The sequence below is a fragment of the Chrysemys picta genome, chromosome 3 (genome assembly GCF_011386835.1).
Source record: "Chrysemys picta bellii isolate R12L10 chromosome 3, ASM1138683v2, whole genome shotgun sequence".
In the NCBI taxonomy this organism is placed as follows: domain Eukaryota; kingdom Metazoa; phylum Chordata; order Testudines; family Emydidae; genus Chrysemys; species Chrysemys picta.
The window spans coordinates 110,489,838-110,733,630 of record NC_088793.1 but is presented as its reverse complement, the minus strand read 5'-3'; the positions used below and the strand labels follow the sequence as shown (position 1 = coordinate 110,733,630).

General features: G+C 42.6%; 4 protein-coding genes, 2 long non-coding RNA genes and 1 other non-coding gene across 24 annotated transcripts in view; 4 read left to right on the top strand and 3 right to left on the bottom strand.

The window, feature by feature from the left end:
• The first annotated feature begins 2,994 nt into the window (after positions 1–2,994).
• On the top strand, positions 2,995–145,567 carry SHPRH (SNF2 histone linker PHD RING helicase). 7 transcript variants are annotated; one of them, XM_065588788.1, is made up of 31 exons: positions 2,995–3,749; positions 12,542–13,219; positions 13,655–13,784; positions 31,255–31,473; positions 36,217–36,295; positions 37,020–37,170; positions 45,823–45,928; positions 46,536–46,792; positions 47,300–47,980; positions 54,027–54,278; positions 56,036–56,114; positions 56,696–56,859; positions 56,953–57,209; positions 61,743–61,864; positions 66,892–66,980; positions 69,003–69,095; positions 81,411–81,518; positions 82,635–82,777; positions 85,540–85,713; positions 86,853–86,915; positions 88,066–88,291; positions 96,237–96,332; positions 97,156–97,299; positions 98,346–98,447; positions 104,392–104,463; positions 115,055–115,243; positions 127,288–127,380; positions 128,151–128,237; positions 130,060–130,238; positions 140,921–141,001; positions 144,635–145,567. In XM_065588788.1, exons 2-31 carry the CDS (start codon positions 12,584–12,586, stop codon positions 144,729–144,731), a joined length of 5,169 nt encoding a protein of 1,722 aa, XP_065444860.1. In that variant the 5' UTR covers positions 2,995–3,749; positions 12,542–12,583; the 3' UTR covers positions 144,732–145,567. The 7 variants fall into 7 exon arrangements, with proteins under 7 accessions (XP_065444860.1, XP_008175447.4, XP_065444863.1 ...); XM_065588789.1 differs by having other exon boundaries at positions 3,508–3,749; positions 12,554–13,219; XM_065588790.1 differs by lacking the exon at positions 2,995–3,749 and adding an exon at positions 5,802–7,693.
• Positions 118,498–118,602, bottom strand: LOC112061654 (U6 spliceosomal RNA). The gene has a single exon (XR_002890336.1). It is a non-coding gene; the product is annotated as a U6 spliceosomal RNA (small nuclear RNA).
• Positions 145,568–145,700: 133 nt separating the features above from the next.
• LOC112060820 (alpha-tectorin-like) lies at positions 145,701–185,796 on the top strand. Of its 2 annotated transcripts, XM_042848217.2 has the most exons (10): positions 145,701–152,962; positions 154,808–154,858; positions 168,692–168,780; positions 170,853–170,957; positions 172,019–172,179; positions 174,576–174,711; positions 176,318–176,412; positions 178,674–178,842; positions 183,398–183,518; positions 185,433–185,796. In XM_042848217.2, exons 1-10 carry the CDS (start codon positions 152,887–152,889, stop codon positions 185,603–185,605), a joined length of 1,176 nt encoding a protein of 391 aa, XP_042704151.1. In that variant the 5' UTR covers positions 145,701–152,886; the 3' UTR covers positions 185,606–185,796. The 2 variants fall into 2 exon arrangements, with proteins under 2 accessions (XP_042704151.1, XP_023968558.1); XM_024112790.3 differs by lacking the exon at positions 154,808–154,858.
• A 319-nt stretch (positions 185,797–186,115) lies between these two features.
• On the bottom strand, positions 186,116–189,591 carry LOC122173507 (uncharacterized). Its single transcript, XR_006173983.2, has 2 exons — positions 189,454–189,591; positions 186,116–188,066 (listed from the first exon to the last, which is right to left on the bottom strand). It is a non-coding gene; the product is annotated as an uncharacterized LOC122173507 (long non-coding RNA).
• Positions 189,592–189,643: 52 nt separating this feature from the next.
• Positions 189,644–214,921, top strand: FBXO30 (F-box protein 30). Of its 6 annotated transcripts, none has more exons than XM_065588796.1 (5): positions 189,645–189,788; positions 191,631–191,698; positions 195,199–195,304; positions 208,811–210,908; positions 211,912–214,921. In XM_065588796.1, exons 4-5 carry the CDS (start codon positions 208,827–208,829, stop codon positions 212,113–212,115), a joined length of 2,286 nt encoding a protein of 761 aa, XP_065444868.1. In that variant the 5' UTR covers positions 189,645–189,788; positions 191,631–191,698; positions 195,199–195,304; positions 208,811–208,826; the 3' UTR covers positions 212,116–214,921. The 6 variants fall into 6 exon arrangements, with proteins under 6 accessions (XP_005280471.1, XP_065444868.1, XP_065444866.1 ...); XM_065588794.1 differs by having other exon boundaries at positions 191,631–191,702; XM_005280414.4 differs by lacking the exon at positions 191,631–191,698 and having other exon boundaries at positions 189,644–189,788.
• A 16,922-nt stretch (positions 214,922–231,843) lies between these two features.
• On the bottom strand, positions 231,844–240,625 carry LOC135982378 (uncharacterized). Its single transcript, XR_010599715.1, has 3 exons — positions 240,522–240,625; positions 233,819–234,014; positions 231,844–233,468 (listed from the first exon to the last, which is right to left on the bottom strand). It is a non-coding gene; the product is annotated as an uncharacterized LOC135982378 (long non-coding RNA).
• The window catches only part of EPM2A (EPM2A glucan phosphatase, laforin), a 47,440-nt gene continuing 44,123 nt past the window's right edge, over positions 240,477–243,793 (top strand). Inside the window, exon 1 of one of the 6 annotated variants that reach the window (XM_005280413.5) lies at positions 240,477–240,808. In XM_005280413.5, the coding sequence (XP_005280470.1) occupies positions 240,556–240,808 (253 nt within the window). In that variant the 5' untranslated portion in view covers positions 240,477–240,555. Of the gene's footprint in view, positions 240,809–240,884 lie in introns of those variants that run through there. The other 5 variants (XM_042848219.2, XM_024112822.3, XM_042848218.2 and 2 more) reach the window with 5 other exon arrangements.

Below are 243,793 nucleotides of genomic sequence, written 5' to 3'. Positions count from 1 at the left end.
TGGACCCTGAGAAGTACATTAGTTCTTTTAGGAAGGAAAATAAGTGCACAGTAGACAGGTAAGTGTGACATTGCACTCTATATATGATTTTATGAAAATATGCTGATGTGTGAATATAATGTAACTAAAGTGAGCTTCATGCAAAAGGTCTCTTGTAAGGTATCATTACAAAGCTTATAATCTACCGAGTGTGGTCATCCTATTTGTATAAATGTATCACTCTTGTATCTGAAACTAGAAATATGAAATATAACTCTGAGGGTCTACTGTAATTATGCAAAGTGTGGGCCATTAATGGTGGTTTGGAATCTTGATGGCTACCATTAACCAGGACAATTGACTGTAAATGGCTTTGTTTTACTTGTAAGTCTTCCTGTATACGTGTGTGCTGGCAAGTGGGTAATGAAGTCTTACTGTGACATGTGATCATGTCACTTGAACTGGAATCCATCTTTAACCTCGTGCTTTTCCATTTAGAAGGGGTGGGTGGGAACCCAGAGACACAAAGGATTCCTGCCTTATGCAAAAGATATATAAGTGGCTGAAACAGAACAAAGGAGGCTGCAGTCATGAGAAATTCCCTAGCTACCACCTGAGCTGGAACAAGGGCTGTACCAGGGGAAAGGAATGTGCCTAGACTAGGAAAGCGTCCAGTCTGTGAAAGAAACTTATTCAAACATCTCTGAGGGTGAGATTTTATCTGTATTCAGTTTTATTACTGTACTAGGCTTAGACTTGCGGGTTATTATTTTATATGGTTGCTGTGAAGAGGAGGAAAAGCCCTTTCTTTCTCAATAGCTTCTCTCTATTGTTCCTTGATTCATGTCTGCTTACCTACATTGCAAAACAAATATCCCCACTACTAATAAGCACCTCAGAAGTTGCCTATAATACCATCAGACCACACACCACTGCTGGCAGTTCCAGCAGATCCAGGCAGCTACCAGGATGACAAGTCCTTTGCCCTATTCAGTTCTCTGAGTGACTATCAGTCTATTTTACAGCAAGATCTGGCTCTTGCTTTTCAGAATTTTGCATCTTTTAAAGTATTATTTGCAGTGAGCAATTTATTAGAGCAATTTAGTCTTTTTACCTCTGAAATTATTCATGAACATATTTTATATTAATTTAAGTTATTCAATGTGTTTTTGCAAACATACTTTAGCTCATGGATTGCCTGACATTGTCCACCATTACCACTGATTTGAGAATTTGCTATTAATAATTTAATATTTCTTAGTCTCAGCTCTCTGACTGGATGATTTCTAGTCCCAGAAGTGCTTTTAAGAAGTTGATGCAAACACTTTTGGTGTGAATGTTAATGCAAATACATATTTTCATGAGTATGCCTGAAAATTTCTTTCTATAATCTTGTTAACAAAAAGCTTGCACATACAAACGTTTAGGGAAAGCAAATAAGAGAGGTCACAAATAGTAACAAATGTGTGAATTTATTCTAATGAATGTTCACAGATACTTTTTTGCAGCATTTACTCAACTGTTGTCATCTCTGACTTACTTATGATTTGGGGAGTGGGGGAATGTGCAGCCATGACATTTCTGGTACCTTTGTATGACTTTCTTATCCTGTATGAATCTGCCAATTCTATAACCCTATTCATGAAACATAATGAGGCGGCTATTCAGGTATGCACCATCCAAATTCTGCAGGTTCAGAACCAACCCATTACTGATTTGGGTGAATCAGTCTAATCATAAAAAGAGACAAGTGATTTACTTTGAACTGTTCTTCCTCCTCCCCCTCCCCCCCAAAAAATCCTACTGTGGAAAAACCTATTATAAGCAGAAGGATCCTAAAAATGTCACTATCCAGTCTCTCTAATAAAAGTGTAAATACACTTTAGTTAAGGTGACCAGATAGTAAGTGTGAAAAATCAGGATTTTTTTCCAGGGGAGGAGGGAGGGAAGTCGCATATATAAAACAAAGTCCCTAATACCCTGACAGTCACAATAATATCTGAACATCAGGTCATTCTAACTTTAGTGCACCCATAACCATAGTTGATGGGCACTATATAACACTTAAGGGATCCATCAGTTCCCTCTGCAGGTGCCCCAGTTTTCCTTCTCTGCCGCAGCTGGAGTGGGACATGGAGGGGGAGTTTGTGATGTGTGTTGCCCTCTCTTATTTCTGAGAAGGGGGAGGACTGCACTGCGCACATCAGTCAAGGGGGCACTGTGCGGCAGTGTAGAGGTGCGCACTGTAAGAAACTGCTTCTGGCTGGCAAGGGAGCACTGTGTGTGTGGGGTGCAGCCAGATTTCTCCCTGCTTTTTCCCAGTGAACAAACATGGTGGGGGGAGTACTGTTCAGGCCCCCCCCATGGTCCTCTGTGCCCCCCTAGGGGGGCTGTGAGGGGGGAATGAGGAGCAACACCAAGCATAGGCGCTGACTTCCCTGCATTTCCATGGGTGCTCGACCTCACCATGCCCTGGCCCTGCCCCCACTCCACCCCTTCCATGAGGCCCCACCCCTGCCCCCTTCTTCCCTGCCCCCATTCCAACCCCTTCCCCAAAGTCCCGTCCCTGGCCCTGCCTCCTCCCCCAAGAACGCCAGGTTCCCGCTCCTCCCCCTCCCAGAGTGTGCAAACAGCTGTTTGGCGGCAGCCGGGCAGGAAACGCTTGGAGGTAGGCGAAGGAGCAGGAATGCGGCGCTGGAGGGGAGGGGATGGGAGGGGGGGAGCTTGGCTGCCTGTGGGTGCAGAGTACCCACTAATTTTTCCCCGTGGGTGCTCCTGCCCCAGAGCACCCACAGAGTCGGCACCTATGACACCAAGTGCTCCATGTATCCAGGTCACTTTCCCCACCTGGGCTGTGCTGTGCTGTGCTGTGTAAAGCGAGCATCAGGAGTTGCTGCTCTCCTGCCCTCCACTTACGCAGCCCAGGTGGGGAAAGCGACAAGGATACTAGGAGCCCTGGTGCTGCTCCTCGCTCCCCCCTCACAGCCCCCTTGGGGTGCACGGAGGAAAAGCAGCGGGGGACGAGGAAGAAGAGCAGCAATGCCAGTTGCTCCACGCATCTAGGTCAGCTGCCCCACTTGAGCGCAGGTGCGGGGCATAGGAGTTGGGGCAAAGGGGCACAGTGTAGGAGTTGGGAGGAAAGGGAAGGTGGAGAACCCAGGGCACCCACAGGGGGTAGGGGCAATAGGGTGCCGTGCACCCAAGAGGTCCGGGGCACCATTTCCCCCAAGGGCAGCCCTGCGTGTCACACGTTTCCCCCCTACCCCTGTGAGGACGGGGGGCGGGGGGGTTGCTGCGGGCGTTTCACGGCTGCTGCTGCTTCTCATCCCACGAGCACCCCTGGGTCCGGCTGTCCCGGATCAGCCCGGCCAGCCCCTTGTGCGTCTCTTCCCTGGCCCCGGCCACTGTCCGCCCTCCACTGTGCGGCTGCGAGGAACCCACATGAGGCGCAGCGGCCCCGCCCACCTCTCTCCCCGGCTTTGGGAATGGCCATTGCGCATGCGCTAGCTCCGGGCCCGCACGCTCCTTTCCGCCGGCGCAGCCTCCGCTAGCCAGGTGGCTCCTTCCAACACCAGACGGGCGCGCTCTGGTGCTGTCGGGAGCGCGCGCGGCTGGAAGGCCGTTGTTGACTGCGGCCGCCCATCAGCACCCCGCAGCGCTGCGGGTTCTCGTAGGAGCGCAACTGCCCGGAAGCTGCCCGCCCCTCCCCCCCGCCGGAGGCGCCCCGAGGGGCTGGAAGGAGCCGGCGCGGGAGCTGACTTATCCCCTAGGTAGGTTCAGTGTGGGCGGGGGCCTGCCAGGCTGTGGGTCCCGTCCCCGTAGGGCGCCCCCTGTGTCACGGTGCAGCAGCCCCTGCGCCTGGCGCCCCTTTCGCTCCCGCTGCCCGTCCCCGCTTTGCAGTCAAAGTGCCCGGCTCTGTGCTGTGAAATGGCAAAGTCTCTTCGCCACCCCCTGCTGCGCTCCCCCCCCCTTTATAAGGGGACGTTCAGGTGGTTCGGCGAGGCCAGGCCTGAAGTGGGGCTGAGCCGGGCGCCCAAATAAATCAGTGTCTCTGGGAAGAAGCGAGTACTTCTGATCCAGCAAAGCCGTGATAATTTCCCCCTTTGGATAAATTGCAGCCTCGCTTAGTTGTGCTGTGTTTGTCCGAGTTAGCCTGACAGCTCTTCGGGACGAGGGCCCCTTGTTTCTGCAGCAATGCAAGAATACACGGCGCTTTAGAAAAGGGCGAGCAAACCATTGCACATAAGTGTCCCTGCCAAAGGGCCCATTGAATGGGAACATTGCAATACAGTAGAACCCCATTTACCCGTTACCTGGCTCTCCGGATTAACCAACCCACCCCTGGCGCACACCCAGGAATAGAGTAAGGGAGATTGGCGCTGTCAGTCGTGGGTGGCGGGGCTCGGGCTGGCAGCCCCGAAATCCCCCACCCATTCTTCTGTTTATCTGAATTTTTGTTTATCCGATGTGGCCCCAGTCCCAATTAGATCGGATAAATAGGGTTCCGCTATGTAACGTTATACAGGAGAGTGGGGGCTGTGAGCTTCACAGCTGGAATGCTTCAAAGAACAACTGGGTTTTCAGAAGTTCTTTCAGGGCAATGAGTGTGCTTTGTTTAGGTTTGCAAATGGGTGTGCACATGTACATTACTTTATAAATATTAATTCTGTTTGCTCTGTATTCATGCAGTAAGTGTGTAATAAGGAAAAATAAAGATGGAATCTGGTGGTTGCAGTTATGATGTCAGTAACCTTGGTGCTGCCCAAATTTCATCAGCTTCTAAAATGCAGTATTTGGGAGGTATCAAAATATCATACATTTCCTTTCACATTAATAGCTTTATTTGGAGTAGTCCACTGAGGAGAAATGTTTATTATTCAAAAGATACTGTTAACTTCTGCTTTCATATTCTTTTGATGTTTCAAGTAGCTCCCCAGCAGCTACAGGAAAAATTGAAAAAATGAGATGTTAAAATGTGTGACATTGGAGCATGCAATAATAATGTAGGACAGTGGCTTTCCCTACACATTTTCAAATGACGATGCAGCAGACCCCTTTAGAGTTCTTAGACATAGTCTGTGGACCCCCAGGTGTCCATGACCATAGGTTCAGAACCACTGGTCTAGGAAATTTGAGCTCCTGTAAGGAATGATATAAGGTGTCCCCCCTCCAAAAGAAAAATCCAAAAAACCACATGCCCAATACAATAAGAAATGTGATATAGCACAGTTTTAAAGATCATTGCAAATCCAGAAGGTATATTAGAAATCCTTTAACTTTGTATAGGTTACATAAATTCCCAATCTGTCGAAGACTTAGCCACATACTTTTCTTTGCAGGATTGGGGCCTCATATTGTGGACATGATTGTTTCATACGTGATTTTAAGTGTCTCTTTAATTATGATGCAAACAGATTTCTTTAACTATGTTTGTCATTATGACCTGAATGCAGCTGGTTTATACAGGGAGAACTCCATAGATTTGATTGAAGGATACTGGCCTTTGTTGTTCACATTAAGTGCAAGAATTCTAAAAATCCAATTAGCTTGTCTTCGTTTTTTCTATTCTTAAAGCTTGCACTTTTCTCAGTATTGATACTAATAATCAGACAGTTTCACTTTTATATTCTTAGGGTGCAATGTTTGGAATGTGGTTTGAGCATTGGCCTGCTAAACCCAGGGTTGTGAGTTCAATCCTTGAAGGGGCCACTTAGGGATCTGGGGCAAAATCAGTATTTGGTCCTGCTAGTGAAGGCAGGGGGCTGGAAGACCTTTCAGGGTCACTTCCAGTTTTATGAGATAGGTATATCTCCATATTTTTTTATTTTTTTTTTAACATTTCATTAGACTCCTCTTAATGATGAAAAATCATTTCTGTTGGTTGATGTGTATAGGCTTCATACAATCTTGTTTGTATGAAATGTAAATTGTGGGTTAAATTTAAGTTGACAGTGTCCATTTACATTGAAGAAGCATATTTAATGTCAAGTTAACAGAACACTAGATTTCAAATATATACATAATATTACATATACTATATTAGCCTAAAAATGTTTGACACACTCTTGTTGATTTTACTTTCTTTATTTTAATGTATGGGGAAGAGTCCATAGGCAGACAGAAGATGAGGTTTCTGAACAGGAGCCTTGGCAATAACCTTGATTATTGGAGTTGGGGGAAGGGTGCCAGATTTTCTAACCCTGCATGTAGAATAGTGTGTATATATATTTGCATGTTGTCTTATTTAACTAGCCATGTGCACATGCAGATACCTCTTTTTTTATATACACATTGGTCATTTGCTTGCCTAAACTACGTGTGCAAAAGTGTGCATGCAGTTGTGTGTCTAATTTGAAATCCAGTCAGTTTCCTCAACTGTTGGAATTCAGGTGTTCTTGGATTTATGTTAAAGAGGATGACAGCTTCTATTTTTCTGAGTACATAATGCTGGCCATTTTGTGGAGTGTCAAAGCATTACTCAGAAGATGCTGCTATCACACACCCTTCAGCTGGATGAATGCAACAAGAGCAGTTGCCTATTAGGAAGTATGGGGAAATTATTGGCTTTATAATGAAAGGTATGTGGGATCTTAGAATGATGATTAAATTTGATTCTGAGACCATGTACAATGGGAGAGTCCAATTCACATGCCAGTGATTTTAAAAGGATACTACTGATATCTCTTTATATTAGGGCTCTCAGTTAATCACATAATCACATCATATTATTATTTTTATTACAAATATTTGCACTGTAAAATGATAAACAGTATTTTTCAATTCACCTAATACAAGTACTGTAGTGCAATATCTTTATTGCGAAAGTGCAACATACAAATGTAGATTTTTGTTGTTATATAACTGAACTCAAAAATAAAACAATGTAAAACTTTAGAGCCCACAAGTCCTACTTCTTGTTCGGACAGTCGCTAAGAGAAACAAGTTTGTTTACATTTATGGAAGATATTGCTGCTGGCTTTTTACTTACAATGAAACCTGAAAGTGAGAACAGGCATTTGCATGGCACTTTTGGAGCCGGCATAGCAAGGTATTTACATGCCAGATATGCTGAACATTCATATGCACCTTCATGCTTCGGCCACCATTCCAGAAGAGATGCTTCCATGCTGATGATGCTAGTTAAAAAAATGTGTTGATTAAATTTTGACTGAACGCCTTGGAGGAGAATAGTATGTCTCCTGCTCTGTTTTACCTGCATTCTGCCATATATTTCATGTTATAGCAGTCTCGGATGATGACCCAACACATGTTGTTCGTTTTAAGAACACTTTCACTGCAGATTTGACAACGCAAAGAAGGTACCAATGTGAGATTTCTAAAGATAGCTACAGCTCTCAACCCAAGGTTTAAGAATCTGAAGTGCCTTCCAAAATCAGAGGGAGACAAGGTGTGAAGTATGCTTTCAGAAGTCTTAGAAGAGCAACACTCCAGTGCGGAAACTACAGCACCTGAACCATCAAAAAAAGAAAATCAACCTTCTGCTGGTGGCATCTGACTCAAATGATGAAAGTGAACGTGCATCGGCCTGCACTGCTTTGGATCGTTATCAAGCAGAACCCATCATCAGCATGGACACGTCCTCTGGAATGGTGGTTGAAGATGAAAGGACATGAATCTTTAGTGCATCTGGCACGTAAATATCTTGCAACGCCGGCTACAACAGTTCCATGCAAACGTCGGTTCTCACTTTCAGGTAACATTGTAAACAAGAACTGGCAGCATTATCTCCTGCAAATGTTAACAAACTTGTTTGTCTGAGCAATTGGCCGAACAAGAGGTAGGACTGAGTGGACTTGTAGGCTCTAAAGTTTTACATGGTTTTATTTTTGAATGCGGTTATTTTTTGTACATAATTCTACATTTGTAAGTTCAACTTTCATGATAAAGAGGTTACATTACAGTACTTGTATTGGGTGAATTGAAAAATACTATTTCTTTTGTATTTTTTACAGCACAAATATTTGTAATCCAAAATAAATTTAAAATAAGTACTGTACACTTTGTATTCTGTGTTGTAACTGAAATCAGTATATTTGAAAATGTAGAAAACATCAAAATATTTAAATGGTATTCTATTATTGTTTAACAGTGTAGTTAATCATGATTAATTTTTTTATTCGCTTGACAGCCCTAGTTTATATTTTTAGAAACTATTTGTGGATCACAGGTCCCAAAGAATTGTTTTGAAGATGTGGGACAGCGTTGAAATAAATGTGGAGCATTAGTCAGAACTGCTGGTTTTATAGGAAAAACAAATACAAATCACAGAACAGTAAAATATTTAAGTGTATGAAACTTGTTTTCAATGTTTGTTTATAATTTTGAAAAGTGAGGATAAGACTAAATCTACTTTGTGTGTGTCCTGTGTAACATTACATTAAGTAAAGTGTAATATATATGATGAGATTTTCACTCAAATATCTGCATATCAGTCAGTTTAATGAAAAGGCAGTCACATCTTGCTATTGTTCCATGCCTTGAACTCCTACCGAAGTCAGAGTTTTTTAGGATCATGCACTATTGCCAAGTCCCCCACAAAGAGCCTATCCCAGCTCCCAATGAAGTGAAGACTCCCATTGATTTTAATGGAAGTTGGATTAGAGAATTTACAGTAAATCAAATTCTTACTGAAAATTTTCAGTTGGTCTTTTCCAGCATTACCTATTCATTTAGACAGGCATACTACTCTTCATAGAAATGTCAGACTGGAAGGGACCTAGTTAAGTTGTCAAGTCTCCTGCACTGATGCAGGATTACATATTATCTAGACCATCCCTGACAGGTGTTTGTCTAACCTATTCTTAAAAACCTCCAGTGATGGAGATTCCACAGCCTCCCATGGTAATTTGTTACATTGCTTAACTACCCTTACAGTTATCAGAGTAGCAGCTGTGTTATCTGTATCCGCAAAAAGAAGAACAGGAGTACTTGTGGCACCTTAGAGACTAACAAATTTATTAGAGCATAAGCTGAAGTGGGCTGTAGTCCACGAAAGCTTATGCTCTAATAAATTTGTTAGTCTCTAAGGTGCCACAAGTACTCCTGTTCTTCTTTTTACCCTTACAGTTAGGAAGTTTTTCCTTCTGTCTAACCTAAATCTCCCTTGCCACAACCTAAATCCATTTCTTCTTGGCCTGTTCTTGGTGGTTAAGGAGAACAGTTTATCACCCGCCTTTTTATAACAACCTTTTACATACCTGAAGACTGTTATCATGTCCCCACTTGGTCTTTTCTTCTCCAAGACTAAACAAACCCAATTTTTTCAATCTTTCCTCATAGGCCATATTTTAATTATTTCATCCAGTGTCCAAAATTCATCATGATTTTATGCAAGTATACCTGCAAAGATTGTTCCCTGGGGACTACACTTTGATGTGGTGCCTATGACTTAAATTCCCTGTAAGCTGCGCAGCAGCGTATTTAGCGCCACGCAGGCACTCAGGGAACCCACCCGGGGACCTGCTGCAGCCAGGGGAGAGGCGCCCCTCCCCCAGCCCCAACCTAGCTCGGCCTCCAACCTGCCATGGCTGGGACAGCCCCCTGGCCCCAACTATGCCGCGGCCCGGACCCGCTGCGGCTGGGGCGCCTCTACCCCAGCCTGAACCCGGGCAACCCCGGCCTGGACCTGCTGGGGCTGGGGGAGGAGTGCCTATACTGCGGCCCGAGCCGAGGGGCGCTTCTCTCCACCAGTCGAGGTGTTGCTGCAGGGAGAGAGAGCTGGGGGGAGTCCTTTCTCCCTGCCCGTAGCCCCGGAGCACCCTCCTGCACCCCAAGCCCCTCATCCCGGGCCCCACCCAAGAGCCCTCACCCCCAGCCAGAGTCCTCACACCGCTGCATCCCAACCCTCTGTCCCAGCCTTGAGCCCCCTCGCACACGCCGAACCTCTTGGCCCCACCACATGAATTTTGTTATATGCACTGATATGAAGGTGATGTGACACACTTCACCTCCATTTTCGTGCACATAACAAAATTCATTCCGCATATGAGTGGGGGAAAAACTAGCTCTCAGGGTCACAGGTAGTGTTCCTTCTATGCTAGCAGGATTTACTCTTCTGGCAGGGCTACCCAAGTTGGACCGGTCAGAGGATTGGGACCATACAAAAAACAGTCCACTGGTCCTCCAATTTGGGGGTTGAGTGATACACCAATAACCTATTCTTGTGTGTTTAAAAAAAAAAAAATTGTAGGAACAGAACAAGGTAGCCATTGTGTTCAGGGACGGCAGAGCCATGCTTAAGCAACGTTTGATGCTATGGGAAGGGTTCAGAAGTAGTTGCACATAGTATTCTCTGTGGTTCCTTCATCATGAGACATCCAGTTGAAGAGCAGTACCATGTGCTTATAACTTGAAAAAAGATACTGTTTTGCGAAAGATACCGTAAGTTTTCTCCTTTTATTACCATTGAGTGCTCATTTTTTCACTTGCTCCTTTCATACAATTCAATTATGAAGCAGTTGAAACTCCAGACTCTAAATGGCAGTATGTTTTTGCAGTTCCTTGTGCTGCTGTTGTGGATGTTGAATGATCAGGAGCTGCAATGAGAATCTGTTTAGCAGAGAAACATAAAATGTGGGCCATATGATCAGAGGGAGCAGGTCTACAAACAGCTTACAGCTAGCTTCCTTTAGAAAAAGTAGCTTCTGTAGAGTTGATTAAGACAAAATTTCGGGGTATTGTATGTCAGGCCTGTGAGTCTCTTACTGTGTCAAATTCAAGAAGAGAAGGTCTTCCAAGAATTTCTGGAAATTTTCTGGCTCATTCCAGAGTTAACCCCTCCTTAGCCTTGGGACCTGTGACTATGTAATGAGTAGTTTAGCATATTTGCTTCTTTGCTATTGTATTTCAGTAACAATTTTGATACAGGTGGTATAGATCTGTTAATTTGGCTGATCATTCCTGGCAAATGAAATTGAAATTATACAAGGTCATTATTTTGAACCTTTTGCTGAGCTCAAGTGTTTTGCTGAGCTAATCTAAGTCTCTCTAACTATCTTTTTTTGAAAATCCAATATTTTGACAACTACCTTTTTGAATATATAGTTACTAACTTCTCAGAACTGATTGCATTTATTGTGAACATTGATCCTTAATGTTCCCCATGTTCCATGTACTGTATTTACCATATGTAAGTTATTGACTAGTAGGATTATGTGTAAAATAACCTCTGTGCTTCAAAGTTCAGATTCAGCAAAGCACCTAAGCATGGGCAGTTCCATGGAAGTCATTGGGACTACAGGTGTTCTTAAAGTTTTATGCATATACCTAAATTCTTTGCTGAATCTGGGCTTAGTTGCACCAACAAACTGCTAAGGACTGTTGTGCAAGCTACTTCAAGAGAAGAGTATTCCCAGGCCTTGAAAAAAATGTATCAATCACTTATTAACTGGGGGCGGGAGATGGGGGTGCGGTGCTAAAGCTGCTAGCCAGTGGTAGATATTAAGGCTAGGATGGACATCACCAGGGATATACATGGACAACAGCCTACTGAGAAGCTCAGGCTCCAAACCATCTTTTATATTCTGTCATCCTCTGTCTAGTATGTGCTGGATACATTTGAAACTCCATCCCACTTTGGGTGCTTGAAGTTATAAGAAACTTTTTGTCTCTTCTCCTTCTTTGGAACCCACAGGCAGTTGCAAGTGAATTGGCCTCTGCTTTCCAGGGATAAAGCTTTCCTGTGCTGCTGCTCATAGTTTTCTTCAGCAGCACAGGAAAGCGTTATCCCTGGAAAGCAGATAGTTTTCTTCAGCAGCAGCAGTGTGAAATTAATATGATCCCTGACATTTTCACAACTGTCCATGGGATTCTGAATAACTGCAGTGAAACTGCTCAGTCTTCTTAATTTCAATCTGTTGCTGCATGGCAAAACTAGAAGCAGCAGCAGACTCATTGAACTGTTAGTCTACAGATTCCAGGTGACAGTGCTTCATAGGTTTACAATCAGTTTGCATTTGGAAAATTGTCTATGCAATCACAAGGACTATAAAAAAAAAAATCCCAAATTCTTAAATTGCATTAAAATTGCTGATATGTAGGCTCCCCATTTGCTAGGGAAAGCTTCCTGCTTACCACAAGAGAGTGGATTTTTCAAGCCTTTTGTGTACCCCTCTTTCACTTTGCAGTTTTCATGGTCTGTCTCACTGATTAATTATAACTTCCAAGAAACATTTTGTTCAAGAGGAAAAAGTACTCCTGGTGTTAACTTCATTTGAAAAATAAGTGGTGCTGACTAGAAAGTTTTGGATGATGATTGAACTAGGCAGAAGAAATGAGTGAGTTCCTTTCTCTGATTAAAATAAGCAATTGATCTCTTAAAACCACCATAAGACACATCTTTTTACATGGCTTTGTATGTGTGATTTTTTGGGGCAGGAACAAGAGTGTTTTATAAAACTGAATAGACACTTTGAGCCATCTGTAGAACCCCTAATGAGCAGAGTTGTAAACTAATGTGACTTCTGCAAACTCTTCAGCTGTAGCACAATAAAAGATTTATGTGGGTATCTAATTAGTGTTATCTACCATTGACTAATATTAGTCAGTTTTACAGAGATTGGGACACTGCCAGCAAAATAGCAAGATGAGTAATCGTCGAAAGCGTGCGCCTCCACTGAGGATGGATGAAGAGAAAAAGAAGCAACTCTGTTGGAATATGCATGAAGACCGAAGGAATGAGGTAATACTATTGGATGATAACATGGATGAAGACCACCCTGTTCCAGGTCCAAGCACCTCTTCTGTATCCTTTGTTATAGATGATGATAGCATTGATGAAGGACTGGCTTACAGAGAAAACAGAGGGTCAAAGTCAGTGGGTTTCTCAACAGATGACGGAGAAGACTCTTGCTCCATCTTGACCTCTATATCTGTACAGCTAAACATTGTAGTCTTGCCTTACCATTCAGACAATTCCTGGAAAGCTTTACTTGGAGAATTTGTTCTTCAGCTTTTTCCTCAGAAAATTCTTATTGAGAAGATCCATAAAAGGAGTTTTACTTTGATGAGAACAGATTCTGGTGATCAGCTGCAAATCTGTCTTCATGCAAGAAGTGGAGAAGAAGGGGGTGAGGAGGAAAAAGAAAGCCTAGGTGATTATGAAGAGGGCATATTGGTGGAATCATCTCTCAATAGTGAAATGTTAGAAGACTTGAGATGGTTGCAAAAGAAGAAGGTAATTGGACTTTATCAAAGACCTAGAGAAGATCAAGCATTAAAGGTATTTGTTCATGCAGTTTATTTTAAGAGGGATTTTCAAATAAAAATAGCTCATTTTGTGTTTGGTACTATAAAATAGAAAGTTAGGTAAACATTTGGCAAGTCCAGGTCCCACCACACACTTCTAGAATACAGTGCAAAGTGTACTCTTCAGTAGTTATCTGCATACATATTTTCAATGTTTTTTGAATAATTGCCTTTAATCATTGCACATTAAGGTCACTTAAAATGAATTTAGAAACCATCTGAGTTCCTAAGTGTGGCATACTAAAATTTTGCATGGGGTTAAGAGATTAACTCTATCCATAGCCACCAGTCTTCAAAATTTGCCAAATGTAGTTTCCTAACCTATAAGCATTGTTCTGGTTTGGTTTTTGTTCTCTAAATCTATTTTAATTCCTTAATCATTTTAATTTCTTGCAAATATGTTTCACAGGTTGGAATTTACCTTCTGGAAGCTGGCTTAAGCAAATCAGAATTTCTCAGTGATGGAGGTGGGAGAATAAAAAAGGCCAACCAGCTGATTCAGAAACTAATGGAAAAGTACTATAACTTTATAATTCCAGGTAACATCATCTATCCATCATGCAGTTGAACGTTACTGCAGAACTGTTTTACTATTAAAGTTTTTCTTAAGTTCAATGATATTTTTAAGGAAAAGGCAAGAAGTATACAGCATTTTTGTCTGTCATGACAACTGTCTTTGTCAGTAAATATATAGTCTTCACCACCATAAATATCTGACTCCCCCCTCCCCTCCCAATGGACAGTAATTTATCTTCATAACACCCTTCTGAGATAGGGAAGGTGGTAGTATTTTCGTTTTACTGATGGAAACTGAGGCAAAGGTTATGGTCCCAGTCCAATGCCCATTGCAATCAATGAAAAGATTCAATACAATTATGTGGCTACTAGGTTTGTCCATGATCACACACAAAGTCTCTAGCAGAATTAGGAACTGATCCAGATAACCTTTGTTCCCAGTCTAGTGCCTTGACCATACCATGCTTCTCTCCAGACCACTAATGGATTTTGGTTATCAGAGACAAAATAATCTAGAGAAATGTGTGGATAGGGGACTCGTATAGGGGAAAGGCAAAGATGTTCTGCATGTGGGATAAAACACTAGTTCTAAATCCAGTATGAAAGGTTACTGGTAGATTTCTAGCAGAAAGATTGCTGCTCTAGACAAAGTAATCACCCTCTCACTTTTATGACTAATGTTCACAACATTTAACTAAAATCATACAGCTAAATAAAAAAGGGAACATGAGGACTTGGAAATCAGGTAATTATCACAATGTCTTTTTGGGTGTGCATTTGTGTTGGTTGGGGCTTATTGTGTATCACACTACAGCTCTTGAAGTTGAAGTATTAAAGATTAAAATTCCCATTTTTTTTCCCTTAAAGACCCTGCACAGGTTTATCTTTATCTACAATTCAGTTTGTTTTTTTTAATCACATTTCCATTACCCCCTTGGTATCTAAGTGCTGAATTAAAGCATAAGTTCAGATAACCAAAAGTTTTCTGTGTCCATTTGCCTGGAATACCAGAATATATTAATTTGTATTTTAAGGAACTTCATTTTGTTATAGGTGGTGTTCCAGGGGAGTTTTATTTAAAAGGGTTTTTTTGCTTTTCCCCGAATGCTATCTTGTTGCCTTTCCCTTTCATTTCTGCCGCATTCCCTGCTGTATCTATGATTGGAACACCTTTCCAGTCCAAGTGTCCAGCCAGGCCTGTGCTCTCTCCAATAGGATTGCTTCTGTGGGGAGGCCCACAAAAACTAAAGTAAGACATATGCCCTCTCCCACTCTGCATTTTATAAGAGAGAGACTTAACTTTGATTTTTTTTTTTAACAACTTCCCCTGGGGGTTTTCAGTGCATTTTGTCTCATTCAGGTCTTTTAATTGATTTTGAGATCTTGAGAGGTAGGAATTGTCTGTGTCTTGCATAATGGCAAGCACAGAATCAGTGCTTAATAAAATAAACAAAATCCCCAGCTCCAGTTATTTAGAAAAACTCACTGAAATCTATCAAGTTAAATACGAAGGCAAAATATGTCATTTGTAAACCTTTGTGGTGGTCCTAAACAGAGATTGTAGAATTAACTGGGTCCTTCCTGGTAACTTACTTGTAGAGATCTTTATTTTGTCTGCTTTAACAGAGCTATCATTTATAGGTGATTCCTGTGTCTGCTATAATGCAAATACTTCAAACTACCACTTGTTGCTTCAGTAGACTTACAGGCCTAGGCTATCCAGAATTGAGCTCGCCTTCTCCAAGGGATGAAAAATAGTTTTGTGCTGTAAAATCCAATGAGAATAAAGCATGTAACTGCAATGTGCTGTTCATATATTTATTCTGTTTAAGGGTCAGCACTCTGGGGTTTGTTCAGGCATCAATACATGGGCACATATGTGACGTAACTCTTCAGAAATTAAATGGCATCTGGATACATTATGCCCCCAGAAAGAATAAGCCTTTTAGTGGTTGCAGGGTGTGGTCTGCTTTTGTAACCACATACGAACGTAAATACGTTTCCCATAAATCTAGACAAAAGGAGGAGAAAAAGCCTTTATTTTTGAGAAGTGATACCAAATTGTAAATGTAAAAATTTAAATATTCAACCTTAAAAAAGCCTCTGAAAACTGTACAGGAACAGTGAGAGTGTTTTAGAACCTGAAAGAAACACCACTGTGGTGGGTAAAATGGCTAAAATGCTGAAAGACACAACCTCCCGTGTCTGACTGAAGATTAATTTGAAACATAGGGTCTACAGAGAAATAGAACATCACAGAACATTTAGCACCCCAGTCTTTCTGTGAATTAAAGGTATTGAGATGTAATTGTTTATACATGTTTATTGAATCACATTTTAAAATGGTATGATGGGTAATATTGAATATTCATTATGCTTTTAATGAATAGTGTGGAGGAAGGCTTTAACAAAGCTTTTTAAATGATCCATTTATACAGTAAATACAGCTATTTTTCCCTCACTAAATTGTTTGAAAATATGAGTAGCTGTGTGATTACATTATTGAAGAGCACAAATAAGAAATGTGTGGACCGTATATATACAATTGTACTAAATATTGTTTTACATTAAAAACTTAATCTGTTTTTCATCACATACTAGTCTCATGTTAATAAATGTAAATTGTTGAAACCATCTGGGATTTTAAGTCAAAAGTACCCTCAGCTGAGTATCTGACAATAAGGGTATGTCCACATGCAGTAAAAGACCTGCGGCTGGCCTGGGTCAGCTGACTCAGGCTTGTGAGGCTTGGGCCGTGGTGCTATAAAATAATAGTATAGACACTGGGACTCAAACCAGTGTCTACGCTGCAATTTTATGGCCCCACAGCCTGAGCCCCACTAGCCCAAGTCTGCTAACCTGGGCCAGCTTCAACTGTGCTGTGAGTCCCTCTATTGCAGTATGGATGTACCCTAAGAGACAGGGATTTCATAGATTCTAGGACTGGAAGGGACCTCGAGAGATCATCGAGTCCAGTCCCCTGCCCGCATTTATTGAACGTTAGCAACCAATGGGCTAATTTATCATTAGCACTGACATGTTGTAGTCTTGCTAATCCACATGCTAACTTTGCCACTTCTTTTACTGGATGTCAAAGTTTCACTTTCAGAAAGAACTCTAGTCTTTCTTCTCTCCAGATCCTCTTATTTCTTTCCATTCACATGATGCTGAAGCCATCTCTGCTGCCTTAGATATATATTTTTTAAAATATCACTTTCTTACTCACTGAATCAATGTAGAATTTGTGCTTACCAGTTGAGAGCATCAGTCCATCACAGCTGGTAACCTCTCTCCAGTGGTGGTTACTCATGCTATAGAAGAGGGCAAAACTACACTGCCCCTAATATTAATTATGTAGCCCCATTATTTGCACCTATGTTTTATAAAATATGTAGTTGGGCAGCCTCAAGAAGTTTATAATATAAGGCCCTGATCCTGTAATAAGTTCTGTATGGGCAGACCCTTACACCCATGACGAGGCCAGTTGACTTTGTCATTGTAGTATTGGGGCCTAAATTGTTTGTCTAGAATACAAAGTATCCAAAAAAAAAAAAAAAGAGTATGAAGGCAGGAACAAAAATAATACCCCAAACAATTTGTGTACTGTGGTATTGTAAAAGAGTATGCATAAGAAATCTTTTGACTCCAGTATTGATCACTGTGGGACAGATCCACAAAGGGACTTCAGTCCAGTGTTGCAGCACCTAACTTTTAGGTGCCTACAAAATCACTAGAATGACACAGATCCACAAGATTGAGTTAGGCATCTAGGCTCCTATACAGTGAATGAGGGAGATAGGTGCCTTAGAATGTGATCCACAAAAGCCAGAATGCTAGACTGGGGTCTGCTTAAGCTAGCCAGTGGGAGATCTTGGCAAGAGAGATGGGACCTAAGCTTCTCCTCGTTTTGAGATAGGCACCTAAGTCTAGGACTGCTATCTCTGCTAGCATTCCACTAATGAGGTCCTGAGTCTTGGAGTCAGGCAGCGTAAGCACCTATGTAGTTTCTTGGAAGAATGAATTAGGCACCTGCCTCATGTCACGCAAAATAGCTAGAAGAGGAGGTGCCTACCTTACAACTTTTAGCCCAGTGATTAAAGCACTTGCCAAGAATATGGGAGACCCAGGTTCATTTCCCCCGTTTCTCTGCCAGAGGATTTGAACAGTGGTTTCCCACCTCTCATGGGGAGTGCTCTAATCACACAGCTAAGGGATATTCTGATGTGGGGGAGGGCCTCTCCATCACTGTCTCGTGTTAAAGTTGAAACCCTGTGGATAAATAATAGAAGAGTGATTGGAGCAGGAGGACTGGACCCTGAGTCTCCCACCTCACATGTCCTGAACCACGGGACTACAGAGTCATTTTCTCTGTCTGGCCCAAAGACTTTTCCTCTGTGGATAAATACTTAAATGGTCATTGGGCCAGAGAAAGAGAAAATGGCACTCTAATCCAGTGGTTCTCAGCCCGCGGGCTGCATGCGGCCCAATTAGCACACAGCCGCGGCCCAACTCAGCTGTGTGCTAAAGGCCGTGGGCTCCCAGCGACCGCCCCCCCCACCGCGGGCTCCGGGCTCTTGTCTACCCTGCCACGCGGCGGGATCTGGGCAGCCGGCTGCCGCCTGCCTCCCCCCCCCAGCCAGGTCCGGGCAACCTGGCCCTGCACAGTGGGGGTCGTGGTCCCTGCGCAGTAGAGCCGGGGTTGGGCACCCTGCCTCCCACCCCACCCATGCTCAGCTGTCCGCCCCTGGTCCCACTCTGTGGAGGGGGTCTCTGGACGGAGGGCGCTGAGCCATAGGGGTTTGTGCGGGTTTTAGGTGGGGGCACTGTGATTCTCAACCTGCGGCCCAGTTAACGCTTTGTGGGCCACATATGAGGCCCAGAATGATAAATAGGCTGAGAACCACTGCTCTAATCCAATGGTTAGGGCACCCACCTGGGAGGCAGAAGACTCTGGGTCTGGTCCTCCTGCTCAAATCACTTTTTTCTTTATTTATCCACAGTAGAACAGCTTCAACATGAGAGATTGTGGGAGGTGCCCTGCCCCAGTAAAAATATCCCATATCTCATAGGTAAGGGCACTCTCCTGAGAGGTGGGAGACCCTTTACGAGAAGGCATACCCTGCTTGGAGCATCCTCCTGTGATATGCTGCAACACAGCAGGTGCACCTATCTCAGTTTCCCCTCTCAGGTAACCCAGAGGACTCTCTGTTTAAACAATACCCCTCCTGAAGAGCAGTTCATTACCAAATATAGTGCAAATAGTCTTTAACAAAAGTTCCAAAGCATAGTTCATAACATTCCCAGTGTATATAGTCCTTAAAACTGTACTCTTTGTGGGGGGAACCGCCCCAGCCTCTCTGCTGGGAGATCACTGTCTCCCTGGTGTGGTGTCTTCTGCCATGCTTAGGCTCCCTATCCAGCCTCTTCCAACCCTCTGCCAGGACAGCCACCCCAACCCTTCTGGCTAGAGTGCAATCCCACTTTTCCCAGTGAGGACCTCCACAGGCTTTCTGTTGGGAGTGTCCTTGTCAGGGGAGCATCCCTCAGTCCCCCTGGTCCTCTCATTGTTCCTCTGGGGTCCAGCTCTCCAGGCTTGGAGATGTCAGCAGGTAAGTTCCTCTGCTGCTGTCCCTGCCTTCAGCTGCCTCTGGCCCTTGCTCAAGCTCTCAGTCAGCAGGCATCTGCCTCTAATGCTCTTTCTGCCTTCAGACTCTACCTTGTTGAAATTCATTTTATTGTCTATAGCCCAGTTCTCCAGTTTATCAAGATCCCTTTGAATTTTAGCTCTGTCCTCCAAAGTGTTTGCAGCCCTGCCTAGCTTTGTGTCCTTTCCAAATTTGATTAGTGTGCTCTCTATTCCTACATACAGGTCATTAATAAAGATGTTATATAACACCAGACCCAGAACAGATATGTGTGGGACCCTGCTTGAGTCCTCTTTCCAATCTGACATCATTCCATTAATAGTTACTCTTTGTTTGCGGTTGGTTAACCAATTATGTATCCATTTAATGGTAGTTCCACCAAGCCTGCATTTCTCCAGCTTACTTATGATAATGTCATGTGGGACTGTGTCAAAAGCCTTGTTAAAGTCCAATATATTATGTCCACCGCATTCCCCCTATCCACCAAACCAAACTTTGTTGCCTTTTATTGTAAAGCTATTCAGTGTGCTAATCCCTTGCTCCCTTTTTTCTCTTCCTTCCAATAATTTCTTCATTATCATTTCTAACAGAGCCTTAGCACCTCATGCTTTTAGGATGCCAGCCTGAATCAGTGTCAGATTATATCTTGGAAAAAATGTGTTGCAAGGTGTGTATGTCTCCGGTATTAGCTGCAACTGATAACTTCCTTTGAGATGTACTGTTACTCAAATTAGCAAAGGTTCTAACAACTCTTAATCTTAATCAGTATCTTTTTTTGTTTATATCTTTCAATATGGCTGATCATGAGACCATTGAGCTTTTCTGGATTCATTCTGAATCTCCAGTTGTTACATTGTTGAGTATCTGGTCTATGTTTAGTTAATTTGTTCTATAATAGGAATTAGAGATGGGGAAAATTTACTAGGTTGGACTGCATATAAATTCAATATGGTTTTCTAGTTTTTTAATAAAAAGGAAATTATAGCCATGAACTAGAAAAATTAATTATATGACTTGGAAGGGAAACATTATTCTGATATTTCAGAAGTTTCCCAAAGGGAATTCTTAAGGGGGAATGTGTTCTTTCTCTTGGTGTCAAACTTGGCATTTGGTCTAATCATTCTTTAATTGGAACACATGGCGATGTAACAACTTAGTAGAAAGAAATGAAAAGAAAAATCCATTACAACAGTGCCTGTGACTTTTCTAGATTTTTAATAAAGGGCAGAATGATAGGTCACTTGACAATGATGTTAGCTAACAATAAGTGAGGGGAATCACTGAATTTTCCCCTTCCTCGGTGTTACATCTGCCTCTGTGTGTGTTCTGTGTGGGTAGAGAGACTTTGTGAATTAGGGGACAATGTAGAACTACATTGTGTGTGGTTAGTAATCCACTAATTTAACTGTATCTGTGAGAGCTGTGCTTTTTAATTCTGACTTGATTAACTTAATCCTATTAACGATTAAATTAGTTTGAGACATAAACGGTAAGAAGAAAATATTCTACAAATACATTAGAAGCAAGAGGAAGATCAAAGACAGGGTAGTCCCGTTACTCAATATGGGGTGGGCGTGGGAGGGGGAAACAATCACAGAAAATGTGGAAATGGTGGAAGTACTAAATGACAACGAAAAGATTAGTGAACCTACCCTGTGCAAAACATAGTGAATGCCAGTGAAAATGAGCTAGGGTCAGATATCTGAGCCATTAGTAATTATCTTTGAAAAATCATGGAAGATGGGAGAGATTCCAGAGGACTAGAAAATGGCATTATATTTGCCCATCTATAAAATGTGAAATAAGGACAACTTGGGAATTTCAGACCAGTCACCTTAACTTCAGTACCTTGAAAGATAATGGAGCAAATAATTAAGCAATCAATTTGCAAACACCTAGAAGATAATAAGATAAGTCATAGCATGGAATTGTCAGGAACAAATTATGTCAAACCAACCTAATAGCTTTCTTTGTCAGGGTAACAAGCCTTGTGGATAAGGGGAAGTGGTAGATGTGGTATATCTTGACTTTAGTAAGGCTTTTGATACTGTCTCACATGACTGTCTCATAAACAAACTAGGGAAATACAACCTAGATGGAGTTACTATAAGGTGGGCGCATAACTGGTTGGAAAACCGTTCCCAGAGAGTGGTTATCAGAGGTTCACAGTCAAGCTGGAAGGGCATATCAAGTGGGGTCCCACAGGGATCAGTTCTGGGTCCAGTTCTGTTCAATAACTTCATCAATCATTTAGATAATGGCATAGAGAGTACAATTTTAAAGTTTGCAGATGATACCACACTAGGAGGGGTTGCATGTGCTTTGGAGGATAGGATTAAAATTCAAAATGATCTGGACAAGCTGGAGAAATGGTCTGAAATAAATAGGATGAAATTCAATAAGGTCAAATGCAAAGTACTCCACTTAGGAAGGAATAATCAGCTGCACACATACAAAATGGGAAATAACTGCTTAGGTAGGAGTACTACAGAAAGGGATCTGCATGTCATAGTGGATCACAAGCTAAATAGGAGTGATCCATGTAACACTGTTGCAAAAAAAGCAATCCTCATTCTTGGGATGTATTCGCAGGAGTGTTGTAAGCAAGACAAAAGTAATTCTTCTGCTCTAGTCTGTGCTGATTAGGCCTCAACTGGAGTATTATGTCCATTTCTGGGCACCACATTTCAAGAAAGATGTGGACAAACTGGAGAAAGTCCAGAGAAGAGCAACAAAAATGATTAAAGGTCTAGAAGACATGACCCATGAGGGAAGATTGAAAAAAATGGGTTTGTTTAGTCTAGAGAAGAGAAGATTGAGAGGGGACATAAGTTTAAGTATATAAAAGGTTGGAAAGAGGGAGAAAAATTGTTCTTGTTTACCTCTGAGGATAGGACAAGAAGCAATGGGCTTAAGTTGCAGCAAGGGTGGTTTAGGTTGGAAATTAGGAAAAACCTTCCTGTCAAGATAGTTGAGCACTGGAATAAATTGTCTAGGGAGGTTGTGGAATCGCCATCATTAGAGCTTTTTAAGAGCAGATTAGACAAACACCTGACGGGGATGGTCTAGATAATACTTAGTCCTGCCATGAGTGCAGATGACCTCTTGAGGTCCCTTCCAGTCCTATGATTCTGTTTTTCAATGAATGTCCTCTCTAAAGAACAACTAAGGCTTTTAAAAATATATTGTTCTCAGGCTGGGGACAGAAGGGGATGTGAGAGTGGTACTTTATTTTTGTTTTAAATGTTTCAGTATTTCTCTTTTCAGAAAGTTGAAGCTTGTGTGTGGTAAACTGTTTGTTTGTGAAGGGGAGGCAGGATAGGTTAGTAAAGCAAAGGACTGGGAATGGGGGAGACCTATTCATGGCTTCGGCACAGAGTTCTTGTATGTTTTGGGGTAAGTCACTTAGACCCATGCACTTTTCTAATACTTAGGTACTTCATGTGGTGGTTGTGAAGTTAAACTAATATTTGTAAAATGCATTGAGAGTCTGGAATGGAGGGAGCTTTGTAAATGCAAAGTATTTTATTTACAAGTATTATCTTCGCATTAATGTGATGCTTCTCTTCATGACATCATATTCTTCTTGGGTACTGAATTAAGTATGATGGAGAGTGTTGACTGTGTAAAGTTTATAATGCAGTGAGGGAAGGTGAAGACAGAAGGCTATTTATTTCTTTGGGAGATTGTTTACTCTAAGGGGAAAATGCTGAGAGATATTGAACACCTCTAACTTATCTCCCAGTTGATTTTAATGGCAGTTGTATGCACTTGGAAGATACTTGGCACCTTTTAGTATTTGGCCCCGAGATTAAATGAAATTGACCTTATTCTTATTATTTTCATTGCTTCTCATAGCAATTTCTGTAGCAACATTGCAACTGTTTTAATTTAATTTGAGTGTTAATTTGACTCCATAGATGCTAGGCAAAGCTATGATCATCAGCAGAGGCCTTGGAAGTCTCTGTCTGCAGACTTGGGAGAAAAGCTTTCATCAGTTAATTTTTTTTTTAATATAAATGTAAATCTGTCAAAACTGATTAGATTAGATCTCTCTACTCAACCCAGAAAGCTTCCTACTAGCTCAAGATAAATGGGCAGTGTGGACTTTTTAAACCATGGCGATAGAATGGCAACTGTCAAAAGATTTTTGATATATGGAGAAAACCATTATTCTAGGGGAGGTATGGGCTATATCTTCACTGGACAAAAGCATACATATGTAAGATAAAAATTACTTGTCTGCTATTTTTTTTTTCTTTTTGGTTTAGTGATGGGAAGAAGAGTAACTCTGATTCTACCAACCCCCTTCTCTCCCCCTCCCCCCCCCCCCCCCCAAAAAAAAATCAAGCATATATTATATGGGTAATTGCATGGATGGGAAAGGTGGAAAATTGCAAAATTTAAAATGTAATAATTAGGATAAGATGACTTATAATATAGCCTCCCAAAACATGTGACCTAGCTGGCATTAGAGGCACAATAAAGACAAAACAGAGCAGAATATAGCTGTAGATTTGCGGGCCAGAAGGGATCATTGTGATCCTCTAGTCTAACCTCCTGTGTAACACAGACCATAGAACTTCCATAAAATAATTCCTAGACCATTTCTTTTAGAAAAACATCCAATCCTGATTTAAAAATGGTCAGTGGCGGAGAATCTACTATGATCCTTGGTAAGTAGTTCCCATGGTTACCAATTTATGCCTTGTTTCCAATCTGAATTTGTCTAGTTTCAACTTGCAGCCATTGGATCATGTTATATTTTTCTCTGCTAGACTGAAGAGCCCATTATTAAATATTTGTTCCCCATGTAGGAACGTACTGACTATAATCAAGTCACCCACTAACCTTCTCTTTAGATAAATAGTTTGAGATCCTTGAGTCTAAAGGATTAGAAACATGCATTATAGTGATAATCATTCTTGTGGCTCTTCTCTGAACTGTCTCCAACTTATCAACATCTTCCTTGAATTGTGTGCACCAAAGCTGGACACACTATTCCAGCAGCAGTTGCACCAGTGCCGAATAGAGGGGTAAAATAACTCCTCTGCTTCTGCTCAAGATTCCTGCTTATGCATCCCAGGATCACATTAGCTCTTTGGCCACAGTGTCACATTGGGAGCTCATGTTCAGCTGATTATCCACCATAATCCCCAAATCTTCCTCAGAGTCACTGCTTCCCAGGAGAGAGTCCCCCATCATGTTAGTATGGCCTACCTTCTTTGTTTCTAGATGTATACATTTAGCCATATTAAAATGCATATTTTTTGTCTATGCACAGCTTTGACCAAGCAATCCAAATTTCTCTGTATTAGTGACCTGTCCTCTTCGATATTATCACTTTCCCAATTTTGTTTGTGATCTGCTAACTTTGTCAGTGATTGTTTTCTTCCACGTCATTAATTAGAATGTTAAATAACATAGGGCCAAGAACTGATCCCTGCATGATGCCACTAGAAACGCAGCCATTTGATGATGATTCCTCATTTACAATTACATTCTGAGACCGATCGGTTAGCCAGCTTTCAATCCATTGAATGTGTGCCATGTTAATTTTATATCGTTCCTAGTTTCTTAATTGAAATGTCTGGCAGCACCAACTCAAATGCCTTACAGAAGTCTAAGTATATTACATCAACTCTGTTGCCTTTATCAACCAAACCTGCAATCTCATTTTAAAAAAGGTAGTTTGATAAAATCCATTTTCCATAAACCCATATTGATTGGAATTAAATTATGTTACTCTCCTTTCATTCTTTATTAATTAAATCCTTTATCAGCCGCTCCATTATCTTGCCTTGGATCAATGTCAAACTGACAGGCCTATTATTACCTGGCTCATCCCATTTATACTTTTAAAATACCAGCACAAAATTAACTTTCTTCCAGTCTTCTGGAACTTCCCTAGTGTTCCAAGATTTATCAACATTAATGGTCTTCAGCCAACTCTTTTAAAACTCTTGGGATCAAGTTACTAGACCTGCTGATTTAAAAATGTCTAACTTCAGTAGCTGTTTTTTAACATCTTCCTGAGATACCTGGAATGGAAAGAAAGTTATCATATGATATGATTATAGTGTCTGTTTTTCCCCAAACACAGAACGGAAATAGTTATTGAACATTTCTGCCATTTTACAGTATTGTTGATAATTCTATCATTTCTGACTATCAATGGACCAATACCATTGTTCGGATTTTAATATACTTATTGTCTTTAACTTTGCTGACCATAGATTTCTCCTTGTGTCGCTTTGCTTCCCTTAAAAATTTTCTACACTTCCTAGCTTCTGATTTATATTCATTACTATAAACTTCACCTTTCTTCCATTGATTACACTGCTCTACAGCCAAAATGCTTCTGAAATAAATGTAGTCAAACTTTACTAATTCTGGGTCACTGAGAATGAAAACGATGCTTAAAATTGTTGATTGGCTCTAGTTTTCAAGATATGCTATTGGGTCAGTATATACGACCCTTGACTTGGGAATGGCGGAGGATAAGTGAGTTATAAAGGGAAGGGATCTCAATTTAAACCAGAAATGACTAAAATGCATCTTTGACTGGATCTATGAATAAATCTATGACTGGGTTTGGACAGTACTTGCTTTTTAGGCAAAACAATGAATGATGCAATCTGAAGCTGGTATTGCGTCATACATGATATGAATTGCATCATGTTATTCCTAGAAGTCATGAATGATGCAATCATAACGAAGCTTACATCACTCTGCTGAACAAATTGCCCTATATCAGCTCTAGAAATCATACAGTGTCGTGCTGTCTTATTTGTCAGTGTTTGATTTTGCAAAGGGACACATTTCTGTTTAGCCAAAGTGAGCAGAGATGCCTCATACTTGTGTGAACAGTGCAGATAACTTCTGCTATGTTTGTGGTGAAGTGACTTTTGCATCCCAAAAGCGCAGTATAACCACTCGGCTTAAGAAAGCCTATCACCTTTATTTTGGCTGCAAAATTGGAGATCAGGACAAGTAGACACTGAATAGGAGATCAGGACAAGAGGTGGGCCCCACATGTATGCTGCAACACTTGTGCAACAAATCTTCGCCAGTGGTTGAACAGGAAAAGGAAATCTATGCCTTTTGCAGTGCCAATGATTTGGAGAGAGCCAACAGATCATACCAGCAATTGTTACCTCTGCATGGTGCCTCCAGTTGGGAAAGGTGTGTCAAAGAAGAAAAAGTGGACTGTGCATTATCCAAACATTCCATCAGCTATACGCCCAGTACCCCACGGAAGAAGGACTGCCGGTACCTGATGCACCAGAATCATTCTCACTTGAGTTAGACGAGGAAGAGGATGAAATTTCTGGTCCTGAACCATCAATGTCACAGGACCCACACTTTCTCCCATCCTCCTCCTCTGAACCACACCTCATAACACAAGGTGAACTGAATGACCTTGTCAGGGATTTGGAACTACCCAAGAGTAAGGCAGAGCTGTTGGTCTCCAGACTACAGCAGTGGAATCTCCTGGCAGGTGATGTTAGGGTTTCCATGTTCCGTGACCGTCAAAAGGATCTTGTCCCATTCTTCTTCATGGAAGGTGATCTTGTAGCCTGCAACAACATTGATGGTGTGATGGCAGCCCTCAACATCGTTCACGATCCAGATGAGTGGAGACTGTTCATTGATTCATCGAAGACGAGTCTTAAAGCTGTTTTACTGAATAATGGCAATGTTTTGCTATCAATTCCAGTTGGTCATGCAGTCCATATGAAGGAAACCTATGACAACATGAAACAACTTTTGAGGTGCATAAACTATGACCAACATCAGTGGCAGCTTTGTGGCGATTTGAAGGTTGTTGCTCTCTTGCTTGGTCTGCAGACTGGATACACAAAGTACTGCTGTTTTCTCTGCGAATGGGATAGTCGTGCAAGAGATTCCCACTACATCAAGAAAGATTGGCCACTCCGACAGTCATTGGAGCCTGGGAGGAAAAGTGTTCACCACTTGTTGAATCAAGGAAGATTTTGTTACCACCCTTACACATCAAGCTGGGTCTGATGAAGAACTTTGTCAAGGCCATTGACAAAACACAAGCAGCTTTCAAGTACCTCCGTGGAAAATTTCCAAGGTTAAATGAAGCTAAGATAAAGGAAGGTGTCTTTGTTGGTCCTCAGATTCGTGAACTTCTTCAAGATGATGCATTTGATCATGCACTGCGTGGCAAGGAAAAGACGGCATGGAAAGCCTTCCAGTTAGTGGCAATAAATTTTCTTGGAAACAGCAAGGCAGACAACTACAGGTTGTTGGTGGAAAACCTCCTCAAGGCATACAAAAGCCTTGGTTGCCACATGTCACTAAAGATACATTTTTTTTACACTCTCATCTAGATTTTTTTTCCACCAAACTGCGAAGCAGTGAGCGACGAGCACGGCGAGCGTTTCACCAGGACATTGCAACAATGGAGAAACGCTATCAGGGTAAATGGAGCCCATCAGTGCTTGCAGACTATTGCTGGACAGTGACAAGAGATGCTCCATTTAATGAATACAAGAGACAAGCCAAGAAGCGCCGAGTAGACACTGAATAGGACTAAACTATGTACATAATAGTTTTTTGCCTTTTGTTTCATAATAAATTTTATTTATATAACCCTTTTGCTGATTTTTAAAGTGTTACATAAACAGGACAGGTGAAATATCATGTAAAGCAACCATAAACACACGAAAAGACTTAGGTTTACCATTTATGATTAAAACTCTACTATCTACACAATATACATAGACATAAAATGTAAAAACTTAAATATCTTAGAAACAGTAGCCAATCAGTTGTTTTAATTGTCATATTTGAATTCAGCACATCAAAATACATAATAAATGGCACATTTTATCTCTGAAGCAGACGACTTCTCAAAAATTGTAGACCAGTGTTATATATATATATATATATATATATATATATATATATATATATATATATATATATATATATATATATATATATATTCTTTTTTATAGCTGCCATCACTTCCCCTCTAAACCAGATCAGTTTTAACCAACACAACCTTCTTCCTCAATTGTGGGATTGTGATTTTTTGGGCATCTAGTAAAGTGTTCTTTAAAAAATCCCAATTATCTTACACATTTTTCTGATTCAATTCTTCCTCTCAGCTATTATGGTTCATAATTGTTTTCAGCTTTGTGAAATTGAACCTCTTAAAGCACCAAGTGTGTATATATCAATGGTCTGGACTTTATTCTGTGTTTATTATAACTTTATTATAAATGTTATCAAGTCATGATCACTTGTATCCAAGTTACCATTAACTTCTAGTTCTGTGATCAGTTGCTCTTTATCTGTCAAGACGAGGTATATAAAATGATATATATATCATTTCCCCCAGGTTGGAGCAGTATTTTTTTTTTGAGTTAGGAAATTGTCATGTGTATTATTTAGAAATTCCAAGGATGTTTTAGTACTGGCAGCATGAGGCTTCCCAGCACCTGTCACTCAAATTGAAGTCCCCATGATCAGAGTTTTTTTTCCTACACGACATAGATAGTTATATATTGAGCCAGTCATCCTTTTCCCTAGTGTGATTTGGGGGCTTGTAGCAGACATTGACTAATATCCCATCTTGTGCTTTATCTGTTGGAAGAAAATTATCTTCAGTACTAAGTTATCAGTGACTCATAAACAAGCAATATCATTTATGACAGAGTGTCACTCCTCCTCCCCTTTGCTCACTCAATCCTTCCTAATTAGGTTATAACCCTTGATTTTAACATTCCAATCATGGGAATCATCCCATCAAGTTTCAGTAATACCAACTAGATCCAATTTTTGCTCTTAAATGAACAATTCTAATTCCTCGTTTGTTACATGGGCTCCTAGCATTGATATATAGGCAACTAAAGAATTTCTTCTCTTCATGACCTTTGGTTCCTTGATTAATAATATGCGTCATGAATGATGAGGGATGATATATCTGCAGAAAGAACTAGTAATGGTACTCTTGCTGATTTTACAGAAGTGCTTTAGAGAACCAGATGATGGCAAAATGATTCTTTGTTTATTATATGCCTTCTGGACAAATAGGACAGGTATATCAGGAAGCATTTTTTCCCCCAGAAAGGAGAGCCTGTAAATCTTGGAACATTTATCATGGTGAATTTTGATTATTTAGCTTGTTTATATGGCTCAGAAACAGCTGAAATACTGACACCATTAATTAGGCTAGTTCTTGGTAATAAACTGGAAATAACAAGTTAATTAGGGGTTAGGGAGTATCTCCAATGTAGTGATGCAAATTATCTTTACATTTTGAAGATTTCCAAAGGACATGCTTACAGAAGTGTTGGGTTCTAGTGTGTCATCATGGGAGTATATTTCATAACTTTAAAAAATGAAGATTTGAAACAAATTTTGTATGCTCACTGAAATTCATATTGCATGCGTATGTGAGATTCATGAACTTGTATACTCTGTTAATTGTCAGATATTCAAGAGTGCTTGATTGCTAGCATTTTTGTTTTAGGAAAAGTGCATTTCACTTAGCAAGGCAAAAAAATTAGAAATTAGTACAAGCAAATTTAAAAGACAATAACTATCTAGAAAAACATGGCTTATTAGAAGGTTTATATCTCTTAAACAAGTTTATTTTTATTCTGTACCATTCTGGCCCTAATTCTGAAGCAAGAATCTCTGAATTTTGTGGTGCATCTATATCAATTTTTTTTCACAGGCTGACATTTCAATGGCAGCATGAAATATCTAGAAAAATATTTATTAAAAACAATTGAAACAAAAGAATTCTCTCCCCCCCTCCACCCCCATAACTCAATTATGAGTTAGAAACTAAGGACTAATCCTTAGTTGATGATATTCATCAATCTAGTTCAGTTGAAATAATAAAGCCATGCTGATTCCCACCAGCTGAACATGCGGTCCTAAATGTTGCATACATTTCCTTGGGGTTCACTTCAGAATATTTTTTGATACTTTTCCAGTTTTGTGCTTCAGAAAACAGGGTCTTTTGCTATGCAGTTTTTCCATTTATTGAGGTTTTTTTAGGTTTCCATTAGAACAACGTATGTAATCACATGTAATCTGCTCTTCTCTCTTCCCTTCCCCTTGCACATGAAGTTGAGGCAGAGGATCCATCTCATTTTTCCCCCTCCCTCATGGGGCACCAGGGAAAGAACATTTCCTAATCTTCTCCCACTCCCTTTTTCCTCCTCCAGCCTCCATGACACATTCTTTCCTGCCTCAGGCTGGGAGAATGCAGTACAAATTCTTTTTACATGCCCCTCCCTTGAGGGGGCCCAAGAAGTGGTCAGTTTGTCATGTTTTGCTTCTCCTTTCTCAGTAGGAAGGGGAGTAAAATGGTAGTATTTTCTTCCCAGTGTTGTCTTTTGCACTTTATCTGGGGCTGTGACTTCCATTTTAATGAAGCTCCAAAGAGCATAGCATGCTTAAATTAAAAATACCTTGTTTTGCTGTATGTCCTATTGGGGCTTCACTAGAGAAGAAACACTGGAGTATCCATACTTCAAATGGCTAATATTTGGGCCCAGCACCTGCTAAGGAACCACCTCTTCTTGCTCCTAAGCATTTGGTAGGTTTGCAGTCTGAAAAAATGCCAGTGTTAAGATTCAGGAATTTAATTCCCATTTTTGTCTACTACTGCCACCCCCATCAGGAACAATCAACTAAAATATACTCAGTTCATACTCTTTATGGAAGCGGTGCTTAACTGTTTTCATGTATTAACTAAACATATAGCAATAAAGCTAAGCTTATTTAATTGAGGTACTGCTACTGGCTGATAAAGATGGGGTAAGATGATAATGAATATGCTGCTTCGTATATGCAGATGTGTTGGAGGAGGACGAGGAAGAATCTGACAGAGAGCTGGAACGACAGAATATTGAAGAGCTGTATGACTTTGTGAGGCACACACATCAGCAGGAAATCCAGTTTTTGAGGGAGGATGTACAGCACTCTGCATTAATTCCAGTACTGAGGCCATACCAAAGTGAGGCTGTGAACTGGATGTTGCAACGGGAGAATTTCAGAAACAACCCTACCAATGGCAAGTACATGGCCCTGGACTTGATTATAACACTACTGAAAATAAATGAACAATATAGTATCAAAAAGGATTGAATATGCACTAGCACAATTTTATTAGAATAGTCTCCTCGATAATTAAGTAATTGGAAGATTTGTTTTTATTATTTTAATAATAAAAATTGTAGTTGTGTTTGAGGCAACTAGTTAAGTTATTTTTATGTGGGTTTTTTTTTTTAATTGTGAGCTGTTTTCATGTTGGTCTAGAACTTAATATAGACATTGTCAACCTGGATATGTTGGGTTTTACTGTTGTTTCAAAATATAACATTTCACAAAATAAAGTTGTCTTATAATTGAAGTATTTAAGTTTGAAAAATAGCTACTCTCCATGATCAATAGCCACACTTCAGAATATTTTGGGCTATACACTGAATTTCCCTACTATTGTTCATTACTTTTATAATCCTAATACACCTCTACCCCGATTATAACGCTGTCCTTGGGAGCCAAAAAATCTTACCACGTTATATCGGGTAGAGGTGTATGTCTTTTGGAGCAGTTTTGGCATTGATTCTGCATTGCTGTGGACATGTTATAATCAACATGGATCAACAAGAAGCCAGAGTTCTAGACTAAGGATTATATTTTATTACAGTATATAGTTCTGGTGACCCAGGGAACAATTGACCAAGCTTGTTGACCCTAGCGCTCTAAAGATTCTTTTTCAAGTGCTGGTCCCTATGTGTATTCCCTATATGGGTGCACATGTGCGCCATATGTCCAAGTCCCAAAATTCTAACAAACCATGCCCATTGGCTCACACATGTGGAGTAGTTTTATTCGTGCTCCAGACTGAAGACATAAGAGGCAGTACAGACCGACGCCTTTCCAGTTCCTTCTTACTGCTGCATGGCCTGAGTTGGAACCCCATGTCTGCAGATTTCTCCGGCTTTTCTCTTTGATAGCCTGTAAATAGGTACTGTAAATAGTTTTATAGCTTTTATATTAGTATAAGGTGGTCCCCAACCTTTCTGTTGCAATAGCATATTCATGTTCCCAGAAGAGTGTGGCGGCGCCGGACGACCAGCCGCTGAAAAGCGGCGTCATCGAGAAGTGTCGCCGCCGAAATGCCGCCGAGAGCCATCATCAGTAGGCGGGTGCACATAAATGCCCTGGCGGGTGCCATGGCGCCTGCAGGCACCGCATTGGGGATCACTGGTGTAGGTAGTATAGCTTGTTCTTTTTCCCCCATGCTGGGGGCTCCCTCCTTGTAGTCTGGGACTATGCCCAGAGTCCTGGGGATTCAGGAGCTGTGTCCTGCCCTCGCTTTTTCTCCATGAGTGATGATCACCAACACTGTCTCTACTGCTTGGGTGAGAAGCATAGTGCAGTATTTTTCAACAAGAGGTGGACTCCCTCCTCCTCTGAGGGTCAATAGACCAAGTGCTACTTTGGTATCAAAAGAGAGAGTTTTCTATTCCCTTATTTTTTAGTCCTCAAAAGAAAGATGGAGAGGGGAGACCCATTCTGGACCTTTGGTAACTGAACCCCTTCAAAAATCAAAATTTAGGATGGTTACACTAGCATCAATAATCTCCTCCCAGTAGATGTGGTTCATGGCTCTCAACATGGACACTTATTTCTATGTCTTGCATCTGAAGAAGTGAGGTTCTGACCCACGAACGCTTATGCTCCCAGTACTTCTGTTAGTCTCAAAGGTGCCACAGGACCCTCTGTTACTTATTTCTATGCAGATATTAATCTGTCCCATAAAAAGTTCCTTCAGTTTCTAGTGGGTCGGGAACATTTCCAGTTCAGAGCCCTACCCATTGGACATTCTATAGCACCCAGAGTATTCACTAAGGTCTTCTCTGTGGTGGCAGCCCAAATGAGATGTCGGGGTTAGATAGTTTTCCCATATCTCAACGACTGGCTCCTAATAGGTTGCTCCAGCCATGAGGTTAGATCGGCAACTTTGAGCAGGAACAAAGAAAAGTCCGTTTTAATACACCCACACAGATGATAAACTTTGTGAGCAAGAGCATTTCTCCCCATGGAAAGATTTCAATTAATGAGCCATCTGATAGCACAGATTACTTGCAGACTGAGGACTCTGGTCAAAGTGTGCCTTTCTCTTCTAGACCACATGACCTTGTGAACTTGTGATGCCATTCGCCAGGCTTCACCTACACTGTCTACAGGCCTGACTCCGGTAAATCTACTTACCAGGCATGGATCACTTCAACACCAAAGTGACTATTCCCACTATCGCTTCTTTTACCTGCTGTTGAACCTGGATCGAGTAAGAATAGCTGTCCCCTTCATCACTCTTGTCCCCTGTGTCACCATCATAACAGATGGATCCCTTATGGGTTACGGTGTTTACCTGAACAACCACGCCATACAAGCATCTGGATCCACAGGCGGCCAGACTGCACATCAGTCTACTGGAACTGAGGACAGTCTGCCTGGCATGCAGGGGTTTTCTTCCACTCATTGATTTTTTTCATGCCCAAGTAATGTCAGACAATGTCACCACACAGCCTTTTACATAACAGGGCAGAGCAAGATATCTTTCCCTTGGGAACATTCTCCATGTCCCACCTGTCCATGAAGGTTGTATTTTTAGTTTCTATTACCTGAGCCAGAAGTGTGAATAAGATGGGAGCCTCATGGCAGACTCACCATGTACTGTTTTGCACAAGGGAAAGGTCTTCCTTCGCTTCCATCCTAAATTGCTCCCCGTAGTTATTTCTGAGTTCCATGACAACCGAACTATCTACTTACTTGTATTCTTCCTGGAAACCCCATGCCGCTGCTGAAGAGAGAAGACTTCATTCCCTCGATGCCAGATGTGTCTTGGTGCTCTGACTGTAGAGGACCAAATCGATCAGAAAATCACAAAGGTTATTTATTGCAATAGCAGAAAAGCTTGCTCTCGCAACCATATCCTCTCAGAGTATCTAAATGGATTTCTGGGCGCATCACTGCGAGCTATCAATTAGTACATATTTCTCCACCATGAGAGCACAAGGTGCCTCTACAGCACTGGTGCCCAAACCCCTCTTCTCCCCCTGCCCCCGTTACCAGTTATGGAATCTGTCCGCGTGCTCCCTCCATTACTGCACAGTTGGCTGAGTGGAGGAGCTTGGGCTGAAAGCGGAGATGGGGGCAAAACTGGGTATGGAGGAAGAGCTGGCCTAGAGGCGGAGAGGGAATGTGGGCAGAGCTGGGCTGGGGTTGGAGTAGGCGGCAGAGTGGAACTATGGTTGGGGCCTGAGCTGAGCAGGGGGCAGAGTGGAGCTATGGCTGGGGCCGGAACTGGGCAGGGATCGGAGCAGGGGATGGAGTGAAGCTGTGGCTAGGGACAGAGTGGAGCTGCGGCTGGAGCTGGTTAAGGGTGGAGCAGGGCTGGGTGGCACTTCCTCCACACCCCACATGGGGGCTGGCCTGGGCCCCACTGTATCTCTTCCCCCTCCCCTAGGGTTACCATATTTTAAGTGTCCAAAAAGAGGACACTCCACGGGCCCCGGCCCTGCCCCAACTCCGCCCCTGCCCCACCCCCGGCCCCGCCCCAACTCCGCTCCCTCCCCTGCACGCTTCGCCCCCTGCCCTGCCCCCTCCCCTGCTTCCCGCAAACATTTGATTCGCGGGAAGCCTGAAGCAGCAGGCAAGCTGGGGCAGGGGGGCGCGAGGGGGCGCGGCTCTGCTCCCGCGTCTCCTGCCCGGCTTGGCTCGGGCCCCCTGCCCCCGAGCGCACCGGCCCCCGGCCGAGCACCCCTGGCCGGCCCCAGCCCGGCCCCCAGCCAAACACAGCTGGCCCCGGCCCCGCACCGCCGGCCCCAGCCCCGCCCCGGCGGCTCCGGCCGAGCACTGCCGGCCCCAGCGGCTCCGGCCCCCGGCCGAGCACCGACGGTCCCTCCCTCCCTATTTTCCCAGACATGTCCGGCTTTTTGGGATTTCCTCCCGTACGGGGATTTGAGGCCCAAAAATCCGGACGTGTCCGGGAAAATCCGGACGTATGGTAACCCTACCTCCCCCCGCATGTTTCTCTGCACCCCCATAGGGAGGCATGCCCCGCAGTTTGGGGCCACTGCTCTACAGCATCCCTGGATGAAATACCATTACTGGGCATATGCAGAGTGGCTACCTAGAGTTCCATTCACATGTTCACAAAACTTTACAAGCTAGTTTAGTCCTCTGCAGTGCTGTGGGAACTGTAGTACTTCAAGTATCTTTGCTACTTTGTCTTCCTCACCTCCTCCAGTCCAAATACAGGTTCTCAATTACTTGTATGGAATGCACATAGGGACAAGCACTGGAAGAAGAAATGGAGGTTACTTGTCTGTAACTGGAAGTTCTTTGAGATGTGTAGTCCCTGTCTGAATTCCATTACCCACTGTGTCCCCTCTCTTGTTTGGATCCTACTGGATTTGCAGTAAGAAGAGGAACTAGAGAGGTATTGGCCCGCACTTCCTCTTACACCCTCAGTCTGGAGCATGAGAAGAACTACTGTGCATTTGCGGGGCAACAGATATTGCTTGTTAGAATTTCTGGACATGGGCACATGGTGCGTGCACACACTCACATGTGCAGTACAGATAGGGACCACACATGTCAAAGAACTTCCAGTTACAGGCGAGCTAATTCCAGTTTTTGGTTCCTGTTTGTCTTTAAATGTCATAATAATGCTGAGCAGTTCTGAGCACTATATTATTGATAGAAAAATCTTGTAATATTCATGTGGTCTCCTTCTCTATAGAAAACACACTACACTTTCTATGGCGAGAGGTCATCACTCCAGATGGAGTAAAACTCTACTATAATCCATTTACTGGCTGGTGAGTTTTCATTTTGTTTTGTAGAGGGAATACTGTTGTTCCTGGCAGCACCTAAACATGGCACTTTGTGAAAATTTTGTTAGGAACCTTCACATGAAGAGAATTGGATAAATAATAACTGTGCCTTTTCAGTTAGCAAATGCAGAATAAGAGCTGTAGGATATTTAATATGAAAGAAGAAAATGTGGGGCATGGTTGGGAAAAGAAAATTGTAGGTTAAAGGCATCAGTATATTCGCTGTAAGAACTTTTTTTCTTAATTCAAGTGTAACAGATTCATTATTTTTTTTTAATTAATGACTTGGAGGCGACAACTCTTCAATTTTGTGTTCCAAGTTTGTAAAGGTTACAGCAAAGAGACGGTATAAACTTTCATTTTTCTATTGATCTTTGGACAAGAATATAGATCAGTACAGTAACTAGTATTGCTTTAACAAATTATGAATTTTGTGAGAAGTAAATATGTTTGTGTACTGTAGTGTATAGTTGCTTTATGCAGATTTTGTTTATCTTAACCTTTTGAAAATTATGTAAGCTATTGTTTTGTAATCTTTTTAAACATAGTCACCAAAGCAATTTTTTTAAACACAGGTGCATATTTCTCTCTGTATGTGTAGCTTGCAGAAATTATTCATTATCTCTGCTACTTTGAACACATACTACTCTTCTGGTTACGCTAGTTTGTAACTTGTTAAGTTTTGTTTGGGTGTGTCTTTAATCTTTAGCATTATCCGTGAACACCCAGTTGCAGGGCCTCCGTGGCCTGGAGGAATTCTGGCAGATGAGATGGGTCTTGGAAAGACAGTAGAGGTACTGGCTCTTATTCTGACACACACCCGACGAGATGTTAAACAAGATGTTCTGACACTACCTGAGGTGAGAGAACTATGGTAGATTTTGGGAACAAATAAGTTACTGCTAATATGTGCGGCATGTTCCTGGTGTTTAGCTGTCATTTTTTGTGTGGCAAAGACTATAATGGAAAGCTGTGCAAGTGAAAGAACGTCTGTTAGCACGTGGTCCTTTGTGATGTGAATAGGAGAACAGTACAAAATACTATGAGGAGCAATCTGTATTGTTTGACATTGATGTGAATGAAGAACAAAGTCTCAGTTGTAGGCAAGTTACTTTATTAGCTTGCTTTTTAGAAAAAGGGATGGTAAAAGTGCAGAGATTCCAGGTAAAGTCTATTTTAACTGAGACTTATAGAAAATGAATCAAATTGTGGCCTTGTATGCATGCATGCACATTATGTAGTCTTCACTGGGATATCTTAATTCATCTGTGTACAGAATTTGGCGCATCGTGTGTGGGAATTTACTTCTCCACATTCCATTGTGTATTACATTCTAACTAGATCAGTGGTTAGCAACCTGCGGCCCATGGGCTGCATGTGGCCCATCGGGGTAATCTGCTGGTGGGCTGCAAGACAGTTTGTTTACATTGACCGTCTGCATGCACGGCTGCCTGCAGCTCCCAGTGGCCGCGGTTTGCCTTTCCCAGCCAATGGGAGCTGTGGGAAGCGGCAGCTAGCACGTCCCTACCTGCCTTGCGGCCTGCTTGCAGACTACCAACCTGCTCCTGTAATAGACCCATAAACTCTGGCTGAGTTACTGAAGTCCTCAAATCACAGTTTAAAGACAGAGAATCCACCGTTTACTCTAATTTAAACCAGCAAGTGACCTGAGTCCCAACCCCCCCCCCACACACACACACATCAGGGTCTCTGTCAATATGGCCTGGGGGGGGAGGGGGGAGTCCCTCCTGACCCCAAATATTGTCATCGGTTGGACCCTGAGCATGTGGGCAAGAACAGTCAGACACCTATGAAGGAATTCTCTGTAGTAACTCAAAACCCTCTCCCTCTATTGGCCTATCTCAGGCCATTGGGGATATTTGCTACTGGCAGTCACAGATTGCCTACAGTGGCATGTGGCCCATCTCATCATACCATCCCCTCCATAAGCTTATCAAGCTCAGTCTTAAAACAAGTTAGATTTTTTGCCCCCATTGCTTCCCTTGAAAAGCTGTTTCAGAACTTCAGTCCTCTGATTGTTAGAAATCTTCATCTGATTTCAAGCCTAAGCTCATTGATACCAGCTAGGGTGACCAGACGTCCCGATTTTATCGGGACCGTCCCGATATTTCCTTGTTTGTCCCGCGTCCCGACCGACATGCGGTCGGGACAACCGGACAAACAAGGAAATGCCCCGAGCCTCGAGCCCGGAAGTGCTCGCGCCCCCCCCCCCCTGCCCCGACTCCGCCCCCTCCTCCCCCGATTGGCTCCCTCCCCGAATCCCCGCCTCTTCCCCGGGCTCACCATTCCCCCTCCCTCCGCAAGTGCTGGAGGGAGGCCCGGGAGACTCAGAGGCAGCGCGGGGCCGGGGTGAGTAACAGTCCGGCCTGGCCCAGTGCAGGCAGGACTCGGGTGGTTGGGAGAGGAGGGGGGCGACCCACGGGGCCAGGCGACGGGGGAGGAAGCGGCCATGGCGCTCGGCGGCTCTGGCGCCCCCGAACCCGGGCCTGCAGCAGCGCGTACGCTGGGCCCAGCCCCTGGCTAGGCACGTCTGGGCTGCCCAGCTGGTGCTATCGCGCGGTGGCCCCGGGGTGGAGGCATCGGCCGCCCAGCCCCGTTCGTTCCCCTGCGGGACGGGGGGACTGGGGCCTGCTGCCCCCGCCCCGGGGCCGCCGCGCGATAGCACCAGCTGGGCAGCCCAGACGCTGGCCAGGGGCTGGGCCCAGCGTGCGCGCTGCTGGGTCCCCGCAGCAGGCCCCGGCTCGGGGGGTTCGGGGGCGCCAGAGCCGCAGCCGCGGAGCCCCATGGCCGCTTCCTCCCCCGCGGGAGTGGGAGCTGCAGCAGCGGCTGCTCCCGAGTCCCGCTGCCCCGGGGGGAGAACAGCCGCCGCCTGGCCCCGCGGGCCGCCCCCCTCCTCTCCCAACCACCCGACTGAGTCCTGCCTGCTCGGGACCAGGCTGGACTCTTACTCACCCCGGCCCCGCGCTTCCCCTGAGTCTCCTGGGCCTCCCTCCAGCACTTGCGGAGGAAGGTTTTTTTTTTTTTTTTTTTTTTTGCCCCGCCCCCCGCCATGCCCCCCCCACGTCACCCCCCCCCCCGCGACGCGCCCCCCCCCCCCCCCCCCCGCGTCCCGATATTTTTCTTTGGTGATCTGGTCACCCTAATACCAGCATATATCCATTTGTTCTTGTGTCAACATTGGCGCTTAACTTAAATAACTCCTCTCCCTCCCTGGTATTTTTTATCCTCCGATGTGCTAATAGAGAACAGTCATATCTCCCCTCAACCTTCATTTGGTTAGGCTAAACAAGCCAAGTCTTCTTGAGTCTCCTCTCATAAGATAGGTTTTCTACACCTCTGATCATCCTAGTAGCCCTTCCCTGCACCTGTTCCAGTTTAAATTAATCTTTCTTAAATTTCATCCCATTTCTATTACTCCAGTTTTCAAGTCCTCCATATATTCTTGTATGATATTCTAGTCCTCCTCCATATTGGCAGTACCTCCCAATTTTGTGTCATCCACTTTGTGCCAAGGTCTTGAATGAAAATGTTAAATAAGATTGGTCCCAAGACTGATCCCAGAGGAGCTCCACTAGTAATTTCTCTCCAGCCTGACCTTTTACGTTGCGGTATGACTCGTTGTAATCTCCAGTCTTAACCAGTTCCTTACCCACCTTTCACTTCTCATATTAGTCCCCATCTTCTCCAGTTTACCTAATTATTTCCCATGTAGAACTGCATCAAGTGCCTTACAGAAATTCAGGTAGATCCTTATTGCATTTCTTTTGTCTAAAAAATGAGTCATCTTTTCAAAGAAAGAGATCAGGTTGGTCTAGCACAATCCACCTTTCATAAAACCATGTTGCATTTTATCCCAATTACCATTTACCTCTATCCTTAACTACTCTCTCTTTCAAAATTTGTGTACAATTGAGGTCAAATTAATGGGCCTGTAGTTTCCTGGGTCACTTTCCCCCCCCTTCTTAAAAATAGGTACTATATTAGCAATTCTCTGGTCACAGGGTACAACCCCTTCATTAAAAATCTTTCCTGTTGGGCTTGTTATTTAGTGTGCCAACTCCTTTAATATTCTTGCATTTTGATCCCTCCAATTTGATCCCATTAAGCTCTTTGACTGTGACTTCCACCTCAGACGTGGTAATTGCTACTTCCATATCCTCATTTCCATTAGCTACCCTGTCACTGATGAAAACTCCTCATTATCCTTATTAAAAACTGAGGCAAAGTATTTGTTTAGGTGTTGAGCCATGCCTAAATTATCTTTAATCTCCAGCCCATCCTCAATGCTTAGCGGTCTCACTTCTTTCCTTGTTTTCTTTTTATTTATATGGCTATAGAACCTTCTACTATTGGTTTTAATTTCCTTTGCAAGGTTCAATTCTGCTCGGCTTTTGACAGTTCTCACTTTTCCCCTACACTTTCTGACCTCCAAGAGGTAGCTTTCCTTGCTGATCCTTCTCATCTTCCATTTCTTGTAAGCTTTCTGCTTTCTCTTAATACTCTGTTTGAGATTCTTGCTCATCCAGTTTGGTCTGTGACCCTTTCCTATGAATTTTTTCCCTTTGCTTGGGATTCAGGCTTCAGATAGCTTCTGCAACTTTGACTTAATGTAATTCCAACCCTTCTCCACCTTCAGATCCTGGAGTTCTTCAGTCCAGTCCCGTTCCCTGACTAATTCCCATGATTTTTTTCCAAGTTTGCCCTTTTGAAGTCAGCGACCCTATTTGCAGACCTATTTTTGTTTATCCTTCCATTTAGTTTAAACTGAATTAGTTCATGGTCAATCAAACTAAGGCTGTCTTCAACAAGCAGCTTTTCTATGAGGTCCTTGCCACTTACCAATACTAAATCTAAAATGGCATCCCATCTAGTTGGTTTGGTGTCTACTTGGTGAAGAAATCTGTCAGCCAACACATCCAGGAATATCTGGGCCCTACTGTTGTTAGTAGCACTTGTCTTGCAATCTATATCTGGGAAATTAAAGTCTCTCATAATCATACAATTCCCAGTAGCATGTATTTCATTAAAAATATTAGAGGTCTCTATCCATGTATGTTTCTTCATAGAATCTTGCCATCTAAAAGACTTACTGTAACAACCTATTTTCTTTCAAATATTAAAATTTTGTGTATTGTACTTGACAGTGTAGAACCCTACAACTTATCCTAAAATCAACGGGGCCTACTGCAAGTGTCTGGTTGGGTTGTAAAAAAAACCCAATCTACCAGGCTCAGGTTAGCTCTTCTCCTCCTGCCCATGGGGTTGGCTCTGTGCCTCGCTCTTGCTGGCTGCTGCCACCTAGTTGTGCTGTGTGCACTGTATAGTGAGTGTGCTGAGGTGTACAGTGCTTAAAAATTAGGCAGAAGCAGACCTCTAATGTCTTGATTTTTATGAGCATGCCTTCAAAAGTTGCCAGGGTAGGATGCAAATTGCAGCTGAACTAGAACAGGAGCAGGATAAAAACACAGATGTAAATTCTGTAAAATCAGTAAGAAGTCAGATTATGGAGTTACATAGAAACAGACACCTACTCACGATTAAAAGCTATAAATGAAAGAAGTTTAAAAGCAAAAACAGGTTAAATAGAATGCCTTGCAATGGACCAAGACCTTGATATAACAGGCATTACAAAAATGTGGTGGAATGTCAAAAGCCAGTGGGTTACTAAAAGACCTGGTTACAAACCATACAGGAAAGATGGCCGTCACCAAAGAGGTAGGAGAGTAGTACTGTATCTAACGAATTCCATGGAATCTAATGAGAGAAAAATAATGAATGAAAAGCACCATGCAGTTGAATCTATTAGGGATAGAAATCCCAGTCTATGAAAGTGTAAATAGTAGGGCACATTGCTGCCCTCTGAATCAAGAAAAGGAAATTGAATACACAACGTTGAGAGAGATCAGAGGCAACAAAATCTAATAAAATGATGATAATGGAGGATTTTAATTACCCAGCTGGTCAAGTGGCACTAACAAGACATTGTCTGGAGAAACAGCTTTTTGATGCTTAAGTGATTGCTTCTTGGGACAGCTAGTTCTGAAGCACACTAAAAGAGGCTAATCTTGACTTTGTCTTAAGTAACACACAGGAGTTAATTCAGTGACAGTAGCTGATCCACTAAGTAATAGTGACCACAATATATAATTAGGTTAAACATCTAAAGGGCAGGTGATGCTTCAAAAAGTGATGTGAAATTTTGGAAAGAATTTTCAACAAAATGAGCAGTTTAGTCAAAAGGTCCCTAAAATAAAAACTAAAGAAAGTAAAATCCATAGAGGTGGCTTGGATGCTACTTAAAAATTAGTCTCGCAGGATGTGTGTACTGCTGAGGAAAAGGGGAACCATGACGGTAAGGAGTAAGCCAAGATTGTAATTTCTTTGGAGCAAGGACTGTCCTTTGTTCTGTATTTGTATGGCACCTAGCACAATGTCTATGATTAGGGCTTCTAGGCACTCGAGTAATACAAATAAATAATTTGAAGACTAAATGGAAAGTTACAACAGGCTATTCAACCCAAACAGAAATCTTTCAAACTTTGGAAATCTGACCTTTGTGAAGTGAAGCCAATAAACAGGAGCATAAATTACAGCCAGAATGGATTTCAAAGCTCAAATAACTTAAAGTTTATTTATATTTTTTTAAAAAATCTAAGAGATTATTTAAGTATATATCAGAGGCAGGAAGCCTGCAAAACATCAGTGGGTTCACTGGATCACCAGAATTCAAAGGAGCAATTGAGAAAGACAGGGACACTTGAAAAGCTAATTTTTTTTTATTGATCTTCACTGCTGAGAATGTTGGGCGATTTTTGTTCTAGATCTGATCTTTTCTGCTAATAAAGATGGTGTAAGACAGAAAATCATATTGCCTCTATATAAATCCATGGTATGCCCACATCTTGAATACTGCATGCAGATATGGTTGCCCCATCTCAAAAAAGATGTATTGGCATTGGAAAAGGTTCAGAAAAGGGTAACAAAATGATTAGGGGTATGGAACGACTGCGGTATGAGGGGAGATTAATAAAACTGTGTTTTCAGTTTGGAAAAGAGATGATTAAGGGGGATATGATAGAGGTCTATAAAATCATGACTGGTGTGGAGAAAGTAAATAAGAAAGTGTTATTTACTCCTTCTCATAACACAAGAACTAGGGGCCACCAAATGAAATTAATAGGCAGCAGGTTTAAAACAAACAAATGTAAGTATTTCTTCACACAACACACAGTAAATCTGTGGAACTTCTTGCCAGGGGATGTTGTGAAGGCTAAGACTATAACATGGTTCAAAAAAGAACTAGCTAAATTCATGGAGGATAGGTCCATCAATGGGTATTAGCCAGGATGGACAGGGATAGTGTTTCTAGTCTGTTTGCCAGAAGCTGGGAATGGGCGATGGGGGATGGATCACTTGATGATTACCTGTTCTGTTCATTCCCTCTGGGGGCACCTGGCATTGACAGGATACTGGGCTAGATGGACCTTTTGGTCTGACCCAGTATGGCCTTTCTTATGTGTAGTCTTGGATATTGTGATATCAGAAAAAGAGGTGCTGAAGCAAACTGCTAAATTAAAAAGCAGTGTAGTTGTACCTGTGGTAGTCCCACAGGATATTAGCGAGACAAGATGGGTGTGGTAATATTTTTTTATTGGACCAACTTCTGTTGGCAAGCTTTCGAGCCACACACAGCTCTTCGTGGCTCGAAAGCTTACCTCTCTCACCAACAGAAGTTGGTCCAATAAAAAAATATTACCTCACCCACCTTATCTTTCACATTAAAAAGCAGAAAGTCATGAGGCCCTGATGATACATCCAAGAGTTCAGAAGGAACTTAAGTATGAAGTGATGGAGGTGCTAACAAATATGCAGTTTCTAATTATAAACAGCCACTGTTCCTAAGAATTGGAGGGTAGAAAATGTATCTATATTTACAAAAGGGTCTAAGGATGATCTGGGGAATTATAGACCAGTAAACTTTAAATGTGTACCTAGACAACTGGATGAAATGATAAGATAAAATAATATAGAACTAGAAAGGTCATGATATGATACAGTCTAACTAATATGGTTTGTGCATAGGAAAACTGTCTCACTTATCTCTTAGAATTCTTTTAGCTGGTCAATATGGTGGTGGCTAAAGAAGAGCCAGTGGACATAAGTTTATTTAGACTTCCTAAAGGCTTTTGACAAAGTTCCACACAAGAGGCTACTAATTAGACGTAGGGTGAGAGGCAAGCTCCCTAGGAGACAAAGCAAAGAGTAGGATTAAATGGTCTATTTTTGTCATGACAAAAGGTTAACAGCGGGGTGCCTCAAGGTTATGTACTAAGTCCTGTGCTGTTTAATATATTTATTAATTATATGAAAAGGGGGATGAGTGCAGATTACATGCAATTTTTTAGGTTAGTTTGCACCAGAGAAGATTGTGAGGAACTTCAAAGGGAGCAAAACAAGATAGGTGATTGGGCAACATGATGGCAAATTAAATCCAGTGTCAATTAAAGTACTCATACACTTTCTCAGTTAACTGTAGCAACTCAAGAAAAGGGCTGAGCATCATTATAGATAGCTAAATGAAGACTTAAACTCAATGTACAGCAGCAGTTAGAAAAGCTAACAAGATATAAGGATGCATAAAGGATGGGATGATGAATAATTCAAAGATTATTATTATGTCTTTATGTAAATCAGTGGTGTGGCCTTGAATACTGCATGCAGTACTGAAATACCCATTTCTAAAAGAATATTACAGAACTAGTATGGTCAGGGACCTGGAAAAAATTATCCTATAAAGAAAGATGAAAAAGATTGGGAGTGTTACCTAAGAAATGAGATGAATAAAAAGGGACATGATAAAAGTATATAAAATCATGAGTGGTATACAGAAAGTAGATAAGAATTTTCTGTTGTCTCCTATCACAAGAATAAGGACACAGTCAATGAAATTAAAAGGTTGGGATTTCAAAGCTGATCAAAGGAAATATTTATACAATGTATAATTAAACCGTGGAACTCATTGCACAGAAAATTGTGGCGTTTAAGAACTTAACAAGAATTGAGAAAAGATTGGATATTTATATGGATATCAAGAATATCCAGAGTTATAATTTAATAACAGCAGTTTCAGAAGAGCTCTTAAATTCATGCTTCAGAATTCGTCAGTTTCAACCTATTAAAGATCAGGGTGAAACTTAATGTGGAGGGCAGATTATTCCACATCTGCCTACCATGAAGTTCTTGCGCCTTTCTTTGAAGCATCTGGCACTGGTCACTGTCTGAAGGAGGAAAATGGTTTAGATGGACCTTGGGTCTGATCCAGCATGGCAATTCCTGTGGTTCTGTGAACGTATTTAATGGGGAACTGATGACTTTGAAGTAACAATGCTTTTTGCTAGTCTGCTATTTGAAAATATTAATTTCATAAAACAGTTCAAAATTATGTCACAGATATATGTCCTGCTACCGATATTGTATGTTGTTTTTATTAGGGTAAATTGGTGAACTTCTTCGTTCCACCCCAGCCTACTGAAGGAAACAAAAAGAAAAAAACAAAGAAAGTGGAGCTTAAGTCAAAGGAGAAAGTACAGTATCCCAGTAAGTATTCATGGAGAGAGAAAATTTTATGTAAAACAGTTTGCTTATTGAGGTTGTATTGGCAACTTACCAGGAGCGCAAGGGCTGCACCTGATTTGTATGAGGGGAGCAGTTGGCCTTATCTCTGATGCAGAGGTATAGTTTTCCTCCAGAATATAGCACTGCACTCTGGGAACTGTAATCATCCTTACTAATAAACCATAATAAACCATCTTAAAGATAAAACCATTTTAAAGTAAAACCAGTGGTGAGCTGCATTATAGAACTCCATGCAGCACAGCTTTACCTAGAGTAGAGCCATTCTGGCAAGATGGTTTATTGACCAGACCAAAATATTGTACTTGCATATCCCTGTTAATAAAAACAAGATTTCTTTGTTTCCACTGTTATATGTACTCTTAGACAGTATTGAATATCTTGACTGAAAAGTAATGGTCTGCAAGACTAGCTTGAGCAGGACTGCTTACTCTGTTGTCGATCTTAGGTTTTTTTTTTTTTTTTTTTCCAGCTTTTAATTCACTTGCAGGCATTTACAGAGCTACATGAATACATTTTCTCCCATATAACTTTTCATTTTATCTGAACCGTAGTTTCGTTCTGCATGTAGGCTTACGGGTGATGATCTTAGCAGCTGTCAAGGAAATGAATGTGAAGAAGGGAGCTTCCATCATTGCAATATTTAAGTATGTCAGTGCCATATATAGATATGACATACAGAGAAACCGGCGTCTTCTCAAAAGAACTTTGGAAAAACTAATTGCAGAACAAGTAGTAGAGCAGGTTAAAGGTCATGGTCTGGCTGGATCTTTCAAGTTGGGGAAGAATTACAAAGAACAAAAGAGGCATGAGAGAACCAAAAAACAGGTAAAATGAGCGTTGAAAGTATCAATTAAGGCAAATGTTGGATGAAGCTGTTTTATTTTTTCCAATTACATGGTGCCAGAGTGATGCTATTTAAAGGGATCCCCATTAATGCTTGCTTGATGGTATTGACTTTTATTTTAAACAAAAACCTCAGGTATTTGCTTTGAAAACAAAAATAAAGAATTACAATATGTAGACTGTACCAAAAAGAAAAACAAAAATAAAACCCAAAGTAGGTCAAGTTTTGGGGTTAAAAACTTTCACTATGTCCTTCATAAATTTTTGAAGACATTGCTGTAAGGGTTGGCAGATGTTACAGTTTTGTGACCAAAAGGTTTGTGAAACACTTTGAAAAACCCTAAACAAATATTGAGTACTTGGTCCCCAAAACCCAGTCCAAACCAGAAGATATATGTAATGTTAACAGTTTACTCCCAAGGTGGCTATACTTTCCTCATCAAAGAACAAAAAAAAAAATTGTCAGTTAAAATTAACTTTATTTTTTAGACAACAAGGAGTTCTGGAAGGATTCAGAAGACATCTTTGCCTAATGCTAAAACTCAAACCAAAGAATCAGCAAGTAAGGTCACATCTTCAGAAAAAGTCAAACCACCCCGGCTGGTGGACATTCCTGCAGAAGACCATGACTACTGTACAACTAGCAAAAATAACAAAAAGTCTGAGACAGGCCAAAAGATTTGCATAAAAGAAGAAAATCTTCAGCCAAGAGTTATGGACTTGGAGTCTGCTGATTTGCAAGGCGACCTCATGTCCAGTGATTCCACCAATCCTGTCCTCACTGCATCTAAAAATACAGATGATGCGGAAGTCCTAAAGGACCAGTCTTCAGACTCCCAAGAACGTGCTGGCAGTGTCATACAGCATGCCAGTTCCATTTTTCCATTCAACACCTCTGACTATCGTTTTGAATGCATTTGTGGTGAGCTTGGCTTGGTTGACTGCAAGGCCCGTGTGCAGTGCCTGAAGTGCCACCTATGGCAGCATGCTGAATGTGTAAACTACAAAGAGGAAAACTTGAAGATTAAGCCCTTTTATTGTCCCCATTGCCTAGTAGCAATGAAACCAGTTTCTACAGGAGCCACTCTGATAATCTCTCCAAGTTCCATCTGCCATCAGTGGGTGGATGAGATCAACAGGCATGTGAGATCATCTTCCCTTCGAGTCCTGGTAAGATGATTTCATCTCATCCTCTCATACCTAGATTCGTAGATTGGAAGAGGAAAACAAACTTTCCTGTTTCATCAATTACCAGTGGGTTTATTGTCATAGAGTTTTTGTTCAGAAGGGACCACCAGATCATTTAGTCTGACCTCATGTACAGGCCACCACCACCACCCAGCACCTCTCCACTAAACTCAATAACTGAAATTAGACCATATTACACAGCACACAGAAGACTGGAGCATTATGTGTCACAGGGAGAGAATAGGAGTGACTGAGGTGCACCAATACCCAAAGCCCCTGCAGTGGCAGGAAAACAATTATGTGAGATACACCCAGATAAATCCTGGCAAGTGACCCACACTCTCACACTGCAGAGGAATGCAAAAAAAAACCCCTAATGTCACTGCCAATCTGACCTGGGGGGAAATTCCTTCCCAACACCACATATAGTGATCAGTTATAACTTGTGCATGTGAGGTAAGAACCAACCATTTAAGCACCTGAAGCCACCTCTGAGCACTCTCTCATCCCATCCAGTGTCTGATGTCCAGGCATGACCATCTTTGATGCTTCGAAAGAGGGAGACCAAAAATCACCGCAGAATACATTGAGAGGAGAGGGGGAATCCCTTCCTGACCCCTGCAGGTGACTGGCTGAAACCCAAAAGTGTGAGCTTTTAGGAACATAAGACATAAATCAAATTTGGCAGAAGAGTGGCCTTTGTCAGGATTGTGCATTTCACCATCCATCTGAAAATTCTCCCATATTTGGCCAAGCTATAAACTTCTGAAAAATCTCAATTTGCACGTGCTTCATGGAGGTTAGAATTTGGCAGCTTAATTCTCCTAAGATTTTTGTCTGCACTGAGCAATCTAACCCCTCACAGCTGCCACATACCAACCAGATAGTATATGCCCTGTCACCACAGAGTGACTAAACACGTTCTATCCTGGGGCCACAGAAGCTACGCAGGATTTTACCTGCAATTACTCCTGGTTGGCAGAGACTGTTGTGGCACAAGGCATGGGAAATAAGATCAGGGAAACTAGAAAATATACAGTATCTGGTTAAATTCTAGGAGTATGGCACGTACAGTCTGAAATCTAACAATGTTAATATTTTAAAGTACTCAAAGTATACATAAAGTTTTAAGCTTACAATAGTTATTGCACTTTGCTGCAGATGTAACATTTTAACACTGAAATACATCAGTTACAAGCCTTAATTTATCTCATGAATTTAGGTTTTTTCCCCTTTCAACTACTGTATGCTTCACAAAGGATCCCATTGAAAATGTTGAGGTAAAAGAGAGACAGATACACACATTCTGTTATAATAAATAATAATAAAGATACTTTTATTATAAGACTTCTGGTGGAAGGTCACTAGAGGACATTTATGGACTTTGTTGGTGCTTTTACCACCATCTTTCATGTTCATTCCATGTGTTCCATTGATTCTTCTCGGAGATTCCTTGGAGGATAGAAATAGTAGTCTACTCAAGTTCACACTTTGTTCCTGTTCCTAAAGGTGTTTGACTGCATGTTTCTATCTTTGCCTATTCTACCATGATATTCTGCTGTGGGAAAAAAGTGCATGCTTTAACCATTGTTTCCATAACATTGTTGATGTTAAATCCATGTTAAAGCAGCTAAGCTGAAATACAGCTGTAGTATGAAGTACCAAAATCCTTTTATTTTCTTGCGGGGGTGAGGGAATCAATTGGGAAGCCCAATTTCCTTTCCATTCTATAATTTAATAATAATTTTGAGTTCAGATGTTCTTTCCATGTTAGGTGTGCGCGCTCTAGATTCTCCAGAGAGTTTTTCCCCTCAGTGATATCTGTCGGGCTGGCTGGAGCACCCTCTTGTGCTGTGTGCCTGTGCGCTGGTATAAGGGCCCAGTTAGCTTCACACCCTCCAGTTCCTTCTTACTGCTCATGATAGTCACTGGAGCATCTTCTTTTCCTTTGGCAAACTCTTACTCAGTGGTCTTAGTTTAGTCCTTTTCCCTTGTTTCCCTATCCTTGTTCTTTAATTTCACAGTTTGGACTGTTGTAGATTAGTTGTATATAGTTAGTTGGCGTTTCTCGCTCTGTTAGTGGAGTTTTGTCTGTCCCCAGTGCCAGAGCATTCCTTGATTCCCGGGTTTCGATCCCTGGGCCTTCTGCAGCAAGCTCATGCCCCTGAGTGACCTGCACTTCAGTTGTCTGAAGTGCGTCGGAGAGACTTATATCAGGTACCACTGCCAGATCTGCTGACACTTCAAACCCTGTATGAAGGACAGGGAGGCCAGCTTGAAGTCCCTCATGATGGAGTCAGCGCTCTGTCCCTCTTCGGAGCTAAGCTGGTCCAACTCAGCACCCAGTACCTTGGAGTCAGTACAGAGTGCTACTCCTGCCATGAGAGACTCTCGGCACCATTCTCCTTCACTGGTGCTGAAGAAAAAACGTAAGAAGCAGCTGACCGAGAGGGGACGTTCCCTGACTTTGAAGAGGGTCAAGCACAGGGAGCGCAGTGGAGACAGCGTCTGGCCACTCCTCTGCCCCTGCTCCGAGGAGGGCATCATCAACTCTGCCTCGTAGGCAGGCTCCGTTGAGTCGAGTCCCGGGCCATCCCATTGCTTCAGAGGGGCAATGCGGTACCAGCGGGATTGTCGTACCATGTACCCTGGAGGCGTTGGTTGTGGCCAGAGACCTGGCTTTTGGTGCCTCTGTCACCGTCGGTACAGGAGTCAGTGGCATCAATACCAGGGAGCATGTGGCCGAAGCGCCAGTTCGGTACCGGCCTCCTTGGTACCTTCTAGAGGGAAACCATCCCTGCTTCCCCCAATGCAGGTCTTCTCTCCCTGGCACCGATGTATACCACCCCTCCATGGTCCCCGGAGGAAGGCTCGTCATTGGACTTGGAAGTGGAGTCGTATTTCCACTTGAGGAGCCACAGCCAGTTCCCTCCCAGGCAGCCCTACCAGTCAATAGACCCAGGTACAGGGGTACTGCCAAGCACTTGGGACAGTGGGCACTGGCCTATGCAGATGCAATGGCCTTTTTGGAACCTGTGGGGGTTTCCCCCATGCAAGAGCCCTCTTTCAGATGCTCGTAATCCATAGTGTCGGAATGAAGTGCCCCCACCCATACGACTGGCATCCAACATGGACTGTGGTACCAAGCATCAGGACATAGATTTATGGGACCCAGTTGGTGCAGGACAGATTTATGGGACCCAATTGGTGCCATCCTCTTCTTCCTCCTCACCCAGATGAGGCAGTGTTTGGGGTGTGTTTATCCCCTCCCACACAATGACTTAGTAAGTAGCTCACCAGGAGCTGTTGAAAAGAGTGGCCTCGAACCTTGGGCTGGAAGTGGAGGTAGTTAGTCCTTCCACAGCCTGGTTGAAAACTTGTCTGCTGTGAGCCTATCGAAGGTGACCCCTCCCCTCCCCCCATGAGGCCATTATTGGACCGGTAAAAGCCTTGTGGCAAACTCCGTCCTCCTTGACCGCCTGTTTTTGCCTTAGACTATTGGATCATATGGCCGCATGCACATACATAGTACCGCTTGTGAGACTGTGCCTCCGACCCCTTCAAGTGTGGCTGGCCTCAGCGTATATGCCAAGCCATCATCATTTGGACTCGGTGCTTACAGTTCCCACCCAGGTCCTCGCCTCTCTAGATTGGTGAAGGGACTCCTGTTCGGTAGGCATGGGCATTCCCTTCATCAGTCCCTAACCATCAGTATCCCTAACCTTTGGATGCATCCGAGCTAGGTTGGAGAGCTCACCTTGAGCAACTCAAACTCAAGGTCTGTGATCCCAGGAGGAACTCTCCTTACATATAAATGTCAGAGAACTCAGAGTGGTTCGCCTAGCATGCCAGGTGTTTATACTCTAGATTGTAGGCAAGGTTGAGTGAGTCCTTATGGACAATATGGCAGACATGTTTTACATCAACAAGTAGGGAGGGACATGCTCTTCCCCACCCTGTGTCAAGAGGCCATTTGCTTGTGGTTATTCTGTGTGAAGCACTCGATCCACCTCAAAGCCTCTCACCTTCCAAGAGCCTGAAACAATCTGGCAGATTACCTCAGCAGATCTTTCTCCTCTCACCATGAGTGGTCCCTTCACCCCAGTGGTGGGGGATTCTAGTGGTGGGGGATTCCCCTCAGAGATCTGTTTGCAACCAAGCAAAACAAGAAGTGTCAGCAGTTTTGCTCTCTACGTGGGTGCAGCCTGGGCTTGCTTACGGTTGCCTTCCTGCTCCATTGGACAAAGCATCTGTTCTATGTGTTTTTCCCCCATTCCTCTCATGCACAAAGTCTTACTCAAGGTCAAGCAGGATAGAGCAAAGGTTATTCTTATGGCCCCAGCATGGCCACACCAGCACTGGTTTGGCACCTTTTCAGATCTGTCAGGAGTGACCCAATGCCGCTCCCTCCCCTCCCAGACCTGATCTCGCAAGACCACAGCCGATTGCACCACTTGAACCTACACTTGACTGCGTGGAAGCTCCATGGAAGCGGAGCTGGCCTGTTCGGAGTCTGCCAGGTATTGCTAGATAGTAGGAAATCATCTACTAGAGTGACTTACCTCGCCAAGTGAAAGCATTTCTCCTTGTGGTCATCCCAACGAGGTCACCTCTCCACTCACTTTTGGAGTATATGCTTCATCTGAAACAGCAGGGCCTAGCCATTTCGCTAGTTAGAGCTCACCTAGTGGCCATCTCCACCTTCCATCCTCCAATGGATGGTAGGTTGTTGTTTTTTTCACATAAAATGTCCATTCACTTTCTTAAGGGCTTATAGAGATTATAACCACAAATTAATGAACCCATTCCACCATTAGACCTAAACCTGATCCTGTTAAGACTCTCAGGCCCTTCCTTTGAGCAGCTGGCATCATGCCCCTTGTCGTACCACTCCTGGAAGGTCGCTTTCCTATTACTGATTACCTCAGCCAGGATGGTCTCTATGGGGCCTTATTTCAGCCCCTCCCCCCCCCCCCGGTATATGGTGTTCTTTAAGTATAAGGTACAGTTTCTCCCCAACCTCGCGTTCCTCCCAAAGGTAGTTTCACGCATAGTAACCAGTCTATATTTCTGCTAGTATTCTTCCTGGAATCGCACAAGAATAGGGAGGAGTAGCGTCTACACACACTGGATGTTAGGCAGGCCCTCACCTTCTATACAAAAAGGACCAAACTGTTCTGTAAGTCCACGCAGCTCTTCCTGGCAATAGCAGACAGGATGAAAGGCCTACAATTTCAGCCCAAAGAATTTCATCCTGGATCACTTCCTGCATTTGCATGTGCTATGAGCAGGCGGGTGCTCCACCTCCTGCCATCTTGACTTGCCTACTCGATGAGAGCTCAAGCTTCCTCAGTGGTGGTTCTGGCCCAGGTCCCAATCCAGGATATTTATAGAGTGGCGACATGGTCATTGGTGCATACCTTTTCATCTCACTATGCCATCACACAGCAGGCTAGAGATGATGCTGGGTTTGGTAGAGCAGTGTTGCAATCCGCATGTCTATGAACCACTTCCTAAGGTTCCACTTGGGAGTCACCTAACGTGAAATGGACTTGAGCAAGCACTCGATGGGAAAAAAAGGGTACTAACTTTTCCATAGCTGCTGTTCTTCTAAATGTGTTACTCATGTCCATTCCATGACCCACTCTCCTGTCCCTCTGTCGGAGTTAGCCAGTAAGAAGGAACTGAGAGGGTGCAGAGCCAGTCAGGCCCCTTATATCTGTGCATAAGCGTGCAGCACCAAAGGATGCTAGAGCTGTCCTGAAAGATACCACTGAAGGACAAAATTCCCCGGCAACTGTGAGTGTGATGCATGCACACCTCCTGTGGAATGGACATGTGCAACGCATTTTGAGGAACAACAATTATGAAAAGGTTAGTAGCCATTTTTTATGAACTAACACTACATTATGCAAAGAACATTTTAAGTGTGTGTTCTGTAAAACTATGAAGAGCTCTAACACTTCATTATGAAGTATTTCTTATCTTCAGTCTTTGCTCTCATGTTTGTATATATAAACGTGTGCAGGTGTATCAAGGTGTGAAGAAACATGGCTTCTTGCAGCCTCACATGTTAGCAGAGCAGGAGGTAGTCATCACCACTTATGATGTCCTTCGCACTGAGCTGAACTACGTGGACATCCCTCATAGTAACAGTGAAGATGGGCGCCGTTTCAGGAACCAGAAGCGGTATATGGCCATCCCAAGTCCCTTAGTAGCAGTAGAGTGGTGGAGGATCTGCCTAGATGAAGCACAGATGGTTGAATGCACCACTGCAAAGGTGAGGAAGTCTCCTGAGCATGCTTGTGTTGAAAAAGTTTGACAAGGTTCTTGTAACTTAAAGAAAAAAAATAAGATAAAGCTGCTTCTTGACTCTTAACGTGTATTAAACATAAACTTGTCCTTGTAATCTGTTCTTCAGAAGTGACTAATGGTTTGCTTCCTCTTGGAGATATTTACTATTAAATGGTTCCCCGTTGGAGTTTTGGCAGGCTGTGATGTGTATCTAGCTCAAAAAGTATTTAACGTGATTTATACCAACAGTTTAAAGAACTAGGTCATCATGTTGTATACAGTGTTTGACAGTTTCAAAGAACGCACTAGCCTGTTCAGTGACATGGTTTACAGGTACTAATATGTCCTTTAGGTCTAGAAACTATAAAACCGTCAGCAATGACTCGAGAAGCTCTTCAGGCTCATCCTAGCAGTTTGCAGAGGTAGATTATTTTAGATAGCGTTTGCCTAAGGTAGGGAGATAAAAATGCTAACAGAAAATCCTACTCACATAACAATTTATCCCTTGATTTATGTGTATTACACACACCCAGTTAACTTACTTCCTTGTTGTAAACACTTCATCCAGTTTGAATAGATCTGTGATAGTGCTCATCAGCTGTCAAGTGATCCATTTGTTTTTAAAATAAATAAAAGCATAATGAATCTGCTATATATACATACTAGAGCCCTTCCGTGTGTGTGTGTGTGTGTGTGTGTGTGTGTGTGTGTTCGCGCGTGCATGTGTGGGGAGACAAACACAGGTGTATCAGTTCTGCTTTATATCAGTTTTCTGTAGTACAGGGGTTCTCACTCTTCCATAGAGTGAATGTCTTAATAAGTGTGTATCACTTCCACTCCCCCAAATTATTATTTAATATCCATATAGCAAATACATCAATTGCTTACATGTAAAAGTAATGTCAGGGAAGTATTTAATGTAATTTTAGCTGTCTTTTAATGGGAGTTACAGCTAGAAACGGGGAGAGCCAGGACCATATTTACAGCAAACTCTGTCTGGAACATGCAAGGGTTATAGAGGTAGCAATCTGAGACCTGTTGCTCTGGATCAGTTCCTTTCTTTTGCATGTAAGCAGATGTTGTAGTTGCCACACATGTAGGGAAATCTGTGTTTTTGTGGAATCAAAGTTACTAAGTTCTCTTACTGTACTAATGACCCTGATGTTTCTCTTCATCATCCCAGGCACAATATCTTCTTGCCCATCCTTTTATTATTATGTTAATGAAAAAAACTATGTCTCTTACCTGTCAATCAAAAATACTGCCCTCCACAGGCAACTTAGGTGAGTAGCACAGTTGCCAACTTTCAGGCGGTAAATAAGCACACCGACTTTCACAATGTGCCAAAAATCAAGCTAATCCCATTTCAAAACAAGGCCCAAACAAGCCAATCCATAAGAACGTCAACACTCTATTGTGACTAGATCCCCCCGGTGTGCAGTCTGGGACTGTGGTGGGCCCACTGTGCACCCTGACTCCCTTTCCCCCCCTTGCCTCTGCTTGCCAAGAGCTGATCAAAAAAAAATCAACAAGCTACAAGCCCAAAACTAGCCAACAAGCAGTTCACAAGCCAATTAAGCCAAAAACAAGCCCAATTTTCACAGGTTTGGCATATCTGGTGAGTAGTGTTTTGCAAAGCTGACACATACAGTCATGGTTCTTCTGAGTGAGTGAGCTTTTTCTTGGCTCTTGCGGTCTTTTCATGTATTTCTACTTATTGCTATTCCTGTCTTCTCTCATTAGGCTGCAGAAATGGCACTCCGTTTGAGTGGAATCAATCGCTGGTGTGTCAGTGGCACTCCTGTACAGCGAGGATTAGAAGGTAAGCTTTGTATAGTCTGTGGTGTTTTTTCCCCCCCGATGTATTGGGGCTCCAGGAGAGACAACTAAACTTGCCAATTTTGATATTCCTATCCTAGATTCCTGCAGTAGATATTTTATATTCCTAGAGAAGAATGCTTATAGATTGTAAGACTTAACTGATTTCCTTTGTCATAATATTAAGATGCTATTGAAGGAATGAAACTCTACTGAATTACAGCCACCGCTGGGGTGGTAGGCAGTAAGCAATTGTGCATTGCAGGTTGCAAAATAATGATGGAGAGTAGTATTATTATTTTTTTTAAACAAGATCCTAGGGAAAACTCTTAACTCTTATGGAAAGTGTCATATGATCTTTAAAGTTATACAGAACAGACAGGACCTTGATATTTAAGGTCTCAGCTGAAAGACCACAGCACACAGTAAACTGCATGGAGCTTCATCTGTTTTCTGCAGAAGGGCGATGAACTGTGTGATTTAAGCACTTAGGTATTTCAAACCTGGTGACATTACTGTAGAAATTTTTTTTTGGTGTGGCGTTCTAAAATAACATACAGTAAAGTAATATTCTTCTTTTATCAGATCTATATGGCTTAGTGCTTTTTCTTGGAGTTGATCCTTACTGGGTCAAACATTGGTGGGATCAGCTTCTGTATCGACCTTACTGTAGGAAAAATCCTCAGCCTCTCTACAACCTAATTGCCAACATAATGTGGAGATCAGCAAAGAAGGACGTGATTGATCAAGTAAATATGGACTTTAAAAAAATTGTATGTAAATAGCACTTTCACCAAAAACATTTTATGTATTTATTTATTTTATTTTATTTTACTTTGCAGATTCAGATTCCCCCTCAGACAGAAGATGTACACTGGCTTCACTTTTCTCCTGTGGAGAGACACTTTTATCATCGTCAGCATGAAGTGTGCTGCCAAGATGCACTAGCAAAACTCAGGAAGATTTCTGATTGGACTCTTAAACTTAGCAGCTTGGACAGGAGGACGGTCACTTCTATTCTGTACCCTTTGCTGCGGCTGCGGCAGGCCTGCTGTCATCCACAAGCTGTTCGTGGGGAATTCTTGCCATTGCAGAAAAGGTGAATTTTACCACTGCTTAAATTGGGTGCTGAGGGCTTGATCCTGCACTCATTGAAATCAATGGCAAAGCTCCCATTGAATTTAATGGTACAGGATCAGGGGCCAATGTTGTTACAGTAAGTCAAAAATTATACCTGCTAGTTGAGCCACTTGCAGCTTAGCTGAATCAGGCATGATCTTATCTGATGTCAGAAGCGGAGAAGGGTGTAATAAGGTTATTATTCCTAGTAATTCCTAGGTGCCTGAGAAAGTGATTTTGATAGTTCTGTAATTGGCACTCTTCCAGGGACTGACCTTTTACTATGATGAAGAGGGGCACTGTGCTGGTGGAGTTACCATATTTATGATGGGATACAAAACTGAGATCCTAAATTCAGTGGAATTTATTTTTTGTCTTCCCTGTTTGCTGATAAACATTGCACTAGAGCATGAGAACTTGAAAAATGAAACTGACTAGGAAAAAACAAGTGAGCCTATTTAGCCTGCAGGATTCATTGTCTATAAGAAGAGTTATTCACAAAGTGAATAAGCAGCACATTATAGGTTTGTTTTAAATAAACTATTATTAACAAAGAACTTTTGTGTTTTAAAATAAATTTAGGGCTAGACTTTCAAAATCTGTTTGCATACTTTTGTGTGCACACTTGTAAAGATCTTCCCTTCCCCTCACATGCACCCCAGAAGGCCATCACTGCACCAGCCCTGCCTTTAGCCAAAAATGGTTTAATACTGCTCCTTTTGAGCAAGTGAGTGCTGCTCTTTGGCTAGCAACAGTGGGTTGCTAGAGAGCAAGGTATAGGTGCATAATCCTATGCCAGGGACTGAGAGCACTGTCTTTTCTGCATTTTTTTTAAGCTTTTGCTGCCACAGGCAGGAAAGAATCAAATTTGTCCCTTAATGTGAATGTATTTCTTCTATTTTCAACCACTTTTTCCTTTGTTCCTCTCTGCTCTCTTCATACCTTTCCTGTGTTTCTATCCCTCTGTGTCCTTAGTTCCTCCTCCTTCTCCACTCTTCTGGCAGGGCACCTTCAGTGTAGAATTATGCGTGTCTGCTGCTGTAGCTACTGCACAACAGCACAATCTGTTGTAGGACTTTCCTGCCTGATAGTTTTAAAACTGTGGAAGCATGAGTGGAACATGGGAAATACCAGTATTCCCACCAATCCATAGCACATTACTGTTTGAGTACTGCCAAACTTCCAGTGATGTACACGGGCAGCATACAAGCCGTGCTGCTGAATGCACCAGGAATATCCTAGCACTGCATTGATTTCAGTGGAATGTTGATGAGTGACAGCAGCATAGCAATTGCAGTGGAGGATTAGCAATAAAAGATGAACCCCCAGTAAAAACATTGTAAGAAAAGGCAGTTTGGAGACACTGTTATATATTTTCTTGTGAACAAGTCCTGTCTGTAGCAATGGACTATTCCCAGAACATGCAGAAGATTTTGCTTATGGCTTCCTTTATTTGCATGTGAATAAACAAGAATTCAGTGCCCAGTATTGTGGTGAATAGGAGAATTGGATTGAAACAAGGAAACTGACGCCTGGAGTGTGTTCTATGAGAGTAACAGAGGGTCCTGTGGCACCTTTAAGACTAACAGAAGTATTGGAGCATAAGCTTTCGTGGGTGAATGCCCACTTCATCAGACGCAAGTAATGGAAATTTCCAGAGGCAGGTATAAATCAGTATGGAGATAACGAGGTTAGTTCAATCAGGGAGGGTGAGGTGCTCTGCTAGCAGTTGAGGTGTGAACACCAAGGGAGGAGAAACTGCTTCTGTAGTTGGATAGCCATTCACAGTCTTTGTTTAATCCTGATCTGATGATGTCAAATTTGCAAATGAACTGGTGCTCAGCAGTTTCTCTTTGGAGTCTGGTCCTGAAGTTTTTTTGCTGTAAGATGGCTACCTTTACATCTGCTATTGTGTGGCCAGGGAGGTTGAAGTGTTCTCCTACAGGTTTTTGTATATTGCCATTCCTGCTATCTGACTTGTGTCCATTTATCCTCTTGCGTAGTGACTGTCCAGTTTGGCCAATGTACATAGCAGAGGGGCATTGCTGGCACATGATGGCATATATAACATTAGTGGACGTGCAGGTGAATGAGCCGGTGATGTTGTAGCTGGTCTGGTCAGGTCCTGTGATGGTGTTGCTGGTGTAGATATGTGGGCAGAGTTGGCATCGAGGTTTGTTGCATGGGTTGGTTCCTGAGTTAGAGTTGTCATGGTGCAGTGCGTGGTTGCTGGTGAGAATATGCTTAAGGTTGGCGGGTTGTCTGTGGGAGAGGACTGGCCTGCCTCCCAAGGTCTGTGAAAGTGAGGGATCATTGTCCAGGATGATCTATGATCTGGTTCTATGAGAGTGTTAATTTTCTCATTATCTGGTAAAGGCAGTGAGTAAGGCTGTCTAGCCATTCCTAAACAGGATACCTTTTAGGTTTTCCTGGAATTTAAACTGAATCAGGAACTTCTCTTGAAATTGATTATTAGTCTCAGATTGTTCAAAGTAAATGAATTAAGGGCTTGTCTATACTTAAAATGCTACAGCAGCACAGCTGTAGCGCTTCAGTGTAAATGCTACCTGTCAGAGTAGGTAATCCACCTCCCTGAGAGGTAGTAGCTAGGTTGATGGCAGAATTCTTTTGTTGATCTAGCCCTGTCTACATGGGGACTTGGGTTGGCTTAACTACGCAGCTTAAGGGTGTAGATTTTCCAAAACCCGACCAACATAGTTAAACCAACCTAATTTTCTAGTGTAGACCAGGCCTTACAAATTATGAAACTATGTGCTATTTTTGTTTTGTTTTTAGAAATTTTTCACTCTCCATGCTTATGAAAATGAAAGATTAATAGCACTGGCTAGAGCTAAGCAGAATATGAGCAGCAGGTGCATTGCATATTTGCCAGTACAACTGAGAAATGTAGCTCAGTATAAATTGCAGTTTTAAATCAATAGCACCTCCATCTCCCACACTGGCATGGCAGCAGGAACATTGAAACTTTAGATAGCAGGAGCAAAGGTAAGGGGAAACCTTAGTATGGGGTAGTCAATTACTTTTTGTCAAGGTCCTAATTTCTTGGTCAAGATATAGTCAAGGTCCAGACTCTAGAGAAGAAGAAAATTTAAAAAAAAATGCAGTAATGATGATACTAAGTAAATAAAAATATTTCACATCTGTTCAAAAGCATCTGGCGGTCTGGATTTGGCCTGTGGTCCCCCTGTTGGCTACCCCTGCCTTAGTAGGTACTGCAGTATTGCTGGGAGAGGAAGATGGGGCCCAGCCAATGCGGCCTTTCCCTGCCTTCACATCCTGGATCCAGACTGTGCAGGGGTGACCCCCCCCTTCCCTCCAGTACATGAGGAACAATACAATACCCCTTCATCCCCAAGCCAAGAAATTCCAGCGAGGAGCGAGCCCTGGAACCAGAATCTCAAGCTGGCAGGTTCAGGCACAGAAGCAGCCTAGCAGGGACGGTTGGACACTAATGTGATGTGGCTGATTTCTACCATTTTTACTCTGGTCATTCTCTTCTCATGCTGATTGTTTGTCTGCTTCAATATCCTCCTGCCCAAACTCTTCATCTCAGCCTGACTCCAGCGGCCCTCCATGCTCCCTTCATTCTTCCCTCCCTCTTTCTTCTCCCCTGCCCTTTTCCTTTCACCCCTCTCCTTCCCTTTTTCTTTCTATTTAGCTAATCTCCTGCTAACTAAACCCCACTCAGAGAATTAAAAAAAGTTAAAGGAAGGGAAAAAAGTGTAACTACTGTGACATTTGCCAACCATCACTCTGTTCACTCGCTTGTATTGTTGTATCTCCTTTCCCCTGTACTTTGTTTTGTCTATTTAGATTTGCTCATGAACTGTTGCTTATTCTTCATTTGTGCAACCCCTAACACAATGGGATCCCTTTTTCAGTTGGCCCTTATGTGTATCAGCAATACAAATAATAATAATAATTAAAGTAAAAGCAGAAAGACCTATTACAATGTGGAAACATCTCTTTACCGCAATACATACTCTCAGGCCCCTGAGAGGCTGGTGGAGCTGTCATGTTGCTGAAGTAATGAATTGGTCCCTGAGGGAAGGTGCTTTTAAAAATGGATTGTATAGCTCTTTCTCTACAAGTATGGCCTTTATTTCCTTGTCTCTGGAGGAATTGTGCTGTATTGTTAAAGTGTAGAGACTTGAACATAGTGGCTCTGAATGAAGGAATGGGAGAAATTCCTGACAGTGGAGTTCTGACAGGTCTACTTTTCCCAAGTCTCCACAGCGTGGGGGAGTTCATTTCTATTCTCTTGACATATACCCTCAGTTAGATTAGTGATTGGGGCACTAGATGTGTGCAGACGCTGCAGCTGAAAGAGTGACTGCTAAAACTAAATCATGACACTGTATTGTCCTTGAGAATATTTATCATGTGGCAAACATATGTTTGCATGATATATCTGCCATGCATGATATGACCTTTCATGCAAGTGTAGTGTCTGTTTTTCTTTCAAATTTGATCCATTAGATCTTTATTTCAGCACCATGACCATGGAGGAGCTACTGACTTCACTGCAGAAGAAATGTCGAACCGAATGTGAGGAAGCCCATCGACAACTGGTGTGTGCTCTCAATGGTTTAGCTGGTATCCATATAATTAAAGGTAAAAGCAGATTGCTACAGTATGTTACTTCACGCTGTCTGATGGGCGAGTCATGAGGTTAGCTATCATCATAGCAAAATGGCAGGTCCATTGATTTCAGGGAAAAGTGCATATGCGGTCACAGAAAACTGGAACATCATACAGGCAGCATCTGAAGTGCCAACACATTTCTCTGGGCTGACAGGGAAGAAAGGGGTGCAGTATGGAGCTACATCACAGCACTTTCAATTTTTTTAATCCTGTACCACTCTTTCTATGTTCACTTTTTAAGGTCTAATCAAGAGAGGGTAAAAGCAACAAATCTAGCTTGATTCTGCTATCACACTGGTGTAATTCAAGTGTAACTCCATTGAAGTCCATTGAGTTTCACTAGTGTAAAACTGGTGCAGATGAGGCGAATTAGGGCCATTATTTTCTCACTTTTGTTAGGGCTATGACAGTGGCTACTGTGACAGATACAATGGACACTTGGAATATCCAAAGATTCTTGTATCAACTTTGTAAAAGTTATGTGTATCTTTCTGGGGTAGGGATTATATTCTGGCTTCATGTGGGAGCTAAAGGGTTTCCTGAAAGAATTAAAATCACTAGATGGTGACTAATGCAAATCCCTAGGCAGATAACCAGTCTGGAGAAGCCTCACCCCGGTGGAAAATTGCATAAACTGGTTTGATCTGGTTCAAGAATATATTGTTTTGGGTTCTTTGTTTGCCAGTAAACTGACAACCTTGGAGAGAGGTCACACTCTCCTGATCCAAGAATGGATATGAGACTGTGAGCCAGAGGGACAGGCCCTGTGATAGTACCTGCCAGGGTCTCCATGTGGAAGATGGGTGACAAGCTAAGAGTTCATATAAGTTGTTTATTGTTTGAGATGTTTTCTCTATAATGCTTTTGTTGTGAATAAATAGTACTTTCCTTTCTGAAGGCTGGCTGGTCACAGGTTAACCCTGTCATTGCCCTGAAAGAATAGGACCATAAGTGCTGAACTAAAGTCAGACTTGCTGAGGTGATCAGAATGAATTTCAGGGAAGATCGGTGCCCAAATACCCAGCCTAGAGAGAGTGTCACAGGACTCTCCTGAGAAGGATGATGGCTAGAACAGTTCGGGCGGGAGTCTGAGCGGCTTTTTTTTTTTTTTTTTGCTTCGGCGCGGCAGGGGGTACATGCTCTTTACTGATAGGGATGCGCGATCAAAAAAGTTTGGAGACCACTGGGCTAGAGGCTGGAGATCTGAGAGGGGTGAGAGACTGGGTCAGAGATGCAGCTACCTCTGGAACTGTGACAGCTACATCAAAGGTTTTGTGCAGGTAATAGAACTGCAAACATGTAACTAGCAAAGAGTGGCAAGAGTGGAAGTATGTGTGGTGCTCTAATTTATCAGAAACATTTTTTGTCCTTTGCACATTCATTCTAGTCACTAAACTTTGCTCCTTTAATCTAATGGTCAGTGAAATCTTTGGCTTCTTCCCTAGAATATTATGACATTATATAGTATTGTAAACATTTTAGTAAAATGAGACACAAAAAGCCTCAATAACACATAAAGTGAAATTGCATTTCACTTTCAATATCATATGGATGTTTTTGTCACATTGTTTGTAAGTGGTAATAGATTTTAATGGCATCAATAGCAAGGATTGATACTGCCATTTGAAGTTGAAGGTACAAAAGATAACTAATTTGGTAGCAGTGATGACAGCACTTTCTGCCCCCAAGTCTGGAGCAATTGCTGTGTACACAGAGAATGTAAGAAATACAAGAAGTCATTATGTTGTTGCCATTGCAAATACTGTTTAGTTGAAGGAATATTAGCATATAAATGGTAGTGTAGATTCCAGTTGAATCAGTGTGGGGGTTCTGTGAGTTCTAATCAGAAATCTGAAAAATGAAGCAAGGAGAAATAATTATGTGAATCTGTTACCAAGTAGCATAATTTACTTGGATGCTTAGTTCTAAATGTTCATAGCAAAAGTACAGCTGGTTTGTTTTTTTTGCCAAGTGATCCTTGTTAAAACTAATGAGTTGCATGGAATTACCTCCCCACCCTGTTATGCTCATACAAAGCACACGGGATCTTTATAGAGGAAGGTAAATACACAGTGTTTATTGAGAATACCACAGTTAGCATATGCTTTTTAGACACACACTCACTCACTCACTCACTCACTCTCCTGCAGTGATGTTTATAGTTACCAGTCCAGAGTCTGGATCAATCTAGTGGCCAGCCAGATTGGTCGCAGAGGGGAGCGGGGTTCTATCGGTCGCGATCCGATGCTCCTGGAGTGTGGCAAGACGAACCCAAAGTCCTATGGCAAAGCACCCTGTTCTTATAGGATTTCTTCTCTGTTGAAGCCTATGGATTCTGCTGTGTCACTTTGTGATCGATTACTTCTTAATTGGTGTAAACATTCCAATACACCTCCGAGAGGGTCATCCTGTTCTTTGTTCCGATTTAATCAATTGTCTTTAGGGGTGCCAGCCTTTACCTCAGGGTCGTCAATCTGCCCTTCCTTATGGATGCGTGTTGATGATTCTTTGATGTCCTTTAAGTTTCTTCACTCCTTCTTCCTTGACTCTGGCTATAACAATGGCCTTCACACCTTATCTTTTTCTAATGCATACATTCCTCATTCACACAAACAGATTGAGAATACAAACAGTAGTATTTTATATTGAGCAAAAGGGCATTGCAACTTAAACCTTGCTAAGTTTTACAATCAATAACCAAGCCAATTTACATTGAGATCCAGGCCTTCAATGTTCCTCTAAGCTACTTAACATAGACACAATAGAGAATCCTGTCTCTTACTTCCTAATTTGTAATGCATATAGGAAACCATAGTAGTTTTATAACTTATTCTAAAACAAAAGGATGACCATAATTAGTCATAAGGATTGTTCTGGTCTGTCATTCCTTTCTGCTATTCAAAAAGGGTGGCTGACAGGATGAAATCAAATCATACATTAATTCTCATAGTACATTATAAAATCCAGCTCCTACAACCCCCTTAGTTATAGTATTAGTACTCACTTTTAAAACAATCTCGTATGAATAAATATGTAAGGATAAGTATAAATTTTGTTCAGTTCCTTCCCACTTGCAGCTATTAATCGGATGTTGTCCTGGTGATTACCAGTGAACTCTGAAGTGTGTAGTGAAGTGAAGTGTACTATGTTTTGTAACACCTAGTAGTTCAGATAAATCAAATCACATAATGTCATTTTTAGTTAAGCTGCATTAACTTCAACAGTCTCTTCAGTTTACCTTTTCTTCTTTCAATAAAGCTTTTACTAGACTAGCGGCTCTCAACCTTTCCAGACTACTGTATCCCTTTCAGGAATCTGATTTGTCTTGTGTACCCCCAAGTTTCATCTCATGTAAAAAATACTTGCTTTCAAAATCAGACATAAAAATACAAAATTGTCTCTGCACACTGAAAAATTGCGTACTTTCTCATTTTTACCATATAATTATAAAATAAATCAACTGGAATATAAATATTGTACTTACATTTCAGTGTATAAAATATAGAGCAGTATAAACAAGTAATTGTCTGTATGAAAATTTAGTTTATACTGACTACACAAGTGTTTGTTACCTGTTGTAAAACTAGGCAAATATCTAGATGAGTTGATGTACCCCTTGGAAGACCTCTGCATACCCCCAGAGGTACATGTACCCCTGGTTGAGAACCACTGTACTAGACAACTTCCCCATCCTGTAACTTTTCAAGATATTTGGAACTAGAAAAGGGCTTTCACCATTATCTTACAGTCCACCCTTACATTTTTATGTCCCATGGACCACCACACTCATTCAAAAGTTTCCCCAGACTATTAATTTGGTTACCTATCTTCTGTTTATTGTTGGAGTCCAAGAAAGCATACATAATTGTGTTTTTATGATTTACAAATATAGCTTCAAGTAAATATCAGTTAATTTCTTCCTCAAGGTGCACATGGCCTCTTAAACTATAATTGCACTCTGAAAAGTGATTGTGAAAATGGCAGAAGAGAGGGTGAATAATGGATTTTTTGGTTTGGTGGCAATTCTGAAAACCAAAAATGAAATTTTTTGGTAAATCAAAATAATTTAGTGGGTCAAAATAAAACATTGTGACTGCAGGCATTTTGACAAAAGCAGAGGACTAGATTCGCAAAAAGGTCAGTGGGGAGAATGTGGAGAAGTTATAGTAGGAGGTGGCTTCCTTTTAAAACCTTTTGCCCCGTGGTTAGGGAACGCATCTGGGATGCGGGAAACATGAGTTGAAATTCCTCCTTCTACTTCTATGTGGAGAAGGGATTTGAACATGGGTCTCCCATATTACAGGAGAGTGCTCTAGCCATTAGGCTATGGGACATTGTGGTATGTGTTTCTCTCAGACTCTCCTGTTGAACTTGTTCCACTTTTTATAAATAATTAAATAGCCATTGGAGCAGAGCCATTGAAACTGAGTCTCCCACTTCCTTGGTGACTGTCCTAACCACCAACTATAGAATCATTCTGATTCTTTCCCTGCCCCGGTGACTATTCATTGTTATGGATAGTGGCAATTCATAGTCATGAACTGGCAAATTCTGCATTCAGTTGCACCAGTACAGTGGGTGTTGTAATCGATGGGTTTGCATTAAGGCTGAATTTGAAGTTTGAAAATATAACATGCAGAATTCTCCTTGACTCTGAAACCATCATGTGTTTGCAGGTCTGACAATTGCAAAAATCATGTTTAACTTGGAAACAGACTGTTTGCTCTGGAAGTTATTGAGAAACAACAAACATGGTACCCCACAATGCCATTCTTACAGACTTACTTTTCAGAGTAGAACTCCACTATGTTGGGTAAAACACGCTTCTTCAATTGGTGTTTTAAAATAGGCAATTTACAACAACCAAAAAACCAGCAAGTAAATAGTAGACGGTCCCTCTGAAGGCATCTTACATATGTTAGAGATGATGGCCATTTGTGGCCATTTGGAAATAGAAATCATGTTGTGTTGGTTCTAAGTGGATTTGAATTCTTCAGATGAATATGCATTGGCAGCAGACCTGTACAGAGAGGTGTTGCGTTCCTCTGAAGAGCACAAAGAAAAGCTCAAAACAGATTCGCTGCAAGTGAGTATGCATTTAAGTTCATATGCATTTTTTAAATAACATGTCAACATGTACTTGACTGTTCAGTTAAATTTCTTATGCAGCTATTTCTCATAGGGGCTTGCCAAAGGGACACTGTTAACTTGTTCTGTCTTCAAATATAACATACTCTAAACCAGTGGTTTTCAAACTGCGGGTCAGGACCCAGTACTGAGTCGCGGAATGTAAGGCACTGGGTCGTAGTGGCTCTGGTCAGTCCCGTTGGCAGTGCTGCCCAGTTAAGGCAGGGTAGCTTCTACCTGTTCTGACACCGCGCTGCGCTCCGGAAGCGGCCAGCAGCAGATCTGGCTCCTAGGCAGGTGGGGCCATGGGGCTCCGTGCTCTGCCCCTGCCCTGAGCAATGGCTCTGCTGCGGGGGGGGGGAGGGCGGTCCCTGTGGGCTAGAGCTGCACGGAGCCGCTTGCACACCTCCGCCTAGGAGCTGGACCTGCTGCTGGCCACCTACCAGGAGCCACGTGAGGTAACCCCATGCCCCGACCCCGCACCCTGATCCCCTGCCCCAGCCCTGAGCCCCGCCCGAACCCGGAGCCCCTTCCTGCACCCCAAACCCCTCATCCCCGGCCCCACTCCAGAGCCTGCACCACCAGCCCAGAACCCTGACCTCCTCCCACACCTCAAGCCCCTGCCCCAGCCCAGAGCCCCCTCCCACACCCTGAACCCCTCATTCCCAGCTGCAGCCCTCACTCCTACCCTCTGCCCCAGCCCTGAGCCCATCCCACACCCCGAGCCCCTCATCCCCAGCTCCGTTGGGTCACAGACATCAACAATTTTCTTCCATTGGGTCCCCAGAAAAAAAGTTTAAAAACCACTGCTCTAAACATTGTGATCTATGAGAAAAGTCCACTGAACTGCAGATTTCTTGTTTAAAGTCACCATAGTGTAACAAACTTTTTTTATAAAGCCTTGCCTCTAATTTTTAGTGATGCACCAAAAAAACAATGTGAGCTCTGCCTGCTGGTCTACAATAGAATTTAACAAGCTGTAATGTTGGAGTCTTGCATATCACTGCTAACATCAGTGGTACTAGAGTACAGACAGAGAAATAGACAAAGGCAGCTGTGATGGTTCCTGGAGAAGTATAAATGGAACTAAGTCAAATTGTTATATCACAAGAAATGATACCTCTAAGAGCATTATAACACAAGAAAGAGAATAAAAAAGTATTGACAGTATCCCTTTAGGAAACTATATTTATATTATGTGAATGTGTATCTCACTAAATCAATTCCCTGCCATTGCAGGGTCCTTGGGCAGTGGTGCACCTTTGTCCCTCTTGTGACACACAGTAGTTTAGTCTCTTTAAGATTGTAATACTTTGGTCTAATTCTGATTGCTGGGCTTGTTGTGGGGGTAACTGGGTGGTATTTAGTGGCCTGTGTTACAAAGGAGGTCAGAGTAGATGATCTGATGGTCTCTTGTGGCCTTAAACTCTGACTTTGATATAACAATAATGCTGTTAACAAAACTATACTACTGTAACTTAAGTAAAATGGCAGAAACTGGTCAGAGTTTATAATTTTTTCCAACTTTTCTGAAGTTTGTCTATTTTAGGGACATATAAACAACTTCTTTCCATATTTATTTTTTAAAAATCATTATAAAAGAATAAATTTTAAGATAAATGCCTTGCATCTCACGATGGCTTTAAGGGGAACAGCTGTGATCTAGTATATAGAGTACAAAGCAAGAGAATCAAAAAGACTGGTTCTTTTTTAGACTTTCTCACTGATTTGCTATGAGATCTTGGGGGCGTCAGGTAACCTAGTTGTCTCATTTTTGTCCTCTGTAAACAGGGGTAATAATACCCACCTTCATAAGGTACTTTAAGATTCACAGAGGAAATCCCTACCTTTAAATTAAATATTTATTATTATTCTCATAAATAGCCTTGTTCTGGGATTCCACTAATGATTTCATTGTTGCTGTACCAGATAATACAGTATATTGTATTTTATGATAATTGTTGCTTTTCTCTGTGTGAAGAGACTTCATTCTACACACAACCTGATGGAACTACTGGCAGCAAAGCATCCAGGGATACCACCAACCTTGCGTGATGGCAGACTTGAGGAAGAGGTGATTGTTGTTCGTTTTGGTGTAAATGTACAGTATTTTAAAGAACAATGTTTTGCAGATTGTACTTTTTTTTAAGACTGTAACCATCTTTTCCTATTATGTCAAAAAAGGAGAAAAAATCATCAAGCCAAGTACTCCATGGTAAACCTCCAGCATGTTAATAAAATTGCATCTGATTGAATGAGCGAAAGAAAGGAAAATGTCCAATTTCTGCTATTCTGCATGTGTGCTGATCTTTGCTATATTATAATTATATGTTTTGGGGAAACTTTAAATATTAATCACTAGAACTATGATCTTACAAGTGTTTACGTATGAATAGTCTCATAGTCAATGAGGCTAGTCGTGTAAAATTCAGTACCTCTCATAAGTGTTTTCAGGACTTGGGTCAAATAGTGCAGTATATAAAGAGGGTGTCAGAGGAGAAGGAATAAGTATTAGCCACCTCATGGACCAAACTATGGAAAGTACCTGTATCTGAAGTTTGCGAAGCGGTCTGTTGAATGTTGTGTGACAAATGATAGTCAACTTCTCAATTCAGTTCTCAATTCACCTCTATCTGGTGATCTCTTAACATCTTTTCACCAAGAGTCCTACTGAATTCTCCATTACTGATCATTTTTAAATTGTATGTTTTTTCTAAAATATATGCTCTAGGAATTATTTTGGGGAAGTTCTATGGCCTCTGCTATATAGCAGGTCAAACTAGACGATCACAATCATAGAAATGTATGACTGGAAGGGATCTCAATAGGTCATCCAGTCCCCTGCACTGAGGCAGGAGGCCATCCCTGTCAGGTGTTTGTTCAACCTGTTTGTTGTTAAAAACCTCCACTGATGGAGATTCCACAACCTCCCTACGCAATTTGTTCCAGAGTTTAACTACCCTTACAGTTACGAAGTTTTTCCTAATCTCTAATCTAAATCTCCCTTGCTGCAATGTAAGCCCATTACTTCTTTTCCTGTCCTTAGCGAATAAGGAACACGATTTATCATCCTTCTCTTTATAACAACCTTTTATATACTTGAAGACTGTTATCATGTCCCCCCTCTCATGTTTTTCTAGACCTTTAATCATTGTGTTGCTCTCCTCCGGACTTTCTACATTTTGTCCACTTCTTTCCTGAAGTGTGGTGATCAGAACTGGACACAGTACTCCAACTGAAGTCTCGTTGGTGCTGAGTAGAGTGGAAGAATGACTTCTCGTGTCTTTCTACAATGCTCCTATTAATACATCCCAAAATGATACTTGCTTTTTTTGCAACAGTGTTACATGGTTGACTCATATTTAGTTTGTGATCCACTATGACCCCCAGATTCCTTTCTGCAGTACTCCTTCCTAGGCAGTCATTTCCCAATTTCTATTTGTGCAATTGATTATTCCCTTCTAAATGTAGTTCTTTACATTTGTCCTTATTGAATTTCATCCTTTTTACTTTGGACCATGTCTCCAGTTTGTCAAGATCATTTTGAATTCTAATTCTGTCTCCAAAGCACTTGCAATGTCTCCCAGCTTGCTATCATCTGCAAGCTTTATAAGTGTACTCTCTATGTCATTATCCAAATCATTTATGATGATGTTGAATAGAACCAGCCCCAGGATAGATCCCTGCAGGACCTCTCTTGATAGGCTCTTGCAGCGTGACTGTGAACCATTGATAACTACTCTGAGTATGGTTTTCCAATCAGTTGTGCATCCACCTTATTGTAGGTTCATCTAGGTTATATTTCTCTAGTTTACTTATGAGAAGATCATGTGACACAGCATCAAAAGCTTTACTAAAATTGAGCTATATCACATCTACTGCTTCTGCCCTAGCCAATAGTCCCTTATGGCCTTAGAGTATATGAATCTCCCTCTGCTAAATTTCATGTACAGTAAACACTTTTTCCTCTTTGCTGCTTTAAGCTGGTGGGTGGTTTCATCAGTGAGGGAAAGGAAATAAATTTCCAAGCATCAGGGGTTGTCTATACTGTGCATTAATCCTCACCAAAGGTGTGTAAGTTCTAGTGCACTCAAATGTGTTGTGCACTAATTGGCTTATGTGAAATGGGGCTTTAGAGAGCTTTTAGTGCATGCCAGCAGGGTCCACTCTTCAGTTAGTGTGCAACATGCTAGCGTGTATTAGAATCTCCATTCTTCTGGTGTGGACTACTACACTGTATAGACAAGCCCTTAGTCTCTTTAATATCCTTTCTGCAGCCCAGTGTCTCCCACAGTTCTGGATGTCTGGGCTACTCTTCACTCTGCAGCTTCATGAAGGTAGATCAATGTTTGGCTCCACACACTGGCCACACCCCCTCCACTCTCACTTGCCGACAGATTTTCTGCTGCCTCCATGGCAGCAGACTGGTGCAGTTTCTGTTGCTTACATTCTTACTTTGCAATTTCTGTCCAGCTTTTGAGCAGTGAGGAGAAGTGTTACTCCTCATTCCTAGGTCAGGTAATCCCTTGGGAGTTTAACCCACCCTGAGCCTCTGCTTGCTCCATGGCAGAGCAGCCAAGAAAGCACAAGGTTAAATCCAAGCACTGCTCTATCTGTGAAGCAGCCTTCCCAGGCTATGTAGATGTTGACTAGTACCCAGCCAACCGATTCTAACTCTGCTAGGTTCTGGGTCTGAGTCAGATAGGTAATTGTGGTCCTCAACTCCAGTCTGGGAAAAATGGACCAAGAACATCAGTGCAGAGCAGGGAGAGGCTCTAAATGTGAGGAGGACCCTGACCACCTGTCTCCCGGGGTAAGTCCCAGGGGACCTTGTGCAGAACAAAGAGGGGAGCCTTGTGGTCCTGAGTGCCCTGGGGAAAGAAGCAAGGTCCTCCCTCACAAGCCAACCAGGAGGACTCAGACAGTGAGTTCCCCACTCCCACTAATAAGGGGACCCAGCGAGAGAGGATTCTGAATCAAACCTCTCAAGAGGGCTCCAGGGAGGTATTCAACAAAAGGCCTTACCAAAGCTGCAACAGTTTCTGTGCTCCCAAAGCCTGCATAAAAGGTTGAAAATCTAAAAAGGCAAAAAAGAAAGAGGAAACACACACACAATCCAGGAGATGAGTCTTGTGACTCCTCTTCCTCCCCCTCCTTCACTTAGGAAAGTGAGCTGTTCGGATCTGAATCCCAACAGAATGGGGGGGAGGGGGAATGTAGAAAAAGGGTTTTTTTGTTTGTTCGTTTTTTCTCCCTAAGAAATTTCAAGAACAACATTGTTTCCATGATTCAAATCCAATCTGAGCAGGCTCCTGAGAGTAAGCCTCAGAACAAATTTCTCCCCACATCCCCCGAGGTTGCACTATCCCATTATTCCTTCTTCAAGAAAGTGATTAGGGATGATGAAACATGCCCGATGAAGGCAAGCACATTAACAGGAGCAACCGTAGGCTCTGTAAAATTCAAAAACCAAAGGGGTCTATTACTGAGATACCGAAAGTGGACGCTGCTATCGCGTCCCTCCAGTGATAGTTATTCCCTCAGAGAGGGAGTTGTACCCAAAGAACCACATGGATAGAAAGATGGAGGCCACTCTCAAAAAGGATTTTGAAGCTTCGGGCGCCTTTTGAGCACCCCTGTCACTACCTGCTTTGCAAAAGCATTTCTTTCCTGGCTGAAAGATCTCAAAGCCCTTAAGTACAGAGATCACCCTGACTTTGGTTCCATTTTAAAGCAGATCTCCCTGGCAACAGCATTTGTTGCTAGTGCCTCAGTGGAGGCACTGAGATTCTCAGGCTGAGCCATGAGTTGCAGCTCAATAGCCTGGCACCACCTATGGCTGTGTCCATGGAAGGTGGACACTCACTTTAAGCAGGTCCTATCAGAGAATCAGAGAATATCAGGGTTGGAAGGGACCTCAGGAGGTCATCTAGTTCAACCCCCTGCTCAAAGCAGGACCAATCCCCAACTAAATCATCCCAGCTAGGGCTTTGTCAAGCCGGGCCTTAAAAACCTCCAAGGAAGGAGACTCCACCACCTCCCTAAGTAACGCATTCCAGTGCTTCACCACCCTCCTAGTGAAATGGTGTTTCTAATATCCAACCTAGACCTCCCCCACTGCAACTTCAGACCATTGCTCCTTGTTCTGTCATCTTCCACCACTGAGAACAGCCGAGCTCCATCCTCTTTGGAACCCCACCTCAGGTAGTTGAAAGCAGCTATCAAATCCCCCCTCATTCTTCTCTTCTGCAGACTAAACAATCCCAGTTCCCTCAGCCTCTCCTCATAAGTCATGTGCTCCAGACCCCTAATCATTTTTGTTGCCCTCCACTGGACTCTTTCCAATTTTTCCACATCCTTCTTGTAGTGTGGGGCCCAAAACTGGACACAGTACTCCAGATGAGGCCTCACCAATGTCGAATAAAGGGGAACGATCATGTTCCTCGATCTGCTGGCAATGCCCCTACTTATACAGCCCAAAATGCCGTTAGCCTTCTTGGCAACAAGAGCACACTGTTGACTCGTATCTGGCTTCTCGTCCACTGTGACCCCTAGGTCCTTGTCTGCAGAACTGCTACCTAGCCATTCGGTCCCTAGTCTGTAGCAGTGCATGGGATTCTTCCGTCCTAAGTGCAGGACTTTGCACTTGTCCTTGTTGAACCTCATCAGGTTTTTTTTGGCCCAATCCTCTAATTTGTTTAGGTCCCTCTGTATCCGATCCCTACCCTCTAAGTGTATCTACCAGACCTCCCAGTTTAGTGTCATCTGCAGACTTGCTGAGAGTGCAGTCCACACCATCCTCCAGATCATTAATAAAGATATTAAACAAAACCAGCCCCAGGACCGACCTTTGGGGCACTCCGCTTGAAACCGGCTGCCAACTAGACATGGAGCCATTGATCACTACCCTTTGAGCCCGACGATCTAGCCAGCTTTCTATCCACCTTACAGTCCATTCATCCAGCCCATACTTCTTTAACTTAGCGGCAAGAATACTGTGGGAGACTGTATCAAAAGCTTTGCTAAAGTCAAGGAATAACACATCCACTGCTTTCCCCTCATCCACAGAGCCAGTTATCTAATCATAGAAGGCAATTAGGTTAGTCGGGCACGACTTCCCCTTGGTGAATCCATGCTGACTGTTCCTGATCACTTTCCTTTCCTCTAAGTGTTTCATAATTGATTCCTTGAGGACCTGCTCCATGATTTTTCCAGGGACTGAGGTGAGGCTGACTGGCCTGTAGTTCCCCGGATCCTTCTCCTTCCCTTTTTGAAAGATGGGCACTACATTAGTCTTTTTCCAGTCATCCGGGACCTCCCCCAATCGCCATGAGTTTTCAAAAATAATAGTTAATGGCTCTGCAATATCATCCGCCAACTCCTTTAGCACCCTCGGATGCAGCGCATCCGGCCCCATGGACTTGTGCACGTCCAGTTTTTCTAAATAGTCACGAACCACTTCTTTCTCCACAGAGGGCTGGTCACCTTCTCCCCATACTGTGCTGCCCAGTGCAGCAGTCTGGGAGCTGACCTTGTTCATGAAGACAGAGGCAAAGAAATCATTGGGTACATTAGCTTTTTCCACATCCTCTGTCACTAGGTTGCCTCCCTCGTTCAGTGAGGGGCCCACACTTTCCTTGACTTTCTTCTTGTTGCTAACATACCTGAAGAAACCCTTCTTGTTACTCTTAACATCTCTTGCTAGTGCAACTCCAAGTGTGATTTGGCCTTCCTGATTTCACTCCTGCATGCCTGAGCAATATTTTTATACTCCTCCCTGGTCATTTGTCCAATCTTCCACTTCTTGTAAGCTTCTTTTTTGCCTTTAAGATCAGCAAGGATTTCACTGTTTAGCCAAGCTGGTCGGCTGCCATATTTACTATTCTTTCTACACATCAGGATGGTTTGTTCCTGCAACCGCAGTAAGGATTCTTTAAAATACAGCCAGCTCTCCTGGACCCCTTTGCCCTTCATGTTATTCTCCCAGGGGATCCTGCCCATCTGTTCCCTGAGGGAGTCAAAGTCTGCTTTTCTGAAGTCCAGGGTCTGTATTCTGCTGCTCTCCTTTCTTCCTTGTGTCAGGATCCTGAACTCGACCATCTCATGGTCACTGCCTCCCAGGTTCCCATCCACTTTTGCTTCCCCTACTAATTCTTCCCTGTTTGTGAGCAGCAGGTCAAGAAAAGCTCTGCCCCTAGTTGGTTCCTCCAGCACTTGCACCAGGAAATTGTCCCCTACACTTTCTAAAAATTTCCTGGATTGTCTGTGCGCTGCTGTATTGCTCTCCCAGCAGATATCAGGGTGATTTAAAGTCTCCCATGAGAACCAGGGCCTGTGATCTAGCAACTTCTGCTAGTTGCCAGAAGAAAGCCTCGTCCACCTCATCTCCCTGGTCTGGTGGTCTATAGCAGACTCCGACCACGACATCACCCTTGTTGCTCACACTTCTCAACTTTATCCAGAGACTCTCAGGTTTTTCTGCAGTTTTTCATACCGGAGCTTTGAGCAGTCATACTCCTCTCTTACATACAAGTCAACTCCCCCACCTTTTCTGCCCTGCCTGTCCTTCCTGAACAGTTTATATCCATCCATGACAGTACTCCAGTCATGTGAGTTATCCCATCAAGTCTCTGTTATTCCAATCACATCATAGTTCCCTGACTGTGCCAGGACTTCCAGTTCTCCCTGCTTGTTTCCCAGGCTTCTTGCATTTGTGTATAGGCACTTAAGATAACTCCTCGATCGTCCCTCTTTCTCAGTCTGAGACAGGAGTCCTCCCCTCTTGCGAGGAGTCCTATGCTTGGCTGAGTTTAGAGGCTCCATCCTTTTTGGAGAAAAGCTGGAGAAGGTGGTGGTTGACGCAGCAAAATCCAGACAGTCTCTCCCTGCCCCACTAAGTGCTCCCAGGAGAGAGTACAGGCCAGTTTTCAGATAGAGGCACTCCTTTTGCTCACCATCCTCATGGAGGTACTAGCAAAAGTACAACAGATTCTCCAAGGGAAAACTCTGAAATCGAGGTTCCGGATGGGAAGTCTAGAGGGACCTTAGTCCTCCCTCTCTTCCCCAAATCCACTTTATGAAAAAGATCATATCTGCCTTCGCCCAGAACTGAAGCTAGGGGGCAGAATTTCCCATTTCCTAGAGGAATGGCTTCCACTGACCACAGACAAATGGGTCAGGGAGACAGTGAGCCACGGATACTCCCTCGAGCTAGGGGCTCTATCCCATCTGTTCTTCATCCAGTCATGCAGCTCCAATGACCCTATAAACCACAGTCTGATCCAGAACCAAGTATCTCATGATCAAGGGAATGATAGAGAGTGTAATTTCAGAGGAAAGGTTGTCTAGGCTCTACTCCATGTTTTTCATTGTCTGGAAGTGCATGAGGATTATCAGAGCCATTCTCAACCTAAAGCAGTTCAACAAGTGGATGAAGAAAACTAAGTTTCAGATGGAGATCCTGACCTCTACAGAGTCATCGCTATCCCAGGGGGACTTCTTGACTTCAATAGATCTAGTGGATGCATATCTCTATATCCACTGAAGTTCGCTTACAGCAGGAAACATTATCAGTACTGAACACTTCCATTTGGCCCTGTCCTTGGCCCCCAGAGTTTTTACAAAGATATTGGTAATGATAAATAGCCACACTCAGGTTGCAGGGAACTCAGCTGTACCCTTTCTTGGATGACATTCTGATCGGAGTTCCATCGTGATCACCTGTGCACAGGGCCGTGTCTCGGACATTGTGACATCTGCTGTTGGTCTCAAAAAATAAGATGAGACCAGGCAGCAGTAATTCCTCATTGGCCAACACCTTGGTTCTCAGACCTGATAGACCTAAAACCAGAACCTCCACTCCAGCTCCCATTGAGACCAGACATCCTCTTTTTCAAGTAAAAGCTTCAGTTCATAGCCTGGCTGTTGAGAGGGAAGTGTTAGAAGGTCTCATTCTGTCCTTCAGAGTCATCAAGACATTGCTTTAGGAGGAAATTGATACTAAAAGCATACTTCTCTAATTACTCCAGGTTCTACAACTGGTATCGAGCACAATGCAAATCCCAGAGATCTATGGAGGGCTGTGACAAGCTTTGACTTCAATGTCAGCTGCTTTTATCCATTAAGACTTGTTTCTTAGTAGCTGTCTTGCCCACCAGGTAAGTGTCAGAGGCTTATCTATACAAGAGCCTTACTTCATGTTCCATGAGGACAAGGTGATGCTCAGGACACTAGAAGATTGGGCTCCCAATTCATGTCCTTCCATGGACATAGTTTCCAAATCCTCCATTGCTTTGTGGATTAGACTATGTATCATGGAAGCCTACAGATCATCAGAGGTTCCTGTCTCAGAAATGATCAAGGCACGCTATATGAGATCTTTAACAGTTTCATGGGTGGAACGAGCAAGTGTGTCCACTTCAGAAACTTGCAAAGTAGCCACTTGATCTACATTTAATACCTTCATTAATCGCTGTAAGATGGATCTATCTTCTGCAGAGATCTCCTTTGGCAGGAAGGTGCTGCAGGTGGTAGCCCAGAAATAATATTGACCTTTGACCGAGCTCATGAAAAGAGGAGTGCTTCTTATTTATTGAATTCTGTTTTCACAACACTCTCTGTCTGATCACTTCTCACTACTTCCTGGACATCCAGAATTGTGGGAGATGCTGGGCTGCAGAATGGAAATTACTTACCAATAATTTCCTGTCTGCAAATAGTATCTACCACAATTCTATTCACCCTAGATGACTCATGAGCCAAGAGTCAAATATTAAGTGGAATTGTTATGATAGGACTGTTTTTCCTTGGTCTAATGTACATAGTTGTTACATTGTCTCTGGAATATTTTGTTAGTGAAATTATGCAAACGTTACAGCTTTGGAATAACTCATCTGGTAGTAAGCAGGAGAAGAGGGGATATGGCCAGAGTATGCAGAGCCAAAATTCTGATCTGCCTCTGTGAAGCTATAGTGAGAGGAGAGCAGCCCAGATATCCAGAATTAAGAGAGTTACTGCTGGCAGAAAGAAAATTCTGTAAGAAATTTTCCATTCATTTGTGGGGAAGAGAACAAGCTACAAAGTATCACAAAACAAAAACAAATCAACTGAAAAGCACTGAGCATTAATTCCAATAGGTTTTCCCCGCTTTAGCCAGCTGAGAAGGGAGAGGACATATCCTTCCCCTTAGATTTCCTTTGGTGCAAATTCCCCTTACTTCTATACTTTGCCCTGACCAAACATGACAGGCAGGGACCTGTGAACCTTTTATAGACTGCATCAACTTTACCTTGTCATAAATTGCCATGGTTTGTTGGAATGTTCAGTTAGTGCATGTGTATAGCACATATCTCTTGTGTGTGTTTCTCTAGTATTGCATTGAATAGGATGCCTTTTTTTGCAGCGAGTTAAAATAGTGATGGAGATTAAATTAGTTTAGGTATTATTTTAAGCTGGAGGACATGTACCATAAGCTTTCCTCACAAAGTGGAATTGTTTTTCTCTTTTCAAAAGCAACTATGCATAAACAGATTTATATATGCTTCTTAGCAAAATTTAAATTTGAAAAAGGCATACTCTCATAAACTGTGATTATACTGTTACGCTAATAAAAAATGTCTTTGATAGCTAGCCCATATCTTTGTTCACCTGCCACCAATTTAGACTCTGCTTTGATACTTTCTCAATAGTGCATTTAGCTTCCTTTTCTTAGCTTCCACTTCTAGAACTAGAGAAATTGCTTTACCATTCTTTTCTTGTCTTTTTCTCTTGTATCACAGCACAATCATGGTGCTTTATTACCCTTTCTATAAGCTATACATACCAATAATTTGAGAAAATCTATTCCCATTTTCTTTTTGAGGGGATTAAAATATACATATTTTGGGCATAAATTGGTCTTAAACTGTGCTTATGGATGCTGCTAAATTCCATGATCTGCTGTCAAAATTTTAACAAGGTGCGATCAAAATTTCTGCCTCCATCGGAGATGTTACATGAGAGGTTGCTTCCACTCCAGTTCACCCAAATTCCATCAGTTCCATATTCTACTCCTCACCCCACTCTGATTAATTACTATCCACCCATGTACTCTTGTGTTGGCTCCCACATGCCTTCCTTACCTGTCCAGCTATTCCTCATAGCAGCAAAAATAGTGGTAGGTGTGTTGCCCTGTCATCTCTGATCGTGGAATGATCAGGCCAGAGGCTTTCTGGTGATGGGCTCAGTAGATGGTTGGGACAGAATCCCTTTTTAATATTTTATGTGAGAAAGTCTCCCTTTATTGCTAGTAGTCCAGTGTGGGAGGAGCAGGCATCAATCTCCCCTAGCTTGTATGAGGAATGGAGGGAGCCAGAAGAACAGCTCTTCTGTGGCTGGTAAGGAGACTTGGGCCTGATCTACACTGGGGAGGATCGATCTAAGTTATGCAACTTCAGCTACGTGAATAACGCAACTAGACTAGATGCGATAAATCGACCCCTGCTGGATCGATCACTGCCCGTCAATCCAGCAGATAATATAGACAAGCCCTTAGTGGGAAGGGGATAGGTATTGGAGATTTGGGGAATAGGACTTCAGAGGCCTGATGCTCCTTCCATTTATTGTCCCTCCTTTCATTGACTTCACTCTTGATTACCCTAGTGTGAGAGAGCAGAATCAGGTTCCTTCACATTAAGAACTCTTCATACTAAGGTTGGGGCCAGGCAAGCACTATCAGGGAGGAAGTTGGACTGTAGCAGCCCAGTTGTTTATTTCTTGTAAACCAATTGCTAGGGTTTGAAATTTTTTATCTTTTTATGCTATTGTCACAAGAAAAAGGTCTGGAAATTTAGCTTTCATTTTCAAACAGAAAAATTGAGATTCTTCCTCATTGTCCTCTTTCAATAAAGTGCTCTTTCCCATCCCTATGAGTCTCTCTCTAGTTTCAGTGACTAAGCTCCATCCATACCAATAATGATGATGATTCCATAGTAATGGAAAGGTGAAGTGAAACTTAATCAACCCCAAAATGCAGAAAACAAAGACAAAAATATGACACACCAAAATTGTGGTGTGAGGTACTACAGATTTTATTGACCATTTATTTGCTAAAACACATGCCAGTAATCTACTTGTTAACGTGACAGTAACATATTGCCAAATTAGTGCCAATACCACAATGAATTTTTGTTCATAGAAGTGCTTCTTACCAAAAATAAGAAATTCATCATCTGATTTGCCTAAAAATAGCAAAGAGACAAGGTGGGAGAGGTAATATCTTTTACTGGACCAAGTTCTGTTTTGAGATTTTGAGCCACACACAGCTCTTCGAATCTGGGAAAGGTACTCCGAGCATCACTGCTAAATGCAAGGTGGAACAGATTTTGTTTGACCTGAAACTAAACACTTAGATTAGATTTGGAGGTTTTTTATGTCTTTAATAAAGTTGATAGACATTTCAAAATGAAAGGGAGTTTTGAATCAAAATATTTTGAAAATGTCAATGAAATGTTTTGATTTTTTTTTTTTCTGACCAAGACAATTTCATGAAATGTTGTGGTCAACCCAGATATGCATTTTTCTTTAATAATAAAAAAAAAATTGGCCTAAAAATTTCTTTACTCAGTATCTATCTCCCCATGTAAGTATTCTCACACTTCTTATCAAACTGTCAGTACTGGGCTATCTTGATTATCACTTCAAAAGTTTTTTCTCTTACTTAATTGGCCTCTCAGAGTTGGTAAGACAACTCCCTGTATTGTATATATATATTTTCATGCTCTCTGTATGTGTATATATATCTCCTCAATATATGTTCCATTCTGTGCATCCGAAGAAGTGGGCTGTAGCCCACGAAAACTTATGCTCAAATAAATTTGTTAGTCTCTAAGGTGCCACAAGTACTCCTGTTCTTTTTACTCAGTATGTTGCAGTTAGGTGTGATGTTCAGGTAAAGTATAAAATAAATTGCTGTTCTCTGACTCAGCAATAGCTACTGCTGTGTAGGCTCAACAGAATGGCTGAAAGGACAGAGAGAGAGAGGTTTAATTCAGAATTCCTTGGCTTTTTTGAATTTAGCTAAAGTCATTTTTCATCACAGTAATATAGTTTTAATGTATTACATTTATTAAATTTACTTCTTCTGTTTAGAGAAGAAAAATTGGTAGTCAGCCTCCTTCTTGCCTACAATTTGTCACAAGTGTACTGTTCTCATATTTATAATCTCATGCAATTCAAGCTCTTTTAAAGAAAAAACAACAAATTGGATTTGCAGAGAAGCAAATACAGACCTTGGGTAACCAACCATACTCTTGGACTAATGCAATACAGTAGCTGAGAGCTTTTCTATGTTTAATTATTCCTTGTAAATATAAATGACTGATGCATATTTTAAACCCTTATTTGCATATAGGCTGAACAACTTCGACAACATTATATGAGTAAATCCAATGCAGAAGTTTCAGAAGCTCATCAGGCCTTGCAGCCAGTGCTACAGACCATTCGTGAGCTCCAGAGAAAGGCAGGTGCCTCTCTTTGGCTTATGATTTTTGATTTACTAATTACTTTTTAACCTGTGTGTCCTAGATTCCAAGTATTATTTAATATTCATAAAGTGTAGCACCTCAAAGCCCCGATCAGAATGGAACCCCATTGTGCTGAGCACAAGACAAATACATAACAAAAAGATGGTTCCTGCCTCCAAAGAGCTTACATTTTTATTATTTGATGAGCTACAACAAATGGACGCAACAAGCAGATAGGAGGAACACAAGGTAACTGAGAAAATTATAATAAAGCAACTGCTTTATGCCTTTTCCATTGCATCATATTACACACGTACACACTTGCCTCTTGAAATTTAGACTAAGAATCAAGCTATAAGAATAATACCATACTGGCCTGGAAGATACTACATTTCTGTATTTAAAAAACTCAGCATCAGGTGAGGTCTCCATTCCTTCCCAAGGAACTGTTCTTCCAGGCCAGTATATCTCAACAGCAGTAATTCACTCTGACAACCTAGCTGATGAGGAAAGGTGTAAAAGAAAAATATACTGATGAAGGCTTGAGCTGAAATGCTGATTCGGCTATACTGTATTACAATAAATAAAGACATGAGCAAATATACTTTCCCTTTCCATCTACATCCACTGTCTTTTACATTTTGAAACTTACTTCAGTCTTTTCCATTTTTTCATTGGAAAAACAGCCTTGTTTATGTCATTAAAAAGTCTTTTATTCCTCTCCCCTTTCTTTTCCTCCTAGCAGTCTGTGTTAAAGGAGAAAAAGGAAGTTATTCAGAATGGAAGGAAACTTCCAAACTACTCCACTTATGCACATGCTATAAGATCTTATTTTTTTTCTCTTGCATAGATAGCCTTCCTGTGCCTAATATGTAAGCGATTTAACAATATTGACGTAATTGAAATTTACAAGGAGGTACCCACTAGTTATTCTGGATATATTTGAGGGCAAAGGTGGGCTTTTCCAACTGTATCTTTATCTCTTGGCTACTTCCAGTAGAATTTACCAGTCCCGGCAGAATATGATCCAGAGAGCAAAAAAGGCTCCTACCACAGCATGCAAAGCATTTACCTGTTGTGAGTGTTCATGAATAAATCTCTCTTGCATACAGATACATTCTGGGTCGCCTTGGTGGTTGGACGTGATCCAGACAGCAATACAATATGCCGTTGATGAAGAGCTTGTTCAGCGTGTGCAAAATGAGATAACCAGTAACTACAAACAGCAAACTAATAAACTCTCCATGGCAGACAAGTAAGAGAATAAATACAAAATAGCATAATTAATACACTTAACTCTGCTCAAGTCGTCTAATCAATTTGTGCTAGCAGATGCAATTAAGTGCCAGGCACTTGTGCTTCAGAACATCTGCACTGCAATTAAGTTTAAAAACACACTTCTAAAAGGAGAAACTAAATATAAAACTTCAAAAGAGAGAGGCCTTCGGTTTTCCCCCAGACAAGTATTCATTAAAATGTTCTCCTTTGTATAATCTAGGATGTTTTTTTTTTAATTTTCTGTGTTCATGCAACTGCTGAGCAAAATAATTCAATGTTAATTGCATTGGGATTTAATGTTCTCTAAAACAAACTGACTTGCAAGTGAATCCCTAGAGGAACAAAATAAATTGCATCAGTTTTGGACTCCTATTGGGGTCTATCCATTTCCCGCTTTGCAGCTTCCCATTCTTGATACCATTTTCTGGCCAACAAGTTCTGGATGGGTTTCCCATTGGAGACCATCAGTACTGCTTCTTCTATTGGAATTGTCACCAGTTACTTCCTCCCCACGAACATCACCCTTTTCACAAATACCATCAGTCTCAAGTTCAAGAGTGCTTCCTGTGCAGTACTCCCAGCTCATGGAGCAATAAATTACAGATTCATATGTTTGTCCTGTAAAGTGGTCTATAGATGAGTGACTAGCATTTACTGTACTTATTAACAGTCTGGCTTCAGATACAGGAACATGAAGTGTAAGCAGTTGGCAAAACTGAGTATTTGCCTGTTTAAAAAAAAAATACTGAAATGTGAATTGCTTATAGGAAAATTTCTATTTATGTACTCTACATTGCTATAAACAAACAGTTCTTTACACACAAGTGAAACAGTACCCTTACTCTGAATTGTTTAGTAATAAGACTTGATCCTGCAAGATGCTGAGTACTGATACAGCAGAGCACTTAATCACATGCTTAACTTTTAATTACACCAAAGTATTGTAAAAAAAATAAGGAATTTTTACTTTTTATAGCTTTTCTTTTTCCGTACTCAGAGTTGTGTTGAGAAGGAAAACAAATAAATTCCACCCATCACGCATGAAACATCCATCTTATTGAGAGCTATCATTTGAGGCCAAGGGTTTCTCGTTATGCCGCTGTTCAACATAGCTGGGAGAAGAGAATTGGTTACAGATGTGTGTGTGGTTGCCATTAGAGCGTGCCAAAAAAGGATGATTCCCTTTCAACAAAAAAAATTGTGTGTTTGAGAAAAAGTTTCATTCAGAAGCAGGACAAAACATCAAAAACACAGAAAGGATTTTCCCAAAACAGAATTTTTCTTGAACCTAAAGATTTTTTTCAGCTTCCTGGCTTCCCCACTGGGAAGTTTTTTAAACAATTTCTGTGTCTCAATTTCCTCATTTGTAAAATGGGGGATAATGATACTTGGTACTCCTTTGCAAATCTTAAAGTACTTTACAATAAAAATACTCCAGAAGAGCTAAAATATTTTTTTATTATTAAAAATGCAATTATGGAAGCAGCAAGTGCTATCTAATAGCTGAGTAGTGGAGTTGGCTGACCCCAAGATGCAAACTGGGATTTCTCTCTCACGTTTGGAACTCTTGGCAGCTCAGATTATATTATTAACTCAAACTTAAATGCTACCCATGTATTTCCAAAATGCCCTGTTGGTAATGAGTTAGCTCTCCCATATGTGGGTTTTATTTAGTTGCAGAATTCCAGATTAGCCCTAAGTATTGCTTAATTAGATCCTTTAAACAGCTACCCATTTTCTAACTTTGCTCAGCTTTACACAGATGAACTTATCCTTCTCTAACTTGGCTAATTGTACTTTTGGAATGTTTTGGATCAGATTTTCCCTAAGAGAGAGAAATCTATTTAGGAAAAAATATATACTGTAGAACCTCAGAGTTATGAACACCAGAGTTACGAACTGACTTGTCAACCACACACTTCATTTGGAACTGGAAATATGCACTCAGGCAGCAGAGACCCCCAAAAAAGGCAGATACTGTGCAGCACAGTATTGTGTTAAATGTAAACTACTAAATTAAGATGGGGAAAGTTTAAATAAAAAAGATTTGACAAGGTAAGGAAACTGTTTCTGTGCTTGTTTCAGTTAAATTAAGATGGTTAAAAGCAGCATTTTTCTTCTTCATAGTAAAGTTTCAAAGCTGTATTAAGTCAATGTTCAGTTGTAAACTTTTGAAAGAGCAACCATAACATTTGAGTTATGAACATTTCAGAGTTATGAACAACCTCCAATTGCAACATGAGCAGCAACAGTTCACTTCCCTCATATTGCACTGGCAGCAGACTGTGCACCTGATCAAGAGAAATACCTAGGATTGAATAGGTGGTTCATCTTCATGCCTGTTCAGTATTTTATCTCTGAGAATTAGAGTAACAAATGCTTTGTGTGTGTTGGTTTTATGTATGTGTGTCCACTGTGAACTGGACTGAGACCACCAAAATCATTACTCCCTGGCCACCAAACACAAATCAGGTGGTAAATATTTCAAGCACTACTGACCGTGACCAGATTTGAAACAGTGACCAAGATGGTATGCGTTGTTTCCCCATTTCTAAAATCTGAGCCATATTATGTCACTGACTTCAATGGGGACTATTCATGATAGTGAGCATTACACTTCAGGATTGGGCCTTAAGTAGTTTCACTGCATACTGCAATTTATTTGTTTCTCTTCTTTGTGAAAATCTTGAATTGGGTTTTGATTTGGTGTACTATTATGTGGTTTTTGTTGTTGGGTAGGTTCCGTGACTGTAGAGGCCTTCAGTATCTGCTCACAACCCAAATGGAGGAGGTGAAGAAGTTCCAGAAGCTTGTAAAAGAAGCTGTGAAAAATCTAGAAGGTCCTCCCTCTAAGAAGGTTATTGAAGCTGCCACTATCTGCCATCTGCGACCTGTTAGACTTCCTTTGAACAAGTATGTCAGAAACATTGTTTTTGTAGGAGGCTTAGTGAGAAGTCCATGTTCTTTTGGAATAAGATAGGGTTACCATACGTCCGGATTTTCCCGGACATGTCCGGCTTTTGGGGCTCAAATCCCCGTCCGGGGGGAAATCCCCAAAAGCCGGGCATGTCCAGGAAAAATCGGGAGGGAGTATTGTAAAATTGGGGCCTCTTTGGCCGGGGCCGGTGCGGGGCCGGGGCGCGGGGGCTGGGCGGGGAGCCGGGGGCGCGGGTGCCGGGCCGGGAGCCGGGGGCGCAGTCGCGGGGCTGCGGGGCCGGGAGCCGGTCCGGGGTAGTGGGGGGGGTGCGCGGGGCCGCGGGGCTGGGAGCCGGTCCGGGGTAGCGGGGGGGGTGCGCGGGGCCGCGGGGGCCGGGAGCCGGTCCGGGGTAGCAGGGGGGTGCGCTGGGCCGGGAGCCGGTCCGGGCTGCCGGGGGGTGCGCTGGGCCGTGGGGCCGGGAGCCAGTCTGGGGTAGCGGGGGGGTGCGCTGGGCCGCGGGGGCCGGGAGCTGGTCCGGGGTCGTGGGGCCGGGCCGCCGGGGGGTGCGCTGGGCCGCCGGGGGCCGGCAGTGCTGGGCGGGCCGGGGGTGGTCGGCCGGGGGCCGGGGCCGGCACCCCAGGGCCCGAGCCGACCCAGGCTGGAGCAGCCGGGGGGCCAGCCTGGGCCGCGCCTCCTCCCCCCACACTCCCCCTTACCTGCTTCAGGCTTCCCGCGAATTAAATGTTCGCGGGAAGCAGGGGAGGGGGCGGGGCTGGGGGCGGGGCCCCGTGGAGTGTCCTCCATTTGGAGGCACAAAATATGGTAACCCTAAATAAGAGGAAGAAAAAGGAAATTGAAATATTAAAGCTCCCATCTTACATGATATCCATGTAAACAGACCCTTATGTCTGCATGGATCCAGTTTGCGGGATCAGGCCCTATGTTAAATTTTTTTTTTAATTAAAATGGAGATCTATTTTTTTCCACTGAGTAGCTGAAAATTTAATGAGCTTATTTTTTAAAAAATAATACTTTCATTCAACAGAACAGAGAGAATTCTGGGCATCTCTTGGGAATTACCTTGGTTGACAGTTAAAGTTTTAAGTACTTCTCTTTGCAATCTCTTGTATTCTAGTTGTGTCTTCTGTAAGGCTGATGAGCTGTTCACAGAATATGAGTCAAAGCTGTTCTCTCATACGTGAGTACTTCACTCTTATTTTTGTGGTTTAAGGAAAATTTTGTTTTGTAAGTTAAAGTTTTAAATATAAACATCCTAAGTTGTCTAAAACCTTTATTTCAGGAGCAAACTATTTCAACATATTCTTGCAAAGAGAGTCAGTATCAATGTTTATAGGCAGTGTCACTTTTATATGCATGTTTCATTTAAAAAAAACACTTTTGTAAAATAAACAAATAAGAAGTGCTGTTTTCTCATTCAGGGTTTATGATTTGAAAGATCACAGAGCTAAATTTTCAAAATGTTCCCAGCTTCTTAATATGCAGATTTTGTAATGGTATGTTCAGCTATACAGTCTGTATGGGCAAATGCTCTTTTGTATGCATGCAAGTCAGAAGTCTTCAGAGAACATGGCTGTTTGTAACTTTTAATTTCTCTAAGTAAGCATACAGTCTGATAAATTAGAATCTGTGTTGGGGTAGCAGACTTTGAGCCAAAGTTCCTCCTCTGCATCTCTTTGCTGTCAGTCCAGGGAGAAGTTAAATATACAGAAGTGCTATTTTAAAAAAATATTTTTTTTACACTTGACACTTCCAGTGTCCTTAATAACCACTCTAAGTATGATGTCTAAGGCTTTGAAAGAGCTAGTATTGAGTGCATAGCTGACAAGGTGGCCTGCACAGTATTCATACTACCAGTATCTAACACACTGCTTTCAAGGCTCTGTGGGATAACCATAATTTAAAAGCAGACACACAAACCAAAACTGTTTTTTCCCTATTTTAAATTATGAATATGTTCTAAACCAGAAGTGTAAGACTTGATGTTAACCAGAATGTGAATAGTACCACAGGCTGCTTAAATTTGTTAGTCCTGGATGATTATTTTTATTTTGCCTTGTTAATATATCCTGATTGTCAATGTGGCCATGTTTTGGGGTTCACAACAAATAAATAGCAAACAGTGTGGTAGTTACATATATTTACATTGCTATATTTATATATTTAAGGTATGTATATACCTAAGGTATGTATATACCTTAAATATAGCAAATGTGTATATATAAATGTAAATATAGCTCTGTGAGTGTGTGTGTGTGTGTGTGTGTGTGTAAGATGCGTATATATCTTGAGAAGCTAGTGACCAGTATTATGCTTTGGTGTATTTTAAGTGTGAAAGGCCAGATGGCTATCTTCGAAGAGATGATAGAAGATGAAGAAGGGCTGGTTGATGACCGTTTGCCCACCACAAGTCGAGGACTATGGGCCGCAAGTGAGACAGAGCGCTCCCTAAAAGCCATACTGTCTTTTGCCAAAGCTCACCGAATGGATGTTAGACTAATTGAAGAAGGGAATACATTTCTGGAACTCTTTGAAGCATGGAAGAAGGAGTACAAGGTACAACACATAAGATTTTGAAGAAACATTGCAGAAGTGTATTATATGTAACATGAACATAAGACAAAATTTTCAATTTAGATGCCTAAAGTTAGGACTTGTCTACATGTAGATTTTGCACAGATTTAACATTTACCAAAGCAAGCTATACTGATATACACACTTCTATATCAGTATAATTGCTTCTATTGCAGACTAAACCAGTTAATCAGGTTTTCCTGATTTAGTTCTGTATTTAGTAGGGGTCACCAAATCAGATGTCTGGCCCATCCATTGCCTCAATTTACCTTCTGTCTCATATCAATCAAACCACCACACCTGGTGTTTTCACAGTACTGTTCCCCTTTTGGGGATAATTTATTATTTTAAAATAACAAAACCATACAGCCCTCGCCCCGGGGCTCATTTAGTCCTTTTGGTTTATAACAAGCTTCAGCATACATTTAGCCCTCCCTCTAGACTCAAAAAATCGTTTACCACAGCTTCACCTTCTGTGACTCTGGGAGCCCCTTCATGCCCACTGGCAAAGGGTAGCTATACTGTAACACATGTCACGCCTGACCCACTCATTACCCCCAACACAATGTTGTCATAATATGTATCTAAAAGGTGTCATGTAAGGTATCATATCTAAACTGATGACATGGTGGTCCTGAAAATCATTGCATGGTGTGTGTACGGGTTGTGTACAAAGACTTTTATATGTGTGTGCTGGAAATATGTTCCTAAAATGTGCTTGGGACGCAGTGTGCACATCGAGCCTATAGATGTGGATTCCCCTGTCTTACTGGCTTGATTACAGACAGAGGACAATGAAGGTATATTTACATGTAAGGTAGACAAAGTAATAAGCAATGGAGGAAGGAGCTTAGTAAGCTCACCGAAGGGTCAGAATCTGCCCCTCCAGGAAGCCTCCTTGGCTCTTAAGGCAGAGACAATGGACTTTGGGTAATATAAGGGGAGCATAAAGACATTTTAGTGATCCGTCATGTAGGCAACATAGGGTACAGCACCCTCTGAGCCTGTGAAAGTTTGATCCCCTAGGTTGGAGGGATAGAGATGCTGGTAACTGGATGTAAATAAGAAAACTGCTTAGGCAACAATTGTAATTTTCTAAAATTAAGTTTTAGTCACTAGAAAGGATGTTTTGTTAACCATACCTGTCTCTTTCTCTGGCTTAGTATCACTTAAATCTCTGTTCTTCATTAATAAGCTTATTCTTGTTTTATTACAAACCCATCTCAGTGCTCTGTGTTAAAATGTAAGTCTTCAGCTAGTATGTACACTGTTTTGAGTATCACAGGGAGATTGACTGGACACTGCAGAGAGACATCTCGGGGGAGCTCAGGAACTAGGATTCACTTATTGTTACCTGCAAGGCAAGTTTTAGACTGGCAAAGTCTCAAGGAATTTGCTGGTAAGATCGACAGACTGGAGTGTCAGGGAGCTGATACACAGCTTAACAGCAGCAAAGCTCTCACTTGCTGAGGCAGAGGGGTAACCCAGTGGCTTAAAGTTCTGGGTGTCCTGAGCAGAACATCACACCTTCCTTATAATCCTCCCACGAGGTTCACTGCTTTGCAGGGGGGCATGGATCGCACTTTCCGTCAGTACCTGACCCGGGCCAAGGAAGCTAAGGATCCAACCAGTGGACCAAATTTGGTGATGAATCCTGGTCATGTGGCACGTTGCGTATACTCTAAGAAGATGATTCCGTTGCAGCCCCCTTAGCTGGAGCTTCTCTTTCAGCAGATTCCTGCTTCCTGTTGGTCTCTCGCCCAAGCCTTTTGTCTTCTAGTTCTGGAGAATTTTCACCCACTTCTTCCCAGCATGCTCCCCAAATTCTCACTGACTGAAGCCAGGCTGCCCTTATATTCCCCAGCAGGACTAGTTCCTAGTCACATGTTCCCATCACAGGTGAGACTGAACTCACGACTACTTCAGAGAGCCATCTTACTCTGTGACACTGCAGAAACTGTACAGTAGCTCTCAGGCATCTAAAACAATATTTAAGCACCTGATTTTCAGAGATACTGAGCACTCTGTAAATCCCACATGTTCTCTGAAAATCAGGCCACTTTTATTAATTGATTTGAAAATGTTGGTAATAGTTCTTTTTCATGCTTCACTATTATATGTGCAGAATTTAGTGCAGTTGGCACAGAGAGAACTATATTCCTGACATGAGCCACTCATTTGTGGCATTAGTGCATTTCTTCTGTTGTGAGAACAAATAGTATCTTCATGTTCTATTGCTTTGGGAGGCAGAAGGAGGGCTAATATTGCCAATGAAAATGCAAATAGTACATTTGTGACTCCATCTGGCCTGCCCTGGCAACATTGATTCAATTGACTGTGCTACTCAAAACCACTTTGAGCTGGGAGAGCACTGCTACATGTATCGTAGCCCTCATGTATCTAGAACTAACTTTTCAGTTAATGATCTCAACAGACCTTCTTTGACCCTACTCTGAAATATAACTGCTGCATTTAAGCAAAGGACAGATAATGTCAGTTTGCTCTAGGATTCATTATTTACGTTGTATAAATGTAGATGTTTTGGCAATGCCAGTTCTTTGCAGACAAGGATGGAATGGGAAATGTACGTGTTTCTTTTCTAATCACGCAGATTGGCTTGACAGCTTTATTTAAAATTGTGAAGACTTGCCCAGTGTGGACAAAACACTTAACTTGCTTAAACACTCACTTAGAGAAGAAAGCCAAAGTAACTGCATGCTTTTACATAAGAACATAAGAACGGCCGTACTGGGTCAGACCAAAGGTCCATCTAGCCCAGTATCCTGTCTACCGACAGTGGCCAATGCCAGGTGCCCCAGAGGGAGTGATCCTAACAGGTAATGATCAAGTGATCTCTCTCCTGCCATCCATCTCCACCCTCTGACAAACAGAGTCTAGGGACACCATTCCTTACCCATCGTGGCTAATAGCCATTAATGGACTTCACCACCATGAATTTATTCAGTTCTCTTTTAAACACTGTTATAGTTTTAGCCTTCACAATCTCCTCAGGTAAGGAGTTCCACAAGTTGACAGTGCGCTGTGTGAAGAAGAACTTCCTTTTATTTGTTTTAAACCTGCTGCCTATTAGTTTCATTTGGTGACCTCTAGTTCTTTTATTATGGGAATAAGTAAATAACTTATCTACTTTATCCACATCACTCATAATTTTATATACCTCTATCATATCCCCCTTTAGTCTCCTCTTTTCCAAGCTGAAAAGTCCTAGGCTCTTTAATCTCTCCTCATATGGGACCCTCTCCAAACCCCTAATCATTTTAGGTGCCCTTCTCTGAACCTTTTCTAGTGCCAGTATATCTTTTTTGAGATGAGGAGACCACATCTATACGCAGTATTCAAGATGTGGGTGTACCATTGATTTATATAAGGGCAATAATATATTCTCCGTCTTATTCTCTATCCCCTTTTTAATGATTCCTAACATCCTGTTTGCTTTTTTGACCACCTCTGCACACTGCGTGGACATCTTCAGAGAACTATCCACGATGACTCCAAGATCTTTTTCCTGATTTGTTGTAGCTAAATTAGCCCCCATCATATTGTATGTATAGTTGGGGTTATTTTTTCCAATGTGCATTACTTTACATTTATCCACATTAAATTTAATTTGCCATTTTGTTGCCCAGTCGCTTAGTTTTGTGAGATCTTTTTGAAGTTCTTCACAGTCTGCTTTGGTCTTAACTATCTTGAGCAGTTTAGTATCATCTGCAAACTTTGCCACCTCACTTTTTATCCCTTTCACCAGATCATTTATGAATAAGTTGAATAGGCTTGGTCCTAGGATTGACCCTTGGGGACACCACTAGTTACCCCTCTCCATTCTGAGAATTTACCATTAATTCCTACCCTTTGTTCCCTGTCTTTTAACCAGTTCTCAATCCATGAAAGGACCTTTCCTTTTATCACATGACAACTTACTTTACTTAAGAGCCTTTGGTGAGGGACCTTGTCAAAGGCTTTCTGGAAATCTAAGTACACTATGTCCACTGGATCCCCTTTGTCCACATGTTTGTTGACCCCTTCAAAGAACTCTAATAGATTAGTAAGACACAATTTCCCTTTAGAGAAACCATGTTGACTTTTGCCCAACAATTTATGTTCTTCTATGTGTCTGACAATTTTCTTTACTATTGTTTCGACTAATTTGCCTGGTATCGACGTTGGACTTACTGGTCTGTAATTGCCGGGATCACCTCTAAAGCCCTTTTAAAATATTGGCGTTACATTAGCTATTATTGCTATCATTGGCAACAAAAAATGATTAGGGGGCTGGAGCACGTGACTTATGAGAGGCTGAGGGAACTGGGATTGTTTAGTCTGCAGAAGAGAAGAATGAGGGGGGATTTGATAGCTGCTTTCAACTACCTGAAAGGGGGTTCCAAAGAGGATGGCTCTAGACTGTTCTCAGTGGTACCTGATGACAGAACAAGGAGTAATGGTCTCAAGTTGCAGTGGGGGAGATTTAGGTTGGATATTAGGAAAAACTTTTTCACTGGATTGGGTTACCTAGGGAGGTGGTGGAATCTCCTTCCTTAGAGGTTTTTAAGGTCAGGCTTGACAAAGCCCTGGCTGGGATCATTTAGTTGGGAATTGGTCCTGCTTTGAGCAGGGGGTTGGACTAGATGACCTCCTGAGGTCCTTTCCAATCCTGATATTCTATGATTCTATCTTCTAGTCATTGGGTACAGAAGCCAATTTAAAGGATAGGTTACAAACCCTAGTTAATAGTTCTACAATTTCACATTTGAGTTCTTTCAGAACTCTTGGGTGAATGCCATCTGGTCCCGGTGACTTGTTAATGTTAAGTTTATCAATTAATTCCAAAATCTCCTCTCATGACACTTCAATCTGTGACAGTTCCTCAGATTTGTCACCTACAAAAGCCGGCTCAGGTTTGGGAATCTCCCTAACATCCTCAGCCGTGAAGACTGAAGCAAAGAATTCATTCAGTTTCTCCGCAATGACTTTATCGTCTTTAAGCGCTCCTTTTGTATCTCGATCATCAAGGGGCCTCACTAGTTGTTTAGCAGGCTTCCTGCTAATGATGTACTTAAAAAACATTTTATTACCTTTTGAGTTTTTGGCTAGCCGTTCTTCAAACTCCTCTTTGGCTTTTCTTATTACATTTTTACACTTAATTTGGCAGCGTTTATGCTCCTTTCTATTTGCCTCACTAGGATTTGATTTCCACTTTTTAAAGGAAGTCTTTTTATCTCTTCCTGCTTCTTTTACATGGTTGTTAAGCCACGGTGGCTCTTTTTTTTAGTTTTTTTTTTTTACCGTGTTTCTTAATTTGGGGTATACATTGAAGTTGGGCCTCTATTATGGTGTCTTTATAAAGCACCCATGCAGGGATTTCACTTTAGTCACTGTACCTTTTAATTTCTGTTTAACTAACCCCCTCATTTTTGCATAGTTCCCCTTTTTGAAATTAAATGCCACAGTGTTGGGCTGTTGGGATGTTCTTCCCACAACAGGGATGTTAAATGTTGTTATATTATGGTCACTATTTCCAAGTGGTCCTGTTATTATTACCTCTTGGACCTGCTCCTGCGCCCCACTCAGGACTAAATCTAGAGTTGCCTCTCTCCTTGTGGGTTCCTGTACCAGCTGCTCCAAGAAGCAGTCATTTAAAGTATCGACAAATTTTGTCTCTGCATTTCGTCCTGAGGTGACATGTTCCCAGTCAATATGGGGATAATTGAAATCCCCCACTATTATTGAGTTCTTAATTTTGATAGCCTCTCTAATTTCCTTTAGCATTTCATCATCACTATCACAGTCCTGGTCAGGTGGTCGATAATAGATCCCTAATGTTATATTCTTATTAGAGCATGAAATTACTATCCATAGAGATTCTATGGAACATGTGGATTCACTTAGGATTTTTACTCCATTTGATTCTACATTTTTTTTCACATATAGCACCACTCCTCTCCTCCCCCGCACGACCTGTTCTGTCCTTCCGATATATTTTGTACCCCGGAATGATTGTGTCCCATTTATTGTCCTTAGTCCACCAGGTTTCTGTGATGCCTATTATATCAATATCCTCCTTTATCACGAGGCACTCTAGTTCACCCATCTTATTATTTAGATTTCTAGCATTTGTGTATAAGAACTTCAAAAACTTGTCACTGTTTATTTGTCTGCCCTTTTCTGATGTGTCAGAGTCTTTATGTGAATGTTTCTCATCTGATCTGGCCCTTACATTATCCTCTTCCATCCTCTGTTCCTGACTATAACCTAGAAAATCTCTATCATTAGACTCTCCCCTAAGAGAAGTCTCTGTCCGATCCATATGCTCCTCTGCAGCAGTCGGCTTTCCCCCAGCTTCTAGTTTAAAAACTGCTCTACAACCTTTTTAATGTTTAGTGCCAGCAGTCTGGTTCCACTTAGGCTTCACCTAAACCAATCTCTCCTGTATAGGCTCCCCCATCCCAAATATTTCCCCAGTTCCTAATGAATCTAAACCTCTCCTCTCTACACCATCGTCTCATCCACGTATTGAGACTCTGAAGCTCAGCATGCCTACCTGGCCCTGCGTGTGGAACTGGGAGCATTTCTGAGAATGCCACCATAGAGGTCCTGGATTTCAGTCTCTTCCCTAGCAGCCTAAATTTGGCATCCCGGACGTCTCTCCTACCCTTCCCTATGTCATTGGTACCTACATGTACCACGACCACCGGCTCCTTCCCAGCACGACACATAAGTCTGTCTAGATGCCTCGAGAGATCCGCAACCTTCGCACCAGCCAGGCAAGTCACCATACAGTTCTCCCGGTCATCACAAACCCAGATATCTGTTTCTAATGATCGAATCTCCCATTACGAACACCTGCCTTTTCCTAGTAACTGAAGTTCCCTCCCCCAGAGAGGTAACCTCAGTGCGAGAGGATACCTCAACACCATCTGGAAGGAGGGTCCCAACTATGGGAAGGTTTCCCTCTGCTCCTGTAGACTGCTCTGATTCCCTGGGCCTTTAATCCTCCTCAACAGCGCAGGGGCTGTCTGACCGGAGGTGGGACAATTCTATAGTGTCCTGTTTCTATTAGTGAATGGTAATTGCACAGCTTTTGTGCAACTACTCTGCTAAAACTGTATGCAGAGATGAACATTCCGTACATATACTTGATGATAGCCGGGGGATTCATGAGAGAAGACTTTGCTGGTGGCATTCTCTGTGACTGGAAATAAAGTGTATTAGTGACATGATCCAAGGAAGCATCTGAATTGTCAATGAACAGGCTTATAAGCTGTCTTTCCTGGTGTTTTACCTATTTTTAAAAGCTGTTTTGGTTTTATTTTCCTTCAGGGTGGGACTGGGAAGGGCTTGTAGGGGCTATAGCCACCCCAAAATTTTCCTGAGGGCCTCCCCCCAGTAGCCACCCTGTGGCAGCTGCCGCTCTCTGGCCACCCAGCTCTGAAGGCAAAGCAGAGAGGGGACAACTGCTTGCTGGGGGCCCACCTTCAACAATAGCACTGGAGTAAGCCTGGGTCGGGAGACAGGGTGCCTGAAAGCAGCCCCCAGCTCGTGTCCCCACCCTCTGGGGTGTGCCGCCCCAGGCAGGTGGAAGGTCCAGGGTTCCCACAGCAGCCCATGTTTCCTGGGCAGCTCTTACCACTGCCCGGTGCCAGCTTCCCGCCTGACCAGGGGCAGGACTTTAGGAGGAGAGGAGGAGAAGAGGCAGGGCCAAGGAGAGGGGCAGGGCCTTATGGTGAGGTGGGGCTAAGGCCCACCTCAGCCCCCTACTGGGAAGAGGCTGGTGCCACCCATGTTGAAATAACCTCAAAATGTGACCTATTTGTCTAACTTTATGCTAGTTTACCTGCAGAGTAGTTCTGCATTTGTAGGTGTTAAGGTGTGGGCTCCAAAATTAATGCATCAGTGCTTTTTTTTTATTTAGAAACAAAAAACAAAACAGTGCCAGCAGGCCAGCATTCAGGAACATCCTTACAGTAGCAAACCAGTGTTCTCTCAAGGCCAAATGTCATATATGAAGGTAGGAATCTTAACAGAAAAAATTGGGGAGGTAGTTCCTTGGATCTCAACAATGTCATAGAGGGACTCTTGAATAAAATCATTAAAAGTTGAGAAAAGATGCATAGAACAAAAAGGTTTAGGAATAAAATAACTACATTTGTCACAATATAATCAATTAGGGATTTGAGAGAACACCAGGAAGTGAGACAATTTGCAATATGCTGGTTTTCTATAAATATTTAAAATAGGTAATTAACATTTGAAATACTTGCTGTTCCTCAGGCTAATACAACCCAGTGACTTTGTCTTTTTCTCTTACCCTTTTCTGTTTCTCTGTTATCTAGAATGGTCAAATTTTGCATATTAGCATTTTTTTTAAAAATGGTATTGTCACTCAAGTGAACAAAATACTTCATGCTTCATCTAAGAAACTGTGCTTTACTACTTTATGCTTTGCAAATATTGCTACTAGTTTTCTCGTTTTCCCTCATTTTATTCAGAGAGTATGCTTAATCAAGCAGAGGCAGCTGACCTCTACATTTTTGGTTACATAGATTTTTGTAGTTCTGTTTCATTGGAGAAATTGTGTGGGGGAGAAAGAGGTGAAAAGTCCATTAAGTTCGTTCATAGCCACACATAAAGAGTTGGTGGAAGAGAGCAGTTTATGCCTATGCTCCTGTACAGTTTTCTGTTCAGAAAAAGTTGTAGCCAGATTATTGTGAAAATCTTCTCTCAAAAGATTCAAGTCTGTGTTGAGAGTGTACCGCTATAATAAGAAGCAGCAGTCTACAGGAGACTCAACCCATAGTTCTGTTACTAATTCATTTTGTTTTCTTCTGTAGTTACTTCATGAATATTGGATGGTACTGAGGGATCATGTTTCTGCTATCGATGAACTTGCTATGGCTACAGAACGGCTCCGAGTGCGTCATCCTGATGAGCCAAAGCCTAGCCCCCCTGTTCTTCACATCATAGAACCACATGAGGTAAAATATTTGAGTTAAAAAAGGGGCAGTTGTGTTTTTCAAGAGAGAAAGGGACTGGTATTTTAAGGTTGCCCCATAAAAGTATAAAAATATATTAGCCCTAATGCATCTTTCTCTGACCTTCCCTCATCTCCTAAAGCTTCATTGTTACTATGTGGGTGAGGGTACTCTGCTACTTTTACGTGTACCTCGGTCTCCTGGCTGCTGTGATAAGTGCATGTGTGTCTCCACTGCTCTGCTCCTTCTCTCAGCTTTCTGGCTGCTGCAGGTGGTATGTTTCTGATGCTCTGTTCTTCCTTCAGTGGATTTTTCAGTCCTGTTTTAAAGGGCTGTTATCAGGCAATTGAAATCCAAAATTTAGGCTTTATTAAAAAACAATATTTATTAGAAATGTGTTCTCAAAATTGAAAGAAAACCACTTCTTAATTGTTCTTCAGCTTTACTACTCCAGTAGTGCAAGCTTGTGCTAATACATAACAAGTAGAAAACGAAATTGACTAGAAACCAAAGCGAGCGTGATATCTCTTGTCATTGAACAGACTAAAAGAAGGGCAAAGAGATTAAGTAAAACCACAAAGATAGTGAACATTTAAATTAAATTTTAAAAATTCTTGTTCAGGTTCACAAGTCATTTGTAATGCCAGCAATAGACCAGAGGATCATTTATGTTCTAAATAAAATAAATAGTACAAATATTTCACTTTAAAGAGGTTTGGTGATAAAGGTTAATAGTTTGGTGTGTAAAATTTCTGTTGCTTGCAGTGAAAGTGAAGCAAATGACAACTAAATTAAGTTGTATTTATCGCCTGTCTCACCCATACCAAAAGAGAGAGAATGAACATTCAGTTGCTATCCTGGAGAAATTTTAAAATGAAGAATTTAACTGTCTTGTGTCTCAAAAGTTTAAATGCATAGTTTAATTCCCCCCCCCCACAAAAATTATCTACTTTACAAGTATTTTAATGATCCTTTTAAGCTTTACTCTGAAACTTATCAGACAACACCCTGTGATGTGTACACACACTTAATGAATGCTGTTTTTGCAGGTAGAACAAAATCGAGTAAAACTTTTGAATGACAAGGCAGTTGCCAAATCACAGCTTCAGAAGAAACTAGGCCAGCTCCTATATCTTACTAATTTGGAGAAGGTAAGGTATACAGTTCCTTGTTCGATGTTACAACATAGTAGCACCCTCTACTGCCCTAATGGACAGGAAGAGTCCGTCAATGTTTTTTCATTATAAAAAACATTTTTACAATAATCGTTGATAGAATTGTGTGGATACAATTTTTAAAAAGCATTTGCTGAGCATGTACACTAATTGCTTTTCATGCAGATCTTGAACTAAATATATATTATATTATTGAACCATATTCAAATAAGTGAACATGTTCACATAAGCATAATCAAGTATATTTGGAATTGTGAAGCTTTAATATGGAAATTGAAAGTGTAATATAGAATGAAATATTTTAATGTTTTCATGATCTCCCAAAGAGAGACTACAGTGTGCTGAGACTATGTATTAACAAATATACAGCACTTGCTTTAGTCTTAAGTAGTTTCTGTTGTGGTACTAGATTCAAATCAGTGTTGGGTAGGGACATAAGAAAGGTCATACTGGGTCAGACCAATGGTTGATCTAGCCCAGTGTCCTGTCTTCTGATGGTGGCCTATGCCAGGGAATAAAGAGAGCAGGGAAATTTCGAGTGATCCATTCCATCATCCAGTGTAGCTTCTGACAGATGGAAGTTTTGGGCTTCCCAGAGCATGGGGTTGCATCCCTGATCATCTTGGCTAATAGCCATTGAAGGACCTATCCTCTGTGAACTTAACTAATTCTTTTTTGAACCCAGTTATGTTTCTGGCCTTCACAACATCCGTTGGCAATGAATTCCACAGGTTGACTGTGCATTGTATGAAGAAGTACTTCCCTTTGTTTTAAACCTGCTACCTGTTAATTGCATCAAGTGGCCTCTAGTTCTTCTGTTATGTGAAGGGATAAATAACACTTTCCTGTTCATTTTCTCCATAGCATTTATGGTTTTATAGACTTCTTTCATACCCCTTTTAGTGCATAGGTGCTGTAACTAGGGTTGTTGGGGGTGCTGCTGCACCCCATGGCTTGCAGTGGTTTCCATTATATACAGGGTTTACCGTTTGATTCAATGAGTGTCAGCACCAACACTATACAAATTGTTCCAGCACCCCTGCCTTAGTCATCTGTTTGCTAAATTGAATAGTCCCAGTCTTTTTAATCTCTATTCATATGGAAGCTTTTCCATACCCTAATCATTTTTGTTGCCCTTCTCTGTACCTTTTCCAATTTTAGTATATCTTTTTTGAAATGGGGCGACCAGAACTGCACATGGCATTGAAGGTGTGGGCATACCATGGATTTATATAGTGTCTTTATGATATTTTCTATTTTATCTATCCCTTTCCTAACGGTTCCTAACATTCTGTTAGCTTTTTTTAACTGCCACTGCACATTGAGGGGATATTTTCAGAGAACTATCCACAGTGACTCTAATATCTCTTTCTTGAGTGGTAACAGCTAATTTAGACTCCATTTTGTATGTAAAGTTGGGATTATTTTTTCCTATGTTCATTACTTTACATTTATCAAAACTGAATTTCATCTGTCATCTTGTCTGGTCATCCAGTTTAGTGAGATCCCTTCGTAATTCTTTACAGGTAGCTTTGGACCTAACTATCTTGAGTAATTTTGTATCCTCTGCAAATTTTACCACCTTTCTGTTCATCCCCTTTTCCAGACCATTTATGAATATGTTGAGCAGCACAGGTCCCCGTACAGATCCTTGGGTGACCTCGCTATTCACCTCTTTCCAAAGTGAAAAATGACCATTTATTCATACCCTTTGTTTCCTATTTTTTAACAAGTTGCTGATCCATGAGAGAACCTTCCCTCTCCCCTGACTGCTTACTTTGCTTAAGAGACTTTGATATATAGATTCATAGATTCTAGGACTGGAAGGGACCTCGAGAGGTCATCGAGTCCAGTCCCCTGCCCGCATGGCAGGCCTAAATACTGTCTAGACCATCCCTGATAGACATTTATCTAACCTACTCTTAAATATCTCCAGAGATGGAGATTCCACAACCTCCCTAGGCAATTTTATTCCAGTGTTTAACCACCCTGACAGTTAGGAATTTTTTCCTAATGTCCAACCTAGACCTCCCTTGCTGCAGTTTAAGCCTATTGCTTCTTGTTCTATCCTTGAAGGCTAAGGTGAACAAGTTTTCTCCCTCCTCCTTATGACACCCTTTTAGACACCTGAAAACTGCTATCATGTCCCCTCTCAGTCTTCTCTTTTCCAAACTAAACAAACCCAATTCCTTCAGCCTTCCTTCATAGATCATGTTCTCAAGACCTTTAATCATTCTTGTTGCTCTTCTCTGGACCCTTTCCAATTTCTCCACATCTTTCTTGAAATGCGGTGCCCAGAACTGGACACAATACTCCAGCTGAGGCCTTACCAGAGCAGAGTAGAGCAGAAGAATGACTTCTCGTGTCTTGCTCACAACACACCTGTTAATACATCCCAGAATCACGTTTGCTTTTTTTGCAACAGCATCATACTGTTGACTCATATTTAGCTTGTGGTCCACTACAACCCCTAGATCCCTTTCTGCCGTACTCCTTCCTAGACAGTCTCTTCCCATTCTGTATGTATGAAACTGATTTTTTCTTCCTAAGTGGAGCACTTTGCATTTGTCTTTGTTAAACTTCATCCTGTTTAACTCAGACCATTTCTCCAATTTGTCCAGATCATTTTGAATTATGACCCTGTCCTCCAAAGCAGTTGCAGTCCCTCCCAGTTTGGTATCATCCGCAAACTTAATAAGCGTACTTTCTATGCCAATATCTAAGTCGTTAATGAAGATATTGAATAGAGCCGGTCCCAAAACAGACCCCTGCGGAACCCCACTCGTTATGCCTTTCCAGCAGGATTGGGAACCATTAATAACAACTCTCTGAGTACGGTTATCCAGCCAGTTATGCACCCACCTTATAGTAGCCCCATCTAAATTGTATTTGCCTAGTTTATCGATAAGAATATCATGCGAGACCGTATCAAATGCCTTACTAAAGTCTAGGTATACCACATCCACAGCTTCTCCCTTATCCACAAGACTCGTTATCCTATCGAAGAAAGCTATCAGATTGGTTTGACATGATTTGTTCTTTACAAATCCATGCTGGCTGTTTCCTATCACCTTACCACCTTCCAAGTGTTTGCAGATGATTTCCTTAATTACTTGCTCCATTATCTTCCCTGGCACAGAAGTTAAACTAACTGGTCTGTAGTTTCCTGATGAGGAACTTTGTCAAATGCTTTCTGAAACCCCAGATACCCTGTATCTACTGGATCACCCTTGTACCCATGCTTGTTGACATCCCCTCAAAGAATTCTAATAGATTGGTAAGGCATTTTTTCCCCTTACAAAAGCCGTGTTGACTCTTCCCCCAACATATCGTGTTTATCTGTGTGTCTGATGATTTTGTTCTTTACTCTAGTTTCAACCAATTTTTCTGGTACTGAAGTTACGCTTACTAGCCTGTAATTGTGTATATTGCCTCTGGAGCCTTTTTGAAAAATCGACATTACATGAGATATCCTCCAGTCATCTGGTACAGAGGCTGATTTAAGCAATAGGTCCTTGTCTTATTGGTAGAATAGGTTCTATCAACACAGCAGGTATATAAGTCAGTCTGCTGGTACTGATTTCCTAGCTACCTCTGCCAGGGCTTTGGAGAGGAGCCCGGAGCTGGAGCATGGACCAGTAGATTTTTGCCCGGAGCTGGAGTGGAGCCGGAGCGGAGCAATTCAAAAATTTGATTGTTCCAAATCCCTGACCTCTGCCCGTTCTTGCTAGCTATCCCTGTGGCGAATCTCTCTCTTTCCAGGTGTCTTCTTTCTCTTTCACTTCCTGGGACCCCCCACATACCACACTTAATAGAAGTCTGTAAACAGGTAATCTATGGCTGTGGTAGTGTATTTAAGCTTTCAGTTACATCTTCTACATTATTAATCTAACTGCACAGCCAAAATTAGTGCATTTGCCTGAGTAGTTATGAATTACTTAAAAGCTTTTTCTGATGCCTAGCTCTCCATTTTCTACATATCAAATTATTCAGGTATAGATGTGATTATGATTTAACTTTGAAAACGTATGTAGAAAAAATAGGGGGATTTTGTACACTTGACGCACAAACTTTATAGTTAAATTTTAACTGTTTCAGAGATTACCAGCCGACTCGCATTCAGTATTCATGAACAGTTTAAAAGTGTGTGTGAGGGTGTTGTTCATAATTTAATGTAACTAATTTTTTCAGTATCACTATAATTTGGCTTTTAACTACTGCTGATTTTATTTTTGGCTACAGAGTCCATTGTTTGAATGTTGGAGTGGATGAGTTGAGAAAACAATTTTGGGCTTTCTAAATAGTGCAAACGAAGATGTAAATAGAGGGAGAGATGTAAATATATAAGGGAAAGAACAGGACCATGTACAGCAACTCAGAATAAAAGATTCTCTTTTTTAAAATGTGATTATTTTGCATAGATAATTTAGTCTGCTTTAAAGGTATATGGCCTGATTTTCAGTGGTGTTGAGCACCAGCAGTTGTCACTGAAATCATTGGGAGCTGCAGATGCAAAGCAGTTCTGAAAAATCAGACATTGTTTAGTAGGTGTAAAATTTTCCAGTTTAAATGGGTGAGTAAAACATCTGTAGTTTTTTTTTCCCCATTATCATCAGTCATAATAATAATGAACAGATTAGTAGATTTCATATCTAGGCTGGTAAATTTGCATGACAGTTTTACAAAGCTATCTAACTTGTTCATACGGCTGTATATCTTAGGCCTGGTCTACACTGGGGAGGGGGAGGAGGAGGGGGATCGACCTAAGATAAGCAATTCTGCTACAAGAATAGCGTAACTGAAGTCGACATATCTTAAGTCAACTTACCTCGTGTCCTCACGGCATGGGGTCAACTGCCACCGCTCCCCCGTCGACTCCGCCTCTTGCTGCGGTGGAGTACAGGAGTTGACAGCAGAGCGATCACTACCCTTAGACTGGACTGGAATACCCAAGGAATACCCAAATGTTTATTTTATTTATTTATATATATATATATATATATATATATATATATATATATATATATATATATATATATATATATATATATATATATATATATATATATATATATAATAGTGAAACCTATTTTAAACAACCAAAACAAATCAGTTACTTAATGGAAGAGGTGTTCTAATAAAGATGGGTCAGAATTGTACCCAATATGCTTAGGGATAATTGTACAATGTCTTTAAGACAGAAGATTGCCTAATGCAGGTTAGCTTTTATATAAACGTAGCTTTTTATCAACTCTACCTTGCCTATTTCTGTCAACTGACCTTCCAAGCAATTTGGACAATGCAAACTAGCACAAACAAAAGGTAAAAATTCTCCATATCCAAGCAGACTGAAAACATGTTATAATATCAGACTCATATTTCAAACTTTCAGAAACCGAAGAGCTTTCTGCTGTCTCACTTCCTTCCTAGTGTGTCAACAGAGCATTGCATTAAATATTATATTATATAAGAAAACATCTTTTAAAGGTGTTTGAATGTTTAGCCTGTTGAGGATATCTTTGGCTGGTCTAACAGTGCTTTTATAATAGAAATTAAAGCTGGTTTAAAAAATAGAGGTTGTGGGGCAAAATTCCTACAATATTCTGTCTTCAGTGGAACATTGACTAAAATTTTCTAAATTACTCTAGTAGAAATGCAGGTGCAACTTAAAGTTCAGTGACATAAACAGCAGTGTTATCATTTAATGACCCTAAACCAGATTATCTTTCTGTAATTCATGGGGAAAAGAAGTTGCTTTATTTCTCTTAAGAATTCTTAAAGACATTTTGGCAACTTTAAAAGCAATTTTAAATCAGTTCAGAATGAACTGTGATAAGTTGCCAAATTAATTATCTGAAATGTAGAGTAACTCAATTTTGTTTTTCAATTAACTTTTGTTATGCTTTATTATGCTTTATAGTCTCAGGATAAAACTACTGGAGGCGTTAATCCAGAACCGTGTCCAATTTGTGCCCGCCAACTGGGAAAACAGGTAAAACATCCAGGCATTGATTCTCACTTTTGCAGACCTAGGCTAAGAATTCTCAGCATTTTTAGACTAGATTTCAGCAATCTGAGTTTAACTGAATAGTATCTTTAAACTGGGAAATTTAATACTTTTCCAACATGTCTTCTTGATCAGATGAGCTAATATTTATATGTACTGTACCTTTTTGGTTCTTGTATTAGGTGAGAGGTAGACTAAACATGTCGTAAAAAGATGCATGTGAGAGAGCCTTTTCAAATAGAATCAACTTGTTTTGGAAGTCAAAACTGTGTTATTAGAGAAGAATAAGAGGGCAGAATTTTGATCCCCTTCTACCCATCATGGAACAAATCACCTTGGACAAGTGGGTTCTAGAAATAGTTAGCAAAGGGTACTCCATCCCATTCATCTCTCTCCCACCCCACCCCCTATCCCACTTCAGGGACCTTTCTCACAAATACCATCTACTAGAAGAGACCTTCTGTGACTGGGAGCCGTAGAACTGATCCCATTCTAACACAGAGGGAAAGGTTTTTATTCCCACTATTTTCTGATCCAAAAAATAATCCGGCGGGTGGAGACCTATCCTGGACTTGAGGAACCTCAACAAGTTCATCGAACTACAACAATTCAAGATGGAACGGGGGACTGGTTCTCGGTCCACATACTTCCATATCACCATACACCCTTCCCACAGGCAATTCCTCCTGGGGTCCAACCATTTCACTGCAAGGTACTTCTCTTTGGCCTTTCTACTGCACCCAGGGTATTTTCCAAGGCCCTTTCGATGGTGGCGGCACATTTATGCAAACAAGGAATTGTAATATACCTATACCTAGATGATTACCATTTCAAAGCTCCATCCAGAGTCAACGCATTCGAAGCCATAAGAAAAACATTGGACCTTTTCTCAAACCTTGGCCTCCAGGTAAACATACAAAAATCAGTACTGACACCAGTACAGCCTCTGGAATTTATTGGGGCTCAGCTGGATGCTATGTAGGCCAGAGCCTTTCTCCCAGTTTAGAGATGTTCCGCAGTAATCAGTCTCATCTCCGCCATGAGAACCAGCCCATAGGTCTCTGCCAGGACTTGTCTATAGCTGTTCGATCATATGGCAGCAGCCACGTTCATGGTGAAACACACAAGATTACACATGCACTGTCTTCAGGGATGGCTACAAACAGTGTACGTACCCCACTAACAAAGTCTAAACAAACTCTTATCAATACCAATCAAGATTAGGGACTCATTAGACTGGTGGACACAACCCCGAAACATCTGCATGGGGATCCCCTTCAACCAACACTGTCTTTGATACTGATAACCGACATCTCCCTACTCAGTTGGGGAGCACATCTACAGACCCACACGATGCAGGGCAGGTGGTCCCCCTCAGAATCTGCATTGCACATCAACCTCCTAGAATTACGTGCAGTCCACAACACATGCCGACACTTTCTACCATTAATCAGATAAAGGACCATAAGAGTAAGGAGTAACAACATCACCTGCATGTTTTATATCAACAGAAGAGGAGGAGCAAGGTCACCATCCCTGTGCTTAGAAGCACTAAAATTGTGGAACTGATGTATCCAACATGGCATTGACATCTCTGCCACATACCTACCCTGACACCAGAACACCACAGCAGACTTGTTGAGCAGAAGATTCTCACAAGACCACAAGTGGAAATAAGATACAAGAACCCTGTAGCATGTATTCAACCGCTGGGGATTCCCAAACATAGCTCTCTTCGCCACATCCGAAAACGCCAAATGTCCACAATTCTGCTTAAGAGCGGGTCTGGGTCTCTGACTGCTGGAAGACATCTTCCTCATTACATGGGATGCACCCCTCCCTACTCAATGCCTTTCCACCCTTTCCTCTGCTGTTCAAAGTACTTAACAAGATACAGGTGGAATGAGCCAGAGTCATTCTCATAGCCCCAGTATGGCCACAACAGATGTGATATCCTTACCTCGTGTTCATGATGGTCTATCTACCAATCACCCTGCAGTTGACTCCACACTTCTTCTTGCAGGATGCAGTCCAAATCCTCCATCCGAATCTAGAACGTCTCAGTCTGAAGGCATGGCTCCTTCATGGTTTCAGGATCCGGAGATAACCTGTTAGGAAGAGGTAAAGGACATTCTTTTAAATAGCAGACATGCTACAACTTGCTGTACTTACCTGCATAAATGGAAAAGATTCCAGACTTGGTGCAATACCAAACATATCGCAGCAATGAATGCTCCTTTCCCACTCATTCTAGACTACATTCTAGAACTTAAAAGATCAGGATTGTCCACAAGCTCTGTTTGCGTACATCTGGCCATCATTACCGCATTCCACCTCAAGATAGGTCATTCCATATTTACCCACCCACTAAAAAAAAGATTCCTTAAGGGCCTTCAAAATATTTACCCTCAAATACAAGACCCCACCCCTCTGTTGGGATCCCAGTCTAGTTTTGCACTGTCTCACCAGCCCTCCATTTGAGCTCATGGCAACTTGCTCCTCCATACACCTATCTATGAAAACAGCATTTCTTGTCGCCATCACATCCGCCCAACTGGTAGGAGAAATAGGTGCTCTCATGGTGTAAAAGATTGTGTACAGAGAGTACAAAGATAAGGTCACGCTATGACTACACCCAAAATTCTTTACCTAAAGTACCATCCTCTTTCCATCTAAACCAACCTATCCACCTTCACTCCTTCCCGAAACCACATGCCAACCAGCATGAAGCCGCACTACACACCTTGGATGTCGGACGAGCATTAGCCTTTTATCTTGACAGGACTAAATCATTCAGGCAATCACCAGGCTTATTCCTCTCTCTTGCTGAAAGATCAAAGGGATCAGCCATATCCAAACAACATCTATCAAAAAGGAGTGCATACACCTTTGCTATCAATGACACAAGTTTCGACCACAACCAGGAACTCGGATGCATTCCACTCACTTGCTGTCCACCTCGATAGCCTTTCTAAACAACATGTCGATTACTGACACTTGTAAGGTGGCCACCTGGGCATCCACAGATACCTTTAGTCAACACTATGTGATTACCCATGACGCAGCATCAGAGGCCTTACCAGGACACACTTTCCTATCCTCCTTAGAAGACGTCACTCCGAAGTCCCTGCCTTCCATCTAGGGACACTGCTTTACAGTCACCAACAGTGGAGCACCTATAGGGACACTACTTGAAAAAGAAGAGACAGTTACCCTGTGCAGTAACTGAGGTTCTTTGAGATGCGTGTTCCTATAGTGCTCCACTACCTGCCCTCCTCCCCTCTGCTTTGGAGTTAAAATGTAGACTGCAACAGAGATGGAACTGAGGGCGCTTGGACCTCACAGCACTAGATAGATGTTGCTCTCGGTGTGAGATAGGGAGCAGCACATTGCGGCCCAACTGTCACTACTGCCAAAGATCTCCAATCCCGGGCGCAGGGATGCTACCACACCTACAGTGGAGCACGCATAGGAGGACACATCTGGAAAAACCTCACTTACTGCACAGGGTGAGTAACCTTCTCTTCTTCTTTGAGTGATTGCTCATGTGTATTACACAATAGGTGTGCGTGCTCGCCACATGCACCAGTGTCGGAAGTTTTTCCCCGAGCAGTACCGGTAGGGAGCACCCCTAGCAATCCCTGGAGTGGTGCCTCTATGGCATGGTATAAAGGGTGCTGCACGCTCCCCCCACCCTCAGTTACTTCTTGCCACCAGTGAAAGTGCTTTGCTGGAGCTTGTCCCCAGAACTGGTTCGTTCAGTGTATGTGATCTGTAGTTAGTACTCGATTAGTTTTAGTTTAGGTAAGCTAGTGCACCCGGGCAGGGGCATGCCCCGCACCCCAAGTTTTAAGTCGTGCAACACTTGTAGGCGCCTGATGCCAGTGAGTGATCCACATGCGGATCACTGTTAACGCTGTTTGGGTGAAACCCATCTCAGCGATCGCTGCAAGATTTGCAAGTCGTTTAAGCCTCGGACCAAGAGAGAGAGACACATTAGGCTCCGGGCTATCCTCATGGAGTCAGCGTTGACCCCGACTCTGGCGCGCCGCTCCGAGTTGGCACCGGGCACCATGGTGTCAGTGCGCGACGACCCCCCAGCGCCATCCACTAGTCAGCACTGCTCCCCGTCCACGGGGCATGCAAAGAAGGCTAAGAAGAGGCCTTCTCCGCTGCAGCACCGGAGTAAATCTGGGGCAGAGACTAGACTCATGTTGGGCAGTCCTCAATCCCCATTGACCTCTAGGCCTCCGACTCAAGTCGAGCAGAGTAGCCCCGCCCATTCGGACACGCTTCCCCAGATGTCCGGATGCCCTTCACGCCAGAGGCCCTGTAGGCGGCCCAGGACATGATGTCCATGCCGGTACCAGGAGTGCCGCCAATGTTGGCCCTGAAGTCCAGAGGCAAGCTGCCACTGGGATCTCCGCAGTCGCCCCCCGACTCGGTACCGGTCTCGGTCGAGGGAACGTTCCCGACTTTGCCGCTCAGCAACCACTCTGCATAGTCCACAGAATGGTTGCCATCGACTCCCACCAGGTTGTCTGGCTGCATTCCGACTGACAGAAATTCTCGGCACCGCTCCGCATTGAGGACCGAGGTAGACGTGACCGAGGCAGACGTAGCCGAAGGTCCTTGTCTCGGAGGGGCTATCATAGCCGGTTGCGACATAAAAACGTCGATGCCGTTCCCATTCGTCGTCTCGCTCCAGGACCCCGCTACAGCACTGCTCCTGCAGCCCTGAGCGTCAATCGCCAGCGATTCGCCGTCCTGGATCCGCCCGCCAGAACCAATCACAGAGCAGCTGCTACCGGCAGTATCGTTCCTCCACGTCGGAGTCGTGGTCTCGGGGTCGGAACTGGTCCCAGCACCACTGCTCTTCCCGTTCCAGGGACAGCGGCAGGTCGTACGTCAGCCTCCCTTCGTAGCCATCCATCGATGGGTCAGGCCAGCCAGGCTGAACAGCCTGCTCCACCAGTGCCACAGCAGGTGCAGTGGTACCGTGCCCCCGTGGCCTGCCCAGTGGGCACCGTGGCCCTCGACGCAGCCCTCGGTGGGGGCTCGCTCGGTGGCCGGAGCATCAGAACGGCCATCTGCCTCCCTCTCCCGACCTTCGAGGAAGGAGTCAGTGGGACATACATCCTTGGTGCCATGCCTGGGGGACCCTCCGGTGCCGGTGGACATGCAAAGTACCGCGCCTCCCTCCTCACCCTCCCCTGATGAGGCGATTACGGCCCCTCCTCCCTCCGTCCTGCTGGAGGACTCTAAAGCCCACCAAGAGCTATTGAAAAGGGTGGCATCAAACCTTAGTCTTCAGGCAGAGGAGTTGGAGGAGACATCGGACTCCCTTTTTAACGTCCTGTCCGCCTTGGTACCGGGCATGGTGGCCTTGCCTCTCCATGAAGGGGTGGTGAAAATTTCAAATGCCCTGTGGAAAACCACAGCCTCATTGGCCCCCATCTCTAAGAGAGCGGAATGCAAGTATTTTGTGCCCACTAAAGGGCATGAATACCTATACACCCACCCTGCTCAAGGATTCAAGGCGGCTGGATTCATTTGGGAGGAAAATTTATTTATCCTCGAGCTTCCAGCTATGGGTGGTGAACCATCAGGTTCTCCTCGGCTGGTATGTGTTCAATCTGTGGTGCTCTCTGCCCAAGTTCGAGGACTCCCTCCAAGAGCGTGACAAGAAGGAGTTCAAAGCACTGGTGGAGGAGGGTACAGCAGCTGCCAGGGCAACCCTGGATGCAGCGGACACGGCCGTGCGGTCCATGGCCTCCACGGTGTCTATAAGAAGGGCGTTGGGGCTCCTGCTTTCTGGGCTGTCCAGTGAGGCGCAGACCTCTTGCAGGACCTCTCGTTTGACAGCAAAGCTCTGTTTGTGGAACAAACGGATATAAAACTGAATGGCCAGAAAGACTCCCGCACCACGCTTCAGACTTTGAGCCTCTATGTTCCGGCTCCGGCTAAACCCAAGTTTAAGCCATAGCAGGCTCCCGCCCAGGCCATCCACTCTAAATATGAGTCCCCTTTATAAAAAGTCACGGGACAATAAGAAGCGCCCGCAGAGGCAGTCTCAATCTGCCCCCCAGCCTGGGTCCTCCAAAGGCAAATAGACAGGGAAACGGTGGTTTTGATAGGATGCCCAGGGGCGCCCTACCAGTTCTCATCAGGGATCCAACCACAATAAAGCTTCCCTTCTCCAACCGGTTGTGTGCTTTCCTTCCGAAATGGTCGCGGCTGACCTCGGACCGATGGGTCCTCAACACCATCTCCTGGGGTTACACCCTCCAGTTTACCTCTACCCTGCCCAACCACCCTCTGCCCCCATCCCTCCTGGGGGACCCCTCTCACGAGGCTCTGCTCAAGCAGGAGGTAGGGTGGCTCCTTGGCCTAGGAGTGGTGAAAAGGGTGCCAGCGGAGTTCAAACACAAGGGGTACTACTCCCGCCATTTCCTTATCCCGAAGGCCAAAGATCCATCCTGGACCTGCGAGGCCGGAACCAGTACATGGTAAAGCTCGAGTTCTGCATGGACTCCCTGGGCTCCATCATCCCCTCCCTGGATCCCGGGGACTGGTACGCCGCCCTCGATCTGCAGGACGCATACTTCCACATTCATATATTCAAGAGGCACAGACGCTTCCTCCGTTTCACGGTTGGGCAGGAACACTACCAATTTACAGTCCTCCTGTTTGACCTGTCTACTGCCCCCAAGGTGTTTACAAAGTGTATGTTGGTCGTGGCAGCCTACCTCAGGTGCCATGGGGTCCAGATCTTCCCCTCTCTGGACGACTGGCTGGTCAAGGGCAGCTCCTGGTCGCAGGTGCAGGATCATGTGGCGTTCCTTCTATCCACGTGCGCTACTCTGGGCCTGTTGGTAAATGACACCAAGTCCACGTTAGTCCTGGTACGATGCGTAGAGTTTATTGGGATGGTCCTGGATGCCACGTTGGACAGAGCCGCCTTCCCACCAGACAGGTTTGAGACCCTGAAAGCGCTCATCAACATGATCACAAGGTTTCCAGTGAGAGAGTGTCTCCAGCTCTAGGGGCACATGTCGGCGTGCATATATGTGGCCTGCCACTCCAGACTCAGGATGAGGCCCCTCCAGCTCTGATTGGCCTCGGCATTCTCCCAGGCCAGAGACAGGATGGACAAAGTCCTCACTGTGCTTGAACCAGTGATCGCCTCCCTCCAATGGTTCCTCCCCGGGGAACATGCTTCATGGGGTCCCGTTCAGAGGCAGGGCCCCATCGATGGAACTGGTGTCCGATGCATCGGGCCTGGGGTGGGGAGCTCCTGTGCAGGACATTCAGACTCAAGGTCCGTGGTCTGCGCAGGACATGGCCCTCCATATAAATGTGAAGGAGCTCAGGGTGGTCTGGCTGGCGTGCCTGGCCTTCCCCTTGCACCTGCAGGGCCGGGAGGTCAGGGTTCTCATGGACAACACGGCCTCAATGTTTTACATCAGCAGGCAAAGTGGGGCCCGTTCCTCTGCCAGGAAGCCCTCAGGCTGTGGGACTTCTGTATAGCCCACGACATTTGCCTACAGGCCTTCCACCTACCGGACAACCAGCACTCATGGGTAGATCGCTTGAGCAGGGACTTCTCCTCTCAGCACGAGTGATCTCTTCCCCCAGAGGTGGTGCACAGACTTTTCCAAGAGTGGGGAACTCCCCGGGTGGACCTGTTCACAACTCGGCAGAACTGTTGCTGTTCCTGGTTCTACTCCGGGGGTGGCTGGGATGGGGCACTATTTCCAATGCCTTCCTCCTGTCCTGGTCAGGCCAGCTTCTCTGTGCCTTCCCCCCCGATCCCGCTGATAGATAATGATGGATAGGGCCCGGGTCCTCCTGATTGCCCTGGCGTGGCCCAGGGAGCATTGGTACGGGACCCTCACGAGCCTGGCGGTCGCCCCGCTGTGGCCGTCCCACCCGGACCTGCTCTCCCAGGACCAGGGCTGCCTCCTCCACCCCAACCTAGCAGCACTCCACCTCATGGCGTGGCTGCTCAATAGTTAGGCCGGGAGGAAAGGACGTGCTTGGAAGGGTTTCAGCGTGTCCTCTTGGAAAGTAGGCGACCCTCCACACGCCGAGCCTACTTGGCAAAGTGGTCTCGGTTTTCCTGATGGGCAGATGAATGGGACGTTTCCCCCGTGGCTGCCCTGATCCAGCTCATTTTGGACTACCTCCTCATCTTAGGGCCCAGGGCCTGGCACCCTCGTCCGTCAAGGTGCACTTGGTGGCCATATCGGCCTTCCACCCATGGGTGCAGGGCCACACAGTATTCTCCCATGCTATGACTCAACGATTCCTTAAGGGATTGGATCTTCCCGTATGTTCGGCCCCCAGGCCCCTCACGGGGCCCCGCGTTTAAGCGCTGGCTACGTGCTCCTGGTCGCACTTCTCGTGGAAGGTAGCCTTCCTGGTGGTGGTCACGTCGGATAGGTGGGTCTCGGAACTAAGGGCCCAGACCTCCGAGCCCCCATACGCGGTATTCCATAAGGATAAAGTCCAGCTCCACCCCCATCCTTTGTTCCTCCCGAAGGTGGTCTCTGCTTACCACATGAGTCAGGACATTTTCTTACCGGTCCTCTGCCCCAAACTCCACGCGTCCAGTGAGGAGTGCCGCCTCCACATGCTGGATGTGAGACAGGCGCTTTTACCTGGAGCGGACTAAGCCATTCAGGAAGTCCTCATAGCTGTTCATCACCTCGGCCAAATGTATGACAGGTCAGCCGATCTCCACTCAGCGTCTCTCCAACTGGATTACCTTGTGCATCCGTACCTGCTATGACCTGGTGGGAATTTCCCCGCCGTCAATTGTGAGGGCACACTCGACTAGGATGCAGGCCTCTTCAGCTGCCTTTTTAGCCCATGTCCCCATTCAGGACATTTGCAGGGCTGCCTCATCGTCTTTGGTTCACTCGTTCACCTCGCATTATGCAATCGTCTTCCAGACCAGCGAGGATGCCGGGTTTGTGAACTCCTATCCACCTCGAACAGAGAGAGCCTGGAATCACCTATTGTGGAATACACATGAGCAATCACTCGAAGAAAAGACAGTTGCCTTTTCTGTAACTGGTGTTCTTCAAGATGTGTTGCTCGTGTCTATTCCACATCCCGCCCTCCTTCCCCTCTGTCAGAGTTGTCTGTCAAGAAGGAACTGAGGGTGGGGGGGAGCGCGCAGCACCCCTTATACTGCACCATGGAGGCGCCACTCCAGGGGTTGCTAGGGGCGCTCCCCTACGGGTACTGCTAGGGGAAAACTTCCGACACCAATGCACATGGCAAGCACGCACACCTGTTGTGGAATAGACATGAGCAACACATCTCGAAGAACACCAGTTACGGAAAAGGTAACTGTTTTTTCAGAAACAAATAATAATTGATAGAATAAATATCAATAATCTAGATTCTTTTTCAGAACTAGAAAAGCCAGAATTTTGGAGTGAATTTACTGAAAAATATTTTATTTTGGCAGCTACCTTATGGGATTTGTCGTCCTATGACTTTAAGTGCAGGTACAGCATGGGTAATGGTAGCTTTTGCTACACTGGCCTACCAATGTGCTAATGGAATTTAACCAGTGACCTAAGATTGAAAGCTTCATGCCCCCTTTTCAATCCCCTGTATTATCCAATCCCTCAGAAATGTTTCTTATATACAGTATAATGTCTTAAAGTTGCATTTCTATAAGTGGTGTCTTTGGACCCCTAGTGGTCTACATAGAGCTGGCTGGTCACATGGTGTTGTTGACTCCTTGTTTCCAGTTGCTAAAAAAACCATTAATTACAAAATATTCTTCTGTAAGGAACTCTTGTAGTTGCTATAGGGATGTCGTATGATACCAGTTGATAGGGGAGGTGATCAGCACAATCATAAGTAGAAGGGAAGGTGTCCACAACAGAATACTCCATTATCTTATAGTCCACACTCTAAAAAAAGGTTGAGAACTCCAGTTCTTTCTTTAAATAAAGGGGTGCCATTACACATAATTTAGTAATGATATACAAAAAATCAAAACATTGTTTCATGAGTTTTGGAGTAAGGATTGTGACTTTTGCCCTTAACAGGATTTATAAAAACAAAGCTTTTACAAAACTGAAGGCCAATAGAAATAGTCTGTAGATTTACAAACAGTTATTATTTAACAAATATTCTTTCTGTGATGTTTGCAACCTGGTTCCAGTGCATTAAATCCAAAAATAAAAAATTGGGTAGGCAATGATTTTAAAAAAAGTAAAACTGACTTGTCTAATTTTACTTTTTATACTGAGAGATATGCAAATAGTAAACAGCATAAATAGTACAGTTGGTGGGATAATTTTGTGAAAATTTCCATTTCTGTTGGAAAACTTCAAAAATCAAAATTTTTCAACCAACTCTAATTAAATAATATTTTTCTAGAATTTCTTCTGTTTTAATAATCTAAAGTGTTATTTTTCATAAAGGTAAGGAGATGTTTTAAATAATTTAACCAAATTATATATCTGAATTTTTTCTTGTGTGTGTATATATAAGAAGAAGAAAGTGGTTTTATATTGTATTGTTGTTCCTCTTATATTTCCCTATCTAGTGGGCAGTGCTGACATGTGGACATTGCTTCTGTAATGAGTGCATAGCTATTATTATAGAGCAGTACAGTGTTGGCACCCGCAGAAGTTCGATTAAATGTGCCATCTGCAGGCAGACAACTTCTCATAAAGAAATATCCTACGTCTTCACTGCAGAGACTGCAAACCAGGAGGATGATATTCCTGTGAAGGTAATTTGCCATATGTAGCGTATCTTGGCCCATCTGTTTAGAGATGCACACTTAGTATGCAACAGAGCGTGTGCATGCTCGATTTTGGCATGCAAACCCAAAATATGTGTTCACGAGTGGTGTTCGTTCATAAGCATGTAGGGTTTTTTCCCCATTCCAGCTGGGTGTGATTTACATGCACCTTTTTGATAATATGGTCCTCACTTTTATTCTCTTCTCAAAAAATTAGACAACTGGAAACTAACTATGAAGTAAACATTTTAATTTTTCTTAAATATAAAGTGCATGTTAGTTACCCGCTTAAAGAACAGACGTGCCACATGTGATGGCATCAAAGATCAGATGTTTTGGAAGGATGCTTTTAAATGTCTGATTGAAGTCTGTTAGAGATGAGTTACAAAACTATAATTTTTTTTAAAACTAGATAAATAGTTGTCTTTCATGTGAAAATAAAATCTGAAGGCCAGAACCTAAATGGAAACAGCCTTTATTGTGCTTTAATGAGGGTTTTCGTAACATCTCATCTCCTGTAAAAACAGACACATAAACATATAAAGGGCTGTGGACAACCTGCTTGGAAGATGGGTGAATGATTGGCTTTTTGTAGCTACCTCCTGTAGCTCTCGTAATTTTTTTTTTTTTGGGGGGGGGGGGGGAAGGGGAGGAAGGGAGGCAGGGAATTCTGAAGCCTTTTTTTCAGATGAGTAGCGCTTTCTTAGGAAAACTTGTTGCATCTTTATTTTTAACCAGTTTGTAACCAAACAGCTCAATCTTGATTTACCAGAGATCTGAATTTTGTTCCTGAATCTGGTTTTCGCACCTCTGTGTGTGGTACAGATTTAGGTTTATGGACTTTATGGATAGCCATGAAAGATTAGCTGCTGTTCAGACTATAGTGGTTTTAAAGGATAAGAAGTTGTTTTTTCCTTTATCTTTTTTTAAAACATTGCTCAATGAAGATTAACATATACCGCATCAACTGTAGAACACTGTAGGCAGTCAATACAGTTGAGGAAACTACTCCCAGTAGTAGGCATTATGCCTGCTAGTAAGCATTTGCAGGGTCAGTCTTATTATGTGGTTCAGCTGTTTGTTTATTTAATTCTAGAGTGGATTCATGTAAAACTCTCCTTTCAATTCCTTCCTAACATTGTTTCCAGCATGTGGCTGCTTTCTTTCTCCATGGTAAAAAGATGGAGTCTGCAGCTCCATCCCTCCTCCATCTATTTTGCTTGCTGATTAGTCAGTGGGTTTGATTCAGGGTTACTGAGTGTACAAAGCTCTCAGCCTCAGATTTTTAAAGCTATTAGGTCGTGCTGTGCTCAGAGTCACATCACCTAAGACTTACTTTCAAAAGAGATTTAGGTACTTAGGAGCCAAAATCCTATTAATTATTTGTATTACAGTAGCGCCTAGAAGCCCTAATCATAGATTTGCATCCCGTTGTGATAGGCACAAACACACAACAAAAAGACAGTCACTGCCCTGAAGAGCTTACCATCAGAGTAATTACTGAGCTGTGTGACCTGTTAAGGCAGTTGAAACTGGCTGGCTCTTTGTCCCAAGAGTCCAGGGTTCCTTTCTATACCACTTTTTCTTTGAGATTGTCCATCTGAGCCCTTGTGCAGCTGTATTGAAGGCTTTTGGAGAAATCTTCCTATTAAGGTGTGTTCCTTCTTTGCCATTTTTGTCTCTTCCTGATGACAGAGTTTGTTTGGAGAGGAGTTATTTTTTTGGATTTTAAGTAATGTTTTGGGATCCCTAGGCTGCTGGGCCAGAAATATTCATTTTTGTTTTACAACGGTAGTTTTATAAAATTCTAGTTTAAAAAGAAAAGAAAACAAAACTGATCACTTATGGTGGTTGAAAAAACATGGATGAGGAGCCTGGATTTAAAATACAGTGGTAGAGAGTCTGGTCGTTTGGCAATGATTTCACTGAGGAAATTAAAGATACATCTACCCTGGAGCTAGCGGTGCAATTCCCAAATCAGGTATACATACATGCAATAGCTTTGATTGAATTAGCACACTAAAAACATCATGGTATCTGCAGTGGCACAGACAGCAGGATGAGCTAGCTACCCCGAGTACAATCCTGTTAGAGACCCTGGATATAGATTCGGGTAGCTGCCCCATCACACCACCCGCACCACTGTGACTACACTGCTATTTCACACTACCTTGATAAAAGCTAGCATGCAAATGTCTGCCTGAGCTGGAAATTAACCTTCAGTGTGGCATACCCTAAGCCAGGAGTCTCAAACACGCGGCCCGTGGAGTTATTTCCTGCAGCCCGGCATAGGCGCTGACTCCACCGGCAGCCAAGCTTCCTCCTCTTCCCACTCCCCACCCACCTCCCGCGAGCGCACCGCATCCCCGCTCCTCTGTCTACCTCCCAGCGCTGTCCATCACAAAACAGCTGTTTGGCAGTGCTTAGGACTTTCCAGGAGGGAGGAGCGGGGACGCAGCGCGCTCAGGGGAGGAGGCGGAGAAGAGGCGGGGCTAGGGTGATGCAGCCCTCGGGCCAGTGTACTAGTCCTCATGTGGCCCTCATGGTGATTTGAGTTTGAGATCCCTGCCCTAAGCCTAAATCAAATAGTGAATACAGGGCTGGAAGTAATTGGCATGACTTGGCACCAGGGGGAGTAGGTAGATTGTTCTTTGGGAGTGTTAGTAGTTTGGGTTTTCTGTTTGTAGGATTTTAACAATATTTTTCCATATTTTCAGTATTTACCCAGGAGTTTTGGAAGGAGAGGGTAAATGTCATTCCATCTTGAACAGTATAAGGCAATATCACGGGGGTCTCATTCATAGATTCATATATTTTAAGGCCACAAGGGACCATCAATATCATCCAGTCCAGGGGTAGGCAACCTACGGCACACGTGCCGAAGGCGGCACACAAGCTGATTTTCAGCGGCACTCTCACTGCCCGGGTCCTGGCCACCGGTCTGGGGGGGCTCTGCATTTTAATTTAATTTTAAATGAAGCTTCTTAAACATTTTAAAAACCTTATTTACTTTACATACAACAATAGTTTAGTTGTATATTATAGACTTATAGAAAGAGACCATCTAAACATGTTAAAATTACTGGCACGCAAAACCTTAAATCAGAGTGAATAAATTGAAGACTCGGCACACCACTTCTGAAAGGTTGCTGCCCCCTGATCCAGTCTGATGTCCCACATAATTCAGGCCATAGAATTTCACTGAAGGATTCCTACATCAAGCCTATAACCTTTGGTTCAGCTAAAATATGAAACACTTCATGTATTTGCATGTCATCCTTGCATTTGAGCCATGCTAATATCTTCTTTGCATCATTCCAATTTTAGTACCTGTGCTGCAAAAGCAAGCAAGCTTTTTTTTTAAAAAAAATGCAGCTGTTCCCCCTCTATTCCTTTTTTAAAAGAATGGCAATACAAAAAAAATGTTCAGTGTCTGTAAGTACCATGATAAATGTTGGTAGCTCACGGATCTGTATGTGAGAATTTAGGACCAGTCCTATATTTACTCTTGTCTCTGTGATTGTCCCATTTCTCATTACTTTCTCTAGTCAGTGTCTTTCTTCTGTTTTGTCAAGTCAGCATTATCCACACAGTGGTAATGCTGCACTCAATTACATGTGGCACACTCTATACACGGAAGGTCATTATGGGGATCCTAGAAAGTTTTTCACTCTTTGTGGAAAGTGCTAGCTATTCTTAGTCTGCCATCTGATCAAGTGATATGCTCACACTAGGGATTTTTTAACACGGGTCAATTGATAGTTAACATGTTTATATATGCTAGTCTGGATATTCCACAACAGAATACAGATATTTGTGGATTACTCTTGTCAGACTAGCATGTACAAACATGTAAGATAACACAAGTTAAATGGCTATTATTTAACTCCAGTTAAACTCAAATGTAAACAAACGCAAGATGTGTTGCTGGGCAATAGGATAACAAATGTCCAGATTGTAAGCCAAGAATACATAGTATCTATGGTACATCTCCTGGGGGAAAATGCTGACTTATTTTTGGCACTAAGAATCATCCTCATTTAGTATTTATTTTTACTTAAAATGTGAACCACGGTTTCTTCCGTGTGGTGGGGGTTACAGAGGGGTTGTGTTTACACATGTTTTTTTCCCCCCCAAGTTCATGGTGTACCTTTAATTTGATTGTTTAGAGCAGAATGATTAAAAAAAAACTGGAGCAGCAAAGGGTCTGGGATATTTTGTACTGTATCCATAGTTTCAATTCTCTTGCTGCTCCGTTCACTCCTTTTAGGTGGCACAGATGTGCCGTACACTCAAATCAGCAGGAGAATGAGTTTGCAAAAACTGACAAAAAGCAGAAAGTAAATAGGAGCTGTGGAAAGAGTGGAACCACAGAGATGAATGAAGCAGCAAAAACTGCTTTTTTTAGGTGTAAAAATTACCAAATTTAAAGGTATTTTGGGGGTGGTAATTTACAAAATCTCTGTGGTATTGTTCGGTGAAGGTTTTTGTCTTCCTTTTTAATGCTGCTGATCAGTCAAGAATCTGGAAAATATCGTCCCTGTCCTGAAGACTATATAAGGCCTTGAAACTGCAGACACTTACACAAGTGAGTTACTCACTGCCTGAGTGGTTACAGGACTCTAATTTTGTACATCATGACAAATTATGTTAACAAAGAGAGGTATGAGGATGGAATGAAGGAGGACCAATACAATAATAAAATCACATGGTTACTCAAGCTGGGTATATAAACACTTTGAACTTTCAATTGAATTAATATATTTTCTTTGGGCAGTTTTTCTGTTGCAAAGATTGAATTTGGTAGATTTGCTTTTAATTCATTTGTCAGTGTTTGATGTTGTGTGTGAAGAGAGAGCTTCCTAATTATAAGGCTCTCTGTAGCGTAAATGTGTGATTTCTGTAAAGTGAAATGGTATGAAGCAGTTCTGTAGCACATCTGCACAAACACTGTACAAAAAGGGAAAATGGCCCACTTACCCACTGTTATTTGTGTTAGTTATTTCCACCGTACAACTAACTGTGGTGCTGTTGACTAAACTACATTGGTCTACACTCTTGAGAAATTCTACATTTTAAAGTATTTCTTGTACAAGTAGTAGTTCTGAATGGCAGAGTGATTATCTTTTTCTGCTTGTGAATGGATGGTGGCAAGAATTACAGTACAGACCCGTTTACGCCCAAATCTGCTTAACGCACTGTAGCGCCATGCCTCCCAGTGCTACCTATTTAACACGTGAGACTCGTTAACACGCGGTACAGGAATTTGCTATGTAGTGCTACAGATTTGCTCACTAACTCACTGACCTAGAAATCAACAGGAAGTGTGGAGTGGAAATGCGTTGTACGTCTTTACCGCCAACCGGGGGGTGGGGGGGGAGGGGCAGCAATGTTAAAGCGCTGCTGCGGCAAAGGACCATCCTTAAAGTGCTTTAAAGCACTTTAAGGACGGTCCTTTGCCACGGCAGCGCTGGGCCGCCGATGGGGGGAGCGGGGGATTGGGACAACGCAGCAACGTTAAAGTGCTGCCGCGGCAAAGGACACTGCAGCGCTTTAAGGTCTCTGCCCCTGGGCCGCCGATGGGCATGGGGGGGCAAAGGGAGCAGCTGCCCTGGTGCCGGCGATTTAAAAGGGCCCGGGGCTCCGGACACCACTACCACAGCAGCGGCATTCGAAGCCCTGGGCCCTTTAAATTGCCATGGGAGCCCTGGGCGGTGCGGACCAGGCGGCATGGAAGGGCTGGCTGGGGGATCCTGACCCCTAACCCCGCCCCTTCCGCCCAAGGCCCCGCCCTTTCTGGGGGCCAGAGCCTCCCTTGCCCCGTACCAGTAAGTGTCCTGAGTTACTTTCACCACTGTGTAGTAGTAATAATGTTTTTATTAGATTACACATTTGAGTTTATATTCTTACAAAGCGCCGTTAACAGATAGGCCTGCCGTATTTGGGATGCTGTGAATACATATATAATCCTAGATAATTATACATGTGTATATATAGATATCTTAAGATATTTCAGCATGGCCTTCTTAACCCACAGTCCATTAACACGCGGTTGTGACGGCTTGACTCCCGACATCCGCGCGTAAACAGTTCTGTACTGTATCATCTTTTGGCCATGGGGCAGCTTTATTAAACCTTTGAAAATATCTCCTAAAAGCAGCCTGTCCCTGGAAGCAGTGAAAAGAGGAGAAAACTGTCATAGACCACCTCCCTTTTTTCATTCTCTAGTCCACAGCATAACATTTCCTTGGCCAGCCAAGTTTGCCTCATACCAAAGCCTGCTTAAGTCCAAAGTATTGTGCTGATGAGGCAACTACTAACTGTTTAGGCAACACCTTGCATAATTACCTGGAACTCCAGGCAAATCCAGCCCTTTCTAGGAAGATTCACTGACTTTCAGTTCTCAGAAAAGGGGCATCACTCCAACTCCCAACCTCTGTAGGGTCATACCAGTTTAGCTCCCCTATTTATTTTATTTCCCCCTCCACCAGCTTCCCTGGGGAATGCTTCCAAACAAGGTACCACCCAAAGCTGCAGTCCTTTGATTCAAAGACAAACTAATTGTACCATGAAATCATAAGTGGCCGTACAGTCACTTCCAAGTCTAGAGGTAATCCGGAAGACAAAGGAGAGAGAGAAATTGTGTCTTGCAGCAGTGTGGAGACCAGAGTAGAAAGAAGCTTAGTTTCACTTGGGGAACCACCCCATCCCCCTGCAACTCCGTCCCAGCACTTATAAGAATTAACCAATCTCAACTCCCCTAACAAAGGATGGGTACCATTGGCTGGCTGTTGCCATAGAGCCGCCAAAGGTATCATCCAGCCCCCAAGCCTCCAACCCTTTTTTAGATATACATCTTTTGAACAGTCTACTCACGCTTCTGGAAACAGGATTGTAAATGTCTGCCAGGTACATATCAGTAGCAAAGGTGTTGGCACCAAGAGTTGTTCACTCCTGTACCCAGGACATAGCACTGAAATCATTATAGAAAATAGTGGCAAAGAAGCTGGCACTGCATACGGAAACCCTTGACAGCTCTAGCTTTTATACAGATTTTCCTCAAGCATTCACATAGCTACTTGTGACATATGAATGCTTGAGCAGCCCAGTGCTTGCTCCAGGCACTCACTTAGGGTGGACTCACTTCCCCACCAATAGTACAAGCAACAAAACTGCACTAAATTTGACCTGTCAGTATAGCACAGCCAACCATGTGCAAATCAGCATTCAGAAAACAGGTGTAGACAAAAATAAAACAATACTTGCCTGGCTGAGACAACTGCAGCGTGCAATTGTATAAGCACTTTTAAGCAATAAAATATCTTTAAAAAACACTAGGTAAAATTACTGCAACACATATTCATAATAAAGGAAAAACATTTTCTGATTGCCAGGCAAACAGAGCCCATATGCAAACAAGTAAATGGCATAGAGAACAAAGTGAAGAATGAGCAAGAAATAGAACATAGTAGTGTACTCTTCTGTATTGAGAACATTGTAATTTGTGTACATAAGATTGAATGACTGGAAGGTAGATAGAGTAGGTAGACAGGATTTGCATTACAGTACACACTTAGTATGTACTTTTTCCTGGATTGTTCTTAGTTTGCATAGCTAAAGGTAAAAATAGTTTTTTAGTATTCAACTTTACAGTTACAAGTCTCACTGTGACAAATTTAAAATGGCCATTTGGTTAATAAAGATGTAACTTATATATTTGTAATACACCTGGTAAAATAATATACTTCGCTTTTGATCTAAGAATCTGTGTTTTACAAATATTGCTATTTAATATATTTCACCCCTGTGAATTACACATGTGATGAAATCAAGTAGGGCTGACCTAGTTAGAGGAGCAAATTTTTAGTAACCTACAATAGAGGGTAAAAATGTTACATATGTATTGTGACAAAGCTCTGTCCTTGTCTCCATGGGTCCCGTGTTTCCTCGCAGATTTCGCTAGCCTCAGAGGCTCACTGTGACCCTCCACATAGCCCTTCTCTCTCTAGAGGCAGGGGTCACAGCCTACTGAGCCATTTTCATCATAAGCCAGCAAGGGAGGTAAGGAGAAGCTATCCTCCCTTGCACAGTCTCTGTTTTCTCTCAGTCTCAGTGATTAATCGGGGGAGGGGGGCAAAGAGGGGAGCCCGGGCCCGCCCTCTACTCCAAGTTTGAGAATTGGCCTGCTAAACCCAGGGTTGTGAGTTCAATCCTTGGGGGGGCCATTTAGGGATCTGGGGCAAAAATCTGTCTGGGGATTGGTCCTGCTTTGAGCAGGGGTTGGACTAGATGACCTCCTGAGGTCCCTTCCAACCCTGATATTCTATGATTCTATGATCTCTCCCTATGCCATACTTCTGCAATTACAATAACACTGCTCTACAGCCAAAATGCTTCTGAAATAAATGTAGTCAAACTTTAATAATTTTTGGTCACTGAGAACGAAAATGATGCTGAAAATTTTTGATTGGCTCTAGTTTTCAAGATATGCTATTGGGTCAGTATATACGACCCTTGACTTGGGAATGGCGGAGGATAAGTGAGTTATAAGGGGAAGGGATCTCAGTTTAAACCAGAAATGACTAAAATACATCTTTGACTGGATCTATGAATAAATCTATGACTGGGTTTGGACAGTATTTGCTTTTTAGGCAAAACAATGAATGATGCAATCTGAAGCTGGTATTGCGTCAAACATGATATGAATTGCATCAAGTTATTCCTAGAAGTCATGGATGATGCAATCATAACGAAGCTTACATCACTCTGCTGAACAAATTGCCCTATATCAGCTCTAGAAATCATAGTGTCGTGCTGTCTTATTTGTCAGTGTTTGATTTTGCAAAGGGACACATTTCTGTTTAGCCAAAGTGAGCAGAGATGCCTCGTACTTGTGTGAACAGTGCAGATAACTTCTGCTATGTTTGTGGTGAAGTGACTTTTGCATCACAAAAGCGCAGTATAACCACTCTGGTTAAGAAAGCCTATCACCTTTATTTTGGCTGCAAAATTGGAGATCAGGACAAGAGGTGGGCCCCACACATATGCTGCAACACTTGTGCAACAAATCTTCGCCAGTGGTTGAACAGGAAAAGGAAATCTATGCCTTTTGCAGTGCCAATGATTTGGAGAGAGCCAACAGGTCATACCAGCAATTGTTACTTCTGCATGGTGCCTCCAGTTGGGAAAGGTGTGTCAAAGAAGAAAAAGTGGACTGTGCATTATCCAAACATTCCATCAGCTATACGCCCAGTACCCCACGGAGAAGGACTGCCGGTTCCTGATGCACCAGAATCATTCTCGCTTGAGTCAGACGAGGAAGAGGAAGAGGATGAAATTTCTGGTCCTGAACCATCAATGTCACAGGACCCACATTTTCTCCTATCCTCCTCCTCTGAACCACACCTCATAACACAAGGTGAACTGCATGACCTTGTCAGGGATTTGGAACTACCCAAGAGTAAGGCAGAGCTGTTGGGCTCCAGACTACAGCAGTGGAATCTCCTGGCAGGTAATGTTAGGGTTTCCATGTTCCGTGACCGTCAAAAGGATCTTGTCCCATTCTTCTTCATGGAAGGTGATCTTGTAGCCTGCAACAACATCGATGGTGTAATGGCAGCCCTCAACATCGTTCACAATCCAGATGAGTGGAGACTGTTCATTGATTCATCGAAGACGAGTCTTAAAGCTGTTTTACTACATAATGGCAATGTTTTGCCATCAATTCCAGTTGGTCATGCAGTCCATATGAAGGAAACCTATGACAACATGAAACAACTTTTGAGGTGCATAAACGATGACCAACATCAGTGGCAGCTTTGTGGCGATTTGAAGGTTGTTGCTCTCTTGCTTGGTCTGCTGACTGGATACACAAAGTACTGCTGTTTTCTCTGCGAATGGGATAGTCGTGCAAGAGATTCCCACTACATCAAGAAAGATTGGCCACTCCGACAGTCATTGGAGCCTGGGAGGAAAAGTGTTCAGCATCCACCACTTGTTGAATCAAGGAAGATTTTGTTACCACCCTTACACATCAAGTTGGGTCTGATGAAGAACTTTGTCAAGTCCATTGACAAAACACAAGCAGCTTTCAAGTACCTCCGTGAAAAATTTCCAAGGTTAAGTGAAGCTAAGATAAAGGAAGGTGTCTTTGTTGGTCCTCAGATTCGTGAACTTCTTCAAGATGATGCATTTGACCATGCACTGCGTGGCAAGGAAAAGACGGCATGGAAAGCCTTCCAGTTAGTGGCAATCAATTTTCTCAGAAACAACAAGGCAGACAACTACAGGTTGTTGGTGGAAAACCTCCTCAAGGCATACAAAAGCCTTGGTCGCAACATGTCACTAAAGATACATTTTTTGCACTCTCATCTAGATTTTTTTTTTCCATCGAACCGCGGAGCAGTGAGCGACGAGCACGGCGAGCGATTTCACCAGGACATTGCAACAATGGAGAAACGCTATCACGGCAAATGGAGCCCATCAGTGCTTGCAGACTATTGCTGGACAGTGACAAGAGATGCTCCATTTAATGAATACAAGAGACAAGCCAAGAAGCGCCGAGTAGACACTGAATAGGACTAAACTATGTACATAATAGTTTTTTGCCTTTTGTTTCATAATAAATTTTATTTATATAACCCTTCTGTTTATCTAACACTTTACATGATAATATTTCACCTGTCTTGCTGATTTTTAAAGCAACCATAAACACATGAAAAGACCTAGGTTTACAATTTATGATTAAAACTCTACTATTACACAATATACATAGACATAAAATGTAAAAACTTAAATATCTTAGAAACAGTAGCCAATCAGTTGTTTTAATTGTCCTATTTGAATTCAGCACATCAAAATACATAATAAATAGCACAGTTTATTTCTGAAGCAGACGACTTCCCAGAAATTGTAGACCAGTGTAATCAAAGCACCCAAGCTGGATATCTTCTTTAAGTGAGGGGGAACTTGCTGGCAGGGTGCTCTCCATAATGGCCCTGGACTTTGGATTTCTATCCCCTCCACTTGTTACAAAATAGCCTGAGTCTGTTGACATTTACAACATTTGGGAAAGCCTATCTGTTAGAGTTAAATGAGAGCTGGGACTTGTGAGTACTGTTTATCTCAAAATTTTAATTGCTCATTGGTTACGTTTTCTAATGGTCTTTTGTTGTGATTGTTCTTTAAATGTCTGTTAAAAGCACCAAGAAACTTTGGATAAGACGCCCCTTGTTACATAAATCAAAATAAAACAAACAATAGCTAGAACCCTATGTTAAACAACCTTTTTAAAGAATTATTTATTTCTGGGGTGACAGCATACTCATTGCTGTACAAGACACAAACAAAAACAGAGGGTGAGATTCTCCCTCCAACTCCAGCCAGCCCTTGGATGCTAGGGAAAAGGGCCAAATGTCATATAACCCCTAAAAGCCCTGAATTCGGCCAGGGAAGCATTCACTCAGTGTAGGAATTAAGCAAGACTGTCATAGGCTATCCTTCAAGGACCCCCTTGCAAGCCCTCTGAGGCATAGTGGATATGCTGGGGAAGGGAAGAGTTGTGTCAGGGACTGGATTTCAGCACAAAGCATTGTGGAGGTTATGGACAGCACTGCCATCCAGAGGGCTGTCTAAATTACAGTGGAGATCGCTGTAACTCCAGAACAGTAGGTTTCTGGGAAAGCACAAAGGCAGCTTAAAGCCATTTTGGCCTACCCCTCCTCCCACTCACAGGCTGCAAGTTCTGAATTTCACCTATAGTCTCTGCCCTGGGAAGAGTACGGTCTAAGAGCAAACTATGGTAAGTACTTCCAAAGTTCCAAAGGTATAATTTTATAAGACCTATCCAAAAAAATGTGTACCAGGGTAAGAGATATTTGCTGATCCCTTTTGAGATATATAAGACAGAGACCGCACTATATTTAAGAGATGCTAATAGAAAGATGAGTATATAATGTGCATGTGTGGTTTTGTTTCCTTCAGTTTTGCTTCATCCTACTGTAAGCTGGTGTTTTTCTTTCCCCTTTTCAAAGGGAAGTCACTCCACCAAAGTGGAAGCTGTGGTTCGGACTCTGAAGAAAATCCAGTTTAAAGATCCAGGGGCTAAATCTTTAGTTTTCTCAACGGTATTTATCAACAGTTTCTACCTTAAAGGTTACTTTGTGTACTACAAATTCTTAGATGCCAATAACTGTTTCCAAAATTCAGTTTAGCTACTAAACTATGTAAGTAGTTTTCAATATCCACTTGATTCTTTGAGAGTTGTGAAGGATTCTTCATGTCATTGGGACATTGTTGATAGTACTCATGGTTAATAGATAGAAAGTATTGTATAATAGCATCTAGCTCTTATATATAGCACTTTTCTTCAGTAGATCTCAAAGCACTTCACAAGGGAGATCAGTATCATTATCCCCCATTTTACAGATGTTCAAAGGGCAAACATTGAAAATTCATATGCAGACGTATTATCAGTTCTACATGTATTTTAACTAGATAGAAAAGACACTGTCAAAGTATTTTTCATAAATTTTAAAACTATATTTCATTGTTGCAAATCTCTTCTGCTCAAACTTATCTTTATTTCTTTACACTGGTTTTCTCTCCTATGGATTCTGTTTGCCCACTTTGAATGCTGAACTGTTTGCCACTTTGAATTTTTAATATTAAGACAATTTTTAAAATATATTGTTCTTGGAGGGCAAAAACCACCAAAAAAACAAAAATTTGTTTAATGTTAATTTAAGGCGTATCATAAGAGGTTCCTTTTATAACTGCAGTCTCTTGGGTTATTTATTGGTAAGGTTAAGATATTATAGTCCTGCCATATTTTCATGTTCTAGTGTTGTCAGTGCTATTTGTAATACTGACTTGCTTTTATATTGTGTTTTTCTAGTGGCAAGATGTTTTGGACATAATTTCAAAAGCTCTATATGATAACAACATGGTGTTTGCTCAGATAAATGGAATTAGTAAATTTCAGGTACAGAAAGCTGATTTTGCTGCAAGTCATTTTTTGTGGGAGGAGTTGGTGGGGAAATAATCAGCAGAAATTCATTTGACCCTTTCACCTTGCATCTCCTTTGGGAAAATGGAATGAGAATAATAGAACTGATCAAGGCAGAGCATTTGATTTCTGAGCTAATGAACTCTGAAATCATCATAATTAAAAAAACACTATCAAAAACACAAAAATAAGCCATAAACTATAATTAAAAAAAAAATTGTGTGGCTGAAAGGGATGAGACAGATCAGCTAGGATGTTGTGGGGGATGCTTGCACTGCTGCTGCTCATTTGTCCTTTGGATAAAAGAAGACTTCTGTGTTCAGGGCTGCCAATTACTAAATTGTCTTTTTTTTTAAAACAAAAAGACAAACATTCTTCTCAGGAAACCAAGAAGTGTAAGCCACTGTGTTACCCCTCTGCCTCAGCAAGAGAAAGCTTTGCTGGAGCTTAATTAGTATGTCACCTCCTTGCCACACCAGTCTATCTGCCTCTCCAGCAACCTTTTTGAGACTCAGGCCTTGGCTACACTGGCAATTCACAGCGCTGCACTTGCTGTGCTCAGGGGTGTGAGCGCAGCGAGTGCAGCGCTGTGAAGCGCCAGTGTAATCAGCGCCTGCAGCGCTGCACGCTCGCTCGCAGTGCCGCAAGCTATTCCCCTTGGAGAGGTGGAGTACTTGCAGCGCTGCGAGAGAGCTCTCGCAGCGCTGGTGGCGCAAATACACTCGCTGTGAATCCGCAAGTGTAGCCAAGGCCTCTGCCAATCTAAACCTTGCCTTGCAGGTAACATTCAGTGAACCCAGAGACAAAGGTTCATCCCGGACAAAGGACGTAAGGTAGAGACAGTGAAAATATATTTGCCTCTGTAGTGTCCAGTCCCTCTCACTAGATATTCACAGAAATTACTAAATCCACTGTCTCCAAAGAGACAGTGTACATACACACCAGCCTGATAGCCCAGCTGAAGGCATACTTTTTACCTTAATACACAGCACTGGTTTATAGTACAACTAAGAGTATGTTTATTAAAAAACATAAATGTAAGTGGTACTAAGCCAGAGAAAAAGAGACAGGTATGGTTACAAACAAAACAACACGCTTTCTAGTGACTAAAACTAACATTAGCGAGTTACAATCTTTTCCTAAGCAGCTTTCTCACATCAGGCTACCAGCCTCTCCAGCCCTTTGGGCAGGAGGATCCACTGTTCACAGAATTAGCGGGTGCTGATCTCTTTGTCCCCTAAGTGATGGGTAACTTAGGGATTTTCTGCCCTTCTTATAGTCTAGTAAACCTTTGAAATGTTTCTTTTGAAGTGCACACCCCAGACAGAGGTACTCTCCCACTGATGTGCAGATGCCATGTCGTCGTCTTCATCCTCTTTCTATTGGTTTGTTTACTTTATTTACCTTAGATGCAAATATATTTTCTCTACCTTACAAAGCTTGACCTCGGCAGACTGGCAAATCCACATTCCTTTGTCCGGGACGAACCTATTTATCTACTCTACTGGGATTACTTAGTCTGACCGTGATTTAGGAACATATTCCCAGCATACATATCTAACTCTTTACAAACTAAGTGTACATACATCACTCAGTAATATTAATGACCAGAAAGTCACCAGCTTTCCTAACAGACATTACTCACACTTTTGTAGTACAATAATATTGTATACAATTAGTTGATTCAATTTCTCATTCTTCACCCTGGGGTGTCTGGATCCTGATTGTTGTACCTATCCTACACTCCTTATTCAGGAATAACTCCCACTGAAATGCTAATATGGTGTTTATCTCCTAGGAGAACCTCTCGGCATTTAAATATGATCCCAAGATCAATATTTTGTTGCTACCCCTTCATACTGGTTCCAATGGATTAAATATAATTGAGGCAACTCATGTTCTGCTAGTGGAGCCCATTTTGAATCCTGCACATGAACTTCAGGCCATTGGCAGAGTGCATCGTATTGGACAAACAAAGTAAGAATTAAAATAAATGTTGCTTAAAATTGCTGTTATATTGCCTTGCCAGTCTAAAATAATGCTATGCTCTGATGTGGCAACCTCCTTCTGAGAATCTCTAAACTGTGAGGAAGTATAATAGGTATCCCCACTTTACAGATGGATAAACTGAGGAACAAAATGGTTATGGATTAAATCTTCAAATAGAACCTAAATACTTAAGTGACTTAAGCTCTTGCTTTCATTTTCAAAAGTGACTTAAGCACTAAGTCTCATTGAAAGTCAGTGGGACTTAGGTTCCAAAGACACTTAGGCACTTACAAAAACGTTGCCCTGTGTGATTTACCTAAAACCACATAGTCAGATCCAGGACTAGAATCTAGTGTCTTGACTCCATATCTCAAGCTCTAGCCACTAGCATTACAAACTCTCTTTGATTTTGTAAAGGCAGCTTAGGTTAATGATATTTTTCTATTTTATCTGAATGGCAGGTAATTCAGAAGGGATCAATATCTTACTAGCTTAACTGCTTTGATCTCAAGAACCACATGCTTTACATGTGGAAAAAAAGAAGCATAACAATATTTTTTTCCTTGTAGACTTCTCTTGTATTCAGTTTTGCTGTTGTGTTTTAACGCAAACTTCTTAAAAATTCTTTTTTTTCTAATTAATGATCATAATCATTTAATTGTATATTTACACTAATAAAAACAAGCCACTCTGCCAGGGTGTGGCCCTTCTGCATGTAGTTCTGAAAAATGGGTGGGTTGGGCTGGAAAACATAAAAGGCCCAATTCTCCCCTTTATTTAGGAGCCACAATTGAGCCTAACTCAGTAAAAAGTGGGTGAAGCACATTAAAGATTTGGGAGAGATTACTACTGACTCAGTTGTAAACTCCACCTTCCCTGGGAGCTGTGAAAGCACTCTCTCAAACAGTGCAGGGCCTGGATTCTACAGGTCCAAAGGAAGTGAACCAAGAGTCAGAGATAGATGAATGGAAATGAGGAGCAGTCATTCCCAGCAAAATGCTCCCGAGGGTGCTGTGGATTTCTGAGTGGAAATCCGCTTTGGAAATGCTGTGAGCTCCTCTTCCACTTACCCCCCTTTTGGGGAGGAGGATAAAGTATATGTTTGCGAGTAGGTCTGGCTCCTGAGGAAGCTAGGTGGTCAGGCTAAGTCAGTGTTTCTCAAACTGGGGCCGCCGCTTGTATAGGGAAAGCCCCTGGTGGGCTGGGCCGGTTTGTTTACCTGCCCCATCTGCAGGTCCGGCCGATCGTGGCTCCCACTGGCTGCGGTTTGGCGCTCCAGGCCAATGGGGGCTGCTGAAAGCGGCGCAGGCCGAGGGACGTACTGGCTGCTGCTTCCAGCAGCCCCCATTGGCCTGCAACGGCGAACCACGGCCAATGAGAGCCGTGATCGGCCGGACCTGTGGACGGGGCAGGTACACAAACCGGCCCAGCCCGCCATAGGCTTTCCCTACACAGGCGGCGGCCCCAGTTTGAGAAACACTGGGCTAAGTGGTAGGTCTATTTCAGGAGTGGGCCACATTGGGGAATAGAAATTGTATGGCAGGCCATGAACACTCACAAAATTGGGGTTGGGGTGCGGGAGGGGGTGAGGGCTCTGATTGGGGGTGCAGGCTCCGGGGTGGGGCCAGAAATGAGGAGTTCAGAGTCCAGGAGGGGGCTCCAGGCTGGTAGGGGATTGGGGCACAGGGGGGGTGAAGGGTGAGGGCTCCGGCTGGGGGTACAGGCTCTGGGGTGGGGCTGAGGATGAGGAGGCTGGTTCCCAGCCAATGCGAGCTGCGGGGGTGGTGCTTGAGGCGGGGACAGCGTACAGAGTGGAGCCCCCTGGCTGCCCCAGGAGGGGGGCCATGCCGCTGCTTCCAGGAGCTGCGTGGAGTGGCCCCCGATCCTGCTCCCCATCTGGAGAGCCGGAGCAGGGCAAGCCCCAGACCTCGAGGGCCGGATTAAAATGGCTGGCAGGCCAGATCTGACCCACCCCTGGTCTATTTGGAGCATAGAGGAAGAGTTGGCCCACCCTCCGGGTCTCTTGAAATGAGCATTGTGAGGTTTTCACACTGTACTCATGGAATGCTCCATGCAGTTTAAAAAAAAAAAAAAACCTTACAAACCTACTGAAGTTTCCAGTAGACTGTTTCCTGTGGAAGGAGACAGTCTAGCCCAAATACTTTATTAGTCATGTGTTTTGTTTTTGTTTTTGTTTTTTTTTAGCCAGGTTAAAAGATACCTACTGATGTTAAGCTTTACATTGATGATCATTGCTTATATTCTATAACCATTAAAACTGTAGGAGAAATTGTTTAGCACTTTCATTTGTGTAAGCAACGTATGACACCTGTACGACAATACAGTTATTCCTTAAAGGGACACTGTCAGCTTATGAAAGTAGTAATTTTTATCTTCTTTTTTAAAATGCTACTTCCTGTTATTACGAGAAGTATCTCTCCTAGATTTTTCTGCAGTAGCCATTATTAATTGAAACCACTTAAGATTCCTCTAAACTTTTTTGTTTAACTATAACTGGAAAAATGGATGACTGCTTAGTTTGTGAAACTGACAATACACAAAGCACTATCAAATGCAATTTCCACTGTATAGTCAGTTTCCATTGTTTGTGTGGGGGGTTGTCTCACACAACCTTAGGGAAGAGAAATAGTCTTAAAAATAGGAAAATTTAACTATTAAACTACAGACTGGCAGAGGGACAAAAGGGCCAGATGTAATATCTAATTTTTGAAATTGGCTAGGTTTTAAATTGACACTGTTCTTTTATATTACTATCTAAATATCTCAAGCATAGATGATCAATGATTCTGCACAATTTTTAGTATTGCTATTTTGGTGTTGCTCATTTATATTCCACAATAGGTGGTGTGCTTGCTCGCCACATGCACCGGTGCCGGAAGTTTTTCCTCTAGCAGTACCCGTAGGGGTGCGCCCCTAGCGACCTCTGGAGTGGTGCCTCCATGGTGCAGTATAAGGGGTACTGCGCGCTCCCCCCCACCCTTCTTGCCCCCAGCATTGGAACTGCTCTGCTCCAGCTTGTCTGCAGCTTTCCTCTTGAACGCTTGTTCATTCATAGTTAGTAGTACCTGTAATTGAAGTAGTTTAGATTAGTGTTAGTTTAGTTAGTGCGCCCAAGCCGGGGCGTGCCCCGGGCTTTAAGTTGTACAACACTTTCAGGTGGCTGATGCCAGTGAATGACCTGCACGCGTACTGTTTACACTGTCTGGGGGAAACCCATCTCAGCGATCGCTGCAAGATTTGCAGATCTTTCAAGCCTCAGACCAAGAAAGAAAGGGACATTCGGCTCCGAGCCATTCTGATGGAGTCGGCGTTGACCCCAACTCCGGTGCGCCGCTCCAAGTCGGCACTGGGTACCGCGGTGTTGGTGCGCGGCGACCCTTTGGTTCCTTCCACCAGTTGGCACTGCTCCCCGTCCGCGGGGCACACCAAGAAGGCTAAGAAGAGGTCTTCTCCGCCAAGGCACCGGAGCAAGACCAGGGGAGAGACTAGACCTACGTTGGGCAGTTCGCAGTCCTTGTCAGCCTCCAGGCCTCCGACTCAAGTTGAGTGGAGTAGCCCAGCCCTTTCAGCACAGGCTTCCCCAGATGTCTGGGTTTCCTCCACCCCAGAGGCCCTGCAAGCGTCCCAGGACGTTATGTCTCTGCCGGTACCAGGGGCACACCACCGTTGGCTCCCCAGTCCAAAGGCAAGCCACCACTTGGATCTCCACAGTCGCTTCCTGGTCAGTACTGTTTGCGGTCGAGGGAATGTTCCCCACGCCCTTCGCCACTCAGCGACCGTCCCGTGCATAGTCCACACCCGTCACCATTGACCCCCACCAGGTTGTCTGGCTGGGTTCTGACTGACAGGGGTTCCAGGCACCGCTTCACCTCGAGGGACTGTAGACCTCGCGAGGGGAGCAGGTCTCGTCTCCGAGAGGCTACCGTAGCCTGTCGCAATAGGGGCGTCAACACTGTCCCTGTTCTTCGTCTTGCTTCAGGACCCTGCCATGGCACTGCTCCCACAGTCCCAGGCGTCGATCGCCGACACCTCACCATCGCAGATCCGCCCGCCAGAGCCGATCGTGGAGCAGCTGCTACTGGCGGTACCGTTCCTCCATGTCGGGATCACGGTCTCGTGGTCAGCACCGTTCCCGACACCACTGCTCCTCCCGGTCCAGGGACAGCGGCAGGTCGTATGCCAGCCCGGCCTCTCTTAGTAGTCATCAGTCGATTGGGGACAGGCTAGTCAGGCTGAACAGCCTGCTCTACCAGTGCCACAGCAGGTACAATGGGACCAGGCTCCTTGGCCGGCACCGTGGTACCAATGGGCCCCATGGCCCCTGACGCAGCCCCTGGTGCAGGCTCGCTCAGTGGCTGGAGCCTCGGAAAGACCATCGGCCTCCCTTTCCCAGCCTCCCAGAAAGGAGTCGGTGGGGCGTGCATCTTCGCTTCCATGCCCGGAGGGCGACCAAGTGGTGGGACCTCCAGTACTGGTGGGTACGCAGAGTACCGCTCCCGCATCCTCATCCTCCCCTGATGAGGCGATTACGGCCCCTCCTCCCTCTGTTCCTCAGGAGGACTGCCCACCAGGAAGTATTGAAAAGGGTGGCATCAAGCCTCAACCTTCCGGCCGAGGAGGTGGAGGAATCCTCGGACTCCCTCTTCAATGTTCTATCTGCCTCAGTACCGAGCAGGGTGGATCTCCCACTCCACAAAGGGATGGCAAAGATTTCAAACACCTTGTGGCAAACCCTGGCTTCCTTGCTCCCCATTTCTAAGAGGGCAGAATGGAAGTACTTTGTGCCTGCCAAGGGGCATGAATACCTGTACACCCACCCTGCCCCCAACTCCCTGGTGGTCGAGTCGATCAACCACAGGGAGAGGCAGGTCCAACCAGCCCCTACTCCGAAAAATAAAGACTCAAGAAGGCTGGACTTATTTGAGAGAGAGGTTTATTCGTCCTCGAGTTTCCTGTTAAGGGTGGTGAATCATCAGGCTCTCCTGAGTCGGTATGAGTTCAAATTGTGGGGCTCTCTACCCAAATTCGAGGATTCCCTCCAGGAGCGTGAGAAGAACGAGTTCAAAGCTCTGGTGGAGGAGGGTACAGCGGCTGCCAGGGCAACCCTGCAGGCAGTGTTGGATGCTGCGGATACGGCTGCAAGGTCTATGACCTCCACGGTGTCCATGAGGAGGGCGTTATGGCTCCTGTTGTGTGGGCTGTCCAGTGAGATGAAGAACTCCTTGCAAGACCTCCCGTTCAATGGCAAGGCCCTGTTTGCGGAACAGACGGACATGAAATTGCACGGCCTGAAAGATTCCCGCACTACGCTTAAGACACTTGGCCTCTACATCCTGGCTCCGGCCAGGACCAAGTTTAAGCCTCAGCAAGCTCCCACCCAGGCCACCCACTCTAAATACGAGCCCCCTTATAAAAAGTCACGGGACTATAAGCAATGCCCGCAGAGGCAGTCTCGGTCTGCCCCCTAGCCTGGGTCCTCCAAAGGCAAATAGACAGGGAAACGGCGGTTTTGACAGGACGCCCAGTGGCCCCCTACCAGTTCTCATCAGAGATCCACCCACAATAAAGCTTCCCTTCTCCAACCGGTTGTGTGCTTTTCTCCTGGAGTGGTCACAGCTGACTTTGGACCGTTGGGTCCTCAACACCATCTCCTGGGGTTACACCCTCCAGTTTACCTCTACCCTGCCCAACCACCCTCCGCCCCATCCCTTCTGGGGAACCCCTCTCACGAGGCCCTTCTCGAGCAGGAGGTGGGGCAGCTCCTTGGTTTAGGATCGGTGGAAGTGGTGCCAGTGGAGTTCAAACACAAGGGGTACTACTCCCGCTATTTCCTTATCCTGAAGGCCAAAGGGGACATCAGGCCCATCCTGGACCTGCGAGGCCTGAACCAGTACATGATAAAGGTCAACTTCTGCATGGTCTCTCTGGCCTCCATCATCCCCTCCCTGGATCCCGGTGACTGGTACGCTGCCCTCAATCCGCAGGACGCATACTTCCACATTCATATATTTGAGGGGCCCAGGCGTTTCCCACATTTCACAGTTGGATAGGAGCACTACCAATTTACGGTCCTCCCATTTGGCCTGTCCACTGGTCCCAGGATATTCACAAAGTGCATGTCTGTGGTGGCAGCCTCAGATCTTCCCCTATCTGGACGACTAGCTGGTCAAGGACAGCTCCCAGTCGCAGGAACGGGATCATGTGGCGCTCCTGTCCACGTGCGCCACCCTGGGCCTCTTGGTGAATGATACCAAGTCCACGTTAGTCCCAGTACAACACATAGAGTTTATCAGGGCAGTCCTGCACGTGACATTGGCCAGGGCCTCCTCCCACCGGACAGATTTGAGACCCTGAAAGGGCTTATTGACACAGTCAAAAAGTTCCCCGTGACAATAGCCAGAGCGTGTCTCCAGCTCCTGGGTCACGTCAGCATGCACATATATGGTTCGCCACGCCAGACTCAGAATGAGGCGTCTCCAGCTCTGGTTGGCCTTGGTGTTCTTCCAGGCCAGAGACAGGATGGATAAGGTCCCCACTGTGCCCGAGCCAGTGATCACCTCCCTACAATGGTGGTCCTCCCTGGTGGAACATGCTCCACGGGGTCCCGTTTAGGGGCAGGCCCCCATCGGTGGAGTTGGTGTCTGACGCAGCGGTCCTGGGGTGGGGAGCCCATGTGGGGGACGTTCAGACCCAAAGTCTGTGGTCTGCGCAGGACCTTGTCCTGCATATAACCGTCAAGGGACTCAGGGCGGTCCGGCAGGCGTGCGCGGCCTTCCACTCGCACCTGGAGGGCAGAGTGGTCAGGGTTCTCACAGACAACACGGCCTCAATGTTTTACATCAACAGGCAAGGCGGGGCCCGCTCCTCTGCCAGGAAGCTCCCAGGCTGTGAGACTTCTGTATAGCCCAAGACATTTGCCTACAGCCTACCACCTACCGGGCTCCCTGAGCTCACGGGTGGATCGCCTGAGCCGAGACTTCTCCTCTCAGCACGAGTGGTCTCTACACCCAGAGAAGGTGTACTGCCTTTCCAAGAATGGGGAACTCCCCAGGTGGACCTGTTCACGACTCGGGAGAACCACCGGTGTCGCCGGTTGTGCTCCGGGGGGGGAGGAGCGGGGGGGGGGCTGGGAGTGGGCGCGATCTCCGATGCCTTCCTCCTGTCCTGGTCAGGCCAGCTTCTCTATGCCTTCCCCCCGATCCCGCTGATCGGCAAGGTTCTGGAAAAGTTAAAGATGGATAGGGTCAGGGTCCTCCTGATTGCCCCAGTGTGGCCCAGGCAACATTGTTACAGGACCCTCACAAGCCTGGCAGTCGCCCCACTGTGGCTGTTACCATCCCTCACGAGCCTGGCAGTCCCCCCGCCATGGCTGTTACCGTCCCGCCCGGACCTGCTCTCCCAGGACCAGGGCTGCCTCCTCCACCCCAACCTAGCGGCACTCTACCTCACGGCGTGGCTGCTCAAGGATTAGGCAGGGAGGAAAGGACATGCTTGGAAGGGTTTCAGCGTGTCCTCTTGGAAAGCAGGCGATCCTCCACACATCGAGCCTACTAGGCAAAGTGGTCCCGGTTTTCCTGGTGGGTGGCTGAGCGGGGCGTTTCCCCTGTGGCTGCCCCAATCCAGCTCATTTTAGACTACCACCTTCACCTTAGAACCCAAGGTCTGAGCCCTCGTCCGTCAAGGTGCACTTGGCAGCCATATCAGCCTTCCACCCCAGTCCTGCAGTGGGACCTGAACTTGGTGCTGGCCTGGTTGACGGGTCCCCCACTTTGAGCCGCTAGCTATGTGCTCCTGGTCACACCTCTCGTGGAAGGTAGCCTTCCTGGTGGTGATCACATCAGCTAGACGGGTCTCGGAACTGAGGGCCCTGACCTCCGAGCCCCCATACACGATATTCCATAAGGATAAGATCCAGCTCTGCCCACACCCTACGTTCCTCCAGAAGGTGGTCTCTGCCTACCACATGGGTAAGGACATTTTCCTGCTGGTCCTCTGCCCCAAGCCCCATGTGTCCAGTGAGGAGCGCCGCCTCCACATGCTGGATGTGAGACGGACTCTGGCCTTTTACCTGGAGCGGACTAAGCCATTCAGGAACTCTTCGCAGCTGTTCATCGCCTCGGCCGAACGCATGGGGGGTTGGCTGATCTCCACTCAGCGGCTCTCCAACTGGATAACTTCGTGCATCCGTATCTGTTAAAACCTGGCAGGAATCCCTCCGCTGTCAATTGTAAGGGCACACTCAACTACGGCGCAAGCCTTGTCGGCTGTCTTTGTAGCCCATGTCCCCATTCAGGATATTTGCAGGGCTGCCACATGGTCTTCGGTTCACTTGTTCACTCGCATTATGCAATCGTCTTCCAGACCAGCGAGGACGCCGGGTTCGGCAGGGCTGTGCCCCGTCCCAAGGGTTTGTGAATTCCTACCCACCTCTAACAGATATAGCTTGGAATCCTCTATTGTCGAATACACATGAGCAATCACTCGAAGAAGAAAAGACAGTTAACTTTTCCATAACTGGTGTTCTTCAAGATGAGTTGCTCATGTCTATTCCACATCCCACCCTCCTTCCCCTCTGTCAAGAAGGAACTGAGGGTGGGGGGAGCGCGCAGCCCCTCTTATACCACGCCAAGGAGGCGTCACTCCAGGGGTCGCTGGGGTGCTCCCCTACAGGTACTGCTATGGGGAAAACTTTCGGTACCGGTGCACGTGGCGATCACACACACCTATTATGGAATAGACATGAGCAACACATCTCAAAGAACACCAGTTATGGAAAAGGTAACTGTCTTTTGTGTTGTACACTGTAATAAAATAATAATGAAAATAAAATTGTAAGGAGCCTTGAGTCAAGAAGAGAACTGTGTACAAGTTAAATGTGTAGTAAGGGCCAAATTCTGTTATTTCACCAGCATATATCTGGAGTTACTCCAGATTTAGACTCCTACCCTGCATAGGCCTGTGCTCATGCTTATCTTTCACCCACATGAGTAGTTCTATTGACTTTATCTAGTAAATTTTACAGTAGGGCTTGAAAGAATCCCATTGACTTCAATGGACTTTGAATCAGGTTCTAACTGAGCAGTGTTTAGTGCTCTTCATTTTCTAATATAAATTCCTATTCTAAAAAAAAGTATTCTCAGAAGGATCTCCAGCTATTTTCATAGATATTACCTTTTGATTGTTACTCTGCTCTGTTTCACCCGCTCAGGACCTTGAAAATTCTTTTTATTTCCCTTTAGCTTTGCTATTCTCCATTTGGCAATCAGATTTTTTTACCCTTTTTTATAGGGCACATAAGCCAAAGAAAGTGTTGGTTTGTCTTCTGCATTAGCGACATCAGCACAACTCTGAAAATGAGGTTTAATTAGTCATTACCTGGAGCTCACTTTCTTGGACGGGCTCAAAAGCAACAAAGTATAAAACATTGTAGGTCCTATACAAACAATGGACTGAGTTCATTACTCAGGACCAGATTATGACTGGCCCTCATAAAAGGGGGCTCTTCAAGACAGCATGCAAGGAGCCTGTCACAATCCCTTTACTCAGAGAAGTTCAGGAGATGCTTCCTCCTTATCCCCATTCCATGTGTACATCACCCCAAAGTGGGCTCGGAGAAGGCAGGACTCTTTTCCCATCCACATACTGTGCTAGTCTATGGAGCAGGCCCAGCATATGAGGGAGGAGCAGGTCACATTCCCTGAAAAGGTGTAGCTGCAGGAGTGCTCCCCCTGTGTGCTGAGGAGTTACCTGGGCTGGATTAATGCATAAGTAAACCAGGCATGTCCCTGGGCCGGGGCCCCCACTTATTTATATTTATGTATATTTGCTGATGCAGATTTGCACGCGAACTGAAAGAACTTCACATGATGTTGCACCACTTTGTGCCAGATCACAACACCAATCACTAGGGTTGCCAATTTTGGTTGGATGTATTTCTGGAGATTTCATCACATGACATAATCTTTAATAAAAGATTAATTTTTAATTCCTGGAGACTCCAGGACAACCCTGGAGGGTTGGCAATCCTACCAATCACTCAAATGAGTGAAGTTCTTTCTGTTCATGTGCATCCCCACATAAGTGGATAAGTAAGTGGGCAGAGATATTCCTCACACACAGCTGAGGCTCATTTGCCATTTCCAAGCAAAGGGGGGGCACTGAGTAAAGAAACTACTTTATTCTCCAACAGGGTAGGGGCCCAGAAGTATATGTTTGATTAGGACGAAGTGATGAGTTAATCTGGTCCTGGGAGTTATAGAAGGAACCATGCCGCTGAGCTCCTGGGGTTGTGCTTCTCAGTCCCTAGTCAGAGTTGTGCACATAATATACATTTTGAACCCTTTTTATTGTTACTAGTAAAACTGAGAGCAGAATTTTACCCAGTGTTTATTAGGGTTTTATTTAATTATTTTTATAATCATTGAGGGCCTGATCTTGCAAAGTTGCTATTTGAGTGGTGGGAAGTGCTGAACACCCTTTACTCTCAGTAGAGGTTGCTCAGCACTTTACAGGATTGGGCCTTTAAAATCCAGAGGACACTTTCAACAAGGTTAAAATAATTTGTAGGGAGGCCAAAATTTGGGCCTAAACTTCTTGACAATCTTATGACAATATGCCAGTGCTCAATTTTATTTTTTTTAAACATGCAGGCCCACCATTGTTCACAGGTTCCTGATAAAAGCAACAATAGAAGAAAGAATGCAGATGATGCTGAAAACTGTAGAGAGAAGGTACATTTTTTGTGGGGCAGGGAGCTAAAAAGCATGGTAATATTGCACCAAAATGAAAGTAGTTTTCATACATACACCCTGCATTCTGTTTAAGAGGTTATTACGCTGTATTCACTCTGTTTAAGAGGTTATTATGCTGTATTCATTATATTTGTGAAGTTTTTACTCAGTCATAAACTTTTGCTCAGCTCTGAAATGTTTTGACTAAAGTCCCAAAATGTTTTCAGCAAAGCTTTGAAAAATTGACACTTTAACCTAGATTTGGTATTCAGTGATTTGAAAAAGAAACACAATATAAATAAGTCCAGTTACTGGCCAGACATTTTAATTAAGAGACCAGAAGAGTCTCCAAGGACATGAACCATTCAGGTACACCTCTACCCCGATATAACGCGACCCGATATAACATGAATTCGGATATAACTCGGTAAAGCAGCGCTCCGGAGGGGCGGGGCTGTGCACTCCGGTGGATCAAAGCAAGTTCGATATAACGCGGTAAAAATTTTTGGCTCCCGAGGACAGTGTTATATCGAGGTAGAGGTGTATGTGTGTTGAATAACCATAAATGTGAGACCAGATTCATGTCTTCAGTACTCCAGTTTTACAGTAGTGTAATTGCATAGCAATCAGTGAAATTATACTATCATAAAACTGGACTAATGTAATGGTGAACTAGACCTAAGGTGGATAGGGTTTTTGCTATTAATAATGTTATTTAAGCATTGGACAAATTATTTGAATTTTTACATGCAAAAACATTAGAATGGTACAGATGTGTACCAGGTTAAGCTTTAAAAGCTGGTATTTGGACAAATCTTGTATTGTAATGTGATGTGGATGTTACATTTCTGGTTTACACTAGACCTTTTTTTTTCCTTTCGGGGGGAAAAAACCCTTATTACCCAGGCATTTTAATTATATCTAATAGTAAGCGACTGACGTAAGCCCTGAAGCATGAGATTTAATTTCTTTTCCCAAATTTTTGCTATTAATCATGTTATTTAACCATTGGACAGATTATTTGAATTTTTACATGCTATTTAACCATTGGACAATTATTTGAATTGGTATATCGTACAGATGTGGAAAATTGATGAGACAATACTTTCAAAGATAAGGATGATGCCCTACCCCTCATAACCATACCCTTGCCCCTCCAAACAAATACAAGATGAGAATTTCCAGTTGTACAGTATAGTAATAGTCAAGTTATGAAAAAATAAACCCTTTAACTGCACAGTTCCCTCCATTTAGTTCACAGAACCAAGCTTTTGTGACTAGAAGAACTGTAGTTCCAATATAGCTGCAGAGAAGCAAAACTACTGTATTCTGCTTCTTGCCCAAACAACAAAAACACCAGATGAGTTCTGATTCCAGTCTTTTTATTATTTGTGGTAGTTTGGGAAGATGTACAAAGCAGGGTTTACATCAGTCTCTTACTATTAGAGATCAGGATCTCATACTGGGGGCAGATTATTCCACCTTTTTCTGAAGTATATGGTTACTGGTCACTGTCAGACAGGGTCCTGGACTAGATGGAACTTGGGTCTGATCCAGTATGGCAATTCTTGTGTTCCTAATCTGAGTAGTACTGAATAGTATGAACAACAGAATATCTGCTCAGACTACTTTAATTGCTTTGTCTTTAACATTGCCTAGTGAGAAGACTTGTAAGATGGTCTCCACATAATAAACAGGATGGTTCATGCTGCTTTGGTTGAGCTTGGTAATAACCCTACCCTTCCTTAGAGAGACAAGAGGGGTGAAGTAATATCTTTTATTGGACCAACTTCGCTGGTGAGAGATGCAAACTAGTGAGCCTTACAGAGCTCCTCTTCTGGTCTGGGGAAGGTACTCGGGGAAAAGTGTCACAGCTAAATGCAAGGTGACACATTGTTTAGCACAAATTCTAAGGAACCATTCAAGGTGGAGTGGCCCATTAACACCTCTGCAGTCATAAGACAAAAAGAGGGGGATAGTGGGTTACAGATTGTTGCAGTAAGCCATAAATCCAGTGTCTCTGTTCAGTCCATGATTTTTCGTGCCTAGCAAAGTTATGAATTTAAACTCCCAGATTTGTCTTTTGAAAGTGTTATGCAGGTTTCCTGTGAGGATGAGGATTGATAGGTCACATATAGTGATCATTTTGTGAAAAGCGTTCACCTACAGGTGATATGGTGTTTTTGTCTTCTATCATTTTCCTGTATGAGTTAATTTGAGATCATAGTGATTATCTGGTTTCACGCACATAGTTGCTATTGGGGCATTTAGTGAAGTGGATGAGGTATACTGCATGTTGTGATGGGCACATGTAAGATCCATGGATCTTGAAATGTGTTGTGGAAAGTGTTGATCATTACAGCAGTGGAGATATGTCTGCAGGTTTTGCATCTGTTGTTCTAGCAGTTGGTGTGTCCTGGTCTGTGGGGAGCTTGCTTCTGATGATGAGCTTGGAGAGGTTGGGGGGTTATTTGAAGGCCAGAAGTGAGAGTTTAGGATGGGGTCCCCATTGAGTATAGGCTGTAGTTGTTTTGATGATACCCCATATGGGTTCCAGTGTAGGGTGGTCTGTGACAACTAAGGGCATGCAGTCGGAGGGAGATTTATTTCTGTATTGAAGCAGGGTCTCAGGATATTTGGGTGGCCCATTCCATGATTCAATCTGCTACTCTGGTGGAGTGTCCTTGTTTGGTGAAGGTAGTTTTGAATATTAAGATATATATCCCAGACTTTCTCTTGGGAGCATATTCTGTGGTATCTGAGTGCCTGGCTGTAGATAACAGATTTGGTGGTGTGTTTGGGGTGGATAATGGATCTTTGAAAGTGGAGGTGGTGATCTCTTTCTTGTATATGGTTGTCTGTAGGGATCCATTGTTGAAGCTGATTGTGGTGTCCAGGGGAGTTTAATGGATTGGAATTGGTTGTTGAAGTTGTGGTGGAAATCTATGAGGGAGTTTAAGCCATCTGTCCAGAGGATGAAAATATCATCAATGTGTTTGAGGTATATCATTGGTTTTGTGGTGCATTTGTCTTCTTCAAGGTGGCCCATGAAGAGGTTGACATATGGCTGTTCCCATGGTTTGGACAAAGTGTTTGTTGTTGAATGTAAAATTGCTATGGGTGAGGATGAAATGGATAAGTTTGTGTGTTTGGGATGGATATCTGAGGGCTGTCCATCGTTTTGTAAATATTTGAGGCAGGAATCATTGTGGTCTGTAACTTACTAACCCACTCTTTTTGTCCTATCACTGCAGAGCTGTTAACAGGCCACTCTACCTTAAATGGTCCCTTAAAATATGTACTAACTACTTATGTTGAACAATCTGTTCCACCTTGCATTTAGCTCCGTAATGTTTGGAGTACTTTTCCCAGAGCTGAAGGAGAGCTCTGTGTTCGAAAGCTTGTCTCTCTCACCACTAGAAGTTGGTCCAATAAAAGATAATACCTCACCCATCTTGTCTCTCGAATATCTTGGGACCAACATGGCTACAACTACACTGTATACATACCCTTCATTGTCATCTTCCTTTGTGATGTTCACTGTAGTATAAATATTAGACAATCTACAACTGCACGTTCTTTCTTTATTGCACAGTCTCTGTTCTCTAACTCTCATGCAAATTTTCCCTACAGCCACACCAGCTCTTCCATGAAACAGTCAGAAGCCTCAGTGTTGACAGTGGCTGATCTGGCAGACCTTTTCACAGAAGAAACTGAAGAACTTGAGTGAAACAACTTTGATTTGACTCAGTGAAATCAGAAGGGACATGTCTTAGTAATAGCATCTGTATTAAATCAGTTGACCTGTCATAAATTCCTGTAGATGTCAAACACCCTTCTTCTGTTAAGATTGCTAGAATTAGTAAGGTTTTTAATCATTTTCATTTGATTCTGTGGCTATGTCCTAATCAGCACATGTTTTCTGATAGCACTGGAGAGATATTGCACTTTGCACACTATACAAAACAATGGATTTTATTTCCAAAGAACATTTGAGCTGGACTTTTGAGGGTAAAATCTTGGCTCCAATGAAGTGAACGGGAGTTTTGCCACCATCTTCAATGGGGCCAGGATTTCACTCAGAGTAAAGCTTTGCTTTGGGGGAAGGGAAAGTGGAGTCAGAGAAACTGAACAGAGTATTTTGCTTCTCGGTTTTTTACTCTACAAAGCATTATTGAGTATGAATACCCTCATAGCAAGTGCTCTAGGGTTCTCAGCATTTAACTCTCAAGGATTGCACCTCTTAGTGGTAACACTTAAAATAAACTCTTTACTAACTAGTTGGGTATTCATAATGCCCTTTTTAGGTATTCATGCAGATTATATAACACCATAGAAGTTTCATTGCAAGTTAGATTTCGTGTTCACTTACTGCAGTGTTATCTTGATAAATTATGCCTTTTATATGTATATTGGTCTTGAAATAACAGTAAAAAACTGAATCAGTTGTACACATTTTTAAAAATTCTTGAAGCCATGACTACTTTACTGCTTTGCTGTAAGTATTTGGGTTCCTTTGTTATAGAATTTAAAAAAAAAATTAAGCTACCCATCATTTTATACTCATTTGGTGTCTGTGTGCTTTTCTCTTTCCCCATTCACTTCTTTTCAGAAACTATGGGCTTGTCTGTACAGTGCGCCAAAAGGGTATGATTTATAAAGCACACTAGTGTTGTTGTGCTCTAACTGCCCTGTGTAGACCCTGCTTGCATTGTCTAAAAAGGTACCTCGTCTTCTGAACTACATTAATGTGAACTAGGTACCTTTTAGAGCACACCTGCAGGATCTGCATGGGGCAGTTCACACCTCTTCCTTTCCAACCCTTTCCGCATGCCCTTCGGAACAACTCGCACCAAGTTAATGCTCCCTATGTCTGCATTATTTCTTCCAGGATCATTGTTTTGTCTGCAAATATACAAAAAATTTCCTTATTTGGGCTTTTGCTCCATACAGCTGCTTTTTAGAGCAAGTACACTGTTATTTTCTCCAATACAAATGTTGTGATAAACTAGAAGAGAAATGTTTTGGATGGACTGAACAGTGTGATAAAGTTTGAGCTCAAAATTTACATTCCCTTAAATTGTGGTAAGGACGTGAACATAAGAGTCTGTGAAAAGTATGATTAACTAGAAGATTCTGACTATTTCTGAATTTTAATCAGAACGCTTGTTGCTTGAAATACAAGTGTTACAAGAGCTTCTTTAGTTTTATACATGCTGACACACTGCTCTGCAAAGCATCTGTGTCAGTACACCGTGTTTTTCTTCCTTTTTTGGTTGTCTGGGACATGTAAGATGTTTACAAGAATAGCCCTCATTTATGGTACATGACCATGGGAATCCCACGCTGGGAAAAAGGAGGCCAAAAAAATCACTCCTCGCCCCCCCACACACACCCGCCCCCAGCTTGCTTAATCTCTTACAAAGAATGAGTGTATTTGGTCAATGACATTAGGGCAGATGAGTCACAATCTATTAAATAGCTACTGTAAAACTAGCTTATTGGAACTAAAGAGTGTAGATGAGTGGAAACTTTTTTTTTAAAGAAAAGTTTAACCCATTGTTACCCCACTGTACGTTTTTTGTGACTATAACGTCTCCTCTTTGTCTCTTTGTTTACTGCAGAAGTAAATTTTGAATTTCAATCTAAGCACTTTATATTTCCAGCTTGTTACAGCATGAACAATATCATCTGAAGACTTGGAGAGGCAGCTGCATTATTAAGTAATCATTTAGACTCACAGCTTTGTTCAAATCCCAGTCCCTGATTTATATTTTGATAAATCCCAAGCACTTCATAACTGCTAGTTCCAGTGTTTTCTTCTTTCTCATTGGAGGGAGGGGGAAAAGCATAGGTACCCATAATGCATTGCAACAAAACTGCTTGCCAGTGTTGTTACTCTATATACAAGACTGTGAAGAGGGTTTCCAGTTTGATTTAACACTCTCAGAGGTAGTTAAGGAATAAAGAACAAACTTACTTCCCTAGCCTTCTATGGGTAAAAGAAACTATCCAAACAGAGTCCTACAGATTAAACTGTAGGTCTGTTCAGAAAAATGGCTCTCTGACAATAGCATTTTGTCTCCACAACTCCATTTCCAGTTTGTTCAGCCAACATACAAGATTTTTCCAACTGCCAACACCACATTTAAAGGGACACTCAACCCACGTCAGCTGAAAATGACCTATTTTGAAATGTTTGTTCTAGGGTGGAATTTCCTTTTGCATGAATTGCAGAATGGCCTGTATACTTCAGAATTTTCTATATTCATGCTAAGTGCATCTCCTGTAAGTTAGATCTGCTAAGTGAGGGCCCCAATTGGGTTCATCAAGTCTCTTGCTGTTTTTCTTCCTCATTATAGGAGGCTCTGTGTATAAGTGGGGGAGGAGGGGTTCTACTTATGGTATCATGTTCTTGGTTACCTCAACTTGCACGTGGAGAGGACCAAGGACATCAGCTTTAGACCCACATGGAAACAATGGGTTTCTCAGAAACTGTTTCTATACCATACTCTCAATGGGACCTTATTGTCAGCTCGGGAGTGGATATTGGAACTCTCACAAAGTGTCCTGACCTCATCGTCCAACCACCATCTCATCCCTGTGAAACTGTCCTACCTTCTTTCCACTAAGGAAATGAATCACCGAAGTCTATCTGCCCACAAAATCTTTTGAAGCTTAAGTTTCCAGCATGCCTTAGGAAGACAATCACCCACCTAAACAGCCAAAGGGCTGATGAGCTACTAGGACAGCACAACTGCTTGACCCTTGGCCTTCTCTTTACACTAACAGATCACCATAGTTCATCAACTAATTTTGTTAGGTAAAGGCCTAGAGGCAGATGATTACAATGCAGATGGTATTCTTAACAACACAAAGACCTTCTGTAGAACTATGCCATCTAGTAAAAGAAGCAAAGAAAAGCTATTTAATCAAGACCAGAGTGTTTTACCTGCTATCCCTTCTGGAATTTGATCCCATCACACTCAAAGCTTGAGGTCCTGACAAACAAACCCCAATGTGCAACAGATCCTACACCACCTAAGAACTGTGCCCACTGCTACCAGAAATTATCAGCATTTCCTTCAGAGAAATAAACCTACCAACCTCCTCTGTGAAATGCAATAATCTGTTCAATCCTCTTCAGCTCTTACCCTGTGTCCCCATTTCTAGGTAAAATCATTAAGGAAAGAAGGGGGAAGGAATACAATCTAAAATCAGGAAAGAACAGGTTAAAGAATATTTAGATAAATTAGATATATTCAATTCAGCAGCACCTGATGAAATTCATTATAGGATATTTAAAGAACTAGTTTATGACAAATCAACCTAATTTCCTTCTTTGACAGAATTACTGGCCTAGTAGCTAGGTGGGAACCAGTAAATCTGATATATCCTGATTTTTAGTTAGGCTTTTGACTCAGTCCCACGTGTCATTCTCATAAGCCAACCATGGAACTGGGGTTTAGATGAAGTTACTGTAAGGTGTATACACAACTGGACTATACTCAAAAAGTAGTTATCAATGAATGGTTTGCTGTCAAACTGGGAAATTGTATCTAGTGGGGCCAACGGGGATTGGTCCTGGTCTACTCAGTATTTTCATTAATGACTTGGATAATAGAGTGGAGAGTATGTCTGTAAAATTTGCAGATGACATTAAGCTGGAAGATGATGCAAGCACTTTGGAGGACAGGATTCAAATTCAAAATGACCTTGACAATTTGGGAGAATTGGTCTGAAATCAACAAGATTAAATTCAATAAAGATAAGTGCAAAGTATTTCTCTTGAGAAGGAAAAATCAGATGCATAACTACAAAATGGGGAATAGCTGGCCAGGTAGTACTGCTGAAAAGGATCTGGGGATTATAGTAGATCACAAATTGAATGAGTCCACAATGTGATGCAGTTGTGAAAAAGGGTAATATTCTGGGGTACAGTACCAGGAGTGTTCTATCTAAGATATGGAAGGTAATTGGTCCCGTTCTATTTGGCACTGGTGAGGCCTCAGATGTAGTACAGTGTCCAATTCTGGGTGCCACACTTTAGGAAAGATGTGAACAAATTAGAGTCCAGAGGAGAGCATCAACAAGGATAAAAGGTTTAGAAAACCTGACCTATGAAGAAAATTTGTTAAAAATGGGGCAGGTTTAGTCTTGAGAAAAGATGACTGAAGGGGAAATCATAACATTTTGTTCAGATATGTTAAGGGCTGTTCTAAAGAGGACCGTGGTCAGTTGTTTTCTGTGTCCACTGAAGGTAGGACAAGAAATAATGGGCTTAATCTGTAGCAAGGGAGGTTTAGCTTACATATTAGGAAATACTTTCTTACTAGAAGAGTAGTTAAGCTCTGGAATAGGCTTCTGAGGGAGGTTGTGGAATCCCTCTTGTTGGAGGTTTTTAATGGCAGGTGGACAAACATCTGTAGGGGTGGTATCGTAGGCACCGACTCCATAGGTACTTTGGGGCTGGAGCACCCACAGGGAAAAATTAGCGGGTGCTCCGCACCCACTGGCAGCCAAGCTCCCCCTCCTTGCCTCCTTCTCCCCCGACCCCAGTGCACCGCGTCCCTGCTCCTCCCCCTCCCTCCCAGTGCTTCCCGCCAACCCCCTAACAGCTGTTTGGCAGAGTTTAGGAGTTTCCAGGAGGGAGGGGGAAGAGGCGGAGAAGAGGCAGGGACAGGACTTGGGGGAAGAGGGTGGAATGGGGGTGGAGCTGTGGTGGGAAAAGGCAAGGCAGGGCAGGGACTTTGGGGAAGGGTTGGAATGGGGATGGGGTGAGGGCAGTGTAGAGGTGGGAAGGGGCGGGCTGGGCTGGGTAGAGCACCCATTGGGCAGAGGGGAAGTCAGTGCTTATGGGTGGTCTAGGTTTATTTGGTCTTAAGGACCTCTCAAGATCTCTTCCAGCCCCACATTTCTATGTTTAAGTTGTGACCACAAAGGTCTAGCAATGTGTGACATCTGCCACTATATCGGATGCTTCAAAAAAGCAGAGGGATGGACTTGGCCCCGTCAAGCAGTTTAAATGAAGTTTCCATTTCTAAAAGATATCTATAGAGATAAGAACAAACATGTCCATCAAAATTAAATTGTCCTTAGACACTTGGGACATTGTTATAGTTTATTTTATTTAGGTATTCAAGTGTTAGACACTTAAAAATACCAAGATACATACATTCCCTCCCCCACCACTTTAACCCTGAGCCATTTCTGTATAGTTCACCTTGCACAAGTATACACATATTCAACACATACAACTGTGTATAACTCTGATTGACATGGCCAAGACAAGTTTGTAACCAAAAGAAACAAGCTGCAGCTAAGGAAATGGGGGGAGAAGGATGCAACATAAAAGCAACTAGACTGACATCTTTCTTGCTCTTTCTTTGATTGTGGGTTTTTGTTTGTACAGCCTGTTAAATTTTGTTGGGAGCTAAATTAGTATTTTCAGCCCAGACATGAGTACAGTGGACAAATAGTGATATATAGATCTAATGAATCTGATGTGTGAGACAAAGGGGACTGTACTTAAATCCAGCAGTAGCTTGGATTTGATGGAGACAACACTGAAATGGAGCCATGGTTCCTGGGAACGGCTTTTTCTTTATCACCTTGGTAACCTAGCTAACGTGAATGCAAAGTTTTTGCCCAGAGAGAGCTTTCAGACTCATGTACATTAACAAGGGGGCCAATTCCTGGTGACAAAAGGAGGAAGTTTGCCTAGAGGAAAGGCAAATAAGGGGTTTAATTCTTCCTCTTCCCACTTAAATCAGGCATACACTGTTACTTTACCAGCTTGTATGCAGCTGCTGTGCATGTAGGGAGTGGATCATTATTCCAGTCATAGTATCTTCTAGCTACTTCCAACACCACTGAAAGAAAGCTTAAGAATGATGGAGGCAGGTGCACAGCAAGTAGCTTTTCTCTGCAATGGTTTCCTAACATCAGATCAAATCCTGCACTCTTTAGTCAATGGGGATTTAACCTAAGTAAAGAGTGTAGGATTAGTCCTTGACATTTCATGATACCAGCCTCCCAGCTCTGTGCACTTAGGGGCTCTTTTGTATAGGTGACCTGCTCAAAGATCAAAAGGGGGATCGTTAGCTGCCTTTGTGGCACTGTCCTCCAGACTCCAAGGGGAGCATGTTGTAGATCTGGTCCACATCAGGAGAGAGAAAGGAAAATGGGTCAGCTGGGGGAATGCATGTTGTCCCCTCTCAGTCTCTTGGTGACTCCCAGAAAACCCTAAACATAGCTTGGCGTTGTATTTTCATTTCTACAGAACCCTTCCAACTCCTTGGGTCTGGAAGCAGCTGTAACAAGGAGGCAACCTTGCAGCTGGTGGTAAGCCAGGAGAGCCCCATTCAGCCAATGAAGAGGTATGGGGTCTCCCATAGGTCCCTGGTCATCTGTCAGGTTCAGGACTGGTCCTGTGGCCTACCCTGCTGGAGGGCAGAACCCACTCTTGCTAGAACAATGGAGGAGGACCATTGGATCCTTGTAACAATTTCCTCCCCCAAGGTCTTCTTCCATGGTAAGAATGATCCAGCCCTCAGCTATGAACAATGAATAGGAAAAGGATAATGTGTTTTTCATATGTAACACATTCATTGCAATAAGGATCATAAAAAGCTGAATGTTTATCAAGCCATATTTTACTTGCATTTATAATCAAGACTATAGTTATTTTCTTAGTGGAAACAAACAGAATTACTGGAAATGTAAAGGGTTTTGCAGCTGTTGAGGAAAGTGACCCCTTTTGTATAGGTTTGCCACAGCAACGGGTACTTTAACAATGCATGTGATAACTACTCTGGCACTTGGCCAAACCAAGACTGTAGATTTGTGAGTGTAATAGCTCAAAACCATGCAGTACAAATGTATAGCACCCCAAAATAAAATGATAGGCTTTGTCCTTAAAACAGATGCATTAGACTAACAAGTCATTCTCTGCAGTGACTGTAGAGACATCTTGATGGGATGAGGCCGCAAACTTCACAACTGTCCCCCACAAAATGAAATCTTGCACCTTGCAAACTTTCAGGTCAGCACAAGGCCTAAAAAGCATAGAATCACTGCAATTCCACTGTACAGGAGCGCACGGGCTGCAGAGTGGGATTCTGGCTCCCTTTGGTAGCTCACAACAGGACTGTATCATAAATATTTCAACTCTAGTAACTGGTGGCCAGGTGACCTTTGTTCTTTCATACACATTCTTAGTAGGAATCTTGAAACTATGATTTTCCATGTAGCATTCAAAAAAAAATTAAAACAATTTCCTTCATCAAAAATTACCTCTCTTCAAAGGATCATTATATTTTTTTGGGGGGGGGAGGGGAGATAGCACAAAATTCTTTGGACTCCTTTGTTACGTGTTTCCAACAAGGTTTGGTGCCATTTACAGCTCTGTTAACAGCCTGCAACGCAAAATGCAAGGATATAAAACACCAAAGCAATAAATGAAGTGAGTGAGGTATAAGGGAGGTTAGACTCCTGCCTAATAAAGAATGAGTTATGCTGCTGCTATAGTACGTGACAAAAATGCGTGTGTGGTGGGTGGGTGTTCTGTCTTGGAGGAATTCAGTACTAAACTAGGTAGAAATTGGTTTGTGAGTAATCTTGGTCTCCACTGACTATCTCTGTGCACGTTAGGAATCCCATTGTTGGGCACAGGACCCCATTCAGCCATTAGTTGGGAGGTGGTCATTTCTGTGAAGAGCTTTAAAAAAAAAAAACTACCCACAATGTAAAAGTCTTGAAGAAACTCACCCCCCATTGAGCTAGTTATTCCAGCCAAGTAAAGCAACTGAAAGGGCAAGAGATACTAGGGGTTTCCTGACTTTGAGCTGTTTGAGGGATCTCCAGTTCTGACTGTAGTGTGTAAGATGCTCTTTGCTGTTTTCCTGACCGTTTCTCTGCTGACTTCTTTAACTTCAGCAAATGACACTGACATCGGGGAGGGTGAGTTTTTAAAAAAAGAAAAATGTTACCATTAATTCACACACACAAAAAGCATTTCCATTGGGAATTCTGAACAAGCATGGGCCCAGTTCTGCACTTGCATTGGAGTAACTACTTGGGCTTTAAACCAATGTGAGATCAGAATCAAGCTCTGTGTGCACAGAATATGGCATGCTTTTCAAATCACACACACGAAGCATCATGTTGGTATATGGTGGGTGCAGATGCAATTGATTTTTAACTGAGATAGTATTTAGAAACCTTTTTTTTTTCCTGGCTAGGACCTGAATTACTTTCATATACGATTTTATTGTTTTATTAATAATGTTAGGGCATCTCGAGCCTTGGATAGGCATCTTTTTATTATTTTAAATCTAAATAAATGTATTAGAATTTAATGGTTAGTTGTACTAGCATTAAATATGTCAGCATTTCATTTACTTATGTGATCAGTTGATACGTGTAAGCATTGCACACTTACAATTAAGCTTTAAATTAATCCTGACATGGAGCTTTGTTTGAATTGCAATTACTACTATTCTGTTGCTGTGTATGTTTTACTTAGTTTTGGGCTACAATGTTGAGCTAGCATTTGCATTCTTCTGTGTATAAATAAACATGTATTTTATAAAATAGCATGCGTCAGGTACTCACAAATTGTTGGATTCCTAATATTGTTATTTAATGATAGCATCTCAGAATTGAGAGAGGGAGTAACTGAATTGCTTTGCTAAGAGAAAAGTGGAACTAATTATCTTATACACTAGCAGGCTACTGTGAAGAGATTTTTAAAGAAATTAAATTTAAAGAAAGGAATATATGCACACAAAAAATATCTGTTTTTTCCCTGTCATACTCCAAAACTGATGTACCGTTAACCTCCTCCCAAGTGCGCCTCACCAAACAGTAACACCATTTCTCCACTGGGATATTTTTACTTTGTGAAATATCAGAGTTTCTGGATTTTGTTTCTAATCCAGGTTAGAACATTTCATTCTCGTGGTTATGCCTCTAGCACTTGATCCAGGGACTTCAACTGGTGTTTGATTAGGCACCACGTGAAGATTAACGAAAAATTAAAAGCAAATTGCTGAGCGGAAAGGTGTAAGGAAAACATTAATGCTGCCACATATAAAATATGAGGCTGGTATCTCTTCTAGTCAGATTACTCATTCTGGGTTTTTATATCACATGCTGCTGCCTTACCTCTCATTTTATTGTGCAATATATTTTTCCTCTCTGATAACTTATCAGTACCTTAACACAGCAGGAAACATATTGTGCCTTTGGTCTCCGCAGCAGCCTTTTATTTTGAAATCACGTTATGGCATTAAATGTGTTGATTGTCTCTTAAAATTTCTCTCTTAATCTCTCTTTTTTTTAAATACTAAATTTGTTCTGAATTACCAGGGAACTGAAATAACAGCATATATTATGATATTTATGAAAACATTTTTCCTTCTTTTTTTTTAACTGTTGTGAAATATTCATTATTTTTTGCTAAGCCATTGGGGAAATCACTCGGGAACATTCCGGTAAGCTAGTTGTTAAGCAATGCAGCGTTCCTAATCCTTTTCTTTACACAGCATGTCACTGAGGTGTCTGACAGATGTAACCTGTGCTACACATCGTTAAGCAGTTTCAATGAATGGGATTGCTCTGAGTAAACTGCATGTAAACATCTCCTGTTATTCAGACTGAAATGTCTGTATTATAAAACGTGTTAAAAGGGACCTGTAAAAATGGCAAGGGGATATAATGATCTTGTACCCTCTTGCTTCTTTCTTAATGTATAAAGAAGGTCTGAAAGGATTTTTTTTTCCCTCTGCTTGTTTTTTAACTTAGAAATTCCAGTCTTATTTACCCTGCAAGATTCCCTGGACTCCTGCAGAGCTGGTAGGTTTATGACATTTCAGTCCAAGGGAGGGAGTGACACCTGATTACTTGAAGGAGTGTTTTGATTTTTATTTCAATTTATTTACTATTAATATATTTGAACCCAAATCCAGCTCTATTCTAGAATTTAGTCACCTGGCCAGATTTGCTCTCTTCCCATCCTTCATTTTGAGGCCTCCAGTTCTAGGGAACTGAGAGAGTGGGATTATTCTGCTGGCTCGCCTGATAAACTGTAGTGTATTTCTGCTTTTGTGGCTATAAATCATCTCTCATCAATCCCAGGGTATAAAGAATAAGCATTTTCTAGATTACATCTGGAGAAGTCAACTCCTTGAGTGTATTGCTGACTAGCAGTTCAGGCATGACTGTTTCAGGAAACCGTATAACTATGAAAAACCGAATCGACAAAGTTATTCAATTACGCTTACCGTTAACTAGAGCCAGGGGTGCTAGTTCCACAGCAGAAAAAAGAGTTAGTAAAATGTTTGAAAAAGCAAACCTTCTGAAAGTGGAAGAGAAGATATTGTAAATAAGGAATGTGTATAATTATTATTATTTCTTATTTGTATCACAGTCACACCTAGAAACCCCAAAAGAGATCAGCCCCCCACTGTGCTGGGAGCTGTACAAACACATAGCGTCTGAGCCAAAGCCTACTGAAGTTAATGGGAGACTTTTCATTGGATTCAATGGGCTTTGGTCAGTCCCACAATGAGACAAAAGAGCTTACAGACAGGACAAAGAACGGGAAGAGGCACAGACAAGCGACTTGTCAAAAGTCACTCAATGGCAGAGCCGAGAATAGTACCCAGGCTTTCTGATGTCCAGTCCAGCACCCCATCCATTAGATTATGATGTCTCCTACATGCCTTTGTTGTAGGCAGCAACAAACAAACCTATATCTGTAGAATCTGTCGTGTGAGGATGTTAGCACAGTCCATCTTGGGCCCATTCATCACTTGCTGTTGCTCACAGTGCTTCCTGGCACCCCTTATTCCCGTCATAAATCAGCTTTTTGCTGGCTGGTTTGCTGACAAACTGGCACCAGGCAGACTCTGGCTTTTTCCAAACAAACCCAGGGAACCCTGAAACAATGGGATGATTCTGCCTTAAATACTCTGGTGCGCAGTAAAAAGTAACTCAGGTGAAGTCAATGGGCCAGATTCACCACACACTGGTTTTAAAATAATATTGACTTCAGTGGAATTACTCAGCTGTATATCAATGAAAGTGGTATCAGCCCCAGTAGAGTTATGTCTATGTACAACTGAGGCAAGGAAAGCAGAATTGGACTAAAATTGTTGTTTTCTTGCAATATTCACTTTTACTTAGGACTTGGTGAAAATTTGGTGTACTATAGACAGAATATTTGGTAGATCCTGCTCTTTTTACTAGATCCTAGCTGGAAGTGACCAATAAAACAAGCCAATCTGGACTCTCTTTTTAACCCGAGGAGGAGTGTATTAGTCAAAGTATGGAACAATAGTCAGAGCTTGTGGGTCCAACTCCCCACAGCTCACTGTGACTTTCAGTAAATCTCACAAGCTGTCTGTTCCTCGGTTTACTGATTTAAAAATGGTTATAAGACTTCTTGAGCTGAGGAAGCTAGTCAATTACTAATGAAATTTCCTCTAAAAGTGGAGAAAACACTAGCTCAAGCAACAACCTGGAGGATAGTACTTCTTTAGAAATGGGAGCAATGTTGTTAACACATTTGACTAGCTCTTTTTAATGGGTTGATACTCTCTGATATACTCACTATACAAACATGGAAGAGAAGGAGAAGATTTTATATCAAAGGATAATGAACATAACCAAAAATGCTGAAATATACAAAGTATAATTGTTACTTGCATATTGACTTCTGAGAGAAACAGATGATAAACAGTTCAACCTGTTAATGAAGATGGTTGAACCTGAGAAAAAAGCTCCAACTACCTATGTAAACAACGGGTTCTAAAGGTCTTCTTCCAAGAAGATCTGACAAGAAGTTGACAAAGATGATGCACCCCACAGAATGCTGCTGGTAGGAGGGATAAGCAAGCTTTAAATAGGATTAAAAAGCTTAATCAATAAATTGTAACTACAATATCTGGCCTGTTCACCGCACTTGTGCACAGGAATAGCCTAGTCATGATTTTTATTCAGTTTAGTTTTCATTTTTTGAGTCTCACTTTGTCAAATAAACCTGCTCTTAATTTAAAATAACCTGAACTTGGAATGCAGGGTGTTAATAGGGCAAGTGCTGCTAGATGTTCACAGGGGAAACAACCTGACATCTGACCCAACTGGAGGAGGAAGCTGAATAGAAGCGACAGCTTGAGCACAAGGTTAAAAGTAAGGGCACAGAGGAGACTATTCCTAAAAAGATTTCTCTAAGGAAGCAGATGGCTTGGGAAAAATTTAAAGGCTTTGGGACATCTTTTGCCATCAGTCAGTCCAGTGTATATCTGGTGTTTTGGAGTTTCTCTGTACTTACACTTACTGAAAATGCTTGCGTACACACGATGCAACATATCACTGCATACTGACGCCACATTTGTTCGGAACTCTGGAGTCTTCTTGCAAAGTGAACAGTGTTCGCTTTTAATTGGTTTAGCCTTTCATTTGTGTGCACGCAATTGCTATGTACCATTTTTTGCACAATCCCCTGCCCACCCTCCAAGGACGATGGGCTCAACCCATCAGAGGATAAGCAGGAGGATGCTGGAGTGGAGCTGTCCCCCCACACCCTGCCCCCGCCGCCCAAGATCATTTTGGGACTCAGGACCCTGACGACCGCTGCTGGAAAGCCAGCCCCTGGCCTGACCTCCTACCATGGACCGATTCCTGCCCTGAATAGCCTGAGCCCAAATCCCAGCCAGAAAGCCAGGCCTGGACTGTACAGTCCAATCCTATGGAAGAAACTTTGGCATGTAAGTACCTATCTTTGAAATTTATTATTATTGGTGGCAGATGTGAGCTACCAGTCCCTGCCTTTCCCCCAAACCCTCCTTTGTGCTGCTTCAAAATGGCACCCACCAGCATGGTGTAGTCTCAGTCCTGCTCCCTTAACCCCTCACCCCCAGCAGATTTGAATACCAAAAGCATTCATTTGTTCAGAATTCAGCAGTGTATTGAGACAGTGCTTACAGGAAGAGAAATGTGGTTCGTTTGCACAGTTTACATGAGGTATGAGTAAGGGTAAGTTTATGTCACGGATATTTTTAGTAAAAGTATAAACAAAAATTCACGGCCCGTGACCTGTCCCTGACTTTCACTAACAATATCCCTGACAAAAGGGGTAGGCGGATCCAGCACCCACTGCTACTGGGGCTCCCGGGTTCCCCGGCCCTGCGGTGCATGGGAGCTCTGGGGTCCCCCTGCCTGCGGGGCTGGACTTCTGCAAAGTTCCCTTGCCCCTGGGCAGCTGGTAGCTGCAGGGTCCCCCCGTCGTGGCTAGGCAGCTGCAGGGGTCTGCCCACCAGGGGAGGGGCTGGGAGCTGCGGGGGCGGGGCTGCAGATTCTGTGATCTCCATGACATAATCTTAGCCTTAGGTATGAGTGCACGTTGCATGTCTGCTCAAGGCTCAAACAATGCTGCTGCCCACTGACATAACATACATTCTGGCTGACAACGATTGCATGACTCTATTTTCCCCAGCAGTTTCTCCATGTCTGCAGGGGAGATCTAGCAGAACTAGCTTGCAAACCTTTCCACTCCTCCAGCGCTTTTCGGGGGTGAAAAACTTGGTGACTAACTTCACAGCATATCTTGCTGGTCTCCCTTTTGCCTTTTTGAATAAGACCATTCTCTGCCTCCTGATCATCCGCTTCTGTGAAATGTCACCAAGAGTCAGGATGGCCTAAAGGGGATATAGAAGGGATTACTATTCAGCTTGCCCCCCCTCCATAGTCCCCTCTTTACACCTCCAACACCATAGCACAAACAAAACTGCAAAAATCTGGAATGTAGCTCCAATCAAGCCACCCCTACCAGCATAAAAGCAGACACAGTAGACTGAAGTGCAAATGCACCCAGCACTGTCCGTACATGCAGACCACTTACCATCGCAGAGGTGCCCCCAAGAATGGGAAGAGTCTCAAGGAGGCATATCCATATGAATAAAAGCTATCATGACTTCTCTGGGATATGAACAATAAGCAACTGGATTTTTCCCTACAGCCACGGCACCTGCGACAGACTGCCAGGGAAGGGCCTCTATCTAATGCTGACAGGCTGGCCAACCTGAGGGAGGGAAAAAGGAGGACTCGGGATGAGATATTTGCTGAACTCATGGCAGAGTCACAGAGGAAAACCAGGCTGGCTGAGAGGTGGAGGCTGTATATGAGGATCCAGAGGGAGAAAAAAATTCAGCTGTCTCAAGTGAGTGTGGAAAAAGACAAGAGATGCTGAGGCAGTTCACGGATGCTATCCCGAGTCAGAATGCCCTCTGGCAAAACATGATTCAGCTAGGCCAGCGGGCCCCGCGGGCCCATAATTCGGGTTCCAGCCATCTCCTTCAGCCCTTGAAGAATGGTGGCTACTGGGACCAGCAGCAACTCCTAACATCTGCATTCCAGCAGCAGTATTCCCAGATTCACCCTCTGGCCACCGAGAACATCTGCATCTGGGAGACCAGCCCTTTTGAATCCTGCAACCTGCCTGAGGATTTTGAACTGTGGTGCTCAACCCCAGAACCCATGTGGACAAGAGGAGCTGGAGGCAAGGGCTATGCTGGCCTTTAACTCCCTTTCCCTCTCTCCCTCCTCATCCCCCATTTGGTTATACTTGGAATATTGTGACTGTTGCACTTTGAATTGTGTTCACACTGTGGGAGTAATTAATGGTTTGTATATAGTTGGTTACTTAAGAAGATCAGTTTGTTAAATGTATTTCCAAACACAAGTGTATTATTTTTCCATTGCCTTTATTAAAAGTTGCTCATTGTTTTTTATTGTTGTTTCACAATAAAACTGTTCACAGTACATCCATTGAGAGTCGTCATTGCATTTAACACAGACGATTGTTTAAATCAAGCTGAAATGTTTTACAAAAGCAGATAGGGAAAGATAAAACTCCAACCACCTACACGCAATACCCCAGTGCTTGCAATGTGTGCATCCCAACAAACACCTCTTCCCATCCATAGTCTAACATGTTTGGGCATCAGACTCAAAATACAAACAGTTGTCATTCCTGATTGCAGTCACACATATGTCTGTGTTCTCTGTGGGACGCCTTGCTGGCTGCTTGAATCTCCAAGCAAGTCTTGGCACCTCAGCCTCCAACCCATCAGTAAAGCTTTCCTCCTCCTCTCACAAGTATAGTGAAAAGTACAACATACAATTATAAGGTTGGAACATTTTTGTTGCTGCTTCCAAACTATTCCAAAATCTGCACCATCTGCCTTTCAAACAGCTCAATATATACTCCACTGCCATTCTGCAGCTACTCAGCCGAAAGTTAAAATGTTCCTTCCATCTGTCCAAGCAGCCTGTGTGTGGCTTCATTAGCCAGGGCATCATAAGCCGGGTCTCCCAGAATAACCTGATCAACCACTGTGCTCCAGAGGGGCAAACAGTCCTTTCTCCATATCTCTAAATAGAACTGAGTTCAGAAAGATTCTCGCATTATGAGCCCTCCTTGATCTCACTGCATTTGTCTGTAAACCTCTCACAGTGGTCAATAAGTCCTTGGAGCACCATGGAGAACTATCCCTTTCTGTAGGTAAATTCAGCATCCTAGTGCGGCGGCAGGGGATAGGGGTGGCAAATGATAGGCACATGGGTTACATCAATTGGCTCAGTACAGTTTGGGCCCCGCATGCATGCAAAAGCCATCAATAATCTGAGCATTACCCAGCTTCATGACCTGGTTAGACAGCATCTAATCAATGCATAGCAGCCTGCATCAGAATGGCCCCAACAGTTGATCTCCCCAGCCTGAATTGTCAGCTACAGCTTGGTAACATTCTGGGGTGGCCAGCTTCCAGATGGCAATGGTGACCTGTTTCTCTATGGGTATGGGGCCCCACATGTTGTACGTTGTTGCTGAAACTCCAAGGTCAGTTCTGCACAGATCTCAATAAAAGTACCCGTCTCCATCCTGAAGTTCTCTCACCTCTGCAGGTCATCCCAGGTCTGCAGAATGATCCTTTCCCACTAATCCACACTGGTTTTCCAGGCCCAGCAATGATGCTGAATGCTGTGTAGGTGATCCAGGAACACTATCAGAATCTTGTTCCAACAGCTCCATATCATCCTGTCCTCTCTCCTCATCTTGCTGTCACCATCACCACAGAGTGTCCTCCTGCTGCCCTAGGAGCAGCTGCTCTAGAACATTGTCCTGCTCCTTTATCATCTGCTCAGTAGTGTGAGGGGTAAAGTCCAGTGCAGAATTCATCTGGCTCTGAGGGCTGTAATACAGTCCAAGCAGCCTGTGCCTACTTGCACTTATCACCATAGCGGTGTGAAGAATTGCTGGGTCCATGCTGGAGGACAGCAATTTTAAAATAGTCCGAGGTTGCCTGGAAAAACTATCCCAGTGAATCAAAGGCCCATGGAATGCCCCCCGAAAATGCTATGCCCTTGGTTTGCAGCAAACCATGACTCTATTTTCGTACAATAGGAATTGAAAAAGAAAGAGGCTGCAAAGAAGGGGGGAATGCTCAGGAATTACACTGCTAGGCATGAGCAGGCTCTAGCGAAGAGTCCTGGAAGTTAGGACTGAAACTCCAGCCAGGTAGGGGCTGGGAGTAGTCTGCTGAAGCAGGGAAGGCCTGGGAGGTGGAAGAGAAACCTTTGTTTATTTTTGGATAGCCTGGAAATTTTTATTTTGAATGTCTGTTAATTTAATAAAGAAGGAACAGGAATGGATAAAAGTGTTGAACAGTCCAAGAGCAGAAACTTAGGCAGGCTGTTTGTAGCATGACCGAAGGACATGAGGGGGCGAACTGGAGGTGCCCAGCTCAGTAACAGGCATTTTGAGACTTAGCTCAGAGTACTTTCAGGTCAGCGGCGGCTCCAGGCACCAGCGCTCCAAGCGCGTGCCTGGGGCGGCAAGCCACGGGGGGGCGGCCTGCCGGTCTCTGCGAGGGCAGCAGTGAGGGAGCCTTCGGCGGTACGCTTGTGGGAGGTCTGCTGGTCCCGCAGATTCAGCGGCAATTCGGTGATGGGTACGCTGAAGCCGCGGGACCGGCGGACTTCCCGCAGGCATGCCACCGAATCCACGGGAACAGGGACCTCCCGCAGGCATGCCGCCGAAGGCAGCCTGCCTGCCGTGCTTGGGGCGGCAAAAAAACTAGAGCCGCTCCTGTTTCAGGTCCTCAGAAGCTGCTACAAAAGTGAGAAGTATTAGAACATGCACAAGTTTCTTTTACAAGATGATTGCTGTGGGCTCAGGACATCCCATCTCCCAGTGTTCCCCTGTGAAATCATAGATCACAGCAAGGGAGAGACACACCATTTTCTTTGATCCTTTAATGAAGCAGGAGTCAAGTTTTGATAATTCTGTTTTCACATTTATTTTCTAATTCCCCCTTAACTTTAGCTGAGATTTCAATGGGTATTGGGCACCTAACGCCCATGGGCTCCTTTGAAAATCCCAGCCTTCCATTTTGCTAAACCATGGACATATATGGTTTGATACCTTGGTTCCTGCAAGCAGTCTTAGGCCTCAGTCCAAAAGGAACACTAACTGAGATGCTAAGAAATGGAGACTAAAGGAGACGGTTTATTGGAAAGGGTGAGGAAAGGAAAACTGCTTCTTGGATCTCCTTATCCTCTCCCCCCGCCTGCTTCAGCTTGTTGGAAATAGGAGCTATTCTAAATTAGATATGCTCTCTGGTAGCAACTATATACAGAAATTAGACCCCTCATAAATATCAGCTGCCTGTGGAAAGTACCCACAGCTAATGAGTCATTCCAGAATGTAAATTAAAAACCAATAACCACGGTGACATTTTGGAAGACAATTAGCACAAAAGGTTGCTCATGAGCAGCTTCAACTGAAGCAAGAACTGCTCATAAAACTTGAAGGACTCGCTGTCTGCAATATGGAAAAAATATTTGTAGCTTATTGTGCCAGCCTTAACTGGCAGACAGAATGAAATGTTTGTACTGAGGTGGAATAAACTAGCTGCAGCTGACATGAATTGGTAGTTTGTACAAGAGGAGTGACTCAACTGCAAGCATGCTAAATGAGAGCTGAGAGTGTCTTTATAGCACCGCTACAAGCTTAGCAAATAATCCTCCCTGTATCCTTTCAAACAGACAGGTAAGAAAGGCTGGGACAGACAATTGCAAGGGCCACATCCTAAATACAATGTTTTCCTCACCATATCTAGTGCAAATGAGAGCGTGTGCTTACTGAGGTGACTGCTACCTGGGTATCCAGCAGCAGCCTTGAGTCTATGTTGTACATCTGATTCACAAGTACACAAAACTTCAGTGAAGGAGGATGATAGTGAAAATTCTATTTTTTTTTCTATTGCTTGCTCTAGCCCTAGCAAAGTTATCTCTGTCTTACCTGAAACAGCCTGAGGCAGCTAGTCCTCATCCAAGCCACAGTCTCCAGTAGCATTAGGTCAACTGTTCCACTTCACCAGCAGGACTGACCATAATGAGGATACACAGCGGGGGATCATCTGCATGCTATAGACACCATAACCAGTATTTCCATACTAACCTGCCTAGTGGCTTCATACATACACTGAAGGAGGAGTGAGAGAGTAGATTCCTTCTCTAGCAGAGGAGTTTTCATCCTGAGGATCATGACTTGCCCTGTCCTTCCCATATTGCTAAATAGAAAGGGGATGGGGGAGTGTCCTGGCATGGCAAATGTTGGGAATTATGGCTATAGTGCCCCACATGAGAGAGCCACTGAGATGGATGAATAATTGCCCATAATCATCCTCTGCATACTTCCACAGGAGGAGTTCAAGGCATCCACTCCCACTAAGGACTGCATCTTTGTAAGCAACACCGTGTGATCAACCACATCAAAGGCAACTGGCAAATCTAACTAGGGCATTGTTGGGTCAGACCTTCAGCTGGTGGCACTGACTTACACCAACTCTGGTCAGGCTCATTGTCTTCATCCACAGCCAGGAGCAGCCAATCATCAACAAGTGCTAATACAGCAGTTTCTGTCCCATACCCAAGTCTAAATACAGATTGAGCAGGAGCAAGGGAATATAAAGACATCAAATATTTCCATACTTGCTCTGCAACCACCACCTCAATAATCTTTCCTAAAGACGGGAGAATTAATGCCAGTCTATAGTCAACAAGATTGTTGGTTGATAGTGTCCACCAAACTGAGTCACTATCTCTCCTGCTGGCCTTAGCCAGCCAGGTGGGACATGCATCTAGTTCACAGATAGTGGCCTAAAGTCCTCCATCCATCTCCAAAATCCTAGCAAGTAACACTGGTAGAAACTGACTGAGTGTGTGTTCCCTAACTCCTCTGACCGCATGGACACAGCAAGCTCCATTCTGATTTTTACTCACAAAGTAACTTAAATATTCGTCATTGCGAGAAAAAAGTAAATTCTGGAACCACGCAGAGGCCTCCTGGATTAATCAAGCTCTCTATCACTTGCTGTTTATGACTTCAAATATGCACTAAAAGCGGCAAGAAACCTTTCACTGATTCCCACACAGCGAGGGCGTAAGACTTCATAATCTTTTGTATGTCACAATCAGTTAAACTCAGATCAGGACTTCTACCGCTAGCACTTTAGCTGTCTTCCTTCTTGCATCACCTGGACTACAGTGAGCTGTGAGAGGGAAGAGTGTTTAAGAGCCATTGTATCAATAATCATGGACAAAGATATTCATAATAGCCACTCTACCAGCAGTGCCAAGAAGCCATTAGGTAAGAGTACACTTCCTCAGAGCCTTCTGAAACGGTTCTGGTTCTGGCTAACTCCTTGGGCAGTCCATCAAAATATGTCTCACTCTAATGAGCTAAGACTGCCCCAACCTCAAACCTTATCAGTCTACGATAAGCTTGTCATCGTTACCTCTCCAATCTGCATTCCAAACACTAGATCCAGAGTGTGGCCAACTATATGGGTGAAGACATCAACAACCTGTGAGAACTCTGTGGCCATGGTAGCCATGAACTCAACCCAGAAGAATCACTATCAAAGGTGGACACTGATGTCACCAAGGAGTATCAGTTTTAGTACCTCCAGCATCACCACAATGATGAATCTGAGAAACTCAGAAAGCGCTTTTATGGATTATTTACAATATAAATTGCATCCTGAAATTAGTGCATAAGGACCCAACTCCAAATTTGGAGTCAGTAGCAAAACCCAAGGCCACTCTTCCTCCTCATTTCTCTCTTGGGTCTGAGCCAAGTACCTATTCAGAACCAGCTGGAACAACATTAGTTTTGCAGACTCATCTTAACATGTCTGTTGTACATAAATCAAGGTTCTTATCCCTGGTCAAATCATAGATGATGGTAACTTTTATTGATCACTGGTCTCGCATTAAACAGCATGAACAAACACCTCGGCTCAGTGTAAGCCAGTGCCTAGTTCCTGGGCAAACTCCCATTTAAGTCAACAGGAATTTTTCCTGAGTAAGAACTTCAGGATTTGGTCCATTATTATTATTGTAATATATTATTTAATATATTAGGCAGTGTGTGTGTGTGTGTGTGTGTGTGTGAGAGAGAGAGAGAGGAGGACTTTTGTCCCTGAAAATTAATCCAAGATGAAAATTTCTCAAGCCCACAGAAAATTTACTGTATAATTAAAAAAAAAAGGTTCTGTTAAAGAAAAAGCAAAAATAATAGAAATGTTGTAGTGCGGCAGGTCTTTTGCCATCATGTATGATAGATTTGTTGTATCCCTTTTAGTACCAGAGGGAAAGAAGTTGTGTTGGTTTATTATTTAAATGATCCTTAAGAACTCTGACATGACCTTTGTGGCTTATTGGTCCAGTGATCTGTGAATGAGAGAATTGCTAAATTAAGTCTTAACATGAGAGGTTTTGATAGAGAAATGATGATTTACAACAACCAGAAACCATGGATTAAAGATTCCAAAGTAAGCTTTGACTCACTGGGACATTACTATCTGTTGTATTAATAATTTGCATTCTAAAGATTCTCCAGTATAATACAAAGACTGGCATGAATGCACAACAAAATGTATACTATGTAAGTGTCTCTACAAATGGCAGATTATTTTTCCAAAAGGAATGTATATTACACTAACACTAAAAGCAAAATGTTCCTATCCAATTCAAAGTATGGCTCTCTAAAGCATATTTTATACTGATTCTGTACCTAGAGCAATGCAGAGTATACAAAAGAAATCTGCACGTTGGATAAGAGAATCATAGTGTGGCACAAAGAGAATTTTGTCTTAAAAATAAAACTAATAGATGTTCAACTTGTCTATGCCTTGTACCATATGGCATGCAAAACCACACACATCATGCTGTGTTTCCTGAAGTCCCTGGGCATAACTATGTAAACTGATAACTGAGTTGCAACCATAGTCTTGTTCCTAGAGCTGGTCAGGAATTTCCTGTCAAAATCATTTTCAATGGAAAATTTACTTTCTGCAAAATCAAAACTTTACAAGGGAAAATTTCAATTTTGCTGAAATCTTTCATTTTTCCGTTGGGAAAATGGAAATAAAATTTCATTTTGGGAAGTTTCAACCTTAATTGAATTATTTCAGTTTGTTAAATTTAATCAAAACATTTTGTTTCAAGTCAGTTTGACATTAAATTGTATTTGCCTAAGTTGACACCATGCCTCATGGGAGTTGTAGGTCAGGTGCTTCATGCTCCCATTCTCTCCTGTGGGCCAGGTTCTTTGGCCAGACTACCTCTCTCATTATGTACCACAGTCTCTTGTATGACTGAACTGTGTGGTGCATCATAGAAGTCACAGGTCTACAATGCATCATGGGAGATATAGTCCAGCCAGGAGCCCAGTCCATAGAAAAGAATGAGGGTATGAAGTGCCTGAACTACAAACCCTGGGAGCCACCATGGCACCTTAGGCAAAGGCAGTTTAATGTCATACTTATTCAAAACAAAATGTTTTGCTTAAGGAATGTCAATATTTTGTTTTGACATTTCTGAATGGAAATTTTTCAGAACTTTCTGTTCTTCAAAAAAAAAAAAAAATAATAATAATAATAAATGGAGATATCCTATAACTGGAAGGGACCTTGAAAGGTCATTGAGTCCAGCCCCCTGCCTTCACTAGCAGGACCAAGTACTGATTTTGTCCCAGATCCCCAACTGGCCCCCTCAAGGCTTGAACTCACAACCCTGGGTTTAGCAGGCCAATACTCAAACCACTGAGCTATCTTTCCTCCCACCCCCACCCCCACCCCCACCCCCCTTAATATTTTGATTTTTTGGTCAGGATTTGAATGGCAAAATATCAGAATTTCCGATGGGATGGGATGGAATTCTGATTTTTGCTCAGCTGTGCTTGTTCCCTGATTTTTATTATAGCATTTTTTTGTTCTTTGTATGTATTGTCATTGAAGAAGTTTCAACCATGCAATCTATTACTCAGCTTTAAGCAGTAGGCTTTTTGTTAAATACATATTGGATGCAGAGTCTTGGGTCAGGCTACATAGCTTTACTTCACTTACATAAAATGCCTTCAAGCTTCATGTTCCATCCACCATACTACATTAAGCAATTCACTGTGGAGAAATAGATGGTACCTGTCCATGATATCGACATATGTCTAAAGAAAAGCACTTTGGGAAATAGTTAATCTCCAAGACTAGAAAGCAAACATAAGAGCCACATATCTAAATCATAAGATCTTTCATAAGGATTACACCTGGCCTCTATAAAAGTTTTACCCTGCATCATGCATTGTACAGCAATTCATATGCAATTAGTGGTGTAAATGAACCCAAAATCTTAAAACAAAACTCAGATGCAATTGCCAGGTTTCATTTGACTGTGCATTGAAACCATAAATTGGCCTAGGCTCCGTTGCTCAGGTTTAAAAGCCTTTCAATGAACCTGCTCTGAGGCCATAACTATCTGTGATATTAATACGGACCCCATCACCACAGTATCTGAGTGCCTCACAATCTTTAAATACTTAGCGTTAAAATGCCCTTGTGAGGTAGGGAAGTGCTATTGTCCCCATTTTACAGATTGGGAACTGAGCCGCAGACAGACTGTGACTTGCCAAGGATCACACAGGAAGTTTGTGGTGGGCCAGAGAAATCACTCAGGCTTCATGCCAGCACCCTAACAAATGGCTCCTCCTTTCTCTCTAGGATCCTTTTCTAGTTATTTAGCTGTCACCAACACAAGCCACTAGTGTAGACTAGGAACGTAGCCATTTGTACTGAGGTAGCTGACAAATCCTCAACCCAGATGAAGCTTCAGTGTCAACATACTCCACAGTTTTGGAGGAAAAATCCCACTTCAACGAATGCCAACTGGACAAATAAGCTGGAGTCTTGTCCACTTGCAGAGCTCAGCAAGGCAGCTAGGAGCATTTAGCTACAGGAAAAGGAAGAAATAACATTCCTTACAGAGGCAAAGACATTTCTTATTGTACTTTAAATGCAGGTGGGGGCAACAGTAAAATGAGGATGTAGCTATTAGAAAGTAACTGATATAAAAAAAAATTCCTTGAAGAATTAATTTTTGCCACTCAGAGTACTAAATGCATACAACTTGGTACTCAGATCTGTGCAACATGCCATTCATGTCCAAGGTACTTGTTTCATGCCCATTGCTGTGATATAGAAAAACCAAGGTAGATAATTTGTTTGATCTAATTTAATGGTGAAAGTCCTTGCCCTTTAACATGCAGCAACTTTAATGTTTATACAGAAATCAATGAAACCATCATCTGTACCAAAGACCTGATTGAGGTGGAGATTCCAAGTAAATTCTTTCTAACAAAGAACCCTCCAATCCTAGTAAGTACTCTCATGTGTTAAACAGCTCAGATGCTTTTTTAAAAAAAATACTGTGTTCAAATATGGTAACTTTTTTTTCCGGTATGCAATATGGTTTCCTCTGATCTCAGTGACTATTATTCATACCTGTAGTTCATATCCTCATGATATTTTGCAAGCTCCTGAATTTGGATAGACAACAAATGATGGTCCAAATTCTATCATCATGGCTACTGTTGAGGTCAACACAATCCACCCATGCACCATATGTGACCCTATAAGCTATATAATCTAGCAGTGACCAAGAGGAAACAATGAGCCTTTTTCTCCTTGATTCCTCCTAGTACTTTTCCCCCTTGACTCAATCAGATATTAAGTTGTAATATCCCATGGGTGGACACTATGGTCCAGATAGGCACCTGCTTGGAAGGGACAGTGCAGATTAGACCAAAATTTGTGAAATTGCATTCAAGTATTAAGTCCCTTTAAATACATTTTATTTGACTTAGTTAAGGGGCCTTAATAAAGCATAATAAGCCAGATCCTCAGCAGGTATAGACAGCCCATCTCCAGTGAAGACAAAAGTGGAAAGTTTGTCTGTATGGCTCTTGCCAGAAAGAGCAATTATTTCTCTTTTCAAATTGTGATTCCTGAAATGTCAGGAGGGATTGGCAGGAGTTTCTGACTGTTCCCTCTATCAAGAGAGCATATTTCTTTCTCGGGGTTTCAACTGTTTGCAATCCAGGGGTTTTATTGCTGATTCACTGTGTACTTTGGTGGGGGCATGCCCTACGATCAAATGTCACAAACACTCAGAAACGAGAGCTTGAAATGAACACTTGGCCCTATTGTGTGTCTATCAATATTTTTAACAGAGTGAAGTTCTGCTTTGCATGCAGTTTATGCACAGGGATATGTCATGTAGCTGTTCCGTTAAGCTTTTACATAAACCATCACGTACTTAACATTATGTCCTGTATCGCATGAGAGACATTTCCTTAAGATTCAGGTTACCATTTTAAAGAGTCCCTTTCATCATTATTCAGGCAGAATGCTTGCATTTTTCAGCTACACTAGAGGGGAAATTTGATGGCAGTTAAGATATTTTCAGTTTACTGCATAATTTGCTGAGTTATTACGAGAACTCTGTTCACGTTTGTTGCTTTTTATTGCTTGTTGATGGATTGGTCTACTTGGTGACTGGAATGGGGGAGGTATGAAAAGAAGATATGTATGGTAATGTCTTGCTGTATTCTTTGCTACCATTTTCCTGGAGCTGCTATGAGACCTGTGAGACTTACCCGCCTGCCTTCAGCTGACAACACAAATTGCCATGAAAAGTCAAGCATGCTGGCATTACATTAGAAAGCAGTGTTGGCAGCACAAGCAATAACAAAAAAGGAGCAAAGTTTATATTGGAGTCATCTAAATCAAACTCGCAGTGTTTTGTTATGCCTGCCCTGGACAGGGGTGGAAAATTAAAGAGGAGAAAACACAAGAAACGGATCCTCCACAGCTCTCCAGTACAACATTGTGGGAAACAGCCACAATGCTACTGCCTGACTTCCTGCAGTGCTGTACAGCCCAGAGAGATTGTGGTCATGGCCCTGTGTTGTCAGAACAACGCTGGATGGGGACCCTGGGCCGGCAGAGCAATGCTGAGGGAACACTTGCCCCACCTTTAGGACAGATATAATAACTGCTGCTGCTCAGCTCTCTCTCCCCCAGCACCCTGAAAGCATTACACGGTCACACTGTAACATGCTGAAAGTCATGTGCTCCACGGGTCCTCAGAGCCATAATTTGGCCCATAGTATTTTAGACCCTGATGTTGATCTCACCTACGTTGGTGTGAGAACAGAATCAGGCTCTTTTTTCTAGAGAGTCTGGTCATCTGGTTGTGGGGAGGGGAGGGAGGGTTGTTTTTGTTTTTTTACTCTGAGTAGTTAAGATTAAGTCTCCCCTTTGTTTTACTATTTGATGGTGAAACATTATGTCTTAAAACCCAGAATGTTGTATGGATTAGGTAGTGAGGAAATAAACTGGTGCTAAAAGTGTGATAAACTGTACAAAAAATGATGATTTCATTCCAGATCTCTGATTTACACCTCAATGACCCAGAATGCCATGGCACTGAGACAGGAAGCTTCTACGTATTCAGCATTAAAACCAATTTCACAGACTGTGGGACTAGAATGGTAATATGCACACGATGTTGTTGTTGCGAAGTAGTTGTAATACTTCCTTTGAATAGCATGTTTGTTTCTCTGTGTGCTACAGCTGTGGTAGATTACAACTGCAGAATAACTCAAATGTTTAACTCTGAATCAAAGAATTTGGTATTTTCTCTGTATGTTCCATTGCTGCTACTCAGTCGTAGTTTCTTGTTATTCTCTCAGACATTCAGCAAGACTGATGTTGCCACAAAGAGTTCCTAGAACATTGTAGCACTAACACCAATCATACATGTTGTCTGAATTATTAATATTAGTAATGTGGGCTCACTAGTAAAAATATTACTAAAGCTTAATGTGTTAATGTCTGACAGGGAAGTTATATTTTAACTGTCACTGATCAAAAAGCTCATATTGCCAGAGGTGCATCTGAGCAGGTCTTATTACAGGCAATTGCAAAGATTTGCTGTACATATGCAGTTTAGGTTGGAAAGCCCCAGCAATAATAAAATGCCAAATTCTGCCATGAATCAAATCCCATGCAACCCCTTAGACATCAACAGAATTGTATTAGGAAAATGCATGGGAGCCTCCATGCTCATTAATTTGCCTCTGGGAGCACATGCACTCCCATGCTTACAATCTTGGTTTGCTTCCAGGCATTACAATATCTTCACACACGCCTAGCGCTCCACCTCCATGAACATTCTTTATCATATGTCTATACACAGCTTGCCATGACTCCATCTGCACATTTGTCTTTTACAAGTCTATTACTGGGTCTCCTTGTATGATGACAATCATGTCTCCAAGTCCTGCATATCCATTACCACACACCTACTACCATATCTGAATGCAAAGGCAGGACCATACCTTTAGATTGTAAGGTCTTCTGGGCAGGAGCTATCGAGTGGTATCTGTTTGTACGGTGCCATAAACTTAATTAACTAATAATAATAATTACTTTTAATGGAGTTCCAGAATGTACAGTGATACATGCATCCCTAAGTGTTCAGCATATTATGTAAATTAGGCTTTTTATACAGAAATAGCAATAACTCTCTATATTTTGTATTATCTTTCAGGCTTCTGATGGTGCACACATTGTTTTCATCAACACTATACAAAGCAACTTCTCTGATATAATTACAAGGACCTTTATCAATATCACATTTGCTTGCCGATACCCTGTTAATTACATGGTACAACAGCCTAACGGAGAGAATAAAATCAGTGTTGACATCCGGTAACTCCTTTTGTTTTTGTTTTCTAGCTTGTACTATTAAATTGCCCTGCATAAAGCTCCATTGAGAACAAAGGCAAATTAAGCCAGAAGGTGTACACACTTCTCATTTGTCTAGTTTCACATAGCTTGTTTCATCCAGAAGAACCAGAGCCAATCTTTTGTAGGCTGCATAATATATAGTAATATTGGCTGGGGCACATTTACTGAGAGGAAGGATGCTCTTTTGGCTAGGAGATTGAATGGGACTCAGAGATTTCTGTCCAGTCCCAGGCTCTGTAATGGACTTCCTGGGTGATATAAGGCAAATCACTTAATCTCTCTGTGCCTCAGTTGCCCATCTGTTAAACTAAAATATGGGACTAATAATACTTCCTTTGTCTTGTCTGTTTCACACAGTAAGCTCTTCAGAGCTGGGGCTGTCTTTCTTTACGTCCATACAATGGAGCCTCTGGGTACTACAGTAATACAAATCATTACTAAATTAATTGGGATTTTGGCGATCTAGGCCTCACCGATGGAGGAGCTCTTGAATCATTGCTTCAGTATGCTACTGACATCAAGGTGCACAGCTGATTGCTGCTGGTCACCCATCTGCTCCCAGCCCAGAACTCAGAGAAGAAGAAATGAATTCTGGGGCCACAAGGCACAATGTCAGCCAAGATAGGGGAAGTACCAGCAACAGATGGGAGGCATGACTGAGTCAGCTGGCATGCATAAACACACTCCCAGCTGTCAGGGTAACCCCAGCGTGTAAATGGATCTGGGCCTAGATTAATCACTTCACCCCTAAATACTAGAGATGGAAACTGGACAGGACACTGGGGCTAACAGCCTATTCTTGTGAAAAATGACCATGATAGGACCCCAGTTCAGCAAAGCACTTAAACATATAGCAAATTTTTAACTTGTGTTCAAGTCCCATTGACTTCAGTCGGACTTGAGCTTGTAATGAGTGTTTTGCTGCATTAGAGGCTCGACACTTAGGGCCTCAGTTTTGTGTGTCTTCTGAAAGACAGCAGCAGCATCAGTACAGGGCCCCAGCACCAGCCCAGGTAAAAGAATACTTTTTTTACTAATGTTCTCTTTCAGCCTGTTTTTGGTTATTTTGAAATAACTGATTCTGTTTCCTGAAACAAGAGGACCTCTGAAGGCAAAAGGGAAAAATCCAGAAACACTAGCGTGAAAAAATAGAGGAATCCCTGGAAGAGACACTAAGAATTATTTCTAGCTCAGACACACTTTCACAACTCATATTGGTTTGGCCTTCCTGGCTCATACTATGATAGCCATGGTTTGAGTCTTAGCTAGAGTACTGTGGAATCTACGCACATGGGCCCAGATCCCCAAATCTGACTAACCTGTTTTCAGGGCCTAGATGGTGTTAAAAATTGGGGCAGGGGTGGGTGGTAATAGGTGCCTATAGAAGAAAAAGACCCAAATATCGGGACTGTCCCTATAAAATTGGAACATCTGGTCACCCTATCAGGGCAAGACCATTGGAGTGGGGATGCAAAGGTAGCTTTAAATCACTTCTATACTAACCCGATCCCGGAGACAACCATGGGATGGACCAGATTCTGTCATAAACTGAAGAAGATCAGAGGCTGCTCAAACTTACGCCTGGCTATCAGTGGCCCCAAAGAATCATTGTGACAGTCAGAGATAATTGGGGCTTACCCGCTTTCCTCCAGATACACCCCTTGCACTGAGGAGAAGGATAGTGGCATAGGAACCAGTATAGCAGCTCAGCTCATCTGGGGATTCCCCTGGCTAGGGGAAATCCTTAGTGAGTCAGATCCATCGGCTTTATAGCTGTTTTGCATCACTGGAAAGTAGAGCTGTATGGCAGAAAGCAAATTCCATTTTGTGAAGGATTTTGTGTCTTCATTCTAATTAGGAAGGAAATCCATAAATTCTTCAAAATTCTCAGTGAAAGAAAATTCTGAAAAAAAATCATTTCATTTGGTTTTCATTTTGCCATTATTTTTATTTGCCATTATAATACAATACAAAATGAAATGAAAAGTCATTTCCAAATGGAAAATTGAAATGTTTCATTCTGAAAATCTCAAAATGGAATGTTGCAACATTGTCAAATGCATTCTCTGATGGAAAATGGCTCCGTCAAAGATTTTCCAACCAGCACTACTGTCATGATGTTAAGCAGCCAAAGGGTGTGGGACAGGGTCTGCCCCATGGTGAGTCAAGCCATTGAGTGTAGGTAATCTAACTGGTTACGCCTGATCACCAGGCGCCTTGCTGCTTCTCTGTAGTGCAGGCTTTATTAAACACTTCAACCATGGCAGTTAAAAATGTTTTAGCTTTACTTTTGTATACACTCATGATAATGTGTATGCCACTTTAATTGCTTGATTGATCTGAACTGTTGTTTACAGAACCATTACACTGAACACAGAAGATGGGAATTTTTCTGTCTCAATGATGCTGTACAAGGACCCAAATTTTGAGGATATGTGGACTACCGTTCCCTTTCTAACCCTAGAGGATAACATCTTTGTCAAAGTCAATATGGTACCTAATACACTTGATTCCTTGATTAAATCCTTTCAGGTGAAAGTACAGTGCCTAGAACAGGGGTCGGCAACGTTTGGCACGCGGCTCGCCAGGGTAAGCACCCTAGCGGGCCAGTCCAGTTTATTTACATGCTGACGTGGCAGGTTCGGTCGATCACGGCCCCCACTGGCCGCGGTTCGCCGTCCCGGGCCAATGGGGGCGGCGGGAAGCCGCGACCAGCACATCCCTCACCTGCGCCGCTTCTCGCCGCCCCCATTGGCCCGGGACGGCGAACCGCGGCCAGTGGGGGCCGTGATCGGCCGAACCTGCCGCGTCAGCAGGTAAATAAACTGGCCCGGCCCGCTAGGGTGCTTACCCTGGCGAGCCGCGTGCCGAACGTTGCCGACCCCTGGCCTAGAAAGTGAAGGCAAGCATCTGTACAACCATTGGTCTTCACAGTGAGTATAACAGAGACCTTCTGATATTTAACCAAACATGGGAGAGAAGGTACGGAAAACAGAAAAGGAAACATTTCAGTCATTAGGCATTTTTATGATAATTTATTTTGATCCTTTAAAACAGATAATAAAATAAAGGGGTAGCAAGAAAAAAATTTTCTGGCTGGGATAGATTTGGACAGTGTGGTTGGACAGAGGCCTATGGAACTAGGGAGCAAGGCTGCCCGCTGGGGCCAGGGAACTGGTCTCTTCAGCAGCGCTAGGAACCAGCAGGCAGAAGGGACGGGGGTGAGAGTCAACAAAGAGCTCTTCCACTCAACTTAGCTCCTCCGCTCCTTCAACAACCTCTGAGCCCCTTGCCATATCCACCCCCATCCATACCCCTCACCATCCATGCTCCCTGCTTACAACTACATCCCCCCCTTTATGTATAATGCCCCCATAATCTATCCCCACCCTTTTGTGACTGTAAAGCATACAGAGGCCCAGTTTGACCAAGGGTCTATCAGACCTTCGTCAACAGTGAATCATGGGCACAAGTTCACCAGAGGAAATAATCTGCCAGAAGAAAGGACTGGAGCTGGTAGCATTGTTCAGCTGCAAAGCTCCCACTCACCTTGTCCCCTCCCACCATGTCCCAGCCCTTACAGGCAGGGGATCATGGAGATGGGGATGCTTGCAGCTTGGGATGTCTCAAGGAGGAGTGACAAGTTTCACTCTGGAGATAGCTCCTTCTGGAGAACTTCATTTGGGAGGGGAGTTCTCATTCTGGTGGACCTGAGAAGGCCTGTTAAACTGGAGAATCTGCGGGGATGGATTAAGACATTCTAGTGTGTCCTTCTATGTCTCCCACTTTTCTTCTACTCACCTTCCCCCCCCCCACACACACAAACACACATAATTTCCTTGGCCGCCATCATAGTTCAGTGAAGTTTGAAAGTCGATGTGGAAATGCTTCAAGTGGATGCAAGGGGGTGTCAACAACACAACCATCTGTTGGAGAGTTTGAATCATGACATAGCGTAACCAATTTGATCTAACTATTGGTTTCATCCTTAACGTATTTTGAACTTGTCACAAGCACCTAAGAGATGGTGAGAATATTATATGTTGAAGATCGAAATCTACATTCTTATCAGATTCATTTTTTTTCTGTCCTCTGGCAGGTCCCAGGTCATTTAATAATCCAACTTGAAAACTGCTGGTCTACACCAACGAAGGATCCTTCACATGCTGTTCAATATTCCTTTATAGAAGATAGGTTTGTATCCCAGCATACATAGTAGATACATCATTCTAAAAATACATTAGCTGGACCCAGTGTATAATGTGATTATGCAGACCTGTAAATTGTTACATAATTTTAAATTCCCATGCAATTATATTCCAGAATCTAAGATTTCGTTTAAAAACAAAAACAAAACACAATCTTACCAGTCTGGGTGGGCCCCAAAATGTCACACTATACCATACAGTTGGGAAGGAAAAACGTTTCAAGTGTGAGGTAATGTAAACCAATAATGTGAGATCTGCCTTGAGTCTGCACACAGCTTGTAACGTAAGTAGCATAAACTTCTGTAATTCATCTCTGTGGGGTGGTGACAGTGAAGATTCAGAACAGTTTAAATACCTTAGCTTTTTGACTGGTGATAGTTTTAGCAGAAATAGCAAAATAATGTGTTTATTTTCCATTGTTGGGTGGAATGGCAGATACTGGGATAAGGTGCAGTGGGGTAACTATTTGCTGTCATGGGTTGTTGGGATGGGGAATAACGAATTCAAACCCTCCTCTCCTCACACATTAAAGTATTTTTGCCTCTTCTCAGATGGGGAAGGAACAGAGGAGATATATCCTTTCCCCATTTCCAAAAGTTTCAACTGCCTCCTAGGTACAAAACCACGCCTTCTTGAAATGGTGAAAGCCCCAACTATCTCCTAACACAACCTGACAGCTATATATATAATGCACTTACTTATTTTCAATACAAAAATCTACAGCACACTGAAAATTAAATACGTGGAGGAAGTGTAAAATAAAATGACTCTCTCTCTATCTGAAACACTATCAAGGAACACTGTGGTGGTTGGAGAGGCCTTGGAGGGGAACGAGGTTGGAAGATAGTACAACACAACTCTGGGCTCCTTCACACACAATTTAGGTCTGTCTGCTGCATAGGATACAGGATTTTCTATATTTCTACAAATAATTCTTGATCTGCAGATTGGCTTGCAAGCCATTCATGCAATTATTTGATATTTGAAATTAAAATTGTGTTGTTTAGTTTTGACAAGACATGTAGATCACATGTTATTAGTTCTGTTCCTAGACTGGATGAGAGCAACTCTTAGTAACAAGGTTCTGGTGTGAATACTCAAATTTCAAAGTTCATAGTTTGCATTTCAGGAATCTCAGTGTTGCCAACTTTTGCAGTTTTATTGTTAGTCTTGCTCTATTTGGTATTTTTCTCAAAACTGCAGTTCCTGAAGTGAAGGGACAAAGTTAAAATCTCAGCTATCATTAAAAAAAGAGAAAGTTTCTAGCCCTCATGGTTGCAGAAAAAGGCTTTAAAACATGACTCAAGTGTACCCTAATGTCTCAGAAACCAGAAGGCAAATAAAAAGAATCCCACGTTAGTGCTAGTTGAATATTGCCTATCAAAACTGTTTTTCAATGGAAAACTGGGTTTTCAACTAAACAAAATATTTCATAAAAGTTTTGGCTATCCTTGGGTAATTTCAATGTTGCATTGAAAAACTTTAATACCTGAAAAAACAAAATATTTTGGCCAAAACCCAAAATATTTCAATTCAAAATGGCACTACTGTGCATCATTAAGGTTGTAGTTTAGGTGCCTTATTCTCCTACCCTCTGAGATTGATACATTCACATTGTGAAGGTGTTTATATTGAAGCCAACTGCCTGCAACAATTTTTATTAGGCTTGAGGCATTTTTTCAATTAAAACTTTTTAAATGCAATTAAATGTTTCAATTCATTTTGAATTTTTAAAAAATCATTTAGATTTTTTCTTTTTCTCTTACTTTTATGTGTTTCCCTCTTTTATGCACTTGAAAAGGGGGAGGAGAGTAAAAAGTGGAAGAATGGGTTTTTTACTCACATTTTCTTACTTTTTTCCCACTGGAAAAGTGGGGGGGGAAAGTAGGGAAAAATAGTTTTAGAGATGAGAGAAGGGGAGCGTAGAAAACCCAGAGATCTGAAGCTTTTTCTACATTTTTTAAAAAAAATTTTAACAAAAAAATTTTCAAAAATGTGTATCAAAACAATTTTTTCTGTAATTTTTTTTATTTTGGTTGCAAAGACATTTTTAGTCATCAAATATTGCTACCATTTTTCTGACCAGCTCTAACCTTGAGTAATGTGAGGGATTCACAAACAAGACCAGCCATCAGACTGACAATGCTGTTTGGCTAAATCTCCTCTAGCGTCTGATATAACACAGATGAATGCCAAAGATTTTTGACCCTTGGGATCTAATTATTTTATATCTTTTATCCTACATAGCTGCCCCCAAGTTGTCAAAGATGAAACACTGTCAGTAATAATGAATGGTGGAGGTGCAGAAGCAATGTTTAGGATCCAGATGTTCAAGTTTGTTGGCATCTCTTACAATGACATTTTCCTACACTGCACAGTTCAGATTTGTCACAGTACAGCAGCTGTTTGCAAGCCAGTAAGTTTTTTATATATCCATGTGTATATGAGGATTGGGGTGGGGTTATTATTATTAGTGGGCCAAACTGGAGAAACTATGTGGTCTAGTAGACTGAGTACAGGTCTGGAAATCAGGAGCTCCTAAATTCTAATCTCTATCACTTACTTGATGTGTGGCCTTGAGCAAGACATCTAGCCCTCAGCCTCCGCTTCCCCACCTGCAAACTTAGAATAGTAATCCTTAGTGTAAGTTGGTAGAATGATTAAACAGCAAACCAAGGAGCAGTCAACGTGGTTTTTATTTAAGGATAATGTTTATAACCAGAAATCAAATCAAGTTAACCAAGTAAAAAAGAGTAACAGGAAACTCCCTCCACCAGAGTTTCAGCCAAGTTCTCCAACTCTGGTTGTGGACTCCTTTCCCAATGGCATCCCTCCCCCGCCCTCCAATCTCCCAAGTAGCCCATTTTTAAGTCCTCCCCCCAACCCCCCGTGCCAAGGGAGGGGGAGCTGAGCTTACCTCCTTGCTCCCTAAGGACAACGTCGTGTCCCTGCACACCATCACACTTGCCCAACTCTCAGCATTGTCATGAGAAATTAATGTTTGTATAGCAATTTGCAAATGTGAAGTGCTATATTAATTACTGTTGTCATGTGGTCCTTGTTCAGACCTTCCAGAGGCAAAATTCCCATTGACACCAAAGAGTGTTTTGCCTGAGCAAGGTCACATAGTTTGGACTGATTTATAATATTATTTTTAGAGCACCATCAATGTAACCAATATTGTACAAACACATATGGAAGATGAGGGCCCTGCTGCTGGAAGCTTGCAGCTTAATTCAGACATGTCAGTATGGTAGCAAAACACATAGCAGAGTTTGCATCCTTTCATCAGATACTATAATGTGGTAGGAAAAAGCATGAAATATTAGTTGATCCTAGAGGAGCTATAACTAAGTGACATTTACCAGCATTCAGCTGATAATTTATGGGCTGGTGACACAGAAGATAAGTTTTCTAAGGGGAGCAATATAATATTCCACCTCAGAACCGCACTGTTCCTTAAAACTGTCCATGCAGTTGAATTTGATATTATTAGCAAGGAGATTGATTATATCTTTGTTCGCAACACAGAACAGGAGCGAAACCTTTTTCACATCAGAAAGGAAGATACAGTACAGTTTGCTCGGTACTTGTCCGACATTATGGCACAGAATGCAATATCAGCGTGAATGATTTTTGATGGTAGATGTTTAGACATTAACAGCAGCTGCATAATGATAACAAGGCTTTGTACAGTGGTTTGTTTCCTCAAGAATTACATCTGAAAAGCTACCAGGAAGACATATTAAGCAAGAAAAGAAATCAAGGAAGAAGTCAGTATGACATTTTGGAAATTGACTCAAATAAAACCAGATGCTTTGTCTGAAAGTCACACAAGACAGTAGCTCAGCATAAGTAAAATCTGCCATAGACAATTTAGGGTATCTGTCTGTTTCTTGATACATGTGTCATTTGTTGCTATGCACCTAGTTATGTAGACTGATTTTTATAAGATGCCCAGAAAACAATGTACACTTCCCTTTAAAAAAAAACAAAACCCACCTCTTTCGACCTGTAATCTCTTTTCACATATACTGGTGTAAATTGGAGTAAATCTATTGCAGTCAATAGCCTTACCACAAGTAAAGCTGATGTAAGTGAGAAGAGAATCAGGCCTTAAATATCTGGGACCAAATTCAGACCCAGTAAAACAAAGTGCAATTCCATAGGGAAATAGCATAGTTCAACCTCCATTGCGGTTGAATCCCTTTACACCAAGCCTGAATTTGGCCTCTGGTGTTGGGTAGATTTTTGCAGTCCTTTACTGCTAACCAGTTTTTTTCAGGTTTTGGAACAGGATGAAATTGTGTGTGCTGGTAGGCCAATATATGGATTGGGACCTTTTAAAGCCTGACCGAGATGAAAATGCCTATGTGGGCTGGGACTAGGGTGACCAGACAGCAACTGTGAAAAATCAGGACAGGGGGGTAATAGGAGCCTATATAAGACAAAGCTCCAAATATCAGGACTGTCCCTATAAAATTGGGACATCTGGTCACCCAAGCTGGGACCCCAAAAGTTGGGAGGATGTGGATCCCAGTTCCTCAGTAGAAAGGTCAGCCTGCAATAGAAGCCTTTAAGTAAAGGCTTTGTGGCTGCACATTGCAGATCTACCCAGGAGGCAGCGGACTTCTGTAAATGAACCAGCCCTCTTTCTATAAGTCTGCATAACTCCCACGACTCAGGACATTCACAAAACTCCCACAGCACCACGTGGATAACTACAGCCCTAGTAACTTCCCTGCACAGCTGTGAGTGGAGGGATTGATGGGCTCAGAGCCCAACCAATGAACAGAGTTTTATTTTTGTCTCTGCAGCTGACCTGGATGTCCAGTCCCCAGTGTGTTGCAAGGGAGTGAAAGGGTAGAATTTCTGTCTCCTGATCTTTGTTTTGTTATGGATGCAGAGGGTTTCTTGAATCCTGATCCTTGTTTTTAAAATTCTAGTCTCCCAAACTGTACAGCTATTCAGATATATAAACCTTTTAAGCCCTCCACCCATCCCCACCCTCCAGATTACTGAGCGCTGGGGAAGAACCCTGTCTCCCACAAGAATGTGAGAGATTCCCTGTCATTGCTAAGTGGAATTCCCCAACATCATCCCCAAGAACTAGAATGCCAATATAGTACTTGGGCTGGGAGAAGCCTCTAATTTTGACCTTGGAAAGGGGAAAGTACAGGATGACTGATTTGACCTGTGACTACAGGAAAGGGGACATTTCTTCCTCAGACTAGAGATTATCTTCCATGATTGCAGAGACTAAAGGACCAGTACAGCAGCCATGAAGGATCATTTTGGCTGGATCAAACTCAGTGTTTATTTTGGGGTATAAAATGAGAACGGCCAAATGGATTAATATCTTAAAATTGACCCTTCTGGATGTGCAGGACCTTCCAAAACAATATTTTTAAATATGTGCATCATTGTGCTATTGCTACCCCGGCCACGTCTCCTTCCCAGCAGTATTACTCACTTCTGGAGTTTGTCAGTGTTTTGTACTGAGAGCCCTGTGTCTTTTATAAAGCTGGCAGAAGTGCCCCTGATTTATCCACTTCTTACTGCAGTGCCAACAGGGTGCTACCCATTCTTACTATAACAGCAACTATCCTTTGCATCTGCAATGCACCAAAAGTTAAACCACAGCTGTGCTTTCTTGGTGTGTATATAAAATTGCCCTCCATGGGATTAGGCTCTGCTAAAGAATAGCATTTCTTTGCACTGGATGAGCTAATATGAACCTTTTCCTTTAGCCATTCCCATTCATATTTGAGAGAAAGAAATAAGAACACAAGTCTGCAAAGTGAATAGAAGCCTAAGTGGGTTCAGGGGCTTGTCGCAACCCCCCAAACTTTTAGCTATTACCCCAATACTTAGTGTTCTGCAGTCTAGAAACTACATTTCAATTTACTTCTGTATCCAGTACTTTGTTAGAGGACCTGGTACCAGACCTGAAATATAAGTACAGCTAGAAATTATGCATTAAGGTATCAGGCAAGAACCCTGTAGTTTGTGATCAAATGTCCTGGTTTGAATCCTATTACTTCCTCTCTCTATTGTTGTTACTGAATATATCTATTTGTAATGATTTGTTCATATAAATACACACACACATATACATATACACATATGAGCAGATCATTGCAAATTCATTCTTAGATGATAGCTTGTCTTGAACACATAGATTTAAGAGAGCCTTTTGTTTTTCTAAATGATTTTGGTGCTTGTAAAAGTTTGGCAGCAGAGGAAAATGCACCCCAATTTATCCACAGAATAAGTACAGAATGATCAGCAACTGGCAAACTTTCCCATGCTTTCCTAACACTAAATTGTGGGGGATGAGAGGGCAGTTCCATCTCCAAGTCTAATCAATCCTTTGTCTTTTTGCTGAGAAAGGCATAAAAGGTGCCAGTTAGTACCATTATGCAGGTGAGGGATTTTTTTCTTGTAATATGGACTCTTGTCCACTAAAATGGAACCTACCAAATTCATTTCTAACAGGTCACTGAACAGCCACCAGATGGTAACAATTCAGCTTTGCTCACAGGTAACCCCACTTTGCTTAATGACACTACTGTTCAGCAAAGAGAAGCACATATATGTGTCTGCAAGATCAGGTCACTACTGACCTGACCCGAATTTGAGCCAGTGTCCTACATGATAACAGTTTGTGTTCCACTATGACTTTTCTGAATAGCAGATACTCCAGCTTTGGACTTCAGGACAACCTCTGTCTTAAGTACATGATATGTGTGTGTATGGTTATCACTGCCCTCTCTTGGAGCAAGATGACTCTGCTCATCGCAAACATTGCTCTATTCACAGCATTGCTCTATTCTGTTGCTCCTTCATCTAATCAGAGGCCTGTGTTTATCAGGCAAACAGTTTTAAGTGTGAATTTCTTTACCTCCCTTTGAGAAGCATGTATGCATATAGACTCGGATACTTACTGTTTGCAATTTCTTTTTTATCAGAATTGTACTAATTATGGAAGAATAACCAGGAATAAAAGAGAAACCACACCATTTCCTACTCACACAGTCTCTTTTGGTCCCATCAAGCGAAAGCTGGCAGATGATGGAGAAGCTAAGATAAGTAAGTGATTCATAAAGCCGTGTTTCAAAAAATAATGTTTTATGTAGCCTGGTGTGATCCATTTTGGTATATTTTAAATTTTAAAAATGTCATAAATATTCCATTAACAGGATAATTTTTTTTAAACACACAAAATCCAGGACATTCAAACTCATGTATATCACAGACAACTTACCTTCCTTGCCCAATGCATATTAATTTTTATTATGTGCCAGTCCCTGGATGAGTCTGGAAACCTTAAACTCCCAGAGAAGTCAATGGCCCTGTGTCATCACCCATATATGATTATGCCTTATTATGCGGGAGCTGCGATGGAAACCATAAATATGAGTTTTCTTATTTATGTGATTAAGTAAATCTATGTTTTATGTCAATCTATACTTTACCTTACTTCCGTGATTTCAGAGGATCTCCGTGACTTATTTGGCTTTAGCCTGCTACAGTGGCGAGGCTGGAGCAACTCTCAGCCCCCACTCAGAAGCAATGGTGGGGGCTGGAGTAGTGGCTGGGGCCACTGAAGCAGCAGCCACCACCGTCAGACCAGGAGCTTGGGGTTGGAGTAGAAACAACAGGGCCAGGTTAACCACCAGTGGCGGTCAGCCCCCACCACAGGAGCAGGATTGCGGTCAGCCCACTGTAGGGATCTGACTGTTCTGTAGCTTGAGGGCATGTCTACACAGCAGAATTCTGAGTCTACAGAATTTGCAGCAGCAAGTCTCAGAGCCCCGGTCTACAGACTTTGGTTTGTGGGGTTTGCACCATGGTGTTAAAGATAGCCATGTAGATGTTCCAGCTCGGACTGGAGCTCAGGCTCTGAAACTCACCTTCCTTCCCGTGTCAGAGCCCGAGTCAGAATGGCTATTTTTCGTGCTGTAGCATGAGCCCAAGTCTACACCTGGGCTCTGACAGTGCCATGATTTTGTCTGGTTTTTTTTTTTTTCTGTGTAGACATACCCTTAGAAGCTAATCTTTGTCCTGAGCTGGAGAAGTCCCCTGGAAACAGTGATGTCCAATTTGGTCATCCATCCAGCTCCTCAGAGTGGTGGAGTTGGAGGGCCTGATTCTTCTGTCACTGACACTGTTGTAAATCAGGAGTAACTCCATCAAAGTCACTACAGTTACCATAGTTACACCATTGTAGAAGTTGTGTAACTGAAAGGAGAATCCAGCCCTAACACTCTGCCCAGCGCAGTTGCCACACATGGGATTATATCAGAGGATTCTACCATTTTAATCGTCTCCCCAACCCCTCAGCAAAGAGATCAATTCTTTCCCAATCGACAGAGAAAAATTCAGAAAGGGTCTAGTGGTCTGAAGAGTTCAAGTAGCTGACAGGTCTGAAACAGTAGTACAAATGACCTGCTGGGATCAAGATAATCACCTCCCCACTATAGCAATCAGTAAATGGAGGAGGAGGAGGAGGACATCCACATCTTGCAGGGCAGACTTTTTCTTGTTTTATTTAAAAACAAGACCAGAAACCTGTTCCTTTCCTCACCTTCACTAAACACACCCTATGCCTCCCTTGCTGCTTCCATATGCCACCTGCAAGTAGACGGGACAGTGAAGGTTGACGATATGCAGTGTAGAAGATAGGGAGATCATTTACTTGAGTTCACGCTTCACCCCCAACAAGCTGCTTGAACCTGAGTTTCAGGTGTGATTTCCTTCTTTCTGACAATGCACATCAAACTAATGGTCCCCAAAATAAGTGAATCTGGTGTCCCTCACTTTTGCTGCCTTCTGGAGCTTATGCAATCGATAGAGCTATGTAAACTTTGTTCAGAATTGGATCCTAATGAATTCTTATACCGTTAAGACTGTAAAAACACCTTCTGTCCCAAGTAACAATATCGTCAGATGGATTTGATGACAGGTAATTCCTTTGTAAATCCTGTTTTTTTTTCCCCCCAGATAAAGGAAAACTTCCACCAGTTGAAACCTTGATCCTTGGAGGATTGCTAATGGCATTTTTAGTTATAACTGGAGTCTTTGGAACACTTTTGCTTCAGTCAAGAAGAGCATATCCTCCTATGCAAGCTCAGCTGACTATGTCACATTTTCAGAACTCAGAAGTAGCATCATGATTAGCTGATTCCCGCATCTTACAATATTTGATCCGAGTCACAGCAAGGGTCATGAGGCCTAATAGGGTGCCGATCTCAGATTAACATTTATTTTATACATGTTTATGATTTTTATTTTTGATTCAATTGAAGGCCACAGATTAATGAGATTACACTTTTCTGTTCAGCATAATAAACAGTACTGTTTATTATGGATTGGTAAAATAATGCATGCTGAGAACTTATGTTTTCTGGAGTATTTTAATTTACCACAGACTTGTCATTTTCCCCAACCTAAAAAACCCTCCTACTCCACCAAAAAAGGCCACTCCAATTGTTTTGGCATAATCACCAATGGGCTAGTGCCTCAAAGATAAACAGACTCTTTCTGACTGAAGTTGATTCTGAGTCACTGGTAGAAGTCATGGAACGGACACTTCAGTGACTATGATGGTATCAAAAGTATAATTTGCAGGATCATCAAAGTCATCAATGTTCTACTCTTCCAATTCAATAGACAAGTTTCATTCATTGGCACATTTTATTTTGAAGTACATGAAGAAACTAAATTTCTGCATTCTTTGAGATGAGCATTAATCCTTTGTATCTTGCTACTTGACAGACTCAAGAGATATGGTTACATCATGATCAAAATTAGTAGTCTAGACCTAATCCCATCCCTGTAACAATGTTAAAACACTGGATAGGCCATGATTTGCTATAGAAACCCAGTTGGCAGTTTGCTGTCTACATTAAAAGTTTTAACTATTATAACTGGGTATGGGAATAATTGTGTTGAAAGCAGGGACCTTGACTCAGTCATAATGGTAATGTAGAAGAGGGTTAAAATACCATTTCTTCCTATAAGCAAACAGGTCTTTCATGATTAAAGGCAGAATGCATTGAGGCAACAGTAAGAGAAATCTAACAGGTCATGAGAGCGTCTCAAACCACTTCTCTTATAATGTCAGTATGCCAAATGCTGTGAGGCTTAGTATTAGTATTGTTGCTATCCTATGACATTACAAAATGAACCCCTGTTTTACTGTTTGATGTTTTTAATAATCCTTGCTGGAAAGGATTATGAAGTGCCACCATGTGGGATTTAAAAAAAATGGGGGGAAGGGGCAAATCTTCCAGTGTGCCTTTGTTTGAAAAGTTGGCCCTCGATGTGTATTTTGAACTTGGTATGAGGTCTCTGTTGTTTATATATATTCCTCTCTGAGATCTGTGCATACAAACAGTGGAATTTGCATGTACAGATCTGCAGGCAGAATTCGATACCAAAACTTTTAATTTTTACATCCTGCTAAATAGAAATGCTTACATACTTGTAAATCTGTTGTAAATGTATGTTGAAAGCATTTGTACTTATTTTCATATTTACAGTACTCACCAAAACTTTAAATATTTTTGGTGTACACACAATTCCCATGCACAACTTCTTGCAAGATAAAAACTATTCTGAACTTGGATATTTATATCTACTTGCAACTTGAGATAGAGCTTTAAAATTTATGGGAACAATTGACATGTACGAAGACTGGTTCTTGGCAAATAAATTGAACCTATTTGTAGACTTGGAAACTTCTAACATTTTACTCACAATTACTAATTTGCAGGAGTTTCTCAGAGCCTGCACACACAACTGAACAGCTTGACACTTGATCAGAGTTTTTATTTCAGACTTGTAGAAAGAACTGGATGGCATTTGGCCTGAGATTCAATTAGATTTTGCATAATTCACACCCCAACCTCCCACTGACTTTAATAGGAGTTCCACATGCAAAACAATACTGGCGTAAACATAGATACTCAGTTTCCCTTTATAAGTAACCAGAATGAAGTTTCATTCATTTTGGACCTGAGCCAGCAGAAAATTGCCTCCACAGTTGCTTACTCACAGAACCCTCACGGGCCTTTTGGACCATGAAGCAGTGGTATCCACTGCATACTGTGCTGACAGAGTACCACCTCTTCTTTAGTAACCACAGAATGCCAACTGTGTGATTCCACCCAGCCTGATCACCCTAAATGGCAGCCATGCTCATGGAAATTATGTTGACTGGTGGAGCAAAGGACGAGAGCTCACTGAGTATGAGCAAGTCTACTAACGTATTGATACAAGGGTGGATTCTCCCCTCGGGGACTTAACATCTACGGGTGAGATCAGCCAAGGGCATGAACAAAAAAGTCCATGTACTTGAAAATTATTCTCCCTACTCAAAAAAAGTAATTAGAATAAGGAGGCCCACTATCACAATAAAAGTCCTGCCATAGCACACTGGAAATTGGAAGCATAAGTTCTGTACACCAGTGTTTTTCAAGCTGTGGTCTGTGGAGGCCTGAGGGTCTACAGACTTTGTCTAAGAGGTTCGCAAAAAGTTGTTCCCATGTAACAGTGGTTTTCAACCTGGTGTCTGCAGTCTATGTCCAGGATTTCAAAAGTGGGCCGCAACTCCATTTGAAATTTTTTAGGGGTCTGCAAATGAAAAAAGGTTGAAAATCACAGCTGTACAGAAATGTACACAGTACTAAAGAATTAACAATGTTTAGCCAGGTTGATCTCAAACTGGACATGGAATTCAGTTCACATTCCCAGTTGGAGATAGCAGGACTACAAAACCTCCCATCGGGTGCACCAGCCCAAATAAAGATACAGGGCCAATAAGTGAGAGTTGGACTTCTTCAACTCCTTGGGAATCTCTAGTTGTCTGCTGCATAGTTTAAAGGATTTTTTTTTTTTTTTTGCTTTTGTAGAAAGCAAGTGCTGGCTCCATGCCTGTCTTCTTGAGCTTAATATGCAGCATACTTGTGTCCTGATCCTGTAATCAGATCTATGCAGGAACAAAGATCTCTCCACAGGAATCTGAATGCAGGATCAAGGGTTTTTGTAAACATTGGCAAACTTGAAAATATTCATTATAGGTAAAGCTGGCAGTGCTTCCTATTATTAGATCCTGTTTTCAGTTTAATGTCTTCTCTGTGTGTTATTCTTAGAACGAGAAAAAGTAAGAAGTCCTTATCAGAGGGGTAGCCGTGTTAGTCTGAATCTGTAAAAAACAACAGAGGGTCCTGTGGCACCTCTTAAAGGTCCTGTGGCACCTCTGTTGTTTTTTAAGAAGTCCTTATATTCTAAATAAAAATCAATGGGTCCACTTATTAGCTATGGGCTAAATCCTGAGAAATACTCAGCATCCACAGCTCATTGCAGGCGTTCAGAATTTCTCTGGATTTGACCCTTCAGTAAAAGTTGGCCTGAGTGATGACCAGAGAATTTGAAGAACGGTTTTGACAAACACAGGCAGAAGTTAGGCAAGTGTGCCTTTGGTAGCGGATTACAGGCCCACTCTGCTCCCCCTGGGGGCAGAATTTAATTCATTCCAACTACTTCTCCTCCTACTTTTGGAACTGATTTAAAGTGACAATAAGTTATTTTTAAAACGTTTTCTTTTCCCAGGGCTCATACACGGTCATATCGACCAACGTGCCCGTGTAAAACACGAGCCAGCATTTAACACGCACACAGCTCTCTCCAGCGGGCCGGCCCCACGCACACAGCCCGGGGGGCCCCGCCCCTCTGCAGCCGGCGTCCGGCTCCGGAAGAACGCGGGGCCCGCTGCGCTCGGCACCGCGGGGAGCAGGGCCCTCGCGGGGTGACAACGGCCGGGGCGGGGACTGAGCCCCCCCGTTGTGACGAACCTAAGCCTGCCCCACCCCCACTACCATCACCCCCAGCGCAAACCGCCCTAGTCTGGGGCTGTCCCAAGTCCCAGCCAGAGCCGGGGCGGGGACTGAGCTCAGCGTCCCCAGAGCGCCCCACAAAGGGGGTGGCCTAACATCCGGGTACTTGACGCACACACGCTCACCTTATCCAGTGGGAAGTTCCATCCGTTCCTTTTTTCCCCCGCCCCTCCTCCGGCGTGCGTCATAGCGTCACCGGCGACCCGCTCCGACCCGCCCCCACTGCATGGAACCCGGGGGAGAAAGACGCCGCTGGCAGCGCCAGTCCCGGGGGGAGTCGGCGCGCGCACTCTCTCCTCCTGCCAGCCCGGAACCGGACTGAATCCGGAGGGACTCGCTCTCCCCTCCCTCCCCGCGCGCGTGCCCGCCCGCCCGCTCGCTCGCGCGGCGGTTGGAGGCAGGAGCGGCCGGCAGCGGGGCCGCACAGAGCCCTGCCCGAGGCAGAGCCGCCGCGCGGACGGTGAGTGACCAGGGCCGGGAGGGGTTTTCTCCTCAGTCCGCATCTTCCCGGGCGGCGCCGCCAGGGTCAGAGGGGGGCGGGGTCTCTAGTCCGGGCCTGGGGCCGGGAGCAGCCGCTCGCTGACTAGGAAGCGGTGAAAGTTCAGGTGTTGTGGGGTGAGAGGCCGCAGCCGCGAGAAGCTCGGCGACCCATAGGAGAGTCCGGGTGGTGGGTGTTTCCCCTCCTCCCCACGATCCGGGTGAGGAATAACCCGGGCCCTGGCTGCTTGGGTGGCTGCTCGCCCCCCCTTCCCGGCTGCCCCGGAGCGGGGGCTCTCTCACTGCACAGAGGGGTTCTCCTAGCCCGGCCCGTGCAGGCCGCCCGGGGGGGGGGGGGGGGGCGGCGATCGTGTCACCCCTCCCTTGGCTACTGGGTTTTAATACCGATCTCAGCCTGCTGCTGGGTGTCTGTGGTGGTAACATGCCATTTAGGGTGGCTGGCGAACCAGCTCCACCCCTGCTCTCTAGTTCCCCACCCCTTTTCCCTTTATGGGCCACTGCCCGGGTAGGTTTCTTGCGGAGCACACAATGGCTATGTGGAGGAGAGGTTCACCATATGGCCGCTTTCCCTCTCTGTTTAGCCTCCGCGTTGCTGTTATTGTTAATATTAATAAACATATGCATTACAGTGGCCCCGAAAGAGTAGGGTCAGGATCCTATTTCGCTAGGTGTGATCCAGATACAACAAGTCAGCTCCTGCCCCACAGCAAGCCCTCTTGCTCTTTTATTCATAGACAAGGGGAGCAAATAATTCCTAGTTATTGCTGAAAGGTTTCTCTGATCCTGTGTGTGTATTGTAAGTCACAGTTCCAACCCTCTAAGAGGGGACTTGGTCCCTGAGTTGCTTAATCCATTGAAATAAAAAAAGAGGAGGCAACTTGTTCCTATATAAACATAAAGGAGATGGTATAGCTGAACACTGGTAATACTTAGTCTTGCCATGAGTGCAGGGAACTGGACTAGATGACCTCTTGAGGTCCCTTCCAGTCCTACAATTCTATGATGATAAAGAATAACAAACCTAAATCTAGGGGGGCGGGCAGTGACTTTGCCTAAAACTTTTAGCTGTAAAAAAAAATCATGCAGTCTATTTTTGAGATGCTGTAACACCTTTGAAATTTGGTAGGGAGAAAGCTGTAGGGCTGGAGAACTGTTTTTTCTTTGTCCCCTGAAATTCCATTCAGATTTGTCTGAGAAACTTTTCAAATCCTCATTTCTCTTCTGTTGTCTGTATTATTAACACGTCAAATAAGCAGCAACAGCACATCCTGCATTGGGAGCCCAGGGAGCAGATAACCTCCCCCAGGAAGTGTGGAAAAGGAGAGGTGGGCTGGGCTGGGTTCCCTTCCCTTTCTCTGGGCCCAGAACATAGCCCAATCCCCCACATCACCCAGGATAACTACCTTCTGTCACTGCCAGGTAATATAACTAAGCCTGTAACTCAACCTGTGTTGCAGATTTGAAGGTTTAGGGTTCAAACTCTGCAGATGATGTACAATAGTGGGCTTGTCATATTTGCATATACTTTTGTTTTTACTGTAAAAAAAGTCATAAGAAATTACACACACAAAACTGTTAAAAGAATATTATTTAGGTTGTGAAGTCAAACAGCTGAAAGTTAAATGTCTAAATTTAGGCTGCCTGTGCAATTTTAATTCCACCTTCTTGTGTGTATGCATTATGATAGTCTTTAATTACATGATCACATACTATTTTTTTACAAGAGCATTCCTTTATTCAGTGTACAAGAATGAATCAGGCTTGTGTAAGACTTTTTGTGTGATCTCTGCCTCATTTGTTGCAGAAGAGGAAAGGTATTTAGAGAAGAAAGGAAGAGACTGCAAGAAGAAAGAGGATGGTCTCATATTCAAGGCAGGTGAATGCAACATGAAAGCACAGTTTTCTCACTGCCTCTGTTTCAAACTTCCTATGTGATGTTACACAAGTCACACAAACCAAAATTTTGGCAGGGGGCTTCTTATGTGTTTCTTATATTCTGGGTGCTCAACTTGAAAAACTTGGAGCCCGATAAGCAGAAGTGTTGAGTGCTCACACTGCAAATAAAGTGGATGCTTTGCACTCTGTCAGTAATACAGTGTGGTCTGGAGGTATGAGTATAGGGTTAGGAATCCTAATTCTCTCTGTCTGGCGTTAGGCAAATCTCTGTCTTATTTTCCCTATCTGGGGATAATGCTCTTATCTCACAGTGGAGATAAATTAATTTGTTAGTGAGGCAGTCAGTCAGATACTACAATGATGAATACCCTAGAAAAGACCATGAGGAAATTAATAATTCTGTGTTCATTGAAGGCTTTGGATGGTATGCAGGAGCCACTACTACAGGGTAAAAAGAAGTATTGAACAGCTGCCTCATTCTGTGAGCATAGTCCATCCTCTCTGCACTGAATGAGGCAATGGTCCTGTTAAAAATAGTATGTGATCATGTAATCAAAGACTGTATTGTAATGCATACACATAAGAGGGCCGAATTAAGGTTGCATGGGCAACCTAAATTCTTAATTTTCTAACTTGACTTTGAAAACTAATGTCTTTAACCTTTTTTGTGTATACGCTGTAATTATGAAAGTACCTATGACTGATATATAGTATGTCTGAATATTTTTGTGTTGAAATACCTCTCAGTACCACGTGTATATAAAGAGTATGCAACAAACATTTATGGATAAGTGGCAGGAATATAATCAATAGAAAACAATTTTTTTTTGTTTGCCAAAGGCAAAACAATTGTTCTAAGCACTACTATAAAATAAATCCTGTCAAATGTTTTTTTTTTTAAGGCAAATATAAGGTATATTGTTGGCTAAATTTCTAATTAGTAAGCTTGCTGCTTTTTAGTACAAAATCTTAGCTGAAGTAATGGTCAGTACAAAAATATTTAACAAAAGATCTTGGTTCAAGTTGTTCATCAAATTACTGGTATCTGTTGCAACGTTTAAAGAAAAAAAAACTTTATGTAGGTGCTAAAATTATCTTTAGTTTTGCCAATCATACTTACAGTTAAGGTAAATTTGAGTGGCTTAGAAATATGTCTCTTATAGAGTCAGTAGTCCGTCTGTCCCCTCCCCCCCCTCCCATCCCCACCCCAAAGGTGGGTATGTTTATGTGCTGTGGAGAAGCATAACGGTTTTGAGTGACAGCTCAGTAACAAATGAGGTAGTTTTTTTAAAGTATGCTTTGTTTACCACAACCACAGTGCATTGCAATACTCAAAACACTCTGTTTTAGCTGAGTCACTATTGTCATCAGCCCTTGAGAGGGTTTTGACAAGCATGCTCGTTTGGAGCCCATGGATTATATATCTTAGTTTCATGTGTGCTGACATTTGGAAAATACTTCTGTTTTTAACTGGCAAATATAGATGAGAAATTGGTGATTCATTGTTTTGAGATAATTTGTAGAGGACAATCTTGAAGAGCCAATCTTTTTTTCTTTACACGGTCTTCTTCATTCGAATTCAATAACTATAAAACAGCTAGTATATTGACAGATATGATCATTGGGCAGTTATCAGTACACATTTGCTTTTGTGTTGCTAAAAGGTACATTCTGGCAACTATTTGAGATAGCTTTTCAAATTTAAGCCCTTGTTTACATGTCCTTATAATATTCTGAAAGTTACTTGGGGGCTTAGATGTCTCATTGTTACTTCTAGCTCAAAAGTGGCTTTTTAAAGGTTAATGAAAAGCATTGAATTCTTTTTCCTCCCTGCTTTGTATTACTCAGTTACCTGGTAAAAAAGGCCTATGATTTCTGATGCTTTAAAACTCAAATAGAGGGGAAAATAGGGAAAAAACACGCTAGACTCCAATGAGTCTGAATGTTTTTGATTGTTTAATGAAGCATGGTTTAATGATACTGAAGTTAAGTGCCTGAAAGTAGAAGGGAGGTTAATTTTCTTAACTTTTAACACATAGGATGGACTTAAGGGGACTGATCATCCTGCTGTTTGCACATATGTATGGTGTATCCTTCTCCTCTCTGTTGTATGTCTTGTTTATTTAGATTGGAAGCTCTTTTGGGACAGAGACTGTCTTAGTGCATTGAAAAATGGGGGCCCAGTTGGGGTCTCTAGGTGCTACAATAGTACAAAATAATGATCAGATCTCCCCATATATGCATGCATATGTGTAAAATTAAACAATGCATTGAACCTGCACTTCAATGCTTGATCACTAGATACAGGATTTCATCTGTTCAGTTTGCATTTAAATATGCTTGTTAATTCCAATATGGGCACCTACAAATGCATGTGTAGAAACCACAGAAACAAAGTTTCAACAAGATGTTATGATTGACATCTATATTAGGCAAAGGTCACAAATTTAGATGTTTTTCCAGCGAAATTGCCACAACATGCATGAATTAAAGTATTAAACTTAACACCCTCTGCAGAAATAATGTATATCATATATGCAAGAGGGTGTGTGTAGTTGTGGTTTTGGTTGTGCAGCTAAAAATGTCAACCATCATGCATTAATGTAGATCTTTGCATTTATAAGTATAAACACAGGTGCATAATTATTCTTATGCTTGTGCACTGTCTCATTACTTCTCTAGGTCAGACTGCTTCCCTCTCATCCTTGTTTCTTAACCTCTGATTTAGCGTGACAGAACTTTTATGAGAGAGGGTACCATCTGAAAGGATACGTTTTCCCCCTTCGTTTTTACCATCCCTGTGCTCCATATCCCCTAGCAGTCACAAGCAGTGCGTGGCTACCTGCATATACAGGGCAAAGATAGGGCACTTGAAGGCTCTTTAATGCTGCAGATAAATGCTTAACAAAGTCCAGTGTCTGGAAATTGAAACTAAACAAATTCAAACTGGAAATACAATGCAAATTTTTAAGAGTAATTAACCACTAGAACATATACCCATGGGCTGTGGTAAATTCTTCATAACTTGGAATCTTTTATTCATGATTGGAAATCTTACTAAAAGATATGTTCTTATTCAAGTTTTTGAACTAGATGCAGGAATCGCTGTGTGAAATCAGTAGTGGTTGTTATGCAGGAGGTCAGACTAGATAAACTTAATGATTGCTACTTCATAGATTCTACGGCCAGAAGCAATCTCGCGTGACTGATAACTGGCATCAGACAAGTGTTTCAAAACTTACCATCTTTGGTGCTAAACCTGTTTGCCCTATTCTTTATTAAGATTAATAATAAAACTAATTACATTTTATTTGTCCTTTGTGGAATATAGAATTTTGAAAAATGTTAGTCATACAAACATACCTGCATTCCCAGATAGCAAGCACACAACTCTTTTTAGAGGATTGCACAAGTAGGGAGTAGTCCTTACAGTCAAAAATGTAGCCTTTTATCTTTTTTGATTTCATCTTTTGCAGAGTCTGCAACAATCAAGCAGTTGTACTGAGTTCAAGTTCAGAAGTGATTTACACATGAAGCCAAACTGGTTCGCTAGCTGACTTCCCTCTTCCACCATCTCAGCAGGTAGAGTTCTTTTGTGCCTGAGCCATGCACTAAGTATAGCTGCTCCAGGTGTAGTTGTCATGTAGTAGTCTATTGCCCAAGGTTAATCAGAGTTTTGGACTGTTAATTGGGGAATGGGGCAAGACACCAAGAAAGCACGGCAGACCTGTCACAAAAACACAAAATGGAAATCCTGGTGATTTTTTTTAAAATGACAATATGTTAAATAATTTATTTAAAGTTGTTGGAGAGAGGGCTGAGTTCCACCTGAGAGAGGCTTGCATTCTAAAATAAGACAGGTGTCTTGCAGACTAAGGCATCAACTGGGGAGGTCCAATCTAGAAGTGGTAGAATGATCTTAAGGGTTTTTTCTTTAAATTATTCTATTTCTGGACTATAGTCAGAAGGCTTTCCAAAGGAAGTATGCCTTAATAAATACTCTGAAGAGTAGGGAGATAGTTTTAGGACAAGAAAACAGAGGCATAAGGGGCCTATAGACAGGCTTATAATTCCTAGAGCTAGTAAAATGTATACAACTTTCTCTCTAATACTAAAATCTAAAAAGGAATAAGTGCTGAGGATTTTTATTTCTTCCACTCAGTCTCATTGCCGTACTTCTTAGAAGCAGGTATAATTTTGCGTCAGACATGATTTTAGGTCATTTGCCTTTCGAAGCATTATAGTATTTGTTTTGATCATTCATCAGAAATAGTTTGTTGATGCATAGAACTGTACGATGCTAACTGAATCTCTTAGTGTTTTTTTTCCCCATAAGATACCAGGAAACAGTGTTGTGAATGTCGTTTTTCTGCTTTCTATCTTACAGTGATTCTAAATAGTCATGCTTTATGACAGTAAAGTTAGTAGTATGTTCCTTGTATGTTTTCAGAACTCTCTCTACTGAATTTAGTGATTAAAGTAAGTTTACTGCTTTTTATTCGTGGTAGCCATGGAGAGCCAGCACTTTAAGAAAGGGAGTGGAATTTTGTTCCTTCCTGGACATCAAAAGCCTTGTTTACTAAGTTCTAGTTGTATTCACCTGTGCCAAATGCATTGAGGGCAGTTGCTTTGCACAGGTATTGCTGAAAATGTAACTGGCCTGCAGAACCTTATGATGATGATGGTATGTGAGAAGAAAAGAACCCTGCATGACTTCTAAATGCTATGGGGAAAACCTCTTGTAGACTGAATACATATGATTTGACCTAATTCTGAGAGAAACATACAAGTCCATGAAGCTGCCTTTACAGTAGTTTTTTTTTTCTGAAAACTGACTATGGGATTATAAATCCATATAAAATACAAAATCCTGTTTATCGTATATGCTTTGACAATTTATCTGATCTCTTTTTTTATGCTGCTTTCAGACAAGTCATGCCTTCTCAATTCCTTTTTTCTGAACAAAACCTCTTTGTTCTAGTATCTCCTAAAACTCACTTGACTCTTGCTACAGGAAGTGTTAATTTGCCCTTTAAATTTTTTTTTTATGGAATCAAGACGTGCACATATCTCGGCTGAGTAGCTGCTTAATCTTGAAACTATAGCCCTTACCCTTGCTAATTCAACCTCCTTACTGCTGTAGTTTTATAAATTTAAAATTAGATTATAAACTCATCAGGGAAGTGCTATATTGTGTATTTATTTGAAGTGCCTAATACCACTTGGTGCTGTAGCTATAATAACCACATATTTCTTTATCCAAGAAACAATTAAAAATTGCATAATAATTGCTGTACATCATAAAATAAAGTTCCAATCAAAGGGCTTACACATGTGTATTAAATACATACTGAGATCAGTGTCTAAATGTACCATGTGATTATATATACAGCATTATATATGGCCATCTACTTGTTTTAGATAATTTTTTCGTATGAATGATTACCAAATAACACTAGATGTGATGAACTTGATTAATAACTAATTTTTAATAAAATAGTATGCATTTACAACTAAAGATTTTATTTATTTACAATAAAGAAACTAATACTGGGTTAAATTCCCCTCACCTCACAGTCTGCACTTGCTTCCAGCAGTGCAGAAGTGGGAAGGGAAGTTTGAGCAGGAAGTTGAGGCTGAACCCCATGTTTTGTGGTGGCAGAGGCTGCATTGGCTTTGAAGAGGTCATGGCCAGGGGATGGCTGTATTCAGCTTATCTGAACACCTTTGTTCCTCTGAAGCCCTCAGTAGGCATTAAAAGCTACCCTCCTTTGGTCAAAACCCATAGGGATGACAGGTTGTGGTATATCATCTGCCTTCTTTTAGGGTAAAACTTCCTTTAGCAGAAGAGTTCTAGTTGAAGCAAGGATACAGAACTTGCATGTCCCTCTACCAGTTCAATGAATCTGGCCCATTATTTGAAACTTAATAAAATTGAAAAAACCAGTGCTACAAATAATATGCATACTTGAAATGTTAGTGTAATTGTCCTGCAGTAGTAGAGAATGAGTTCTTATCTCACTTTTTTTCTAAGTTGTAAATTATTTTAAACTTTTGAAGGTGGGGAGGATGGGCTGGAGAAGATTATGTAAGAGCTTAAAAAATTTACCCAACGCTTTACTAACCTGAGAACTAAATTTACTAGTTCAAATGAAAAATTTCTATCCAAGCATGCATCGTGTGGTTTAAAAGAGTAAAATAGGTCTATCTGTGTTCTGTATCTAACTGTAACATTGTTGATCCATTTTCTGTAATGCACTTTAAACTTGCATTTCATTGGGAGGGTGGGGTTGGTTCACTACCTATCCCTTTTGTGGGTTCCTTCTCCTGTGATGAATCCTGATGAATATTTTCCTGAGTTTTCGTCAGTTTTTCTTTCTCCTGTTTCCATGTACTTATCTTTTTATCTACATTGTGTTCTTTATCTTCTCCAGTATTTTTTCTCCTTTCTTCTCCAGAATCTTTCATCCAATTGTTTTCTAACACATATCATAAATCTTTCCCATCTCTCTCTCCTGCCCACCTACACTCAACACATAAGTCCACCCTCTCAAATATAGGGTGTAAAATTTTTACCAGACACAATAGACAGAGGACTAAATATGCTAGTGAAAAACCAGTATGAAAGATGGAAGGGTCAGTAGGGTGGCAGTGTCCAGGAGCCATTCCAGGTGAGATGCCAAATCTTTCCACATCCTCCCCAAACTACCAGGATTCCCTTCTGGGTGCTCTTTCTGGATTCTGCCTTTTGTATTAACAGTCTGGCAGCTAAAAGGAAATGTCTGTCTTCATTTTTTGAGTCCTCTTCTTCAGTGACTAGCTGCATTGCCTATTTCTGCTCGTTTTTCCGAAGCAAAAGTTAGAATGTAACTATCAATTTCAAAGGATTCTGAATAGACTGGTCAATTTTCATTCTGTTGCAGCTTAGGGTACATCTATACTTACCTCCGGGTCCGGCGGTAAGCAATCGATCTTCTGGAATCGATTTACCGCGTCTTGTCTAGACGCGATAAATTGATCCTGGATCGATCCCGGAAGTGCTCGCCATCAACACCGGTACTCCTGCTCCGCGAGAGGAGTACGCGGAGTTGACGGGGGAGCCTGCCTGCCGCATCTGGACCGCGGTAAGTTCGAACTAAGATACTTCGACTTCAGCTACATTATTCACGTAGCTGAAGTTGCGTATCTTAGTTCGAAGTGGGGGGTTAGTGTGGACCAGGCCTTAGGGTATGTCTACACTACGGGATTACTCTGAATTTACAGAATTCCATTTTTGGCAACCAATTGTATAAAGTCGGGTGCATGAGGCCACACTAAGCACATTAATTCGGCGGTGTGCGTCCATGTACCGAGGCTAGCATCGACTTCCAGAGCGTTGCACTGTGGGTAGCTATCCCATAGTTCCTGCAGTCTCCCCTGCCCATTGGAATTCTGGGTTGAGATCCCAATGCCTGATGGGGCCAAAAATTTGTCACGGGTGGCTATGGGTAAATGTCGTCAGTTAATCCTCCCTCCGTGAAAGCAACGGCAGACAATCATTTCGCACTCTTTTCCCTGGATTGCCCAGGCAGATGCCATAGCACGGCAACCATGGAGCCCGTTCAGCCGTTTTTTCACCGTCACCGTATGTCTACTGGATGCTGCTGACAGACGCGGCACTGCAGCGCTACACAGCAGCATCCCCTTGCCTTTGCAAGTTAGCAAAGACCGTTACCAGCCATACTGTACCGTCTGCTGCTTTGCAAGTTGGCAAAGACGGTTACCAGTCATACTGTACCATCTGCTGCTGTCATGGGTGCTCCTGGCTGGCCTCGGTGAGGTCAGTCGGGGGCGCCTGGACAGAAATGGGAATGACTCCCCAGGTCATTCTCTTCTTTACATTTTGTCTAATGGAGAGTCAGTCCTGCCTAGAATATCAGGCAAGCCTACTAAAGAACCAGAGAGGGAAACGACCGCTCCGGGTCAGAACCTTAGGCATCCCGCAGAAATGATGAGCTGCATGCCATTCTAGGGGGTGCCCCTACAACAAGGCCACCCGTTGCTTCCCTCCTCCCCCACCCCTCCTGGGCTACCTTGGCAGTTATCCTCCCATTTGTGTGATGAAGTAATAAACAATGCATGAATTTGAAACAACACTGACTTTATTGCCTCTGCAAGCAGAGCTCAAAGGGGGGGAGAAGGGGAGGGGAGGGCGGTTGGCTTACAGCGAAGTAGAGTGAATCACCATTCTGCACTTGCTCAGCCTATAGCTGAAAATGGGAATCTGTGATAAGCACTAGGATAGAAGCACAGGCAGGACTGAATCTCCATTTGTGTGTGGGTCTTTGGTTGGCACTGGCAAAATACAAAATGTCCCAGGATATGTATGTTGGGGGACAGTTCTAAACAGCAGCTTTATTTTTTTATTTGCAGCAAAATGTAGAGGTCCAAGTATCTGATTGTGAGCCCTGGGAGCAAGGGGTAGGCTGGGGTAGGTGCGACCGTGTGGTGCTGCCGGCTGGGAGAGCAGCCTGAGGCAGAAGCCTCCAGATGGCATGATATTCCAGGCAGGACTGAATCTCCATTACACAAAACTTAAAGAAGAGAGTGACCTGGAGTCATTCCCATTTTTGTCCAGGCACCACCGACCTCACCGAGGCCAGCCAGGAGCACCCACGGGACGACGATGATGGTTACCAGTCATACTGCACCATCTGCCGTCCGCAGGGCAAGGGAAGGGGATGCTGCTGTGTAGCGCTGCAGCACCGTGTCTGCCAGCAGCATCCAGTAGACATACGGTGACAGTGAAAAAAGGCGAGAAACGATTTTTTCCCTTTGCTTTCACGAGGGGGAGGAGGGGTTACGACATATACCCTGAACCACCCGCGACAATGTTTTTGACTCTTCAGGCATTGGGAGCTCAACTCAGAATTCAAATGGTTTTCGGAGAGTGCAGGAACTGTGGGATAGCTACAGTCGTCAGTCGCCCCTCCCTCCGTGAGCGTCTATTTGATTCTTTGGCTTTCTGGTAAGCTTGTCTTAGCTCCTTAAGTTTCACGCAGCACTGTGTTGAGTCCCTGTTGTGGCCTCTGTCCATCATGGCTTTGGAGATTTTTTTCAAATGTTTTGGCATTTCGTCTTTTGGAACGGAGTTCTGATAGAACAGATTCATCTCCCCATACAGAGATCAGATTCAGTATCTCCCGTATGCTCCATGCTGGAGCTCTTTTTTGATTCTGGGACTGCATGGTCACCTGTGCTGATCAGCGCTCCACGCTGGGCAAACAAGAAATGAAATTCAAAAGTTCACGGGGCTTTTCCTGTCTACCTGGTCAGTGCATCTAAGTTCAGATTGCTGTCCAGAGTGGTCGCAATGGTGCACTGAGGGATAGCTCCTGGAGGCCAATACCGTCGAATTGTGTCCACACTAACCCTAATTCAAACCAGCAATGTCGATTTCAGCGCTACTCCCCTCATCGGGGAGGAGTACAGAAATCGATTTTAAGAGCCCTTTATGTCGACAAAAATGGCTTCGTTGTGTGGACGGGTGCAGGGTTAATTCGATTTAACGCTGCTAAATTCGACCTAAACTCATAGTGTAGAAGATGCTGAGGAGCAGTAGAGGCACAGAGATTGGTCAGTCTGCATTCAGGCAGATGCTAGAACATCAGTTTATACTTGATTCACATTGGAAAGGTTCCCTTCAAAATCTTACGGGCTAGAAACTTTTTTTAAAAGTGAAAGCAAGTAGGAAAGTGGCCTTTTTAGCATCCTATGCATGACTATGCAAGTTATGACAAAATGAGACAGGACAGACAGCTACCAGAGAGTGGTGGAAAAGGAATATATCAGCCCAAGAATGGTAAAGGCTCTTTTCCCCATGAACTGAAAGAGGTTACTTCAGGTCAACTTAGGAACACCTCAGTTCAATTAAGGGCTCCCTGTGACCTTTAAAAACCCCTTTTCTGGTGTGCGTGTGTGAGAGAGAGGGAGAGATGAGAGACAAGCTGCAGCAGGGGAAAAAATCTTTTCCTGGATGGAAGACTGCTTTCTTGCTTATAAGGGAAGCAAGCCAGCTAACAGACTGTTTCGGGAAGGACTGGCACCCCAGAGCAGCATAACAAGGCAACATCCCAGAGAGGGAACAGTGAGAAGTAAATTTCCTTTTTATGTTATGAACTTGTTTCTCTTTGTTTGGCTGCAGAGTACTCCTTGGGCCTACCCTGAGGCCCACCTTGTAAATATTCAAAAATAAAACCTGAGTGAGGAATAAAAATTCTCCAAAGTGGGACTGATTTGCTCTGGGCCCCCAACTGCCAGAGGGGGAAACGTTGAGCCCAGTGAGGTGAAGAAGGTGCCTTGCTACAAGGTCTAGAAGATACCTCAACTTAATCTTGTGAAATTTGTGCTTCCCAAATACATGAAACAAAAAAGGCAAGCATTTATATCTGAGGAGAGTGTGGGGGCATGCATCTATTCACTCTTGAGTTTGATATTGTGTCAGTACAGCAGCTTATTTATATGATGGAAGAGGCAGAGAGAGAAGGTTGCCTTCACTGCATCTGGAATATTGTATGCCCACAATTTGAAGCCATTATTTAAACTTTGTCTTAATATTTGTATTAGCACAACAGCTATAATCATGAGGTTGTTCATAACAGCTGGAATTTTAATCCTTTTCATTATGGCAGGTTTTCAAAGCATGTTCTGGCTGATCTGGTCAGCTGACTATATTGTATGTACAATAACATCAAGTGATCCTTCAAATTCTGAGAGCGGTGGTCACCTCACTGGAACTGGATGTATTTTTAGGTTTCTCTGCTAGTAACAGGCAAGCGTAAATACTTCAGCATCTCAGATGAACTGAACCTAGTTGCTGACATTACATAATCAGAAAAGTACAGCTGTTCGTTCTTTGTATAGTCACTAATTTGACATAAATTATGGTAAGAAACTAGTATGTAGGGTAACATAGAATATGCCCTGAAAAGAACTGACTTATTTTATCTGCAAATAATGTTTATATTTTCCCTTGTCACTTCTCATTATTGCAACACAACTACTTGATCTGTTTACTCTTTGAGTTTTATATTACTGTTTTTAAAGAACAACTTTCACACAGTGTTAAACATTAATTCAGGTATCTTCAAACCTAAATCCTTTTTTTACCAAAGTTTTTCTTCTTTTCAAGCTAACACATACATTAATGTTTCAAGATTCTTGCTCCCTCTTTTCAGTGACATAATAATCACTCATTTTTCATTTAAAAGGTTGTAGCCTTAAATTTGAGTAATAAAGATTTCTTTACTTGCTGGATCACTTAGAAGCTTAGACGTGAGGGATATTGTAACTAATGAAAATGGCAAAATAAAAATGAGGAACTTCAGTAGGTGTGCTAGCTTGAAAAATTAAATGTAGTAATGGCAACTAACTTGTCATTCATGTATTTGATTATTCCTAAAACAAATGAATACTACTTAAATTTCCCAATTGGAAAATGTACAGATTTTGATGTAGACTTAAACATTTTGTGTTATTGGTAAGGCTCAGATTTTGTCTCGGATATTTTTATTGAAAATCATGGACAGGTCATGGGCAATAAACAAAAGCCCGTGACTTGTCTGTGATTTTTACTAAAAATATCTCTGACAAAATGGGTAGGGAGGAAGGTCCAGCACCCATACTGGCTGGGCTGCTGTGGGGGGACAGCTGCGGTGCGCCCAGCTGCATGTGGTGAGTGAGCTTTGGGGGACCCCCGGGGAGGGAGCTCTGGGGGACCACTGCTGCCCAGTGGCTAGGAGCTGCTGGGGGCCTCCTCCAGCAGCAGCTGAGCGCTGCGGGGCTTCTTGCTGACAGCAGTTCAGCCCCGAGGCAGAAAAGGTCACGGAGGTCTCTGGAAGTCACGGATTCCATGACCTCCATGACATAATCATAGCCCGAGTTATGGTCAATTGATTTTGGGTTACACTGACAGTGTTTCAAAGTATCGGTGAGTTCATGGTTGGTTTAAACTAGTGAAAGTCCACTGTAGATGTTCAGTGTTGATTAGCAGGGGTTAAAATAACAAATTCATGAAAAGAACATCCAAAAAGATTTGGTGTTTGGGAAAAAGATATGAATAAAACACTCTGCTGACAAAATTACACTTCTTCAACTGGTGTTCTGAAGTCCTAACTGTGCAGCCTGCAGAATGTGAATTTGAAGTACTAATTGCCTACTAAAAATGTAAATCCATTTCTAAAGTGTTTTTTTAAAAACATTTTTATTAAGAAGCAGATATCCATTCAGTGCAAACACAAACACCTAGTTAATACTGGGCTAAATTAGTTGAGTCTGCCTAGTATAAATGATTAAATTTTAGTGTCTGACCTGGCATTAATATAGTGCCCATTAAGTTTATTTGAAAGGTCTCCACCATGTCGTTCCTCCCTCCTGCCCAAATAAATTTGTTAGTCTCTGAGGTGCCACAAGGACTCCTTGTTGTTTCTCCCTCCCCCAGACATTTTAAAAATTTTGTCTGCATGTATGTGATCAATACTTGACTCAGTACTAGTGAATGCCAGCTAGTGGCTGGGAGAGGAGGCTGGAAACTTAACAAAAGATGAGTTACTAATCACAGAGCTCAAATTTCACACAAACTGACTTTAAAGACCAATATAGCTTGCTAGGGTGCATTAGTGCTATAGTAACGTGCTCTTGTGTAAACTTGTATAGTCTATTTAAAGGTAGTGTTTCATGTTGGCTACATTGACTTCTTTATTTGTTTCACATTTTTGTATTCAGAGAGCCAAGCAATAGCGTTCTTAGTGGCCAGGTGGAGCTCTCGGAGCCACCGCCGAATTTGGTTAGCGGGCACTTCTCGATGATGTGCATCATTGTTTGATCTGGGCTGCAGCTGAGTTAGTGAAGTCACTGGTTACTTTTAATGATGTTTGTAGTTCTCTTGAAAAATAACTATGGGAAATTGAATAAACCATGCCTTGTTGCTACAGGGCTATTTCTCCCCCGCCCCCACACACACTCCTCCCCCCCTTCCCCCCCACAAAATCTCAGGAGGGTATTTGAGCATATAGAGGGGGAAAGGATGACAGGAAGGGGCAGGAGATACACAAAGGGTCATGGTTGGGAGGCACCCAGAGTACGTGCGCCCAGTTCTTGGCATTTTAAAGATCCTACATTCTTATTACATGTATCTCTTTAGGGAATATATGTTAATGTACACCAGTGTTAATTGGCTGCCATAGTTTGCATGTTTAGTAGAACAAAAATTTTGATAAACTGACCATCTGAAAAATATGTTGGTTTGGGTTTGTTAAAACATTTTGATGTTGACTTTTTTTAAATTGTTTTATTATAACTAACTTAAATGTTACAGACATTTAGAACCAAAAACAAGAAAGCTTCACAGTTTTGAAACTTTCCAAAAGCTTTTCAGACCAAGAAACTTGGCATAACTGACCCTTTCCTGAAAATAGGTTTGGTTTTGACAAATCAGCATTTTCAAACAAAAATGTTTCAAAATATTCCTGACCAGCTCTAATATTTGAGAGACAAGTTTTGAACATCAAGTTTGGGTGACTAGATTTTAGGAAAGTTACTAAAAATCATAGAATCGTAGGACTGGAAGGGACCTCGAGAGGTCCTCTCGTCTAGTCCCCTGCACTCATGACAGGGCTAAGAATTCTCTAGACCATCCCTGACAGGTGTTTGTCTGACCTGCTCTTAAAAATTTCCAGTGCTGGAGATTCCACAACCTCTCCAGGCAATTTATTCCAGTGTTTAACCACCCTAACAGTTAGGAAGTTTTTCCTAATGTCCAGCCTAGACCGCTCTTACTGCAATTTAAGCCCATTGCTTCTTGTCCTATCCTCAGTAAGGAGAACAGTTTTCCCTCCCTCCTCCTTGTAACAACCTTTTATGTACTTGAAAACTGTTATCACGTCCCCTCTCAGCCTACTCTTTTCCAGACTAAGGCTTTGTCTACGCTACCAATTGAACGACATAGGTGCTTAAAAAAGCCTCCCCCTGAAAGACAAAAGTTTTGCCATGGCAAGTGGCAGTGTAAACAGCTCATTGTAGGCAGGAGTGCTCTCCTGTCCACAAAGGGAACCCCGCTCATGGGGGGTGGAAGTATTTTGTCTCAGAAGTGCCAACAAACAGTGTTTACACTGGCCGACTTTTAGTGACATGGCTGTAGTGTAGACAAAGCCTAAACAAACCCAATTTGTATTTGAGGACTGCTGGCAATTTGCTCCTACAAGAAAAAGTCTCATCAGTTAGCTTTTCAACCATACATTAAATGACTAGATCACTTTGTGATGGGGAATTTTGTAATAATTTGTAACATCCCCTTCAATAAACTTGCAATAAAGGTTGCAAACTGCCTGTGTGTGTGTGTGCAGGATGGGGCGGTCCTATCAGAGAAACTAATTCTAATATGGTGGAAGGAATGCTTCCTTTGAGTAACCTGCTCGATGTTCCTTTTTAACTAATAGAATCCGAAGGGGGGGGGGGGGGATATTTTTCCATAGCTGTAAAGAGGTAATTTTTAAACTATTTCTGTTCAGTTTAGAAATTTGTGCATGAGTCAACTTAAAAGGAACTCCTGGCAGAATAGCTTATGGAAAATTCTGTTATGGACCTTTCTTCCCCCACCCTCCTTTTAATTATTTACAGTCAAAACATTTTAAAACTTCAATGAAGAATTGCCTTAGACACTATTGACTTAATCTGTAGAATGTATGCAAGAAGCCTTTGACAAATTGCGTAACTTTAGTGATTGGTAAACTGATAATAGCTCATCTTAATTAATTAGCCTCTTAGAGTCGGTATGGCAACTTCCACCTTTTCATATTCTCTGTATGTATAAATCTTCTTACTATATGTTCCATTTTATGCACCTGATGAAGTGGGGTGTAGCCCACGAAAGCTTATGCTCAAATAAATGTGTTAGTCTCTAAGGTGCCACAAGTACTCCTGTTCTTTTTGCGGATGCACACTAACACAGCTGCTACTCTGAAACCTGTATTTACAACATACGATGAAAAGCTAATTTGCTACATGTAAATAAAAAGGAACTCTTCGTAGTAGGGAAAAATAAACCAGCTGTGTTGTGCCTATCAAGTGCAGCACATATGCTTCTTTGTTAGTAGAGTTCAGAAAAGTGGCCAAAACATTTGAATTATTCAAATTTAGGGGCTGATACTTAAAGTTGGCTTGAATTTCAAAATGTGAAGTATCAGAGGAGCATAGATTTAAAATCCCATGAATAACTTTCTGTGACAAATAACACCTTAAATTACTAAAAGTAAAAAATATAAAAACTTGTTGGTTGGTTGGTTACTTACATTTGTCAGTTTAGACAATGAAAAAAATTCTAATCACTTTCATTTCTATTTACAGTCAGTTAGTTTCATTTCAGAATTTTTCTGAGATAGCATACTGCTGCATTGCTTGAGTTGAAAACATTGCAGGGTATATTTGTTTGCCATTGGAAATAAAATCAAACATGGAAACATTTCTGTTCTATTAACTTCAAGTTTTATATTCAGCTTATTTTTAGAAAACCTATTTATTTAGTTATTTTGGTGGGCAGAGGGATGTAAATTTGTTCTGTTCCTTTAAATCTCTACAAAAAATTAATGATTTAAGAATATTTTCTGTACTTCATTGGTTTAGTCTTTCAGTAAAACTTGTCAGGAGAATCATGGAGTGATGCAGTATGATGCTTGTGATATTGTGAGATTGCTAATTGTGCTAAAGCAGGGGGTTAAAGCATAAATGATCAACCTGTACATTTATTTTTTCCAAGATTAATAGAGTTTAACCACAAGGGTTTGGGGTAAACATGGACTGAATGTAAACAGCAGTAAGAAAATATTGTTGAGTGATTGTCCTCTTTTCCCTGCCCTCTTATTTTTAATGTATTCCTCCCCGTATCTTAAAAATGTGTGGGGGAGGGGAAGATAAACTGACTTTGAAACATAGTAATGCAATGTACTTTCAAATACAAATGTTTGCAGTGGTGAAACATGGAATGCCGTGTTTACTCTGCCCTCCGAATCAGAACAAGGAATCCAACTTTCTAGTGCCAAAGTGCTTTACAGTTGTGCCTGCTTCACAATAAAACTGATCACATGACTCCAATTATGTGGAGTTTCTTTATTGCTCCCCCATCTTCTCACTAGCATTAGCATAACCAAATAGGGAGGAGTAAAAGCCATTTTAGGACACCTGGAAATGTGCCTTTTTGTTTTTACTGATGTTCTGGGGGGAGGGGGTTAGCAGATTAGAAAGGATAGTAAAACTGCTGCACACTATAGCTTTGAGCAAACATTTTTCATAAAGGTGTGAAACTATTTAAAAAATTTAAGAAGTGTCCATGGTCTTGTTTAAGGTCACTTTAAAACAGTGTAACTTGATTTCTTCTTTGAGTGACCATTCCACATTCCCACTCATAGGGTGGCACTAACAGTGCAGCTCTGCTGGTGGCCATTGGGGTGCCCCCCTACTGTCTTCCACTCGCTGTTCCTCAAAGTTTTATGGGTAAAATTGTAAAAGGCACCATGACACTCCAACTACCTTATTACCTTCCAACTGTGGCAGCAGATGGACTAGGAACCTCTCCAGACTTATCCATGTTCTTTAAAGACTCAGTGCCTTAGTTAGATTTCTTAGTTAGGATTAAAATTAGAAATTTTAGCTCATTCATTTTCTTTATAAATGTATTTTTTATTAGTTCCTGCACCTTGCTTCGGGCTTACTGATCCTATGGTTGATTCAGAGAGGAAGAGACCAGCATTTAAGAGGTTTGCCTCTTGTCCTGCTGTGTTCTCCAGCTTGAAAAACTCTAGGTTACAGTTGAGTAACCTTCATTTCTCTGTATTACTCAAGCTCGTTTTTGTTTTGTTTTGTTTTGTTTTTTTGAGGTGGGGGTAAAATGTCACTTATTACTGTACTTGTGGTTTGTGATCAATTAGTGTAGTGTTCATTTATAACTCTATATACATTATAGACCAAGAATATGTAGTTATTTGTTTTATTAGTAAACTTTAACAAATACTGAGTTAAAAATTAAGATTGTTTTATCTCCTTTCTCTTCCTGCCCAGAGCTGGACTTGCAATCATGGAGGAACATCAGCAGCATTTACACTGTGTCAATTGTGTCAGTCGGCGTTGCATGACCAGACCAGAGACTGGAATTTCCTGTGACTTGATTGGCTGCCCACTGGTTTGTGGTGCAGTCTTTCATTCATGCAAAGCTGAGGAGCATCGCATTTTGTGTCCATTTGAAAGAGTGCCTTGTTTGAATAGTGGCTTTGGATGTCCCTTTAATGTAGCCCGAAACAAAATCGCTGAACATCTAGAAACTTGTCCTGCAAGTGTGGTTTGCTGCACTATGGAATGGAATAGATGGCCAGTCAGTTATGCAGACCGGAAATCTTATGAAAATCTAAGTAAAGATGTTGATGAAGTAGAGCAGTTAGACATGGCTTTAGCCCTTCAAGACCAGCGCATGCTATTAGAATCCCTCAAAGTAGCAACTATGATGTCAAAAGCAGCTGATCAGATATCCGAACCTAGAGAGCAGACTTCTGTTAAGTCAAGTGCTCCTGACACAATGCTTTCAAATGGGTTGATACCTGCAGATGGAGATTCCTACAGTGCACTTTATCAAGCTACTGTAGAAACTACTAAGAGTTTAGCTGCTGCATTAGATATACTGAACACTGCTACAAGAGACATAAGCATGTTAAGTTCAAGACTATGTATTTTGCCATATGAGATGAATGAAGATTTTCAGATCAAAGAACAAACTACTAATGGATGTATTCAAAGTAAATTGCCAGACCATGAATATCCAGATGAAGATAACATGGGAGCAGTTGGTGGAATTGACTTTGATGTCTTGAGCCAAAATTCACAATCGGAACAAAATGGTTCAAGTGATTTTTGTTATGATATAGTGCAAAAACGTGACTTGAATGTGAATCTTGGTAATGCTTCTGCTCTTTGTAATGGTTTTCATGCAGAAAATATAGGTACAGAGGCATTGGACCAGAATGAAGATCTAGATGTATGTGATTCAAAACCATCTAATGTAGCAAATGGTGAATGTATTGCATCTCCTGATGATGGAGCATTGAAGTCTTGCAGCTCCTTTCCTGTAGCAGCACAACAACTTAGAGAAGTAATAACACCCCACAGTTTATTTAATGGCGCTGTTAACCATATACAACTGCCACATGTCTCCAGTGGAGAGGAAGTGTTAGAGAGGCAATTGGAACAAGAAAGGTTGAGAAATGTAGATGTGTTTTCTCTAATTCATCATCGATCATACAATTTTCTTGTTAACCACTGTTGGTCTACACCAAAGGAAGACAAAGCTGTTGATACATCAGATTTGGAGATAACAGAAGACCCTATGGGTCTTCAGGGGATAGATCTAATCACAGCAGCTTTGCTATTCTGTCTAGGAGACTCTCCGGGTGGTAGGGGGATATCAGATAGTCGCATTGTTGATGGATATCGCATTGATTTTGGGACTCAAACATTTTCCCTCCCATCTGCGATATTGGCCACAAATACAATGGTAGGGGAAATAGCTTCAGCTTCAGCATGTGATCATGCCAACCCACAGCTCTCAAATCCAAGTCCTTTTCAGACACTTGGTCTGGACTTGGTATTGGAATGTGTGGCTAGATACCAAACAAAACAGCGTTCAATGTTTACATTTGTTTGTGGACAATTGTTTAGGCGAAATGAATTTTCTTCACATTTTAAGAATGTGCATGGTGACATTCATGCTGGCCTCAATGGCTGGATGGAGCAGAGATGTCCCTTGGCATACTATGGGTGTACATACTCTCAACGTAGGTTTTGTCCTTCAACACAAGGAGCAAAGATTATTCATGATCGCCATCTGCGGTCATTTGGAGTTCAGCCTTGTATATCTACAGTATTAGTAGAACCAGCTAAAAGCTGCCTCATTGGTCCATGTAGTGATCATCTGAGTAGTCTTCCTTTTGAGGTTCTACAACATATTGCTGGTTTTCTAGATGGTTTTAGTTTGTGTCAGCTTTCAAGAGTGTCACGATTAATGAGAGATGTATGTGGAAGCTTGCTTCAAGCACGTGGAATGGTCATTCTGCTTTGGGAAAAGAGAAAGTACCCAGATGGAAGTTCTTCATGGCAAATAAAAGAAAAGGTAAGATGATTTTGTTTCTTGGAGATAGGAAGGAAGGTATGGGACATATCTGCGCTTGTCCTGAGGATGACTGTTTTCCCTAACCCTTTCTCCCCCCCTCGCCCCCCACTCACCCCTGGTTAATTGACATCATGGTGTCTCTTGAAAAAGACCATCTTCTCTGGAACCCAATGCTATTCTGAGAGCCAATTTGAAAAAAAAAGTGCTACAGTAAGTAGTTTGGTTGTCACCTTCCTAGCACATTCAACGTATCCCCAATAGTTTGGGGAATGGGATTTGAGGTAGGCCTTTCCATTGTTTTCTGTCGTGGTAATATGTAAAGTAGTAATTCTGTAATACTAGGAAAAATTGAAATATTTATCTAGAAATCATAGCATAGTTATGCTTCCATAACTTTATTTAATACTATATATATCTGAAAGCGGGAATTTTGTCTAGTTTTAAATAGTATAAAGATGATAAATGAAAGCATAGAATTCTAAGTTCTATTCAGATGTTTATATCATGTCTCTTGCCATGGTATTGAGTGTCTTCATCAAGTAAATAATTTTTGAAAAATCAGGCACTAAGTTACACATTACCTGAAGAAGAGCTGAATACCTGCATCTCCTTTCTCTTCAGTTGGTCTTGCAGATACTCACCACGACTGACAACCAGAACCTTACTTTTCAAACTAGAACCACACTGACTTAAAACCGCACAATGTTTTTGCCTGACATGTAACTTCCTGATCAAATGTGCTCAGTTTAAAAGTAAAATGATTCTCTTCCCTACCTCAGCTCCTGCCCCAAACTTCCATCCTGTAAAGTCAGCCTAGAATGTGAAAGTCAGGCTGGATATTACTGACTGGAACTTAGTAAATAGTACAAGCTGGTAATATTGATTTAGCTGTAATTAGTGGTGGACCCGAATTAGTTACAAAATGAAGTGTTCAGGGTAGTACTAGTTTGATTCTCTGTTTACAAAGAACCAGTTTGATGCTAAGCATGTACTTGTTTTCCAGGTGTGGCGGTTCAGTACAGCTTTTTGTACTGTAAATGAGTGGAAGTTTGCTGACATCGTAAGCATGGCTGACCACTTGAAGAAATGTAATTATAATGCTGTAGAGAGAAGGGAGGAGGCTGTCCCGCTGCCATGTATGTGTGTAACACGAGAACTCACTAAAGAAGGACGTTCACTCCGCTCTGTCTTGAAACCTGTACTTTAAATGCGATGTCACTCCACTTGCACATACACTCAAGCACCTGATATAACCTCTGTGTAATATTATGTGACACTTTATTAATGTACTAAAGATAATTTCTAGTTAAATCTACTCTGTCACTATGTATATAATGTTTTGAAGTGACATTTATTTTTTATAATACTGTTTAGTTGAAAGTATTGAAAGTTGCCTTAATGTTTGAAAAATTTGGAACTTGCTGGACAGGGTAGTTTTATCTAACTTATATAATTTTTAAAAAAAATCTCTAATGTATGTTTTTTTTTCTGATTCACTGGTGCCCATATTTTTGCTGAATTAATAAAATTTCAGAAATGATCTTCTAAAGGTATGCACATTCAAATAGGATACTTTGAGTTGTAGTGAGACAAGTCATTGTAATGTTACAAATGACTAAACGTTCAAAAGCTGAACATTATTCAAAACTTTGAAGTAGATGTCTCAGACAAACCCTTGACTTTTTAAGTACACGTGTGCGAATTTCTTAGTTTAATCAGTGTTCTAGTGCTCATCCTAGTTAGTATACATGTGACCTAGGATATGCATTTTTAAAAATATGTAGCAATGAGCTAAGTGAACTCTGATTTATGGCAGATTAATTTTAGCACAACTTTCTTTTGAAGAGTCAGCAATGGTTATTTTTCTTGCGAACTAACAGTTATTTCACTTTTGGGAGCAAACCTCTTGAAGTTAAAACCATGAAATATTTATTAGCTGTTAGGTTGGCATTTGAGTTTATAATATTTTTTTTAATCCCATTCGCCAATCCTATAGTTGATTAAAGGAGAAAATGCTTGAACAAAATCTTATTTCTTGTCATAAATTGGAATATGGGATGCACAACTGTGGATTTTAAAATGCAGCTAACGAAAGGGCTTAAATTGTTTTATGGTATTGTAACATGTATTGTCTTTCGTTTCTGTTAATTTGTCTATAAAAATGCTACACTGGTTGAGGGCATTTTAATTGCCTACGTGCATCAAAATGTATCATCTTCATAAGATGAGACAGTTTCCATGAGTTGCATGAGGCATATCCAAAATGTTCTGTTCAGCCACATCTTTGATTAAATGAACAACTCTAAATTGTTTCCACAGTCTCCTGTAATGTAGAAACTTGCATAGCATTTTGTGAATAGGAAGTATGTACTGTGAGAAATGCCCTGGTAATAGCAAAAGTACACTATCTTAATTCAAAATGACTTTCAGACTTTTGTGTTGGTGACCATGGACTGTTGCACTTGGTAACTGTGCCACACACTAAAACAGAAACAGACCAGAGTTTGGAATGATAAAATACAGTATGTATTTCAATTTTAGGTAAAACAAGGTACTCTTAAGGAGAGAATGCTACAGAAATGGTTACATTTAAAGCTTGTAACTTCTAGAAGAGATACTTGTTTATGGCTAACCTGGCTTCAGTTCACAATTACAGCATCTGTGTAATGTCCATTCCGGGTCCAATCCAGCTAAACAGTCATTGCCTTTTTCTGTTCAGAATGCTGAAGGTGCTCCAGAAAGAAACAAAACCCAGTTCTTCAGTGTTCAGTGCCATATGACAAAACTGTTGAAGAGCTCAAGCAAAACAAGCTCTCTGCATCCCATTCTCTAGAATGTCTGAATCTCCGGATCATGTGTCTTTTTGGCACTTCTTCCTCCCACCTTGGATGGGAGCAAATGGGGGAAGAACCCGCTGCAAAAAAAAAAAAAAAAAAAAAAAAGTTAATCTGTTTTCGGTAAGTTTCCATGTTTCCATACATATCCATGGTGGTGGCTGCAGGGAACATGGATGATATACTAATTTGGACATACAAATTAAGTTTTAGCTGTAGGTAGAAGGATCCCTACCTCCCTTCCCTCTAGTGTGTTGCAATGCTGTTTACTCTCAAAACCAAGAGAAAAACCTCCAGTCCCATGCAGGGACAGTTTCCGTTTCAGCACTGTATCTCTTAGCTGTAATGGACCCTTGCTGCCTTTCCCTGACATCCAGAAGTAGCTGTCATACTGGAAGAACTCGGACAATTCAGGCTCCATCTTTAAAGCTGCCTCCAAGGTAGTAGATATTCACTTAGCCAAGGACTGCTGTGACTTTGGTACTTAGTATTCTTTGTAACTACCAGGATCCTGCTCCCTATGGAATAACTGGGCTGGGCAGAGGTGTTTCTCTAGAGAGAAGAGGGTACTGCAAGGGCTTATATTGACAGAATCTAGGCTGTAGTTCAGTGCAAATATGCAGCTAAAGTAAAATTGGTTATGCTGCTTTGTTAAAATAGGCATTTTAAATACTAGATATTTTCATCTTGACAGATAACACTACATTCTCAACACATGCACTTTTGTTCTCAAATATTAGATACTGACTTTTTTGTTAAATATGTTTCTATTTTTATGAAAATCCAGAGCTATTAAAATATCAATGCTGTAAACAAAATTTCTGCTTGTAAATTGTTTCAGATGCAGGAATACATTATGTAATTAGTATAACAACATTTATTTTACACTGCTATGCAGTCTGTAAAACATCGGTAATATGTAATCAGTCTTTCAGAACTTGGCTGTTTTTGTTCATATTTGTCCTGGGACTTTAAAAATATCATCTTTCTCATTTTCCCCAAATCCTGACTCCCCTGTTGCAATCTCCTTTACAGCAAATGTACACAGCTGTTGCATTCTTTGTCTTTTACTTGATGCTGCATTGCTACCTTTTTAAAATGTTATGTTTTCAATCATTATGCAATTTTTTTGCAATGTCTGTTAAAATTCTAATAAAATACATTTGGAGTTTCCCTTTATTTGGTATGAATTTACCTTATTTTTTTTTTTTTTTATTTTATTTTTTTTTTTTAAGCTTCTGAACACTCCTTTCAGTATTTAAATGTGGCACTCTATGGCTGGCTGTTTGATTGCAGTTAGGAATATTTTTAAAATCACATTAACACAAGGGAATTTCACTGTCAAATCAGACTTCTGAAAACTGGAAGATACATAATCTATAAATATACTTAATCTCTAAACCCAAATTCACTTTATACTCCCGAAGAATATAAATTTCCTCTGAGTATGTTGATTTCCACATAATTAAAACAACGATAGACTTTGATGTTTTGCTTTTGAAGCTGGCAGATGCTGTTATGTAGGTTTTCCTCCACCATTAAAGATGGAACTAGATTAATCAAAACCACTATCAGTTATCTTTATAACTCACTCAAAAAGCTCCAACTGGAAGTTGTAATAAGGAAAAATTAAACTGACCAAAAGGGTATATTTTATTGGTTGTAATGCTCCCAATGGCCACAAAGAACACTGTTCAATATCTAGTCTCCTGGGCCTATGACTAAAGTTTTTGGGCATATGGAGAAGGCTGTTGCTTAAAATAATAGTAGCAACAATGCAGAGCAACTAGGCTGTGAGGAAAAACTATAGCGGAGGTAGGCTTTATACTAGGAATGTTAGGAAAAATGTAAATAAAACTCTTGGGAATTTTTTTTAACGTATACTAGGATTATTCATGAAACAGTAGGACTCCATCCACACAGCAGCCTTTTACTATGCTACAGCCTGGTATGGGGAGATAGCTTTACAAATAAAAAGGTTGTGTCCACACAGTACATGATTATTCATCATTTAAACCACAGCAGCCTACTCTGACTCATAGCTTGGTTCCTATCAGTATATAGGCATATGTGGCTATTTTGTTAAGTAAATCAAATTTTCCTTTCTTCACATTGAACATCTCACAATGTGGAGGATGTCACTTTCTTTCCTCTGGGGACTCTTCTTGTGTGTGTATAAGGTATTCCAGAGGACATACCTGATTAAGTTAACAGGAAGCCACAGGCAGATTTTAAATGTTTTACCTATTTTGCTGGGCAAATTGTTAACAGCTGCGACTGGCTGTTTGGACAATTTGGCCTAATGGGGACTCTGGTTACTCTGACAAGAGATCATTCAGGCTTAACTGAATTCTTCCAAACACAGTCAGAAGGTGTATTGGAGCATCTCTTATCTCCTGGAGAGCAGGATCCAGTGAACTTATGCAGAATGGAGAGAAAATAATGTTCATGATAGCGCAGTATGGTCAGGTGAAAGATGTTGAAAAGGCCTCTGATAACCAGTGCCCTGTCACTATTTCAAGGAGCTGGTTTGAGTTTTCACAGGCCTGCTGTGGAGTTAGTTAATCTCATGGACAGGTGGGTAATACAAACTGAGGAGGAGAGCAATGACAGTGCTGATGAAGTGGTCTAGCCACAAGTTGAGGACCTTCCCACTTCAGATATTGTTTGTAAGAGTGCAGTGAATTTATGACATGGACAGGGTTGGGATAGAGCCATGGTTCCTCATTTATGTATTGTGTGAGATGGGGGGCGGGGGGATGTGCCACTGGATCCATCCTTCAATGATGGCAAAAACTCTTGCTACTACTGCAGTTTTTTTGAAAAATTTACCCCCAGGTTTGAAAATTTTGGCTGCTGTTGGATAAAATATGCAGTTAACCTGTTTTCTATGTGTATATTTTCACAGACTTCTCTTACTGCGAGCTTTTACTTTCCATTCAGGGATACATTAACAAAGGGTTGTCATGACTACGTTTAGCCAGAGGTGTCTATGCCATTCTGTATGTGAATAATCCTTTTGATAAGAACTCCATCTGTCCAGCCAAGTAGAATCAAAACTCTGCTGGCTAATCTTAGTTCTCAAGCATGGCAGTGTTACAGATTTAGGTTGCATTATGCACACAGTGAGTCTTGACACACAGACAAGTAAGATGTTCATGATTTAGCCATGCAGTTAAAGAAATCTGACAGCAAATAGTATTTTATACAGCATGGAAAAGCAGTTCTGCTTTTGTGCTAAAGCAGGTGTGCGCAAAATGACACCAGAAGGACTTAACTTTAGTAGTACATTTTGATCAAATCTGTTCCAGCGGATGCCATTTTGGGCAAAAACTAAAATAAGGGTAAAAATACTAGTAGTCATATAGACAGAACACCATTCTGCTTCTGTGTGAGAAGCATGTGTCCACAGACTCTTGTAGTGGAATTGTAGAGCTAACGGATGATGGGAAATGGTGATGCTATTGCACAAAAGTAGCAATCACCTCTGCTACATGTGCATCGGATTCAACTTGTCCATGATTAAGAAATGAAGTTCCAGGATGGACATCATAATCACTTTCTCATGCTTTTAATCTTCAAAGTATTTTTAAAAATAATCCATGCAGAAAAAAGCTTAAATCATTATATTTAAAATCACTGAAAAAGATTTCTTCAGACACTATTATGACTTCATCTTGGAAGTCTAGCCACTTGCTAGTCCCAGTCTGTTTGAACAAACACCTGAGACAAATCTATCAAGCAGGGAAAGTGAGGATTCCCATTTTCCGTTTATTCAAGAGGTCAAACGTGATTCAAACATGGTCTTTTTTTTTTTAGACCATATGTGTAAAATTTTGTCCTAAAAATTATCCCACTCACTCAAAAAGTTAGGAGATACTAAAAGTGGTTTTCTCAACCTTAGCATTCATACTAACTGTCAATGAGTAAATACTATTCACTACGTGAGCTACATAGATGGGTGTAACTCAGTATGTACAGTTACGCAATATAACTGTAGGAAAAATATTCAAAATCTTAAAATTCTCTTGAGAAAAAAAGCAGCTGTGAGGCTACCTTTGTCAGCTTCCCAGGAGCTGAGCAGAACTTTCCTTTTTCATAGATTATGGCTTTTTCTGAGAGAATCTGTTAAGAAATCTTTGTTCAAAGAGATAATATATTTATTTTTTGCCCATCCTCTTTCCTTGAGTTTTAAATAAGGCTGACCTAAAAGGCCCAATTTTGCAACCCTTCCACAGTTGAGTGAAGTACTAACCCAAGTAGTCCCACTGACTACAGCAAGACTGTGTAGGTATGTGCTTGCCAGTCTGAGTGACAGTTGCCCAATTGGATCCAGGGAGTGTGGAAGTGATGATAATACTGAAATATTGTCCCAGTAGCTCATGGTTCATTCTTGTAGTAGGACATTACATTTTGCTATGTCTGCAGAAGCATCTAGTCACTTGGGACCAGAGATGGTGTGGCACATTGATCTAAATGAATCTTGTCTGCCCGTGGTAACTTGGCTTTTGAAAATGTGTGCTGAATCTCTAATATTAAGAAGGCAATAACATCTAGTGAAGAGGATCTGCCAGATTCTCAGCTGCTGTAAATTGTAGCAGTGATCATGAGATGGTCGAGTTCAGGATTCTGACAAAAGGAAGAAAGGAGAGCAGCAGAATATGGACCCTGGACTTCAGAAAAGCAGACTTTGACTCCCTCGGGGAATTGATGGGCAGGATCCCCTGGGAGGCGAATATGAGGGGGAAAGGAGTCCAGGAGAGCCGGCTGTATTTTAAAGAAGCCTTATTGAGGGCACAGGAACAAACTATCTCAATGTGCAGAAAGAATAGCAAATATGGCAGGCAACCAGCTTGGCTTAACAGAGAAATCTTCTGTGAGCTTAAACACAAAAAGGAAGCTTACAAGAAGTGGAAACTTGGGGTAGGTCTATACTTACCTCCGGGTCCGGCGGTAAGCAATCGATCTTCTGGGATTGATTTATCGCGTCTTGTCTAGATGCGATAAATCTATCCTGGATTGATCCCGGAAGTGCTCGCCATCGACGCCAGTACTCCTGCTCAGCGAGAGGAGTACGCGGAGTCGACGGGGGAGCCTGCCTGCCGTGTCTGGACCCGCGGTAAGTTCGAACTAAGGTACTTCGACTTCAGCTACGTTATTCACATCTGCCCTTGGACAGATGACTAGGGAGGAGTATAAAAATATTGCTCGAGCATGCAGGGCTGTAATCAGGAAGGCCAAAGCACAATTGGAGTTGCAGCTAGCAAGAAATGTGAAGGGTAACAAGAAGGGTTTCTACAGGTATGTTAGCAGCAAGAAGAAGGTCAGGGAAAGTGTGTGACCCTTACTGAATGGGGAGGCAACCTAGTGACAGATGATGTGGAAAAAGCTGAAGTACTCAATGCTTTTTTTGCCTCGGTCTTTACAGACAAGGTCAGCTCCCAGACTGCTGCACTGGACAGCACAGTAAAGGGAGGAGGTGAGCAGCCCTCAGTGGTGAAAGAACAGATTAAGGACTATTTAGAAAAGCTGGACATGCACAAGTCCATGGGGCCGGATGCAATGCATCCGAGGGTGCTGAGGGAGTTGGCTGATGTGGTTGCAGAACCATTGGCCACTATCTTTGAAAACTCGTGGTGATCAGGGGAGGTCTCGGGATGACTGGAAAAAGACAAATATAGTGCCCATCTTTTAAAAAGGGAAGAATCATCATCCCTGGAACTACAGACCGGTCAGCCTCACCTCAGTCCCCAGAAAAATTCATGGAGTAGGTCCTCGAGGAATCCATTTTGAAGCACTTTGAGGAGAGGAAGGTGATCAGGAACAGTCAACATGGATTCACCAAGGGCAAGTCATGCTTGACCAACCTGATTGCCTTCTATGATGAGATAACTGGCTCTGTGGATCTAGGGAAAGCGGAGGACGTGATATACCTTGACTTTAGCAAAGCTTTTGATATGGTCTCCAACAGTATTCTTGCTAGCAAGTTAAAGAAGTATGGATTGGATGAGTGGACTATAAGGTGGACAGAAAGATGGCTAGATCGTCGGGCTCAACGGGTAGTGATCAACGGCTCGATGTCTAGTTGGGAGCCGGTATCAAGCAGAGAGCCCCAGGGATTGTTGCTGGGGCCAGTTTTGTTCAACATCTTCATTAATGATCTGGATGATGGGATGGATCACACCCTCAGCAAGTTTGTGGATGACACTAAGCTGTGGGGAGAGGTAGATACACTGGATGGTACGGATAGGGTCCACAGTGACCTAGACAAATTGGAGGATTGAGCCAAAAGATATCTGATGAGGTTTAACAAGGACAAGTGCAGAGTCCTGCACTTAGAATGGAAGAATCCCATTTACTGCTACAGGCTGGGGACTGACTGGTTAAGCTGCAGTTCTGCAGAAAAGGACTTAGGGATTACAGTGGATGTGAGGGGGGATTACAGCTGGATATGAGTCAATAGTGTGTCCTTGTTGCCAAGAAGGCTAGCGGCATATTGGACTGCATTAGTAGGAGCACTGCCTGCAGATGGAGGGAAGTGATTATTCCCCTCTATTCGGCACTGGTGAGGCCACATCTGGAGAACTGCATCCAGTTTTGGGGCTCCCACTACAGAAAGGATGTGGACAAATTGGAAAGAGTCCAACGGAAATGATTAGGGGGCTGGGGTACATGACTTATGAGGAGAGGCTGAGGGAACTGGGCTTGTTTAGTCTGCAGAAGAGAAGGGTGAGAGGGGATTTAATAGCAGCCTTCAACTACCTGAAGGGAGGTGCCAAAGGGGATGGAGCTAGGCTGTTCTCAGTGGTGGCAGGTGACAGAACAAGGAGCAATGGTCTCAAGTTGCAGTGGGGGAGGTCTAGGTTGGATATTAGGAAAAACTATTTCACTAGGAAGGTGGTGAAGCACTGGAATGGGTTACCTAGGGAGGTGGTGGAATCTCCATCCTTAGAGGTTTTTAAAGTCTGGCTTGACAACGCCCTGGCTGGGATGATTTAGTTGGGGTTGGTCCTGCTTTGAGCAGAGGGTTGAACTAGATGACCTCCTGAAGGCTTTTCCATCCCTAATCTTCTTTGATTCTATGATAGCATTACACCAGCTGAGAATCTGGCCTATTCCATCTCCAAACAATTTTCAGTTGAAAACAGCAAAAAAATATTTCCTATGTAGTTCAGAGTTCATGCTTTCATTGTTACTGGATCTCCTGGCATTTCTTTTGGAGGGCTTGGTAAAATAATTCAATTATAGGGTACTGATAATCGCATGTGGGGCTGTCAGGCATAAACTTGATGGGTCTGTAATTACTATGCAGCATTTTTAGAGACCTAGCAATAGACTTCATGTAAAAGTTTGAACTTCCTTTGCATAGTAAACTATGCAGATAACATCAATCTGGCCTTTGTATTTATTATTTTTTTTTAATTTGCATCTGAATATGGCATTCCTGATAACTATTTGGATCAAAGAATCAGGAATTACAAGTAATGAAATTGAAATTAATGGAGATATCCCATCTCCTAGAACTGGAAGGGACCTTGAAAGGTCATTGAGTCCAGCCCCCTGCCTTCACTAGCAGGCCCAAGTACTGATTTTGCCCCAGATCCCCAAGTGGCCCCCTTAAGGATTGAACTCACAATCCTGGGTTTAGCAGGCCAATGCTCAAACCACTGAGCTATCCCTCCCCCCTGTACTATTGTTCATTAAATTCTTTCTAGAGCCAGAAGTGAAATAAGTTTTCTACCTCTAGTTTACATTTTCCCCTGAAATGTAGATTCAATATTATATTTGTATCCAAAATCCTAAGAATCCCAAAGAGATGAAATTACATAATTTAAATGATACATGGCTAATAGAGTTGGAGACAGCGTTGGTCTAAAGGTCAGAGCAGACTGGAAACTTATGTTTTCCTTCACTCTGCCAATCTGTACTGGAAGAGTGATGGCTGGCAACATGAGCCACAGAATTATTTTCAGTGGTTTACCATTAGTGGGGCAAGACTGTTTCTCAGTCTAGTGTTCTAGAACTGAGTATAAAAGCCCCTCTTCTCCTGCCCCAACTCTCCTGTGTGAGAGGATCATCCCTTTTGGGAGCAGGTAGTAGCTTCATCCAGGGCTTTACTGCTGAAGTCCCTTATCTCTTCCATAATAAGACTAGACCTGTGGATATTGTTTATCATTTGTCTGATTCATCCTTAGAATTTGTTACTAAATTATTATTGTTCCAAGGCGGAAATAAGCAGGATGAACATGAGAGGCTCCACATCATGCAGAGATTCCCCGGTGCCAGGGTAATCTCAGATCCCAGCTAGTGGTAGTTTGAGGGGGACATAGCATAAACCAGGATCTATCCCTTAGTGTCAAACTGATCAGCTGTTTATGGCTTCCCCTAGCTTGCTCAGCCATTTCTGTTTCCACCTGCTGGCACTAGTCCCTGGCTTGTCATTGTCACTCCTTACTCTGCAGTTCCTCTATCTGGACCTGATTCTGATCTCGTACCAGTGTAAACCAGGAATAATTCCACTGGGGCAAAAATGATCATTTTTCAAAATACTGCTTCATAAGCCAACCATAATGATCTTTAAAGCTATTATCATGCTTTGGGGGGGGGGGTTGCCTTGGCAACCTCATCCATAATACAAGTTGTATGAGAAAAATCACTGTTTTATTTATTTATTTATTGTTCAGCATGGATCCTATAGAAATAATCACATTAAAATCAGTGAAGTGAGATGCTAAACAATTAGTGTGAATAGATTAATCATGTGGAGTTCATTCAAGCCTTGGTTTGATCAATACATCAAAGATGCTTTGTTTCCTTGAATTTATGTTGGCAACAATGTTAAAAACAAGTTGTGGGATAGTGCAGCATATATAAATGAATGCTTCATAGAATAATAAAGCTGTCTAGGACAAAGACATTTATTCTCCAGCAACATGGACAAATCTCTTATTAATAATAAACTTGTTCACAGTTAGAAACCTTGTTAATGACTGAATTATTTTATTAACTAGAACATTCCTGAGTGAAAGGTGAGGTCTCTTGGATTTATTACATAAATTAACCTTTATAACCTCTTTTAGCACCAAGAACTATATTAGGAGAAGAGCAGCTTTTTAAAAATGGCAGCTAAAGAAATGTGTTTGTTGTTCACTTCCATGTTCAGACAGCTGTGTGATGACAACAGTAGAATATTAAATAATAATAATAAAAAAGTTGTTTGGAGGAAATGAGTAGAGCTTTTATTTAAAGTGGATTCAAATGGTTTGTCATGCAATTTTCAAAATTTGCTAATCAAAGTCAAACTGTTTGCTGCTCAGAATGTTTCTCAATTAAAAAGCCATTAAGTGGTTCTGAAAATCTGAAATGAATTCCGATAGGTAATAATGTGCAATCCATCCATCACTCTTGTTAGCTGACAGGTAATAAATAGTTCAATAGTTTTCCCTTTTATATTTTGATTTGGAATCGTGAGGGATGGTATGTCCCTAAAGGAAAAGTTACAATATTTGCCATACTTTCAGAAAAGCAGTCAAGAATTACATTTATACAATATTCACATCAGTATCTGGAATTTAATTAGACTATTAGAAACTTGACAGGTTGATTCTTCTTCGAGTGCTTGCTCATGTCGATTCCATTGTAGGTGTGCACATGCCCACGTGCGCGGTCATCGGAGATTTTTGCCTTAGTGGTATCTGTAGGGGCTGTGTCGCCCCCTTGAGTGCCGTGCTCACACACTGGTATATCATGTGCTGCCAGCCCTATGCCCTTACAGCTCCTCCTTACTGCCCGTGGTGGTCACTTTCTTTGCTCGTCATGGATTTGCAGTTTTCCTTATCTTGGACTTTGTGCCGTTAGGCTTGTACATAGTTATCTTTAGTACCTGTTAAGTGTTGTAGTTAGAGTTAGGTCACAGCGGGGATTTTGCCCCCAGCGGGGCACACCCCGATCTCCGGGCTTTAAGCCCTGCAATTCCTGTAACAGGCCTATGCCTGTTAGTGACCCCCATGGCAGCTACGTCAAGTGCCTGGGGGAAGTGCACGTTAAAGAGAGGTGCCAGATTTGTAAGAACTTTCAGCCTCACACCCAGAAGGAGAGGGATATCAGGCTCAGGATCTTCTTATAGAATCTGCCCTCCACCCAGCCTCCGAGCCGGTCCGGCATGAGTCGCCCAGCACCACGACACCAGTGCAAAGTGCACCATTGGCATCGGTGCCTGCCCAGCTCCATTCTTCATCGCTGGTTCCTAAGAAGAGGGCTAAAAAACACAACTCCCTGGCACCGACAAAGAAGGCGGCAGTGAGCAAGGAGTTTGCCCCAAGTCGCGCACCCACACTGGAGCCCCAGTCGACCATCTCTTGCTGGGACCGTTAGCCTGGGGAAAGGTCCAACTCCAACGAGCGGTATGGGACCGACTCTCCTGCTGGCACCAACTCCTTTGCAAACTCAGGTGCCGAAGGAGCTCAGGCCTCTGCCCGTGCTGACAGCACAACCAGTGCCGCAGGTCTTGATGAAGGCTCTCCAAGAGGGCAAGCCAGTCGATAAAGCTTCCCAGGGAGTGGTGGAGTGCCACCAATTGCTCAAGACAATGGCGCGCTCTCCACCTCCACACTGACAGACCGTACCATCGTCTAGATCATTGTGAACTTACCGTTGGTCTCCAGCATTACAGTCACCGCCATTGCGATGTGATTCACTGAGGGAAAGGCACCAGTCCCCCTATTATCAACATTGATCACAGTCCCAGAGGTCCTTGTTCCAATGCCATTCCCGGTCACCAACACCATGGGAACAATCTCCCTCCTGATTCCGATCTCCTCGGCACCGCACTCGCTCACCATGCCATCTGTACCAATCCCCTCGGGCGGGACTCTGGTCTCTGGTGTTGGTGGTCTCGAGGCAAACTCAGGCCTTGACAGCCGCTCCGTGGTCTCTGGAAGGGGGCTCCTCCGGAACTGAGGGGCATTTCAGTCTGTTGCCCCAACCTCAGCAGCGAGACTGGGCATCCAAGCCAGTGGCGGCATCGAGACAGTGGCAACCAGGACAGTGGCCTGCTCAGTGGCCATGTTGGAACACCTGGGGGGATCTGGTCATGGCGTTGTCTTCCCTCAGCTCAATCGTCGGCCGCAGCCATGGAGCAGCAATTGTCGGCACCAGGCCTGACGCCAGAGGCACACCCAGTGTCCAAGGTTCAGGAGGCTGCACCTATGCCTAAGCCATCCTCCCCAATGGAGAAGGAGGACCAAGCCCCCCTCTACGGTTCACTCCTCCTCGTCCCCTAATGAGGCGGCCCTCCATTGCCAGCCCACCTGACAACTTAAAGGATCACCAGCCTTGCTCCAGCGGGTGGCTGAAAACCTAGGCCTGCAAGTGGAGGAGATGGCTGTGCACTATCTTCAGCATCCTGTCAGCCTCCACCTCTACCCATATTGCACTACCCGTGCATGAGGGGGTCCTGAAAATTGCCAGAGGAATCTGGCGGATGCCCTCCTCCATCCCTCCCACCTCAAAGCGGGCGAAGAAGAAGTACTTCATGTTGGCCAAAAGTTTTGAATACATCTATATTCACCCTCCTCCTGGCTCACTGGTGGTTTTCACGGCCAATGAAAAAGAGAAGCAGAGGCACCAACTCCCCCCAAAATAAGGAGGCCAAAAAACTTGACTTGTTTGGAAGAAAAATTTATTCCACTGCAAGTCTACAATTTTGGGTGGTGAACCACCAGGCCCTCCGGGACCACTACAACTTAAATTTATGGGACTCTCTCCATAAATTCAAGGACTCCCTCCCACAGGCCTGAGCCCAGGAGTTTGTTACTCTGGTTGAGTATTCTGGTGTACCTCAGTGGTCCAAAATGCTCTTCAGATGGCATGGGACGCAGTGGACTCAGAAGCCAGGGTGTGGCATCTGCAGTGGTTATGAGGCACAGCTCCTGGCTTCAGGTCACTGGTCTCTCCCAGGAGATGCAGACCTCAATCCAAGACCTTCCCTTTGATGGGAACGGTTTGTTTTCTGAGCAGACTGATGTGAGGCTGTACAGGGTGAAGGACACCAAGGCGACCCTCCATTCATTGGGTATCCACAGTTGGCACATAAGCCGTTCCGGCTGCCTCTGCTATCGAGGTCTTGTATGCCTTTCCACCAGTGCCATTGATCCATTGATCCTGGTGAAAATCAAACAGGATGGAGCAAGAGTCATCCTCATGGCTCCAGCGTGGCCCCATCAGAAGCCCATGCTAAAGCAAATGTTCTTTACACTTAAATCATGTGGTCAGCATTGCTCTTTTCTTTATTGTTCCTCATCTAATTCTGCAGTAATAGCACTGGAAGCATTCATTGGTTGGCACTGATATTCTTAGAAGTTCTGCTTCTTGAAATAAAGTCATAGGGGGCCTGTTTGGGACACTTAGATATTTGGGAGTGCCTGTAGGTTCAGATATACATCGGGTAAACTTGTTTTATTGCAACTATTTACACCAATCATTAGGGCTGTGAATGTAGACATTACTAGTATTGCTGAGTCGTTGATAATGTAGAAATGAGAGAGTTTTACTCTAATTTACATTCTCAAACTCAAAAAATTAGGGTATAATGGTGTGACACTCTGTACCTCAGGGGAACACCCTACACACCCATGTTCATCCTTATAATATCATTGTGTGGTATCTAATGCAAAGTTTGTCATGTTGGGTGTCTTCAGAAGGCTCATGATGCACTGAGCATTGTTGTTATAGTTATGTTATAATAATGTTATAGTGATGTTATAGGTTGTAATTTAATGTAAGTAGTTATGAGGCTGAAAATGTGTCCTCACGACTTAAAACAAGCCCAGGCAAAAACTCTCCAAGAGCAGAGGGGCAGTTCACTCCTCATCAGGGCATGTATGGGACAAACCCAGCCCAGCCTCACAGGAACAAAGAACACTGGCGTAGGCAGCAACAAAGGATCTGTTGGACTCTCAAGTGAGTTACCCCCCTACTCTTGGTCAGTTTGAGACTATGATGAGGTAATGCTCACCTGACCCTGAAGGAGGTGGGGAGCAAAGCCAAGAGGGAAGAAAGAACATGATAAAAGGGAGAGATGTTTGCCATGTTCTTCCTCTCTCTCTTCCATCTACATCTACAGACACCACACCAAGCAACTGAAGCGCTGATCAAAGGGGAGAGCCTGGCTGAAGAGCAACCAGTCAGCGTGTGGTGAGAAGCATCTAAGTTTGTAAGGGCACTGAAACTGTTAAGATCAGCTTAGAATGTGTTTTGCTTTCACTTCATGTGACCAAATATGACTTGTTGTGCTTTGACTTATAATCACTTAAAATCTATCTTTTGTAGTTAATAAATTTGTTTATTCTACCTGAAGCAGTGTGTTTGGTTTGAAGCATGTCAGAAACTCCCCTTGAGATAACAAGCCTGGTGCATATAAATTTCTTTGTTAAATTGATGAACTCATATAAGCTTGAAGCGTCCAGCAGGCATAATGGGACACTGAAAGACGGAAGTTCCTAGGGTTGTGCCTGGGACCAGAGATATTGGCTAGTGTCGTTCGATTGCACAATCCAAGGAGCAGCTTACATGCTAGAGGCTGTGGGGGAACAACAAGGGAGTGGGAGTTCTCACAGCAGAGCAGGGTAAGGCTGGCTCCCAGAGTCAAGATTGGAGTGACCTAGCAGATCACCGGTCCAGATAACACTGGAGGGGAACTTCACAAATGGTAAATAAGATGGCTGGTTTTGGTTGCTTCTTTGTTAAAAATTATTTCAAATGACGATATTTATTATGGAACAATAATAGCTGCTCCATAGTTAGCATTCAGTCTTGATGTCCTCTACGAGTTCAATTCTGGCTGTCAGAATATCACTTTTCATGAATACTACATTCACACTCCTTCCTCCTTAATATTTTGTTTAGTCACTAGATTAGCTGTAATTGTGAATGACTAATTTTGGAATTGTATTAAGTACATGTAGCATAAGAAAATGGACTACAATGAAAATGAAGCTAAGTACTCAAAATACTACTAAGCAATTTCAATGTTCCACTACAAGAATTCATTAAGAACTAAGTAGAAGAATGGTTGGCTGGAATTCAAAACCCTTGCAGGGGGAAATAAAAATAGCTGTAACAATTTACATACAATTATACCCATGCAAGCAAAATATCTTACTAAATAAGCAAGAGATTTACCTCAGTCAAATTAAATAAATTCTACTGGTAGAAATTCTTGAAGGGAGAAAGATCAGATCAAAAGTTACCTGGTCTGGGAAACTGATGAACTGCTAGTTCAAGAAAGCAATTCTACTGATTTTCAGTTATATGTAGGGAGTGGGATTAAGGAGGTTTCAGAAAACCACATACCTATAAAAATGTGCTTGAGGTAATAACTACATGGTTCTCGATTATGCCAATAGTTGGTCAGATTAGTGTCTCGCACTAAATCTTCAAATTCCTAAATTCCTCAACTTCAGTTTACCCCAGATTCAAAAAGACTTTGGGAATTTGTGTTCCATAACACATGACAATCTTCTTCTGTGGATAACTATGTGGATATGTGAATGATTTTAATTGATGTATGTAGATAAACTGAAAAGGCAACTTTAAATGGGACAAGTAGCTCCTGTTGCTACTTTCCAGCGGGATTACCAGCTACAAAGATGGTATCCTTGGTGGCTATTATTGGGAACACAGCCACTTGCCCTGATGGAACCAGGCGGGCAAAAAAGGGGAATTAGCAGAGTAATGCAGAGTAAGTCCACACCAGTGGCTCCTGTTTCTATAGTCATGCATATTTATATCCTGTTCCTGTGGATCTCCTCCACATCACTCCCTCAACTTCCCTGAAAGAGCCACACAGTTTTACTGACTCTCTGGCCCTTTATTGCTAGTTTCCATTGCCCCTTCTCAGTGGCATGTTTGAATAACCTCTGATTTGATTAAAAAATTGTCCACTGCCACAAACCACTCATGTTAAATTTGAAGCTGTAAGGACTTTTCTGGGGAATTCAGAGTAACCTGTGCATAAAGGACTTCAAAATCAGAATATCAGCTATGAGATCCTATGAGATGTCATTAATGCTTTTAGTATGACAACCAAAGCCACAGGTTCTCTCTGACAAGTGGACTTAAATTAATGGGTTTTAAAGACATTAGGAACTATTGTGTTAATCCAATCTGTTCTCCTGCATAATACAGACCAAAAATTTCAAACAATACTTCCTGCACCGAGTCATAATTTCTGAAAGGGTTACTGCCTAAATTCAGTCGCAAGATTGCTAGATTACATCTGTGACTGCTTCAGATAAACCTATAATATAGGTTTTGTATTGAATTAAATATGAAAAAGAATAATATAGTCAGTGCAGTAGCTCCTGTGTTGTTTGTTTTTGTTATTCAGTTTATTTTACACTCTTCCTACATTTTCATTTTTCAGTATACCACAGATTGTCATATTTAAATTTCAGTGTTAACGGTCTATTGATATAAATGGGATGAGTCACACCTCTCCAGAACTATTGTTTCAGGCTGTTATCAAATTCCATCAGACATCACTGCTTGATTTACACTTGGTTCATATTTTCAGGCTTTTCTTTGCAGCCATGTTGAATAGAATCTTCAGCAGGTATTATTCTATGTAAGTCCATTGAGTTAAAAAAGAGTCATGCTGATTTATCCCTGCTGAGGATATGCTCCAGAATTTTTGTTTAAATGAAAGAAGAAATTCTGGAGCACAATTCTGTGGCTGCAGAATTGCTGAATACACGGAGCCAAGAAGATGATGAAGGAATGTGTTCAGTAGACAGGTACAGAAATAATATTAAGTTTATATTATATTATATATATAATAATTTACCTCTAGATTATGGAATAAAACTTGTGACTTTTTAAAATACAGAAATATTAAATGCTATTGGATACTTATCATCAATGTATAGTCTTATTTTGATAACTGTAGTGAAATACTCAAATTAGCAGAAGCTATATCCAATTCCTTTAGGCCTCATCTTTGACAGCTTGACTCTAGAGAAACATGTAATCAGCCTTAGTGTGGTCGTGGCCTGCTGTTTAACTATGGAAATAAAAGATTCAGGATACAGTATGATATCTTTCATGGACTCCATAACTTCTCTGGATGCCCCTCCAGTGACCTTTGTATTGACACAGGAATAACTTTCTAAGGATAAGAGTGTATTCAGGGTACCTATCTGTTCACTTCTGAATGGATGCTAATTAGATTTGCTTTTCAGGTGTGATGGGTGCTTTCTAATCCCAGTTTTTAATCACACATCCAATTTTCTTCTATTTTGCCTTTTTCTCCTTCCATGGTGAACAATGCTACAAGCTGCTTGGTCACTCTCCTGTGTCAATATAAAGGCGATAACAACAGGAGAAGGTTAGAAGCCTGGATTTTTACAGAACTGGAGGAGGTTGTCAAGGGGTGAAATGAGAGTCCACCTGCACCACCTCCAAACATGATTTGATTTTTTTATGCTGCACACCAAAGAGCACCTGGGCACTGTATGTTTAATAACAATGATGCTAAACCAGTCCAACTATATTTCCCTCCTCCACACCATTTTCAAGGATTGATGGAAATACAGTTAAGTGATCCAAGAAGTACAGGGTTATGAAAAGCCTGACTCTTCTCCCCCTCCCGCTATTACCATTATTGTTATTAACTTTAATTTTTGAACAGGAAATGGGTTACAGCTGCTATATTAACTGTTACAATGTGGTCAGCTGGATCTAGTCTCAAGCATATTCCCATTCTATACATAATCCCTTTCATTTTTCTGATACCATTATAACTTCCAATAAAACTATTGAGCTGTAGCTATGCTAAAAGCATAACATCGGGTGCTGGAGAGCATAGTGAAAATCTTCTTTTTCTAATTTCACTCTGTTTCCCATGGTTGCTTGGAAACTGACCATGGCACTCCCATGCCCCTCCTCCCCTTTTATACAACAGTGGGGATTTTGGTTTGTTCCTGAATTCAAGACAAAAAATTGCGGCCACCATTATTCTAAAGAAGGCAAATGAAGCACAATTAATATTACTTAAGTGAAACTCAGATCTTCCAGATGATTCAGTGCCTAATGTTTTGCCCTCTGCTGTTTGGACTTCTTGAAGTGTTGTTAGTCATGCATAATGCATTTACAACAGAGAACCCCACATAATAGTGAAAACTAAGCAGTAACTCTTTCTTAAAGCAAGTGACAGGAAGGTAAAATATAGGAATTTTCTGCCAACTGGTAGAAGTTGCTAAAGTGCATTCATTCCTAAGGACACTGCAACTATGCACTGTTACAGATACTACATTAATTGGGTACCATTGTGGGTCTGTTACTATGGTTTGTGAGTGTTTGCTTTTGAAAAATGAAAGGTTTATATTAGGTTTGTTTCTACAAAGGAAACATTTTTTCTTTGTAAACACTCATACGGTGTGTGTCACATGAACTTTGGGTCACCCACTCCCTCCTCTAACTAATGGAATAGTGTTTTGATGTCACATACAGCCAAATATGTTGTTCTTTTGTTTTGTGCCTCATTTCAAACAACTGAATCTTTTTTTCTTCTAAGATTCATATTTAATGGGAAGCTTGACATTCCAGGGGTGGTAATAGGTTAATTTAAGACCCCAATTGTTATAATTAGATTGACTTTGTAATAATAATTTGCACTTATTGTTCTGCAGCACCTTTCACCTGAGGATCTCAAAGTACTTTGCAAACACTAATTAAGTCTCAACACCAGGGTGGATTTGATTTAAATCACTAGTCAGTTATGGATTTCTAAATAAAAGTGCATTCTTCTTGGTTGCTATAACCTTAATACATAGTCTTCACAACTCAAAGATAGATGTAGGTTTCATTTTTAGATGGTACACACTATACATTTTTTTGTGATTTATTTTGAAAACTTTTCAGATTAGTTTTACAGCTATATCAGAAAATGAATAACTGTTTGGTTATTTCATTTACCAAAGGTAATTGAAGCAGATATTTATGAAGTCATTGGAAGGTGAACTATCTCCAATTCAACAGGTAAATCATTAATATTTGGAGGATTTTCTTCCCATGCTGTATTAGGAGGAGACCATCACCAGACAGACATTTAAATTGTTTTATTTAACTAAAACAACAACGTTATGTATTCTGGATTTTTTTCTTCAATAGCAAACATATAATAATTTAACAAAACAAGTATATGAATTTTTGAATTTAGTTAAACATTCAAGATTTTTAAAATCAGATTTGTTTTTGTTAAAACTGTTTTTAACTCAAATAGTTAAATGAAATATTTTTTAAAAAAAACCCAAAAATTAAATCAACTATGTCAGCCAGGTCAACACAAGAAACTTAAAATATTGGCTTCTGCAGCTAACTCAGTTTTCTTCACCTTCATTTTCCTGTTTGTTCATAATCCGGAAAAGAAAAACAAGCTTTCCTGCTTTTTCAGGTCCCAAACAATTTCTCAATTTGGAATGAATTAGTCCATAGGAATAAATATTCTTTCTACACTGGCAGAAGAAGCTACTGCTGTTAAAAGTGAGATTATCACTTCAATAGTCTCTGAATCCAAGTGCTTACGTGACTTCCACCAGTTCACGGGTGTGACTTTCTTTAAAACATCATCAGCAAACATATTTCTTGAATGGTTCACCCTTAGCTCTGAAGTTTATTATAGTTGGCATTATGGAGGGATGATTGCTGGATGTCCATGTCATAGCCAACTCGTCTTCTTCAGCAGTACTGAGTATTGAGAATATTTGCAAGAAAATGAGCTGGAGATCATGCTTGTCCCATTCGTTTTTTTAATGCTTGTAATTTAACTCTTGTCAGTCCACTACTGAGTTCCATCGCAGGCTTGTGGGAGAGTTAGCTTGGTTCCTCCCACTTTTTTTCAGAGTAGCTGCTGCAGGGTGGTGGTTCCGGAAGTATTTTGCAATTTCAACAATATTAGCCTTTATTTCTGGAACACTGAAGTCTTTGGCTAGGAGGTGCATCAAATGAGCACTACAACCTTATGTTATTAGCTTGGGACTCTCTTCACAATAATTTCTTCTCATCTTGGATACATTTGCAGCATTGTCTGTGACCAAGCTGCGTACTAGACATTTGAATTTTTTTTCACAGTTTGTTATAGCTTTTACTGCTACTTCTTGTAAGTATTCTGCTGTGTGTGCATTTCTTGATGTATCAATTGTTTCTGTAAGGAAGACATTCCCTTCTTCTGTTGTCACACAAGCACATACAACAGCATCATTGTGGACATTGTTCCACCCATCGAGACTCAGGTTAACAATTTTATCCTCTAGACTTTTTGCGCACTGCTCAATTTCTCTTTCATAGACTTTATCCAGCAATCTGCCTGCAACATCTGCTCTGTTGGGTGGACTGTATCCTGGTCTTAATGACTAAACCATGTTAATGAAGTATGGTTCCTCAATCATACGTAAGGAGAGTTTGTTGCATAAACAAACTGGGCAATTTTTTCATCAATTACCTCTTTTTGTAATCTGCTGGTTCTTATCACAAACCTATCTATGGTTGTTTCTAGATGATGGAGATTTTTTTTATTTATTTTTTGCTACAGGTGATATACTGTGGCTATGTGACATACACAATTTGACTGAAACACTATCATTGGCAGATAACTCTGAAACTATAGAAAATGATGGTGATCTTGAAGGTGGATAGTCTTCAGAATCCTGTATGTTGAGGATGGATTCTCCTAAACAAAATAAGTTAATGCAGTTATTTATTATTACCATACTAATAATTTAGTATTACTCATTATATTCACTGACACTTAGTACTACTTTAAAGGTGAAATTTAAAAGGAAGATCTGCCTATTTCAGCTATTTATTTTTTATCACAACTGCATCTAAAATGATAGTACCATAGAGTAACAACTAAATTTTTTGCTCAAACATGAGAATTCAAGAATAGTCCAGAAGGAAGACAGGCAGTCCTTAAGGCCTGGTCTACACTGGGGAGCAGGAAGGGGGGATCAATCTAAGTTACACAACTTCAGTTACATGAATAACGTAGCTGAAGTCGACGTACTTAGATCTACTTACCGCAGTGTCTTCACCGCGGTGAGTCAACTGATGCCACTCCCCGTCGACTCTGCCTGCACCTCTCGCCAAGCTGGAGTACAGGAGTCGACGGGAGAGCGCTCGGGGATCGATTTATCGCATCTAGACTAGACGCGATAAATCAATCCCTGCTGGATCGATCGCTGCCTGCCAATCTGGCTGGTAGTGAAGACATACCCTAAGAAAGAAGTATGAAATAAAAAAGTTTAGCAACCCGAAGATTCTGCATGTTCAGATATATTCCTTTCATCATCTTCAACGCAGCTTCCTCCTGAGAAGGAACACTTCTCATGACATTGTTTCATTTGGGCAACCAGCCCTTGCATTTCTTTGTTGCACATTTTGCATGCATGCCTGTCTTACCCACAGGTACAGGAATGTCATTAAAATATTCCCAAACTGGGTCTCTTTTATGGCCTGGTGCCATTATAGGTTTTCCCTTTTAGTGAGAGAATGGTATGATAGATCTCAAATCAATGAAGGCTACATTCAGAAAGACCTCAAGACTTGTGGAATATGCTGCTCAAATAATTTCACTTTTGTTTCTACTGCCTGTCCCTCCTTTCTCCCATTTAGCTCCAGACTTCTTCTCCTTGTCCAGATCTATTCTGCCCCCCTACAATCTTCTATTCACTGAACTTTTTGAAACTTTGCACTTTTAGAGAGAGGTAAGGGATTGACTCTGTGTACACAAATTTGCAGAAGGACAATAGGGTTGAGGTCTGTTATTTCTCACTTCTATATATTATTTATTTATTTATTTAAAAACATTTTTGCTGTTAACAAGTTTGTTATCTCTGGAGACACAAATCCACAGTTTGAGAACTGCAAATCTAAGCATCTCTGATGGTATCTTCTAGACTGAGCACTGGGTCCCATTGGGTAGATAGAAAGATTAACCTAAATAATCTATACAAAAGCCCCTGGAACCCCATAACATTGGGTCCCTAATCCATGAACTACTGGAACTCATTTACAAAACTTTTCTTAAACATTACATGAATATATTGTCTCATGCTATAGAATTAGAATCTATAATCCCTATTCCATGATGAGATATCTTTGAGCTATAATGTATCTTAATTAAAACTATCTTTAGATGGGTTTTTTCCGCAAAAAGCATTTTATAAAAAAAAATCTGATTTAAATAAAAAAAATCTGATTAAAAAAAAATCATTGATTTTTATCCACCCAGCTCAACACCCTTCTGAGATAGATAAGTGTTACATATAAACCCTGCGAGTGAGATCCTCACCTCCACTGCAGCCCCTTCATATGATGTTAAAGGGTCAGAGTGGTGTAAGGGGCCCCAAAAGTCCTGTATTCGGCCAAGGAAGAATTGCCTCAGTGCAAGCACTGCAAAAGAAAGCCATGAGGATGTCTTTGCAATCCCTGATTGGGATGTTGCAGGAGGACATCTTGGGGAAAGAGTTTGCATCATGCAGTGCTGCACTGATTCTGGGCAGTTCTGTAGCCCACAGGGTATCTGGGAAAGCCTTCATAGCTTATACAGGCCCTCTGGGCTTTTAAGTTACAGCAGAGGGCATGCCCAACACCCAAAGCAGTCCAGGATGGGATGATGCAAAAGTGGCTTAAAGCCCCCATAGACCCTCTCCTTCTGGGCTGTGACTTCTGTAAGAAGTAAAATTTTGCCAAAGTTCACACGTAGCAGAGTCAAGAGTAAAACCCCAGAGTTCTGAGTCCTCACACTGTCCCTACTTAATCCACTAGACAGTATTGCCTTTACAGACATTTTTAATAGTCTATGGTGTTTATAACTTCTTTCTATATTGGGAATCTTTATAATGTATCACTCCCACCTTTTTTGCCCATTACTGTAGTGACACTTGTAGGGAAATACTTGACTGGAAAGATCTCCTAGACTCAAGGCTGCTTTTGCAATTAACATACAACTCTTCTCATTCCTGCATGGGGTCAGCTATGTTGGCCAAGGTAGGCGGGGATAAGAGTTATGACTCTGGCCTCCATCCCAACCCCAACTGAGGTAGACTTTTGTGGACCCCCTGTGGTATCTCAGTTCAAGTACTAAGAATACACTCAGCCCTGGCATTATTAAAATCTTTCAGATTTTTTGACCATCTCCAGCTTTACTAAATACTGAACAGTGTATTTCAATATGCTGCATTATGAATAAGTAATTACTTTTTTTTTTTTGGTGGTCATCCTCCAATACCCATTGAAGTCCAATGGGGGCATCCTTCCATTGATTTCAATTGGCTTTGATCAGGTCCATATAGCATTAATTACTACCTTTTCATAAAATCACGAGTAAAAACAAATATCAAGAAAGTATAAGTAAGAGAACTACAAACTGGTGTGATTGTGTGAAAAAGGTCATAAAGGCAACGTTAAAAAGGTGAATGTTATTTTATACAAATTATAAATGATATTGCCCAAGGGAAAGATTTTTAGCAATTCATGTTTTACCAAAAATACCACGGTGTGTTTCTATATGGTAACAGTGTAACTGTTTTAAATTAGATGAGCAAAGTTATTGCTGCCACAGTTCATTTCATCTCTAGACTAGATTTGGTTTTCAAAACGAATCACATCTTTTCGTATCAAGTCACGGAAACAAAGAGAAACAGCTTAGATGCTAAAAAGAAAAGGGAGTATTAGCACCTCCAAGACATCTCATTGTGTTCCTGCAACTGTGGTAAATGCTAGTCTTATGATTAAAGCCTTCAAAACAAGGTAGCAAATGTCTTTATAGTACTATAATCCTTTATAAAATAGCACATGCAGACACAGTATAATTTATTCAATAATTTCTTACATCTTCAAAAACAGCCAGTAACATCACATAAGCTTTGCACAGCTGAGCCCAATGAGCTCAGACGGCCTTTGCCATGATGTCAGCTAGGTCAATATAATGTAAAAATAATTCAGTTTGATTAAAGCCGTTAGTATTTGATTTAAGTCTTGAGATAGACTCTTAAGGGGAAGGTTTTATTATCAGCTCTTGCTATGACTTACATGCTCCGTACATAAAAATTCAAATTGGCTGGAATATTTTCATAGTGATTTTAACAGTCTTGCAATGTCTATGTTAAATTTGGCATTTCATTACAGATACAGACTTCTGGAAAATCAAATACATACTCACAACAGTAGCAAATTATTTACTCTATAAACATGTTACTGCATATTCATACTACCCTATGCTTCCTTTTAAATAATATTAATAAGCAATCCCTTGTGTTTAGCCCTATCTAATCTAATCTCAAGATTAAGTGCATTTACTAAATGGATATTCTTGCCATAATTTTTATAATCTATCCTGCACAAAATACACCCTTACATCATAAACCAGCAGCAAACAGTTACAGTAACCTCTGGAGTTATTATTTCTGCTATCTATGCAACAGCTCCAAAACACTGTTGTTCTCTTTATCAACAGAGTTTTATGTGATAACCAGCTTCTTAATTTGCTTAATAGTCTTCCCCCAGACATCGCATATAAAAGCTAAATTCTCCACTTCTTTTCTCTGTTATTGTGATATCATTAGATTAGAGCAAACAGAGATCTGAAACAGTTAAGTCATGCAGTTAGATTTTAATTACAGGAGTTGGGTCTGTGCCTCATTTATTGGTTTAGGCAGTTCATTAGCTTCAATTTCCCATTATTAGCATAAGCATTTTAACATCATATTTTAAATCCCTGAGTTCACTTTGTGGTGTTTCTTTAAAAAAAGAAATAATGGTGGTTGAAATTTTCAGCAAAGAATCTTTCTTTGATTCTGGGTAATGCTGTCCAATTAATTTATGCATCTAAAATCAAACATATAAATTAGACAAATACATTTGCATTTCTCCTAAAAAAGAGTGTGTTTTAGGTATAGGATAGATATATATATAAAGTGTACTGTCTCTCTTCCAATGGTCCTTGCCCACCTGCTGGAATTCAACTTTGACCTTGCTCAAACCTTTGTTGAAACCCTTTAGCTGTGTATGTGATCGGTAGCCAAGGATAAAAGATATCAGGTAAATTGAAGATATAGGGATAAAATATAAGTTAATTTATGCATAAGCCTCAGGCTTGTAAAATACTTAGCTTAGCCAAATTAGACCTTAGTATGAGTTAGCTATATTAAAAAGTTAAATTAGCATAAGTAAGTTAATAATAAACTTGCTAAGCTTGTGCCTGTTTGTGATATACTGATATTTTGAAAATAACTCTGTTTGGATAATTGTGTCTACAAAAGATGACTGTTCGTAGCTAGGGTGAAATGTTAGAGACTTCCTTAAGGTAAACTTCCTGTTACTATGATGATAAGATGACGTAAATGTTAATAAGGGGAAACTCACAAGTTGACCTACAGAAAATGGGGAACCCCAAAGTAGTGGGGTGTGGAGGTTCAAGTAAGGAAAAGCGGTTAAAACCTCCTTAAATATATATCAGGGGTCGGCAACGTTTGGCACGCGGCTCGCCAGGGTAACCATCCTGGCGGGCCGGGCCAGTTTATTTACCTGCTGACGCGGCAGGTTCGGCCGATCGCGGCCCCCACTGGCCACGGTTCACCGTCCCAGGCCAATGGGGGTGGTGGGTAGGGTGACCAGATCACCCAAGTCAAATATTGGGACGCGGGGGGTGTGTGGCGGGGGGCGGGGCCAAAAAAAAAAAAAAACACCTTCCTCCGCAAGCGCTGGAGGGAGGCCCGGGAGACTCAGGGGAAGCGAGACTCAGGGGAAGCGCAGGGCCGGGGTGAGTAAGAGTCCGGCCTGGCCCCGAGCAGGCAGGACTCAGTTGGGTGGTAGGGAGAGGAGGGGGGCGGCCCGCGGTGCCAGGCGGTGGCTGTTCTCACCCCCAGGCAGCGGGACTCGGGAGCAGCCGCTGCTGCAGCTCCTACTGCTGCAGGGGAAGGAAGTGGCCATGGCGCTTGGCGGCTGCGGCTCTGGCGCCCCTGACCCCCCCGAGCCGGGGCCAGCTGCGGGGACCCAGTAGCGCACACACTGCGCCCAGCCCAGCCCCTGGCCAGTCGCGTCTGGGCTGCTGCCCAGCTGGTGCTATCTCGCGGCGGCCCCGGAGTGGGGGCAGCAGGCCCCAGCCCCCCCATCCCGCTCGGGTCCCGCAGGGGAACGAACGGGGCTGGGCTGCCGATGCCTCCACCCCGGGGCCGCCGCGCGATAGCACCAGCTGGGCAGCAGCCCAGACGCGACTGGCCAGGGGCTGGGCGCAGCGTGCGCGCTGCTGGGTCCCTGCAGCAGGCCCGGAGGGTTCGGGGGCGCCAGAGCCGCAGCCGCTGAGCGCCATGGCCGCTTCCTCCCCTGTGGCAGTGGGAGCTGCAGCAGCGGCTGCTCTCGAGTCCCGCTGCCCGGGGGGTAGAACAGCCGCCGCCCCCCTCCTCTCCCTACCACCCAACTGAGTCCTGCCTGCTCGGGGCCAGGCCGGACTCTCACTCACCCCGGCCCCGCGCTTCCTCTGAGTCTCGCTTCCCCTGAGTCTCCCGGGCCTCCTTCCAGAGCTTGCGGAGGGGGGGAGGAATGGTGAGCCCGGGGAAGAGGCGGGGATTCAGGGAGGGAGCCAATCGGGGGAGGAGGGGGCGGGGTCGGGGCGGGGGGGGGGCGCGAGCACTTCCGGGCTCCAGGCTCCGGCGCATTTCCTTGTTTGTCCAGTGTCCCGACCGCACGTCGGTCGGGACGCGGGACAAACAAGGAAATATCGGGACAGTCCCGATAAAATCGGGACGTCTGGTCACCCTAGTGGTGGGAAGCCGCGGCCAGCACATCGCTCGCCCGCGCCGCTTCTCGCCGCCACCATTGGCCTGGGACGGCGAACCGCGGCCAGTGGGGGCCGCGATCGGCCAAACCTGCCGCGTCAGCAGGTAAATAAACTGGCCCGGCCTGCCAGGGTGCTTACCCTGGCGAGCCGCGTGCCGAATGTTGCCGACCCCGATATATATGAACCTAACACATTACAAAAGCTGTATCCCAACCTGCGTGCCTTGAGGGGGATTTGGCAGGATCACAACAATGGTGTGGATGATGACTAACAGAGGATTTTTCCAGAAGATAGCATGCAAGTAATGCAAATACTAGACGCTCTGTATTGGTCTCTCTGTCCTTTACCGGTTTGCTAGTAAAGGTGATCGTTATGAGCAGAGCTGAACTGTGTTGTGCCTGTTGCGGCCCCAGTCTGTTGATAACTTCTCCACTGTAGTGAGTGCTGGGGCTGAACTCTCCCAGAGTGAGGTAGGTGTTCGCCCTCCCCGGGGGGTGGGTGCCGGTTGCAATCACCCACCGCCACAGAGAAGGCTGCAGCTCAGGATGTGTTGCAGACAGGGCTGGCAGCAGCCACAATTTCACAGAGCTAAACTGCGCTCCGACAGCGCCTGACCCGCGTGCCCAGCGCCGCTCCCCGCGGTGACAGCGCACAGGGCTCCGCACCGCTCAGCAGCCTGCCCCGCCGCCACCGCCGCCCAGGGGTTCCTTCTCCGCCGCCCTCCGCCCTCTCACAGCCACATTCCCAGCATGCGCATAAGGCGCGGCGCGGCGCCCCGTGGTTCTACGAGTCACGTGCTATCTCCCCGCCCCTTTCGTGCCTCGCACCCGTTTGCCAGCGTGCCACGCGTTTACGTGATGATGACATAACCCGGAAGTACGTTGGGGCTGTGTGGTCCCCCTGGCGGCCGGGAGGTGCTAAATCACTCGGGGACTTATTCACCTTCCCCGCGGCTAGGAGCGGCCCGGCCGCTGCCATGTTGTTCCGCTTCGGGGTGGTGCTGCCGGCCGGGCTGGCCGAGGCGCTCATGGTGGCCGGCTCGCGGCCGGAGCTGGGCCACTGGGACCCGCAGCGCGCGCTGCCCATGAGGCCCGCGCGCCCGGCGGCCCCGCTCCCCGCCCAGGAGCCCGCGCTGTGGCTGGCGGAGGCGGCGCTGCCGGACGAGGAGGCCGCGGGCACCTTCTGGTACAAGTTCCTGCAGCGCCGGGGCGCGGACACCGTCTGGGAAGGTAGCGGCGGGGCGCGGGGGATCCCCTCCCCTGCCCTGCCCCCCGCGCTCTCTGCTGGCCCCTGCCCCGGGCGGCGGCGGCTGCTGTTGCTTGGCCCATGGGGGCGGGGATGGGGTCAGCCAGCCCGGGCCGCGCTGAGAGCAGCCGCTTTGCGGGAGGGGGCGCTACCCGCCGCCGTGTAGCTCCCGTTGCGTTTCGGCTCTAGGGAGCTTGGAGTCTCACACCTACACCGGGCTGTGGGGCGTCCTCCCGCTGCTCCCCCTCCGCCTGCACTCAGATCCACCTCCCCCGCTGCTGCACGATCCCCCGCTCAGCCTGGGGTGAGCAGCTCCGGCGGGGGGCGAGCGCCCAGCGGCAATCCCGATTTCTAACCTAAGGCCTAATTGCAACTAAAGACTAGTTTGACCTCACTGTTTCGCTCCAGGCTGCGAGCAGTGTCACGCAGTGTCACGCACTAAGGGTGTTGAGATGGCTCGGTCGCTGCTGGAAGAAGTCTTCCAATCACCTATGGATTAATTACAGTGACGGAAAACCCCCTTCCCGCCATACAGGAGGCATCTGCACTACAGCGCTGTAGAGGCATAGCTATGCCACTGTAGTGTAGAGCTGACCTATGTGCCTAGTAATAGGGAAGGAGAGGGAAGAAGTACAGGATTTGGGGTGGGCATCAGCACTCTATAATCCCTTTATTGGGATGTGTCTCATACACTCTTGTTTTGCACGGGTGAACAAGCTGTTCAGCAATGAAGAAGTTAAATTTCATTTACTGGATTATACCGTCAATGGAAGATGTCAAGAAAGATGTGCAATCACTTGTATAATGGTAAAACATCTTCTGCTGTACACCTAGGGTGACCAGATGTCCTGATTTTTGGATCTTTTTCTTATATAGGCTCCTATTACCCCCTACCCCATCCCGATTTTTCACACTTGCTGTCTGATCACCCTGTGTACACCACAAAGTATTTAGTGTGTGTCCAGTACAAAGGCCAAGAGAAATCAACCTGTTAAGAGCTTTATCACAAAGTTTACCTTTTACAGAAGGAAATCAGCACATAGTGTAAAATTTGCTACCTAACTTAACACAACAAGTCAAACTGCTCATTATAACCACGGCATATCAAAATGTAGCTTTCAGTCAAACAATTAGTTTGACTGAATTGTTTAATCGTTTTGTAATTATTATTTGTGCTGTGATAGCACCCAAAATGTGCTAGGTGTTTTTACAGAGAGTGTCTCTTCCTTGAAGAGCTGAAGACGCCAGACACTGATAAAAGGTGGGATTCTAGTAACATAGTAAATCACTAAGCTCAGTGTTTGACCCAAATAAATCAGTTTAGAAGAAACATACTTCCTTGGTAATCAGTATTTATTTAGAGCCCCGTTCTAATAAAACTGTCACTGTAGCTCAGATTTTATCTAACAGGGTTATAGCAGTCTGCCCCAAAAATATATAATTATGTCAATGTAGCTGGCTCAGCTTTCTTTGGAGCAAACTTGCAGCTTTATTTTTCTTGTCAAGGAAAGTTTAGTTCAGAGGCGGTAAGCTTCTCAGTATTTTTCTCTTGTATATTATGCGAAACTCTGAGATTGGTTCAGAGTCCAGAGAAATACAGTAGGAGCTTTTTTCCTATCAGATCACTTTCTTTACAGGCAACTTTAAGGATTCTGTCTTTATCGTGTATGTGTGAGGAATCCAGAAAATACGTGGTATGGTAGTAGTAAAGCCTTTCTGCCTTTATCAACCATCTGATTGCTTGAAAAATGTGGGTTTTCTTTATAAAGTGGAAGGATTTTGGTGCTCATCTTCTTGAAGGTATTAGAATTGTAGCTTCCACTTTTTTCTTGTAAACATAGAATAGTTGAATTATGTATCCACAGAGGATTTTCTAGGATTTCAGTTACTTGCAATCTTGTTCCTTTTAAATTGGTAACAGAAAAAGTCAGATAAAGCATCCTCTTTTCTAAATTTTTAAGACTACCAGAAAACAATTCCATTTGTCATTCTTCCATATATTCTTTCTTCCACTTTGTGCATTCATAGAGATTTAATGCAACAGGGGAAGATTATGATCATCTAGTCTGACACAACACAGGCCATAGAATTACACCCAGTAATTCCTGCTTCAAGCCCAGGATTCATTAACATTTTTAAAATGAACTCAATATCTGAACTAGCGTGGTGGCCTTTTGTAGCTGGTGAGCTTTTCCATTAAAATAATCAAAGGCAGAATTGGAAAAGACCTATTACATCACTTTTTCTATTCTCCTGCCAATTCCCTGCACCATTTTCTAGTGCTTTAGGCAATCTAGTGTTTAAAGGGACTTTCACTTCCCTTAAGTTATATCTACAATACAAACCTGCGGTGGTGCATGTCCACACTACCCTCCTTGTGTTGGTGGTGTGTGTCCTCACCAGGAGAGCTTCCACTGACCTCAGAGGGGCAGTGTGGGGAGCTGAGAGCCTGGTCTTCCATGGGCTTCCAGTGGGCTTCCCCCCTTCTCCCTGTTCCTCACCAGGAGCAGGTGGAATCAGCCAGGGCCTCTGACCACCGGGGAATGGGCGGGGCGCTTCTCGCCCCAGTACCCAGCCAGGAGCGGGGTCTGAAGTTACCCCAGCTCCCTGCCAGGAGCAGGGTCCAAAGTTGCCCCAGATCCCAGGGGAGCCTTGGTTTCTTGTCAATTTCATGGCTCCTGCAGTGAAATTGACAAGACAGCAGATGCAAGGGCGCAGTGTCTACACAGACACTGTCACCCTAACTACACCGACAAAAGCCTTAAGCCTCTTGGGGAGGGTGGAGTTACGATGTCAATGTAGTAGTGCACTTGTTTCAGTGGGAGGAAGGCTGTAGTGTAGACACTGATATAATTAAGTCGTCATAAACTTCCTTATGTCGACCTAACTGTGTAGTGTAGACCAGCGGTTCTCAAACTTCATTGCACTGCGACCCCCTTTTGACAACAAAAATTGCTACATGACCCCGG

Bases quoted from the DNA above. Each gene is read 5' to 3' on its own strand.
- LOC112060820 (XM_042848217.2), top strand. From the start codon at position 152,887: ATGCTCTTTGCTGTTTTCCTGACCGTTTCTCTGCTGACTTCTTTAACT. The intron at 168,781-170,852 runs GTAAGTACTCTC...ATTTCATTCCAG, and splicing joins CAAAGAACCCTCCAATCCTA to ATCTCTGATTTACACCTCAA. The intron at 172,180-174,575 runs GTAACTCCTTTT...TGTTGTTTACAG, and splicing joins AAAATCAGTGTTGACATCCG to AACCATTACACTGAACACAG.
- FBXO30 (XM_005280414.4), top strand. From the start codon at position 208,827: ATGGAGGAACATCAGCAGCATTTACACTGTGTCAATTGTGTCAGTCGG. The intron at 210,909-211,911 runs GTAAGATGATTT...CTTGTTTTCCAG, and splicing joins CATGGCAAATAAAAGAAAAG to GTGTGGCGGTTCAGTACAGC.
- SHPRH (XM_065588788.1), top strand. From the start codon at position 12,584: ATGAGTAATCGTCGAAAGCGTGCGCCTCCACTGAGGATGGATGAAGAG. The intron at 31,474-36,216 runs GCAAGTACATGG...CCTTCTCTATAG, and splicing joins CAGAAACAACCCTACCAATG to AAAACACACTACACTTTCTA. The intron at 81,519-82,634 runs GCAGGTGCCTCT...TCTTGCATACAG, and splicing joins TTCGTGAGCTCCAGAGAAAG to ATACATTCTGGGTCGCCTTG.